The sequence below is a fragment of the Pseudonaja textilis genome, chromosome 1 (assembly GCF_049901715.1).
Source record: "Pseudonaja textilis isolate UNSWEBS1 chromosome 1, rPseTex1.2, whole genome shotgun sequence".
Taxonomy (NCBI): Eukaryota; Metazoa; Chordata; class Lepidosauria; order Squamata; family Elapidae; genus Pseudonaja; species Pseudonaja textilis.
The window spans coordinates 54920254-55197053 of NC_141990.1; the positions used below are offsets into that span (position 1 = coordinate 54920254).

Sequence of the window (276800 nt, forward strand, 5' to 3'; positions counted from 1 at the left end):
ATTTCCCTAGTAAGTGGAAAGTAAAAGCAGAGGAAAATGTTATATTGAGAAACATGGAGATAATTACTTGGTGTGCTATGTTAAAGAAGAAAAAACATTAAAGCCAACTTGAGTATACCTTCAAAGAATAAAGTTTCAGCTTCAAGTGACATGAAATTCGTCTAATGTAGGATTTTTCTGTTGGAATCACATAAAAAGTTGAAGTAGTTATAAGCCACACTACAGCCAGTTCTTGGTCTTTCTGACTTTTAGGTAACCTATTAAGAATTAAAAAAATATTGTAATTTCTCTGCATTTCTGGTTCTTGATTATCTAATTAATTATGGTCCAAGGCTGTAAAAAGAAACGTAGCAGGATTATATAAGGATGCAATTTTAAAGGATAAAATTATATAAAAATCCTGAAACAATAACAAGGAGGAAATAGTGAGTTCTAAAATTTACAACTATTAATGAAAAAATTGCAACCTAATATGTTTCTGATGATTGATCAAATTAAAAAGAGTGGTAACTTCATAACCACAGAAGCACCTGAATCTATCTGTTTTGATCAGCCTTGGAAATATAAGGGACTTTGTAAAATCATAATGGTACAGTTTCAACCTCTGTATTTAAGCATAAGCAAATGTCACTGACCAATTGTCCAGGTAGGCCATTTAAACCACAACTGAGCCCAGAATTTTGGTCATTCAGTGACACGATTGTTAAGCAAAACACCATAACCACCATCCTGGCTCTCCCAGTTTAAGTTGTTAAGCAACTAAGTAGGTTGTTAAGTGGATCACTAGGGAGAGGTGTGGGTGTGGGGAGAGGGACTAGAACCTGGGCCCTTTCTCCACCCCATCAGTGGGAATGATTATGAAAATGATGGCCTTTGTCGTTGGACAATCTCTCAACCCACTGGAAGTACATACTTCAAAACTGGCAAATTCCATTGTTCTGGAAAATTCAGAACACTGGCATTGGCTAGCATTTTCCCCCTCTGGAGGGGCGGAGATTATGCTGTTTGTTAAAACGCTGGCACTTCCCAACATTCTGGAAGGCTAAGAATTATAGAGTTCACTAGCATTTTCACCAGATTTGAGGTCCCTACCTCTAGCACATGGGAAGATTTCCCTTCCATGCATGGAAGAGGGGAGTACCCTCCGTGATCTGGGGAAAACAGACCTCAAATCCAACATCCCCTCAGCTTACAATTGTACCTGGATGTTTCTCCTTTGACTTTCTGGGGAAATGGGCGGAGAATGGCAATTATATGTCAGTCATTAATGTGAATAGATTGCCAAGTGCCCAAAATGCAAATATGTGACAGGAGAGTGGGCATCGTAATGTTTTACAAGAGCCAGAAGTGCTTTGCGAACCATATAACAGCCATTCTGATTGCAAACGATTGTTAAACAAGCAGTCATAAATTGAAGAGTACTTACATGTAGCACCCCATTTGTGCTAGGGTAAAGAATTCTGTTAGTCCAGGTAGCAAAAAAAATCAGGAGTTTGGTGGCAGCTTTTCTAATAAATTTTAATAAAGGGCATAAGCTTTGGGGAGGTTTTTAGATAAATCATTACTTTTTAAATTAATAAGTCTAATATATTGAAAATCCATTGTGTGGGTTGAGACCAATGAGATTGCTTGAAACTTTTTGATGTATTTGAGTTCAGCAACTTCTCATTCAATTGTGCATTTAGTCCCATTTTTCCAAAACAGTCATTTTAAGGTCTGCCATTGAATGTCCTTTGTCAAATTTGTCAATTTTAATATATAAGTGCCAAAATATCTGGTTTAATTCAGTCAGCATCTTATGAACATCAAGGGTAGATACTATAGTGCTAGCAAGGAAATCATTATTGATTTGGCTGATTTTGGTAGATCTAAACCTACCTAACGAAGTATCAGGGACCAAGGAAGCTCCCCCAAATATTTGCTACACAATTTTAGTTGGCGGAATCATGCTCTTGAGTCCTTCCGAGCAACTTGAATTCAAAGTATTGAAAAAAGGTAATTAATAATAATGTGGGTTTCTCTGATAGTCTGAAACATTATTTAATTTTACCACCTATTTTTTGAGTAGGAAGCATTAACCCTAGGTTTTTCTTGCTTGCTCTGCAGCAAGGATTTTTATCAGTTGTCATTAGAGTGAAGAAAGGCACAATCAGGCTGGCAACTTGCATAGCTAGTTAGAGCAGGCATTACCTTCTATGACAGCATAGTTTGCAGGATAAACAAGGGCTGGGCCCACATATATAGCAACCCTAACCGCTAATTCTGGAAATACATGTCTTATTGGATTCTAAAACAAGAGCAGGCCTGTCTATTGAAACTAAGCATGAAGTAATTTTTCTCTATGTTTACTTTCGTGACTTTAGCAACATGTACCACCACATTCACTATATTGAGTCATCTGTGTCTTATAGTGTACCAATACATCATTTCTTATAATTTCATCAAGTAAGATGAAGTAAGAGACAACATAGGATTTTCCAAATCCCTATTGCAGTCAGACGTGCTCCTAGTTTGGTGCTGGTCCTATCTACAGTAGTTTGTCCACATTAAATAAAAACTCTTGGGTATATGAGAAAGCTGTTACTCTTCAAAACTGACCATTGTATTCAAAGCACAATTGGATAATGTTTATTCCATGAAACTTTGTTATATGATGTTAGCCAATCCATGTAAAAACACCTGTATGCTACATGGATTCTATATTTCATTTGACACAGAGCATCTGGGGAATTATGACAACAATTGAGCCCAAAATTTCTGTTGCTTAGCGTGACATTCGTTAAGTGAGTTTTGCCCCATTTTATGATCTTCCTTGCCACAGTTGTTAAGTGAATTGTTAGAGTTGTTAAGTTAGTAAGTTTAAGTGAATCTGGTTTCCCCATTGACTTTGCTTGTAAGAAGGTCACAAAAGGGATCACTGGGACACTGCAAACGTCATAAATATGAGTCAGTTGCCAGGCATCTGGATTTTGATCACATGACCATGGGGATGCTACAATGGTTGTAAGTGTGAATAATGGTCCTAAGTCACTTTTTTCAGTGCTGTTGTAATTTGAACGGTCACAATGAACTGTTATAATTTGAGGATTACTTGTAGTGATGAAATATTTTGATTAATACAAACTTTAAAAATCTTTCAAGCAATCCATTTGACACCTGTCTTTTTCTGATTAAATTTGCCTTAGTGATAAAGTATTATTCTATGACATATTTTATTTTTCTGTTGTAAGTTTAAAGAAACAGCTACTATAATATTTAGGTGTTTCTTCATCACATTTCAAGTCTCTTGGGGGCTTAAGGCAACATGCAGGGGAATCTTCCTTCATTTTCTTCCACTGCAGAAATTATTTTCATTAGGCTGGGCTGAGAATATACTGTTTACCTTAAAGGAAACTCATATTTCACTGGAATTTAATTCTCAGTCTTCTCAAGCTTATACTTACACTACTCAAGCTTATATCTACACCATATCATTGCAATGTTTGAAAAGAAAAGATACGTTGCCATTGAAAATAGCAAAAGAAACTAGAGTTATAGTTGGGATTGGCGTCAGGGTTAGGTCTCCTTGGAGTCTTGACTGAAAATGTATAATCAGAGATAGATTCTGAGTCATTTTCTATGCAAAGTGATAGTAACAGGTTTTCACTTGCAGTTGTTTGTGATCTGCAAGGAAATACATGAAAAAAAATCTCATTGCCACTGAAAAAGAGAATAAGGGTAGGGGTATGGGTAGATTTCCTTGCAGTTAGAGTAGAAAACAGATATTAAGATTACATTCTGAATCATTTTTCTAAGGAAAATAACAATTATAGCATTTTGTGTGGAGTTTTTTGTGATCCATGGGAAAATCCCATTGCTATTGAAAATGAAACAAGGGTTAAGGTTAGGTCTCCTTGGAGTCAGAGCCAAAAATGGGTAGAAGCCGTAGATTCTGAGTCGTTTTTTTCAAGAAAGCGATAGCTGTTGTTTTTTTAAGTTGTTTGTGGTCCACAGTAAAATATATGGGAAAATCCCACTGTCATTGAAAATAAAATTGGGGTTAGGATTAAGTCTCCTTGAAATTAGGGTCAAAATCAGGAATAGATTCCGAGTCGCTTTCTAACCAAAGCAACCATTACAGCGTTTCATTCAGAGTTGTTTATGGTCCACAGTTAAGTATATTACACTTCCTTTTGCTTTGTATATGTTAATGCTGTTAATACTAACAGAATTAAGAGTAATAAATTTTATATTCTTATGTAATATGTATTACATATTCAGTTTGGATGCTGGCAAATTCCCATGGCACATATATAGTTCTGCTTTTGGTTTCTCTGCTGCTAATGAAAAATCGTAAAATACAATTTATTTAACTTTAAAATACATCAAAATTAGCATTCAAGATATTGCTACATTTTCTTTCCCATAGAACTTCTTTAAATTTCAAATTACAGATCAGTCAGAAATAGAAGGTCCAGACACATAAGAAATAAGGAGGAAACTGAATTAATATTTAAAACATCAACGTGAATTTTCTGCAGGGGCACCAGCTTTTGTGTGTGAGCTTGCAGTTAATAAGTTGATAAGACTTATGTGAACTATTTAGTGTGTGTTGTGAACTAAAGTCAGCTACAGGTTGAAAAACTGCTTCACGATTAAGCATTTTGATATGCTTTCTTCACTTCTGTCTATTCAAAGACTAGTATTGCAGGATCCAGTCTGGGTCGGTCACCGGATTCAGAGGTTTACTCTCCTGAGCTCTCAGACTCAAGTTGGAGCCCATCCTCAGGGAACTTCTCTCTGTGGGAATGTGCGCTTTGGATTGTTCTATGTGTGGTATTTATGTGGTGCCTGATTGGGTGTGGCTTATTGGTTGATTGAAATGTTGATGGCCAGCTATTAAGTCACTGGCTGTTGTTTCCTTGTGCTACCAAGTCCTCCATTCCTAAGTACCTGATAAAATTAGTGTTGCAGACGATTACTGACATGCAGAAAGAGGATCCAACTATTTTCAGCATACTTCATAATATTCTTTTTCTCAGAATTTCCCATAGAGTATTCAAGACACTTGAATTTCATCAAATTTCAGTTTGCACTGCAGGTAAGACTCAAGTACCTATAAAGTGGGAGTGGAATAGCTCTATTAACATTTTTCATTATCTTGGCAAGCAGGGAACAGACTGATCAGTGGAAAATAAATTATATTTCAAAATCTCTAGTAGTGATCCCAGGAAAGTACAATACCATTTCAGGATAGTATATTGTGCAGAACTTAGAATATTTTTTTAGATGCAGATGGATTCATCTTATGAAACATGAAACTGTTATTAATATACAAATATATTTCAACTTCTTGGGTGTCTTTGATAATCCATATCTCTTACAATAGTAATGTAACAATAATGAGTTCCAATGACAAGTTTTATTCAATGACCTGAGTTCTAGCATTATGACAGGGGAGACAAATTTCTTTAATTTTTTCCATTTCATGATCGGTTTGAGTCTATTGCTCTAGAAATAATATTAACTCCGCACTATTGAATTCTTTCGAGGTTTAATGTAATCTACAGCAGATCTGTGAAGTAAGACTTGTAAATTAATTAAGACCCTGGAAAAATAAAGATTATTCATAATAACCCAAGCATTTACATTAGAATAGATCTACCATGACTGTGAGGTATTTGACTAGCTTGTTCTTGATCAAGGGACTGATCTGTATTCAGACTGACAACGTTTCTTGTTTGTACTGGCTGTAAAGTGATTGGGAACCCCTCCAAGATCATATAAAGGGCATTTTCATTAGACTAATCAACTGCACCTGGTTACGTTAATCCAGCCTTTGGGCAAGAGAAGATTACTGAGTACTCTTTTGGTGCTGAGAGACATCACTCTGGTGAATAATTCATAGCCTCCCATGAACTGCTGCAGGTGCTCTTGCACTTGAAGAAATCAAAGCAGAGCTGGGGGGGCGGGGGGAGTGCATGCTGAATTGGGATCATTATTTAACTCTGAAAAATAGAATTATGCAAAACAGCGTTATCATTTTGGAAAGTTAAAAGAGCTAAAACTATTGAACAGCATTCTTGGAGAAAGTCCTCAAGGAAATGAATGCTTGCTCGTGCTGATCTTGAGATCGGATAAGACTGAATGGCTTAATAAGCTTTTTAATGCTGTTTTCTTTGGCTTTGTAGATTGTGTTTGTTCCTCATTGGCATTAATCCTCCAAGGTCACGTTCAGTCCTTTTAGGTGACCATTCAGTAGTATTTTGCCTTGCAGGCAGTGTTCTTGGAACTGACTTATAACTGCATCTGTCTTTGGAATTTCAGATCCCAAAGAAAGTTTAGAAATGAAATACAATGAGAATTGCAGTGGACCAAAAGCCAGTTTGTAAAATGCGGTGTGTAACAGGAGTTGTCCTGTTACAAGTGCAACAAACTAGCTATGGGCTTCTTATCCTAATTAGCTTAAATCCTTCCTTCTGGTTGACATCTGTTAAGGCAGGAGCAAGATACGTAAGCTCTCTTAATCCCCTAGCTCAGTCGAAAATGCCACAGATATTTTTCATAGGGGAAATAGTTACAGGGGAGAATGCACTGACCAAGCTGGGACTGAAGGTTCTTAACAGCTAGCCAATTTGCAAAGCAGGAGTTCTTCAAGATGAAGCTGTCCTCAAAAATGCCAGCTCCCAGCATCAACTAAACTTGTAAGTTTTCATTCTTTTTTCATCTTTGCTTCATCTATTGACTATCTTTCAGTAGTAAAGAAACGTAGGAAAGCAGAGCACAATGGGTTGTACTCCTTCACGTAGTGATATTGTTCAGAATCCTAAAACAAAGTTGATGGATGAAAGAATTACATTAGTTGACCGAGGAGGTGAAGGTTTTTCATATCCTTTGCTGATCAAAGGCTCCTCTTCTTATGATGCCGAAGGAATAAGACAGGAGGAAGCTCAAGTTAAAGATCACTTCTTCAAAAATTTATCAAATGAAGAGAAGGATGTTAATTTTTATTCCTCATCTGAGGATCCTTTGCTATCTGAGCTGGACCAAGAAGAGAAAGAAATTGAAAAGATAGTCTCAGAGACTGAGATAGCCATTTCTGAATCGATGAAGTTAAACAGAGGAAGACATATGGCAGAAGCAATTATGATTAAAAAGCAAAAAAGTTCTGAGTCAGAAAAGATTGATGCTAACATGGGGGATAAAAGTGAAAGCAACAAAAATCAGAAACACAAAAATGGGAAGAAGCAAAGGAATAGGCAGGGAAAACCAGGGCGTCCTTGCAAAATAAAAGAGAAATCCAGTCCTTCTGTATGTCAGCCTGAGAAAAAGATAGATTTCCCAGATGCTCTTGTTAAGGCCCATCAAAACGCATATGCATATCTCAATCCTAATATTGCCAAATATGAGGCTATCTTATGCATGACAGATCAGGTTACTGAAACACAATTAATTGTGCAACAGTTAGTGAACTTTTTGCTTTTTCGGTTTGACGGAATCAACCACCTTTTAGAAGAAATTATTGAAGATGGAAAAGACCTTCTCAAAGAAGTGGGTGGGAACCTTGTTTGGCCAGCTGGCAAAGAAAATCCAAAAGAGCAGCCAGATCTTTTGCAGCAATTGCTACAATACACTGTTAACAAAATGCAGTTGTTAAATGGAACTGTGGCCTCTTTAGCCTCTGATGTCCTGCAGGAGTCTTTCAGCTTTTTGCAGTCTGCAAGTACCAGCTTAGAAAAAAAAAAGAAAGCAAAGCAACAGCTTGATGAACACTTGGTCAGGTTAGTAAAGAACCTTGAAGAATCTGCAGTTGGATCTTCCAATCATTACCTTGATGATATGACTCTTTATTCTGAAGACAGTGGAATAGGCATTGACAGTGAATCAGTGAAAGATTTGACTATTATTGATTGGCATGGAATGGAAACAAATTGTGAGACTATACACAAAAGTCCATGCAATTCCATATCCCAAGACTGTGTGCTGGAAAAGCAATTTAAGAATATATCTTACTCACGTCCACAGACAAGGAATTCAATATCATCATCTGAGGTTGTATCAAAAAGTGGTTCCACTTTTCTCCAACATCAAGATATCTTGAAAACCTATAACTCTGGGCACCCTGATATAACCCATGAAAGTAATAGCTTCAAACAGAGTGAATTGGGTAGCATTTCCTCCACAAATGAAGACAATAGTGCCAACAGTTTATCTGAGGAAGAGTGTGATTCTATAAGTCTGTCTGAAAAAGAAAAAAATGCTTTATCTAAAAGATCTGTGTCTTTTCCTGCAGCACTAGAGAATAGACAGAAACCTTCCACCAAACAAATAGAAAGCGCAGATAATGAGATAATTCTCAAAATGAAAGATGCCATTAGTGAAAAGATAAAATTTGTTCCAGCTAAATGTCGGCAAAGGGCATGGATGGAAGATGAAAATGGAAAAGAATTTCTGAGACCTAGTACAGCCTCTGGGAGACAGAAGGCACGGATTAAACAGAAACGGTCTAGGTCTGAGGTATCTCTCAAGAGTCATGCTGAGGACCCAACCCTTTTGGAACTTCAAAGAACTCAAAAAGATCTTGACAGAAGGTTAGAATTATTTTATCAATTAAATGGAAGAGAGGAAATCATTGATACATTGGAAATATTGAATCCAAAAGAATTGTCTGACTTAAAATATTTTGAGCCTGTTGCTCACAGAACTTCCACTAATAAACTGAAAGCATCTCTTGCTAAAAATTTCAATATACTGCCTGATTCTTCTTGTAGATACAATGAAAATGTAAAATGTAAAAAATCGACCACAACTGGCATGTCTTCAGGAGATCTGATAGCTAGGAAAGAAAATTATTCTGGGACCTCCAAACTGAACGCTCCACCACGTAAATCTGTGAAAAAGTTAATTGAAACATTTAGCCCATCAGAAAGTCTGGCGAAACCCTCAAATTTAAGAACATTGGGCCCAGTAAAATGTGTCAGAAAGTTTGGACTTCAAAGCATTTCTTCCAACCTTCCACTTCCCAAAGGATTTGTGCCCTTAAATCACAAACATAAAGTTTCACTATTAGAAGATACCAGTTGCAAAAACATCAGAACTAGACATTGTACTCTTAGTGACAATAGTTCAATGGAATTTGCAAGTAGCCTTGATACAAATGAGGATTCTGGTGAGATTGATATGGAAAACCTTCCTCCTCCACCACCTGAAATGTTAATGGAAATGTTACTTGAATCAACTGAATGTTCAGGAGATATAAAGATAGAAGAAAACTATTTGGAAGTGGTTGATAAGACTACCAGAGCAAACGAAGAGTGCACCACCAAGAAAATTACTCAGATTTCTCCACGGATGAAACTTTCCATCTGTTCACTTGATTTGTTACCAAATAAAAATCTCAGCAATTCCCCAGCTGTCAACAAAGCACCAAATAACGAGGTAGATACCATACCAAATAAATATTTCTTGGAGTTGAATGCAACTCATATGTCTGATTGCCGCAAAAGAGATGATGAAATGGAAAAAGTGGCAGATCTATATAAACAGTCTTGTAAAATAATACCTCTTCCAAATCCTAAAGAAGCATCAGAACCTAATGGGACCAATCCAGGAAACATAAGTAACAGTGAAGCTCTTTTACCTGAAAAGCAAAGTTCTCCTGATTTATTAAAGAAAAATGAGAAAACATCCGATTTTATCAGCCAAGTATCACCAGTAAGAATACCACCTTCCTCACCTCCCAATCAGAAGAGGTTTGCAAGTCCACCACTGTATCACAGAGCTATTCATCAAGTTTCTTCTCCTATTCTACATCAGCCACCTAGTCCCTCAACTCACTCCAGGTCAGCAACTCCCCCGGTACAGAGGAAAGTGATTTCCCCACCATCCCAGCAAAACCTCTCTAATCCTCCAGTAATACGCAAACAACAAAATTCCCAAAATCAAAAAGTGTCCAGCCTACCATCCCGTGATCAAGAAATAAGCCCACCTCCTTTTGGAATTACTCAGTTTCACAGATGTTTACAAAACAATATGGACTCCAGGGATGAGCCACATTCTGCCTCCCCAAAGATTGTTAGCAATGCTTACTCAATATTTTGCCCAGCTACTTCTTCTTTATTTGAAGCCAAGCCAGTGGTATCATCAAACATCAGCCCAATGGGAGGGGTTATGGCTCAGCCTGAAGCCCCAACATCTGCAAGGAGAAATAGCATGCAGCTCAGGCAACTTGTAGGTCAACAGAGGATGATCAACAGTGCTGCTAGTCCTCAGCCTTGCCTCCGAAGGAGCCTATCTGACCACAGGCCTGAAGTCCAGCTTCCACTGCCGGTTTTTGTTACAGCGGAGAATGACCCTGTGCATAATCAAACAAGGTAAGAAGCCTTAATTTCAAAGCCTTTTCACTGCATTTAGATGTATAGCCTGATTGTCAGGATCAAAATGATTTATAATATAGTAGCCCTTTTCTGACAAGCAATTGTTTCCACGAATGAAAGCTTGTAGAAAAGGTGCACATCTCATTTTGGCACATCTGCACATTGATTTTAATAGTACATAATCATCCTGCCCTAATTGCTGACCTAGTCTGAGAACACAGGCAGACTTAACAGCATTGGCCAGGCTGCTTCCTTATTGGGTTTGTTATTGGGAGAAAGGATTTCAAATGTTCTCATCTCTGAAACTAATTACCTGGCTATAGTCCTTTTCTGGTATCTACATTTAACAAACTTATGCTGAAGCTAACCTCTTGAAGAAACCTCTTGAAGAAAAGATAGTATGCTGATATAATAAACACATGAGCACAGATGGAGAAATTTTGTTTCGTACTTGAGAATGTTCTTCTTTTAGTCAAGTTATATCTACTTGCCTAGGTGTTTTAAATATACAATAATTGATAGTATAAATTCCTCTTAGTAGTGTTACTGTTTTACCATGGCTGATAGAGTGTGATGAATTTTCTTATTGTTTCCTTACTCATCAACAATCATTATTGCTGATTGTTCTGGAAGCTCTTCATGTAAAGAGTAAGTTCCAGTGTTTAAAATGTAAGAATACTAATAGACCTCCAACTGAAATTGAGCAAGCAGTGTAATACACTACTAAAAAGACCAGCACAGTCCACTAAATGCAGATTATGAAAGGTAACTGTTCTGTATTTTTTTGTGGGGCTAGGCCACATTAGAATATGATGACCAGAATAATTAAGGGCTTGGGCAGGTCTAGCTTGCAAAGGAGAAATCGAAGAGGATATATGATAGTTGTCCCAGAATATCTTAAAGTTTGTCACCTGCAGAAGAGAGCAAAATTATTCTCTGTTGCTTCTGAGAAAATAAGAACTAGCAGATTGAAATTAAAAGAAAGATTATGCTCAACAAAAGGAATTTCCTAACCATCGTTGCTGGAAAATGGAAGAGTTTACCAAGAATTGTGGTGGCCCCTTCCTAATTGGAGGCTTTCAAACAGGAGGTGAAGAAGAGGATACTTTCATGAATTCTGAATTAAAGAAGAGGTTGAACTAGATCAGTGTTTCTCAACCTCAAGAACTTTAAGATATATGGACTTCAATTCCAAAAATTCCCTAGAATACTGGCTGGGAAATTCTGGTATTTCAAGTCTATATACCTTAAAGTTGCTGATGTTGAGAAATGCTATACTAAATTATGTACAGTAGCCTCTTCCAACCTATACATTATATGTTTATATGCATTTTATTTACCAATCACATTAATGAATGTTAAAAAAACAGGCAAAAATTATTTTTAACAATTGGGGCTGTGCTCATCCTGCGACAACCAGTTAAACTCTCAGGGGAAAATTATTTGGCAATAATTAGAGCAGTAGTTCCTGCAGCAGAAGCAGTAGTTACTGCTTCTATTTTATTATGGCCATTTTTTCTGAAAGAGGACAGAGGCCTTAGGTTTTTTTAAAAAATCATCTGTCTTCAAGCTTGGATTCAGTTTGACAATTTGTAAGCAAAATACGAAAAAAATTGTTTGACAGATTATTACATCAACAAGCTGGATAGCAGTTTTCTATGGAACATTTACACTCTCATCAGATTCTGCAGTATAACAAAGAACAAAGTCAATGGCTCCAAATTAGAACTGTACAGTAATGTCCATTAACAGTTTCCTGACAGTTTCCTTTCCCTGAATAACAGGGAATAGACTGTCAGACTTCGAAGCTAAGAGAGCCAGTAAGTCTCTGTAATGGTATGGAAAGAAGAGGTAGATTACTTTACTCTTCATTTGGTCATTAGTTAAAATCACAGCATGAAGAAACACTACAAAACCATATATTATTTGAGCATGTATAAAGAGGGGGAAAGCTTTTGTTTTAGGCTAATGAATACCAGATTAAAATCTTCCACTTATATAATGGTTCAGCTAGGAGCTGAAAAGGGATGCTAGTCAAAAATTTAACTTAATGTTAAGGTATCATATCCAAACATAACCAGAGTAAATTACTATCATTGTTCTTGTTTCTAAATTCTCAAGGAATCTGTCTTTAAACTAAGGAAATAGGCTTCCAAATCACAAATCATGAAAGTGTTCTGTAAAATTCTCTTATGTTATTATAAAATATTATTTTAAGGTTAAATCGCTCAAAAAAAATCATTCACATTATAAAACAGATTGTTGCAAATAAAATGCATAAAATTTTGATTTATGTACAAAACCTGGAGTTAGATATATGTCCATACTAAGTTTTTCTTTATTTTGGGAGTTTAAAAAAACTGTTCAGACATAATTCAATTTTTTAAAGTTTCCTATCAATATTTTACACCAATAGTCCAAAATATATTATTATGATTTATTTTATTAAATGTGAGAATCAACATACATATGCATTTTGCTGTATAAACAGTATAAAACATTAGACTGTCCCTAATTAAATTAACCTACCTTGTTGATAAGGGCTTAAGACGATTTTTAGGAAGTGTACATTTGTAGAAGAAAACATTGGGCAATTGTGGTAATATATAATTACAGGAAGAGGAAATGCTAGAAGAAGCAATTCTGATTGGAGGACATGAGTTTAATATCTAAATCATTACTTGTCTCTGAATTTTTACATTGTGATGCAGCCACTCAGGTTCTAAAGGATTTTCATCGTCCATCTGCCCTCTGATTTTTCTGTTTATGGTTACTTTTTGGACAATTGGCTATGTAGGTTTTGAAAAAGTGGCTGGCTTTTTCCATCTAGTTTCTCTACCTAGTTTATCCCTTGAAGGGAAAAAATATTCCACAGCCATTTAATTTCAAGGCTGTCCTCATTTGGGAATTGAATGGAGTAGGAAAAACAGCATCACTCCCCACCCACCCCACCCACACCATCAAAGTAATAAAAACAATTAAAAGTATGGCCACATAAGAACCTTTTATGGTACAGGCTGGAAAAGCCTATCATGTAACCAATGGTAACAGAACAAGCAATGCAGCTGGCCAAATCTGGTGCTATCCCTTTGTTTTAATGTCTGATCTTTCCTGTGCCCCTGTCAAAACAGACATGGAAGAGGGATCTCAGAAGCAGGAAGGGACATGTCCACGCCAGTTAAGGTGGTTAACAGGAATCAGACTGATCCTTCCCTTGAAAGTATTAATAATCTCATTATTGTTAAAGCATGTTTGGTTGTATTGACAAACAACGTGGTGTAAGAAGAAGATATGTGTTACTCTAAAATGGAATACTTGAGACAATTTTAGACTGCCTTAAATATGTATTGAGGATGAGAGGAAGGCAACAACATACAGACTAGCATAAAAATGTGGTTCATGCTGTGGTTAAGAGGATGCAATGCTGAGACCTTAATGAAGTACATTCTTTTGTTGTTTTATGGTTCTAATAAAGGTAATGCTGAACTATATTTTTGGATTATTTTTCTCCATCAGCCATCACAACTCATTGTAGTTTTTACTGAACATATTATGGTAAATTCCCTTTTTCATTGCCCCTAAAATTTCTAACAGAAACATATGCCAGCACTGATAACGTTACCTAGTTTGGGTAGGGAAACATCTGCAAGTAAAACAACCAAGTATAGAGAGCACCAAGGACCCCTCATTTCAACCCTGAGCTGCAAATATTCTCCTTCACTGGTACTATGTATGGCAATTTTAAGTAGGATGTTGATAAGTATCCCATGGTTCTACCAAAATTCAGAAAAATTGAATGACAGGTATAAAAATTCAACATCCTGATAATCTCAACTTGCCAAGTTATGGTAGAATGCTTGAAAATTATATTATCTGTTAGCATAGATCACATCTTTCTTCCAGAAGTTCATACATCGCACTTTTTGATACCATTTTTTTCTCACAACAACCCTATGAAGCAGGCTGGGATGAAAGTACAATCGATTAAAAAAAAATCATCAATAAGCTTTCACGATTGTAAATAAACTTGAACTTGGATCTTCCCGGACCTAATTCAGTACCTGATCTACTATGCTACATGTGCACAGAAGTCTCTAAACAGTTCTGGTCATAAACTAATGGGCATGCTGGGCAATTGCTAATAATTCTAACGCAGTTGTAATTTCACTGCCTTTCAGACCTCCCTGCTTTTTACATCAAAAGAATATATTTAAAAATTCCATTCTATGAATATGTGTTTAATATGTGCATGTTTTATGCAGGTCACTGAAATGATATTTAGAATGCAAAGTGTTTGTGCTAGGAATTCATTATCTTCCAGGGATAACTTTATTGATTGTTTTCTTTAAAGAAATTGGAATTAAAAATGAACTGATAATTTTCTTCCTTTCCTAGATTAAGATGCCTTCTCTGTTATTTTATTTGAAATATTACATTTCACTACATTTTTTTTTCCTTTTGCAGCATGGAAAATGGCCTTTTAAAGGAAGGAGACTTTTGGAAAAGCAAGTATTTCTCTGAGGGAAAAGGGATATGCAAGTCATCTTCTTATCCTGAACTCTACATTGTGGGTCAAGGACTCCAGAAGGTCTAAATGGAATTAGTAAGATTGGAAGAAGTCGGAACTCAGACTGAGGATATCTACATGTTGTCCTATGGAACTTGCATTCCTTTTACTAACTATATCAGAGAAGACAAGATATTGGGTAGAATTTGACAGCTGAACACTGTGAGGCTCTAAAATACATATGTACAGCATTCTAAGCTGTAGAACCCAGAGCTTAGAAAATAAGAGTATCTATTCAAAATATGCAAAGATCAATACTGTTGTGAGCCACAGAAAGCATGTAAAATACCAGACATCTACACAACACCTAATTTTTGATAACTCTAATAAAGGAAGTCTACATAGTTTAGGAAATGACAAGGGAAAGTAGCCAATGGTGTAGAAGTCTCCTTTATCACTTACATTTTTATGAAAGTTTGTTGTTAAACTAAGAAAAAAGACTACCATTGGAAGTGGGTATGCCTATTCAACAAAAGGATGCCATAGTAGGCACAGTCAGTTGCAAACTATTTTATTAGACAACAAACAGTGGTTGTTTCTTGCCATCTATTATTTACACATTAAGAACAACTGTAAAATAATTAAGAGTTTCTGGAAGTCCAGTGAACACCAAAGAGGTATACACAGCCACACTTATGGTCATGGTCACTTTCCATTTTGATCAACAGTAGTAGCTTCTGCTGGACTACAGAAAGCTTAATAGAAAAACAGAAATATCTGTTAAAAAACCTTGAAGCACAATTCAATAGCACACATAACTCTTTCTTGGACAAAAATAGATAGATAGATAGATAGATAGATAGATAGATAGATAGATAGATAGATAGATAGATAGATAGATAGATAGATAGATATGATATGATATGATATCTCTTATTAAGAGTGCTGAGTTGTGGCTAAGTGAAGGAAGCAGATGATATAGTATAAATAGCTAGGTTGAACTATGTATTGGAATAGTAACCCCAAAGGAGATTTTGGGCTTGGTGATCCCATCTTTGACCAGTCCACATATACTGCAAAACTAGATTATATATCACTTAGTGTTTGACTGTATATCCATGTATTCTCATTAGCTATGCATCTTTGTTTAGTATTATTCTGCAGTGCCATCGCTAATGTATAAGGGAATAAAAATCAAGTAGCCAATACACAAGAGTATCAATTTAGTATTTGTATTTAATAATGATTTCTTTAAAAGTCTGTTTTTTCAGAGATAATCTCAGTCATTGTATAATCTCACTGCTTCCAGTTTTCAGGCTTCATCTTGATTAGAGAACATGTCACACAATAATAGCAGCTCTAACATGTGGATTTCACAGAAGAGATGAAGGCACAATAAACCAAATCTTTCTTATATTCCATCCAATTTTATTTGATTCACAGTGTAGAATTGCAGAAAGAGTAGAGTCCCATTGCATAAGTAATGTTGATGAAGTTGTTTGATGGGATACTAAATCATGTATCGTGATTTAAATCATCCTTTCCCAATGTAGCATACACCAGATGGGTTGGACAACTGGACATGTAGATTATTCAATTCCAGTAATCCCCAAACAGTATAAAATAAAACAGAGTTAGAGGGCATCAGCCTAGGAAGGTTCCTTTAAAACAGAAAATAATTTATACTGTAAAACATGAAAGCCATATATTTATTTTTTCAAGAAGCATTTCTGTATGTAAGCATAGTCATTTGTTACTATCCTGTTTTATGAGGATGCTTTTTCTAAAAATAATCTGTAAAAGTATTTTAAAATTATTTTATAGTTATTCATATTTTTGTAAAATTCACCACAGGTTTTTTCCACATGTGTATGATTATGAACATGACTTAATATATCAATTATAAATATAATTTGATAATTATTTTAAATATGTTTTTTTGTTTTTAAATCTACTTTAAGAAACCTTACAATGGAGGAAATTCTCTTTTTTCTATTAAATCTCTGTGTTTTAGACTGTGTTTTGTGTGATTTTAAATCAAGGACTGATAAATACAAATACTAGGCTGAAACTAAAGATTTTGTATAGGCAAATGTTCAAACCTTACCTAATAAAACCTACTATCAGGGCAGAACTTACTGTAGCTTCAGAGACATGCACAAACATTCACTGCTCTTCTTAGAAAGAAAAAAAGCTGTCCACTATGTTGCACTGCAAATTCAGCCCCTTTGGTGCATGCACACATCATGATGCATGAGGAAGAGAGACTAGGCTTGCATCATGATACTTTGCCATTGGCTCAGACAGCCTATGCAATAAATTGTATAAAATAAACATCACACTGGTGCCCCTTCCTTCTGTGTGGATGCCACACTCTGGCTCCTTACATCACATTTCAAAGAACAGGTAGAACAATTAATCAGTGGAATATTTTGCCTCCAGTAGTTGTGGGGACTCCAACTGGAGGTTTTTAAGAAGAGATTAGGCAACCATTTGTCTGAAGTGGTACATGGTTTCCTGCCTAAGCAGCCTAGAACAGTGGTCCCCAACCTTTTTTCTGCCGCGGCCCGGTACCGGCATCACAAAATCATCTGCGGCCCGGTACCGGCATCAGCACGCATGGCAAGGCAAGCCGAGCGACTGGCCAGCCAGCCATTCCCCGCTTCTCCCCGCCACCTTCAACTCCTCCTTTGTACCTGTGTCGATGGGCTTCGTGACGGCTTCGGAACAGTCGCTCCGCTCGCCTTGCCATGCGTGCTGAAAGAATCCTCGCGCCTTAGTTTTGTTTGAAGCCGCCCCCCCCCCCGAAACTAAGGCGCGAGGATTCTTTCAGCACCCAAATGCCACTTTCTACCCGGAAAAGCTCACCGGAAGCACTTTTTCATCAAAACAAGATGGCGGCACCCAGCAAACCAGCGGCCCGGTAGAAATTGTTCCTCGGACCGGTACCGGTCCAGGGCCCGGTGGTTGGGGATCCCTGGCCTAGAAGACCTCCAAGGTCCCTTCCAACTCTGTTATTCTTTGCAATTCATTTGTTTGAATCTGCTGTCAAATATATCAGCTGTTTGCTGTGGAATCAGCAGAGAAATTTGGACAATTACAAGAAGGCAATGGAAAAAGTACTCTTGTTTTGCCAAGAGGTAAGATGCTGGGCCTGCGCACCACTGAGGTCAACAGCTCGGTGGTGCGCAGGCCCAACGTCTCGATTCCAGTGAGCGAATAAACTGCAGAAGGACAAGAAAGGAGCCTCCCCAATTGCCTACAGGCATTCAGGCATCCCACAGGTAAAGATAGTATCTTCCGAAAAAATTTCTTTCACAGAGGCAGCGAGCTACCTCAGTGATCCTTGGCTAACATGTTCCATGTGCTAACTAAATTAGAGTTGTAACAGATTGGGGCAGCCTATAAATTTCATAAAATAAATATTTAGTTTCATCTTTTTTTTTCTTTTTTGGCAAAAATATAAGTGGCACTTGGAGTGTGGAAGAATTCTCTGTTTTTATAATGTTTATCCAGTATAGTATTTTTAATTAAAATAATGTGTGATGGGTTCCAGTAAAACCAAAACAATCACACTGGTCAATGAAACTAAAAACACCACACAGAATGTAAAACAGAGAATTTTCCCTTCCAACCACTCCCTCAAGAGGGGGAATGGAAGCTCCATAAAACCCAGTACAGTGATGACATATTATACCCAGGGATGACATATTATAACATCTGTATCTCTCTGCTTTGAGTGCTTAAGGGAAGGTAAATTATATATAACATTTGATCATTTTTTTTCCAATACTGTGGCAATGATGATGTAGTCGTTGGAAAGTAGTATATTTTTTACAGTTAGTATTAAAAATATTTTTAAAATGTGTTATGCCTACTGGAAGCTTAATGCACCTATTCCTCTCATTTCCCATCAGTGTAATTGGGAAGAGCTTAGGTCTTCAGGTCATCTACCATTTCATTACATTATTCCAAGAAGCCACTCAAATATACAAATTTATTGAATCCATCATTCTGATGTTCCTCTTTCCTTTTCCAACTAAATGCACATCCAAGCAGCCTGTTTAATGGATTTTCTTCCAGCCGGGGAGGATACACAAAGGTATACCATTATAATTTGCCCCATTATCAAAGCATATGTCTATTCTGTCTCAGTAACAAGGCCAGCAAGTGGACAGTTTAGTGCCAGGTAAATAAAGTGTGATGATCGATGTGTTTCCTGCCAGAAAAGACATACCCACTAATCACTCTTTGTAAAGTGAGGTGAGGCTGGGAGAGGAGGTGACTTTAAACCAGGGGTGTCCAATCTTGGCAACTTTAAGACTTGTGAACCTAAACTCCCAGAATTCCCAAGAACTCCCAAAACTCCATGCTGACTAGGAAATTATGGGAACAGAAGGCCACAAGATGTTTGAGATATTAGAATATCAGGAAAGAAAGACATGTTGCTGGATGAGGAGTTGATAAGTCAGTATAAGACAGGGCAGCCTAAGACCAGAACAATGAGGTAAAAGACAACTTTGGCAGCACAATGATGAATAACGAATGGAACTATGGGAGAAGAGCAGAGAGAAGAAAAGAGACAACCACTAGAGAAAACCGTAGTAGCTAAGGAAAACTACAGAACTCAATGAAAAACTTGTGAAATAAATTTTATACCAAATTCCCCAGACTGCTTCTGCAATTGTAATAAAGTGGGTTTTTTTTGCCAGCATGCAAGGTTAATCCATTCCTGAATTTCACTGAGAACTCACAAGGCAAGAAAAAAATGTTGGGTTGGCTTTTCTCTCTTTTTCTTACTAATATATCTTTAGAAATTATCCTTTTCAATACAATATCCACACATCCTCTGGATAGCTAGCATTTTAAACCTGAAAAGTATAAGCCTTTGGAGCCTGCTCATTTGGGAAGCAATTAGGACTTTCTTTTATTTTTAACGGGCGATAGCCTATGGTTTGTGCTGCTGACATCTTCAGCATTTGAAAATGGAATGAAAAATGTGTGCTTTTGCCTATCCTGTAGAGAATTGGCCTACCAATTTTCAACATGATCTGGGGTACCCTTTTACAGACAAGGAAAATTATTCATCTATATACTACCACAACTCGCTTTTTGATACTTTGTGACCTTCAACTGGGTGAAACACTGCATCTTAGAACAAAACTTTGTCAACCAAGGTACTTCAAACAGCTAAGTTACAGAATGCCAGGAACTTTTTACTCCAAAGGAATTGAGATTTGGGACTTTTTTTGCTGTTTTTTTCTTCTGCTGTTCAGTGCTGCTACTGAGCTGTCATAGTTACCCCAAGTCACATGATCATATATGTTCCTTCATTTTCAACATTCCCAGAGCTTCCCAAAAGTTGTGGGGAACCTGGAAGGAACTGATATGATTGCTGAAGCTCCTTGCCACCATCCCCCTAGCAAAGTTTTTGCTTGTGGGAAGTTTGCAGGAAGAAAGTTAGTAGAGAAATGGTGCATCCATCCCATACAAGCACAGTCCCTCTGTATTTGCTCCATGCTGGCCAGCCATGAACTTCTTGCTCCCTCCTCCATATAGCAGCAGCTGTTACCTGTGGGTTGTGCTGGAAAAAGAAGAGGAGGGCATGGAAGGGAAAGGAAGGGAAAGGAAGGGAAAGGAAGGAAATATTTGCAGTGCTCACTGCAAGCTTTCCACAGAGAACCTCAATGGGAATGCTGAAAAGAAGTTGGAAGACAGCCCCACTCTAACCGATATTTTGCCTACCTGTGGTCATTTTGGTTCTATGTTTTGGTAAACAATGGCCCAATAGGTCATAGCTGGTCTAGTTTTGACTTAAAATAACTGGTTTTAACAATTAAGGGGATCATCTACTTTTCATATGTTGATCTGAGATGAATGTATAACTTTACCATTTGGGGTCCAACAGAAGTGAAATCTGAAGACATACTTCTATTCTCCAGGAAGTTAAGCTATTCTCCAAAGCACCTGATTGCAAGACAAGAAGCAAAGGATGGAAACTAATCAAGGAAAGAAGCAACTAGAACTAAGGAGACATTTTCTGACAGTTAGAACAATTAATCAGTCAAACGGCTTGCCTCCAGAAGTTGTGAATACTCCAACACTGGAAGTTTTTAAGAAGAGATTGGACAATCATTTGTCTGAAATGGTAATTCTGCCTGACTTAAGGACCTCCAAGCTCCCTTCCAACTCTGTTATTCTGTTATTCCTTGAGACCATCATAAAAGCAAAATTTAAGGGAAGATGCTCAAGGATCCCTGTTGAGGTAATTCCCTGTTAGGAGAATGAGCGCATACAGGGAGATGTATTTGAATGAGCGCATACAGGGAGATGTATTTGAGAGTAGTGTTTGAATAATACACACAGCACACAGATACACTGTACAGTAAATGTAGGTTTTTACTTCCAGAAAGGTTTAAGCAAAGTTCAAAACCATCAGTCCAAAGTCATTCACAAGTAAATCAGTCAGTTTTCAATCTAGGGATAATCCAAATATCAAATTCCAGTATCATAAACAGTTCATTATCAGACTTACATTAAATCCAGTAATATCAGTCAATTAGAAGAAATGGAGGAACAGCAATACTTTCCAACAGAAAGAAACAGAAATACACTCACATTCTCTTCTGAGACTCAGACTAAGACAACCCAGGTTTCTGGCTCCATCTTATGGCCGTTTGAGAAACCACACCTAATTACAGTTTTGCATTTTCTTAAAGATACAGTTTTAAAATGTTTATCCTGGTTTATATATTTCTAACCCAAATACCTGTTAGGTGACTTATATTCCTAACAATCCCCATCCAAGAGGCAAATCAAAAGAACTAAGCTATCAATGTGTTTTTTAACGGGAGATCTCTTTTTTAAAACCTGTAATTCTGGCAATTTAAATCTAAATAGAATGAAGGTTGTGTGATTTTTAGATTACCCCTTTACAAGTTCAAATATACCAATTTAAAAGGGCAAATTAAGCATGCTGTATTCTATGTTTAGTGACAGAAATCACACCTTTTAAAAATGATTTGTACTCCCTGTGGACATTCAGAAAAACAACCCTAAATGAACTGGTTCAAAGACTGTTTATAATGGAAGCAAAAAGCAAATATCGTAATCACTTGGGCTTTCCCGCTTTCTTTTTCCTAACCTTCCTCTTAAAACTGATCTTAGATGCTGATTTTGGTAATTTTAAACTCATTTTGGAATGGATCTATGCATATGCTATGCATATGGTGCATAAGCGCATCAACGTGCCTTCCGTCCCTGTCCTATTGTTTCTTTTATTTTTCTTATATGTACCCATTTCATGTATTCATAACTATGTATATACTTATACCTATTATCTTGTAAGTGATTGACAAATAAAAATAAATAAAAATAAAAAATAAAAAATCTTTGAAATGAAGCACAGTTTGCAAGTTTAATTGTTTTAATGTGGATACGTAGACAGTATTATAGCTTGGAACTTGACACACAATGAGGCTGTTCATTGACTTCTCATCACATTTCAATACATTGTATGAAAGTTTATGGGGTGTCACCTCCCCAGCCAGAAGCTAAAAGTTGGCAAGGACACAAAACAAAGGTTTCATAAAGCATTTTTTTTCTGTAAAGGTTTACCTGTACAATAGCTTCCTTGGCACAGAGGCCATATATGTATGTTTAAACCATGAAGGTTGGACAACATGCAACTCAGTGCTGAGATCTAAATCAAACATAAGTAGCCAGAATGTTTTTATTTCCTATCAACTCAGGGAGCCCTACCATTTTTTTAAAATTCTGGCTAGAACCATGGTTCAACAAAGTGAGATCCTAAGCAGAATCCTAAAATAAATGCATTATAATGCAATGCCCTGGTTTTGAATTGATTAAATAGGCAATATCAAATTGGTGTTAACAATTAATGACCACATAAATGGATTTTCTTTGGGACAATCTGCCTCTAACTCAGGTTTTTTTTTTCAGATTTTCCAATAGTGTACAATGTCACTGTATCTGACTCCATCCACCCTGCTGATGATTATTCTCTTCTTTCCTTCCCTTCCCTTCCCTTCTGTAGACTTTTTAAAGGAGCTGCTAGATCTTCACATAATGTGTCCAAAATATGATAATTGGAGTCTGATTAAACTCTATTTATTTGGCTATCCATGATATTCTCAGGAATACTTACTTTAAGTATATTTCTTTAAACGAATATATTTTTCCATCATGATAGTGACATTTTACTTGACAAAAAATTAATGATGGTAAGGTGACTAGGCAACCCCATGTTTTAGAGAATAACTTGGTACCTCAGGACACATTGCAGCAGAAGGCCATGGAAGACAGTTCTCCTGATCTATTGAACTGTTTCCCTCTTCTGATTCTCTCCTCTCTCTCTCTATTATTATTATTATTATTATTATTATTATTATTATTATTATTATTATTATTATTATTATTATTATTGCACCATACTACTGCCTTCACTTTACTCTACAGGGGAATATTTGATATATCTGTAAAGTTTTCTTTTCTTCAATAATGGGAGAGAAAGAGGTAGAAAGAAATTGAAAATTTATCTCCTCCCAATTTCTTACTGTTTTCCAGGTTATCTTGTAGTCTGCAGCCTTCACAATTGCTTTTTTAAAGGGAAGAGACTGAGGGAGAAAATCGGATGCCACTAAACATATTCTCCATTTTGACCTTGGGGGAGAGCACTCTTGCTGATACCATATCTGGCTAATGGTTAAAAATGTTCTTGCCTGCACAACTGTTCCTGGTTTAGAAAACAAATTTTTCTTTGGTGTCTATACACATTCTAAACCAAGAGCAGCTCTAAGTTCAGCAACAGGTGGAAAAGGATTGTTCCAATCTATTTATAACTGCCTCCTTCTCCAGTGGCTGCTTTGTCAGCCCTACAGGGATTGCTGAATTTGTCATTCTGTTTCTCTTCATCTCTGCCAACCACAATTCAGAGTTCATCTATCTGGCCCCTAATACTAATAAGACCCACACAGCACTAATAATATGAACAGTGTTTATCCAGATTCCATCATTTTATTTTACATCTCGTCTTAAAAATAGCATAGAGACAATATTTCTTTATTCTCTCTCTCTCTCTCTCTCTCTCATCTATGCAGGAGGCTTTAAGATAACTGCTGAGCTTAATTATCATGCCTACGAATGAAGGCAGACCTCTCTGTGAACAACAATTGCTCATAAAGAAATTCTGCAAAAGGGTGGGAAGGGTTTAGAGACAACCAAGATAAAAATATTTCTTGCATCGCCCACACAAACATAGGCCATAAACTAAATATCTACAAACCACACATAAACAAGTACATGTAAATACACATTTCAATCTTTTTCTCAGGTTATGAAGGGTTAGCAATAGCAGGAAGCATAAGACCCTGAACGTTTGTAGACTTGTAATTTTTGGTATCTCTGTGGGGTTGCGTTATCTTAGCACTGTGAGAAAAAAAAGACTCCAGAGTGTTTGATATCCAAAGCAGGCAGACCCAGCCTTTCAAAGAGGTAGTGTATGAGCATTAATTAAAACTTTCTCAAACTAAAATGAAACAAAGCTAGATTACATAATGTCAAGCCTCTTTACTGAAGAGATCAAGGACCAAATCTTACAAATATTCCCTTCTCCTCGTGTTATATTTTGTACATTTAAAGTAGTTCTTTCTAGTCTCTTGCCCTTGAACTTCAATTCCCATCATTGTTGTCTTTTATTCTTATTTATTCTGATTGCCTTTGGAAGAGGATTTATACCTCCAACAAAGGCACTTGATTTGGAAATTCTATCCCCATATCCGCACCCACACACATGGACATACTTTTTGAAAAACTACTAACAGGATATATATAGGGTCCTCTGGATTAGATGCTATGGAAATAACTACAAAGATTTCCTTCTTAAAACTTCCCATTGTAGACTTTTCCATACAACAATTTTTCTTTCCATGAAGTTGTGTATGAAATGGCAAGACTTAAGACTGCCTGCAAATTTGTTGTCTTAGCTTTCAGTTAGGATAGCCTGAATGTCTTTGGAGAATAGAGAAGATGGTTCCTAAGTCAAGTCTGCAGAATCAGACTCACTTCCCATCTAACCCAAAATGGACTATACCGATATCTGGATGATTTCCACAATCTCCAGAAAAGCTCTCCCAGGTCATTTGCCATCTGTTCTTATAGAAAGCATTCATTCTTCCCCAAATGAGGCTCTCACTCTCACCTAATATATCTCATGCATATACAAACTGCATGTATATACATTTTGAACTTGAACTTGGAACCTCTGTTCCAATGCCCTGAATAATGTAACTTGTTCACAGAGAAGTGCCTCAAAAATTGCATTTTTTTGGATGCAATTTAAAAAATTGTATTTTTTCCTTAATATATAAAATGTTAAGATTGTCTATTTGGGACCCAAGAATTCTTATCAATATGCTTATTTGATATTTTAAGCATTATTTGATCTTTCAAGTATTAAGGGCTATATGCTACTATTAGCAACGTGTGGTATGTTTTTTATTTTATTTTATTTGGTTTGTCAATGGCTTACAAGATAATAGGTATAAGTAAAAACATAGCTATGGATACATGGATACATATAAGAAAAATAAAAAAAGGTGTGATTAACCCTGAGTTTGTATTTATTGTTTGCTCTTGTATTGTTATGGTTGAAGCTGAATTATTCATTGACAGGTAGGACATTGCAATGTATGATTTTATATACAATACTTAGATCGGACCAAAAGTGTCATAGTTCTAGCTTTTCTAGGTCTAGAATTTCAAGTCTGGTGGCATAAGGTATTCTGCAACGAATAGAAGAGTGGAAAACTCTTCTTGTGAAATATTTCTGGACTTTCTCAACTGTGCTAATATCAGATACGTAATGTGAGTTCCAGACTGAAGAGCTGTATTCGAGTATTGGTTTAGCAAATGTTTTGTATGCTCTAGTTATTAGTGTAATATTACCAGAGAAAAAGCTACATAAGATTAGGTTAACAACTCTTAATGCCTTTTTGGCTATGTAGTTACAGTGGGCTCTAGCACTTAGATCATTTGAGATGAGTACTCCAAGATCCTTGACAGAGTTTGGCATGGTTTTGTTTCTCTTTCTATTCTTCAAGTCTTCCTCCTCCTGATTATTATTCATTTTATTATTCCCTTTATATCTGCTTTCCACTGGTGGCTCAAGGTAATCTTGAGGGATTTTCTATTTTATCCTCGTAACAGTCCTCTGAAATAGGTTGGCGTGAGAGATATATTGACTGTCTCAAAATCATCCAAGGTGCCATTTCAAAGTTAAAAGGCCATTTCAAAATTAATCTGTAGGAATGGAACAAATAATTGAGAGCCCAGTTTGAAATTTTCAATTATGTTGTAATACACATTCACTGTAAGAAAAATAGTTATGCTTTTATATATTGCTTTGTCTTGTTCAAAAAAAACGGGATGTAGTAGCATAAGAACAAGACAATTTAAAACTGCTAACCAATTATTTTTCTACACTTCCACACTGTGAATTATACCCTTATGTATGCTCTTTCTGAGTTGAATTGCACTCTTCTGTACTGTGTGTAACTGCATATATGTATGTGTTTATACCCATGTGAGTATGCATCTCTGTGTGTATATGTCTAATGCTGCTTGCTGTGTCCTTGTGAAGGTTAAACAAGAAAATTGGAGTAGAAACTGGCACACTCTGTCAACAGGATAAATCTAGCAGAGGCTGATGAAACCTAAGCCCTCCCACAACTTTTGCCAACTAAACTGCCCTGAAACTTACTGATCCTTTTGTGGTGGGTGCTAGGTAAGTGTGATTGTGATTCATAATGCCTCTTCAAAAAGAAAGCTTCAGATTATAATGGTTCTATATTTTCAGGCATCCTGAGAATGAGGCAGCAGAGCAGAATCCTTTTTAAGTAAATAATAAAACTTTAGAAATTGCAATGCAGGTTTCAGGGTAGCAAAAGGTGGAATAGCAAACTAATTAATAAATAAAACAAATGCTCATATCTCTCTCTCTCTCTCTCTCTCTCCCTCCCTCCCTCCCTCCCTCTCTCTCTCTCTCTCTCTCTCAGTGTTGATGCGTCAGTTGATGGGGTCTCTGTGCCTCATCCTATCTTCCTATGTTTACTTATTTTATGAAAAAACTATTTTAGAAGAGAATCAAGGGCAGAAGGAAGCATTTACCAATTCTCTTTTGCAAATCCTAATCCCATCTGTTTCCTATCCCTAACCCTGAGCAGTCTTTTTATTCCCAGAAAACATCCCAATCCAAAGGAAAGAGGCTGTTTCCTGGTATTGTCTTCTCCTTCTGCCTTCTCAGTTTCACCTTGCATGTTTTTTCAGACCATTAAAAAAGGAAATACTGTTAGTAAAGCTGACTTCTGTCTATTTTCATTAGCAGAAGTATCCCCTGAGCAGAAACCTACTTAAGGGAGATTGGGATTCAGACGGGGTTGTTTTCCTCATATATGCAGAGTCAACTCATAAGCCACACAATGTGAATTTAGAGAAAGGAAAATTTAACCTAGTCTTGCCCAAATACATGGGATTTTGAGAAGATTCAAAACTGCTATACACCTAGAACTTGCCAAGAGTCTTTGTACATGCGCCTAATTAATTTACAGAGCAAAGATACTCTTGCTTTCCCTTTTATGAATTTAAAGTGAACAACACTAAGGAAAGAGTTGCTCTAACTGTATAATTGTGCCAAATTCTCACTGTTGAAATTAGACATTAGCATTATTTCATGTATAGACTGTGTAACTCACACCAGTCCAGAGAATTGGGTGGCATAGTCACCTCCAAACAGCATTTCAGATCAATTGTGGATGTCATTCAAATCAATTGTGTGATTTGTTTAGAGTCAATATTGCATTTCAAATTCCCAGAGGTTGTGGGAGGAGCTGCTGGCTGCTTGTGAAGGAAGCAGAGGGTGAATAGAAAAGAAAGAGGCAGTTTGAATTGCTTCCATTGCTTTTCAAATTCCCAACAGTTGTGGGAGGAGCTGCTGGCTGCTTGTGAAGGAAGCAGAGGGTGAATAGAAAGGAGAAAGACAGTGGCCCATGCGCCTAACTTCAGGAACCTTGGGTGAGAGTGACCATGTCATACTAGAATTCAACATAACACAAACACAAGTAACAGAACATAATGACACCATTGTCTTGGATTTTAAAAGAGCTGATTTCAATAAACTCAGAGAGAACTTGGGAAAGATTCCATGGATGAAAATCCTAAAGGAGAAAACAACTCAAGAATCTTGGGAAACTCTAAAAAGTATGATCATAGAAGCCCAGACCAGAACAATACCACTGAGAAAGAAAAACAAGAAACCCAAGAAGAAACCAGCATGGCTGCACAAAGATCTCTCTGGCAAATTGAAAGAAAAAAAAGGACAAGTACAAAAAAATGGAAAGAAGGACATACAATTAAGGCAGAATATCAGCAGATAGCCAGAATCTGCAAAGACGAAGTCAGGATAGCAAAGGCTCAGAATGAACAAAGACTTGCAACAAAAATCAAAGATAGTAAAAAAAGTTTTTCCAACATATAAATAACAAGAAAAAAATCAAGGAAACAGTTGGTCCACTGAAAAGAGAAGATGGCAAGGAAGTAACAGGCAACAGAGAGAAAGCAGAACTGCTTAACTCGTTCTTTGCATCTGTCTTCACGCAAAAAGAAACTATAGCTCAACCCACCAAAAACATAACTGTAAAAGACAGACCAGAAATAAAAGTTAAAATAAGAAAAAAAAATAGTAAGAGAACACCTGTCTGATCTTGATGAAAACAAATCACTGGGGCCTGATGGATTACATCCCAGAGTTTTAAAGGAGCTGGCAGAGGTCATCTCTGAACCACTGCACCCTATCTTTCAAAAATCCTAGAGCACCGGGGAACAACCAAAGGACTGGAAAAGAGCTGATGTGGTTCCTCATCTTCAAAAAAGGGGAAAAAAACAGACCCAGGAAACTATAGACCAATCAGCCTAACATCAATACCCGGGAAGATACTGGAAAATATCATAAAAAAAACAGATCTGCCAACATCTAGAAACAAGTAAAGTAATAACTAGCAGTCAGCACGGGTTTGTTAAGAACAGATCATGCCAAACCAATTTTATTTCATTCTTCAATACAATGATTAAATTAGCAGACCAGCAAAATACTGTGGACATAATATATTTAGATTTCAGCAAGGCATTCGACAAAGTAGACCACAACCTATTTCTTAGTAAGTTAGAAAAAAGTGGAATAGATAGTACCACCATTAGATGGACTCGCAACTGGCTGGCAAACCATACTCAATGAGTAGTCCTTAATGGGTCTAAGTCTACATGGAGGGAAGTAAGCAGTGGGGTGCCACAAGGTTCCGTCTTCAGCCCAGTACTCTTCAATATCTTCATTAATGACTTAGATGAGGGAATAGAAGAGGAACTTACCAAATTTGCAGATCATACTAAGCTGGCAGGAATAGCTAACACCCAAGAAGATAGGCTCAAGATCCAGATGGATCTTGACAGACTAGAACACTGGGCCATATCTAACAAAATGAAATTCAACGTAAAGAAAAGTAAAGCCCTACACTTAGGCAAGAAAAACCAAAAGTACACATATAGACTGGGTGAAACCAGGCTCAATAGCAGTAACTGTGAGAGGGATCTTGGAGTCTTAGTGGACAACCAGCTAAATATGAGCCAGCAGTGTGCAGCAGTAGCCAAAAAAGCTAATGCAATCCTAAATTGTATTAACAGAGGGATACAATCAAGATCAAGGGAAGCACTAATACCACTCTATAAATCCTTAGTAAGACCACACCTAGAGTACTGCATCCAGTTTTGGTCACCACATTATAAAAAAGATGCTGAGACTCTAGAAAAAGTACAAGGAAGAGCAACCAGGATGATTAGGGGACTGGAGGCTAAAATATACAATGAACAGTTGCAGGAACTGGGCTTGGCTAGTCTAGTAGAGAGAAGGACCAGGGGAGACATGATAGCAGTCTTCCAATATTTGAGGGGCTGCCACAGGGAGGAAGAGGTCAAGCTATTTTCTAAAGCACCTGTAGGCCAGACAAGGAATAATGGATGGAAACTGAACAAGGAGAGATTTAACCTGGAAAGAAGGAGAAACTTTCTGACAGTGAGAACAATCAACCAATGGAACAGCTTGCTCTCGGAAGTTGTGGGAGCGCCATCAGTTGAGACTTTCAAGGAGAGATTGGACTGCCATTTGTCAGAAATGGTGTAGGGTCTCCCACTTGGGTGGGGGGTTGGACTAGATGACCTACAAGATCCCTTCCAACTCTGATTATTTGTTATCTGTTATCTGAATTGTGGATGCCATTCAAATCAATTGTGGATGCCATCAGCATGTTAGATTAGGATTGTTTTATTGGCCTCACAGAACATGAGGAGGGAAGAAATTTCCCAAAGCATATCCCCCCGCAAAAGTTTTAAAGCATAGAACCCCCACTCCCTCAGAAAAGCTCTATCACCTAGTCCATGTCCACCTAATTTCTTAAAAACTTTCCACAAACCCTCTTGAGAGGTTCTTACTAGATGTGCAGGCTCAGTCAATTTTGGAAACCTGCTGGTAACCAGTGCAAAATTATTAGAAGTAGTGCTGCCCTGCAATTCTAGAACTGATTCAACAGCAGCACATCTTGGACCATTGTAGCTTCTCTAGAGAATAAGGAAGATGAACTTGATGGAAATATGTAAGAACTGTTACCTAAGCAAAAGGATCTGAAACATTTTAAAGTCCAAAACAGCCAGATAGCATTTATAACCAGCTCAGATAGACAGCTCCCTAATTCACTTAAGTGTAAGAAAGAGGACATCCGGCACCATAAGCTTGAAAATCCATTGATTATATCAATCTCAATAAAAGTAATTTTAGACATCCTGTGGGGCTGATTTGCTTCACCTAGTGGGACTAGCAACTTCTGTCTTCAAATATTGCAAATATTATCCCAAATAAAGCATTTTACAGTAATCCAGATATATTGAGATTATGGCATCAATTACCAGAAATCTGGGTCCATGTAAGCATTTGGTGCACCAGTTAAGGTTGGATGAAGCCCCCACCACCAGCAGCCACAGCTCCACCTGTTGTTTAGTTCAGGGATCTCCAACCTTGGCAACTTTAAGCCTGGAGGACTCCAACTCCTAGAATTTGGGAGTTGAAGTCCCCCAGGCTTAAAGTTGTCAAGGTTGGAGACCCCTGATTTAGGCAGTATCCAAGAGTCCAAGAGAAGCTCCAGACACCAACTTATGGTGGGGGCTTAACCTCATTCAGAGTAACTACTGGGACTGATGTCTTCAGATGTTTATTGACATACAGCAATTAATCCTGGAGATAAGTATTTAGCTTGGGCTTATTTTACCTGAGACTTCTAATATTGATTCAAGCTCTCCACAATATTCCTGGCATGGCTTGGTGTGCTGAGGTACAGCAGAATATCTTCAACGTGCTTATGACAATTCACACCAAACTGACACATTCTTTTCCTCCTTGGCTTCATAAATCTCTTAAAATGTCATGAGAAAGAACACCAATATCACTTGAGGTTTTTTTTTTCTTTAAATGCTTTTGGTGTTATCTTGTCAAAGACTTTAATAAGGAACTCGATTACTATTAGAATTGCATTCACTTTCCAATTATGCTGTTCCCCTCCCTATCCCAAAGGATCTATGGGTCCATTCTCAAAATAGTTCAGGAATATATAAGCTTTGGGTCTGGTCTGAGGGAACACCTTAGATTTAGGCTAAGGCAGGAAGCTTTTTGTGTTTCAGACTTTCATGAGAGTCAACCAATAGGAATCTAAGGCCATTTACAAGCCTCTGGTACTAATTACTACTGATTACAGCTAGTTCAGACAAAATACCCATGTCGGTTGAATATTTTCCTTCAGATAATCCTTCCTAACTCACTCTCAGGTTAATGTAGAGACAACAGGGAATGGCCTTGAAGGATAAAGGAAAGATCCATTTCCAAGGCAATAATCAGATAAGTGTGGTTTAAGTCCATGCCAAGAAATGAATCTGAGAAAATGCCTCAGATAGGCCCATCCCTAATTCACATGCAGATAAAATGAGAGAATGGGAAGCACATTCAGACTTGCAAGAACTTGTTATAATAGCTGTTCTGATAAAAAATAGTTTTTGACTGATATGCAGTCGTGGTATTCTGCAGGTTCTGACCAGTTCTGGAGAAATGGTAGCGGAAATTTTGAGCAGTTCGGTGAACCGGCAAATACTACCTCTGACTGGAGATTTTATAGTATCCTTCCCTGCCACGCCCACCAAGCCACAGAACCGTAGTAAAAAAAAAATTGAATCCCACCACTGTTGATATGGCATTGATTTCTTGACCTACCTGTTGGGGCTGACACTTAATGTCTTTTGTCGAAGGATCAAAATGGAAATGCAAATAAAGAAAGTTTAAAATGTATTTTTTAATAATTAAAACATTTTACTCTTTTAAAAAAATATTGATCTAATGATGATTGACATTCATGTCATGTTAGCAAATGACAGCTGTCCATATAGAAATGCTGCAGAGATTAATTTTGACTTTCAGTATTTCAGAATGAATGTGGAAATCATTTCCGAAGGCTAGTGCTTCTGGAGTACAACTAGACAATTCCAGATGTTCCAAACCACTCTACTATATTGTATTATAAATGAAGCACTGTATAGATACTTCGTAATTAAGTGAGGAGAGGCAGAATCAAAAACAATGAATGGGAAGTAGTGACAAGTTATATCATCTCCAATTTCTAACACAGTAAGGAACTGAGATAAATGAGATTTTCTTGGTTCTTCCAAACTGCAACCAAACTAATCTGATAAGAGTATGGTGTTCCATTTTTTTTTCCTCCTTGGTGGCTTTTTAAAAAAGAAAGCAATGAGAATATGCCATGCCAGTGCTAAAGTGGAAAAACTGTATCATTGCCTCTATAACAGGTCAACTGAATGGAAGAAAAATATTGTTTGGAATATTTCTTATGCATTTTGTGCCCAGCACTTCATCCCTTCACAATTTTTTTCCAGTAATCACCTAAAGCAGGGGTGTCAAACTCGATTTCATTGAGGGCCACATCAGGGTTGTGTTTGATCTCAGGGGACCAGGGGGGCTTGGCCAGGGTAGGTGTGGCCAGCTCATCACTCATGAAAGTTCCATGGCTCCTGCCTGGGCTCCATTTTTGGCCACAATAACCTCCTGCAGCCTCTGCCAGCAAAAACGAAGCTCAGGAGACCACACACGGCCTTCCCAAGATGCTTTTTTCCTGGCAAAGGCACCATGGGACAGTCCTTCACTTTTTCCAGGGTGGTCCCTACAGGACAGATCTAAGCACCCCATGGGCCCAATCTAGCCTGTGGGCCTTGAGTTGGACACCCCTGACCTAAGGAATAACTCTATGGGCAGTTTACATGGTAGTTTGGAAGCTACCACTAATTGGTATTCACTCACACTGGAATCTTGTGGCCACGTAATCCATCTTCCCTAACTGGCAATCTATAGAGATAGAGGAACTATTATGGTTTAAAGTTTACCTCTATCACTTTATCACACAATATTGATATGTATTACATAAATAAATTTCTCTTTTTACGCATACAAAGGTTACTGTTGTGCCATTTCTGCATTATTATCATTGATGAAACCTCTATGGGTCAAAAGTGGTGGAGCTTAAACCTTAAAAAAATAGATAATTTAATTCTACAGCAAAATATATTATATACATTTTCCATTGTAGATTATTACTAAAAGCTTTCAACAGGAAACTCTTACACTTCAAAAATAAAAAGGTTAAGTAATGGCAAGTTCTGTATCATTATCCATTTTTTTGCTTCTCTTTGAAATGTCCCACTAAAATTGTTCCAGAAATAGTAACAGGCTTTTTTTCATTGAAGATCCATATCTAGAAGATCTTGAAAAAGTTTGATCACATGTTGTGGTTGATTGCAAACATATTCCTCAAGTTTCAGCCCCATTTGTTTGTGCAAGCTTTTAGCCAGTTTAGACACCACAGTTCTCACATTTCCACTCTTCCCAGGTAATACCCCATTACCGATCATGTTATTCAGGAAATACCAGAGAACAGGAAGGATCTGACGTTCCACAACTTGAGGCTTCCGTGGATAAGCAACAGCCACAAGACCTGAAAGCAAAGGATTGCAGATCTTGAAATAACAAAATTGGTGATTCTCAATCTTGGCTGGTTGGGGAATTCTGGGAATTAAAGTCCATATAACTTCAAGTGGTCACAGTTCAGTAATAGTAAACTAGGATAGCTGCTCACTTTTTTTATTGCAGGCATAGCACTAAAATTTGAAAAACTGTTAAGACAATTTCCTTTTCAATGAACAAAAACTGTACATAGGTGTGATTTGAATCTAAATTTTCGTGAATTCCTTCTGTAACTATACCTAAAGTACATTTTGAATATTTAAAAATTGTTTGGGGACACTAAGTGGAATTCTGCACGAGTACCTTATGAGCAGCACCTCTGATTATTGATATTTGGTTATTATTTTAAAACAAATAACGATAAATGAATTAAGACATTAATTTTGTTCTTAATCCTAAGGTTATTTTACATGCTTTAGGAATTGGAACACCAGATTGTGTAAGTCAAAAACACCAGCCATTCCCAGCCCGATGCACTTGGCTTAGACACCTGGATGGTTGAAGTACGCTGTAATGAATCTTTCATCTGAAGAATGGAACAACTTGCCACAGTCAACTCACCGTGGCCACTATGCCATGGCCCACTCACCACAACCAACTGATCATGGGACAATTCGTCATAGCCAACTCACTGCGGGACAACTTACTGTAGGACAATTTTAACAATTCAATTTAATTATATAAAGTAAATAAAAATTATTAAAATTTTTGCCATTCATATTTCATTTGGTCCCTCTTTTTGTATTCATTCTTTAATGATTTTGTTCCACCTTTTTTTTGATATTAATGTAATTCTTGTCCCACAGCAAGTTGTCCCATGGCGAGTTGGCTGTGGCAAGTTGGCCATTGGATAGGGGGAAAAGACACTGGCTAAATTTTGGATGTTATTTTTGTTGTGGCTTCTCAATGCCGCTATGAGCTTGATGGTGATTTTAAAGACATTGCTGTCACTTAGCCTGCAATATGAGATAATAATGACCTATCTTATATGGTTGATGTTAGAACAACATATGTTAAATTAATTGCTCATGATAAAAGCTATAGAAACACTAAGTAATAATTTCTGCAACATCCTCTATATAATTTTTGCAAGTTACCATTATTGTCTGGGGCTTAGGATCGGGGTGGGATTCAAATTTTTTAACAACCAGTTCTGTGGGCATGGCTTAGTTGGTGGGCATGGCTTGGTGGTCATGTGACTGGCTGGGCATGGCCAACTCAACATAACTCACATCGAGGCACGCATCTCCTTGCCTGGCCTCTCGTGACTGTGGGGATGCTGCAACAGTTGTAAGTGTGAAAAACAGTCATAAGTCACTTTTTTCAGTGCCATTGTAACTTTAAATGGTCACTCCACACAAGCAAAGTACCAGCAAAGGAGGGAAAAAAACTCCAGAGAAGTTCCTGTGACAGAAAGTCTAGTCCTGCTAAGAATGTAATAAGGGTTAATGGAGAGGCAGTTTCTGTAAGCAACACCAGAATGTTTCCTTCCTGACTTCCTTACAGGATTAGGCCAGTAATTTCTTCTAACAACCGGTTCTCCAAACTGCTTAGAATGTTAATAACTGGTTCTACTGAATAGGTGAGAACCTGTAGAATCCCACCCTGCTTAGGATGCTTATAGAATAATGGTTTGTATATGTTTTCAAGAAATATAATTATTCATTATTCATTCAAATATTTGGGAGGACAGTTTTTTACATCAAATCTAAAGTGCTATGTATTCAAAATTTAAATTGTAAAAATATAACTATTGATTAATTTTAAAAGTAGATATGCATAGTCCATACAGATTTTAAAAAGAATGTTATTTTCATCCAAAACATTTCATAAGCAGTAAAAAAAATGAGAAAGTGTACCCAGTGGTGGGATTCATTTTTTTTACTTCCAGTTCTGTGGCGTGGCTTGGTGGGCATGGCATGGCTGGGTAGGCGAGGCAGGGGAAGGATACTGCAAAATCCCCATTCCCTCTCCACTCCTGGGGGAAGGTTACTGCAAAATTCCCTCTCATCCCCAACCCACTAACCTGCTTTCCAGCTCCGTTCTCCTGTGCAGGGCAACAAAAGAAGACTCGGCTGATCAACTGGGACTCAGGAGGCAGAGAATAGATGGGGGCGGGGCCAGTCAGAGGTGGTATTTGCCTGTTCTCCAAACTATTCAAAATTTCCATTACCAGTTCTCCAGAACTGATCAGAACCTGCTGAATGCCATCTCTAAGTATACCTCAATAACAAGTCTGTGCTGTCATTGTTGTACCACTTCATGTATACTGTGTAAAATGGGGGTTTAGAGGAGTAGGGTAAATACTTACTGTTTTACTGGTAATTTTACTAAATGGAAGTTGTGCTGATCTTAAATGATTATTATTACTGTTTTGTGGCTTTAGTGCTCCCCCGCCCCCCGGAAAAAGTATAGCTCTTGAATGCTGTCTGCTTTTAGTGGTTGATTGATTTACAGCATAATAGATGGCTTGGTTATCTATTTCAAACAGAGACTTATTTAAAATGTCCATATCAAATTTCTAAATTGCAACACTAAGCTAAAGAGTACTGCATGGGTCAAACACCAGTGACGCCGGTGACCTTTTAGTGATATCTGATGAGTATATTTTGGGTCCAGTTACATCTCAGTGGCTAATGAAGAACGATTGTGATAAGCTTTCGGATGCATATATTGAAGGAACTTGTTTCAATTTTGGGATTCTGATAAAAGGAGCTTGTGATCTCTTCTCAGCTAGATACAGCTATGGATTGGACCTCTGGCAAACTTTTGCTTCCATTGTCCAATAGATTAAAGAGACCATAAAAACTGGTTTGGGGTGGAGGCAAAATACCAGTTTTCAGAAATAATTCCTGAGTCATCCAAATACCTGGAAAGGACATGACAACTTTGGTTCAAGAAACCAAATCAATAAACCAATTTATTTTACTGAGAATGTTTTACCCACATCTCTCTTTGTCCTCTCATTCCTTCTTAGGAAAAAAAAATCAGAATTTCTTAAATTATGGTTGTATAACTAAACCTTTATACCATATGTTTTAATTTAGACTTCTTATCTTCTTATATCAATTTCTTTGTTCAATGGTTTCTTCACTATTTTCCAATTATTGTAAACCAGAACTTATACAATATTAAACATTCAAAGAATAAAGGGGAAAGAAAATGCTAGTAGAAATAACATCTATTTATTGGTTTGTATCTAAAATGCAACTGAAGTAGAATATTTGATTCTATCCAATATTCATAAACCTGACACAGAAATTTGCAGAAAAAGAATTTTGTATTTTTATTTGGAAATAAACTCAGCTGAATACCTTCAACAAATAGAATGGGATAACTTTTAAATCTCTGTGGAGTAAATTGTGTATATATTTTTGCAAGATATTCTTCTCTATTTTGGAGACATGAGCCCAATTGATTCAACTTCTTTTAATACCAATCTTTTCAAAGTGACTGTCCTGCCTGGGTGTTGTTAGAAACAACACCTCCAAGACCAAGTCATGCCTGTGCTAATAAGTCAGAGATCCTCCAGAGAAAGTGCTGGCCCATATACTCAATAAGCAGTCATTTCTCATTTCAAGTTTGAAAAGTTGTAAATAGAAATATACTGCCTTCAGCTGTGAATAAAGGAGCTCTTTGCCTCCTACTGTTATCAGAATTATTGTTCAGAAAAAACTCCACACCATACATAGCCTTTTCTAACCTGCCAGACAGTCCGTGATGTCCTGCAGAGCTCGGCCAGTGAGAAAACGCACTCTGCTGGAAATTATTTGAAGCAGCAACAGGTTGTCTGAAAGGGACAAACATATTGTTTGGGTGCAAATTATTATGGACCAATCAAGAATGCATATAGGAGGTTACATAAATTACCACATAATAAACAACAAACAATTTCATATCGTATTATACTTGAATTGAGAAGATATTGTTTTTGCAAATTTAGATGTTGTTCCTACAAGCTATTGAACATATGCTAATCTTCTCCAACTAGCACGCTTCCAATGTGTTGGGACCACAGTAACCAGAATCGCCAGTAACTAATTCAATTGAATTGAAGGCTTCGGGAAGTATGCTTGGAGCAATATGGCTAATGCACGAACATTGTGTCTCTGACACTGCGTCTGTGCAATCAACTTACAAACAGAAATAACAAAACAGTTAGCATCATAGCAGTGAAGTTCATGATTTGCTTTTGTTTGCAAATAATCAAATTAGGCATCAATGGATCCTGCCTGGCCAGACATTCTTTCCCAATGTATCCAAATGTAATCAACACTCCTTGCAATAATCCATTTTGCACTATTAAAAATTCAAGTTATTTTAAATAATGATATTTTAAAAGCATAGTGAAGACACACTGTTTGTTCAGTATTTTAAAAGCATGGTGAAGATACATTGTTTGTTCAGTATGCCTTTAGTATACAAACTATTTATTTTATTGAACAATGTACTAATGTACTCAAGCCAGTATCTACAACTCTTCAAGATGGAGTATTGCCTTTTTGTTAAAGTTCTTTCAGCGATTATGCAAGTGTTTGATGCAAAAGATATATGACCTCTGGTTCTTCCATGCCAATTTATCAAGAAATATGAGGTAGCTTTAGGCAGATTGCCTTAAGACTATGGGATTCCTGCTTCAGATAACAACCAATACCATTAGAAGTCATTTGGGGGGAGGGATTGTATGTATAGCATTTATATGTTAACTGACAACCCAGAATCAGGCATTTAACAATGGTCCAGGTTTCAGCTTGTAGTGAATAGGTAGCATGCCTACTTGATTTTAAATGGAATCTATTCCAATCCGTCATAATGGAGGAAAATGGTAAAGAAAATAACATAGGTCACCTAACGTAGTTTGGGTAAAATAATATATATAAGTCGATAATATAATATAGTCGATAAGACTATTTATCAGTCATTAATTGGTAGTCTATCGTACATTAGTAATTGGTCAAGGCCAGATATTGCCTATAGCATTAATCAATTGGCTCGATTCAACCCGCTGAACGACACTGGCAAGCAGCAAAACGTATCTTAAGATATCTTAAAAGGACAATGCACTATGCATTGTATTTGGAGCCAAAAGATGATTTGATTTTAAGTGCATATGCTGATGCAAGTTTTGCAACAGATATAAACACTAGGAAATCAACTTCAGGAATGGCTATACTACTAGGAAAAGCATTGATTGGTTGGAGGTCAATTAGACAACAACACATAAGTATGTCCACAATGGAAGCAGAATTTTCATGTCTATCCTTATTATGTACTGATTTAATTCTGTATAAACAGTTGTTGTTGGATATGGGATTAACTGTTAATGATTCCATTGTTGTGTATGAGGACAATCAAGCAGCCATACAGATGGCTACAAATATTGCTGTAAAAACGAGATCTAAGCATACAGATCTTAGATATCTGAATGTAAGACAATCTGTAAAAGATGGTTTAATAAGATTGGAATATTGTATGACTGAGCAAAATATTGCTGATCAGTTCACGAAAGCCCAAGGTGCAGTGAAACACAAAGAGAGTTGTGATGACTATGGGTTAAGGTTGTAAATAGATATATATATTATTATATTACCCAAAAGGGGAGAATGTTAGGTATAACATAGGTCACCTAACGTAGTTTGGGTAAAATAATATATATAAGCTATGATTGTTAGTTTAAGTGTGTGTCACTTTAAATGCAAAGCATGTAATTTTGGGTGTGGTGTGAAACCACCATAAGAGGGAGCAAGACAACCTGATTGATTGCTGACGATTCCCTGACGGTTTGCTGGCAATTACTGACAATTACTGGATTGGATTACGTTGATGGTTTGTTAGCTGCGTCCTTTCACTACTGAAGAGTTGCTGAAGGAAGAGAGGAGTTTTTGAGTTCTTCATATCTCTCTACTGCGAGGAGATATATCACCGGACTGATATTTGTAAGTGTACTGACCTCTCTTTTTCGACATTGGAATTTGCAACTGAATAATCCCTGGACGGACTGAACTAAGTGAATGATATATGGACTGTTTTGACTATGCTTTAACTCTTGCCGGAATAAAACTATTTAATTAGCACTGTGCCTCTGTTTACTGAGTGTAAGCTACTAAAAAACGATATCTCACATATTCTGCCTGCCTGCCTGACTGCCCTGCAGATCTTGCTAGGGTGTATCCCTAACACATATTAATTAAAATGTGGCAAGTGTTGGTTAGTTGACTGGTTATTTTTTTAAAAAAGAATATTTTCCTAACTTACTCCTTCTCAGGTTATGCAGCCAAGATGAATCAAAGAGAACAAAATAGCAAGGAGCAAAAAATTCATGTTCTGATCAATGTCATCCATTGTGATAGATAGAAGAGGAATGATGTGTGTGCTGAGGAAGGCAACTCTGTCCTTTTAATGATTAATGGAAAGTATCACCATTTGCTGCAGCAAGAACAATTGCTTTGAAATGCTAATATTGAATGTGGAGAGTGGGTGTTAATTATTGATAATCATTGCCCCCTTATTAATATCTTTAAAGATTTTTGCTCACTTGTAAAACTGACTTTCAAAATTCATTCTAAAGTAAAACACGGCACATTTCTCCTTTTTTGTCTTTCAGTAAGATGTGCTGTACATTTCAAAAATCTGAGAATCATGAAAGCCCCAATAAGCTATTGGTAGGAGTTAAATTTAGAGCTGCTTTCCCAGAAGGTCAAGAAATGGGGAGATGCAATGTTTGTCAGGTGTTTTTTTTTTTTTTAATCTTCTGTAGCCAGCCTTCACAAAGTGAGGAATCAGGTACCAGATGAAAAAAACTCAAATCCTGAAATACTGTCAAAGGAGGACACATCCTTTTGAATGAGTTTTATTCTTGTATCCATGCAAACAGGACTCTTTCTGCAAACATAAAGCTAACTGTATATCTTGAAAGTATTGCTGATGTTGATTAGTATATTAAAGCAATTTTTCTTGCTGCTCTGACAGAAATGGGAAAGTTTCTCTATTTCCATCTGATGTTCTGATTCAAATAGCCTTTTCCTAAAATCAGTATAAAGAAGGTTTCTGTATGTTTTATATGTTACTGCACGGAAAATAGTACCAAGGAAAAAAAGGAATATATAAATTAATGAAAATCAAAACCAGGAAGGAAAAGGTATCTTAGGAAACATCCATAACATGATATTACAATCAGTTAACTACATTTATGAAGCCAGTTATTTTTTTAAAGAATTTTATTAAATTTCAAAAACTAAAAAAGCTAGGTATTAAGAAATCATTATATGTTTCAAAATAAAAATTTCTATCCAGTAACATCTAGACCTTGTGATTTCCAAGGTCATATGAGTCCCATACTTACAAATGACAATCACACATTCCCTGGAAGACAAAGAAATGTATACACGTACTGTCCTCTTGTGGTGGAAGCTCTTAAAGCATCCATGGATAAGGTAAGTCCAGTCAAGGAAGGAAAATAATGTTATTCCACACTAAGAATTTACACAAAGAATTATATTTTCCAGAATGTCAATTATCCTGATCCATAGACGTATAGGTGGACATGTTTGAACTTAATTCCAGTATCAAGGTTATTTTTTCTCAGGAGTAATCCACTGGGGTCCAGTATAAAGAAGCAAAGAATTTAGATAAAAGGAGAATAGTCTCTGTGCATGCTCAAGTCTCTAACCAAATATAGGTAATCTGTGCACATATTGCTGAATTACAACTAATAGCTTCTCCCAGCATTGATTGTGTTTCCTATAGAAGCTGGTAGCTGTAGTTCTACAATGACACACGTTAGCTATCCCTCAAAATTAAGGTAAAGATTCCACTCGCACATATGTGCTATTTGTTTCTGGTCCTAGGGGGCAGTGTTTATCTCCGTTACAAAGCCGAAGAGAGCTATCTGAAGACTCTCTGTGGTCCTGTGTCCAGCATGACTAAACGCCAAAAACTCATGGAACACTGTTACCTTCCCACCAAAGTGGTCCCTATTTTTCTACTTGCATTTTTACATGGTTTTGAACTACTAGGTTGGCAGAAGCGGGTCAAGTAATGGGAACTCACCCCATTACATGGCACTAGGGATTTGAACTGACGAACTGCTGATTTTTCTGATCAACAAGCTCAGCATCTTAGCCACTGAGCCACAGCATCCCTGTTCCCTCAGAATTACAACACAGTAAAATGAATGATTCTAAATTCAGTGCTCGTGTTCTTCAATATAGTCAGAAATATGACATGGTTTGGATATAAGTAAATCTACTAGGACATCTGTATGTTAGTACTAACTTCAGTCATGATTCATGAAATCCTATAATATGTCTAGCTTATTCACCCAGTATAGTATTTTCATATCGATATAAATCTATGTGGTGTGAAATTTACAGCAGTCCTTGGTTTTGTAGTTATTGGCAATTGCAATTTCTGCCTTTGGAGAACAATGTTTGAAAGAAGCCGTCATTTAGACATGGATTTATGCTTGTTTGTTCTTCAGAAATGAGCTCAGTAACCTATAAATTTTCTTTCAAGAAGAGTATGCATTGGAGATATTTATGGATTGGAGATAGGAGAATGAGCTGGATGAAGCTCATAAGTTAGGGCTTCTATAAAGCTAGCACAGAATAAGCTTATTTGGGAGATTGTCCTCAAATCAAGAGGACAAAAATAACTCATGGGCTATATTCACATAACACACATAACCTTGTCCTGGAAATTTCTAGATTTGCCATACACTAACCAAAAAACTCCTGTCTTCACATCATACAATAAGCAATGAAAAAGCAAACCAGTATTCAAACTTACCAAACTTATTTTTTTTAAAAGACAGTTTATAAGGCTGCCAGCTCAAGATGTTACTATGAGTAGATAACTACCAATCATACATCCACGTTAATAAATAAAAACAAAGGGCACTCCGTACAAGGATAAAAATCCAACAAAAAAATTTTTGTTATTTTTTAATTGCATTAAATGGGTCTAGCTAACATCCATGTTCAATGCTTATTGGAAGATCCAAGTCTTCAGAAGGTCATCAAGGCCACTGAAATTCTAGGGAATACACTGTCCAATGGTTAGGTCAGTGGCCCCCAACCTTTTGAGCACAAGGGACTGGTTCCATGGTGAGAGATCTTTCCACAGATTGGGAGGAGCTTGGTTTTGCATGTTGCCTGCATCCAGTGGGTGGGACTTCACTTGCTTGTGTGGCCCAGTTTCTGACATGCTGCGGCCTGGTGCTGATTCACGAAGTGGGGGTTGGAGACCCCTGGGTTAAGCAATATAAGAGAGATAGTTCCCATTACAGGTAATTCTCGGCATACAGCCAGAACTGAGCCTGCAATTACGCTAGTAAGTTGCACCAGCCATCATGTGACCATACCCAATTTTACCTTTTTTGTGGTGGTCATAAAGTGAATGCGGCAGTCAATAAGTGAACACCACAGTCAGTGGGCAAATACTCTGGTTCTTAAGTGAGCCCATTGTTTGGTCTAGATATTTTTTGGTGGAAACCAGAAGTATGCATTGGTTTCCAACAAAAAAGTCATAAATCACAATTACATGGCCATGGGATGCTACAAACAGCCATAAATATGGGCTAGTTGCCAAGTGCCCACAGTGCAATCACATGACCAGGGGAGGGACACATGCTTCACCATTTTGAATTCAGGACACAACTACCTTTTAAGGGGTTTCCCATAAGTTAGAATGCCAGTAAGCAACCAGTCATAAGTCGAGGACTACCTGTAGATGGCATTGTTTAATGCAGAGTATCCATAGTATGCTCATGTTTCATCTATATTCATGCTGCCAACTGAGAAATGGAGTAGCAGAATCGAGTAGCAATTACATCAAATTGCATGTGGGAACTTTTTTTTTATTCTCTTCAGCTAAAAATAATCATTAAAAAGAGATGGCTTAGTCTTCTGCTAGCACTGAATTTTACATGGTGGAGCATCAAAGTGGACTTCCACTTCTGCAATCTAAAATTATATTATTAGCTTCTTGTGATTTTGTGATTCTACTGCCTAGTTCTAAGGCATATGCAGATCTGGCCACTCAAGCAAACTTGAGATTCCAGACTAACCTACAAAGAACAGTATAGAGCAGGGGGCCCCCCCCCCCCCCCCCCCCCCCCCCCCCCACCCCCCCAAAAAGCCCTCCCCCCCCCCCCCCCCCCCCAAGCAAACCCCCCCCCCCCCCCCCCCCCCCCCCCCCCCCCCCCCCCCCCCCCCCCCCCCCCCCCCCCCCCCCCCAACCTACCCCCCCCCACCCCCCCCCAACAAAAAAAAAAACCACCCCACCACCAAAAACCCCCCCCCCCCCCCCCCCCCCCCCCCCCCCCCCCCCCTATACCAACCCCCCACACCCCAAATAAACCCAACCCCCCCCCCCCCCCCCCTCCTCTCCCCTCCCCCCCCCCCCCCCCCACCCCCCCCCCCCCCCCCCCCCCCCCCCCCCCACCGAGCCCACCCCCCCCCCCCCCCGGCGGGCGCGGGGGTGGGACTTGACTCCCCGCCTGTTCTGATTTGGCCTGTTGGCCAGATGCATCACACACTGGCCACGCCCACCTCTGGTTTAGCGAAGGAGAAAAAAGTTGCAGTTCATCACATGATGATAATGTGTCATTGCAAATTGTAATACATCATGTGATGACAATGTATCATTGTGAGTATGACATCTTTGTTATAGGCATACAATAGCTCCATAGCTGTAGCACCCAGGTCACTTAAGTAGGATGTGTTTTTACTGCAGTACCAACTTTTAATGGGATATAATTTTCCACCAATCTGCAACAATTCACTACAAACGCCTTTGTTATTTCAAATCCAATACTGCATCCCTCCATCATATATATATATATATATATATATATATATATATATATATATATATATATATATATATATATACACACATACATACACACACACACACACACACACACACACACACACATAATTTCATTTTCATCTAAGCATTTAGAGGAAGTAAAGGATGGTGGTTTACAGAACCCAAGAGGAGTTTATTTAATATCCAGCAAACTTATGTCTAATGATTAAAGTTCCAGGCTAAAAAAATTGAAGACTCTTGAGTTCAAATCCTGCCTTTAGTTTGAAGCCAGCTGGATTTCCTTGAGCCAGTTACTCTCTCTGTCTCTCAACCCCAGACAATGGCAACTTATCTCTAAAGAACCTCGCCAAAAATACTGCAGGGACTACTTGTCCAGGCAGCCATCAGGAATCAGCAGTGATTCACTGATTTGAACACACACACACACACACACACACCACACACAAGAGAGAGGGAGGGAGGGAGGGAGGGGGAGAGAGAGAGAGAGAGAGAGAGAGAATAATCAAGCTATTCTACCACTGCTAACTAGAACTGTGGGGGGAGATTTGCTTTACATCACATTTTCTAAACTTATATGTGAAAGTAAATGCACATATGCTGAGATCTACAGTTTGGAAGTCTTTGGATGTAATTTGTAACTCAAAAGAAGTATGTCCCCAAAACTATGCATTATGTTAGCACATTCACAGCCTGTCTTCTTTAAAGTTCTGTAAGTCTTTTTCTCTGGTGGGCTGAAAATTATGTTATAACAGCTAACACAAAAATACACTTATCTTTCAAGTAGATAACCATTACCTAAGTAAGTAATCATTGTATCCAGAACTTTTACTGCCGCACTGTAAATCCCAGAATTCTTTGAGTTTAAGTTGTCCATCACTATAGTCACCACAGAGAACAGGACTGGATTAAAGCCATTTTTAAGCAATGGAATCATGGAGACAACTGATTCTAATGCGTACTGGTTCACCTTCTTGTTGGAATCTTGAAGCCTCAGTGTAAAAGTGTCAAAAATCTGTTAACATTAAGAAAATAAGCAAATAAATTTTACCATAAATATTATATATAGAAATGTGGGAATTCTTCCAACAAGTTATGAGCCAGTACATGAACATTTTGTTTGAATATATTTTGCGAGAAAAATATCTCTTGTATTCACCCTCATTTATCAAATGTTAACAGAGGTCATTTGCAACAAATCCAACCATCCTCCAATTCATTCACCAAAGTCCACATTTAGCATAAAATCACAGCTGTAAAAGTAGAATTGTTCATGTTTAAGGTATAATAGGTTAACTTGTTCATTAAGGATGTTATATGGCAGGGCTGTCAAACTCTTGGCTTGTGGGCCAAAAGCATCACGCGCTGGCCACACCCACGCCTGGTTTAGCGAAGGGGAAAAAAGTCCTGGTATGTCATGTGATGACACCATGACGCCGTGAGTTTGACACCCTTGTTATATAGTATGAAAGAAAGCTCCCTTTTTAAGTTGTCTACCTTCAAGGTGGGAAACAAGAGGTAGAGGAAATATGCTAATGTTCCTATGGGAAACAGTTTTAAATTGAGGGACTAATACAGGCATGTCAAACTCGATTTCATTGAGGGCTGCATCAGGGTTGTGTTTGATCTTGGGGGGTGAGTTGAGTTTGGGTGGGTATGGCCAGCTCAACATCACTTGTGTCAGGGCCACCTGTGGTGGCCTGAGAGCTCTGGCAATAAAAATGGGCTCCTGAGCTCCATTTTCAGCTGTGACAGCCTCCTGCAACTCCCTGCCAGTGAAAATGGAGCTTGGGAGGGCCACATTTTCCCTGGCAGAGGCACTGCGGGCTGGTCCTTCACTGTTTTCTGGGTGGCCCCGTGGGCCAGATCTAAGCACCCCTTGGGCTGGATCCAATATAGGAGTTTGACACCCCTGGACTAGTAATATCAGTCTCTAAATGAGATAAAAGCAGAATTGTTTCTATTCCTGATGTTTTAACAGTTAACAAGATAAAGCAAAACTGGATCTCCAACAAGGAGAGTCCATTATAAATAATTCTTCATAAAACTATTATAAATAATTCTTCATAAAAATTCTTGGAGAAACATTTTTTTTTAAAAGTAAAATTAATTCAACTGGCTGAGTGCTAGGATGGTACTGCCCTTGCAAGTTTAATAAATACTGATGTTTTAATTAAGGATACTGGTAATCATAATGGATACCTGCACAATATTTGAGGAGACAAAGTGTGGGTTCTTCTTGCAATGGTCCATTAGTAAGGTTATTCCATCAATTCGTATCTGAAATTCCTTGGCCACAAGCAGTTTGTTCAACTCCTTCAGCTGCTCCATTACTTCTATGCTGCGAAGTGAGGAGCAACGAGCTGCGGGTTGCGAGAAATTAAGAACATCTGAGGTAGACCTGTAGTTGAAAAGTGAAAAGCTTTTCACCATATTTGCCAACCATATTATATTACAGTCAACCATTTTATCAAGCCCTGAAAGGAAGCACAATTTGTGATATGCCAAAATTTATTGTGCAAGTTAAGCAAAGGCCATTTAACCTTCATGAGTCATTCCAGATGCAAGATGGACAACTCTGAATCTACTTCAGAATAGTATGGTAAATTAGGCAAAGCTGGAGGTGGGATTCTTTTAATTTATTTCCTTGAGTTTACAAGTGCATGAACACATTCCTCATTGATTCTAAATAACATATAAGAGATCAAGCTAACTAATTATATGATATTATAAAAACATGTATGCAATTAAAAACAATGCAATACAATTAGTAGCATTAAAAAAACATTTGAACATTCTAAGTAGGCCAATGGTGGCTTGTTAAAAGCCTCCTCTCCCAGACAACTGTTGATGTTTGATACATCTATAGTGGGATCTTCAAAAGTCCTGTGGGTGTGGGTTAGATTATAGAGAAGCGGTCAGTGCTATAGGTTTTATGATCTCAAACTGTGTAAGATTTTCCACTGCAAAGTAAGGGTTTTAATTAGTCTTGGAAATAAACTGACACAAAGAGTAGGTATTCCAATATAGGGATGATTTTTGAGAAGCTTCAACTTGCCCACCATATTCACGGCTAACTGCAGCTTCCAAAATGCCCCACCAAAATGAATTACCCTAAATCAAATTTGAGATCTTATGTAACTGATGTATATCTTTCTTCTCCAGATAGGACACAACTGGTTTATCAACCAAAACTGATCAAATGGTGCCTTTGGCACAGATTTTGTGTGATTTTTAATGGGCACACTGGATTTAAGAGAATCTAATCTGATTTATGCCTTGCAGAGGAAAACAAGCTGCAACAGCCCAATCTTCATGACAGAGTGACCAATCAAGAACAAGAATACATCTCCTTCAAACATATCTGGTTGTCCCCCTTGACTTAATATAAGATCAGGCACGCTATTCTTTTTGTTAGAGACCAAAATAGCATTCAAAAAAAGAAGAAGTATCGAGAGTTGTAAATGCTCAGCCCAAGTCTTCAGATAAACTTAATGGATATAAAAGCTACAGACAGAAGTTGTTATGACTGAATGGGTTCTACCTTCCCTCACAAATGGCTTCTTCTTTGCCCATTATATGTCCCTTTGCTCATACTTCTTTGATGAAGTATCCTTTTAGCCTTTCAGAAGAGGCTAAAGAACTCATATGCAGCCCACAACAACAATAAGAGTATGAATTATACAAAGGAAATGGGGGTAAGAAGAGCAGGAGTCCACAGAGCAAAAGAACAATTGTAAATTTGAACAGTGAGTCTGGAGAATAGAGACTCTAGTCTTGGTTGTGCAAATGATTTCAAATGATTAAAAACACAGAATCTATCATTTTTCTTCCTCGGTTATTAGCAATTTCCTTCTCTCTTTCCATAAAATATATTCTGTTTTTTTATTCCTTGCTGCTCTGTTAATGCTGCTAGTCCTGCTAATTGCTAAAAATTGTAATTTCATGCTGCAGGCAATGCCAACCAGAGGATGTCGCTCACTCAGTGCCAAGAGAGATGGCTTCCACCAGGTGTGGAGCTCTGCAGCAAAGGGCAAGCAGGCAGTGTGTATTTCCAAAACATTCTCCCCAAGCCATCAAGCTCTCTCTGCAGCTAGAGTGGGAAGACAAGTAGTAAATTCAGCTGGCAATTTGCTTCTCTGAGATGGCAGACTTTGAAGAAAACTTATACGCATTCTAAAAAGAGAGATGAAGATTAGCACCCTATATACAGTAAGTCTGGATGCTTATCAAAAGGCAACAAAGAGACACAGCCAAATAACGCTTCACTGACATCTAAAGGCTTCTTGAAGGTGTTCTGCCTGGATGCAGAAACTCTGTTCTACGGCAGGGGTGTCCAAACTTGGAAGCTTTAAACTTGTAGACTTCACCTCCCAGAATTCCTTGGCCAGCCATGCTTAAGTCTTAAAGTTGCCATGTTTGAAGACCCCTGTTCTAGAGGGCAGACAAAAGTTTTCACAAGTAAAAATCTGCTCTCCTAAATTAAGAGTTTTTAGCAGTGGCATAAACTATGTGTCAAGTTCAAAATGGATCGGGCCTTTCACAGCCATTTTCTCCGTTTCTCAGCTTGACACACTTTGTGGGGAGGAGGGAGTTCTGGAATGTTAGACCAGACCAGACATCAACAACTTACTATGTATGAGAACCAAGGTCATCATAACCAAAACATTTGAGATGCCAAAACATCTATTTGGACAACGTGATCTGTGACAAGGAGGGAGGGAGCTATCTAATCTAATACTGAAAGTGCCAGAAATACCCAGAGCTGGGGGGGGGGGTTTCAACTGGGCTGAAATAATGTACTCAATGAAGCAGTTCTTTGAGAAAACTAAAAGCCTCAGGGTTGCTGAATTGGTTGGGTTCATTACTCGGGACCTTTACTTTATGAGGAAAACATCAAGCATCTCAAGAAAATGAATTATGCTTAAGGAAGCAAGGAAAGACTCCAGAAAAGGAACAAGTTTTTCCCTTGACTTTAGCCTCTCAACATGCATGTAGAATATAATGGGCACCTGAACATTTTTTTAAAAAAAATACAGTATGTCTTCCAGTGACATGCTCTATCTCTTTCCAAAATACAGCTAATCACTGAAGCAAATGATGCTCCCCACCATACCCTTCGCTCGAAGACAGGCTGTCCAGTGAGATTGTCAAACTGCCATTCTTTGATCTTCGGTAACTTTTGGCAGAAGGAGCTTGGGAGGCTGAATCTTCTGTTCCCTATACAGATAAAGTCACAATGTCATTTTAACATTCTGGTCAATTACACATGCCTCATCTTTTCGTGCCAACTGATTTATACTTCATGTTAAATCATTTGTTTGATTTGGCCATTGTGGTTTAGAAACCATGGTGAATGTGTTGAGCCTGTGTGAACTCTGCCAATTTAATAAAGCAGAGTTAAGAAAATAATGGTTTTACTGCTGCAAGTGAATGCAGCTGGTATATTAGTGCTTTATATCATTTCTGAAAAATACTCAATTGTGCAGTTAATGCCCATGTACAATATCAGATCTTCTGAGTCTCCTGTTAATTTATGCAGTTCCAAGGTTGTCCGTGGGCTTCCATACTTACTTTTTGTTTAATTGCAGCCATGACATCCCGCAGGTCATGCGATGGCACATTTTGTTTCAAATACCCATCAAATTTTGAATGACACATAAGCATGTTCAGCATCTTCCGGCCATAGCATCTAATGGAGGAAAAGAAAATCTTTTGAAGATCACTGAAGAACAAAATGCCATCTTCATTGGGGAAACGGCATTTCCTGCTGTTACCTTGTTTCTTGATGACAGTCCTGAGCCATCTTCACTAATGTCTGCACTAACAACTCTGTACTGTCCCGGTTGCCCGAGAGCAGTTTCTCAGCCCCAATTTGTTCCATGATTGTCAATAAGTGTCCAGCAGCACATTTTCGAATGAGAGGGTTTCGGTGGCTGCAACAAAATGATCATCATTGTCAGACACAGGGTATGTTTTTGTCTCCATGCCAAAGTAGAAACCTGCCAAGGTGTAGGCTGATAGCAACAATTCTTCTAGCTCACCTTCATTTATCCTACAATGTATGCTTTTCTTAGAGTATGAATGGGAAAACATTCTCCTGTGCAAAGGAAATGAGTTGCCATCTATCGTGATGGGCAAACACAATTTCCAGCTTAATTTATAGGGTTGCTTAGTGTTCTTTCTGTTTTTCTCTGCCACTCCATTTCATGGACAAACAGTTTAAGGAATAAGCATAGGTCCAAAGACCTGCAATGCTAAGCCAAATTTCTGATTTCCACTTGTAGACTCATACAGAAGAATTCAGCCATCCTCTGGCAGGGATAAGGCAAATTTTGCACCCTAGGTGCTGCTAAACTATAACACTTGGTGCCCCTCTCCATTGTGTTAATTGGTAAGGAATGCTAGGTGCTGAAGTCAGCTACACCTGAAATGGTTATACCTTTTTTCAAATTACTCTAATAATTCAGAGATATGGAATTCTCTCCTCCAACACTTTTCTTTTTTGTAAATGCTAGCACTTACTGCTCATGCCCATAGACCAGCAAGGATTGAGATTGCAGATGAAAAGGCAATGTACATACGTCACTCCATTGGCCATGAGGGCTGTCATTGCTCGCGAAGGAGTCACACTCTGTGCCATGATCCCCAAGGACTGGTCAGCTGCTTTCTGGATGAATTCACTAGTATCACCTGCCTTCTGAAGCAGGACTCGAGATATCTCCTCAACCTCTTGATCCATGTGCTTCGTCATAGCTTTGAACAATTCAGCAAGTGTCCCAATAGCAAATCTACATACTTTAGATCGTAAGTTGCTAACCTGATAAAGAAAGTCATATGTTCTTATATACTTTTGCAAATTGTAAAGAACAACAGTCAGAGAATCAATACAGGGTCATTTTCTTATCCAAATAAAGATCCCCAAATTTAGCAATATGCAAAATCCCTGGATTAGATGTCTAAAACTAGTTTTATTTTATCTACTTATATTTTTATCTCACCATTATTACTTTATAAGTAACTCAAGGCAGCATAAATACATAGTACTTTTTCCTCATATTTCCCCCATAATAACAACTTTGTGGGGTGAATTGGGCTGAGAAAGAGTGACTAACCTAAGATCACTTAGTTGGGTTTCATACATAAGACAGGACTAGAACTCACAAATTCCTAGTTTCTAGGCTAGCATCATACCCACTACACCAAACTGGCTCTTATTTTTCTCCTACTTCTGCATGTTACTTTTACATACAGAAATTTATTGTACAAATTTTTACAGTATATTTTCCAAGTTCCATGAGAACTTGTACCAAGAGATTATATGTACTTGCCCAAAAAGCTATTATAAGCTCCTAGGTCTACAGTATTTCTTTATAGAAAAAAATAGAAAACCTTTATTGCTATTTTCCATGTGACAGCCAAATTTTGCCTTGTTTTTATCTTGACTAACACTTTTTAAACTCCAGGATAGGGTCTTGGTTTATTATAATTTTAGAGAAAAATGAGAGACCAAAATTATGCCAATGGTTTCCTAATATTTGCCAAGAGAGGAAGCATAATGGCCTTTGAAAACTCTGCTGATAGCAGCCTATCAGCTGTTCAAACAATGAACAAGTGTGGAGTTGGCTTGTGAATTTGCTTAGCTCTTGCTTTTTATTAGAAGGCTTTAAATGAGACCAATAAAACCTCTCTGTTAAGTGGTTAAATACAGTAAACAGAAAGTCTGCTGTAAGCAGCTCCATGAAATTAACTCCCAGGAATGCAAGAACTAGCTAGCTCCCAACATCCAGTAGGAGTTTTATAAGAAGGCCAAACTGTATTTAGGTCTGGGAAAATGAAAAATGCAAGTATTGGATTGGTCATGCAATTTTGGTTATATTTCCCCTTTCCTAAGAATCAGTGAAATTCCATTGGTAGAATAGAGAGAATTAAGATGTTTGTAGTTAAGACACAGTAGTCTGTCCTTCAGAAAACCTGGAACTCTATGACCCTATACAAAAAAATCATTCATTCATTCATTCATTCATTCATTCATTCATTTAGTTAAGAGACTGCCAAATTCTAAATTACTCTGGGTAGCAACAACAAAGAAAAAACCACCATCCTATAGTAAGATCTAGGAGGAAAATCAAGCTTTTAATGACTTTCTGAATACCATTAGGGTGAGAACCATATGGATCTTTGGGGAAATGCTATTCAAAAAGCAGCTGTTGAGACAGAAAAGGCACCTTCCTAAATCCTGAGAGATGGCATTGTTTAATCAAATTAATTAGCATCTTAATACTAAGCCATAACAAATGAGTTCATATATCACTCTAAGCAAGAGGTTCGACCAGGTGACAAGAGAGGGGGCAAATAATATCACTTGCATCACAACATTGTTATGCAAACTATATTATTTAAATATATCTGGCGATATCTGGATGTAAACATGAAACACCAGGCTTTACATCATGATGGCCCAAGACATATCATTGTAATATCACTGTAGCATACTATGATTCCAAGCAAAAAATAACAACAACAACAAATAAATTCTATTATCCTTCAGCATTGTGCACAAGCCAAGTTTATGAAGGAATGGTTTGATGGTAACCATGGATAACTTTCAGTAGCAAGGCATTTGACAAGACAACTTGAGAATTTTCCACTACTTTTGATCAAACTTTAGTTTTCATATGCAATGGGTTAGTTACCAGAGCACATGCAGAATGTAACTATACAACATGACATAAAAATACAGTATATGTAAGAATAGATTTATTTAATGCTCCTCATTGAATCTCAAATACACATAAGCAGAAGACTTCCCCTTCTCCAAAGTATTGTTTTATGTCCTTCATAATAACACGAATGATCCAGACTTTCAGATTTTTACATTGTATTTATTATTTATTTTGATACTTCAAGTCAGTGTTGCCTGCTGGCAACTGCTTAGACAAGTCCCTGCAATTATCTTGACAACATTTTCAGAAGGGGTTTGCCTTTGCATTCTTCCTAAGGCTGACAGACAGCCTCAAATTTTTAAGGCTCATGATCCTTCAGCTGGCTTCATACTAAAACAGGACTATAACTCACAGTTTAACCACTTAACCACTGGCCCAAACTGACTCTTAGATATTCCTAAGTACTAAAACTAAAATGTTCAATTTCATTCTCTCTTTTCTGACATAACTTGCCAACTTTATTTTACATATAGAATGTAATTGTTATACAAAACTGTCACAGTGTCTATGTCATATATCTTAAACAGAAGAAGCCATAACTTAGTGGAGAACATATGCTTTCTATGCAGAAAAATATATGTCATTTCTAAACCTGTTTCCATTAGATTTGATGAAAGATATATGCTTCCACAGTAAGACATGTTTCTTAAGCTTATACTTTGCTGTCTAAGATCTGGGAAATTTATCATGAGTAGGCTACCCGAACAAACATATTTCACTCTGCAGAATACAATGATAGTACTTTTCCAGCTACTGTTTAAAACACAACTGAATACTGTATACAGCATATATTCAGAGCTGCAAGAACAGATTTTACATCTTAAAATCCTAAATGTAACAAGAGAGACCTTTCTCAAGACAGACTTCTCTCATTTTGTTCATCGGCACCTCCCCTGAATCAACCAGACAGTAAAACAACACAATTGGATGTACTCTGGCTATCTGAAGGACTCCCTTGACCATAGGAATATAAGGTGAGGAGACGAGAGGAGCACTGGCAAGTGGGCTGAGGGGAAAAATGCAGGGATAATTTTTAGATTCTACACCAGCAGTAACTTGAGTTTGGAAGTAAAGAACCTATACAGCATGTGCCTGATGTAATCTCTATATACAGTATCTATATTAGGGTGCACATTATTGAATCCTTCCCTAAGCTAATAATAGTGAGTGCAGAAGAGTCCAAAATGTTTCCCACACATTGGGAAGGAAGAAACAAAATCATTTTACAAAGCCAAATGCAATCCAGACACAAAAAGCTACTCTAAAGTAGCCTTGCTTTAACTAGAGCCCTTCAAATAACTTGGGATTCAACTTTCAGCATCCTGCTTGATTAGAAATATTAGGAAAGTAGCAGGATGGGAAGCTGTTCTAAAATGTGCATAGCAGATGAACAGCTCTGTTCATTTCTACTCTGCACTTCCAACCTACTGAACCATGTCCAGATAGCCAGACAGCCATTTTAGTTGTGCTGAAAACAATTGGATTTTGGGAAGTTTACAAGAATTTTACAAATAAAATAAAATAATAAAACATCAATTTTTTTTAAAAGTACATTAAAATCAAAACTGTCATGATCTTCAATAAACATATTATTCTCAAGTGTTATTTCAGACCCCATAAGCTTTTTGACACCATGCAGTTTTTAGCAGCTTCCAAAAAGTTAACCATGTGTGGGAAGTTATTCATTGTAAAGCACAGGCACGGGCACTGAGAACTGTACCTCTGAGTTCCACCCCCTGTCACTTTGCAATGGTAGAGGCAGAGCCCTGGTATCTTCCGCTGGAAACCATGGACTTTCACACTTCATTCTGCTCCATCCTCTCCATCTTTTGCTCTCCTATCCTTCTCCTCATCAGCATAAATTATACATTACCTTAAAGTATGTTTTTTAAAAACAGTTTTATACAAATACAGATATGAGCACATTTGACTACTTTGTATACCTTGTTTTCCTCAAATTTTATTCCCACCCTGAAGGTAATAAAAAGTGTAGTAACTTTTTTCTGCTATAAATAAACATAAATAGCACATTGGGCAGACACACAGGTGCACAAAAGTATAAAAGCTGCTTGGAGACATACTGACTAAATAGAAACAGATTGGAAAGCATCAGGTAATCCACCAGAGAAGATTGATTGGACATATGTTAAATATTCATTCCCAACCTCCTTTGTAGCTGCCAAGGAAACATCATGAAGTCTACTCTGCAGAACTTCTGAATGGCAGGTAGCCAAGCATATGATGTTGAAGAGTCCTTTCTCCTTCAGGTGCCTGAGAGGCAGTTATCAGAAAGATGGAAAATGAGAAAAAGACAAGAGAAATCATTAGTCTCACCTGGCATTTTGCAGAAACCTCATTTCTCATACTTGGTAAGACTGTGCGTGAAAATATGATATGTCACAAAAGTAACTCAATAGAACTATAGAAAAGTAAAGACTCAGAAATTCTCATACACAGTGTATTTTAGAACTACTTCCACTCACAATAGACTATGCCCCCAGGCTCAAAATTCTGGGCCTGGACAATCTGGAACTGGTCCGCCTGCGGTCCAATCTAAGCCTAGTTCACAAAATTGTCTGCTATAACAATTTGCCTGTCAACGACTTCCTCAGCCTCAATAACAACAATACACAGGCAAACAACTGATACAAACTCAAGGTAAACCACTCCAAACTCGATTGCAGAAAACATGACTTCAGCAACAGAGTGGTCAATGCCTGGAACACCCTACCTGAGTCCATTGTTACAGCTTCAACCCCTCACAGCTTCAACCTCAAAGTGTCTACCATGGACCTCACCCCATTCCTAAAAGGCCCTTAAAGGGGGTATGCATAAGCGCACCAGCGTGCCTACCTTCCTGTCTTACTGTTCCCATTTACTCCCTTGTTCTTGTTTATGTTCATACTTATACTTGTTATCTTGTACACTTTTGACAAACAAATAAATAAAAATAAAATAAATAGAAATAAAAACATTTTATCACCCATGGATATAGTGTATATACCATACAGAATCCCCTGAGAATTAAGCTGAACAAGAGAAGGTGTTTTATCTACTAGTTCTGCATAACAGGCTCTATCCTTGAAAATGGCTGAGACAGAAAAAGAAAGCTTTTATTCTTTGCACCACTTTGTTCTTATTATACTATGCTCCCCAGCACCATCTTACTACATTAACAACTTTGCCCGTTGGTGACAAAAAAAAATGAAGATAGGTAATAAATTCCAAAATAAATGGTTGTATTCCTTTAACTTCCTTGTCATCCAACATGTTTCTATAATTTTCTGCTTCTCATGTATTTAAAGATGTTTCACTCTTGGACTTACTAGCAGTGTGCTCCACCAAAATGTTGTTTTTATGCCTATTTGCATTTCTGTGTGGTCCTCTTCATGCTCTTCATTTGGACAATGCTTCAGTTTTCTGAAGGAATTTTTATTCTCCCAGATAGCTTGATGTCTGTGGAGATTATCAGTCATCCAGGTCATGGATGTCCCAAAGGTGCTTTTTCAAAAGACAACTGGACTTTGTTTTTTCCCTTTAAAGACATTGTGCATCTCATCCAAGAAGCTTCTTCAGCTCTCACTGGATGGGGAATGGAAGGATTTATATGTCTTGCAGACAGCTGGTCATTTGCCTTCTTTCAGCGAGTTGTGGAGGCCACCTGGAGGTTTATCAGTATTGTCAGGGTCACCTGAATAGTGCAAATGGATGTGAAGCCATAGAAGATGCCATATATCCTTCCCCTCTGTTGAGAGAGGGCTGTTCAATTTTGACATAGATGGCCTTTTTGACCCCTCTTTCAAACCAGCGGTTCTCTCTGTGGACTGTGCTGTCTTCAAAATAGTGGCCTTTGTCTTTTAAATGTAGATGGACTGCTGAATCTAGTCCTGATGGGTCCCAGATAGCTTGTCTGATGTTATTCATTACCTATACTTACTGTTGGACCTGGCTTTCCAAACTTAGCTGCATGTTCATGTTACATGACACACTGTGGGTATCCTCAGGAGAAGCATGGTGGAGGAGGAGAGAAGTACAGCTGTGTACTTTAAGCCCAGCTCCTTTTAAATATGCACTGCAGATGCAACATTTGGCAAAAACAGGGCAGGGCCCTGCCATGCAATGGTGGCACCAACTTAACTTTTTTAATACCTTCTAGAGATGTCTCCGCCTTAGCTCCTTCTTCCCCTAAACTGGTCAGACCCACCAACTATTCTATGAGGGAGCACTAAAAATTACAATTACATAGAACCCATCCCTCTTCCTTATTTTTTTTTCTCTCTTCTTACATTGGCTTTTTGCGATAAGAAAAAAAAAGCCAGGCATGCAACATCAACTGGACATAGTGCATGGCAAAGTCAAATCTCAGAAGAGCCACAGAGTTATAGGGAGCCACTGTAAGGTACCACCATGGAAAGGAAACCACAAGAGGTGGAAGAAGGCATGAATTCTTAGCAGTAAATCAGTAAATCTGCCTGTGCTGCCTTTCTTCCTGAGCATAGGGGTAAGATTGCAGGCTCCATAGCATTCTTATCAACCAGACATTATAATGGTGTGGTTTAGAGGAACCCACATATCTGAAAACCTTTTCTCATTGTCTTTTTTCCATTCCCCCCCATTTTGAAGACATTTCCTTTTTCGAAATTATAATGATTGTATTACACTTCCTACCCAACTTGCCTTTAATGCATAAATGCATAAATTACAAATATAAACATTTTTGGTGGCCATCTGCAGTTCTTTCTGCCCAATGTACATCCTAGGTCTTGACATCACAGACTTTCACACAGCTTAGAAAGTAGTGTTCTTCCTTTCCTTACCAGTCATTGCTACTGAGCCACTTGAGAGCATCGATTAATTCATGTTCTGGATGAGACAAAGGTCTTATCTCAAAGGCATCCCTATTTACAAGATCCTCTTCCCATTCTGGAGAGTGTTGGAGATTTGCTGGCAGGGAATTAGCTGTAAACATAACATTACACTCCAATGTTATTACAATATAGTACATTCAAATGTTATTATCATATATATATATATATATATATATATATATATATATATATATATATATATATATATATATATATATATATATATATATATATATACATACATACATACATACTAAGTCACATCCTACTGAAAACATGATGGTTGTGCTGTGTTCTGGAAGAAGAAGACTCAGAAGTAGAGACAGAAAATGCACATCTTTTCCTTCCAGGCCCTTCTTCCCTAATTGTTTAAGAGGTGTGAAAGAAACCTCTTAAGATTCAAAAAATAGAGTTGCCCTTGTCTGGCAACAAAGCAGCCATCATATCTCAACAACTCAGGCTACAGGTACATCCTCACAATGGCTCTTCTCACCCAGTGAGAGACAGCACTGATGTCATGAAAGCATCTAACATTATAATGCATAGTGCAGGCACCTTCTTTATAACTTTTTTCTACAAAACCAATATAGGAAGTCCATGAAATCCTTTTCCATTCATATTATAGCAAAAGCAAAAAGGGTACGTTTTAAAAGCTGGCAAAAATTTTAATGTCACACCTGACGCATGTCTCAAGAAGTTGCTCTCTTTGCTGATAACAGGAATGCTGGGCAATGAGGGCCTGTTCACTCGTTTCCTTAAAGCCATCCCTACAGAAGCTCTGCAAGGGTTGCTCAGGTTGAGGGTAACAGGGGTGGCTCCATTGTGATTAAGCCAACTGGATCCTGCAGAAAGTAATTTAAGGGGGTCAGTGAAGGATGGAGCTAGAAACATCTGCCAGAACACACCATGAAAGGAGAAAACAATTCATTCAATGCACTGTTGGACCAATGGATGTTCACATTAATAATTGATCGAGACTATTTTACTTATCCTCATTAGTATTCCAATTTTATTATTTTTTATTTTAAAAATATCCAAAAAGAATTAAACTGCTTATATGACCTTATCATCTTTTGACACACCAGCCACACATTATCTTTACTGTATGTATTTGTCAATGTAAACTGATCAAGAAAGTGGAGGGTTTTATTTTATACATATCACCTTGATTACATTTTTGGGATGAGGAATTTGCTTCAATGTCAGCATTTAAAATACAATTTCCCATGTAAGCTCTTTTTAAAAAATTCTAATCACCATTCTCTGCCTGTAACTCTGAATCGTGTGCCTTTTTTCATTTCCTTTTTGGTGAGTTGACCAAAGATTTAGTTTGATAACATTTATGTTCTATGCTTTAGAACAGGGATTTCTAAACTTTTTGCCATCATACCTCCCTTTGGTGTAGTCTTAATGCACACGCTTCTCCTAAAAATCCAAACACCAAAATAAACACAAATCAAAACAAGAAGGAAACTTTGAGAAAGATGGATTTATTGTAACAGTACAACAAAAATGTTCTTCACATATTCCATATTCCAAGTCTTTGTCTGCACTTCCCCAAGGGAGGTACCCCTTAGATTTGAAAAACCCTGCTTCGGAGCATCTTATTTCACTTTCTTTTCTTTCATTTCCATTTTAGAGGTAAATCTTTTTTGTGACCTTGTTTGTGGTTCTCATTGGTTATCTTTTTAATGCAAGCCAAGTCCCATTTAGAAGTGGAAGGGGAGAAAATTATTGGGGAGGGAAATCCGTAATGGAACTAAGTAGATCTAAATCAAGGCTGTCTAACCTTGGCAAGACTTATAGGCTTAAACCATGCACGGAGGTAGGGGAATTCTGGAAGTTGAAATCCACAAGTCTTAAAGTTGCCAGGGTTGGACACCCGGATCTAGACAATCAGGTAAGGCGCCTTCCAGCCATCTTTTGCTTTCTTTCTCCAGTCCAAGGGGTAAGTCTAGTTTGCCTTGCTTTATGTCATTTTTATTTATTTTATTTGTTTGTTTTATTTGTCAAGCATGTATTAGATAACAGATATAATTAGTACATGATTCTGATTACATGAAATGGGTACGAATAAAAGGGGACATTAGGACAGCGACAGTAGGCACGCTGGTGCACTTGTGCACACCTCTTACAGCCCTCTTAGGAATGGGGTGAGGTCAATAGTAGACAGTCTAAGGTGAAAGTTTGGGGGGGTTGGGGAAGAAACTACAGAGTCATTGTAGCAAATGAGTCTAATCCTTTCTACCTATCCCATTCTGAAAGAACTTCAACATTCACATGTGAAACAGCTCAACAGTTTTAAAGTATGCATACATATATTATTCTGGCATTCTTTTGCATGTGAATCAAAAGGTGAAATGTTTCAGATTTTGAAGAAAGGAAATACAAAAGCTGCTACCTAATTAATCAGGGATACTATTTTAATTAAGTGCAAGTTTTTTAAAAAGTTGAATTAATCAGTGTATCAACTAAAGATTATAGCATTTTGAGTTCAATAAGATAATCTTCATTCCACATGTACTGGTTGGTCCTAGAGGTACACTTTAAAAAAATGTCATAATGGGCACTTGTCCTCCAGACGACCAGCTTTTCTCCCAAATTCTGAAAGGATAGCCTCTTAGGAAAAAAAAAAGCAAAAAAAATATGACCAGGCATAAAGGTCTGGTTTTGGCAGAATGCAGACTAGTATCTTTCCCTGATGCAGCAGAGAGCATTGCCAAAATGTCTTACAAATGCTCCCAAACTTACAGTGCATACTTCATAGAAGCAATATTGATGCTCCTTCTGAAAGCTTTAGGAGTATGAATATTCTTAAAACAAACACTTTATACAAAATATTTTCCTTCTGTCACAATTTCTTTAAAATTAAATATTGTTGTGCACCTTGTGGTCTTAAAAGCACCCATAGTCTCAAAAGCTGTTCAAATGGCCCTTGGAGAACCTTTTAAAGTTGCCAGCAAAGTGAAAATTGTAATGTGCTTGAAGAGGAAAACCACTAAATCCATTGAATATGATCATGTTGTTATATTTAACCGATTTAATGTACTTTTAATTCAGGTAAAATTAAAATTAGCTTTTATCCTGGACCCAAATAATTTTTCATGTGCAAGTCCCGTTAGGTCGTGTACTCTGGGTTTCTGGGAAAACAGCAAAAGCAACTGTCTGTCCAGCAATATAATTTTCCCAGAAAAATTATATTGCTGGACAGACAGTTGCTGTTGCTGTTTTAAAATACATGGTTTGAACAAAACATGTCAGATCCAACATTGTCCCTGATAGGGACTCTCTGTCTTTAAAACATAAAAACCCATAGAAATTCACCTGATGTCATGAATTTTTCTTCCTTTCTGGTATCTTTATTCAGAGTAAAGACAATCTCATCTAATGTCAATTTTACATAAGCAGAATCTCAAACCTTCAGAATCTCATTCCAGCCCAAGATGTTCTTCAGGAAAAAAGAGTTCTGAAATTATCACATACCACATTTTGAGGAGTCTTCCACTTCTTCTTGCATGCTAAACTTTCTGAATGTTAAGGGAATCTATGATTATGCAAAACTCTACTGAGGACTGTAGTGGAATGTAACCTGGCTTCCCAGGAGAGCGGGGCTGAATTCCAGAGGGCAAAGAGACAGCAAAGCTTAAATAGTCTGGTCACTAGAAAGAGAATTAAGAAGACTTCTCCCTAGCAATTCTCAGATTATATCCATAGTGATGCAAACAATTGCTTTGGTTTGGCAAGATTTCTGTCTATAGGTGAAGAAGAATAAAAGAAACTGCTCAGAAATTTCACATGTCTTTCTTGCTGAAGACAAGAACCCAGCATGAATGGGGCCAATACCGGCCAGTTGTTTCAATAATTTTTTTAAAAAAACTTTTAAAAATTCATTTTAGCTGGCACTATTTAAAAAGAAATGTTGTAAAGCAGCTACTATCAGAATTTTAATTTGCCAATATACTGTAATTCCGGACTAATCTATCGTTGGATGCTGCAGCTTCAAACCAATCAGACAATGTGCTTTCTAACAGAGCTGGATTGTTTAAGCTATTTTTCCTACTGCTGTCTAGGCTCCATTTTAATCCACCTTAAGTTCACCAGGGGATACCATGAGTGCAGGGGTAGGGGGAGTGGGTAAGCTCCTTAAGGTTGGCACCAGACCATTTCTAATCTGATTGGACAAAATAAATCCATCTGCAAAAATAAATTTCCCTCTTCTTTTACATTAATCACATACCGTCCAGAACATTTCTTGACTGTTGTTCCTGGATTTTTGTGGATCTTTCATTTTCTCTCTCTTTCACTTTCTCCTTTTCTTTGTGTAAGAACTCTATCTCCTTTAGCTGCTTTTGACGCATTTTCTCCTGAGCTGACTTGGATATTGTGACATGAATCTGGAGGCAATAGAAGCATGCACATGTCATACAAATGTATATGTGTATGGGTGCAGGTGCAGGCACATACAGAGAGAGAGAGAGTAACTTGTACCCAATAGTAAAGAGACAGATTAACTGGTTACATTATTATTATTAATCTATTATAACCCAAATTAAATATTTTATCAATGTGAATGATGGTTTCACGCTCTTCATTTTTCATTGGAGTCTACCTGAATAGATAGCCATGGTAAGTTCTATCAATTTAGCATGGGGGTGTCAAACTCAAGGCCCGGGGGCCAGATCCAGTGGGGTGCTTAGATCTGGCCCACGAGACTGCCCTGGAAACAGTGAAGGACTGGCCCGCGGTGCCTCTGCAAAAATGGAGCTCAGGAGGGTGCCCTTCCGAGCTCTGTTTTCGCTGGCAGAAGGCTGCAGGAGGATCCCTACCCAGGCCAACACAGGTGCCCCCAACATGAGTGACATTGAGCTGGCCACACCCACCCTGGCCATGCCTACCCGGCCCCCCGAGGTCAAACACAACCCTGATGCGGCCCTCAATGAAATCGAATTTGACACCCCTGATTTAGCATATGTAATTCAGGTTGGGCTTTTAAAAAGTGAGATTCAAGCCATATTACACATGAATCATGACATGGCAGATTCTCTTACTAAATCTCTGAGCATCTTTACAAGTTTCTATAAAGATGGAAGAAGGAGCAGCGCTGTTAGAAGAGACTTGAATGCCAGCCATTTAATTCTTGATTTAAGTCTGAAACTAATTGCAAAGCAGAAAGGGAAAATGGATCATATGTAACACAGGAACCTGCTGAAGTTTCTTTCATGCTTAACAGCAATTTTGAGACCAGAAGCCCAATTTACATTAGTGAAATGGTGCAGGAGAAAAAGCATTAAAGCCCAGTTCCTAATGATACAGAATTTGTTATACTCATAAAAACACACCAGCTGCTTTTCAAAGGAAAACATAAGGAACTCTAATCCTGTATTCCCCTTACCTCATATTATTTGTCACCCAAAGTTGGAATTATTAGACAAAGCTTAATCTGAGGCAGATATTAAATCAGAAAAAAATATCAAGGGATGTTGTACAGCATCAGAAAAAACTAGAGCAAGAAAAAAGACCTGCAGCAAAAAAAAATTATATAAGGAATCTCTTATGAAATCACATAGATGTATTGCTATTTTGGGACTGATGTTAAGCCCATACTACCCTAAAGCTGTTTAGCCCCCCAGATAGAAAAGCTTAAACAGCACAATTCTGAATTGGTTAGAAAGAATCTGATCTGGGACAGATAAAATGGAAGTGGTAGATACCCTTCCTAATCAAATCACATTGTGTTGAACATAAATTGCTTGTATCAAAGACCAATTCTCCACTTCACATTTATTTTAATGTTCACACATTTTCAATGTGACCTGTATTCTTTTGCATTCTATAAAATGCAATGCTATACTTAAATTATGTATTCATTCTGGTAGCTTTTGCTGTGTGTGGAGTACAAGTGTGCGGATATCACACAGGCTTTGTTGATATTACACAGTAATTAATAACAAATGACTCAAATTTATTCCTACCACTTTATTACCTACCATTGAGTCAAGCTATTTATAAGCCTTTTTGGTAAATCTTTGAAAAGACCAATATAATCTAGTACCTAAGATGCTAGAATGGAATGGGAAAACGTAGCTTTTAATCCAGCCTTTGCCCTGAATACACAGAGGTTGATTTGGAGCCAGGAGCTTTTTCTGCATGATCTATCTCAAGGAGCTATTTGTGGAGAGAAAAGCTAGAGCAGAGAGACTGCCTTGAGCTTTTGAAGAAAAGCCCTTTATAGAAAGGGAGGAGGAGGGGTGGATAAATGGATGGAAGGACAGATGGATGGAATTCCAGCCAAGGCCAGCCCTATTGGGCAAAAGGAAGTGTGGGGAAGCCACTAAGTTTTTCATTACTTAATACATTATCACTGCCTTTCTGTTGGAGAGGGAAGCATTCATATTGATGGCTGAGATCCTGCATTGTTCATCCTGCCAGTATTACTTCCGGGTTTAGGCCCCATTCCCTCTGTTTCCTCCAGAAATTCCTTTCCAAAGCTCTATCTCAGAAGAGATTCATCACTCATTGCTTGATAATTGCCAGCTTTGCAAATGGCAGAGCCAAGCCTATCAAGCTCAGCTATGATGTCCGCCTTCCAAATAGCATTCCCAATATCCCTTCATGCCAGTTTGAGTCCTTGTAATATTTTCTTTACTTTTTCCTGATAAATGCCAACCTTAAAGCCACCTTGGCCTTCATGCCAAAATGCAAAAAGATGGAAACAGAAAATGAAACATACCCTTCCATTGTTTTCTTTCCATTCATCATCTTTTAACAGGTGAAGATTTGAAGGCAAGTCCACTTCCTTGGCCAGACAGAGGGAGGAGGTGGCTGGTAGCAGTAAGGATGCCAGTGATCCCCCAACAATCTTCAAAGGTGCAGCAAAGCCATTATGGAAAGCAGGTTCAGACAATCTAGTTTCTGATAAGCCAATTTTTTTAAAAAATGGACTGTATTACTGTGGACCGTAATTATATATGCAATTTTTAAAAGAGTTTGTGAAGATAGTGAGAGCAAAGAAAAAAAATCAAGGGGCATTCCAACAAATTGAATCATTCACTGTAGATGGAGATAAAGGGCTCTTGTTCATAGACAGGTATTGTACCAGTATAAAATTTACTGTCCCATTGATGATCCTCATCCTGTCACAAACACAATGTCAATAAACGGTGCTATTCTTATTTATGGAATTTAGGAAACATTAAGGTCAGAGATTGGTGTTGCCTCTGACTTTCTTTTCCTCTTCTCTTATCAAACTTCACCCCAGCATGAAAATATCCATAAATCACTTTCCCTAAACACAGAATAGGATGTGCTAAGAAACAAAAGGGAATTAAGGCAGAGGGCTAGACTGACAGGTTTATCACCTGTGAAAATTCAATCTGCCTTGTGCAAGTATTTTGTATGATTGTATTGCCAGACAAGCCAGCTGATGGACTCCTTTCAGAGCCAGATGAAAGGAAACAGTTCCAGAAGAGCATTAAATCCATCTTCAAAGGAGCCTAAATAGCAGCTCACAGCAGATCTGGGAAAGGCTCTCAATAACTATCACCCACTGATGAGGGAATTTATTAAGAATCCTTCCATCTCTACAAGCATGGGACCATTTAGCTGACCCAGAGGTAGGTTGACATATATGTTTACTCTAATTTCATTACTAAATTGACATAAGGTTCTGAATAAACAATTTACTAAGTCTGCATTACTATTACTATTACTATTCATCTTCTTATCCTTCCTTTCACCCATCTCCCCCCACTTATGACTGCATGAAAGTAACTTTGTTGCTTGTATCCTCATGATTTTTATTGACTGTTTAATATAATTTGATTTAATTTGATCGCTTATTATTATGATTTAATTGCTTATTTGTACCCTTTGACTACTATTAAGTGTTATACCTATGATTCTTGACGAATGTATTTTTTTTCTTTTTATGAACACTGAGAGCATTTGCACCAAAACAAATTCCTTGTGTGTCCAATCACACATCAATCACACGGCCAATAAAGAATTCTATTCTATTCTATTCTATTTACCTGGGATTTTAAAATGTACGGATGCCAAACATCAATTCCATGGGAAGGTTGAAATAAATTTATTTCCTTGATACAGAATGACCTGTTCACACTTTCTAACTGTGTTAGTTCCAGTGGATAATAATTCCCATCAATACTCTCTCTGTGTGTGTGTCTCCCTCCCTCCCTTCAGCTCCTGAAATAAAGAATAAATACTGTAGCCTCTTTCCTTCTTTCTTATTCTCCGGCCAAGAACTGGCAAGTTGAATTATATGAGGGAAGTTTTTATCTTGGCAGTACAGTAATTATTTATTCCCTGGACTGATCATTACAACCTAAGTTAGAATAAGAAGTGCTCTCTCCAGGTTAGACAGAGCTCATGTGCCAAAGATATGTGTTCTCAAGTTCCAGGCTCAATTCCAAGGCAACTCATCTGAAATCTTGGAAGGAGGTGCAATCAGGGAGCACCAACCCTATTGAGCTAGAGAGACCAATACTTTGATCCTATAACGTGCACAAATAAGTCACAGAGGGACAAAATTGGGTAGGAGAATAAGTAAAAGTTAACTAATGGTGTTAATAAGTGTTATGTGGCAGGAGCTTTTCTGTTTTAGTTCTATTATTATTATATACACAAAAATGTGAAATCATAGCTGTCAGTTCTTTAGCTGGTATTGGCCATCATACATACTGAGTTCTTTCCAAAAACCTAAGATATTGCACTGAATCGGCATAACATGTGTGCAGCAGATCCAAGCTCTGTGGCCTTTTGTAATTGACAGGTGGAAATTTTGTCAATGTGCAGATTTTCTAAGTACTGTCCAAGATTTTCCAGTATTATTATGTCATAATGTGAACAGGAATTGAATCTAAATGGCTTTTGTAGTTATATTCTATTTGTTTATAAATTTATAAATATTTATATTCTATTCTATTTCTATTTATCCTAAGATCAGGATCAAGATAGAAGCAGAGAAAAGAGTCAGTGAATAGGAGCCACAGAAAACTGTAAAGGCCTCAGACAAAAATAACAAGAAGGTTGCTTTGCTATATTACTGTATCCCATAACACAGTATATGCTATATGAATGGTTTAGTGAAAACAGCAAAAATATTAAATATGCATTCTAACATCTTTGACTGCTAGATACTGGATCTAAACTCCAGATTTTGGATCCAGATGAAATACCTGTTCTTGTTTGCAAGGAAATTAAACTGCAGCGTAAAAGAATACAGCTAGCTTAAAGTAGTTATCGCAATAAATTTGTTTTCAAGTGATCTCTGCTGTGGAATAATTATCAAGGCAAGCAGTTTTACCCTTTGAAATTAACACCTTTGACCAAGCAGTCACCCCAGGATAAAATGTGACATTTCATTTTAACACACAACAAGGAATGATTCTCCAGCTGAGCTTTTAATACCAGTGAGAATTAAAAAGGATCTGCTTAAAAAAAAAACCAATGAACTCAAGCTATAAGCCAATCATAATTTATACAACAACGTTGTTTAAAAATCAATAACATATTTTTGTGTGTTTAATTCATTCCATCCTGGGGCACTTTTACTGCGGAAGCTGCCATGGAGGGTGGGGGGCTATCATTTTCACTATGACAATAGAAATAGGTTCTTTCAGCTTCATTAATTTTTATTTATTTCATTTACATTTATCTACTTCCTTTCTCCATAGTGCTCAAAGTAGCACATATGATCTATTCTCATAAAATCAGGTAGCTCAGACAGAGAAATAAAATTCAGATATTACCCAAATAAAAAATTCCTAGCATTCATCTTAATCAGATGAAGATGAGAACCCTCCGCCAAACTTGGTTAATCTTGGGGAAACGAAGCAGGGTCCAACCTGGCTACAACAAAAATTCCAAGAATATCATTTGTATGATTTCCACAATGTCATTAAGAAAGCTACTCTTGCATGGATGTTTCCAAGAAGTCACCAAAAGTTATATAAATGATTTTTGTTATTAATTTCCTTTGATTAAAGTACAGTTGATTTTTTCATACAGTCTATTCTGACTGACCCGACCAATCAGAAGGAGTTTGCCCATCCTTCTCACATAAGAAGGAAAAATGAGAGAATTACCTACTCACTGCCCAGCAGTACTGAATGAGAAAGGGGATCTCCACTGCAAAAGTTTGAAGCACATTTAACTTATCTTGAAATATCTAACCATTGTTTAAGTTCAAATAAATTATTATATGTACCTACCCAGTGTTTTTTTGCTGTTGTCTTCATCATTTCCAGACTTTGATAATGATCTTAAAGACAATTGGGTGGAGGGAAATGAAAAGAGAGAGATATATATATTAAACTGTCTTTCACAAAAAAAAGGCAAATATAATAATTTAGGGGGCTCTTAGTTAGAAAGAGTTGTGGTGTTGCAGTGGTTAGAATGCAGTACTGCAGGCTAATTCTACTGACTGCTGGCTGCCAGTAGTTCAGCAGTTTGATTCTCACCAGCTCAAGGTTGACTCAGCCTTCCATCCTTCTGAGGTAGGTAAAATGAGGAACCCAGACTGTTGGGGGCAATAGGCTGATTCTTTAAACCACTTAGAGTGGGCTGTAAAGCACTATGAAGTGGTATATAAGTCTAAGTGCTATTGCTATAGAAGAAACTTCAAGTACAATAACTTGTTGGAACTCCCATTTTGCAGGGAGTGTCTGAAGCGGGCCAAGAAAGTAAAACTAATCAAGACAATGAAATGCTTAATTCATAACTAGCTTACAAACACAAGCAAAACAGAAATTTGAACCAAGAATTTCCCAACTCGTTATTCAGCTATTGTTCAATGCCATAAGCGTCCAATCCCTCTTCACAAGCTGCTACAAACAAGAACAAGAGAGGACAATTGCCTTGTGGGATTCATAGAGGCATTTGGTTTCCACTTGAAGAACTAGAAAGCTTTTGGTCTTATTCAGCCCAAGCTCTCTTTTTATTCAGAATTTTAGAAATTCCTTTAGTTATACAGCACTGCAGTGTAACTCATGTTTCTAGTTGAATGAGTGAGATTTAAAATGTTCTTAATGAAATTGAGAAAAGTTTACACGGGACAATTTATAACCTATTGGAGAAACCTTCTCCAAAACAACATATCTGGAAGGTGCCATTTGGTGAAGGCTGCCTTAAAATCAACTAATGAGGCATTTTAGATGTGACTTTGAGAAAAAGGAACAGGAAAAGCAAAAGAGGCTTACCTTCTTTTGGGACACTCATCTCTGGCAAGTGGGACACATTCTGTCGGTGGTAAGCTTGGAAAGGGTTGCGCAGCCTTCTGAGAATTTTCTTCACATGCCTTTGCTAACTTGGGGATGGGTGGGATCAAAGCAGCACCTAAAGACTTTTTTGGATTCTCATCAGGACCATGCATCCCTATCTACAGGGATGGAAAGGAGAAAAAAAAACTTTAAAACTGCTGAAAGTCACTGGGGCTTGAGAACCAGGTTATTTGAGCAACCACCTCTTCCCAGTTTATCTACTGTTTTTAACTGTTTGTTTTATTGTATGCTGTCTAGAATCATATTTGTTTATCTGAATACTTATCAAATTTATTTGCCACCTATCTATTATACGTGCAGCCATATCAATTAGTTAAAGCAATTCTTAAGTGTATATTGACTTATTGCAATACAAGTAGTCTTTGCTTCCCAATTGCCCATTGAGTAACTGTTTGAAATTATGACAGTATACAAAAAAAAGCGCTTCAGAACCAAATTTCCTATTTGCAACCAGCACAGCGTCCCATGATAATGTGATTACTATTCAGTTACTATTCCTAACTAGCTTGTGACAATAGCAATAGCATTTAGACTTACATATTGCTTCACAGTACTTTCCAGCCCTCTCTAAGCAGTTTACAGAGTCAGCATATTGCCCCCAACAATCTGGGTCCTCATTTTATTCATCTTGAAAGGATGGAAGGCTGAGTCAACCTTGAGCCAATGAGAATCGAACCACCAAACTGCTGGTAGCCAGCACTCAGCAGGAGTAGCCTGCACTCTAACCATTGCGCTACCATGGCTCACGACAAGCAGAATTAATGGTGAACACAGAAGTAAAAATCCTAAGTCTTGGTCATGTGATGTTTTATTTAATGACTGTGTTAATTCACATAATGACTGAACAGAAACCGAGGTCATAATCCCATCACAGTCCTCTGATTTTCCCATTTATGACTGTTGTACTTTGTGAAGGAGTTGCCAGTCCCAATTGTGGCTGCTAAACAAGGACTTTCTGTTACTAAGCAAGGTGATTGTTAAGGGAGTTGCAGCCAATTTAATAACAGTTTTTATCACAGTGTTTAAGAGAACCACTGCAGTTTTTAAGTGAATAACATAGTCTTTAAGCAAATCCAGCTTCCTCCATTTACTTTGCTTGTCAGAATCCAACTGGGGAGATCACAAGTGGTGATCACATGTCTCCCAGGACACAGCCACTGTCATAAATATCTAAAGTAAAGGTAAAGGTTCCTCTCGCACATATGTGCTAGTTGTTTCCAACTCTAGGGGGTGGTGCTCATCTCCGTTTCAAAGCCAAATAGCCAGCGCTGTCCAAAGACGTCTCCGTGGTCATGTGGCCAGCATGATTAAACACCAAAGGCACACGGAATGCTGTTACCTTCCCACCAAAGTGGTCCCTATTCTACTTGCATTTTTACATGCTTTCAAACTGCTAGGTTGAAATATAGACCTGTCACCTAAGAGAAGCTTGAAAGGGGATGGAATTACAGAGATCATTTGAGTTGAGGAGATTTAAATATTCCGTTTGGAGCAAACCTATGTCAAATCTATGACAGATCACACTTCAGAAAGGACCATAAAATCAGTAGCTGGTAACAAAACTATCAACTCAAGCCACCTGGGGGACCACATTCAGGAAGCCTGAAATGGAACTGAACTAATCATTTCAGCTGAGGCAATAATTCTAATTAGATGGAGACGCTTCAGGAAAGTTTCTGCACTTATTTCACCCTGCTGGAGAAAGTGAGTGATTTGCTTAAGAGTTGTCCTAAAACCTGCCAATCCTGCTCGAAGCTCCATGCTGCCTTAAGCTTTCTTTTGTCTGAGTTGAACTTTCTCAAAGGCTTCACCTTGTCAAACAAGCTTCAACTAGCCAAGTTATTTTGATAGACAAGGGATACTTTTAATGCAAAAACCAGCAGCTGATTTGACATCTCTCTTGTCAATACCACATAAACGAAAGTTCTTGCGATTTATTTGGACTTGTTGGTTTATTTTGACTTGTTTTCAGGCATAGGTATCAAGAACTGAATAATTCTTGTTTAAAACACTAATCTATACTGGCATAGCTAAGAGTCAATGAGACCATTTAGAAAAATCACGCAGGATATAAAACTCCATAATGGAAATCAGAGGTCACATTATGTTCTCATATACAGTGTAATACCTCTTTGCCCTTAGGAGGTGGTGCAATGGAAAAGAAAATGACAGGATAATTGGACTATTCTTACTAAAACCAAAAAAATCAAGGGGATACTAAGATGCCCCTCATCCCCAGCTAAACCAAGCTCTGCTCCAGAAAGTAGCAACTCTTGGCCAGCATTGTCAAGTTGAAAAGCTACGCAGAGTCAAGTCTGAGAAATTTGAAAACTTGAGCGGGAGACCATCAGAGCTGTAGGTTACACTGGAAAATAAAAAATCATTCCAAAATAAGGCACTAGCAAGCCACTTCTGTACCATTGCCAAGAAAACTATAGGAATGTGTTCTGAAAGTCAGCAGGACTTAAGCTCAACTTCAAAGGGTCAAAAAACCTAATCTTTTGTTTATGCAGAACATACATTTTTCAGTTGCACAGAAATTCCCAGGAAGCAGAAAGATAAGAGAAAAAAAATCCACATCACATGAAAGCTGAAATATTTCCTTGTTTTTTGGCTTTTCACTCCATTAATGTTAAATTGGAATAAGAGCTCCCTCTACCTTTTTCCCCCTTCTTTTCTTCTTTTTTTTCCTCAAGAGTTTCAGCTCTTGACTCCTTTTAAATTCTTATTTTTAAAAACTTTACTGGAATAAATTTAACTCTCACTCTCCAAGATATCTATGTATTATTATTCCTACCAGGTAGTCTTGAGTTCTGGCCAATTTTGCAACTCTTTTGACCTTCCACCAAAGTCTGCTTTTCAGAAGAGAAGCCTATTACTTTTTTTTGTATTAGTGCTCCTCCTGCTGGCCCTTCAACTTCTCAGCCTAAATGATAAGATGCAATCACAGAACCCTTGGTCTTCTTCAAATGCCATTTAATAATTGATAGATCAAAGTTACTGGAAGTTATTGATTTTAGAAGAGCATCATATCGCATTGACTGTGCGAAATATATAGTCTCCCTCAGCAACTATTCCCGCATCAGGAATGAATTTTTAATGCAGTGCAGTTCACTTTTTTGATTCTCTACATAGGCTGCTTTACCTTCTTCCAATGATACCAAAGCAAGAGAACAAGTGGGGGATCTGTTGGAAAACTGCCAACCCCAAAGTCCCCAGGAATGTTACTCTAGTATTTCCAACGGCTGCATCAGCCTCCTGAATCTGGTATCCACCTCCCAATTAGTTAGCAGGCCGGGGATGATGGGAGTTGTAGGACAAAGTTGAGCTGTGCCTTCTCTGGAAACAATAATTTGTGAGGAGAATCAACAATCCTTAGATGTAATCCTTATACTGCATGCTCTCAATCTATAAGCCAGTCCTCAGTGGTCTGTTAAGGTCTTTCATTTGACCCCAAAGCAAACGGGGTAGCTTATTTTTGTTTCATATTAACAAGAGGTCATTTTTGGTAGTATAGAGCCAAGAAAAATAGAATCATAACACTACTACCCACTTTCTAAAAGGATTTAATGTTAAACGAAGGAAATGGGAGTTAAGCAAGGACTGCTTGGCTTGGGTTACCAGAAGGTCAAAGCATGGACCTAATGAAGAGTTTAGGAGCTACAGTGGCTGTTAGCTCTGTAGAATAATAGATTTCCATTATATGAAGCAAGACTAGTTCAGTGCTATGTAAAATAATAAGTCTTCCTAAAGATAAGAGCAGTTTATTTATGTATGTATACAACTACTGGGAGAGACGGTAAGCTTTCTTTTAAAAGCCGTTTCAGATCACTGGTCTGAACTACCCTTTCTGTGATTATTATTATTTTCCTAATCTTGGATCTCACTAGAACCTGCTCATTTTGTTCCTTGAATATAATTTTTTGCTATTTTGGGAACGATGCAACTTGAATTTATATAACTCACACATTCAAATCCTCAATTTTAATAGCAGATGTATAAAGTAAAGGAAGTTATTCTAAAAACAGAATAACAGAGTTGGAACATAATTTGGAGGTCTTCTAGTCCAATCCCCTGCTCAAGCTTCCATTTCTTAAGCACAGGCAATATATATTTTATACCTGCTGGGTGGATGTTAATTTTGGATTATCCTCTTCAACCTGTAAAGAGTCTGAACCATTCTCTCTAACTTGTTGCTCAGTTTCTTGAGCTCTGTTGGTCTCTGGGGTGTTCGGTATGCTCTGAATAGGAGGCATGGGCTTGGAAGTGACCAGCAGTCTTTGAGAAGCAGATCTGGAAACAGCTGGTTTCAGGGCAGGGCCCTTGGGAACAGCTTTGTCCAGCAAGCCTGTAAATACATAAGATAAAAAACATGGCTGTAGAAATATTTGCAGACTAATGTCAAACTTCAAGGCAGAGTGTCTCAGCAGCACCAAACTGATGGAATTATCACTTGTTTTCCAGATCAGTTTTGACCATCGTAGGGTTATTGTCAACACCAAGAAATGCCCTGAATAAGTGCATGGAGCATTCTTATCCTGCAGTTATCTCTATGCATACAGAGATCAAGGTACCAGGTTAACCCAACTCCTACAATAATTATGAACTTCCAGAAATGAATTCAAGAAACAGTTATATCCTGTTTCTGAATAAGTACCAACTAGGCCTTTCTCCTAACTGAACTGTGGAAAGAAAAATCATTACCTTTCACAATTAATTCAAAAACACAAGATCTAATGGTATGCTATATCTAAAACAATGAAAAGGGATCTAGTAAACTGGGCCTTTAAAAAAAAACCTCACATCAGGTGTATTCAAACTCACACAAGGCTGGGCACATAAGTCAATGCAAGAAAGAGCCCAAATTGGTAATTCCATCTACTGCATTTGCATTCCATCTAATCCATTTACTGGATTTAGTAAGCATTACTCTCATTTCAGTTGAAGCAACAACCTTCAGGTTGATTTGAAAATAGTTGGTGTGCAAAGTGGCTCTCAGTTGCTTTCATATTGAGGTCAGTAAATCAAATCAAATCTTTACTGCAATCATAGACCAGCATAATGAAGTCAGTATGTTTATGGCATCACCCGTTAGACTATTGGTGAAGAAACCTGCACTAAACCCCACATATTATCCAACACCGTTCTTTAAACTTTAAATAAATCCTTCATCATTTTGGTCTAGTTGCCTTGCAGATATTGTTGCCAGATTGATAATTGTATGTACTAATGGCAGATTTTAATTACTCTGTATTTCTTCTCTCTAATGATGTAGCTTACCCGAGCTTTAGATCATGGAGCCAATGATTTAAGAATTATGGTTTCACTGGGTAGTTATTCTGGCTCAGCCTCCAGCCATAAAATTAGAATAATGACAACTTATCCAAACAAGGCTGAAAGCTATACCTGATTTATAGCAATTATATATAAAGGTTACAGATAATGTTTTCTTACAAGAATTCATCATACCTTTTTTTGATGCCAGTAGGCCTTCGGACATTCTTCTTTTTTTGAGCTTATCCTTGATTTGAGCAGTCTCCATGGCTGCATTGTTGATTTCCAACTCACTGAGACTGTACTTTGGCTGGGCATTAGGTATCTGTGAAGAGCCATTCATGACTGTGCTGTCTGGATTCTTCTGAAGGCCATTTCTACTATCCCAGCTCTCCAGAGAAGAAACATCTGAAGGCTCTCCTTTACTTCCCCATAAACATGATTGTGTCTTTAAAACTGATGCTGTGAAACAATTTAAGCAGAGCAGCTTAGTTATTCAGGCTGAAATTTACTTCTTCAGAGAACTAAAAGTCTGTAGAGATTCTCAGCCATCTCAGTCATGGTTGTCCCAAAGGTGCTTTTTCAGGAGGCAACTGGATGTTCTTGTTTTTTCTTTGAAGACATTTCAGTTCTCATCCAAAAAGCTTCTTCATCTCTGACAGGATAGTGGGGAATGGAAGGATTGCAAATGACCAGCTGTCTGCAAGGAATATAAATCCTTCCATTCCCCACTATCCTGTCAGAGCTTTTTGGATTAGAACTGAAATGTCTTCAAAGAAAAAAAAACAAGAAAGTCCAGTTGCCTCCTGAATAAAGCACCTTTGGGACTCTAGATAACTAGGAAGTCAGGAGGCTGACTAAGAATATCAGATGCAAGGATAGTTCCCCAGTCAGATGCAAAGTAAAATGTAGCTTCTCTTCCTTCTGCAAAAGTCTGCATACAGTAATAAAAGTCTGCATACAGTAATAAAAAAAAAAAGCTTATTGTGCAAGGATGGGGGGGAAAAGAGTTAGTGAAAGGTATTACAATTTGAAGGACTATTGAATGGGATAAAATGAATATTATCTGAAGAGGGTGGAGCTGGTATCACGACGATACGGCATGCGATCTTGGAGATCTGAGATCGCTGCCGATATCTTTGCTCCTGGACGGTCCAAGTGGATCTAAACTGTCCTGAAGAGACAATGAATGTAAAGAGCGCATCCTGTTGATCCCAGGGATATCACAAAGTCCCTGGTAGATCCAGGAGAAGCTCTTTTTGCCAGCGGCAAAGAGGAAGCCATTAAAGCTGCTGAAGTTGGGACAGCTCCGAAACGAAAGAGAACGAAAGAGAACGAAAGAGAAAGTGTGCCGGTTTGGTGAGAACTTTTCTTTATTTAAAGATTTGAGAGGACACCCTAAGGGAAAGAAAGAATCTGTAAAAGTTTTTTGACAGAAGTGAATAAGCGGCGATTTTAAACAGGAATGTCAAAGTAATATTTTTATTTTTATTTCTTATTGCTGATGATCCTATATTTCGAAACTGGAGTGGTTTTTTTCCTTTTTTTTTAATCTACTCTTTTCTTCCCCTTTTTGATTTTATAATATATTAAGCCAGAGACTCCCTTTTAGTCTTTTTTTTAAAAAAAATATATTTTCTTCCTTTTTCAACTAATTCTTATACTCTGCCGGAAAAGGAGAGGGAAAGTGAAAGCTAAAGAAACTTTGTAACACTGCCAACTAGAGGCTGGAAACACTCTACTTTTCCTTTGACCAGACAAAGCTGAGAAAGAATTGAGACTTTTTTTCAAGGACACTGCTTGTTTGATAAGATAGAGGGAAGAGCATGGGAGAGTATTATTGCAGGTGCTCTTCTGGGTTTCTATCAACAGCTGGTGTCTGGTGTTGAAACCTAGGGGGAAAATGCTGGTTTGTTTTTGGAGAAGAGAGTTATAATAAGAGCCTTGGATAATTAAACAAAGTGCAGTGTGCTCTTTTTACTTTTTTTAAGTTGTGCTATCCCTCCTCACTAGCTTTATTTTATTTCATATATATTTTTTTGCAATAGCTATTTGGATCTTTGGCTTTGTTGGAGCTTGTCTTTGTTTTTCTTTTTTTTCTTTGGAAGTCCAATCTCTATGCTTGCTTTTTATCTTAAAGGGAAAACTTTAGTATTAATGTTTCCTTTTTCTTAAGGGAATAGCCTTTTTTTCTCCTTTCCTGGTATTTTTGTTTTTTCATCTACCTTTCTGGTTTATTTTTATGTACTCTTATCTATTTGAGACCTCTCAATTGGATTAAGGTGTTGAAGAACCTGAAGAATTTTTCCTTTCCTTTCCTTTTTTTTTTTCAAGCCTTTTTCTGCATCTAACCACTGATTGGATTAAGGTATAAAAAAACCTGAAGAAATGTTGTCCTCTTTTTCTTTCTTTTTTCTTCTTTTTTTATCATTACTATTTGGTTTCTTTTTTCTACTATTTTCACTTGGAACTACAATCGGTTATTTCACAATTGGATTAAGGTTTAGAAGAACTTGAAGATTTTGAATTGCTTAAAATGAGTAGGAAACTAACAGCTCCTGATTCTTCAACTTCTACTTCCTCCTCTCTACCATCTGGAGGACAAAGTTCAATACAGACAATGTTAAAGCAAGAAAAAGAACAAGAAAAAGTGACTCTGCAGATGATTATGCAAGGAATTCAAAATATTCAAGCAAGATCAGAGAATATTGAAAAGAGAATAGAGAACATTGAACAAAGAACAGGGAAAACTGATGAAAAAGTGGAGAACATCCAACAAATGATGTTGAAGTATGATGAGAGATTCCAAAAAATTGAAGAAGAAGATAAACAAAGAGACAAGAAGATTGGAGATATTGATAATAGATTAATGGTGGTTGAACAGGATAAAAGTGGTATGTTGAAATGGGAGATGGATATATCAGAATTCTATCTTAGATTCCAAAACGTAGAGGGAAAAAAAGGGACAAAACGTAGCTGAGATAATGATAGAAATACTGGCTGAAGCTTTGGAAATAACTCAAGAGAAGATGATGGATGGAATAGATGAGGTTTATCAAGTTTTCACAAAAAGGCAGAAAAAGAAATCTCACTAATTGAATTCCAAGAGGACTGCCAAATGGCGACTGGAAAAGAAGAAGGTGCAGTAGGTGGAAAGGTGGAAGCCAAAGAACAACGTGAACCAAGATCTACGAGAGCTGCTAAACCTAACTACAAAATATAACCATGGAAGAGAAAAAACTGATTACAATTAATACAAATGGACTTAACTCAGCCGTTAAAAGAAGGAAAACCTTTCATAAATTAGAGAAATTAAAATTTGATATAATTTGTCTACAAGAAGTACATATTAAAAAACAATATGAACAATTGTTGATACAGCCAAAACTAGAGAAAATATTTACTTTTCTTGACACAATGTGAGAAAAAAGGAGTGGTTTTATATATTAAAGAGACCATCCCAGCAAAATTGATTTATACCGATGATGATGGAAGAAGTACACCAATGGTGGAAATAATGGACAATAATACGAAAACACTCCTGATTGCAATCTATGCCCCAAATGACAAACAAGAAGAATTCTACAAAAAATTACATATGAAAATAATTGAACTGGAGTATGCTAATATAATTATGATGGGAGATTTTAATGGAATTGTAGGCAATAAATTGTAAATATACAGCACAGAAAACAATAAAGCAAAACAGAAAGACTCTCCCTAAATCTTTTTTTGAAATGGTAGATGAAACAAATTTAAAAGATACATGGAGAGAAAGAAATGCCAAAACTAAACAATACACCTTCTATTCAAATAGACACTTATCATGGTCCAGAGTAGATATGATATGGATGTCAACAGAATTAATAACTAATATTCAAGAAATAAATATTGAAACAAGTACTTGGACAGATCACAATCCAATGACAATTAAATGGAAAGGACAAAAAAGAAGATCTAGATGGATGTTAAATAATACTATTTTAAAGGAAAAAGACTTCACACAGTGGATGGAGAAAGAATTGGCTTTTTCTTTAGAGAAAACAAAAAAGAAGATACATCAATTCAGAATATATGGGATACAATGAAGGCATATGTTAGAGGCTTGATAATAGACTATACAAGGAAAAGAAATGCTATAAAAAGGCTAGCCTCTAAGGCCTTAGAGGATGAGTATAAAAGACTTGAAAAAGAGCTACAGAAAATGCCACAGAAAAGGGACATCAAGCTAAAAATGGATATAGTTAAACATAAAATGGGTCAAATAGAAAAAGAAGAATTAGCACAGAAAATTAGAGGTGCTAAACAGAACTACTTTGAAGATGCAAACAAACCAGGTAGATGGTTAGCATACAAACTGAGAAAGGAGAAAGAATCAAGGAAAATATTGCAATTAACAAATGACCAAGGCCAAGTTTGCTATGGTAGTAAAGAGAAGAAGAAAAACATTTGAGACTTCTATGGGAAACTATATATGCAAGAGAATATTGATGAGGAAAAAGTTAAACAGTACTTACAGAATGCTAATTTACCTCAGATACCTAAAGATTGAAACAATGTTAGAAAGCAATATAACGATGATGGAGTTAACTGAAGCACTCAAGAAGCAAAATAATGGAAAGGCACCAGGTCCAGATGGACTTCTGGCAGAATTTTGTAAAACATTACAAGAATCGTTGAATCTTCCATTGCTAGAAGTTATGAATGAAGTTATGTTAAAGAAGAAGATACCTAAATCATGGTCAGAAGCCTATATTACACTTATTCCAAAAGAGGAGGCCGACCCAATACAAATTAAGAACTATAGACCCATTTCTCTACTAAATGCAGATTATAAAATCTTTGTTTCAATATTGGCAGAAAGACTTAAAAATATCTAAATAATTTTATTCATCCTGATCAAAATGGATTTCTGCCAAAGAGACAAATTAAAGACAATATGAGAGTAATCTTGGACACCTTGGAATACTACGAGGCACATCCTGAAAAACAAATGGCTCTGATATTTCTAGATGCACAGAAGGCATTTGATAATGTGAATTGGCGATTCATGTTATTACTGCTGGAACAGATGGGCTTCGCTAGAAAATTTATTCAAGTAATAGAAACTATAAGTATATAGTATATAGTATATATAAGCAAACAGCAAAGGTAATGATAGAGGGAGAACTGACAGACTCTATCAATATAAGAAAAGGAACAAGACAAGGGTGCCCACTATCAACTTTGTTGTTTGTGTTAACTTTGGAAGTGCTAAACAGAAATATTAGAGATGAAAAGAATATAAAAGGAATGAAAATCAAAAAGGAAGAATTTAAGCTGCAAGCATTTGCAGATGATCTGATTTTCATCTTAGAAGACCCTCTAGAAACAGCACCAAAATTGATAGAAAAGATAGAGACGTGGAAAGGTGGCTGGTTTGAAAATAAATAAAGATAAGACAAAGATCTTGACAAAGAATATGCTATTAAGACAAAAGGAAGAACTGGCAGACCTATTGAAAATTCAGTCACAAATAAGATCAAGTACTTGGGGATATATTTGACAGCAAGATGTAGTACACTAAAAGAGAATAATTATATCAAACTTAAACAGCAGATAGTGCTAGATCTGGCGAAATGGGAAAATTTACAACTGTCATTATTAGGGAGAATTTCAACAATCAAGATGAATATATTACCCAGAATTTTATATTGGTTTCAAACAATTCCAATTAGGTTTGGAAAAGATTACTTTGAAGATTTAAATAAAATTGTGTTGAAATACGGCAAGGTAAGAAAGCAAGAATAAAGTTAAAACTTTTGCAAGATGCTAGAATTAGAGGAGGATTTGGTTTGCCTAATTAGGAGTTGTATTATCAAGCTACAAATCTGATGTGGGTTAAGGAATGGATAACACTAAGAAATACTAGATTGTTGACACTAGAAGGACATGATTTGTTGTTGGGGTGGCATGCTTTTTTATGGTATAAAGGAACTAAAATACAGGGGTATTTTAGAAGACATTATATACGGGAGTCTCTATGGTTAAACAGAGAGAAGATTAAAAGACAATGTTATTTGAAAATTCCAGTCTGGCTATCGACTATTGAAGCATTTTCTTATCCTATAATATACAAAAAGGAACAAACAGTTAGATATGGTGAAATATTGAATGAAAAGGGTGAACTTAAATCTATACAAAAACTAGAGGAACAAGATATAAAGATGAATTGGTTTTCATATGCGCAAATGCATTCAAGGTATGATAAAGATTCTAAAACGGAAGGTTTCTATGATAAATTGACTGATTTAGATAAGATTTTGACAAGTACTGATGAAAAGATGATTAAAAAATTGTATGGATATTTATTACAAATTAAATTAGAAGAAGAACAAGTTAAAGAAACTATGATTGCTTGGGGGAAGAATTTTGGATATGGGATTGATTTAGAAAAATGGCAAAAATTGTGGTCTCAAAATTATAAACTGACAATGTCAACAGCATATAAAGAAAATTTGTATAAGAAGTTTTACAGGTGGCATTTTCCCCTGACAAGAATAGCAAGAATGTTCAAGAATAAATCCAAAAAATGTTGGAAATGTCATCAGACACCTGGCTCATATTACCATATGTGGTGGACTTGTGCAGATGCTAAAAAATACTAGATTAAAATCCACATGTGGTTGGAAAAAATGACAAAAAACATATACACTTGAAACCAGAGATATTTTTATTGGGAATTTTACCTGAAATATATAGTAAAGACTTGAAATATCTGATTGTAAATGTATTAACAGTGGCTAGGATTGTATTTGCCAAAAACTGGAAAAATGAGAAAACACCATCACAGGAGGAAATCATTAAGAAAATATTGGAATGTGCTGAAATGAGTAGATTGACATTTGAAATTAGAGAACAAGAGGATAAACAATTTTATAAAATCTGGGATCTTTTCTATCAATGGTTAGACAATAAAATACAGTAATGAAATATGTAGACTCTTAGAAAATAATAAATATATAAAAATGTATTTCTTTCTTATTATATCTACAAAATGGTTTTAGGATAGATTTGGGATGATAATATGAACTGTTATAAAACAAACTAAGTAAATTATGATTATCTTGTAAAACATGAATGAATAAAAGTATAGTTAAATGATTGATTAATAATGATACTAAGGTATTTAACTTTTGATTGAAAATACGAGATTATATGCAATGTAATTGTAATTGAAGACTACAAAATGGAAGCACAAAACTATTTGTAAACCAACCGGCACACTGTATGTATACATATGGAAGATGGCTTGATGTTTTTATGTTTTGTTTGTTTATGTTTGTTTTTAAAAATCAATAAAAAATTTTAAAAAATGAATACTATCTAGAAATCAAAACAGCAATATCATGATGCCAATATCTCTATATAAAACTCGAATTTCTTTGTGTTTGTAATATGTTCCTGGTCTGAGAGCAGATCAGAATTATGCAGTATATTGTTGAACTGCTTCTGACAGGTTTTCCATGAGCTAGACTTAAATTTGCAGCACCACTATGAAAGGCTCACAATTTCTGCTTCTCCCTCCGGTCTAATGTATTCTTCTTTCAAATTGTCTCAATACTTGCAAGTTCCCATAAGATTTCACCCATATTATACTGATAATAGCTATCTCCTGGTTTTAGGTAATGCCAAGATTACTGCTCAAGCTGTAACACCTTGCAGATCTCTATGTACATAAAAGTCACTGAAATATGTGTGAACATACACACAAATTGGTCAATAAAAATCGCCAGGTCTACTGGCGATCAGAGAAAATTAGCTGAAGTCTCATTTCCTATTTACTGGGGTCCACCAAGCACATCCATTTCTAGGCTGCCAATCACACCCAGGGCAGTGTCCTCACCCTCATCTGTGGTCCTCAATCCATTTCCATGGAGCTGCAAAGTAGAATTAATGCTTCTACCTCTAGATGGCTTGCATACAAATTTTAGTTTGGGAATGCTGCCACAATATGTTACAATCTGAGTTTGATATTTTCCTATTAAAAATAAAAAAGAAAGAATAATAGAAGGGAGAAACGAGAACCATCATTTGCTAATTCTTCAATCTTGCATATTCCTTGCTTTCCCTCAGGTTGTCTCCACTCGGGAAAGAACTTTCAGGGAGGGAGCAGGAAACTCAGTGTGTAAGCAGACTTCCATTCTGATAATTCACACAAAAAAGCAAAGGAAGGAAGGAACGAAGGAAAGAGAGAAAGTGGGAGAGAAGGAAAGAAAGAAGAAAGGTCTTTACCTGCCATAAAATCATCATGTGTTGCCATGGGCCTTGAAGAGCCTGAGATACCTGTACAGGTAAGGAGCTGCAATTTCTACTCCATTTTTCTGGACCCAGAACTGTTGCTTCTTTCCCAGAATATATCAATTTCTGCATGAAAGGACAGCATAATCTTTATGACTATTACATTCTCAACTGCCAGAGAATTTTTTAAATACATAATTGTTGCTATCAACTATTTTGACTTAGACATAAACTGTTGCCACCATTAAATATTTTAATAGAAAGTAGTGCATAAATTTATGACAGATAAATAAAGAACTGAGAATTGCTTCATACATTTTAAAAAAACCTACACCAAAATAATCTTTCTATTTAAAAATCATGCAATATTGAGTGAAATAGTCATATGAATTATTAATCAAGTTGTAAATACAGAATAGGAAGTTCGTCTTTAGTATGGATGACAATAATTCTCCAGTGGTGGCAGGATATGGAATTCTGTGATAAGTAAATGTGGATGTGAAACTGAAAGTTAGATGGGTTGCTTGATTGCAATGAAGACATTTTATGTTGCTTCGTGGAACCTGATAAATCAGAAACTCTTTCGGTTGATATTGCTCAGAGATGACAACTAAGAAGTTCACCTGTACTTGGCTGAGAAGTCTGATGATGGTGGAGCATGTAACACCTCAAAAATAGCAGATTTATAATTTGTGATACTCCTAATTTCATAAATGTTCATAAAAGACTAAGACAAAAATAACACCTTCAATTGGTATTGTACAGGAGATACGACAGTAGAAATAGCTACAAAGGTACATACATACACTGGTAACTTGAGCTACTCTAGTGTACTCTAGGTGGAGTCACCTTTGCTCTTTGCCTGAGGTTGCAGCTGAGCAGAACATAAGAGTCAATGTGTTGAATGAGACACCAGCCAAGAAGCTTCTTCAGCTCTGACAAGATAGTGGGGAATAGAAGGATTTATATTCCTTGTAGACAGCTGGTCATTTGCATCCTTTTAGAAGGTTGTTGAAGCACTTGGAGGTTATCTGACCCACACCTTTGAATGGTATGGGAGTAGGAATGGATTTCCAGAGAAAAAAATGCAGATTACAGGAACCAGGAGCACTACTCAGGTGACCTGAGGACACAGCTAAACCTCCAAGTGCTTCAACGACCCTCTAAAAGGATGCAAATGACCAGCTATCTGCAAGGAATTTAAATTCATTCCCACTATCTCGTCAGAGCTGAAGAAGCTTCTAGGATGAGAAGTGAAATGTCTTCAATGAAAAAATGAGAAAGTCCAGTTGCCTCCTGAAAAAGCACCTTTGGGACAACCATGACCAAAATCTCTACAGACTTTCAATAGACATTGTATTATTAGTTTTAGATGATGGCTATTAGTAATTGAGTCAAAGTTTTTGCTTTTGACCTATAGTGCCTGATGCAATCTGGAAACATAAGAAGTTGAAGGTGGCCTTTCTTCTCATAGAACCAGATAGTCACTAAGATCAACAGAAGAGGCCATACTGCATCTACCTATCCATCTGACTGTTAAAGACAAATATATCTTTTCTGCAGTGGCTCTTCCTCCTTGTCATTCAGGAGACAACATATCTCTTAACTACTTTGTTAAAGACTAATGTGTGAATCCAGTTTTTTTCTTTCCCTTCCATATTTTTAATGTGTTTATGATTAGTAGCCTATTATTTTATGTTATTATGCTTCATATTTATTTTTCACTGGATATAATGTTTACAGTTGTTGACATAAGGGATATAAAATCTGCAAATAAATATTACTTTAATATACATTCTTACAAAGTTTTCAATCAAGAACCATTGATTCAAGAATTTTATAGAAATGCAAAGTCCACAAGATCACTCGGTCACAATCACCACATTTCTGTTGGAAATGCAAAGCAGGTCAATTTATGTCCATTTTCAGAAAAATAAAATTTATGGGGTCCTCTCTGCACTTGATTATTTTCATTATCTAATTAGGTAGTACCACCAATGTTAGCAGTGGGTGTTGCTCTCTGTTTATATACAGAAGATGTCAGTGTTGGTAGAAGTGTCCTTGGTACTATAGTTCCCTGATTAGGTTATTGTTTATTGTTTGTTTCTCTGAGTTGGTTGTTCCTTGATTGGAGCATTGTTTACTGCTTGATTGTTGGTCTGATATTAATAATAATAGCACTTAGATGTGTTATGACTCCCCTTCGAAATTCAAACGAACAAAACAGAAAGCAGCCGTTTCACAATTAAATCAAACGGAAAGAAGTCTTACAAGATAACGGCTGGCAGAAACCACAGCATAAATCTTTACTCTGTCCGGCAAACCAGTCCTGGCAATAAATCTTCAGTCTCAGAGCTCTTTGCTATAACGTCTTCACTCAAATAGTTATTTTGTTCCTGGCGAAATGTACCAGCCCAGCTGTGTCCTTTTATACTCATTAAGGCAACGTGCTAATTTACTGACTTGCCCTTCTCATTCGCTCCAGCTGATTTTGCCTTTTCAACCATTTTCTATTTTTTACATTTAACCACAAATTTTCCAAGTTCTCATCTCCACTAGAAGACTCTCTCAAAACTTCCCTGTCAGCCATTCCTGGCTGTTGATCAGATAAGGAACCAGAGGAGGTCAAAGGTCCTGACAATTCTAATACATCAGGTCTATCGTCCTTTGTCACGTCCATCTCCTCATCCTGGTTATCAGTCCAATCAGTAAGCCAGGCTGGCTCATATCGTTCTGCCATAATCTCTTCATTTGAACTCATATCAATCACAGGAGTTGAATCCAAGCCCGGAGCCACAACATAGATGTATATACCACTTCACAGTGCTTTGCAATCCTCTCTAAGTCGCTTTCAGAGTCAGCATATTGTCCCCAACAATCTGGGTCCTCATTTTACTGACCTCAGAAGGATTGAAGGCTGAGCCATGAGAATCAAATTGCCCAACTGCTGGCGGCAGCAGTCAGCAGAAGTAGCCTGCAGTACTGCATTCCAACCACTGTGCTGGATGTTTCTCTCTGCTTAGCTGAGTATTGATTGCTGATGAAGAAATAGTTTGTTTTCTTTTTTAGCTTTTTGATTGTCTCACTTGAATGGGATATATTTATCTCCGCGCGCCTGTTGATGGCTTCTTTGTATGAATGCCAGGCTTCCAGGAATTTTCTAGCATTTGGGACTTAAATGTATCTTGGTTTAGGATGCTCAGTTGAAACCATGGTGAAGTCTGTCCCTGTACTATGCAATTAAGGAGTTTTCATGATGTCTCTTTGTTGCTAGTTGATGTTCATGGATGTGCTCTTCTAGTCTTCTATCTGTCCTACATAGTGGCTATTACAGTCCTTATACTGTAGATAGTAGATGACTCCTGTTTTTTTATGGCTATCCTTTTTCATACCATGTTGTAGTGTAGTGGGTTGAACGATCCATTTTGTTGTAGAGGTTTCTACAACATCTTCCAAACTATTCCAATCTTCCAATCTATTTCCTTTTCCTGATGTCTAGGGTTGCTGTTGTCGGCTTATGCTGATCTAAAAAGTATTCTTAGATAGCCTCTCATGTGGGAAGTTGGGCTGTTACTTTGGTAGTGGAGCACTTGGCTAGTGTGGATGGTTTTAAACTTTACTAAACAGCCATTACTTCTGTTGATAAAAGATACCCAGGAAGGTCAATGTATTGTTTTCTTCTTCTCTTGTGAATTATATTCCTTTGAAGATGATGTTGTTTGTTTCAGGTGTCTTTACCTTTAGTCGTTCCCATTTTATTATGGTAAAGGTGTTGTTTCAACATATCGATCCATACTTTTGATGGTATGTGTGAGACTGCTACAGTTTCTCCATGCTCAGTTATGGTCTCTGCTATGAGTCCTGAGAACAGTGATTCCATGGGTGTTCCTCTGATTTATTGGTATATTTGTCTGTCAAATTGAAAGTGGGTAGTAAGGCAAAGGTTGATAAGGTCCATGATTCATGACCCATAAAATTTATTAGTAGACAATATTGCACACATCAAGACTGCTCCAATACATTTTTCTGTCTGAAGCAAACAAGAAGATACTCTTTTCCATTCATCCTACAGATAAGTAGTTGAATTTTATTACTGAGTCTTGTCTGGAAAAAACACCCTTTTGCAACTGAGGGCAGAAAAATAGCTTGGCGAATATTAGTCAAAGTGCCTGAAAAATATATGATTCTGCCCTCAAAATGAGGTTGCTATCTGGGGGCTATTGCCACCATTCTCCAGCGTCTTTCACTTAAAGCAACCAATTCACTCTATCTAATGACCCAGATATAAATCATGCTTTCTTTAAGAATAAGTAAGAGCAGCAAGAAAGTGATTGTTTCATGACAAGATGACACTATTATTCCATTCTTTCTCCCAAGTCAGATTTACTATAACAGGTTTGCTTGATATGAGCCCCAGATTTGCACTAGGGTTATGAAATGCCTAACACAAAAGAACCCACTAAAAATTGCCACCAAACTAATTGGTAATTGGCAGGAAAGAAACCTCCTTAAATGCTCAAGGAATCATCCAAAATCAGTATTGAACTGACTTGAATGCAACTTAAATTAATTCATGTTTAGTTGTAGTTGTATGACTCTTCCACTTTATTAAAAAGGCATGAAAATAGATGGGTGGAAGAACCCTGGGGAACCCAAAAACAATCACATGGCAAAAATAACATTTGATGATTTCAGAATAAATGCCAAATGTCCCCCGTGAAAGTGGTCCACATGCAGCATTTGCTTAAAGAGACTAAATTCTTTGGATATTAGAGTATAGAAAGAGCCTGTAATGTATATTTCAATGAAGGACAAGCATGATTATTATAAAAAGTATCTTAATTCCACAGTAAAAAAAAAAAAAGAGACATTTCCACAACAAATCAACCTGATCAATCATTGCAAGGGGATTGGCTTGTGAAGACAAAATTTGGAAAGACAAATTGAGTGCTTCATGCTTGCTTAAACCATGACAATAGAATAGGAACCTGGGATGGAACAATAAGTATTGATTCATTCTTCCAATAAAAATGAAATATTGAGAGTGCTTCTATGTATGCCTCAACATGAAGTCAGCCAATTAACTATGAATTTGGATATAATTTATTTCTCCATTTATCATGCTATAACCTGGCAGCCATTGCTTAGGCATCTTCTCTGTGCAAGATTTTTTCTCTTTAGCACTCTGCTCTGTGAATCACTAAATTTGATCATATGAAGGATTAAATAAGATAGTGTCAAATGCCAAGACAAATTGAATGTTTCATGCTAAAAAAAATACCTGCACATTTTATAAGGGAAACTTCTGCAATGGAAAGTTTCTAAACAATCAAAGTTCCCATATCTCTTCTTTAGTCTTAAGGATATGGTCACACTTCAAAGAAAATCATTTATTTGTAAGTGGCTCATCTTTTTTTATTCTTTAAAGTAGGTTATGAGGCTCTTTAGAGATCAGTGACATTCTCAAAAATTAAGGTAATTCTAGAACTAGCACCTGTGCTTTTTGATTGATTGATTGATTAAATGTTAATGTAAAGATCCAAGTGGCACAGAAGGCCTTTAAGTACAAAAGGAGATGTCCAGGGTGAGGACTGGATATAGAAGATAATCAGGTTGAGCCTGAGGGAAGGGTCAAATGCATCATAACTCATGAGTCACTATGTGCCTGCAAAAGATCTAAGTCCATCCACATTGAATGCCGCTCTTATTTCCTGCTTATTTCTCTTGACCATTAGTTGGTCAGATTATTGTAGATAGCTTAAACTTGCAATAAATCTTTATGCTCATTTGAACTGCCTGAATCTCCTGATTTCCCCTATCTTTTTAAATCCCTTTTGGTAGTATTTTGGCTAAAAATTCCAGGTCAGCTTATCTGCAGATGTATTTATATACAAGTATGTACAGGATACAGTATAATGATACTTTTGAAAAAGGTTACTATATATACTTGCAGATAAGCCCATCCATTGATACGGCAAACCTAATTTTTAGGATATATTTTGGCCCTTATAATTCTTGATCTATTCATGAGTATATATGGTATGCTCAGCCTGGAGAAAAAGAAAACAAAGAGAGAAAGAGACATTCCTGGATGACCCTCACCGAGAAAAGGGAAAAGAGACATTCTTTGGAAGCAAAATAGCCCAGAGCTTATTTAAAAGAATTTATAATATAGGAGAATAGATTTTAGGGAATATAAATACCTTCTAGATGGTAAAATCCTTGTGGCATACAAAGCTACCAGGAACAGGCTGAATGGGAGACTAAGCACCACACAACCAACAATGGAAGCAAAGTTACTCAGCACAACCCCCTTTTCACATTGTGGATAATTGTGTAAATTTGTAAATACCTTTTGAAATGCCCAGCTAGAGTTTTCATGACTTACCATTCTTTCAAAAAAAAAAAAAAAAAAAGCATAGAATTATTAAAAATGCAAACTCAGCCACAAAAATCCATTATATGAAAAAACTTATAGTAGCACTGAAGTACCGTAGAATCCAGTAATGTTACTTATTCAAAGCTTTCCCATAAAGGAAACTGTAACCTTGTTTATATTCTTAATTCTCCAAGAGCTCCCAGAGCAAATGATTCTTTAGAAGGGTAGCTACAATAAGACCTTGCATAAAGCAAGTTAATCACAGAGTAACTATTGTTGAGACTGATTGTAAGCAGAAGCATGAATTTGAATAAGGGAGGGGAGGAGAGGTTGAGTGGTTTTGAATCCAAACACTCACTTCTCACTGTAATTTGACATGTCTATGGAGCGGCAACTTTAGGACATTGCAAATTATTTAAACACCTTGCCCAATGTTTTCAGAGTACATATTGTTACTGTCTCCATTAGAGTTGTGGCCAAGACACACGGATTTCTGAAAGGTGACTAATGATGGATTGTGTAACAAGCTTTCACAGTTAAACAAAGAGGCAAGGACAGAGAGTATATTCTCATTCATTCTTCGTAGGGACCGTGCAATCAATGACATGCTTCTTTTCATTTCAATGACTTTTAGATCAGAATCTTGTCATGAAGACGCTCATGATGAGAACAACTTTCATTTCCTCTCACTGCCCATTTCAAAATTAAATCTGTCTATGAGTTGGGGCGTTTGTTCTTCGTGAGAAGGAAGACTGGTTCAAACACATACATTCTTTCTTATTATTTCAGTATTTAGTAATGATATATAGGTATGTTCACCACAAATACAGGCCCATCATAGGCTGAATATCAAGTCTCTCTATTCACTTTCTGTTTTTTTTAAAGCCACTCCCATTGTATTGGATATGTATTTAATATAGTTCCTCAAAGCTGAGCCAGACATACCAGTAAATAGGCAACTAGCTCAAGTGCAGGCTAGTTACATATTACATTTTATTTATTTTTTTATTTAATTTCTATTGCCATCCATCTCAACCAAGTGACCCTGGGTGCCAAACAATTCTAAAGCAATTAAAACCAGTGCAAAATAATTATAGATTTTGAGTAGAGAAAAAGGGAGAGATTTGGCAATTAATATAAAAAGTGAAGAAATACAGTAGAACCTCTGGTCATGACCATAATTCATTCCATAACTTTGGTTGCAACCCAATTTGGTCATGACCCAAATCTAATTTTGGAAATTTGGCGCTTACAAAAAAAAAAATGGCATGGAAGGGGAAATTGGCTGCGAAAAAAAATGCGAATTTTTTGGTTGGAACCTGATTTGGTCCTGGTCAGAAGCGTTCATGATCAGAGGTTCTACTATATTTACATTTTAAGTCTGGCTGGAAAACCTTTCATATTCTAAATTTTAGTATTTGAATTTACCATTGAAACACTGGAAGCAGTGAGCTCGTTGTGCTTTGCATTTCAACATCTGCATGAGTGAAACACTTTTTGTTCTGAGCTAAGCTACACAATGAAGGTCAGCACAAAAAGCTTCTGAACCTGATTTCATCACTTTGTCTATCATTGCTGAGGCATAGGCCTGCTGGCATTCAGCCCGCCATTTACTTGAGGAACTACAGCATTATTTTAATATGTCACTTCTCTGAGAAGTTTTCAGTTGGCTCTCTAGGAGTGGACTCGGAAGGAACGGCAAAAATCAAGTTCCCACCTAATTATCCTTTCATTGCAAAAATTGGGCCATTTGTACATTACCTTCATGATTTTACTTTCCTACCTATTCCTTTCTGCATGACTCCACAAGCTGAAACCTCACTTTCTATGCCTCATAAATTCATGTTCATTAAATAATTTCCGCAATGGGCTAGATAGAGTTCACCTAAAATATATTTCACTAACAATGAAAACTGCGGCGAGATCTCTTATTTTAACATTTAATCTCTCCTGATTATTTTATACTGAATGTTCTTGCATTGTACATAGGAGAATAAGATTTTGATTTTGGACATAGTGATTATAATCCAAGATAATAATAGGGAGACATCTGTTTGCTGCTGAATGGATAAAGAGACCATCTGGCTACTAATTTTGCTTTGCAGATATGAACTGTCTGTAATAGCTGTGAACTCACTGAAAAGATAAGAAAAAAGGGGACTAAAATAAAATTGCATACCTTTCCAACTGGTTAAGTCCTATGAGTAGGCACCATCTCCTATCTTGTGTAATGCTGCTGCTAAAATAAATGTTAAACAAGCATAATACTAGCCAGAATGTTGGCCAAGCCATACTAATCAATATAGCCATTACATTTACCAAGCAGAGGGACTGCTTTAGGGTTAACCTATAACACATTGGCATGTAAAACTTTTTTTTAACCTAAAGGGAGGGAATGAGGTGTACACGTAAAAAGAAAAGATAAGGAGATAGAACAGTCAAGAAAGAGGCAGAAAGAAACAGTTGAGCGTTTTGAAACAGTATGTGTTCCAGAAAAATAATAGTCTATGATTCTATAGAAGCAGGCTATTGACCTTGGTTCTCCTCAAATGCAAATTGTATGTTTCTAATGTTATAAGAAAGTCAAGTTCCAACAGGTAAAAGCATTCAGAGGAAAAGGACATAACAGCAGTCTATGTAGGAGCTGAAGGCAGGATGAATCGTTCTCTGCTCCTCCCATTATTAATGAATAAAAGCCAAATATATTATGCTAGATGAATATATAGATATGTTTTACATTACAAGGAAGATGAACAAATGAAACCCATACTGAGTAATATACATATATTAGGACTAATCCAAATGACATCCAAAGCAAGCTTTTTTCAATGTTTTTTAACATAGAGATTTAGATTAACATAATGAAGAATCAGAAATCTTATTTATTTACTTTGGTTTATATTTCCATAACCAGGACAGGGAAAACCCATTCCAACTTCTCGTCTATAAATGTGAGGACAGAAGTAATAATGCAGCTTTGGATCAAAGGAGTACAAGAATCAAAATTATGGATCAGTAGTTCTGTTTTACAATTCAGAAGTAAGACTGGACAGAGTCCATTCAGACATCCTGGAAGAATTATTGCATGATTATGTTCTAATAACTCTAAAATAAATATGTATAGCCAAACTCTAAAGCACAGATCTGCCACTTTGGTTTAACTAGAGTACAAGAAAGAAAAAAGGTTGCCTGAGAAGTTTTTAGTTGGACTTTTATCAGGGAAGAGTGTGACTATGTCACACTTATTGAGTGAACCAAGAATGATCATCTCTCAGGTCTATAACTTCTGATTTTCACACATTTCGCAAAGCCAGAAGAGACCATTAGAGAATGGTCAACTGCTGAGAAACAGCTAACCAGACTCACACTATTCATGAAAGATAGATTGATTAGTTGATTAAAAAGCTTGCCAATCTTAAATTGCTCAGACATTTTCTTGCTCCCCCTTATCATCAAAAAGAAGACCTTAGGGCTGTTTTACTTTTTTTGCCCACTTCTGCTTCTTATTTGCTTTTTGTACTTGGGGACAAGAGACTTTTCCCCTCTCTAGTTTCCCAAGTAATTTCTAGCATCAGGGCTGAGGAACATCTTCTCTGTGGTAGTAGCAAGCAGCAAGGCAATAATCCAGAGGGAGAAAGAGTACCAGCAAACATCTCTAATAATGTGCCATGGGAGCGTCTGCTTCATACCCTATGAGGAGCTGAAAATCTTGGAGCTTTCTTGTCAATGGCAGGAGAATGGCCAGAAAATTCATAAGAATGTCCAGAAGGAAAGAACAAGCATTGCCTCACAGATCTTGCAGCCTCTATCTATGGGTCAAATCAGTTTCTCCACAGAGGGCCTGGGTTTACAGTCTTTACTAGGGAGACTGCAAGATGCACAGAATAATACTTCAGTCTTCATTCAGGTCACTTATTATACTTATGCAGCACTGACACAACAGGGAATTCCAAAGAAACCTGGACTTTAAAATTCAAGAGAGAGAAATAGCACAGGAAGTAGAGATAGATGGGAAGTAGAAGAGTCTGGAGTTCCTTCATACACTTAGAATTCCTCAAGGCATCAGGTACAATAAGTCCATGATTATCAACTTTGACAACTTTAAGAATTCAATTCAAAGAATCCCCAGCAAAGCCATATGACTGAGAAATTTTGGACGTTTGAAGTCCTCACGTCTTAAAGTTGCGAAATAGTGCAGTAAAGTATGGAAAGCGAGAGACTTTGAGAAAAAGCTCGAAGGATATAAGAATAGTAGGATTAGAAAGACATTCAGAGAAATCATTCCCAGGTTTAGACACAATAAGAAAGACTTGAATCATTTGAAGAAAGCAGAAAACAAAGTGCGTTTACATTGCCAAGGTGCAACAAACAACAGATGAATGGCATTTCAGCCAAGTTTTTCAAACTCCTCAGTAAAAAACGAAAAACATTAATCCATGTTGTTGGACTATCAGAAATTGCAAAATTATTATTTTAGTAACACAGCCATCAAAACATTATTCAAATCTCTAACAAAAATAGGAAGCTTATGAGGTTTTTGGTAGAGCTTCATAGTTCAAAGCAATATAACTTAAATTACCCTTGTTTGTTTAAATTTTAGATTGCTTGAATTCTAATAGAAAGGAATTTGAGATTATCTACTTTTTTATTAGGAATTTTGGTACCATGGGCTGGAGACTCCTATGTTCTTCCCTTTACCAGAAAAAATGCTACAAATCATCCATAACACAAGGTATCTTCAGGAACTAGCTTTCTAGAGAGTTCCGGGGTTTCTACTTTTCATATATTTGATGAAAGCAATTGGACATATTTAAATAGATTTGATTTATTGAATATACCAAAGTAAATCGTGCACAATATTAATCCACTGTTGGTAAATTTGTTCATTACATAAAGACAAGAACAAACAAACACTGCCTAATACAACTTATGAATATTAAATGAAGGTTCCACTGGAGCAAGCCCCTAATCCTGGATGTTGTAAGTCTGTTTTAGGATGGTTATGGACTTCAGCTTCCATAACCCTTAGCCACAGTAGACAAGCCCATATATGTATGTTTCCACCTGATGATTTTTCCCTCCAGAATTCCACCTCACCATTTATGCGATTTACAAAAAAATAAATAAAACTATTGGATGGCTGGTAAATTATTCTGAGATTATTTTCTGCCCTATGATCTACTATATTGTCATTCTTTTTTACAGGAGCCATTGCAAATTTTCAGCCACCAGAAGTAAGAACTTGTCATGTCCTCCTCAGCTTCAGTCCTGCATTACATTCTTACAGTACTCCTTATAAGGATCTTGTGGGTGGCCTTTTTTTTCCGGTTTTTCCAGAAATAGCTTCTCCTCTCTTTGGAGGGTTTGAATAGCCTCTCCACCTGGGTAGCCTAGTACTGGATCTGGAACAGCATTTTTTCCTTAATTTAAAAATAAATGCCAAATAGCTTAGGGGCTGCATGACAAGTTCTACAGGCTGTGTGCTTGTGGCAGAGTAAACAGCCTTAGAGGAAAGGGCTGATCCCTTAAATAGCAGTGAAGTCAATTCTTGTCACTCACCTGCTCTAGTTTTTTATGTCAGGATCCTGAACAAATATGCTGTGTGTGGCAGAGCCTCAGAAGGTGGGTACAAGTGCTTTCCTTTCCCCTTAATAATTTTGTCCTTCCTCAGTAGCTTTCAAAAGTTGTGGGTATCTCTTCAAGGCCAACCCTCTTTGGCACTAGGCTAATAAGCTTGCACTTGCAGGTTACACATGCAGGGCAGCAAACAGTGTCACCTACCGTGAACAAACAAGGCTGCATAGCAACCATGTTTTCTAAGGAGTCTTGAGATGCCGGTGGCGTGAGGAAGAGATTTTGCTGGCCTGTCTCTCCTGGGGATTTGCATGATAAGCACTGGAGTGACCTGGCAGCACCATAATTCTGAAAAACTCTCAACAATAATAGGAAAGGGGATTGTGTGCGCTCAGCCTTTGCTTCCAGGAGCCAATAACATGATCAAATGTACATTGCAAAGATGCATTCAATTCTCTAGGGGTGTGTGTGTGTGTGTGTGTGTGTGAGAGAGAGAGAGAGAGAGAGACCTTTTGCTTACTGAGGGGACAAAATTGCCACCTTTCCTCATTCATGCTTTCTTTTAGTTAACAATTACTGACTGGATTAAAATATTACTGAGGGAACAAATTGTTTTGCAATTCTCTTGCCACATATCTCACAAATAATCCTGTGAAGTAGATAATATGACAGATTGATGATTATGCCTCATTGAACCAGTGCTTACCACTTTTGCATAAAAATTTAGAATCAGGGAGTTGGGAGAGGTAGTAGAAGTTATCTAAGCTGGCCCCCTGCTTAGTTCAGTATATCTCTGGTAGATATTTATCCAAGCTCTGTTGGAAGTCTTCTAGCAAAACTGACCTCCCTACCTTATGTGGCAGTCTGTTTCACTGGCCGAGAGCTCATGCAGTGAGAAAGCTTCTCCTTGCATCTAACCTGAGCATACTTACTTGTAATTTTAATCCATAGGTTCTGGTCCTGCCCTCTCGGATAATAAGTCTTTCTTCTATGAGACAACATCCTTCTGCTATTTGAAGATTACTATCATATGACCCTCAGTCATTTCTTCTGGGGACTAAATGTACCTAATTATTTCATCTCCCTCTGAAATTGTACCATGACTGAAAATGCACATTGTATTGTATAGTATTTTTTGTGGAAAAACTCTGGTAACTGGAGTCCCACACAATTATGGTTGTGACTAGTGTAATTTCTGAATGGGAATGGAATGGATTTGGAAGACCAAACCCATTTCTTTTCAGATAACCCATAACTAGTCTAGGTCTTTGTGCACTGTTGTTGGTGTCATCTTATTTTCCTGGTTCACTTTGATAAACCAACAATATGTGTGCCCTTTTTCTTTTCCATCATGTAGCTGTTGTTTAACATCTTGGAAACCATTTTTGTGATCCATCCCCCGTTCACCAACCCACAGAAATCAAAGTCACCACTGCATGGCAGCACAAAAGGCCTGAAAATCTGCTGAGCTAAAACCTCTGAAGTTTTTAATCATGGCAAGTTTTTTTTTCCCCTACATAGGCTCATAAACTAAAGATTCTCCATTTTGTGGCATGAGATACAAAACTTTTTCAATCATGTCATCATTGTTCTAGAATTTGCCCCTAAAAAAAATCATCCCAGCCAGCCTTATTTGGCTGTTTATTTTTAAAGCTTATACCTTACAAATATATTATGTGAGAAAAAAATGTAACTATCCTTCACAAATACACATCTGGGTATTTGGGCCTCTCCAAAATTAGTTCCTAGTCAGTCATTAGTGTTTGGCTGTTAGACTGATTAATTCTACTCGGAGAAATATATCAGAACTAACAACCAAAGAGAAAGTAATGTCATATAGTAGCTCTGTATTCAAATAAGTCATAGCGAGAATTCTTCTCTCATCCTGCCTCTCCACTCCCAGTTCCAACTGATAGTATTCTGCTATGGGTCCTTAAAAAGGGCCAGGCAACTTGATGGTTTTACATATTTGCATAGCAACACTGCTGACTTCACTTTAAAATACAACTTGCATTGATCTGAGCTATTCTGGCTCTACGAAGATTCTTGCAACATTCCCCCAGTGCCCAGGACTGTAGTTAAAGCAAGAGAAACAGAGAAAAGTTAAAATGGATTGTGCCCAATTCCCTCCTGTCTTCCAGCAGAACCAGTTGCTGCTAAGCACCTGCATTTTTAAGCAACTGCTTTTGTGTTGAAAATATTTTTTTGTTGCTGCTATTGTTATAAGGCAACCATCAATAACCTGTTCCTGACATAGTCAGTTCTCATTATTTGTTGTAGTTATTACATCGCCACATATATTGAATTAGTGAGTTTAAAACCACCTGCCAATGTATGCATCTGGCAACTCAAATGTTTTCCTTTTCTCTGTGCCTACAAATAACCAAAAAAGCACCATGGGTATTGATCTTTCAGGAACAAATCCATTTTAATGAACAAGAGAATTCGCAAATATGGAATCTGCAAATAACAAGAATTGCTTGTACCTGTTTCTAAAGATACATGTCTACTGTATACATTCTGCATATGTAATGAAGAAAAAGAAATCTAACCAACAAAATGGAGGCTGCACTCTTTTTCCTCCCTGTGTTTTGGACATGATCGGGGTAGAACTCAACTCCCCTCTTTGTCTAATCCAGTCAGACCCAAATTGACCGTCCCTGCCCTGCTCTGCAACCCCATCTAAACAGAAGAACAGAAGCCTCCTCACTGGCTCAAAGGGCAGCCAAGGGCAGCCTAATAAGGGAATTGCAACATAGCATTGTAAACTAAAAACCCCAATCAATGTGGTTACCTCAAGTCAAGTCCCATCCCTATAACAATGGGCTTCCTTAGTAGGTACAGGGACAAGTCTCTGCTTAGCTCCCTTCAAAAGTTTCCAGAAAATCGGATTTGGATGCCTAGGATTTCCCACCTTGTAGCCCTCAACTTTTATTAAAGAAAAATTTGCTTTTCTTTCCAGCCCTTATTAAGGGATTAAAGGGTTGTAAAAAGGGAGCCATTGTGCAGGCTCCCTCTTTGTTTGTAAAACAGGCACCTGATATTCAATGCAGTGCAATTATCAGCACAATAAACATGGCTCTTCTCCTCAGTGTTATGCTCTGTACTTCTGAATTTCCCAAGACAAGTATCATCTCTTCTTCCACTGTAGCTGCCAAAGCAACTTGAATGATTATAGCTACTGGCAAAAGCATCAGCTTGCCAAAAATGTTGGCATATCTTTTACCACCACAGGTAGCAAAAGGCTTTAAATGTAACAGAGGGATGGCGCTTTGACAGCTTTATATGAAATGTTCCCTTCTCACACACACACATACCTCCCCACCATGCCCAGATAAATGTACAGAAACCCAGACTGGGCAGAGAGTGGTTTATATTTATTTTGCATGTGGAGTTTAGGGTGAGAGGATGTTTGTTGCTATACAGTCTGTCGTCGTTTGGAACAAGGTAGTGATTTAATAAATTTTTACACTCTGGTGGCTCAGCTAGAGGGAGAGCATAGATTAACTCCATTTTCCTCGCCTGCTCTTCATTTTCCTCTTCGTGCTTCAGAGTGACTTGGAGGGACCGAAGAGCAAAAATCCTGCTGTCAAAAGAATGCCTTCAGTGATCAGTGGCACTGATTACTTTTTAATTACCTTGCTGCTGGTTATAGGAATTGTTTTGTTTGCTCTGATAGACTGCTACCTCTGGTTATTGGGAGGTTCCTCCAACCTCCCAGTGTTTACTGTTATTTTAGATACGCATTATATAGCCACTTAGCTTCTTTTAGTAGAAGTAAGGCTGCAATCTTACGTCTGTGGGTATGCATCGAGTGTTCTTGAATCAGTTAAGGCTGACTTGGAAACAGACATGCAGAGAATTTCGCTCCTAATTAAAAGAAATAAACAATACCAGGAGGGAAGAATATTCATTCAATTTCTCATACCGCACACCCGTTTAATACATCTGGAGCACCAAAAAACAATGACATACCGTTGAAAGCCAAATGGAATCCTGCAGGGGAGACTGGGAAATGGTTGTGCCATCTTATTATGTAGCAAAGCAGGAGATAAACTTTCGACAGAAACAACCTTTCTGGAATAACAGATTAGAAATATGATTTCTAATATTTACTACAGGACTAATAAGGAAAAAGTCTTAATCTTCTTTGATTTCCCCATATATTCTACCCTCACGACCAATATTTCCCTGCTATAATAGAAAATATGAACAGCTGGCTGAATTAGAGTTTCTGCAGACATTTGATCAATGATGGAAGAGAACAAAAGAAGGACTATGCGGGTTGTCCTTGACTTACAACTACAATTGAGTCCAAAATTTCTGTTGCTAAGTGAAATATATGTTAAGTGAATCACTGCAGTTGTTAAGTTAGTAACACAGTTGTTATGTGAATCTGGCTTCCCCATTGACTTTTGTAGTTTGCAGAAGCTGATTACATGAGCCCTGGACACTGCAACCATCCTAAATATGAATCAGTTGCCAAGCATCCGAATTTTGATCAAAGATTCTGCAACGGTCATAAATGTGAAAAATAGTCATCAATCACTTTTTTCAGTGCCATTGTAATTTTGAATGGTCACTAAATGAAGGACTACCTGTAGTAGAGTAGACAGAATCTAGCTGATCTTAGCTAAAAGCAGAGTAAGATTGGACCTGATTAGCACTTAAATAGGAAAGAACCAGGAAATATTAAGGGCATAAACCAGGCTGGGAAGTTGAAAATAAATATTCAGAAGTTGTTAGTGAGATATCACCCCACTAATTTTATTGTTGCTAAATAAAATTAAATGGAAGCATCCATGAATCACCAGCAGAAGAATGAAAAAGGTGTTGCTATTCTCCAAATACAATCTGCAGATCCAGAGGGATCAAAAGATGAAAATTGAAGGTTAATTTACATCACAAGAAAGAAACAATCCATGTTTATTAAAAATTGTGGGAAGGTAAGTTCATTCCTCTTCTCCTTCAGAATCTTATTCCCATTTAATCTCAGTTTTGTTTGTTTATGCTATGCTTTAGATAGCTAAAATACACATCTAAATTGTTCAGGGAAAATAAAATTTCCATCCATGCATATGTTTGCATTATCTGTTCATTCCCAATTCACAGAAGCCGGAATTCTGTATGATTCAGCTTTTAATGTATTATCACAAATATTCTTCTCCAATTAAATTTTAATAACATAACCATGGTGTACTAAATGCTAACCAGATTTGCATCTGTTCTTTATTCAATGAGATCATGTTTGAATGTATATTTTTATTGATTGGTTCAATTGTTGCACTAATTTGAAATGTACTGTAACTGCTGTTAAAACTGGAGTTGATACCCATATTTTTTACATAAATAATCCTATATTTGGCAGAAAATGGCCATGGGTTTTGCTAGACTTTCTCCTATAGCCAAGAGGTTGTCAGAACAGGTGCCTATTCTTTATATAAGAACATGTCCGCTTGAGATACGACTGAAGGACATTCTTTGTTAAGGCGCTAATATCAATGTTCATGAAAATAACATATTAGCTGAAATATCACGCAGGGTCCACAGGTAACATTGTACAAAACATTCCTGGTTTTTCCACAAAGCTTGTTCTTCTACTTCAGATCAGGGCTGAGGAAAGTCAAGAGGGTATCCATGATTACGTGTTTCAAGCCATCATCTTGATCCCCTGCTTCTCATGAATATCCCTGGCCTAGTGATCTTTAATTCGAGCAAGGGCAATTTTTCATCAAGGGTAATCTGTGTGGCAGCAATCTAATCAGAGCCAAAGCCAGTAACCATGTGTTGCCAGACGTTTGAATTAACCTTTGGGAAAGGGCTTTTTGCAACTCTGAAGATGTTCATTTAAAGCTGCAGCTTTTCTAATGCCTTTTCCTGGAAGAACACACAGGAAAGAAAAACAAGAAAGCTTTATACTGTGGTGACGAGCTAACAAAGCAACCAAGTATGTGAACAAAAAGAATGGGAGGAGGAGAGAAGAAATAATGGGAACATTACATATTCCACTCAGGAAACAAGCAGCAGCTCAGAGTAGAAAAGCCTTGCAAAGAAGGGCAAAAGCTGTGATGTGATTGATTCCTTACAACCATAAGAGTGAGAGGAATTTTTACCTTTGCCCCTTCCCTTTTGCTTCCCCATCTTGATTTTTCTGACTCTTCCCCATCCCCATGCCCCTATACAGAGGGTCACCCGTGACCCAAACAATGGAAAATGTTGGCAGGGACAGCAGTGGAAAAAAGAAGGACCAGTTACGCTGCATTGGATTTACATTTTACACTGGATTCATCTACTGGCAGAAGGAGCTTGCCGTGTCTTTATTCTATACAGATCATTGCCCAAACTCTAAACTAAGTAAATACAGCAAGTTCACTGATGGGAGATAACTGGAAAGACAGGGGCTGTGTACGACAATCAAGGGTACCTTTCCCACCAGCTATGTTTTAATCGGCTTGCCACTTGATTATGGATATAGAAATCATATGATCTGGAGAGAGCCTCATTAGGCTTCCTCTGTCATTAATCCAGTTAATTGTACGTATTGTCTTAAATGCATGGCTAGCTTAGCTTTGCAGCCAATTGCACAGTGTCCAATTTCTCTTGGAAAGAATGTGTTCACTCTGGCTAAGACAGAAGGGGCGAGGGAGAAAATAGACTTGTAATCGGTTCTAAACAGAGTTAAGCTTGGAACATTAATAAACATTAAGAAATGGTTCCCTGTTGTTCTTTTGAGATGTTGCTAGGACATGGCCTGAGCCAATCTTTTATATCCAATATTTATTATATGGAACATGAGGCACTTTCTGTTTACAAAGCAATGCTTAAAATTAGGGGATGTGAAAATTGAGATTTCCTAATCATTAAGGATCTATTCATGTAAATTTGACCCCTACAGACTAGACATTAAGTCTTATGAAGTCTTTCTTAGTTAGGATTGGAAAATGGGGGGGGGGATTTTAACCCTTCTTCAAGCTAGCTTTAATTCTTCATATCTTCCCTGATTTAATTGCTGATCAACAACACTCCATTCCAAATAGTAATTTTGCATTGTCAAACTTTGTAAATTTGGAAAAGAACAGGAAATACGGACCTTGAACTACCATTTTAAATATATAGCTGGCCTTTGGCTGGCTTTCTCCACATTGCTCCCAGCACTACAAGTCTGTCTGCACAAAAAATTAACAGCACCTAACCAAAAGCACCATTTCTGTCCTGTACCACAACCTGAAAAACCAAGAAGAAAGTTAGCTTCGTCTGCTTTTTTGGCTAACTTCAGAAATGGGGACTCCTCCAGTTGTGAAAATCAGACAGAACAAATTCCATTGATACTGATTAAGGAGTGGTGATAGTATATTTTTGAAGATTCAGCAGCCAATGGAAGAATCTAATTTGGGCTGACTTAGAAATACAGTGTATTTAACAAGGAGGGTTTTAATACTGATGTCTGGATTAGAGTAGACTGGGTAATAAGTTCCTAGTTTTTCTATCATTCTAGAAGGATCATGAACTGAGCCTTTATAATACATATAAAATATATTTAGAGCATCATAATAGACACACATCTTAGAAATGCTTTTGGCACATAAATTCATGCCACTCCCCTAATAGGGGTTATCATGTGATTAATATGAATGTCTATGGATTGGAGAAAAATCTTGTTCACCTTATATCTCTAGTCAGATATAAACAGTATCCCATAAGATGAATCCAGTCATTGCGGTGTTGTTCCATTTAATCTATTGAGAAATGGAATATGGCCAATTGTAAATCGGATTGAATATGGTTAGACTTAAGATAGTAAGAACCCTAATGAAAGTTTTGGCTGTATTTAAAATAGCTTTTCAAAATGTGCTTCCACCCAATAGCATAAGGATACAGGTCCTTTTATCCCTGGCCAGCAGAGTGAGTGGCTATATTAACTGCTGCAGCAAGATGGAACTCAACACCAGTGCAATACAAAACCAATTTGGAAGGTTTATTTATATTCAATTATATATTCCGTAAAAAATAACCTTTGGCTCACCAGCGGACATTAAGTTTCCAATTTCATTTTGTACTTCTAAAACCTAGGAATGTGGAATTATCTGCACCCTGTAAACTGGAAAGGCTATGTTCTATTTTGTATGCAATTGTTGCCTTCAAGGTCGAATCCATCACAACAATTTGCCTTTAGTCTTTCAGATTAACTCAGGCCATCAACCACAGTACATACCAATAGAGTAAAAAAAAAAAAAAAGCTTCTGCCAAACTCCAAACTTAAACTATCATGGAAGTTAAGAAAGATTTAAAAGTACTGTAGATGATTGGACCAAAAATATTTTTAAATATATGCAGCTCAGGCCTCTGCAATTATTCATTACCTAGCCTGGTAACAAAATGTTTGGAATCCAACCTACAAACTCCTTCACCCTTATTCTACACCCAAGCTATAGATATTTGCCACTATTGCAATTATCTATTTGCTGATAGATTTATATGGAATTTGGGAATAAACTGCTGAAAAGACAGAGAATAATAGCAAGCGTTTTGCCTCTTGCAGGACAGTCACAGTGGGACAAGAAGAAAAATCTATGTGGTTTACAAACAGCTCTTTTCTGCAGGAATACTTTATAATGAGATGAAGGATAGGAGGGTGGAAAGGGGAGTGAGCCAAAATCTCACACTGTTGTCCCTTCCTAGTAGCTGTTGGTTAAAACTAATCCTTTTTGCCATTTCAGCGGCAATTCTGGAAATTAATGGCATCCTTACAAATACAAATCTGACTCATGGTGCTTCAGTTGCTAAATCCCTACTATTGAGACTTTCAACGGGGAAAAATTACATGAATTTCATAAGGGCTGGTCGTTCTTTGTATTGATTCCACCACAGAAAATTTGACATTGAGTCTTATTCTCTTGTCTAATATTTCTCCCTCTTAAACAGAGAGATTTCCTCCAAATGCAAGATAAAATATATTGATATCTGCATGTATGCATAAAGAAACTTTCTCATTACTATTGCACTATCATGCTTAGGCCTCTGAGAATCTGAAAAGTTCATTGGAGTGCCAGTCAGTTTATTATAATGGAAACAGATAAGGTCCATTTTAGTTTTTTCCCAAACTGGTATCTTCCAGATGTTTTGGGGTGATAATGCCCTCCCCCTTTCTCAGATGGTGTTCCCAAGACATCAAGGGAGGCATCTTGATAAGTTCAATTCCTATGGAGCATTAACTTTCTGATCTGATTGCTGCTTTATAATCTTTGCTACAGACTCTGCTGTGTTTAAGTATTTTCAGGAACTGAAAGGAAAAATTGGCTTGCCCATTCTTTCGATCTCTATTCTACTTTAGCAACAAAGCAGGATAAAAATTCTGTTTTCATTTGAAGAAGGAGGGGGGACATGGTGGGATGGAGAATGTCTCTATGGATGCCAGCTACTGGTAGGAGAAGAAAACTGAAAGTGTTCTGCGGTGGTTCTCCAATTTCATGAAGGGAATGCTCTTCTGGATCAGAGAACTAGCATCTTCCTCCAGGCAGAAAAGAAGTATAGTAACTACTTTGCTGCATATTCTCTGATCCCATAGGGTCATCACTTCTGTAGGATCTGAGGATTCAGGCTGGCTGAGGAATTCTAGGAATTGATGACTATACTTCTTAAAGTTGCCAAGCTGGAAAAAAATGTGGTCTATGCCATCACCATGTGACCAATATGGAGCATGTCCGGTCATTGTCTCTAACCTTTCTTCAGTAGGAGGCCTGTTAAATGTCCGTTGCACCTTGTTCTGGGAGAAACTGGAAAATAACTTTTTAGAAGTAGAAGTAGAAACCCAAGTACGGGCTGCTGATAAGCCCACACAACTGAGCAAGGTCAAGAGAGCAAGAACTACATAGACTCCATTATGGTACTTTAATGCAGGTCTTGGGGTAAATATCAAATCTTGGAAATTGCAAAAAGGTTTCTATCCCCCCACTGAAAATGAGTTCATGAAGGTGGAATATCTCTGAATGATTTGGAATGATTGTTCCTAGGTTTCTGAGTTGCCTTTTATACAATAAAGTGCCTATGATAAATTCCCTAGGTAATTTCCTTTTATCTCATGATTGTTTAAGTTTATTCTGCCTTTTATTACTTTCCCAATCTCTTTAGTTTCTCTCTTAGTTGCCTCCATGATGAGTCTGAGGCAAGTTGAAGGTGGCATCCATTTGTGTCAGTGTTTTTCAAACTTGGCAATTTTAAGATGTGTGGACTTCAACTTCCAGAATTTCCCAAACAGCATTAAGTCGACAGATCTTAAAGTTGCTAAGTTTGAAAAACACTGACTTATGCCTTCTAAACATGGGTGCTAAAGCACCTCCAATCCAATGCTTAGCCTGTCTGTTTTGGTAATACAAAAAAAAAAGCAAGCAAGTAAGCATAAAATGTAAAGCCAATGGACTAATTAACATAATGCACACACACTAGGAATAGACAATCAAGACTGCCTAAAGCAGGGGGTGTTAACCTCATAGCCTTTGGGCTGGATGCATCACATACTGGCCCCGCCCAGCCCAGTTTAGCAAAGGAGAAAAAAGTCCCAATAAATCACAATGATGCTGCCGTGACAATACAAGTTTGACACCCCTGGCTTAAAGTCACCTAAAATTAGTGGCTATATACTGTATATAATGAAGAAATCAAATGAAGAAATTAAAAAAAAACACTTTGATTTCTGAGGAAGAAATGGCTGACTGAAAGTGACTCCATGTTTCATAGGGCTAAAAACTTTAGCTAAGAACAAGGAGCTGACAGATTGTTCTCTTTCAACCATCTCTGAAGAAATAGAAGATTTCAGATTGCCCATGTTGCACTCCATACGGTTGCTCCTCCTGACAAGACTGCAAAGCAGCAGTCTTCAGAGAATGGAAAAATCAAGATACAAAGGAATCTGCCATCCTTGCTCCTGTTGCAGTCAGAGCCATTAAAAGACATCAAGTTTGTACCTCCTTGTTAGCTACCTTCTGAGATTGCCTATTAACTAACTTCTGTAAAGGTGTGACACCTTCAAAAACCACCAGGCTAAAAACACCAAGTGAGTGCCTTCGATCCTTAATAGAAGAAAATAAAACTGTATCTTTAAAAGCTTTATGAATTCAAAATAAATAGCAAAAAGCAAGAGAAGATTAAGGGCTCAGAAAAGGTTGGAATATTTGATTTTGAATATTACAACTTTAAAGAATAAATACATCTTCATGGGAAAGAAAAGCTATTTTCAATATTTGGAGACCTAATAGAATTAGCAACTTATAACAGTGTTCAGAGGTATTGTTGAAGAATGGCAATGGGATTTTGAACTGACTTCATCAACTATATTGTGTGTTTATATTCCCAGAAGAAATTGCTAAACTAGAAGAAGCTGTTATAGAAAGAGCTATGGAACAAAACCTGTCTGAAATGATTATAGAGAACAACGTGAACAACAGCATTTATCACTGGATATAAAAAAAAAATAGAATTGGCTCTAAAAATAAAGACAGAAATCAAAATGACGATTCAACGGAGTAATTGGAATATTATTTTCAGGCTATACTTACAGAACAGTCTTCTTAAAGTTTTGAAGGAATCTGAGGCAAGGAATTTTTGTTGTTGTTCATTTTTGCTTTCTTGAACCTTTTATTCTTTCTTTCTATCTACTTTTTTAAAATTTGATTATCTTTTTATTACCGATATTATAATTAAAACTATTTAATTTTTTAAAAAAGAAAAAAAAGAATACAGTAAAGAAATGAAGTATGTCAAGAAATGATTTCCCCTTCATCACTAATATAAACAACTTTAGTAATGTATCACCTTTTCTTAAATTACAAAAATGATCTCTTCTTCCCATATCCCATCTCTTATGTATAAACAAATCCCTAAAGCCTCATCATTTCAGTACTTGTGTCAGCAAAGGTCCATTAAGGATTTCCAGTGATAACAACATATCTATTAAACCTTGATTAAATAAATCACCGTTATATTCCCACCTACTTCCAACAGTCTTGATTTTAGTCCCTTCAAATAATATCCCAAAACTTGTTTCATTTTCATGTTTCTTTATTCCTTTTTGCAAATTTCTCAGAGCTTTAAAAAGCCTCTTTTGCAATATAGGAAAATTATCCAAATCATTTTCTTGATTTATTATTCCTTTTAATTAATAAAACATAAGTGGGGGGGCAGTATAGTATCTTTTTCATGTAGACCATAATTTTTAAATCCACTTTCAGATCAGTCTCAATCTTTTCAGGTAAAACTTGTTCCTCTTCCATAATAGCTTCTAAACATTATCTGTAGAGGAAGGCACTCTTAAAATTAACTGTGAGTCTATTGTTCAAAAACATCCTTTATTATATCCAATATCCTGCTTTATTTTATATTTATGAATTGAGCTTTTGTTTTCTCCTTATTTCTCTTCTTTAGTTCCTTCTAGTTCCCTCTAGTGTTTAATTTTTATAGTATTTTCTGGGAGCACTCTCTGCATAATGTGTTGTTTTTATTATTTTGTTTTTTGGATATTATTATTTTTATTCTGTTCACTGGTAGCCACAAAAAGTCATATCTTCATTAGGTGGCCATATATATTTTCCTAATAAACAAGTTAAATCATTAATTAAGTTCAGGAACTGTTAAGTATTTCTGCTACATGTTCATGAATGTATTTAGAATATTTAGAATATTCTTTAGAATATCATTTAGAATTTTCTGCTAAATCTAGCAGTAATATGGGAAATTTTCACCATCTATTTGCAGCAGAAACAACATCATATTGTAATCTGCCTGGAGCTTTGCACTACAATCATTTTATGTTTCCAGCTGTAAAAAGCTGATATGATAATGATATGTATGATATGGTATGTATACAATACTATTTGCATTTTAATACTTAAGAGTTAAAGCAGACTTTACATTTTCTATTTTTAAATAGTTTGGTATTATTTCTTGAGTTGGTGGTTGGTTTGACTCCCAAGTGATGACTGAGTCCATTAGCCATGTGCTCTATTTAATATAGCCATGAAGTGGCATATTGAAATTATTTTACTTTTGGCATTTGTTAACTTACTCATTGCCGGAAAGGCTGCACTGGTTATGACAGTCCAACTTTTATCATAGTCAGGGTTACAGGAGAAAACCAGAAGGGGTGTCACCTGGAAAATAGGTGCCAAGCAAAGCTAAGAATGATGTAGAACAATTCAGCCAGAGTTCAGTTCTTTATTTGCTGACACATAATAGACAGAATCTTGCCTGATTAAATCCTTAGTACTCTCAACCTAATGGATATAACCAGGAAAACTCTAAGGAGTGGCTATCCTTATTCTCTTCATCTGTCTTCTGTCTAGCTCTGGGCTGAGTTGCCTCTTTTTTTCTCCTCACAACCTTTCTGGGATGTGCTCCCTCCTTCCTGGGAAACTACCAGCTCATTGTAGTCCATCACACCAGCATCCCTCCATGGACATATCTTTCACAATAGCGATGGTAGCAGAAATTACCATGCCCTTACAGAAAATGGAGCCAGGGTATGAAGATCTAATGGATTTCTGAAAAGAAATTTGAGATTTTGGGCCACTTTCACTACAGTTGGTTAGAATGCTGGACAAGGTTTTTAGAATGAAGGCAAATATATGTGCCCTAGGATAATGTTGCAAGATCCAATCAGGGTTAGTCATCAGGACCAGAAGTTTAGTCTTCCAAGCTTTCAGATTCATGCTGGAGCCCATCCTCAGGGAATATGTGCTTTGGACCAGTGGTCACCAACCGGTGGGCCGCGGCCCACTGGTGGGCCGTGAGAAAATTTTGATGGGCCACAGAGAAATCTCACCTCCAGAGCACCCCTCCAAAGCAATTAATCCAGGCTGTGCAGAAACACAAGGTGGCACTGCCCACATGGCCCGCAGGAACCCTCCCTGCCCACTCACTCCTTACCTGGGTAAACTTGCCTGCTAAATTGCTATTTTTCCTTTTTCTGACCATCATCTGTTCTGCTGTGCCGGGAGATTTAGATTAGCTAAGAAGCAGGAAATGGTTGGGTTTCTTGCTTTCTAACTAGTCTTTAGATACCTGAGGACTGAAGGTTTGCTTGCAAGAAAATTCAGTGCAGACTCACAGCAAGCAAATTTGAGAGACTGAGCTAGCCGATGGCAGATAGATAGATCATTGAATGATTCTGTGAGCAACTCAATCTGCCTGCTTTGCCTGATTTTAGGTAAAAGTTGCTCTTTTTTATAAAAAATTCAATATTTACATACATGGTGTGTTGTGAGTTAATTTTGTGAGTTTGCTTTCTAGCAAATTTTATGAGTTTGCTTGCAAGCAAATTTTATGTGACAGACTGAGCTAGCCAATGGCAGATAGATAAATTTCTGAATGAATCTGTGATTCTGTGAGCAACTCAATCTGACTGCCTGCTTTGTCTGAATTTGAGAAAAAGTTGCTTTTTTAAAAAAAATCAATATTTATATAAATATTTATAATATTTACATAAAAGCCATGCCCAGCCAGTCACATGACCACCAAGCCACACCCACAAATTAGGCCACACCCACAGAACCGGTTAGTAGTCCCTGGGATCTAAAATTATGAGTTTGGTAGTCCCTGAGGTCCAAAAGGTTGGCAACCCCTGCTTTGGACTATTCTATGCTTTCTATTGATGTGGTGCCTTCCTATTGGTTAATTGGTGTGCTGATGGCCAGTGATTGGTTTTTAGAAACTGGAACTCAGCTCTTTAGCCAAACATCAAATACACTGGGAAGCAGACTGCAAATTTACTTTACTTTTCAGGACATTTGTGAGGCAGAGTTGAATTGTGTCAATTCAAATTATGAAATGAAGAATGGGACTAAGATTCAAATATTTTGGCTGAAATACCTCATGGAAAACTGGTTCCTGACTACTGTAGATCTCCTTATGAACAAATCTGCCAAGTAGCTGTTCATAAGTCTCCTATTCACATGTGTAGGGCCAACTCACAGAATTTGGCACTAACTGCCTTTATGTTAGTGATCCTTGGTACTTACTCTTCATGCAAGCACACTCTGCCTGGCTGGTGGGCTTCCAAGAGCTACAATGCTTAAAGCATCATTTCAAAGCAGGCACCATGGTTTAGTTCAGAATAGGTAATAGACTGGTGATATCCATAAACTGCAGCAGGTTTAGTGACAGACACAATACAAGATTTAAAGTTTTCAGTTTCAAACTATCAAAGACATTGATACAACAGGATCTGGCTGGGAATTAAGGGAGTTATCATCTCCAAACATCAGGAGATTGAAGTTTACCTCAGAATACAGGCCAACTCCCAGTACAGAAAGAAATTGCTAAGGAAAGCTGATCACATACTTCACAATGAGAATAAATGCAACTGATCACTTCCAGCCTACCGTATCATCCCAATCCTCGATTTACTCACAGAAATTTAAGTCTACCATGTCTGATTTTAATTAAATTAGAAGTTTATATTTTAGTTACTGCAGTCTCCCTCTTCACAAATCTCTCACTAAATTCCTTCTTGCTGATCTTGCAGTTACTTCTGGCTTTGCAATCAATAACATTTAATTTCACTAGGTTTCATAAACAAGGCTGACAAAATACAGCAATTCTATAATCAGATAAACACCCCAAAGGCAGAGTTGGGTAGATACTGATTCGAACAGCAGTGGCAATCAGTAATCTACCTTGCATCATGATACAATCAACCATGTCTAACCAAAAATTAGATAGAGAGGGCCCACAAATCATGACACCTTCAGAGTTATAAAAATCTGTCAGGCACAGTCTATTCAAGGATTAATTGGAAAGGGGAAAAGGAAGAGTGTTATAAAGCTCTTTCAAAATGGTTAATTCATATAGTGCTAATTTCCACTCAAGGAAAACAGTCCTTACTGGTGACTTTAAACTGTAATGTATGGGAAATTTTGCTGAACATTGTTTGCTGTACAGTCCATGTGTAAAAATCTGTATTTTGGTTTACATGGAGACTTGATTGTGTTCAAGATCAAAATGGGGTCCATACTCCATCCTAACAAAGAATTTTTTAATTTTTTATTTGTTTGTTTATTTATCATATTTAGAAATCAGTCGTCTCCTTTATAGAATATCTATATAATAGATAATAAAAGCAAGGATAACATAATCAAATGAAAAAGGAGAGGGAAGGACTGCAGAGGTCTAACAAGCCCCATGGCTGCATGCTATATTCTGCAGGCTCCAAGTGATTTGGCAAAGCCAGGTCTTCAAACATTTGTGAAGGGGCAGGAGACCAGGGAATTGCCTCGCCTCTAAGAGAAAAAGCTCTTTCTGCTTCATTCTCAGTTGCTTCAGATATTAACCTTTCCTTTACAGCTGAAGACATTATTTTAACAGGCAGAATTGTAGCTTAGAACTGTGCTTCATGTACAAGGTTGAATCCTTGGCTAATCTAGAGAGGGCTGGGACATCTGTCTCATGCTGAGAGCAGTGTTTCTCAATTCCAGCAATGTTAAAATGTGTGAACAGGCTGGGGAAATCAGAGAGTTGAAATCCACACATATCTTAAAGTTTCTGAGGGTGAGAAACTTTGCTCTATAGAACTGCTCTTAGCAACAGGGAAGGGAGTGTGGCAAGTGGGATAATTATGAGTATCTGCTCTGTTTGCCCACAAATTGGTGACATCCCAATAAGGAAGACTTCCTTTCCCTAAAATATCACCTCTGATATAATTTAACCTGACATGGTAGCTCTGGAACTAGAATCAGACCACCATCATCATCATCATCACTATCACAATCCAATCTTTCTGAAGAGGTAGCCTGAAGTCTAGATCCCACGCTGATTCAGGGATTGTGCGAGATGATTTCCCAAATCCCACCCAACCTAACGAACCCAATTTTCCTCAATAGTCCTCCATACTTCTGCAATGAATCTCTTCTATGTTGTAAAATCACAGGAAGAAAGACTCCGCCATTTTTTTTTCAGTTTTAAAATGAATCCAAGTCATTTCCAGGCCTCAGAGTAACCTTTTGACTTTAAATTCATGACCTCAGATAATAATACATGAAACGGGAAAGTCCTCCTTCTCCTGAACCTGGATCTAACTGGAGAAGTAACTGTTTTCTCTCTGCAAGTGCAACCACTTCAACCACCCAATTTCTCTTATCCTTACAATGAAGAAAGCAAGGGGATCAAGAAACCTCATGGAGTGATACAGTTCTAATGCAATCACAAAGCCTCTGTCCCCAAGAAAGCTATTTAAGAGTGTGTGCGTGGCCGGTTCAGTAGAACTTACCTTGATAAAAATGTAAAAGTGGCACACATGGACTTTCCAGATGGATAGAATAGCTCTTTATCCCAAACTCATTGATGCAGGCATGAAAGAGATCCTTGTTGATCCCAGTCTCTCACAGCAACTGTTGTCATGGTTATAAATCATTTCTTATTGCCCTCCCTGGTCAGTAACAAAATATTAAGAATGGATTTACTGGGTGAGCACACTCAGGCTGGCTCCTCTCTCTGAGTGAAAGTTGATAGTAATAGACTCTAGTCACTTTTCTTGCCAGTAAATATATACTGTATATATAAGAAAAAGATATAATGGAAACTAAAGCAACAGATCAGCATCTACAGAAATACGAATGAAGAAGCTTATGTACTGTAGTTGCTGTTCCATGAAAGAAACAGTACAATTGGTAAGGGAAATGGAAGAAAAAGAATGCACATGTTCTATGAGACACATAAAGTACCTTTTTATTTTACTACAGGTAGTGAATGGGCAGTTGCCTACTTTGATTACATGCGAAAGAATACTTAACCCTGGGAGATATAGCCTTGTGTTCTTAATCTATTATTTTTATTTAATTTTATTTATTGTTTAAATAGAATTAAACAGAACAACAAAGGACATGTACAAATTGCAGGTATTGGGGATGATTAAGTAGAAAACATGAAGATAATCCTGTATTTTATGATGCTTAAGGAAATCTAGAATTTCAGGGAAGACTATCAGTATTTGTACTGTGCTCTACTCCTTTGGAAGGAAGGGGAATACAGGCCATCACTAGTGGTACTCTGTACCAGGGGTCACCAATCTTTTGGACCTCAGGAACCACCAAATTCATAATTTTAAATCCTGCGGACCAAAGACCCTGGGAAAATCCCAAAAAAAGTCTTCACGAAAATTCCCCGCCCCGCATTCCTCCTGATCAATCATTCTTTATTTGGGATTGCAGGATACCGTCTCCAGCTCCGTTCTCAGGGGCAGGGGAGAGAGAGAGGGGGGGGGTGGGGTGAGAGAGAGAGAGAGAGAGATGTTTGCTTCATGTATGGAAAGGAGCAGAAGCAGCAGAAGTCTTTCTTTCTCTCCCCAAATTCCACCAGAAATGAGACTTTGTGAGACTTGTCATGCCGGCACAGCCTCTTAGAGCAGGATGCCTTGCGGGGTCCCAAAGACTCATTTCTGGCAGAGTTTGGAGGAGAGAAAGAGTTTTGCTGCTTTCCTTGCATGCAGCCAAAAGCAGAAGAAGAAAGAAGTGGAAAGAAGCAGCCCGGTAGCCAGGCAAGGTGCGTGGGGCGAGTGGGGCAAGTTTCCCCCTCCCCTCACTACCTCATATTGTTCGCAATGCAAGCGACACAAGCCTTGTGTTCCCACGGGCCATGTGGGCGGCACAGCCTTGTGTTCCTGCACAGCCTGGATTAATTGCTTTGAGGGGTGCTTTAGGGGTGACATTTCTCTATGGACCACCAAAATTTTCTCATGGACCACCAGTGGTCCCCGGCCCACTGGTTGGCAACCACTGCTCTGTACATTTTTTGAACCTTACTAAGCAGTTGCACCTGCAAGAGTAGGTATACAGTAAAGGGAAAGGTGGAGATGGTCATTTGAGTGAACCAAGGACAAAGAGGTTGGATGGGAAGCAGGGATGACCACAGGAGCAGGTCAAAAAGGTTCTGGTAGATGATGGATGGATGTAAAGCCCTGGTTCTTTGAATGTGCATCAAATGTTGCATTTTGTTTGAGTTTTATTAGCCTGATTAATTTCTTGGACTTTTTTAATTATTTTTTTTAATGTTTCCACTATTACATTATCTTAAAGTAACAGCATTGTGCTACGAAATGTTTCCGCTATTACATTATCTTAAAGTAACAGCATTGTGCTACGAAATGTTTCCGCTATTACATTGTGATGCCCCTGGTGGAGACTGACTCTGAGGAAGAGGAGGAACAGCCAACAGGGAGTGGGAGTGTGGCTCCAGAGGTGGTGGAGGAGGCTGGGGAAGGGCAGAGGCAGGCTGAGCAGTCAGAGGAGGACCCAGGCCCGTCCTCTATCCATCTTAGGGCACGCAGGGAGGAGAGGATCAGGGATAAGCGAGGTCTACTCAAGAGGAGATTACCATGATCCTCCTTGTCGCTTGCAGCTGGGAGCTATGTATATAAGTTTGTAACTAGTAGTCAGAGTTGCTGGAGTCAAAGTGTAGTGTTTTTCTTTGAAATAGGTTTGTTTATCTTTGCTGGCGTTCTTCCCATGGACTCTACTCGGTTATCTTCCTGGAATATATGATTAATTATCTTGGCTTGCTTTGGAACTCTCCTCAATGCGGTTTGTTCTGGTTTTCTTTTTGCCTCATTGTTTACTTTTGTGACTTTAAACTGTGCCTAATAAAACAGTGAAGTTAAGTTGAAGGGCTTACCGGACTTTAATGTATGTTTTGGGTTTTGGGTTATTTTGAAAGACTACGGGTCATCACATACATTTTCTTAAAGTAACAGCATTGTATCAAGAAAAGGAAGGTGAAGCCATTCCTAAAATACTTTCAAGTCTGCCCTGATTTTACTACCATGATTAGACATACTTGAAAGGAAGTTGAAATTCACACACTCCAGGTGAGAATCCATGTGGATTTTGCACTGGCAGAACCACCTGATAATGTGAATGTAGTGCAATGGAGACCCTAAATAATGTTTCTAAAACATCACACTTGTCATCAAGGAAACACAGCATATAAGCAAACATTTTTAGATCCCAAAGGAATCTGCTCAACTTCCGTATTCTCACCTGCAGAGTTTCTGCACTAACCAGGATGATTTCTTGACAAATTAAGCTAACAAATATAAATATGACTCAGTCAGTAGCAGCATTTTAAAATGAAAGCGCTTGTGGTCTGTCTCAATGTAGGTTGTATCCATAAAAATTTGATTTGCACATAATTACAATGATGGATGAATACAGGAGAACTCAAGGGAGGATTAACCTACCCTGCTACCACCCCCACTCCCAAAAGAAAGTTAAGATCCCTGCTTTTTCATTCCGGATGGTTTATGGTGATTTCAGATTATGCAGTTATAAAATCAGTGGGACAATGTCTGCTTCTGACCAGAGGTTCGATTGCATTTGTCTCTCTCTCATGTGGTGCATACCCAGGAGTCCCATTTATTCAGCTAGAATGGTGCTACTCAGATGAGTTGCGGGTCCCAGTGCCGGGATGAATCAGCTGACGACCTGCACCCAGACAGACTGCCTGGGCGGGCTCCTCCTGATGGCAAAGATGACAGACACAAAGGTTTCTTTTGGTGAGAGGAAAGAAGCCCAGAGCAAACTTTGCCCCTCTCTTTTATTGTGCAGCAAGCAGGGGGGTGGGTTTAGGTTACATGAGGTTAGACAGGAACAGGAAACACTGCCATATATGGTTAATCCTTATGCTATAGCTGACTCAGGATTTTGTACAGGAACAGGAAACATTGCCATATATGGTTAATCCTAAGTGACTCAGGTTTTACACGTAGCTGTTCCTATAGTGTCACCCTATATATGTATTGTATGTGTATTGGGTTGTCTGTGTACGTGACTTCCTACTGATGTGTCATATCGCAACATCTCCTCTGTTTTTATCTTGTTTTTAGGGCTATTTACTCACTATCCTCACTGTTATGTCCAGTCTAGGTCCTCCGACTCATCCTGTCATAGGTTCATGAGAATTCGTGGTTCCCCTTTGGCAGCATCTTTGGTGAACTCGTTATCAGAGTCATCGGAATCTGAGGAGAATTGCAAGAGGGCCTTTTTCTCTATTAGCGCATTAATTTGTTTTTGTTTTGAGTATAAATCCAAATCAATTTGGCCAAATTTTCTTTTAAGGATTTCTAAGAATTTACCTATCACACATGGTCCAATGGTACATGCCAACAAGAGAAGGATAAGTGGACCAGCTATAGCAGATAACAATGTTGTTAACCATGGGGAAAGGTTAAATAGTCCTTGATACCAAGTATGTTGTGAAGTTCGTTCCCTTTCTCTTAATTTTAATCTGGTGTCTAGTTCTTTCATGGAATCTAGGACAACTCCTGAGCTATCAGCATAGAAACAACACTCTTCTTTAAGAGCAGCACATAGTGGCACTTAACTGGCGAAGATGCTGATCAGAAATAACAAGGCCAGCTATACCTGTGGCCGTCCCAGAAGCCCCCAATCCCAGCAGTACAGCTAGCATCAAAGCAGTTACTACTTCTCTTTTTGCCCTAAGGTTATATTGTCTAGGTTCTAGTAAAGAAACAAAATCTTCTGAGTTATATACATCAATTTTGGGAAACAATTGTACCTGAATACAAAATGATTTTTTGTCAATAATACATAATCATTTCAGCAAAGTCAAAATGTAATTTGGGGAAATAGGAAGAAATCATGGTGTAATTAGTTGTAGAGTTGAGTATTTGTCCATAAGCGTCCTTGATGACCCATGTGATGTTGTGTGGTTTGTGGGCGTTAAGGCTGGTGGATGTCCCATCAGTCCAGCGAAACGAACAGCCAAGCAGGAAGAAGAGGAGTGCTGTCATCTTTTTCGGATGATGGCTTCACTGGTTGTGGGCGGTGATATGGGCGGACACACCTTGCAGGAACCCAAAGAGTTCTGTCAGGAAGCTGGACTGCTGCGTAGCCTCGACCCCAGGTGATCAATTCGGCAGGTCCTTTCCACGCAGGATCAGGTAACTGTCTATAATAGACTAGTGGTCTCGAAGTGGGAACAGGTGGTTTAGTAAAGTGTCGAGACGCAGCAGACAGGGGGTGCCAGTGAGATTGAGGAAGTTAAGCGTATACAGACAAACATTTAACACATTTTGTAATACTGGGAGGCTGGGGGCCTTTAAGGCCTTTTGACCCCATGTATGGTTGCAATGCCAATTTTAAGGTTTGATGAGCCCTTTCAACAATAGCTTGCCCTGGCTATTGTAGGCAATCCCAAACTTGTGGATAATGGACCAGTGATGGCAGAACTCAGAGAATTGAGAGCTGATATAGGCTGGTCCATTATCTGTTTTAGAATTTTTGAGCGATCCCAGCACTACGAAGGTCCGAATACAATGATTAATAACATGCTTTGACGCTCTCCCCTTTGAGGGGTGGCCATAATAAACCCTGAATAGGTGTCAACAGACACATGAAGGTATTTCAAGGGCAAAAGGTGAGAATTGAGTGACATCCATTTGCCATGTCTCACAAGCCTCTATGCCCCTGGGATTAATCCCTTGAGGAAGCGTTTTGCTTGCAAACTGCAAGTGGGACATTGTTGGATGATTGCCTTTGCTTCTTCCAGAAAAATGCCAAATTGTTTAACCAGAGCCTTTTGTTTTGATGAAAATAACTATGACTTTCCCCTGCTGATAGAGGGAAGGTTGAGGCATCTTAATACTGATTGGAAGTATTTTACAAGCAGTATCAGCTACCTAGTTCCTTTCAGAAAGGAAACCTGGGAGATGTTGATGACTACGTATGTGGGCTACGAATAGAGAATGGGTCCTAGATTGAATGAGCATTTGCAGCTGAAGCAACAGTGTCATTAATGATGGTTGTATAGAAGGAGATAGATATGCCTCAAAAATATGTAAGACCAATTGGGAGACATATAGACTATCCGTTATGATGTTAATTGGTTGTTCAGGAAATGTTTTCAAAGCCAAGTTAAAGGCAGCCAATTCAGCTTGTTGTGCTGAAGATTGGGGCTTTGTCAATTGCTTGTGCCAGTTGCCTTGATCATACCAGACACAGGCACCATGAGTTTTAGAGCCATCAGTGAAGATTGTGATGGCTTGAGTTAGTGGAAAAGCAACTACTGGAGAGGAAAAGGTAATAGGTACCGTTTTTATTAGCTGCAAACGGGGGTCAGAAGGGAGATGGCAAGAGATGGGACCAATCCAATTTTCCAGAGCGTCCTGTAATACATCAGATGTCTGAAAAAGGGGTCCCATTGAGACAGTTTGAAGGAACATGTATTGCCTGGAGATCATGGCCAGTAGGGCCTTAGCTCGGTGACGCCCCTTAGTACAGAGCAAGGCGAGCTGAAGGGCCCGGGAGGTAATAGTTGCCCTAGGAGTATGGGGAAGGTGAAGCCATTCAATGATGCACAGCTTCTTTGTTTTGGGGGCTGTTTGGAAGAGAATAGCTGTGAGGAGAGCAGGTGTGGGCAAGATAGCCAAAGATAGCAAACAGTTGGGGATGATGCGATCCACCCACACTTGCTTTAAGGTATTGTTGACTTGGGCTAGTGCCTCCAAGTGCTGTCTTGTAAGATGGACCACATCTGAAGGATGTTTCAAGCCCGTAAGGGCATGGAATAGAGGGGAAAGGGTTGCAGTAGTGACAGAAAGATAAGGCCGTGCCCAATTGAGCGTGCCAAGATATTGTTGAAGTTGTACAAGGGTTGGAGAGGAAGGGAGAGTCAGAGAAGGTAAGGCAGGAGTGGCAGCAGAAGACAGGAGTTTGTGACCAAGATATTGAAAGGGATAGTGAGATTGTATTTTTCAGGGGCTATGTGGAGGCCTGCTGTGGTCAAGAGTTTAGTGAGGATGGGAAGGGTTTTTGCAACTGTGCCTTTAGGGCCTTCAGCTGCGACCAGATGTCATCCATGTAATGGTATACAAGAAAGGAGGGATATAGGTTGCGATATGGTTGGAGAGCCATGTCAACATAGTGCTGACACATAGTGGGAGAGTTTAGCATCCCTTGAGGAAGGACTTTCCACTGATACCTTTTGGTGGGTCTGGAGTTATTCAGTTCTGGGACAGTGAAAGCAAATAGAAGCCTATCTTGGGGTTGAAGAGGGATGGAAAAGAAGCAATCCTTAAGGTCAATAACTAAAAGGTCAAAATGCTGTGGGATAAGGTTTGGATTGGGAAGTCCACATTGCAAAGCACCCATTGGTTGAATGATAAAGTTTACGGCCTTTAAATCTTGAAGGAGACGGTATTTCCCAGATTTCTTTTTATAACAAAAACTGGAGTATTGTAGGGGCTGGTAGAAGGTTCAATATGACCAGCACTTAATTGTTCAGAGACAAGAGCAGTCAGAGCAAGCAGCTTCTCTTGGGAAGTGGCCACTGATCTACCCATACAGGAATGGATGATTTAAGGGTAAGAGGGAGAGAAACAGACATGATGAGAATCAAGGAATGTGAAAGGTAGCTCCAAGCTGTTCTAAAAGATCCCGACCCCACAGATTGTAAGCAAGGGGAAGGATATAAGGTTTGATGAGAGCAGAAGCAGAAGCATTAGGGGTAATGGCCGTAAGCCAATTAGAGCTGACCTGAGCGCTTTGAACTCCACCAACACCTTGGACAGAAGGTGATTGTTCAAGGGGCCATTCTGGGGCCATTCAGTGGTTGAAATTACCGAGGCATCTGCTCCAGTGTCCACCAGTCCTGTAAAAGGACGACCATTAAGAGACACTGTTAGCAGAGGTTTTGAAGCTTCTATAGAGCAGTCAATAGCCATGAGGGAGGGGGAAGAGGAAGTGGGGATGGAGGAGGGGAGAATGATAAGAGTGGCTACGATAGTGTTAGCAGGTAATGAGAAAGGTCTATCACCTACTGCTGTAAGAGAGAGGCAGTTAAGAGCGGATGAGTCATAAAGAAAGGGGCGGCGATCACCCCTTCCATGATCAAAGAGGAGTTTGGGATGAGCAAGATGGGCGTGAGGTGAGAGTGGCGGGGAAGTGTAACTGTGAGAGGGAGGGTAAAGACAGATCCAGGATCCTCATAGATGATAGCAGTTGCAAGCAGAACAGGGAAAGCTGATTGGGACGAAGTAGATGCAACCTTGGAGGCAGGGCTAGTTGCTGGCCCCGAAATTAGTTTCGAGGGCATTTGGAGAGGATGTGGATTAGAGCGACATTGGCTAGCCCAATGGAAACCTTTACGACAGCGAGGGCAAACTGTTTTTGGCTTGATAGAGGAAGGAGGAGGTCCCCTTCCTTGGGTGCACTGCCACCTCCTGGCGAACGGCACTGAGACTTAAAATGACCAGGTTTGCCACAGTTGAAACAATTCCCTGCACGAGGGTGGTCATGGCAAACGAGGAGGTAATGGCTGAGGCAAGGGCAGTGGCTTTATGCGCCTCAGTTCCCACGTTCTGACATGCTTTAATATAGTCAGCAAGGGTCTGATGTGGAATGGACTGAAGAGGTTTCAGGATTTGTTGGCAATCATCATTAGCATTAGTCACTGCAAGCTTTGAGAAGCTCAGCTTGCGCATGGGGTTTTCTATCTGCGGTTAAGTGCATCTGATAGACGGTCAATGAAAGAGGTATAAGGTTCAGAAGGACCCTGAAGAATTTTATGAAAAGACAAAGAGGGTTGAGATGGGTCAGGAACCCTACGAAAGGCATTAAGAGCAGCATTACATGATAGGATAGCCCTCAGTAGCCATTTGAATCTCATCTTGTGGGGTGATCACAGCTCCTTGGCACAAAAGGTGATCCAAGGTGACACCCTGGGGGAAGCCCTGCTGCTGCAGCCATGGAGACGGCCAAGCGGTAATCGTTGTGCCACGCTGCAAGCTGGGAGGACGTCAGGAGCATGGAAGCCATTGTTTGCCATTCAGAAAAGAGAATATTATGGTTGTTAGAGATATTCTCCAGCATGGCACGCACATAGGGTGACTTTAGACCGTAGTTGGTGGTGGCAGATTTAAGATCTTTCATAAGATTCCATTCCATGGGGGCATACTGAGCAACTGGATTGCCTCCTGCCACTGGGGCTTGAAGGATCATGGGGAAGCAAGAAAGATCTTCTGCATTAATCTTCCCATTAGCTAAAGCTTCCTGAAAGGTGTTACGAAGCAAGGGGAGGGGTATTAGAGGGGAAGGAGTCAGGTTTTGTAAAGGAAGATTTTGAGGCTGAAATGCTGTAGGGAGGGGAGGGGGGAAGGGGGAGAGGAATGCGAGGAATGTAAGGCTTTTGTTGAAGGGGAGGAGGGAGGGGGAGCGGGGGGGCGTTTGGAGACAAAGAGTAGGTGGGTGGAGTTTCTGCTGGAAGAGGAGAGGGGGATTAAGGGGGAGGAAGGAGAGGAATGTAAGGCTTTTGTTGAAGGGGAGGAGGGAGGGGGGAGCGGGGGTGTTTGAAGACAAAGAGGAGATGGGTAAAGTTTCTGCTGAAAGAGCAGGGGGAAATTAGACAAAGGAGCTGCTGAAAGAGCAGGGGGATTTGAAGAAGGAGGAGGGAATCTTGTTGATTCAAAGTTGAATCAGGAGAAGGATAAAAATATCAATCGCAGCCATGAGCGCTCTCAGGTACAGAGAATATGTGGCGCTGCCCGAGGAGGTTGATGGATCCATTTCCCAATTTTCTCCCATGTGGAGCGTTTAAGAGTGCCATCCTCGGAATAGGCTGGGCAATGTTTTTGAAGATAGAGCAGAAAAGAGATTATAGCTTTCCTTGAAAGAGGAAAGACTGTCATGCCATTAGTTCTTTGCAGAGCATTGGCCTTCCTGACTAAAAAATGAAGTTCATCCACATGCTTGGACAGAACTTTGGAAAGTGGGGAGCCCATACTTACGAATGCGCTTGCTGTTGCCCAGTGGGTAGTACGAGTCAGGCGACATCTCCTAGAAAAGGAGCACGTTGCCAGAAATCACGTCGGGGTCACCAGTTGATGAGTTGCGGGTCCCAGTACCAGGATGAATCAGCTGACGACCTGCACCCAGACAGACTGTCTGGGTGGGCTCCTCTTGATGGCAAAGATGACAGACACAAAGGTTTCTTTTGGTGAGAGGAAAAGAGCCCAGAGCAAACTTTGCCCCTCTCTTTTATTGTGCAGCAAGCAGGGGGTGGGTTTAGGTTACATGAGGTTAGACAGGAACAGGAAACACTGCCATATATGGTTAATCCTTATGCTATAGCTGACTCAGGATTTTGTACAGGAACAGGAAACATTGCCATATATGGTTAATCCTAAGTGACTCAGGTTTTACACGTAGCTGTTCCTATAGTGTCACCCTATATATGTATTGTATGTGTATTGGGTTGTCTGTGTACGTGACTTCCTACTGATGTGTCATATCGCAACACTACTCAGATGAGAAGCACCAGGGAATTAGCTTTCCATAAAACAAATATCAATTCGGAGGTAAGGAAAAGGGGCAAAATCTGTTAAGCAGAGTACTGTATTCCTTATTGTTTCTTTCCTTAATGCCTTTAGATAATGAGGAATAGCAAAAAAAAAAACAATATTTGTAGAGCAGGAGAGTATTAAATTGAGCAAAAGATGAACTAGTTATGGAAGATTAAAGTTCCCTGAAGATAGTACACAAAGGACCGAGTTGGTAAGAGAGAACATGTGATTTGTTTATACAGGTGCACGTAGAAGTTGTTGCTCTAAATGCACCAGAACATTTTCAGTGGCTGCAAAGAACGAGAAAAAGAATGCCTTTGAATTGAACATTTATGAGTAAAAGAGGCTCGAGCAATTTTTAAGTGTCTGCAGCCCGCAAGATTCTTTAATTCCTGATTTGACATCTACTTCCCTTGTTCTTTGTGCATGGAATATATGAAGAGTAAGACTTGGTTGACAGGTAAAAATAACAGAAAAACTCAGAGGCTTGTTTTACTTGTGAAGATATTGACATTTGTGAATAAAGCTAAAACAGTTCTGAAGAAGTGGCTGGCTTCTGATTTAGGCTCTATAACAGGGTAGTTTTCTTGTTGGGGTGCAATTTCTGTCTTGTTCTCATAACCAAACAAGCACAGGTATTCACAACTTTGAGTAGTTAATAGAAAAGTAAGTCAATGTAATCTATGGGTCAGTGAGGTGAATCAAAAAATTTTACTACTGGTTCTGAGGGCATGGCTTGGTGGGCGTGGCTTGGTGGGCATGGCAAGAGAAGGATACTGCATAATCCCCATCCCCTCCCCACTCTTGGGGGAAAAATACTGCAAAATCACATTCCCTCCCCAGCCCACTAACCTGCTTTCCAGCTCCATTCTCCTGTGCAGGGCAACGAAAGAAGACCCAGCCGATCAGCTGGGACTCAGGAGGTAGAGAATAGATGGGGGTGGAGCCAGTCAGAGGTGGTAATTGCCGATTCTATGAATTACTCAAAATTTCTGCTACTGGTTCTCCAGAACTGGTCAGAACCTGCTGAATACCACCTCTGCTATGGGTTTCAAATATTACTAGTTACAGAAAAATATATATATACAAATATATATTTTTCTATTCATTAATCTTCAGAGCAGGCAAATCCCAAATTAAGATTCAGGATCCCTGCCATCACCTGAAAAATCTATGTAGAGATTTTGTCTTGGAAACAAATTTTGCTTCTTATACTCTAAATATTATGCATTGCCTCTGTCCTATTTCTAAATAAGAAGTTGTAAAAGTATGTCTGAGTTTTGATTTTAACACTTTGATGCCCTGCATTTCTAGGTTAATATGCTACTCGGTACAGAGAACTAAAATTTGAAATCCAATTTAGATAAAGCAATTTTTAAAAAGCAATTTGAAAAAATAAGGGAAAACAATAAAAGAGCTAAAATTATCTGTACTACAGATCAAACACTTTTCAAAATAAGAGCTATCCAACCATAGCCAATTCAACAAAAAAACTCAGCTTAAAACAATAGGTGTGAACTTAGTCATAGTCTTGAGTAAACAAAGGGAGAGCAAACAGAACAGAACAGGGACCTGATAGATTCTTAGCATAAAGTTAGAATGAAGTTTTAGTCTGATTCTGGAGATTGAATTGAAATATTGGACTCCCAGCCAGTTCCTGGATTCCACCTAATTAAAAAGCCATGCTTCTGACAGATCTTTGGAAGAGGTATTTGGAACACAAGAGTTTGCTGAAATATAACCAAAAGCCAAAAAGTGAACTAACTAAATTATTAAGTGCCAAAAATGCTTTGAACATTAGACCTCATTTTCCACCATCATTTTGTCTGATCAGTTTAAAGGCAACTTCATGAGGCGAGGCTCAAGAAACATGAGAAGACAGATTTCCCAAACTTTGTGTACTGCAGAAGAAAACCCATCCAGCTCAGTTAGGAAAAGAATAAAGCACTCCTACATTCAGTTACATATAGGTAAGCCTAAAATACAATTTCCAGATCTTCTTGCTTTTAGCTGCTCTGTGACCCTTGCTTTGCAGCCTTTCCCAAAAGACAATAAATCCAGGTGCCAGATGATAGATGGTACTAACCAAAGCAAAAGCATTTCTTCGTAATAAATACCTGGAGAAATATTAGCCCTATTATGACCAGTAGAGTAAATAGCAATGTAGGGAATATGGGATTCAGGCAGCTGGCACAGTCTATCTGCATTGAGGCAGTTACTTGCAAAAGGGAGACTTCAAGTTTGATTGTCATAAATTGGGTCAATGAGGACAGTGGTGGGAAGAGGGAGAATGGAGGAGAAAACAGTAAAAGGCAACAGAAATACAAGGGTTGGTGATGGCTATGAATGCCTACACTGTTGTGAAATAGTGCCGATCAGATAGAAAGAGACTTTAATGTCCAGTGGAAAGTAAAATGGAAAAAGCTAAGACCGGGAAAGGAGATAAGGAGATCCAGTTTGGTATGGTGGTGAAGAAAACAGAAGATTTGAGCTCTACTCCTGACTTGGGCACAAAGCCAATCAGGCAATCTGAGGCCAAGAAAGGGCCAGCCACAAAAATGTCTGACCCCATGGCTAGTGCAATTCCCAAGTTCATACGGAGATGAATTGGGGAAATCTGTAGATGCCTGAGTTAAGTACAAAAGATTGCATCCAATTGTTTACTATAGAAAATAACCATTGTGTCCCAATCCTGATTTTCTTTTGCTCAAAGTATGCAAGCAGGAAGTCATAGAGAAGCTACTTCTTTCGGTTTTGAATGTACCAGCCTCTGAAAGTATAAATCTTGTTAAGCTGTGGAGAAAAAGCAGCATTTTGGCCCTTCAAGAAAGAGCTAAATTTAAAATTGTGTTATGGAATATGGATTGTAAACCAATAAAGAAAAAGCTGAATCAAAAACTATGTTTCCACTCTGTTTATAGATGAACACTGTTTCGTTTTGCTTTTCCCTATGGAACACAAATCACTCAAATATCTGGACCATAATGCTCTTAAATGTAAAATTCTTCCCACAGTGATGGCAATATTAACAGGTTAACATTTTAAGTTGATCAGGTATCACTTGCAATTTGACTTATACAGGTCCTCTCGTGGGTTTCGCACCACCAGTGTATTCTGAAAGCTATCAAGCAGCAGTAATATAAAACAGAATATATTAATGTTGCACGAACCAGTTCAATGTACATCCTGTTACTGGCGCCTTGTATCATTTGCCAATTATTTACTATTATTCTGCAGCACATATGTGACATCCAATGGTCACTTCTAGAATTATATTTCTAATGCATTAATAAGATTTTTTAGCACCCATTGGGCATCAACAAACCTGGATATTAAAAAAGAATTCCCCAAAAGTGAATAAATGGGAAAAATACCTCCCCAAAAGAAAAACCACACAACACATTGCATCATAATGTATTCAAAGTAAACAGATTTGTATACTATATGCCTGCATTAGAAAGCAGGATACGTTATACAAATATGTGAATGCAACCAAATGTTTTCTCCCATTACCTCCTCATTAGAAGTATGGATACACATCCCATTTGTTATAATGCTGGATGTGAATCTGTGACAATTTCTGAATGCAAATGATTATATTTCATCTTAGGTGGGTTGGTTTTACTTTGATGATCAAGATTTTTCTTAAGTTCAACTCTTACCGACCACAGAATACATCAATGTAATTTTTATTGCAGCAATCAGAAATGGTTGGACATTGTCTTCATGTTTTAATTTTCCATTCTAGTTGATCATCCTGAGAATTCATGTAGTCTCCAATCCAAATACTAACTAAATTAGTATTTACTAATTAAATATTAATTAAATTAGACTTCCTGAAATTTTCAACATTTACCAAAATCAACTTAGTACTTGCTTGGATTAGATTTATGTCTTATAAATTTATAAATAAAGAAACTGAATTCCCTAAATTTATATGAGTCTCTGGGGTTTAGGGCAGGGGTCCTCAAACTTGACAACTTTAAGACTTGAGGACTTCAACTCCCAAAATTCCATAGCATAGCTAGCTGAGGCATTCTGGGAGTTGAAGTCCAAAGTTGCCAAGTTTGGAGACCTCCAGGTTAAGGAGAGATCCAGAGTCACTCAAAATCCTCCTTAGGGTGGCAATTTGCAAGGAGTCTCTGAAGCAACACTTAGGAGGGGACATTGTGATCCTCTTTTATGACCTCCTGATAAGCAAAGTCAATGGGGAAATCAGATTCACTTAACTGTGTTTACTAATTTAACAACTGTCGTGATTCACTTAACAAGTGTGGCAAGACAAGTCATAAAGTGGGGCAAAATTTACTTAGCAAATGTCTCACTTAGCCAGAGAAATTTTGTGCGAAATTGTGATCATAAGTCAAGGACTACCTCTATTTATTATATTTACTAAGCTAAGAGGGTTTTTCAATCACAACCTGTTACTCTTTTTTGAAGATTATTGGGGGACATTATTATTGTTGAAGGATAAAGAGGTTTTTTAAGAGGTGAGCTAAAATAAGGAAGTGTGGAATATTTTTTTCTTTCATTTTCGTGATTTGCCATCTTTGACATTGAGAGCTAAAATTTGTATTTTTGGATTGTTTGTTGTGGGAGGGTGACATCTTCTGATCTTAATGGATTTTGATTGAACAGGAGATACCAGCTTATCTATAAAGTTGTTTTTTATTTTTTAAAAAATTGACCGCAAGAAGGAACTTAAAGAACAGACAATGAAGCACTGTAGAAGCCATCTAAACCAAAGATTGCAAAATTATTTTGGAGTATTTAAACAAAAGCATTCGCTTCAACTATGTTCCAAAAGAAGTCATGAAAGAGGAGCAAGAGGAACAAATGAGCCAAGATGAGTGATCCAGAGATAAAACTACTTGCAGTTATCAAACTATTGAGGCTACTGCACAAGTATTTGATAATGCAAAGGGCTTAACCCTAATTTTGGAATATAAACTTGACTCCAACAGTGCCTACTACAAAGATGGTTTAATTACAAGTACCCCACTGCAATTCAAAGACGACTGCAGTAAATCTATAATTCTTAAGAGAACATATTTGGGGACTCTACTTCAAAATTGAAATGGAATTAACATATTTTAAAAAATTGTATCAGACAGATCTTGACAAAAAGTTTATATTTACTTAAGACATTCTGAAAGAGAAATATGTTTGAGGACAAGCTGGAGGGAGTGATTTAAATTTAGTATGATAATTGGGGCCAGGAGAGATTTTCTATTAGTTTGACAGATGTAATTCAGAGAATTTCAAAGTATTTTTTGCTTATAGTGGATTTGAAAAAAAAAAAAAAATTCTCTCTCCCTCTCTCACACACGCAGACTAAAATGCTTTAGTGATTCCTAGTTTGTAAATTATTGAAAATGAATTTGAAAGCATATTAAAAAGATGCATTAAAATGTATTTTAGTTATAAAGATGAAGTGTTAGTCTTAATATAAAAATAGGTAATTTTGAAATAGTGACTTTTGTTAATATGGTAGTTTAGAAAAATTAATAACTGCAAATAGAAATATACAACTGTATAAACTTCCCATAATTGTGGGGGGGGGGGAGGGAATGGATTTGGCTAAGATTGCAATGTTCTGTTTAAACAAATATTTTATTTGATCTTGTTTCTGTTGGGATATTGCTTCTGGTTTTCATATTTGAAATAGAAAAAAATGAAATTCAGAATTTAGTTTGAAAATGTAATATTCTGTAGATATAGAACTGACTCGTAATTATTGGTAATGTAAAAAGTTGAGGTTGTAAATATATTAGTACTTTACTACGTTAGTCATAAGTCAACACCTTTTTTTATTCTTCCGTTTTTAACCCCCCCTTTTAATCTTTATTTTCATTGTTTTATGCTATAATGAACACTAATAAAATTTGTAGTTGAAGCTCTTTGGACTACTATCTTCCTAATTTGAATGGCAGGGAATGGGATATTGGGGAATATCATTGTTTGAAAATGCCATTGCAACGTTATAAGATAGTTTCCATGATATATCTCAGGGGTTTCCAAACTTGGCAACTTTTAATACTTGTGGACTTCAACCCCCAGAATTCCTCAACCAGCCATGCTGATATATTTGTAAAGTATCTCCGCCTTATTCAATTAAAACTATTTGTATAAAGGTTCTTTGGTTTGCTTGGTTACTTACATGGGAATCCATCCAACCCATACTGCAACTCAGACAAACAATATGAACAAACGCAAGTTGCAGAAAAAGAAAAAGTAGTTTGTTTTTTGTCCACTTGTTCAGCAACCGAAGTGATGGCGCTGAACAAGGGATACTTGGAACAGGTCCTCAAAGTTGCAACTGCTGCAATCTCCCCGTGGGTTGCAATTCAGGTGCTTGGCAACTGTCTCACAATTATGTCACACACAGCATCCCAGGTACACAATCAACATTTGCAACCTTAACAGCTGGCTTGACCAGCAAAATCAATGGGGAAGCCATCTGAATGTCAAAAATGGACATCACATGACTTGTGAGATGCTGCAGTCACATGGGATTCACCTAACAGTGGCAATAGCAACTACCAGAACTCATGTTGTTAAGTTGGTGCAGCCAAATGACATTGTGCCTTACAACTGTGTTACTTAACAATGGGGTTCCCAGTTCCAATTACCGTTGGGACGACTACCTTTACAATGCAACAAGGCAGCTCAAAAAACTAGAATTTATTCCAAACTTGCTCCATGATAGCAAAAAAGGGCTTGGTGCATCTTCAGTACAAAATTCCAGTTATAAGCATTTCATTATATTCCGTGTATCACAGACTAATACTTCATAAAGACAATGTATATTTATTCACTTTACAAAGGAGAGCAGCATTAAGTTGCAACAGCTGTAATTATAGACAAATTAAACTGTACATTATACTGGTGAATGGCTCAAAAACTTTACCCAATTGTTTGTATCACTTCAGCTTAATTGAGCTAATAGCAACCCCATTCTTTCCAAGATTAAAAATCATAAATGTATAAGTTTGTGTAACATTATTCACAAATCTCTGCCCTTCCCATTTTCATTATTTTTCTCCCTCCAAAGAACTCTCTGGGTCAACAGTAAACTTATATATATATACAAGCACAAAAAACCAAAAAGTTAGGATTAAGCATGAGTCTTTCTTTTTAAGTACATGAAAAATGACTGATTTACACACAAATATAAAAAAGTCAGTTTAGTCTTAAAACCTGGTTTGCAATGTATCATTGCTAAGGTATGAATAATTCTCTTATGAGAAAATGGATGTTGTTGTGGAGGAAAGAGGAAGAACTACCAAGAAATTCAAAGTAATGTTTTTGAGTCTTATAAAAATATTTTCTTCCAAAAAATTGTAGCAAGATGCCAACTAGGAAAGTATTTAACTAAAGCAAATTAAGAAGATAGAGTGGTCTTCAATCCATCAGAACTTAAAACAAAGCTGCAATAGGGTCATCACCCAATGGGGATCGATAAGCTATTAGATCTGAGCTGTAAAATGAATATCCAAATAAATGATAATTTGCTTGCTATGTGGAAGAAAGTTGTTTCACTGTGATCCCTAGAGATATAGAATTGAAGAATGTGCAGTACAGATTGTGTAGTACAGATTTGGAAACAAAAGTTTTCCAATATGCCATCAGGGATATTAGGTGTCAAGTGTGCAATCCTTGTGTGATCCAAGTGGCCTCCAGCATGGCAGTCCAGAAGTGACACATTTTGGTAGCCAGCTCCAAAACAAGTTTTCTTTAAACAGTATGCTATTCTTCTTCACTTTCATTTTCTGGATCCAAATCTGATTCTCCGTTGATTTCTTTTTCTACTGCCATTTCCTGCTCATCGTCCGACTGTTCATCTCTCTCATTGTTCTCATCTTCTTTCTCTTCATCTTCATCCCAATTTTCCTGAAGGAGAGAGAGCAACACAAAATATGCATTTGGCATAATCACTTTTAACCTCTCAAGTATGTTAAGAAAGACACTTAACTTTACTTACATCTGAATCTCTCTCTGCAGCCATCTCGTCATCTGAACCATCTTCTGAAGATTCTGTCGATAAAGAACACCAATGTGTGATATTTGTTTACCAGTATTTATTAGTATATCTTTTGAGTGCACTACCAATATACCTACAGATTACACCTTGCTTAATACAGGCCATCTTTGACTTACAACAGTTCGTTTAGTAACCATTCAAAGTTACAAGGGCATTGAAAAAGGTAACTTATGACCATATTTCATACTTATGATCATTGCGGCATCCCCAGGATCATGTTACCAAAATTCAGAAGCTTGGCAGCTGACTCATATTTATGACTGTTGCAGTATCCCAGGGTCATGCGATCACCTTTTGTAACCTTCTGACAAGTAAAGTCAATGGGAAAACTGGCCATGCTTGTCATTAAGCAAATCACCATGGCTGTGAAGGATACATCACATGACCATGACTTCCAATTTTATGTCCATGTTCTCCATTAATTTTGCTTGTTGGAAACTCACTGTGAAGCTAGCAAATGGCAATTACATGACTGTGGCATACTACAATTACCATAAAAGCTCACATGACACATGACTCTGAAGTAACTGTAAATAAGAGGGTTAATCGCAAAGCTGTTTTTTCCACCCAACCATTGTTAACTTCAAACTGCCATTAAACAAAGTGGTCAAAAGCAAAGACTACCATGTTTCTCCAACAATATGGCCTCCACCAATAGGAAGGCCCAGCATGATTTCTAGGCATGAGGTGAAATTAAGCTCTGCCCCCCAAATTTAGGCCTATTTAATCCATGTGTTTCCCCACCATTTCTCACATCGTTCGTTAGAACTACACGAGGTGAACAGAAATGGGGGGGAAGGGTGGGCCTGTGGGGAGAAAACTTGCCTTTAGGAGTGCCCTGCAGGTAGCCTAGGCTAGAATACCCCGATAGCCAATAGAAGTTCCCCGAAGGCAGAGTCCCCAGCCGCTTCAGGGCGTGGCGTGGCTGCCCATGTCCCCTCGCCTTTAGGCAGTCTCTTTCAGGCGATGGAAGCTCCCCAAGTTCAGTCACCAGCCACTTCTATTGGCCGGTAGAAGCGGCCTTAGGGCGAGTGCACACACACACTCCTCTCGCCGCGAGGCTGCTTCTGTCAGCTGATGAAAGCTCCCTTGAAGGCAGAGTCCCCAGCCGCTTCAGGGCATGGTATGACTGCCCGTGTCCCTTCGCCTTTAGGCAGTCTCTTTCGGGTGATGGGGCTCCCCAAGTTCAGTCACCAGCCCCTTCGATCGGCCGATAGAAGCGGCCTCGCGGCAAGGGGAGTGTGCGCGCGCTCGCCCCAAGGCCGCTTCTACCGGCTGATCGAAGGGGCTGGTGACTGAACTTGGGGAGCTTCCATCGCCCAAGACTGCCTAATGGCGAGGGGACACGGACAGCCATGCCCCAAAGCAGCTGGGGACTCTGCCTTCAGGGAGCTTTCATTGGCCGATAGAAGCGGCCTTGCGGCAAGGTACGTGCATATGGGCCACTCTAGGTGGGGGAGGAAATTAAGTCACCCCCGAAAAGACAGCCTAGCCGTTTGGGGGGGGGGGTGTAAAAAAAAATAAGGCCCGGCCTTATTTTGTGAGAAACACGGTATGTGTAATCAATCACCTGCTGTATTGGGGAAGTTCAGAGTCAACAACATCTGCAAGGTCAGTCCTAGAAGATTTATGCTTATTTTTTCTCTACACGTTCAGGCTGTGGACAGAAAACTTGTGCCAAGAATCTGAACTTTTCATGAAACATCTGATACTCATCCCTTTTAAGACATCCCACTGGGGGCATGGAAACAGGGACAGGAAGTATTGTATGGAAAGTAAGGACAAAAACTACAAGCAAAGTATCTAAAGAAATCTTCTGATTGTTTTCCTGCTAAGTCTGATTAAAAATGTACAAGACTTCTCTATTCCCCAAGCATTCAACTGAAAAGACACTCAATTAAAAAATAGAGCCAGAACATAAAAAAGAATACACTATCTTGAGGAGCGTCCTTTGTGGCCTCTGATATTACCTAGTGTGGGTAATGAAATGTCTGCAACAAAACAACCAAATTCAGAGAGCACCAAGGACCCCCTCATTTCAACTCTGAGTTACAAATATTCTCCTTTGTTGATATACTATATTATTTTTTAATTTATCCAAATTGTTTAGTACAAAATTTCTTTTGCTTACCTTCTTCATACACTAGTTTTGCAGTCTGATCAACGTCGGGCACATCCTGAACCTTTTCTAATGCAGCCACCTAAAAAGGAGTATTTGGTATCAACAGAGATTGTAGCTAGGCCATACAACTTGTGTTGAATTCAAGTTACATCAAATAGATATGATATGTACGATTTTTGAAAAGTGCTATTCTGTACACTATTGCTAATTTATCAAATAATGAACAATTTTAATTCCAATGAAAATATTTTTTAAATGACATTTTGACAAGCTTAGTAATAACCTGATTCTGCCCCTTTTTAACTTGTAACATTGTAAAAGCAACATTTGTATGTTTTGAGTAAAAATATTATTACGCACTATTGCATCAAATATACCTTTCCAAAAACTATTAAGTATCTATTAGTCTGTAGCAAGTAATGAAGGCATCTTACAAAGTAAGGATGTCACTTGACATAAACTTTTTAATGTCTATGAATAGAATCCACATTATCTTCTATACAAAATAGGCTCCAACTAAGTGATGGTGCAACCACTCTGTCCAGCGCTGTTTTATGCTTAAGATAGTAACCAAGTACATATCACAGGGGGAAAATATTTAAAGAGAAAATTGAAGCTCCAACGTGAATATTAAATGTGTTTGCTTTTTGCTGGCATTAAGAGATTGTTTTTCTACTCAAAAAAATCAAATTGTTTCTGCATTAATAGGACTCTGCAACATCTGTAACAAACTACAAGTTTTGTATTTCACTACAAGAGCTGAACTGAATCAATTTTGGCATCAAGAAAAGAAACAGTAGCTGCTACTAAATTACACAATGACCATTGAAGATAAAAATGTTTTAATCTATTTATTTTCCAACTAAATGTCATTATAGACTTGTTCCATTTAATTTATTAGATTTATATTCTGCCTTTATATCAATAAATATATAATCAGGTAGCCTTATGAAAACATGAATACATATGTTCTTGTGCTTTAGCATCCATCTGAAAGGAAGATAACTCTAAATTTATTATAACCCCATCCCTGAAGATTAGGACAAATAAATTTTGTGCGTCTTCATCACTGTATTCTCAGTGAATCTGTAAAACTCCTCTACCGAAACAAAATTATACAGGTCTCTAATGGGATAAAAACTTATTGATGCAATGCCTTCAATTAAAGACTGGAAGTTCCCTGGATGTCTTAACATAAATGTTTTCTTTTTCCAAAACTGGTTTATCTTTTATGAGAATTGTTGAATTATCAACCACACAGAAATTCTGCAGCCTCAAATTGTCAACAGGAAGCTACCCTTAATATTGGGAATCACTTTCTATATTTGAAAATTATGCATGACAACTGCTCTATTCCAGAAAAAATTATCATACATGAAAAACTTTCTAAGACTGCTACAGCAAAGATCATGTATAGTTTCATTTCCCCCAAAATCACTTTGAGAGGGATCATCAGAATTCTTTCGTGTTATAAATTCTGGCACACTGGCAAACCCTCCCACTTTTGATAGAAAATCTCACTGTTATTAGTAACATACCTTCATTCTATGTTCATAACAACACACTTTCTGTGGAGCAAGATTATCAACTTTAACTTACTTGGGTGATAATAAGATATAGTTTCCCATGCAAGCGAGACAGCTTTTGCAAAGTTTTTATTCTGCTTTCCATTAACTCATATAATGTTCCAAGCTGGGAGGCTAGATCTGGCAACTGATGGGGATAAAGAGAAAAGAGACAACAGTCAACAGAGAACTATGAAGACATAGGCAAATGAAGTCCTAGGCAGTTTCTATATTAAACATACAGATTTACTTATATAAATCTTGCTTAAACACTGCCCTTTTTAGCGATCACCTGTCTTACTGAATATTTTTTTAAATGTGTCATCTGAGCAATTAAGCACTTTGCCTCAATTTTTGTCGATTTTTTAATCTTACAGGCAAAAATTATACTTATACGTGTTAAGCGCTTAACGTGACATTCACTTAGTATTAGTGAACTTTGGAACAAGAGTGAAATGTTATACAATGACAACTGTGAAGGAATTCACTTGAAACAAAAGAATTCAAGAAGCATAAATTCAACATGAGAAGGGGAGAAAGAATTGTATACAATGACTGCAGAAGCAAAAGGCAATTGATGAAATCGAATTTCCTCTCCTCTCCCCTCTGTTTTTGGCCCTTTTAGCAGATTTGAATAAATTCTCCTTTACTTTAGCAAGCCTGTGCCATACCACCAGACTAGCAAGCAGACAAGAAGGATTGGATGGTCTGAAAATTATTAGGAACCCTTGTAGTGCTCTCTGAGCTTGGTTGTTTTCCTGAAGACATTTCATTACCTGAACTAGACAACACCATCAGTGCTAGGACTGATATTACCTAATTTGGGAAATGAAACATCTGCAACAAAACAACCGAGCTCAGAGAGCACCGGGGACTTTTCATTTCTACCCTGAGCTACAAATATACTCCTTTATCAGTCTGGAAATGCCTTCCCTTCATGCATCCACTAGATGAAACCAAGGTGATAAAAAGCCCTGTGTATCAGAGTACTTACCGTTGAAAGGTAGGAGGCATGCATAGTTAGGACAGGTTTTAACCATCGAACCATTTGTGAAGCACTAGAAAATAACAGCAAAATCATTTATTACAGAGGGTCAGAATTTTTTTTTAAAAAAATCATATTTCAAAATGATAAATTTAAACTGCATCTATAAAGATGGGTAAACTCTCATACATTAATGATAAATAATACAGACAGAAGTATCCTTGGGAAAACTTTCATCAGCTACAAGTTCACAGGTAGCAACAAAAAGAGAATTAGGGTCCCCCTTATTTTTCTAGAACAGATCAATGTACAACGTAGGACTATATGAACTTCTGTCTTTTTTAACCTTATTCAATCTCAGGTATAAAGCTATTGTTGCAGCTCTAATCTAATCCAATACGGATTGACATCTTAAGAAATCCACTTTTTAAACTAAATCCACTTTTTAAAGTAAATGTGTCTCTTAAAGCACTGGCATGTTTTCTTTTTAGGCTCCTGCAAAAGTCTCATTTCATGGACAGCATTAATCTGCTTTAATGAACAGCAAGTGCTGCACTTCTAGAAATGCTAAGGATTTTTTTCCAAGCCATATTCGAACCAGATACTAGTTAAAATTAAATAAACAAATCAGATAAACAAAGAGTACCCCATTCCAAATGGCTTTCAAATGAATAACCCAGTTCAATATTTTAAACAGTGCCTGCTACAGAAAACCTACCCATCCAGCCCGGTCTACTATTTATTATTATCAGACAGAATTTTAGGTAATCTATGCTTACCTGTATGGGTGCCCTTGTAGCCTTTTTGTGAGCTAAAACAGAAGTGAGAATGTAAAGACTGAGATGCATTCAGATTTTTATATCAATTATGTTCTTCAGCAAAATGCAGATATATGGATTCTCAAAGTCTAAACTACTTCAAAATATTTGTAATGACTAAACTTCGTTTGTAGTGACTAAACTTCATTGTGAATGATGTTGCATTATGCATTAGAACAGATGGCAATGTAAGTTATTGCTATTATTTCCACAAAAGTACACTTTATTAGATGACATACAACCAGGAATGCATACAGCAAATCAGGTATTTCTGTGACTGACATCACTGAATAAAGATTCAACACCAAGTTCGTTCACATTTACATAAGAGTTTGGTTGAACATTAGGCTTATTCAACATGATTGCTTGTAATGTAGTATACTTTCTGAGATAGTAGAATGATATTTGGTATCTATTCAAGTTTGAAATACCAGATTGAATCCTGTGTCTATTTTCATGAAGGAGGTAAAGCTATGTGAAAATAATCTGAACTAATTCAAATTAATATAAGCACCCAGAAGAAACCATCTTGTTTTCAATTTCAAAAAAACTTCTAGTATGATAAAAAAAACACCTAAATTTGGGGTAAAAGCAGGACAGATGTTGGAAGCTTATACTATTTCAAATTGGTATCCAAGAGAATTACAGTAATCAATATTAAATCTTTTACCTCGTGCAGTAATGGAATAACAGAATATACAGGAATCCTGGCTACAGTTTTCTTTATTACTGCTTCCTTCTTGGTTTGAAGCACTTTCTGTTAAAAAAAGAAAGGGGTCAATGATGGAACCATGTTATAAGTAGACACCCAATCTACCTTATGGATCTCAGAAGAGACTACTTTTTAATCCTAACCCAGATATAAAATGTAGTTTGCTTTCCTTCAAAAAATGGAATGTAGTTGAGCTTGAAAATTTTAAAGTCTAATTTAGGTCATTTAGATAAGTAAGAAAAGTCCTTCAAAATTCTTTTATTAAAAGATTTCTATGTCATAATTATATAGTATTTACTACATTGTCATAAAGACACAAAATACTGCAACAATCTAAATAGTTTTGATAATTTTGAGATGTTATAGAGATTCTCCCCAGCCATGTTACTTTTAATACTTACATTTAAAATCACAGAATCACTGCTTTCCAAACCCTGAACCAAAAGCACTGCAAAATTATCAGTCTGTGGAAGGCCACCGGATGGCGGTTTTACTTTCATCACATCAATATCCATAGCACTAAGGCGATCTTCAATACTTTCCTAGACATTAAAAATAATTACACAGCAAGTTAGCATTTTTATACTATTTGTGGTGAGCATCTCTCCTTTATACTATAATTGCATGTAGCAAAATCAATAGCTCATTGTGCTTCAAGGTTTAAGGGCATGGTAAAATCCAGGATCAGAGATGATGTTTGAAGCTTAAATGTTTGAACTTAGAAAATCAATCCTCAAAAACAAGAGCAATGGCAGATGTTCAACAATTTTATCCAATCTTCACTCTAACTATAGGTAATGAGACTTGTAATCCAATACATACAAAGGGAAGAGGTTTGGTTAAGCGTTGCTGCCACAAATCTCATTTCCATCACAAAGCACATTTCCATCACTAACAGAAAAATCAGTTTTGACTCTTCAGTTATTGATCTACATAGTACCTTTCTTATGTATGTTGTATTTTCTATTTCTTATTCTAAACAATGACTGGATCTAGAGCTAAACTTACTCTACTGTTCTCCTTCCATTAACAGAAGATTAAAAAAGGAGTAATGTCGTTCTTCCCACTGGAGAAAGGGGTGGCATTGACTTAACAGGCACAGAGGTTTCTCTCAATATTTTGGGCCACCTATTTTGTTCATGTGAAATTATATCCTTGGGCTTTGCCTCTGCCTACATGAAAAAAAAACACAATGTTTAGAATGCACCTAATATTCTCCAGTGGTGGGAATACTTTCTTTCAGGAAAATCAATGTGTTGTAGTCTGTATTTCCTCTCTGAGGAAAATAAAAAATTCTCAGAACCTAGCCTGAAAATTATACTAAAAAAAATCAGTAAGTACTAATTCAGATTACGAAACATAACAAAACAGATGATTAATATTCAACAACTGGCTTAGATTAAATACAGAATACTGAATGGAGAACAATTACCTCTTTGCCATCTGTCTTCCTTTTATTTTTATCCCTGCATACTGAAGATTTCACAGCTGAACTATGACCAGGAATCCCAGGAACTAACGTTTTGACCTCTGAGTTGATTATGGGAGTTTTCACCTAATTTTAAAGAAAAAAAAAGATATTTATATGTATCCGGTATATTCTGTATTTAATTTTTTTTATCAAACTCAACTTCTGAATAATTTAATTAAAACTCAAAACTTTTCTTTTGTAAAAATTGCATTGAACAACTAGTTCATATATATGACAATTTACAACCCTAGAGAAATTCTCCAAAAATTGCCCTAGTAGTGTGCATATTTTTCATAAACATAAATTTGAGAGCCCGATTAAGGCATCCATAAATACTAAGCTGCTATCAATTCTTCATCAATTGATCATCAACACTTACACTCACTTATGTTAAACTCAATAATAATTGAGAATGTAATTGTACATTTCATCTTCTAAAACATACGACCAATATTTCATAGTTCAAATAATGGTTTTGTTCCAATAAGGAGATAAAATCTAAATGAACTTCAATGGAATTCTTTAGATGTATATTGATTAAAGGGGTGAAAATCTGATGAAAATATGCCTCATCTTTTCAAATATTTTATGCCTTTTTTTAGCAAAATTCATAGGGCTTTCCATTATTTTTCTGTTCAGGTGGTCCTCGACTTATGCCCACAATTGAGCCCAAAATTTCTCTTGCTTATTGAGACATCCGTTAAGTGAATTTTGCCTGATTTTACAACCTTTCTTGCCACAGTTAAATGAATCACTGCAATTATTAAGTTAGTAACAGAATTGTTAAGTGAATCTACATTCCCCATTTGCTTTGCTTGTCAGAATTTAACAAAGGGCAATCACATGACCCCTCCAATCATCATAAACATGAGTCAGTTACCAAGCATCTGAATTTTGACATGACCATGGGGATGCTGCGACAGTCATAAATGTGAAAAATGGTCATATGTCACTTTTTTCAGTGCCGCTGTTAACTTCGAACAGCCATTGCAAATTGAGGGCTACCTGTATTTAATATGCACTGAAACATTATGAAAAAATAAGTTCCCTGAAATTTACATGCCTTTTCTTTTATTCTCAAAGAAGCACAACACGTTTATATTTATCACTTATGGAATTCAATTAGGGGTCCACAGTAGCCAGATTAGATAGATGGGTAGATTAGATTAGATAGATTAGATTAGATAGATTGATAGATGGATGGATAAGATGGATGGATAGATAGGATAGGTAGGATAGGTAAGGTAGATTGGGCGTTGGAAGTTACCCTGAACGCCCTTTCTATCTATGCTGCAAGAGAGCCCAGGGTGGGTTGACTCCTTCCTATGACATCATTTAGCTGAGTCTGTACTAAGATATAAAAGCCAGCCCCTGGGAGAGACCCCAGCTTTGGTGAAGATACTTGACAGACTGAAAGGTGTCTCTGAAAGCGCAAATGAATACAGAAATATGACTTGCCCTCTCTGGACAAATCAAGGGAGGGGCTGGGCTCTCTCGCAGCATAGATAGAAAGGGCGTTCACGGTAACTTCTACCAACGCCCATTCTCCTCCATGCTGCATCGAGAGCCCAGGATGGGACATACCAAAGCTTGCATGTCCACGGGCAAGTCCTCATCCGGCTCATCACACTGACTGTTGAACCACTCGTTGAAGCACCCGTCTGCCGAAGGTTGCAGTTGCCGAAGCAAAGACATCCAGACGGTAGTATCTGATAAAAGGAGACGGAGATGTCCACGTGGCCGCATGACAGATCTCCTCCAAGGGTGCTTGGGTTGCCCAGGCAGCCGAAGTGGCTGCGTTTCTGGTAGAGTGCAATGTCAGACCTCAAGGAACTGGAAGGGCTGCAGCTTTGTAGGCCTGCTCAATGCAAGATCTGACCCACCTGCTAATAGTAGGAGAAGAGGCCTTGTGCCCCAAGTGAGAAGGGAAAAGGAAACAAAATGGCTTCTGACTTCCTGAAGGAGGAAGTGCGCTTAATGTATATTCTAAAAGCCCTACCTACGTCTAGCATGTGCCACTGCTGCTCTAAATCATGGTGCAGGAGGGGGCAGAAGCCAGGCAACATAATGTCCTGGGATCTGTGAAACAGGTGCTAACCCTTGGAATAAATGAGGGGTCCACACTGAGGACAACTCTATCATCATGAAAGGAACAAAGGTCCTATCTGATGGAAAGAGCAGCGAGCTCAGATACCCGCCTGGCTGAAGTGATGGAAATGGGAAACACTACCTTCAGAGTCAGGAAACGGAGAGACAGTGTTCTAAGGGGTTCAAAGGGGGGCTTTGTAAGGGCATTAAGGACCAAATGAAGATCCCAGGAAGGATACCTGTGAACCACTGGTGGGTGCAGGTTGGAAGCCTCTTTCAAAAACCTCCTGACTGAAGGGTGATGGGATAAGGAAGGAAGCGAACCCCATGAAAAAATCGAGGAGAGGGCCTCAACCTGCCTACGTAAGGTGTTGGGGGCCAAACCTTTCTCCAGATCATGCTGAAGTAATTTAAGAACCTCTGCCAACTGGGCTAAAGCAGGGGAGAGAGACCCTCCCTAAGGCACCATCGGAAAAGGGCCTTCCAGGTGGCATCATAAATGTGCCTTGTGGAAGGTTTGCGAGATGCCAGGATAGTGATGATGACCCTTTCAGGAAGATCAGCCACCTCTAACAGCTGCCGCTCAAGTGCCACATGGTCAGCTTGAGCCACTGGGGCTCTGGGTGGAGCAGAATCCCCTGATGAAGAGAAATTAGATGGGCTGGGATCCTCCAAGGAGAAGCCACCGATAGGTTGACCAGGTCCGCAAACCAGGGCGTCCTTGCCAATAGGGTGCCAGGAGGAGGAGCTCCGCTCATTCCTCCAACATCTTCCGAATTACTGCCGGAATGATGGGGAGCGGGGGAAAGGCATAGAGGAGACTTTTGGGCCATCTGCACCGAAGGGCATTGGTCCCCTCCGCTCCCTAGCAAGGAAACCTGGTGAAGAATCTGGTAACCTGGGCGATTTGAGGAGTGGAGAAGAGATCCACCTCCAGCGTTCTGAATCTGAGGGAAAGGTCCCTGAATAGAGATGGAGGAATGGACCACTCTGCCTGGTCGACTAGGCTCCTGCTGAGCCAGTCGGCCTGGGAGTTGCTGATCCCGGAGAAGTGGTCCGCCGAGATCGACAACAGGTGTTTCTCTGCCCATAACCCCAACCATAGAGCCTCTCCCATGAGGGCTCTGGACCTCGTCCCCTCTTGCTGGTTGACATGAGCCATGGCGGCCATGTTGTCCATAAGGACGAGAACATGAGAGCCAGTCACTGAGTGCCTGAAATGCTTGAGAGCTAGAAAAATGGCTCTGAACTCTAGCCAATTTATGGGAAGGGCCTGCTCTGAGTCTGCATTTTAAATTGCCTGTATTTTACAAATTGGTTGAGAAATTTTAGATCCAGGATGGTTCGCTACCCCCCGAGGCTTTGGGAACGATGAAAAGGCGAGAGTAAGCCCACGTCCCCATTGAGAGGGGGGAACAGGTTTGAATAGCTCGGATTTCAAGAAGGAGTTGAATGGCCTGATTCATGAGGTCTTGCCTTGAAATGTCCTGAGAGACAGGACAGATCAAAAAAAAATTTGGGGGTGGCATTAGGAAGTCCAATTGTAATCCTGACCTAATAGTGCTGAGCACGTAGGCATCCGCCGTTGACTCCTCCCATTTGGAGGCAAAGAAACCTAGGTGACCTCCGATGGGTGGGGAGAACAAGGGATTACTTAGAGCAATGGAAGGAACGACCCCCACCCTCCCAAAAGGGCTGTTTACCAGTATAAGGAGCTGGGTGATAGTTGGCTCTCTTCCCAGAGGAAGAGAGAATTTTACGTTTATCTCTGGTTTCGATGAGATAAGGTTCCAGAGCATCACCAAAAAGCTTATTGCCCGCGAATGGAACTGAAGCCAGCTTCCATTTACATTGTGACACCGCCTGCCAATTTCTGGACTATAACAGTCTTCTTGCTGCTACTGAAGATGCCATGGCCCGAGATGCAAATTTGGTGGAATTGAGAATGGCATCTGCAGTGAATTTTGCCACTGCGATAATCTTATTAAGGTCTTGGGGAGACCAAAGGTCAGATGTTGGCAATCTAATCTGGAGTTGGTGCAGCCACCATATGGATGCCCACGTGAGAGTGCCAGGAGATGAGAATGAGGCCAGAACCGGAATGTCAACAGAAGGCACTGCCAGGATATTGTCCAGGGCTATGCTGACGTTGTAGAAACACTTATCCAGAGAAGATGGGTGAGGGCCTGCCGAAGGGGAAGCGCACTGCTCCTTGACCATGTCCAAGAACAAAGTGGGAGAAGGCAAAACCCCTGCACGCACTACAGGCTTGGAGAAGAGTGAGTCTCTCTGGCTAGAAGGAATTCCTTGTGGCTTGGGAGCCACTTCCTCTGGCGGCAGCTTGGCAGTGACCAAGGCCTTGCTGAGTAATGGCCTGAGGACAGAAGGATTGAAGACCAATGCAGAGGATGTCTGCTCTGGGCGAGAGTCCTCTTCCTCTGAAAGATTTTGGTCAAAGGTCTTGCCCACTTCATGTTCTGAATGAGAGTAGTAACTGGGTTCAGATGGTGAAGCCCTTCCCTCATCAACCTCCTCCCATTCTGGTAGAGAAGAATGGACCCTGAGGTCCTGGGGCCTGTGCAAATCAGGATGATGAGGCAAGGAACTTATACATTGAGAAGGGAGAAGGGCCTGAACCCTTTCCAGAGAATTTGCTTGAAGCCTTCAGCCAATCCCTGCCTAATGGCCAATGAGACAACATCTTGGATATTCCCTGGTCTATGCTCAAAGGTAGAGGCAGAAGGCCCGCTGCTGCGGGAGTGAAGGTAGCTTCAGGCCTAGACTGAGAAGAGGTTCGAGGCCTGGAGGGAAGGGGAGAAGCATAGGGCCCAGAAGCCTGTTGGAAATAAGGCCCAGATCTGCTTAGATCCTGAGGATCATATTGTACTGCAAAGACCTCAGGAGACCAGGATGGAGGATGGAAAGGCTCATAGATAACTTCTCCTCCCCTGGGAGGGCTTAGCTGGGGCCCACAGGTACCACCTTGCACTCCCTTCTGTTAAATAGTTCTGTTGGGCTCTCTAGGGCCGCATGTCTGCGTTTTTCTGCCCTCAACGCAGCCTGAGTTGACTTCTTAAGGGCTAGAGCCTTAGCTTTCATTTTAGCAGCCACCTCCCTCTGGACTGATTGGGTGCGTTGCCTACGACCTTTTCTCTTATTGGGCTTAAGAGACTGTTCCACTGGGGCGGGGGGACCTCTGCCTGACCCTTATCTTGCTCCATTTGAAGAATAAAGGCTCTTACGATGGAAAGAAACTGTTTGTAAATTTTTTGTGATAAGCCCCCGGGCTTACAAAACGGCCGCTCACCTCGTGGTGGAAGGCTTCAATCCAAGATGGCCGCTGACTATGGGAAACAGGCTCCGAGATCAAAGAATCTCTCCTTAGGCTATAAAGAGCCCGAGTGAAGTCAGCAAAGGAAAGGGCAGCTGCTGGCCACACGATCAGCTGGCTGATGCTGGTATCGGTTTGCCGATCACTTTTTACGACCTCTCAAACTGCAGGCATGTGGGAGGTCTACAGACGCTGCCCAACTTGCCTGAACAGCACTTTGGCAACGCTGCTCCCAACGCTGCAGGATAGAGAGCCCTGTTCTCCTGGAAGAACAGCTGCCCAGATCCTGGGAGCTGCTGAAGCGAGGAAAAAAGGTACTGAAGATCGCTGGTGAATGCTATCTACAGAACCTCAGCTGGTTGAAGCTGTTATCAGTTTGCCGATCGCTTTTTACGACCGCTCAAACCGCAGGCATGGGAGAGGTCTACAGACACTGCCCAACTTGCCTGAACAACGCTCTGGCAATGCTGCTCCCAACATTGCAGGAGAGAGAGAGAGAGAGAGCCCTGCGCTCCTGGAAGAGCAGCTACCCAGATCCTGGGAGCTGCTTGAAACAAGGAAAAACGGTACTGAAGATCGCTGGCGAGTGTTATCTAACAGAAGCTTTCAGAGACACAGCTACTGACTGAAAGGAGCTGAGTCAAAAGCTGGGGTCTCTTCCGGGGGCTGGCTTTTATATCTTAGTACAGACTCAGCTAAATGACGTCATAGGAAGGAGAGAGGGGGGGGCAGGCAGGGAGGGAGATGCTGATTCCCATGATTGGCATAATTTACATACTATGCATATTACAGAAAATATTTTCAAAATATAGCCTATGAATCTAAATGAATATAGTTTTCATAAGAAATGAATGCCCCTAAAATTTCACCTTTTGCTGTGTAATTGCTGAGGACCTGCGTCTTAATATTATTAAAGATACTGCAAGTTATAGAATAAATGAATTACAATAAAATCATGATTTATGGATTATATTTAAAAGACGTCAGACAAAACCAATAAAACTGACTTTGGACTTCACCTTTAAATAACAGAAAACTCAGACGTTGACAAATCAGTTCAAACACTGAATGCACATTTTTAATTCAAGAAGTAATCCATTGAGGTTTTGCTATACAGTCAGAAAATTGTGGGGGAAAATAAAAAATTATGTTCTATAATAGCAAGCAAAAGTTTAGACAGAAATTTCTTTCTGCCCATTAATCTATCCAATCGATGTGCTCAGCCAGCCAAGAGAAGGTGTCATCAGAGAAATTCAGTGATGAGTGAAACCAGTAAGGAGATCATCACAGCACATCCAAAAGGATCCATAAGCATTCTCTATTCCATGGATTAGCATATCATAAACCATGTAGCTAACTTGTAGCACTGGTTTATTCAACCACGCAAGCATGCAGGTAAACAAAATACGGAGTAAAGCAAGCAGGAAACTATCTTGTATGCGTTCTTAAGTGTAATACAGATCTTTTTTAACTGGATTAAATCAACCAAGCCCAGAATATGCTGGATATCACTGAAGTAAAGGAGGCAAACTGGATTAGGTTTTATTCATTTACAAAACATCTATATTTATAAAAATAACTGGGATACTGTTATACTTTAATCCTGTGGAAGTCCATCTCATTTCATAATAACTGAAATATCTACTTAGGGATAAAATATTGATTTCAAATCTCACCTTTGTTATAGCCATTTCTGTTTTCAGGGTCAGAGTCTTCTGAATGTCCCTTACAAAGCAGATGTGTCTTTCTGTAGTATTCAAAGTCTATTAAAAGAGAGTGGGGAAAAAAACTTCAATACTTTTGCAGGTGTTCTTTTTTCCAAAGCACATTTAAGTTGTTTAAACATTTAATCTATGTCCCAATAGTTCTAGCAAAACATCATTACTAAATAACAAGTAACCGCATATAGTGTGCAGAGTTAAGAACATACATTTACTGGGGGGGTGTCATTCTGAAATCAGCATTTCTTGAAGAAAACATATAAAATATAAAATTTAGTTAAAATGCATGTTACTTAGAAAAAATGAATTTTATCTAGAACTTAAAAAAAAATTAAAATACCAGCTTGGAATTTAAGAAAGCCATACATACCACTTTCTCAATAACAGGATGCAAGGAATTCCCATACACAAGTAGCAATGATTCTTTATCTGAACAAAACGCAGCTGCTAGGATAGGGACTGGCTTTGGTGTGGAATTATTTTCTTCTCCAGGTGTTGCTATCTGGATTGTATATTTGGATGTCAAGGGCTTTTTGCAATAGCTACAGAAAAACAATTGGTTGAACATATAAACAGTTATACTGTATACCTTAATGATTTCACTTACTATGAAATTGAGTTATATATTTAATAACTATAGTATGATTAGCTTGGATACAAGCTTATGTGAATTCAATTAATATTGTATAATGCAATAAGTTATATAAAGTATTTGTATGGGGACTTGGTTAAGATATACACACACACATCTTGCTGAAAATTAGGCTAAGATCATATTATAACTAAGAAAATTGTTTGGACTTCATATACTAACAACACAGTGAGAATCATAACTGGACCTGGAAGTCAACGTGATCTGACTGAAACTAGAAACACTAATTCTAATATAATTTCTAATATGTTAATAAAAAGTCATTGGGCCAAAGTGATAAATCTGAAAATTTTAAAACTCAAATAATCAAATCTTGCAAGGTTTCATCCAGTTTCACAGGAACTTGAATCTACTGAGAAAAAATGCCTTTTTTTCTGTGCTTTGTTTCACACTCTTCACATACACGCACCCTCCAAAATAACCTGCTATAGACTCCAGAATTCCTGGTACAGGTATGGGAAGGACACTTAGTGGATGCAATGGGGAAAGAAAGAAAAGATCCTTGTGTGAATAGAGTTCCACGCTTGATTTATAAAGAATGGAACCCATAGGTCACCTGCTTTAGCTTGGAAAACATTTAGAAAGGCTGTTATTGGATCAATTTTATTACCATTGAAATTTGTCTCAGTAATTCTTTCTTCAGGCTTGTTTGTTTTTAAAATCAGATTAAACATATGATTCTTTCATGCTAACTTACCCATTCAAAACTTGCTCAAATAAATGCAGTTGTCCATCCCTGCATACCACTGCTATCTTCACTGGCTGAAAAAAATGTAATTTCACCATCAAGTTAAAAAATGCCATAATTCAGTATATCCAACCATTCATTTATCTTAAACAGAATTAGATTTAAAATAAACTTGGTAAAATAGTGGAAGATACTTTCCATTTAATGGTGTTATGGAAGTGGCCATGCCTACTGGAATGTTTGAGCCCAGCAGTTTAAATGAACTGATTCCCACATATTGTTTACATATTTAAGACACTGCAACATAAGCTGCTAATATATGCAATTAAAACATGCACCAACGTAACCAGTAAAATTTGGATGGACCAGCAGCCTCCAAGGCAATTTTAGCTTCTTTTAGTGATATGGGCTTAATCAGAAGCAAATAATTTTATGAAGTATTAAAAAAAAATGATGAGAGTGTCAATATTATATATTTCAACTGTGGAGTGAAAAATGTGATTATTCCATTATGGAGAATCAATGGATTCAGGTCGTATTTCAAAAAAATTAAAATATACTTACAATTGAAAAATGAACATCATTAATCATAACAGTTTTTGTTTACTGGCCCACAGATAATGTTTAGAAAATGCAAAACAATTTTTTATGCTAGTGATATAAGAAATTCAAAAAAAATTTAACACATATAATTTGGACTTGTTCTACAAGTCTTGCATTTTTTTCCCATTTCTACAAATATTAATAAAATTTTGGAAAAATAGCTAAGGATATTGATGTGATGCAGTATTCCTAAAATATGGAATTTGCTATGTAGTCCAGATTTAATTATTAGCTTAGCAATTGAATTAGCTGTTTTCATATTAAATACTATGAATTATTATTAATGTAAATATTTTATATGTGTGTGTATGTATATGTATATAAAACTGTAATAAATATGTGTTTTCATATTATAATCACTATTTTTAATTTGCTCTCCTGGTTACTTTTTGTCCCACTAAAATAATAAAAAATGGGATTGAATTGTTTTAGTTTTTATCCAATAAATGCTATCTATACATTGTGCATGTGTGTACAGCAAGCTTAATAGTTAATAACACAATGTCTGACAATAAGATGAAAAGTGCTTATGATACCTCATTTTAAGAAGATATGTCTATCTCAAAATGTTCCAAGACTTAAAACAGACAGTTTGAATATTCTAAGAAACAAAACACACTTCAAGACTTTTGTTGTCAGCAAATGAAACAAAACATGTTGAGAGGTTTGCTGTGATTAAGAAAAAACACTTTTTATGCTCATGAAACAAAACACAATTTCATGCATATCTATAAAACTGACATTCAAGTACTTTTCTTTAAGATTCATTTCAACAAAAATACCAGTTTAGATGGGTATATGTAAAGCCAAGTCAAGAATTTTTATAGCTACAAATTCTTTCAGCAATTCTTGGTTAACTTCCTTTTCATTCTTCCTTGCATTGTTCAAATTTTGGACAATGTATATAAGAAAACAGAAATAAACTATTATTCCCTTTCAGATGCAAAAAGCTGAAATTTATAAACAACTATGACTATGATTGTGTTATTAAAAAAAGGACTATGGATTCTTTTCCAGAATGAAAGCCAGAAAGTCACCAACAATATCGCCATGACATTATGTGTGATCTAAATCACTGTGTTGAGAAAGATAATTCATTCTTTCATTCTCATCATTTTAAATATTTTAAAAAATTAAATAAATTTGAAATAAATTTAAAGTAAAAAATATAAAAAGAAAAAAAAAGCAAAAGATAAGGTATAAGTGTTATCTGTTGAACTTTAAATTGAACATACTGATTAACATAGTAGAAATCATGAACAGAACTATAAACAAAAACCATTATAGGTAGTTTTCAACTTATAACCAACTTAACGGAAGTGTTCAGTTAACTATAGCAAGCAAGGTCGTAAAAAGGAGGAAATTCACTTTAATAACTGCTGCTTAGCAATGGAAATGTTGGGCTCAATTGTGGTCATAAATCAAGGATTACCTGTATATAAAATCAATAGTAAAAATTATGGATCATCTAGAAATACGGTTCTATGGAGAAGAAAACCAAATCTAGAAGTGGCACAAAGCGGAGGTCATTAATTCATTTTCATTTGCCATTAAACCAGATTTTTAAAAATCACCAACTTTTAATTTACCTCCATAATTATCTAAAGTAGTTTCAATTGTTGCACTAGAACATAAATGTTGAAAAACTAAGCTACATTTCTTACCTGTTCTTTGCTTTCTGATATTGTCAAGTCAATGTGGATTGGCTCATCTGTTATTGTGAAATTTATCACAGCATTCTTTTCTTTCCTGTCTGATCTCACCTGCCTTGAAAAAAGCAGGACAGATTTTAAAAAATGAAAATAAAATAAATAAATAAAAATTATTTTGGTAAACATAAGACAAGTAATGCCCTGTTAGATTGGACCTCTAGCCAATCTAGTACCGCAGATTCACCTAGGACACGAACAAATAACGAATTATGTAAAACATTGTTTACTTTTGTCTGTCCAAATTCTTCCAAGATCAAATTTCAGTGCATGATCTCAGGTTTTAGCATTTTATAAAGGGAAAGTAGCTTCTTGTCCATTTTATCCACACCATATATAGAATTCAACTTCTCAAAGAAGCTTTCATGCTTGCTATGAATAAAATAATTAAGAAGCTGTATGTAAGAATACTCACAGAATAGCTGAGAAATTCTCTTCTACAATGATATGCAAAAGTCTATGGGTTAATTTTATGTATGCACTGCAGTGATCCACAAGCCTCATTTATCTCATATTTTTACTTCTTACTTTGGGACTAATGATTATTATCAAACAGCGATTGTTAACAGTTTGAAAAAAATACATACCACACACTGAGTAACCGGTCATGCATTGCTCCAGACAAGAAATAGAGGCCTGTAATTCCATCAAAAGGTTGATTTTCAGCTGGAGGCCACATTGTGATGAACCTAAGCATTGAGACTGCTGTAGCATGTCCTGTGAAATGCTGAACAAGAAATGTCATTTAGATTGATCAGGAAGACAGTGTTTAAAATGCATAGAAAAATTTGAAGTTGAGATTCTGTATCCCGACAAGAATCCATTAGCCTCAAAATAGTGTCACATAAGAAACTCATTTTTTCTAAAGTAGGGAATGAACTTAGCTTCACAGTAGAAGTAGTGAAGGGAACTCTTTTTAGATGGAAGGGAACTCTTTTTAAACATAGTCACAATCAGGAATTTAAGTTTTCTGTTGAGCTAAATGAAGAGTGAAAAACTGATACTGTCAACTTCAGAATGGATCAGGCCTGCTGCAGCCATCTTTCAGTTTCACAGCTTGCCACATAGTGTGGGAGGAGGGAAATCTGGAATGTCAGAGCAGATAATAACAGATCATTCTGTGGGAACCAAGGTCATCTCAACAGATGCTGGCCAGAGAGACTGAGGGGAGTTGCCAAAGAGATGACAGAACACCTAATTATACCTAATTATACAATGTGTCCTGTGACCATGAGGGAGAGAAGTATCTATTCTTTAATTATACTGAAACAACAGGAAATATTTAGAGCTGATTTTGTTTTCATTTGTGAAATGAAACAGTTCTTTGAGAAAGCTGAAAGTTTCAGAGGGATGAATTGGTTGGGTTCATTAGTGGGAACCTTGACAGATATTTTATTTTCTACCACAAAGAATGCAATTACTTCTCCTGGACTACAACAAGACTTTGAACGCTGAATTTCAGTAGACCCAGTCTTTATCACTAAATAAATTGATTCAACTAATTATTCCTTCAGATTTCCATAGAAGGTAACATTAAACAGGATTTGGATTTAAAAATCAACTAAATGTCTAAGAATAAGAAACTGGTAAACATTTTTACCCAATGATATGATATAGAGTATGCTCATCTTATCATAAAATACTATAAAGATAAAAATAATTATATTTTCCAAAGTAGTGGGTTTAACAATCATTAGTGCTTCATAATTAATGAACACCAAACCAGACATTATTCCTGTGATGTGTACAGAAACAGTGTTTCAGCAACTCAAATTAATGTTGTCAAATACTGCTGTGGGCAGTGCTCAGACACAGCCAAGGAATTTCATGTCCTCATTCAACTGTCAGCCAGCTGAAACCACCTTTTAAAAGTATCATCACAGCAAACTGTCCAGCAGTCTACAATTATGCTAATGATAGTATTAAACAAGATGAAGTAAAGCAATTGATTAAGGAATTAAGATCATTTAGGTTCACTGTGTCCCTGAATACATACTCTATAGACTTCTTTGGTCTCCAAGTCCCACAGTTTGATAGTTCGACCTGCTGAAAGTAGTACTTTTCCATCAGGACTGATGCACAATGAGCTTACACTGCTGTTATCTCCTTTCCATTTACTAGGGAATTTAAGAAAAATAAATTAAAAATTACTGTAATACAGATTTAAAGACTAAAAGAAAATACATATAAATATATATAACTGTGTAAGTTGGAAAATGGGACTTCAAATCACTAAGACTTTGATTTAGAATTTAAATCCAAAATATTCCTTGAATTGGCAACTTCTGAGCAGCCAGAAAAATTCAACCAGAGTGAAGGTACTTGTTAAGCTGCTTTTCCACGACAAAAATATTTGGGTAAGAAGGACATTTATAATTTTGATAGCATGTATGCAATATGACTGCCTTGGAAACTATGCTTATTCACAAAATGACTCTTACAAACACCCACTCCATTTAAATAAAGGTGATATTCTTCTCAATGAGAACTTTGTAGGGTCCTAAGACATTTCTGGAAATACATGTGATACCAAAGTCTGGTAATTGGATTTCTAACATCTAGGAATGTTTAATTCCGTTTATGTTATAGTTTATATCCAGAGAGGTTTGAAAAGTATTATGATGTGTCTACTTTCACTACCTTTAAAAATATTCTGTCCAACCAGCTCTTATTTTAACAATGAGAAGTTGAAAAAAAAAAGCTTAATTCTGGACTTTTGCATCTATGTACTTACTATACTATTTGATAAGCTTTAACTTATCAAATAAACTTTAATGTACTCTAGCATGTATTCAAGTTATTAAATTTTGACTTGAAGATAACCTGCTCAGACAGCCAAGAGAAAATTATCCTCACTAAGTATCAGTAGTGAGTGAAACCAATTGGAAATCATCACAGCAGGGTATATTTTTGCTTGAAATTACTTGAACACTGCACTTTTGAAATTAATAAATGAAATAGGCTGGCTTGTTTATACAAGATGTTTATTGTTTTATTCCTCATATATAACCAGTAGTTAGAAGAATCATTTCTATACAATTTTCCCCCTTTACTGCTTACAAAAAGTAAAGATAATAAACAGATGGTTTATATACCCAAGAAAGGGTTCAAGTTTTAGTTCTGGATTTTACATTACATCTCAAAAAGATGTTATTTGCAATGTGGCTTTTTTTCTCTTGCAAATTTAAGATATTTTTCCCACACAAGGTAAACTATGAGCAAATATTTATTACATCTTGATTTAAAAATCAAGTATCAGATATATTCTAATAGCCCACAAGATAATTAATTGCATATTATTATAATGCAAGCTGTTATAGTTAATTGTTCCATTGGATTGAAAACATTTCTAAATTTAAATAAAGGAATTTAAGTTAGGATCCAAGCATTTTAAATGAAAAAGCAATCAAATTTTACTAATTCAGAAATTTCCATAAGAATGTGTATGGGATTATTCATGATGAATGGATGTTTATCTGAAAAGAGAACTATATATGAATTTCCATTGATGATTGCAAATGTCATAAGTAATTTCTTTCCATTTTATTTCAACAATTCTGAGATTCTAACGGACTACCTATCTCCTGTAGTATACATTGATCCTGTTTATCCAAGAGTTCAATTGGCATGCTTCAGGGTCTTCAATTAAGCTTTATCATCTGATGGGATTCAGGAAGCCTGCCTCTATAACATCCTTCCTCAGAAGTGGTACTACCCCTAACCTGGCCTCGTCGTTCAAATGATTCTTAACACAGGCCTTGGGTTAGCTTGAGAGGCAGTCTCTTAATGGGATTGCTGTATGCTTCAGCAATAAGGTCCTTAATGTTATTTTCTTAACATTAATAAGGTCCATAATGTTACTTTCACACTGTTTTGTAAATTTACTTTTAATATTGTTTAATAAGCAAATAATATTCATTTTAGTATTTGGAAATGAAAAAAAATCTTACCCATTCTTTACACGTTACTCAATTCTATCTGTGATAAACTGATCTGATGATAGATAGCAAAACAGAAATTTTGAGATACTCAAAATTGACCAGACTCACCATTTCACTTTACATGTCTGCGCATTCCACTCTATAATATGCTTGTCATCTGAACAGCTATATAAACAACCATTGTCCTGATGCCACCGTATGCAGTTTATTTTATTGTCATGCCCATTCTAGGTAAAAAGAAAAGTTATCAGCAAGTTTCATGATACTTTCATCAAACCAGTTGTGACCAAAATGCTTTACAGGTAGTCCTTGACTTACAACTATCTTTGAATCTCCTAAAATTGCCCTCCCATTTGTACCACATAGAAAGATTTTAAGAGGCAAAGTTATTATCTTAAGCTGCTTTCTTTCGAAAAGCACCAATTTTACTTACACCTTATGGCTTGTAACTTCCCCCAGACAGAGAAAATATCTTTGCATATCTTTTTTACATTGTTACACTTGGGAAGAATAAATAAATCCAACCACTCAGGTATTTTTTTTAAAAAAACCTGCTATCCCAGATGGATAAACATTGCACACCCCAGCTTTTCTTGAACAACTTTAAATCAATTGTCTCTTAACATAAAAATAATGTTGTTCTACATCATACTTACTAGTTTACTCTGTAATTCTCCTTTCACTGTGCTGTATAATAAAATGCCACCAACAGCAGTACCAATAGCCAAAAGATCTAACTGTTCAGTTGCTTCTACAATTTCAGATTTCCTCTTCTTCCTTTGAGGACCTTCCTGTAAAAGTTACAATCGTCTGGATATTAAATAACAATTTTACAAGAGATATCAAATAAAAGCATATTCAAAATTGCCAGGGAGTATAAAGGCAGAATCCTCATTCCTTTGTACACTTTGAAAAGAGTGCTGAATTGCTCTATCAATATAATCCAAGCTCAACCCTAACGATCATCTTTATCTTGTTAAAATCGAGCTAATATAAAGAACATTCAATTCTGCTGAGCAAACATGAACATTCACCATGCATGGTGATCAGTGACCATAAATATTGATTTAATCTGATATAATAACAGTCTTATTAATAGTACTTAGGCACAGTTTGAAATACTCAAACCCGTTTTTTTTCCAACCAAGAAAAGTGCCTTGCTTTAGTAACAGAAACCTATTTCTGCAACTTTAGCTGTCTAATGAGTTTTTAAATAATTTCCTTTTCTTCTTCTATATCTAACTGAATCGCTTCTTTTTCAGAACCTATTAATTCTCCAGGTGTATCTTTCATTGACACTGCTTCCTCCTGCTACAGTTCACCACAAATCTACAAGGTCCTTTAATGTGTCCCTCTGCACTAATCACTGCACTAATCACTGTATGTTTCAAATTAAAATTACTTCTGTCTCTGAGTTACAGTTCGAGCTCTTTAACTCTTATATGGTTTACTATACTTTTGGAATTAAAAACTATGGAAACCACAAGAACTGTAATTTCTCCAACCCACCCTGCCCAAAAAAAACTTACAATATCTGACTTCAGAAATCTTAGATAATGAACATGTATAAAAGTTCATATACATCACTTCAAATTTCATTCAAAGTTTAACCTCTAAGCTAAAATACATAACAACGTTAATCTGTTTCAAACGTATTTCCCACTCAACTTGAGTGTTACAAACATAAGTCAGTGTCTTCTGATTTCACATCTTGCTCATTTCAATGGCATCTCTACTTTAGTTTACCTCCATATCAAGAATTGGAAACTACAACTTGAAATGCATTTTCAATTGTGATTTTAAAAATGCCCAAAATGTTGGTTCACAATCATAGGTAGCCCACATGATCTCTTCCTCAAGGATGGCCAGTTCTATTTCTACTTCTCTTTCTCCATCTTCCTGAGGGAATGCCTCTTTGCTACCTGCATACAACTCTTCACTATATTATTGCCATCTGTTGATGCCTTGTTGGTACAACAGTTTTTTCCCTTGTTTTTAATTATGCCTTTATAGGCAACAAATGATGTACAGATCTTTATCACTTGCATAAATGCATTCCCGGTGTGACCCTTCATGTAGTGCATTTTAAACTGTTTACATCACTTGTCCCAGTAAACTTCATTATCCTTCCTTGCTGCCCTCTGTAAAGCTGTATTTAGTTTTACTTCTTCCCGTTTGCCTGCTGCCTTAGTTGGTGGTTTTTTGTTTTTGTTTTTTTTGCTCAGCTGTTTTATGCTTTCACCTGTTTATGCTTTCACTTGAACTTTTTCTCTGACTTCTTGAGTGGTATGTGTTCTGCAATTTCAATAATGGTCGATTGAATTTCCTACCATAGTTCAGGCATCTTCCCAGCTGTGTCCAACAGATCAAACATATTTTTCACCTCAACTGTATATGTAGGAGGGATTTTGGAGACATCAAACTTCTTTGGAGGTACTGCCTTTTTGATGCTGCATAATATGACTAATCTTTGTCATCAACAGTTCATGATCTGAACTGCAATCAGCACTTGGATATGACATAGGATATAGGCAATCCAATTATGGTGAAGTCCATTTGGTGAGGTACAGGTATATAAGTGGCAATTGTTCTATTTGAACCATACATTCGTGATCTTAAATTTGACAATTTTTGGCAAAATTGTACCAACAATCACCTGCATCATTCCTTTCACCTAGTATAAAACAAACAGTGATGCCTGTCTCCACTTGTTTGCCAATTTTTGCATTAAATCATCCAGGTTGTAAATGATGTCTTTTTTGTTTCATAGTTTTTTGGACCATGGCATGAAAGCCCTATTTCAAGCTCTGCTGCAGCAGTCGTTGAGGCATAGATTTGGACAACTGTGATGTTGTGGGGCTTGGCACAAATTCTGATTATCATAATTCTGTCACTGATAGCTGAAAAGCTTTTCACTGCTTTAGCAAATTTCCCACTTATAATAAATGCCACTCCATTTTCCTGATATCGTATCCTGTGTAAGAGTAAAGTTTCCAGACTGGAAAAAAGCCATCTGATCACAGTAGCTCACTAACACCTAGGAGATCAATTTCTAAACTGATCATCTCACGTTGGACAATATTTAATTTACTGACTCACTCTTCTGATGTATCTCTGTACAATGTAGATATTCATTTTTGCCACTGGCTGCCTCAGCAACTGGGATTCCTCTTTTCAATCATTGGGCATTGTTATCTAGATGTTTGACACTCTTTCCATAGAATTTTCTTGGCAAGTATTTTGCAGAGGTCTCAGATCTTTCTCCATTAAAATGTTAAAATTTACAGTATCTCCTAGTTTTGATAGCTGTAACAATTCAACAGTAAATGGAAACCAATATATTGACTATTAAGTATAATGAAAATCATATTGAGTCGTGAATACAAAATTAAAATTCTGAATTTTAATATTTGCACAAGGATGATTTTTTTCTGCAAGTAGCATAAACTTTGTAAGCCTGAAATGATGCAGTAATTGGATAAACTTTTAAGATCTGCAACAACTTTTTTTTTAAAAAAAATACGCTAATACGGTAATATGCAGGTAAAGTTCAAATGAAAAAAATGGGATACAATGCAGGAATATGCACTCTTTTCCCTTACAATCCTTTCCTTTTCAGGAATGTTTACTCAGCAAATGCTCCTTTTCATTTACATGTTTAAATCCCCTTTGATAAACCAGCAAGCTTCTCTGATCAGTAACGATTTACACATTTTCATTCACTTTCAAGCAACACCTACAGGATTGCAATATCAACAAAGCAGTACTCCTACATTCTCACTCTATTAACAAATACTTTATTTTGCCATTTTATTTATATCTATTGAAATAAAAACAGATGCATAAGGTTCTTGAAAAACTAAAAAGGCTAGCTGTGATTGTTAATAAGCTTTAAAAATATTTAAAAGCATTTTGTCTGAATTTATAAACAGATATTATAAATTACTTTTAAATGCTTTGTAGCCTAATATTAAGTCTATAGACTTTTCAAGTCTGATGGAGTGGGGAAATGTAAAATCCTTTTCAAAGTGCCATATATTTTATGAAAAAATAAAAGAGACAACTGAAATAGATGTGTATATATGGGTGTATCATAAAGAGTCAGGTAGCCAACACATGATATGCATTAGGCTTTACATTCTAAATATTTCCATCTAAATTGGAGTACTGAAGAGGTCACTTAGGATTACAGCTGAAATGGAGATCAAACCTAACAGATGCCTTTAGGAACTCCAGTCTAAAACTAAAACCCACTTTTAGCTACACATTTCTTGTCATTACTTGGCACCAAGTACTGAGAAATGGAACTATGTTGCATGCATATATGTGCCCACATATGTGCCACACCAAAGCAGAGTCCGATGCCAAGCCAAAGTTATGAACTGGTTAAGAACAGAGGTGGCTCCCAGATCGGAAGCACAGCATGTGCTTGGTGATGCTCAAATAATTAGATTTCGACGTGGTTTTCCTTTTCCTACGATCGATGCTTTTCTCTTCCGAATTTTCTACGCTGGGGAAAACGAATTAGAAGAAAGAGAACCAAACTTCTCTTTTTAGAGAAGGGTAAGCCCGCCAAGTCACGGGTGGCGTGAACCCTGAGGCATTTCAAAGCAGCAGCAGCGCCTTCTTTTCGGCTCTTCAAAAGCCTCCATGCGTCGGGCTGGGGCGGAGCCAGGAAGCGCACACATGTGCTGCTCCCGACCCAGAAGAATCCCGGCCCGGGTGTGTGTGTGGAAGTCGGGGCTGCTTTGAGGAGAGGCCCGAGCCCCCTTCACAAGAAGGCGACGCGATTCGGGATCCGTCCGAGGACGGTCCTCAGTCCTTAAGAAAAAGCAGGGCGCTGCGGAGGTCCCATTCGCACGTGGCTCCAATTTGCACGCGAAACAGGGGGAGCTGTGATTTTATCTCAGAAGAGGCTTCCCCCCCACCCCCGTACCGTATTTTCTTTCCCCCACCCCACCCCCGCCCCTAATGACAGGCCCCGCCTCGCTGCTGGGGATGGGCGCTTCCCACATGGCGGGGAACCGAGGCCCAGGCCCAACAAACGCAACCCAGCATGTTCGCTCTAGGCGACCGTGCCGCCGCCGGGCAAGTCCACCCATTGAATACCTTGCTGGGAGGTGGTCGGCCTCCTCCGACGCCCGGCGGTGCCCAGGCCAGGCAGGTACAAGCGGCGCTGAGGTGGGCAGAAGGAACGTACTCGTGATGGAGGCGGCTGCTGGCCGTCTCCCACACGCGAAGCCGCCCGTCCGGCCCAGAGAGAGCCAACAAGCGCCGGTCGTGGGGAGAAAAAGCACAGGGGCTTCCTGTCACGTAGATGGGGCTCTCAAAGGCCGCCGTCTGCTCCCGCCCGCCGGCCGAAGCGCCTTCTCCTCCGCCTCTCGCCGATGCTGCTGCCGCCGCCATGGCGCTCGCTGCAGGCCCGACCCTCTCAGCTCCCACCAGGCAGGCGCGCGGCCACGTGGTCGGCCTCCTCCCGAGCATGCGCACTCGCAACCTCCGACGCGCTGCCCTCCGTCATCCTGACGGTTCAAAGGTTGAGGGTTGACGTCGGGAGGTGGTTCTGTAGCCTCCGGCTGATAAATGCGCCGGCTTTCTTCCAAATGAAGTTGCCCAGGGTTGGAGCAGCACAGCTGGAAGCCGACTTAGAGATCAGGGACAAGCCTCATATTTGAATTGGGCTCCTGGAATCCGACTGTAATTGTTCATAGCGTTTTATCGTAATAAGTCAGAGGTCGGTTGCAATCGGCCGAAACCAGCTGGCTGCGGAATTCTGGGAGTTGAAGTCCACAGATCTTAAAAGGTGCCTTGGTTGAAAAGCACTGGGTCTATAGAAGATAATTATTTGTAGCTCAAGGTTGAACTGTTTAGTCTTTGGTGCTCTCTGAGTTTGGTGGTTTTCTTGCAGACATTTTATTACCCAACTAGGTGTTTAAATAGGATGAAACGTCTGCAAGAAGAGAATTAAGTTCAAAAAACATGAAAGACTTAAAAGCACTGTCCTAAACAATCAGCAATTTGGAGAAATAAAGATGTGAAGGAAGACAATGCAAATGTCTTGATGGTTCCATAAACTAGCCATATTCCTCCATGTTGCTTGTTTTTGTTACAGTTCTAAATTCACTTGTTTGGAATAAATATGAGGGATGTGTAAATCTCAATTGGTGGTGTGCATATGAGTAGACTCTGACAGGAATATGCTTTTAATTCCATGTTCTGTCCACTGTATCATAGTGGAACTGTTCTTCCTCTAGTCTAGTCCTTTCACATTTAAAACATGCTATCCCTGTTATTTCTTTATTTGTAAGAAATAACAACACACTTTAAACTCAACTTATTCTTTCTGTATTTAAATATATATATTCCTTTTTAAAGAACCTTAAAGAGTTAAAGCTGAAAAAAGAATGAAGAAAAAGAAAAATGCATTAAAGTTTACAAAATGTAGAATTACATAAAGAATTCTAGACTTTTCTCAGAAATAGATAACACTTTATATTGTATTTATTAATTGGAAATTAAATATTACGGACCCAGTCCTTTAAAAGGGCAGCAGGCAGGAGCCGGCCAAATACCATCCAATTAGTCTTCTGGATATTTCTTCTAAAAGTTATGCTCATCTCTTGACTAAATTGAATGATTGGGAGGAAGAAATTTTTTTCCAACCAGGCAAGATTCATAAAGCACAGTGGATCATTGTGCCACTCTGAAAGGCTTTTATCCAGAAATATACCAACAAACATACAAAGCAACTTTGTCTCATTCATCAATTTTACTTCTGCCTTTGACTCAATTGACATGTCCCAATTATGGAAAAAAATTGCAAAGGCAGACATCAGTAGGAATCTTTTCATCTTTTTACAATTGAATTACATACCGATACTGTGGCCAGAGTAAGAATAAGAGCTGCAAGGCTCTTTTCATATTTCATTTCAACAGAATGAGCTGTCAAAGCTGTTTACTTCTTCCTTTTGTGTGTATCAATTACATCAATTCAGTGGGTATATATATATATAGGTAAGTAGATAGGTATGTGTCTATATTCTCTCCCTCTATATATATATATGTTTGTGTGTGTGTGTATATATATATAGAGAGAGAGAGAGAACAAAAATGTGGTTGTGTGTGTGTAAAGATATAGTCACATAGAGTCATATAGTCACACATATAGTCACACATATAGTCACATGTTTCTAATCAAGACAGACAGATAAGCCTGTAGGACTTCATCTCGAGGCCAATAGTGTCTCGGCAGAGTGTCAAATTTCCTTTATGCAGTCAACAGCTGGACTATACACAAGAAGGGGAGGCGAGTATAATTAGCCTCCTATAAATAATAAATAAATCAAGGGAAATGCTCAAAAGAAAATGGGACGAGAGGCAAGCCCAAAGATAATTTATTACAGTAGAAGAATCAAGACGCTTCCCAACACGACGTCTGTAGAGAACCACGTGAGACTAAGCCGGCGCAGGGCATGTGCATCATTCCTTGTGCTTGTCTCTCCACGGGGCTAAGTTCTAATGGTTTTATATCCCAACATCCGGTTCTCAACTGCAGTAAAGCAGGTCTCCATATGCGGGCAGGACCGCTATAGATACGTAGAGCATAAGATAAAAAGATAAAATGCTTAACATTTAGTTGTTGGCTAGGTCTAAAAGCAGAAGCCAGATACTGCCACTCCGGCAGGTTATGCATAGGTTAAGTTCAAACGAAAGAAAATATTGAGCTTGCTGTGTTTTCTCCATTCTGAGGATCCGCGTGCTGCAATTTAGATTCGTTCTTGGGAAACACTGGAACACGGTGCTTAGATTATTACTGTGTGAAATCCAGCAGGCAGATTTTCCCGTCACGGGGATGCAGATATTAATGAAGAAAGCAAAGCCAGTTAAACCTCTGCTTCTCTTGAAAAAGGATAAAGGGGGACAGAATTCAAGGGATACTGAGAGAATCTGTATCTGCATGAGAAGACTCGCGTTTGTTCCAAGCCTCGTAACGAACTACATCCTTTCTTCCTCCTCCTTCCGCTTAGTATTTTTATTAATATGTACCCTCGCTGCCTTTAGTCCCCCCCATTGAGTCCATTCATAACCGGAAGCTGAAGAGGAAACCTACGGTAGTTTTTCGGAAAGGCCCCTTTGACTGGATTGCGATTGGCTCCGCAGCTCGCCCGGGAAGAAAAAGCCGCGTCTGCGTCCTTGTTCGCTTTGCAACCAGCATGGGTACCTTTGGCAGAGTTGTAGAACAACGGCGGGTTCCATTAAGCCAAGCATAAAAATAAAAGAAAGCGATTGGCCAATTGGCGGCGTCTGCTCTCCTCGAAAGACCGAAGCCGTGATGGGAAGCTGCTGGCAAAGGCTGGGTCTGGGGGCATCGCAAGGGAGGATTTGGGCATCTCTCCGGACCAAGATGAGAGAGGATCGGTCCATAGGAGACGCTGGGCGAAAAGGATTGCACCTCCGGGCTGGAGTGCCAGGGACGGTCGTCGGTCGTTCCAAAGCGCACCGGCACCAGCTGCAAGGAAAGCCCACAGCCGATCCCCAAGGCGTTGGTCGCTGGGTGTCTTCTACCTCGGCGGGGGACGGAGACGGAAGGGATGAGCTCCCAGAACAGGTTAGCGCTGAATCTCAGACGGACTCCTTTCGGTTGAGGGAGACGAGCGGGACTCGGAGAGGGTCGCTGTCGCCCTTAGAAAGGCTGAGCCGGATGATTCCCGCCGAGCTCCTCTCTGCGGAAGTCAGAGCTCTGAGAAGCGAGGAGGTGAAGGAATCCAAGTCTCAGGGGTGCGACACGGGCGTCGCAGAGGAGGGAGTCTTTCCTGGAGCAGATTCCCAGCTGGATCGAGGCTCGCTGGCCGAGAAAATGAAAAATGCGTCTTCGAGGAACTGCCCCTTCCGAGTTGGGGAGCTGATTCTAATAGAGGGTCATGGGAAGCACGGCACGAATTGGAAGATCCAATGCCTGCTCACTGGTACCGGAACGTGTAATACTAATGTGGGTTTCATTAGATTCTCCGAGATCGTAGGCAGACTCCCCGGACAGCTGTTCCACACGTCCCGGGGTAAAACCTTAATGATTCGGAGGCCATCCTTAGAAGAATATGTGTTGCTAATGGATCGAAAACCTACCATCATCTCTCCGAAGGTATGTATTAGTTGATCGGCACTCCCCTGTTCCCATTCTGGAGACTTATAAGTATGTTACCGCTCCCATTGTTTCAACGGGCTCCACTGAGATCTTGTGGGCTCATTTTGAAAACAGAATTGGTAAAATAGGCTTTTGGCTTTTTAGGACCCAACAAGACTCCCCACCTAAACTTTTATGCCTTGTGTATATATTTCCTATTTTCTTTGCTACCACATCTCACTTTCCAAATGTTTTGCCCCCCCCCCCCCCCCCTTTTAGCCTAATGAACCTTTCTGGGCTGGGGAATTATGGGAGTTGAAGTCCACACACATTAAGGTTGATGGGGTTGAGAAACACTGCAATAGCGGGCCCAAAACAGAGAAAACAAAGCACCTTTACTGCTTCGTCTTATCATTAAGCATAGCAACTGCTGGAGATTCAGAATTGATTTATTTATTTGGAAAGTACCTAATTTAGATTATAAGGTAATTTAGACTTACAAAGTTGACTCAAACTTTCATCCTTCCAATTTTGGTAAAATGAGGACCCAGATTGTTGGGGGCAATATGCTGACTGCATATTGAAAGGGCTGTAAAAGCACTGTGGTGCAATATATATAAGTGCTATTAGTATAAACAGAAATTGTAGTGGGACCTCCAGATTCTGGTTGGAATTACTTCTGTTGTTATACATATAAGATTATACTCACTTCTGTTCTTTGCAGGAGTTGCACGTGAACATCTGCCCCAGCTGCTGTTCAGTTATACTGAATATTAATTTGATCTGTGTTGAAACTGGACAGACTAAAGAAACATCCCTCTCAATACTATTTGAATAGTAGCTTTGAAATATGTCATCTTTGTTCTTTTAACCTATAGGATGCCAATACAATGCTGCTGTTAATGGATATTACTCAAGGGGACACAGTATTGGAAGCTGGTTCTGGTTCTGGCAGTATGAGTTTATTTCTATCAAAAGCAGGTAAAATGAGAGTTTTTGGATAGGGTTTTCATTATTGGTGTCAGCTGACAAGTTTCCCTCTTTTATTGTTTCTTTATACTAAATCGGACTTTTTGACATCTTAATGTATATAATTGCTAATCTTTTACCAGGCTTCAGGCAGAAAAAAATGATTTCATTCCTGCTACTTTATCATTTTAGTGCCACTAATGCTGTCTGTAATAAGTAGAAAATTATGCACCTTTTGGTAGTAAAACCACGAAGAGAAGAGTTGGAAGGGACCTTGGAGGTCTTCCAGTCTAACCCCCTGCCTAGGCAGGAAACACCACTTCAGACAAATGATTATTCAACACCTTTTTAAAAACTTCCAGTGTTGGAATTCACAACTTTTGGAGACAAGTTGTTCCACCGATTAATTGTTCCAACTGTCAGGAAATTTCTCCTTAGTCTTGATTAGTTTCCACCCATTGCTTCTTATCCTGCCCTCAGGTGCTTTGGAGAATATCTTGACTCCCTCTTCTTTGTGGCAGCCCTGAGATATTGGAACACTTCTATTATTCCCCTAGTCCTTCTTTTCATTAGACTAGACATACCCAGTTCTTGCAACAGTTCTTCATGTTTAGCCTCCAATCCCCAATCATCTTTGTTGCTCTTCTCTACTCTTTCTAGAGTTTCAACACCATGGTGACCAAAACTGAATGCAGTATTTGAGATGAAATATGAGAAGATGCTTTTCAGATAATACTGTCGTGCAATTATATTCTATTTATAGGATTTTTCTAAGATTTGCCATATTTTTCTAAACTTTTTTTCCCACACATTTTTCTATTGTTTATTTGCTGTTGTTGTTTCTTACCAGTGCTACAGCTTGGTGAAATACAGCAGCTCTTTAAGGGCTGAAGTAAAGTGAATGACTATTTCAAGGGTAGTCACCTACTGCCAACATCCCTGCACAAACTTGCCATCCTGCAGATATTATGCAGATTGGTTATTTTACTATATATCGCCACGAGGACCCTTTAAATCAACTAAGGGTCACCTGACTAGTAGCTAGTGAAAGGTGAATGATAGGACAGCTAAAATTAGGAAAGATAGGTATGGGAGAGAATATAAGTCAAACAGGAAGAAGAGTGGGGGCAGATCTTTCCTTGCAGGAGGCTATTTAAGTATTTTCTTTTATGTAATTGTTTATATAAAATATAAAAATAAGTCAACTTGATTGTATTCTATTTTCAGTTGGGTCACAAGGTCATGTTATAAGTTATGAAATCATAAAACAACATCACAAATTGGCAGAGGAGAATTTTTGCCAGTGGCGTAATGCATGGAAGATAGGACATGATAAAGAGTGGCCAGATAATGTAGATTTCATTAATCAAGATATTTTGACTGCAGCTGAGGATTTGAAATCTGTAACACTTGATGCTGTAAGTAGTGTATTTCTTTTCTTAAAGTCAGAATTTTCTGTTCAAAGTGGCTTGGGGACTTAAAACAGATAATTCTATTAGCACTATAAGCAAACACCCTTATTTTTATCATTAACCCATTACCCAGCCAGTCTGACATTATGGTTTGTGTGTGCTGCTAAAACATTGATATATGTTATGCTAAAAACAGACACTGTCACAAGTCTTATAGTACAATAAGTACTTCTAATACAAATACTCATTAAAATCAATCCCTGTTGTGTTTTACTTTAATATTAATGTTTTTCTTTCTCTTTTGATAGGTGGTTCTGGACATGCTTTGCCCTCAGAATGCTTTGCCTGTAATTTTTCCAAGTCTTAAACAAGGGGGTGTCTGTGTTGCATACTTTGCAAAGTAAGTATTCATTCCTTAAATATCCAGGTTTTGCTTTCAGTATGCAAAATATTTTAAACTTTATTTCATGCATGAATGAAGCACCCCTTTCAAACTTTTCAAGCAGACAAATATTTTCCCAGACTAATACTCCTAATACCTCGTTGCTTCATGTATGTGTACATGCAGGGCCATTTCAACTTTGCAGGAAAGAATGCAGTGAACTGGCTGTGATGCACTTATATATGGAATCAAATAGGAACAGAAATTGCATAAAAAAATTCTTTAGTAGGCTAATTATACCCAGTTCTTTTAACAAAACTTCATAGGATTTAACCTTCAATTCCCTTACCATCTTGGTTGATCTTTTTTCACTCTTTTAAGACCTCTTGTTTAACCCTCTTTTTCAGTCTGTATATTAACTCAATATTCAGATTGTCATGTCTCATGTTATTAACCCCCAATATTAGCAGATCCTGCAATTCCAGCTTTGTAAAATGCAGACATGTTCTTTTTGCTGTTTCCCAATTGAGAATGAGAGTTGGGGGGGTTGTTGTTGTTTTGGCTTTCTTTTATGTAGAGGAGCAGTTTGTAATTAAAGTTAAAAATATTCTTACAATACTATAGGATGTATGTATGACAATTAAAGGTACTCCAATACAGCAGACATGTTATACAAATATCTTGGAGTGAAATAGCAGGCCTCTTTATTTTGGAGAAGGCTAGTATTGTTCAACATTGCTCCTTGTCTATCTTGTTTTCTCTTCAAAGGGAATACACTTTATTCCTGCAATGTCTTTTTCCTAAAAGAGACTGTAGGAATAAAGACTTTAGGAAAAAGAGTTTTTGTTTATATGGTATATGTTTATATGCTTGGCACTAACATATTAATTTGAAATTAATTTCTTCCTTGGAGGTCCTTAGATACTGCTTCAAATAAATTTTGCTGAAAAGCGCTAACAGCAAACCTGTCCTTAGCTCTCTTTTGAGAGCTCTGCCCATTAGTTCTCCTCATGCTATTTGGAGAATGGCACATGCAGCCTCAGGAAGAAGGCTTGGCATGGCCAGCGGCTGCCTCATATAGAGTCAGCATGTCAAGCTGAGGTATAAGACAGCAAAGTTCAGCAGGAATAGCAAGACCTATGGAACATAGGTCGTAGGGGCAACTGGGATTTTGCATTGTGATACTAGGGTGGCTAGTTATGACACAGAACATGAGGTAGCGTTCCTTGGTAGTATTGGGAGTGAAAGAGAGGACTGGGGGACAATGGCAGCTAGCCGAGCCTGCTGAAGCACCAGCGCTACCACCTCTCTACTGTGCAGAACAGCCAAAAGGACAGAGATGGAGGGAGAGATAGGCAAATGAGAGTATTTGGAAAGGAGATAGAGAAGGCAGACCTTGAACTCACCAAGGATTAGGGCTGGGAAGACCAAACTGAGAATTGCTTGAATCAGGGTTGGTCTTCACCTAATGACCAATGGGTTTGGTTAACAGCCATAATGGGAACTGCCGGGATTATTTATGGCATATCACTTAGGAACAGAAATTCTAGTACCTATTACTGCCATAACTCAAGGACTACCTATTCTTAGATTTCAAACATAGTAAAAAAAACCTATCAATATGATATAATAATGGAACAGAATACTGATAGAAGTTGTGGATTCTCCATCTGGTTAGACACCTCTCAAGACTGGTTTAATTAGTTTTCTTTATATTTCATATAGTTTGGAATAGATGATCCTTATGATTCTTTCCAATTCTATAATTCTGTCTTTAACCAAAGTGACAAGTATTGTTGAAACATCATGCTAAAACATGATTCAACCATTGTTTAATAAACTATAATGACTGGATTTACATGATAGTCTAACTCTAAGACAAAGCATATAATCCGCATTATGGTTTACAGTTAAAGAAACATTACTGAAAAATGAATATCATTAATAACAGATTGAATAAATATGCATTAAAATTGGGCTACAAAATAAATTCTAATACATATTTGTAGAAATTCATTTGCAATATACATAATTGTTTATTTTTCTACCAGTATCACTCAGGTTATTGAATTGATGGAAGCTATCCGGATCAGAAAATTAGCCCTTTTTTGTGAGAAGGTTTTGGAAGTTACACATAGAGATTGGCTAATATGCCCAGCTACATGGGAAAAGAGAAATGTTCTTAAAAACATAGCATCTGAACTAAACCTCAATGATGAAACTGTTTGTCATCATGAAAATGATGATTCTGCTGAAGAGAGAGGAAATGAAGGTAGGAAATAAATTGGGTTCTTTGTAATAATAACTGAAATATTGTAACCTAGTGATATGTCTTGTTCAGAAGAGGTAAATCATAGGTTGGATTTATGCATACTAAATCATGTTTACTTAACTGTAGTTTGGTGAATAAACAACAACTTTCTTGCATCACACATTATGAATGAACTATGGAAACCTAAATGGTCTCTGAGCATGGTTGGTTGCTTGCAGACATTTCATTACCCAACATCAGTGCTAGTGAGTCTGAAGTTTGTTCCGTTTATATACTGTACATAGCTTGTTGCCCTGTCAGTGTTGGTGGAGATGTAGTTTTTCTCCTTGGTAGTTCTTTGATTGGGGTATTGTTTTTTGTTTGCTTGATTGTTTGCCTGGTGTTAATCACTGTTTTTATGAATCTTGGTTGCCAGAGGATAGGGATGTGTTCTGCCCCTTTTGTTTCCATCTTAGCTTTTGATTGTCTCTTTTGAATAGTGTGTAAATATATTATTGAAATTATCAATAAAACAACCTCAATTAGCCTGATGTCTGATAATTGTTTTCCTTCAGGGATGACAATATGAAATAAAAGTCATATCCTCATCTTATGGCAAAGGAAACAAACAGGGAAAGTTGCGAAGGTGCCCAAGGCTCGGGGGGGGTGGGGGATGATGAGAATTGACAACAGGGATGAGTAATTCAATAACGGATTTGTTTCAAGAACAAATTTGAATTAAAGAATTTTAGTCATTTACATATTTTATTTTATCTCAACAGCTCTTGCTTCTGCCAATATAAGAACACCTTACATTGCTAGACCTTTCCCGTATCAAGCTGGTTATACAGGTAAGAATGACTTAGCAAAAATGTTATAAGCTACACATTTCATTATTACTATGTTTTTCATAAGCGCCGTAAAAGCATTTTTAGAAATGAATAATAAAATAAAATGCTAATGACTGTTAAAACAGTTTTTCTCCCCTTTCATATAGTATTCCTTGTCAAGCTGAGGAAATTTAATTCACTATATCCAAACACTGCTTCAGATGGTATGTGCCAATCGGAAGATCGTGCTTCATCAGAAATAACACATTAGAAGAAATTTTATTTGATATGAGTATGATTTGGGAAACAATGGATGTGTTTACATTGACTAAGATACAGTATGTTTCAATATACTAATGTGTTTAACAAATAAAAGAAATAAAATAAATTTAGAGAATAAATATTTTGACATGTATTTTGTATTTAATTTGCTATTAATTTTGAAACTTAAGTTTTGTTATTCTTCATTTCCAGTAAACCAGTCCATGGATTTATCTCGACTACTTTTTTTCCCATTCCTAGGCTGGTCACCTGTCAAAAAAATGGAAGTATTTGGGAGTTTAGAGTGTCATTAAGGATAAGCAAGCATTATGCTTTTGTATTCAGATAGTTCTTGATTTACAACAGTTCATTTAGTGACTATTCGAAGTAACATCACTGAAAAAAGTGACTTATGACCATTTTTCACACTTACGACTATTGTAGCATCTCCATGGTCATGTGATTTACATTCAGATGCTTGACAACTGACTCATTTTTATGATGGTTGCAGTGTCCCAGAGTCATGTGATTGCCTTTTGTGACAAGCAAAGTCAATGAGGAAACCAGATTCACTTAACAACCATGTTACTAATAGCTGCAGTGATTCACTTAAGAAATGTGGCAAGAAAAGTCATAAAATGGGGCAAAGCTCACTTAATAAATTTCTCACTTAACAAAATAAATTTTGTGCTCAGTTGTGGTCGTAAGTTTAGAACTACCTGTAATTCAGAACAGATTACATAAATAGGAATAATAGAATGAAAACCCCAACAAGCAAAATAAAATTGTAAAAAGGCTTTCCAGTGAAATATAGTTGCTTTGAATACTCTCTATTGTTCTTCCCTTCAGCTTATTAACTCTAATTTTTTGGTGCATTAGGATGTTCCTTCATTAAGTTGAAATCCACCCTGTAGCTTTCATGTAGACACAAAACACAGTGGTGGGATTCAAATTTTTTTACTACCAGTTCTGTTGGCGTGGCTTGGTGGGCATGGCAGGGGAAGGATACTATAAAATCTCCAGTCAGAGGTGGTATTTGCCAGTTCTCCAAAGTATTCAAAATTTCCACTACCAGTTCTTCAGAATTGGTCAGAATCTGCTGAATACCACCTCTGACAAAACATTGCCAGCAAGAGGGGCATATATGTGATCTCTAAACATACAGCCCTTTTGACTTCTTGGCTATAGTTGGACTAGATGTTTAAACATTACAGTAATATTTTATTTCTATGTTCACTTAACTTACCTTGGGAGTGACAATGATAGGATGGATCAAAGAGCATTTTATCTGTTGGATCAAGCAAACCAGGAGTGACATGTTGCTCCACCATTTCCAGAGTATCAGTGGAGGAGGTAGATGATAATCCCAGCCGTATATATCGTGTTTTTTTCCCACAAAGTGAACAGTCTACAGGTGTGGCATTAGGTCCTCGAGGTAACTGTACTTTGTTTCTGCAATTGTTTCTTATAGCTCCACTATGATAAAGAGACCGTTCTCGCTGCCATACATAATGTGTTGAGGCAATTGCCATTACCTGTATCAAAGACTCTTATCTCAGAAAGGACTGCATCAGAGCTATCATATAACAAACAGTGCACAGAAATTATAAAGGCTAGTGGGCAAGATTAATTTTCTTAATTAACAAGACATAACTATGCAACATAAAAAAATCGCTATTTATTAGCAAAATTGGTCTAATAAGTATAGAGAAAGTGAAAGGGCAGGCACCATTTTCAGATGAATGTTGAACTAAAAAGTCAAAAGTGCAGAAGAGAGGTTGCATGGAGCTCTGGGGGCAGTCCTGACAGATTCATTCCATGCCCCTCTTATCTGTGACAGCTTCACCAGCATCTAAGTACAAGGCGGCCACATTTCTGCCACATGGGTCAGCCTGTTCTGGAATCTGGAGATCTTCAAAAGCGAGCAATCAGTAATGGGGTGGGGTGGACCAAATGCAATCTGGTAGGTTTGCAAAGCAGGCCCAGTGCCTGCGGAGACCCAGCGGGACAGATGGGGAGAGGAAACAACTATGGGTACCCCAGGGGATTGTAAGCAGAGAGTGAGATATCTTGGTGAAGGGAGACCTTGGGTGGTTAGAAGTAGGTGGCCTGTTCCAGCACTATACTCTCATGGTCTTCTCCACTCTGAGATACCTCATGTGCACTTAACAACCTGTGCATTTGATTAACGAATGTATTGTGGAAAGCAGGAAGGGATCACATTCATTTAATGTGATCCAATTAACGAATCCTTGGGTTATAAATATAATTGGCTGGCTCTATTACATTCATAATTTGAGGATTACCTGTAGGCAGAGTAGCACATTTTCCAAGTTTTTATTTTTTTTAGCATTAGATCCTCCTGTGCTATGTAGCATATTCGGAAGCAAGGGATCTTTAGCATCTTCGGTCTTAGGCAAGTACTTCAGCATCTTCCCATGTGATGTTTAGAGTCTAAGTTTTCCATGAATGTTCTTCACTAAGACATTTTCTCTGCATGGAGAACATGACCTGCAAGTTGGAGTCTTTTGGGTGGTAAATATTTTTGGAGCACTTCTTCATTAGTAATATGGTCAAAATAGTGTATCTTTAGGATTCAGTGAAGGCATCTTACTGGAAAATATCAAGTCTCTTGTTAATACCTGCCAGTGCCTTCCAAATCTTGCTGGCATAAATGGTTGTCAGAATTACTATAGAAGCAAGCAAACAGAGTTTAAGTTTCAGTGATGAGGACCAGATTTTATTCACCATCTGGAAACCAGCTGTTGCTTTTGATGTCCATCTCTGCGTCTCCATTTCGGGTAATTATATTACCCAAAGAGGTAAACCTTTCTTCCTTCTCAAGTCACTGATCTGAATGTGATTCCCTGTATCTGTGCGGTGGAGCTCTTATACACGATCTTGGATTTCTCAGCACTTACTCTGAAGCTAATTTAGATTACTTCTTCATCTAAGGCAGCCATCACTTATAGTTTGGGTTCATCTTAGGGCAATATCGTCTGCAAACTCGAGGTTGCCAAGACAATCTTCGTCAGAATAATGTATGCCTTTCCCGATGCATGATGTTTGTTGCATAACATAGTCGAGGGCCAGAAGAGGAGCAGTGATAGAATACAATCTTGCCTAACTCTGACAGTAATTTTGAAGAAGTCTGTATGGCCATTTTCATAAGTTTTAAAAATAATAATGAAGACTGTCAATACGCCATATAGATGTAGGATCTACCAGAGAGATTCTTGGTGGACACTGTCAAATGCTTTCTTAAAATTGATAAAGTTGATGGCCAGTGAATGTCAATGCACTGTTCTATGATGTTTCATAAGGTAAAGAAACTTAAGACAACAAGAATAATCTCAAGAAAATTTAGTCAACCAGGCAAGAGTTCTGTTTCAAGCCATATTGTTTATAGGACAACACTGGAGCAAACTGGCCATGGAGTCTGGTGCCAGAAGTTGAAAATGATTTTCTCAGCTAAAAATATCACACAAGAATTGGGACATGGAATGTGAAAATGCTACACCAGGTTGAAAAATCTGCTCAACTTCTGTGGCTCTTTGATGACTACAAGCTAGACATCTTAGGTATAATCAGATCAGGTGGATAGAGAGTAGCCAAATTAATAGGAATGGTAAGACCATCATAAGCAGGCCATGAAGAGTAGCATGAACATGGGGGTTGGCCTTGTTTTGGGAGAATGAGCAACAAAGGCACTTATTGGCTGGAAACTGGTCAGCAATAAAATAGCTGCTGCTCACTTTGCACTGCAAACAAATTCCCAAATAATAGAAACAGTAAAAAATAGAAACCCCTCTTTGGTAGCAGTGGAAAACCTATAATGCAATGATTACCATCCAGTTGTGCTTACATCCAACATTATGAAATGTTTTGAGAGGCTGATAAAGGACATTATTGTATCCAGCCTCCCTCTAGCATTTGATCATTTCAGTTTGCTTACCATCCAAATTGCTCTATAGAGGATGCTATTTCTTCTGTTCCCCATCTTAGCTTGGTGCACTTAGAGGAAAGAAGTGCTCATGTGTGAATGCTGTTTGTCAATTTCAGTTTGGCACTTAATTCAATCATTCCTCAGCAACTAGTAGACAAACTGAGCCTATTAGGCTTTGTGCAACTGGATTTTTGATTTTCTTATTGATAGGCCCAGTATGTAAAAATTGGGACTAATATTTCTAACACCATTTTCTTGAGCACAGGTTCTCCTCAGGGCGGTTTCCTAAATCTGCTGTTGTTCACCCTGTTGACCCATGACTGTTGTGCTAGGTTTGCCACCAACCACATTGTGAAGTATGAGGATGATATAAAGATAGCGAGCTTTATTCAAGATGACAATGAGGGTGCTTACCGCAAGGAAAAAGAATGTTTGGTGAACTGGTGTAACAAAAATAGCTAGTATCTAATTACATAGTGTACACTGTATTGATAGATTATTTCATATTTTCCAATAAATGCTAGTATATTTTTTAAAACATACACCCACTTTGATGAAGGTCAATTATTCATTAGGAGTACTTTGAAAACATGGTATCATCTAGCAATTAAAGTGAGTAATTTTGACAGCATTTAAAAATAACTATTAGAGTTTTGAAAACAAGGAAAGGTTAGAAAACAGAAGTTGTTTATTATAATTTACCTTATCCTCTTTCTTAATAATATGAAACATACTTTTCTCACCTCTTCACAGCAACGTCTGCTTACTATAGCTCTGTAACCCATCTTACTCCACAGTTCATCTCTCAAAGCCAAGAAATCTGGGAAGAGTTTTCTCCAAGTTTTTCCTAAAGCCCATGGGAAAATCTCATATTTTGACTCTTCATCATCTTCTTCAACTGTATTTGCAAGGTATCTACAATAACATGTATATGACAATTAAACATAACTTTGATCAAATGTTTAGCAATGACTCCCATCTTTTTTCTTAAACCCCCATCCCCATGTCATTACAGATTGCCCAAAACAATTTAGTTTGGACAAACATCCCTAAGCTTATATTTCATATTAGGAAAATAGATTATAATTTCCAACTTTTGCTTATCTTAACTTAATATTCAGAGTACCAAACTCAGAGCTATATGAGCAAAGAAATTCAAAAACCAAAATACAAAAATAGAGATAAATTCAGGCATCCTAAAAATCTCAGTTTTTTTAAAGAAATGAAAGTCTTGCAGTTTCGGAATATAGAAACAATGCTGAATACAAATCAAGTTAAAATATCTGGCTTTGTACAATTGATATTTCTCTTACAGATGCATTGAAAAGCTTTATATGGCTATCATCTTGAAATATAACCCTAGAAGACGAGAAACAATCAGATCAATATAAATATGTCAGAAACACAAGTACAAAATTAAAAATCGCTCTACTCTAATAAAGGTATCATAACAACCAGCTGCCTACACCAGTTGAGTTCACATCCTGGCCCAGCACTTGGTGGAAAAAGTTAGGTCTTTATGGCCTTATGGAAAACAAAGAAAGTGGAAAGTGGATTTCAGAGAAGAAATTTTTCCTTAGGACAGGTGCCACTACAGAGAAGGAACACTTCCTAAGTCTTGACAGATGGCATTGTTTGATAGAGTGGACCTGGAACACACATACTCTTTTAAATTTGGTATTGGTAAGCTGAATAGACAGCCTCAAGGAGAAGTGGATTCTCAAATAAAGTGGTCTGTATCATTCAAGGCTTTAAAGGTGATAATCAGCACTTTGAATTGTACTTGAAAGGTAACTGGGAGCCACTAGAATGCACACAAAATTGGGAAACTTTGGAATTTCAGAACTGAACCTACCAGTGCATGCTGGACCAACTAAACCTTTAGGGTAGGGAAGGAGGGTCTTCAAGAGTAGTCTTGCATTGAACAGTAAAATCAAAAGATGATGAATGAACATGAATAGGGCCTCATGGTTTTGAGATAAAGTAGTGGATTATATAAATATGTGTAACAAAGCTAGCATTTTCAGAAGAAAATATTCACTTGAATTACATACCTACTACAAGGAGTTTGACAACCAAACAACCTAAATGGAGTCCCTGTGCCCTTACTATGGCTAAAAGATTGGTATTGCAGCATTGAAAAGATAAGAGTATGGCCCCATTTACCCATAGCATTGAAGACCTGATTACACTTAACGTCTATGAGAAGATTATACATAAATACAGATTTTATATGCACAAGTATAATGGAATATGGAACTCATTTATACAAAATATAGTATGTTAAAAAAGAATGATAGTTGTATATTAGAAATAAAAATATATAGACTTGTATTGTGTTTACATTAAGTACATATAAAATAGTGCGTTATCTTTTCTAATGATATATTTTGTTTCTTTTTTCCTGTTGTATTTTTCACCTTTTTAAAGCATCTTTTATACATTTTTTCCTTTGAGAATGTACCCATTATAATTATCTTCGTGTTTTGTTCTTTTTCTATTACTATTTTAAAAGTAAAAAATTAAATTTAAAAACACCATCTTCATAGGGTTGTATAATACCCGTTCTTCCAGACTCTCACATGAACCCCTCCAGATGCTCACAATCTCCAGGTGCCTCAACCACATCACTTATCTGGCCTGCGCTAAAGATGTACGTCTGAATATCATCAGTATACTTATGATACTACACTCCATACTGATTTTGAGCTCACCCAACAGCTTGATGTAAAACCCTAAGCCACCCGTCATAAAAAGGGCCAAGGGCTAGGTTGTCCCCATAGCTGCTGTATCTTGAAGGTTTCAGATGTTTCATCTTGAAGTGACTGTTTCTTTAGCATCATCCAGAGGACACGTGACTTAGGGAATGTCACGGATACGAATAGTCATCCTGCACTGTACTGGTTTATTCAGCAGCAGAGTATTGTGCCACAGTATGGTTTAATAACTCCCACAGAAATAGGATTGATGCACAATTGCCTGAGCCAATCACATTGATATTGGGATGATCAGAAGTACTCCCACATGTTGGCTGCTTCTTTTGAGCCACATACGACTCCCAGAAATAAGATGAAAAAAGGTGGTCCTCCAAGAACACTCTCATGGTCCCATCAGTCCCATGCCCTCCTTTCCTTGCTCTGCTTGCCTGGCCTGGCTATGTGCAAGTTCGCAGCAACACAGTTCTGCTCCAGATTGTGTTGCAATCTCAGTGAACTCTTCCTGTGACGAGGACTCCCTGGGACCAAGTTCTCTGAACTGCGGCTGCTCTCAGAACTATGCTGCTCCTCTGGACTAATAGCAGCCAGGAACTATTGGAGGTGTGTTTAGAGCTTTGCTCCTGGAATTGCAGTGAACGATGGGACATTTGGGAGAAAGTTGGTGCAATAAAGGGGAGTTAAGCCTTTGTTCTGGCTGTGTTGCTTCCATGCCCAGCACCGGGTCATCACAAATACCTGAAGATTATTTATCACTCTTGGGTACTAATACTGAGTTATGTAGCTTGCCTGGAGCAAAACAGGTTGAGTTCCAGATATCCAGCTATTTCTCCTGCTAAAGTACTTTAGAAGATGATTTTGATATACACAATATGTAAAACAAAATCGCTCCCTACAATGTTAAAGTTTGCCTTGCATTTTGAAAATGCAGTTTGGATGTGCCAAACACCATGCGATATGGAGAACACCGGATTCTCATAGTGGCCATGGTAGATGACTGATGCCCTCTATAACTGAGAGGCAAAATACCATCATGAAATTTTGACTGCGGGGCCAAAAAAACAATCTAGCCAACATATAGTGACAATGCTAAAATAGAGGCTATAATGGAGACTTTGCTGAAATGAAGTAAAAAAAATATATGTAATCTAGACATACATTTATAATATTTTATATTTTTTATTTCATATTTTATCTTTTATCAAAATATGCTATGAATGTGCCATACAATAAATAAATGTTTCAACAATACAGGCAGAGTTGGAAACTGGAAGCAAGGAAACAAGCAAGGGAACCCCCAAAAAGATGTTTCTGTTTTGCTGATTCAAATACCCCTGTGTATTGCAAAGCATCTCTTGACAGATTTGCAGAGCCGTATGAAATGGCTCTACAAATCTGAAGAAAGGAAGGACTCACTGGAAAAAGCATAATGCTGGGAAAGATTGAGGGCAATAGAAGAAGGGGACAACAGAGAATGAAGTGGCTGGGTCACTGAAGCAGTAGGCATGAGTTTAAATGGACTCCAGAAGATGGTAGAGGACAGGAAGGCCTGGAGAAACATTGTCCATGGGGTCACGATGGGCCAGACACGACTTCGCAACTAACAAATGAAATGGCTACATAGTACTTTTCTGGTTTTGTCTTAGAAATATTCATTTTAAACCCAAAACAATTGGGGTAATACTGAATTTTGCTAGTCCCTCAGAAAGAATTCCCCCTTTTTAACCAATGCATTGTAAATCTTCTGCTGAAGTTTCTATAAATTATTATTAGTATGTATAAACATATCTTTCTTAAGCCTGCTTTGTCTTAAGTTAACTATCTCTGAAATTCCTTCCTTTTCTTTTACTAGTCAGCATGTAGAGCTCTTGCACCTTTTCTTACATTGTGCTTTGTCTTCCTGAGGCTTTATACTTCATTTCCTCCTTTTGGATCATCCACTGCTTCTAAAGAAAAACCTTCTTTCATTTGGCTGCTCTATTCTATTTACTCTTGGTTGCAGAGCTTCAAAACTCCCATACCTCTGCCAAGATTGCAGCTTTATTGGCAACTCTTGCTGTGGTGATGCTAAAAGAAAACTGAGATGGGAAGGAAAGAAGGCAGTATAGACTCCTGCAATTCTTTCAAACAGCTTACCTGTGCACAAATCCCATCTCTTTTGAAAGGAAAAAAAACCAGAGTCTTTAATTTTTTTTCCTTTTCATGGAGTTAGTGTAATCTCAACATCTTTACCACTCAGTGATAAGTCAATAATGGGTTTCGCTGTCCCTTGATGTACAATATTACATTTGATATGGCTGAAACATCAGATACCATCTGGTCAGACATGAATTGGTGTCTTTCATTTGTTGCAGCCCATATGGGTAAATATATAGAAATATAAAAGTGAATAAATCCACAAATATAGTTAGTTATTTATAATTAATGATATACCAGAAGTCATAAGATCCAAGATATATTATTTGTTGATTCTTCTGTATTTTATGTTTTATCTCTTTTTTTAACTATTTCGTTTTATGATTGTGTGTACACACACACACATAATTTACTGAATGTCTAATAAAGTGTACTAAGGTTGCAGCTTTATTGCTATCTGAATGATAGTTATCTGGATGATCCTCTTTAAAGGAGTTAAACTATTAGAGAGAAGAATAAAGCTTACTTAGCTTCTCAGTAATTTTCAGGAGTTTCCACAAGAATGTAGATTGTTTTTCTTAATAAAATACGGTTTTGACATCAAATTAATAGTTTGCTTTTACTGTGGACAACTTAAAGATGAGTTCAACATTCTCATTTACTGGTGGCTATACAACCCTCTTGAGCTATTTAATGGCACAGTTGAGAGAAATGCAGGGATGAAATCTTCCAGCCCTGCCAGGTTTGGATGGCTTAATAATTAAGATTTGTTCCTTAATAAAGGGAAATTATCACTTTAAAAAAGTTTTAAACTGTATCTTGATTTAGCATTATTCATGAATATCAGCAATTGTTCCTATTTAATAAATTATGGTAAAGCAAATCCCATAACACAGTCGTGAGTCTTGTCCACCAAATAGCATTCTAAGGATGCTTAATAATTACTGCCAAAATCTGACTTCATAGCTTTTCACTTAGACTGAAGCAAATTGAGCAAAAATACTACTTGGTCCAAATAGTAGGTTTTTAAATATATAATTGCCTAGTGTACTTATTTTCCTAAAATTTAGTAGTTTCTAGTTTTAGGATATGAACAATTTTCATTAACATTTTTAAATTGTAAACATTTATTATTGTTTCCCACTGAAGAAGTCACCTAAAGGTTTATAAAGTTAAATGAAGTTTTCGCCTTATACTTAAGCTGAAATATGAAGCCTATTCAAATCAGGAGTACAGAACTCCAAAAATATGTATTGAAAAAGAAATTGAAAGTTAGATAACTACTCTAGTAGAGAATTAACAAGGCTCTATTGTCCCTGGTCTTCCCTCCCCCCACCCCCCCAAAAAAAAAAGGTTACACAGCACAACTATATATTTTTGGGGTTTATTTTCTATGGACATAAAATATAAATATTTCCATTCTTAACTTTCATTTTAAAATATTAGAAATCTGCAGAAATCAGCCACTCCTCTACTTAGCTTTGACAACATGTTGGGTTCATACACCATTTTACAAATTAAATTTCTATCAGCCTATTAGTCCTAATATGCTTCAGGATATAAATATTATAAATATAATTATAAGTATCATAAATGTATAAATATAAATATTTATTTATTGGAGCCAGCAAGGCTTTGTTCTAACTACTCTTCTCTCAGGTAATAAATGCTCTCTTGTATTTTAATCACAACTATAAAGTTTAGAGTTACTTACAGAGCAACAAAGAAATTAAGCCTGGTGTGTTCATTTATACTATAGCCAGCCCTCTTGAAATAAACAAAAGTCATTGCCAAAAGATACTGTTGAAAGAAAGTAGAATATTAATGTTCCTCTTTTCCCTTTGGCCTAAAAATGACAAAACAGTCATTTGATAAAATCAACAGAAAAAAAATTATCAACAAAGCAAAAAAAAGAAAATCATTATTTTTAATTAATTGCCAAACACAGAATGGTTTTTGAATTTAGGTGAATCACACCTCCAATTAGATTTTTCAGTCACACTCTGTCACAGAAACTCACTGCCTTAATCTCGTTAGTAGGACATAAAGCAGGGCCAGAGATATCGCTCCTAACCAACGTATTAAGGATCAAGTAATTTTTCAGTTATACTGGAGATGTAGAAAACAGGAAACTGATATAGAGAAAAATGGGCCAATAAATTGCAGCTACTGGCCTTGTGCTGCAGGGTAAAGTGCTGCTAATTACATAATAGCCTGTCACATACATTGTTAGTATGTCATGCCGTGTGCCACTTTCTGCACAATCCCGTGGTGTTGTATTGGGGTATCAATACCTACAGCCACTGCTGTCAAATTCTTTGCTGTTTTCTAAGCCCTAACAGATGTCATGCAGCAGAACTCAACTCTCCCAATAATATTTTATTCATTGCAGCATTTTAATATCAGAGTTAAAATCATTTAATGCCTACAGTTGGGTTTTGAATAAATATTTTTCCAGACTTTTAATTCAGCAAATGAATAAATAACGCTGTAAGGTTATTCAGGCAAGTGGCTTAGACTATATTAAAATGAGCCTCCTATTTATTAGATAGTAATGTCCAGCATGCACGTATTAAGAATTAGAGCCAAAAGAGGTACAATACATTATTTTTATTTAGATTTATAAAATGTTGATTTGTATTATTAAGATATTGATCTATGTGAGTCTAATCACAATATTTTAAATTTTCATGTTATTTAAAACAATAATTATTAAACTGAAATTAGCATAAAACAATAGGGTTTGATAGATGACAACAGAATATAAATCCTCTGATTTTTAAAGTTATACTGACTTAAAAGTAATAAGCCTACCTTGTCTGCAATTTTACAACAACAGTCCATCCACAAAAAATCTTGTATCAAATCATCGTCTATAAAATAAGGCAGCAACAGTAAACTAATTATAATCTCAGGACACATTCTTTGAAAACAGCCTTTTAACAATAAAATTATATTTTTCCTAATTTCTGATTTGACTATAAAATCACCAGCTATTTGGAGAGAAAGGATGTTGTTTCTAAAGAAAACCAAAACCATGGAAAAAATGGTATGAACATAAACAACTTCTTTATAGTAGATTTATGAGCCTTATCTAATGGCCAACTTCCACACATATGAAGGCTGATGAAACAGTCATTTCTATCATTGAATTATGTAAGCACAGGAGATGTTTATTTATATTTTGGTTCTTATGAGAATAAAATGAGAATGCTAGAGTTTTAAGTTTCTGAGTTTCTGAGTTACCTCTCAAGCACATACAATTAGTTTACACGTTTTATTGAAACCTGAAATATTATGTATGTGTTTTCATATAAATGTGTTTAAATGGCTTGATAGCACATAATCAATATACATATGTATAAAACTATGTTTTATACATATGTACAATTTACATATGTACTATATGCATATGTGTGTGTATACATAGATGTAAAATTCTATTAATGTACAAAAAAACCTACCAAATAGTTTAAAGAAAGCTGTCATTTCCTGACGCTGAATAATTAAACATGAACCTTTTAATTGTTTTGGCTTAATATTATGATTAATGTTTTTTCCAGAGGTCCCCCGGCAGTCTTTAAATTTTGGGCGCTTAAGGGCAAGTGTCTTTTTTTGCTGATATGATTTAGATTCACTTGGTTTTACATGAATGGTAATAGTGGGAGGTGTTTGACAGCAGCTCTGGTTATGTTTCATTTTCCTAAATGAAGTTACCTGTTGAAATAAAAATAAATTCTTAGCTGAAATTGAAGTTATAGAAAGGATATCATGAAAAATACATTATGCATACGTGCTATATCTTTATTCATATAATATGAGCAAATGTTGTATGTTTTCCATATTTTTGCAATATTTTTGCTACATAAAGTACAATCTAATTGATATATATATACCGGTTCTAGGTCTGCTGCGCTTCAGAGCAACTGGTTCTATAGAGGTGGACAGAACCAGTAGAAACCCACCCCCAAATGGAATGTTCCCCATGTGTTTTACTATGGTCCACAAACAACTCCGAGCAAAAAGCTGTCAATTTTCCTTTCATTCAAAAACCTCAAGGACTCTATTCCTAGCATTAATTATGGGCAATGACACCATGTAGTACTAATCCTAACAATAGCCCTAACCCTAAATTCATTTTCAATTCAGAAGGGATTTTCCCATGTATTTTACTATGGTCCACAATTTTGAACAAAAAGCTGTCAACTTTCCTTTCCTTCCAAAACTTGTAGGGATCTATCCAGAGCATTAGTTTTGGGTCATAACAATATGTCAACTTTACCTGAATCCTAAATCTAACCCTAACCCTAGTCCTAACCCTAAATTAATTTTGAATTCAAATGGGATTTTCCCAAATTTGGGAAGTAAAGGAAAGTTGATCGTTTTTCATTCAGAGTTGTCTGTGGACCACAGTAAAATACATAGGTGCATCCCATTTGAATTAAAAGTGAATATAGGGTTAAGGTGAGGGTTAGGATTAGGATTAGGTATGCACAATGTCATGGCCCAAACCTAATCCTAGTAATATATTAATTGAGGTTTTTGAACAAAAGGAAAGTTGACAGTTTTTCATTCAGAGTTGTTTGTGGACTAAAATAAAATATATGGGCAAACCCCATTTGAATTAAAAATGAATTTAGGGTTAGGGCTAGGGTTAGGGTTAGTTCTACCTGGTGTCATGGCCCAAACCAAATGCTAGGAATAGATTCCTTGAGGTTTTTTGAAGGAAATGAAAGTTGAAAGCTTTTCATTCAGAGTTTATGGACCACAGTAAAATACAGAGGTAAATCCCATTTGAATTAAAAATGAATTTAGGGGTAGGGTTAGTTCTACATGGTGCCATAGCTCAAACCTAATGCTAGGAATAGATTCCTCGAGGTTTTTAAGAAAAGGAAAGCTGATAACTTTTTGTTTGGAGTTGTTTGTGGACCACAGTAAAATACATGGGAAAATCCCTATTGAAACTAAAAATGAATCTAGGGTTAAGGTTAAGTCTATATGTTGTCATGGCCCAAAACTAATGCTTGGGATAGATTCCTACAGGTTTTTGAAGGAGAGGAAAGTTGAAAGATTTTCATGTCCGGCTTACCTCATATCCTGACAATGGAACTGAACCACTGGGTAATAGAAAGCCTGCAGATTTAAAACATGATAAATATGTAACTGTTTATTATCCAGTAAAAAGTAAATTTTTCTCCTTTTATACTGTCTCTCTATTTCTCTTCTAATTTGAGGTCTTTCATACTGCAGTAAAGTTTTAGTTTCTTAATTTCAGAAAAGGGAACAGCTAATTTCCCTGACATGTTTTGGAATTAAAACTGGGAATTGTAGTTTACTAACTTTCTAAAAAGCAGAGGTTCTCATTTCTGTGTTAATATTAATTAAACAAAAGTTTAGAAGCAAAAAGATAGGAAAAAAGCTAACAACAGTATTAAAATGACATTACTAAGTCAGAAATGCACTCCCCAAAGTAAGACTTTGCCTTTATTACAGAACACTTTTGTTCTATTCCAACTAAATCCCATGTGAACGAAATAAAGACATTCTCAGTGACAATTTATTTTTCTAATAATCTTTTTAGCTCCAGTGCCTTTTAATCCTTCAGCAGAAAAAAAATAAGTGGGAGGAGAGTATAATGAAAATATACTACAAGGTAATTGTATCCTCATAGGATTTAAAAAAAAGACTCTCACCCTGTTCCATTTTTATGACTGCTAATTTGAAAAGCCATTGTTTGCCTTTTCAAGTGGGTTTCAAAATGTTGGGCGTAGGTAATCAGCTATTTTTAAAAAAACTTATGAAGCTATAAAATGTATTAACTTGTATCTTTTAGGCTTGTGAAGGCCTCTGAGGATGCTGCTTGCTGCTTGTGGTTATTCTTTGTTCGTAAAAGCAGATTATTTCAAAAGATGGCCTAATGCACACACACAAGGACCCAACCCTGCATACGTATTTAATATTATTTATAAGTAATGACACCCTAGAATTTCCCTTACAAAACAGGCTCTCCCTAATGTTTTAAAGAGAAAAATATTTCTCTTTGTACTTTGTACTGTAGAAATAAAAGTGCTGAAAGGCACAGAAATAATTTCAGAAGTGGCCCCTTCTGCCCTAAAACTACACATTAAAATGGTGGCCTTCCCCAAATAATAAAGATATTTGTCACATGCTGACATGAGGCTTGTGGTGTGTTTCTTTAAGTTTTATTTATTTTTTCCTCCAGATGGTCTTTGAGCCAAAGACTAACAAAGATTCATATTTAGCAGCATGTAATTATTAAGAAAACATGAAACTTCCTGCATGCTACATTTACCTCAGGCTTAAATGCCCTACATGGGAAAGGAAAATCAGGAGGGAGTCACTGCTTTTTTCAGCCAATCAAAAATCTCCTCCTCAGACTGACTCCTTCCTTCAGTGTGGAGCACAATGTTTTCTGGGAAGGAGCTATTAACATCCTTCCCCCATTAAATTTCTATCCAATAAGGACCCAGGCATTATAATTCTCAGCCAATTGAAACAGAAGGAATTCACCAATCCAGTCTAAGAATGGCTTAGTTTTAAGAGAGTGGGTCAAAGTAGAACATAATCAGAATATTAAATAATGAACTAAAACAGATCTTGTTTCTAGGATGGGTGAGAGAAGGAAAGAAGTTATTTCCCAGTCTTAGGTCTTCACTTAGGCAGTAAAAGTGTGCTAATTTATGCTAATACTATTAACCATTAAATAAGGGTGGAAAACATGTTATCTACAGTTCCGCACAGTTATGTCAAAATATCAAAATAGCAATAGAATATAAAATGCTCAGATTGTGATTTAAACAGACTTATGGAAGACAATGCTTTCTTTGCAAAGTATAGATTAAAGGTTTAATAACATATCCTTGTTTTACCACTTTAAAAGTCTTGATATCTTTCAGGTGCCCTGCTGAGGTGAATCTAAACTGAATGTGAGTACTTGTATATATTAGCTTTCTATCAAAATTCAACTTCTAGAATGCTGATCTAGTTTAATATATGGTTTGTTCCTATCAGTAGTATGAAAAGCTACATGAAAATCCCAAAGGCAACATGCAACCCGTGGGTGTGTTTTATATTCTTATTTATCAGATACCCCAGTACAAAACAATAATCAATTGTTGAATATCTTGCTCTAAACCAGAGGTCTTCAAACTTGGCAGCTTTAAAGACCTATAAAAATGGGTTAAATCAAACTAATATTAAATGCACAAGTTATAAATGGGACATGTCCTTCTAGTTTTGTAGACAACAAGAGGACAGAACATAATAAATGACAACTAAGCTAGTGACCTATATGTAGCTTATCCATCCTAATGGGGAATTAGCAGCAAATGCTGATAGAACACAATAATTGACTAGGTATGCTCCATAATAGGAACATTTCAAAACACAGATGTTATTCCACAAGACTCAGAGGTGGTATTCAGCAGGTTCTGACCAGTTCTGGAGAACCGGTAGCAGAAATTTTAAGTTATTCGGAGAACTGGCAAATACCACCTCTGACTCGAAATTTTACAGTACCCTCCCCCTGCCATGCCCACCAAGCCATGCCCATAGAACCGGTAGTAACAAAAATTGAATCCCACCACTGGCAAGACTGTAGTGATCAACAGCCTCCCACATTCCAATATATTGGCTTTGAAGATAGTGTTATGCTGAAAATAAAGAATTAAGGCAGGATACTTCTCAATAAATTTCAATTCACCAATAACATAGTCGTTGGTTTGATATGGGAAGTGGAACAGCATGTTGTCTAGATAGGCATTTGGTAAGGAGAGCAAAAGATAGTTGTGTCCCATGAGTAATTATAAAATTTCTTAGGAAGAAAATTGTGTATAAATGTATCCTAAAACACAAAAAGACCTTATATCAAATGTCTCTTTGGCATTCTCGCCTGACACCATAGATTCTAAAGACACATTGTTCTGGAAATTGGTAAATGCCAATTTGGATGAAGTTAAGAATGCAGAGATTTGAGTGACCAAAAAGGAATGAATGATCTCTATATATTGGATGGCTCCCCATCCTAACTCCAGTTAATCCAATTAACCTAAAACTTTGTGACACTATACCCTGGCTCACCGTCTCTTTAAAAGAAATTGAATATCTGATCCTGGTATTGCCATTAGGCAAAGTGCCCAGAGAAGAATATATCCCTGGTGATTTATTAAAAGGTGTTATTGTCTCATGGAAGCCTATTTTGGCTAAACTAATTAATAGCAATAATTCTCCCATCTTTTATATTTGTCATTGTCTGATGGATTGATCCCTTTTCAAAGCTTTTAAGGTTAGGGGGGCATGAAGTTATAAATCGTGATGTTACTTGTTTATTAATCAATTCTTCTTTTAAGCAGGATAATTTTAACTATGATAGGATTTTGTTCCATTGGGGTAAATCATTAAAAGTATTTATAATTTATATTTCTTCAAGTAAGAAGTATGCAAAACATAAGGAAACCTTTTTTTTCTTGAAAAGTACATATCAGATTAAGAACTAGCAACATACTTATGGAAAATAGTAATCTTAGCCAAAAATAATTTTGGTCACTAATTTGTGTCTCATTGCACAATAAGTATTTTGTTTTCATAATTAGCTGGACAGCAGGGGGCAGCAGACATCCACTGTCAAAATCAAACCCTTAATTCTCTTGGAGAATCAGATTGCAAATACTACACACATTACAGAAATTAAGTTTCTAAATATTATGAGGTCATTTCCATTTGGTATGATGCAGTGCATGAAACTGGTCATTGTGACTCATGTAAATTGTTGTACCTTAATATTACATAAGAACCAAATTAAATACTTATTTTTATTCGTATATTGTCTATCAGGATTTTTATGGTTTACAGTTAGAAATAAATTTCCAGAAATTTTGCTGGACAGCTTCTAAACAATTTGGGAGGCAGTTTTTGTGAATTTAAGAGAAATGAGGATAGTCAAAAGTAGTTATATAGGATTTGCTTTTTGCATTATGGATTTTGGCAAATGTGCTTTATTCTGAAGTATATAATTTAATTATATACTGAATTAAAACACTGTGGGTTTGGTTTAGTGCAGCATATGAAACTGAACCAACTGAATACTTGAGAAAAATAATCAAACTTCATCAACTCCAATCCAATGCAAATAGAATTTCAAGTAGTAACAAGCTTTTATTCTAAAAGTTTATTACTATAACCATGCAATGCTGTATAGATGTTTGTTTCATGGGGGGAAATGACAAATCTTTGCAAAAAATCTACATGTAGAAACAATCGCAATGCCAAAGATATAAGATGGCAAAATATGTAATACAAAGAACATGGGTTTTCTACATATAATGTATGGCTATAAAAACTGAATGGGAAAAAAACAATAAGCTGGGAAAAATCAGTGCCTTTGAATGGTGGTGAAAATGCCTTGAACAGCAAAGAGAACAAATAATTCAATACTCCTTGAAATAAAACCAGAGAGCTCACCGGGAACACTAATAAAAATTACCGATATCCAGATTTATGTATTGTACTGTAGATACCTAATGTGAAAATAAAGTGTCTTTGGAGAAGCTTGGGGCGGGGGAAAGTAACAGCAAAAGAGGCCAGCAGAAAACTAGATAATTTGATATTGTTTTCCTCCTAACCTTGGTCTGTTCCTTGCATTGCATTGCATTATACTTATATGATCTTTTCCCCTCAAAAGAATTTAATGAAAATAGCAAGCATTGAAGCATTTGACAGTCTTTAATCTTTCCATCAGATACTTAATGTAGATTTTTTTTTTAAAAAAAGGAAATAATAGTTCATTGTTACTGAGAAACTTAGATTATTTCTGTAGTCCCTTTCCAAGAAATAACTTTCAAATTTCAGATGAGTCCATCGGTCAGGGCTGTTGGGACTCATAATATTCCATAATATAAAATGAAAAAATGGTAGGAATTACGTCAATGATCTACAGCTTATGATTTTTGCAAAAGTTCAGATAGATTAGCAATAGCACTTAAGACTTATATACTGTTTCACAGTGCTTTCCAGCTCTCTCTTAGCAGTTTACAGAGTCAGTATATTGCCCCCAATGTCCTCATTTTACCAACCTTGGAAGGATGGAAGGTAGAGTCAGCCTTGAGCTGGTGAGAAAAGAACTGCCCAACTGCAGTCAGCCAGCAGTCAGCAGAAGTAGCTGTCAGGTTTCCAAGTGATGAAATCCACTTTAAAAAAAAGTACAAAGTCCATCTTTCAAAAAGATTTGTTTAGGAAAGCATCAAATGACAAAGTCCATGGTAATTCCGTATCTAACCCAAACCAGAATTACCCCACAATATTAGAAGTTAGAAACAACCCCCAAAAGTCATTCTCCAATAGAAGTAATTCAACATTGCTTGATGTCATAAATCTCCACCTCTAGGGGCCCAAGCACGGACAGCTTGTTTCCCATGGGAAAGAAGATCACCTAGCCATAACACTCTCTTTATCTCCACTCCTCCCCACTTAGGAATGTGTCAAGCCTGAAACCCTTCCCCCCGTGACTGCCACAGAGAAAATAAGAAAAAGAATATATACTAAGACAAACTAAAATGGGTACAGTTATGTCAATTTCGGACTGGACAGTAGCCTGCAGTACTGCATTCTTACCACTGCACCATCACAGCTCATTAACATTGGAAGATTACTTAAGATTATTTAAATAAGTTTTTGAGAACGACAAAGCTTTTATGTTTGAAGAGGAAAAAGTTTTCTCCCTTTTCTCTCCATTCCATAGATATTTTGGCAATTTATACAAAAGTGATTATTCTCCTATTTTGATGACAAAAACATGGACTCAGGAATAACAATTAACAAATACACTTGAATTTTTATTTATTTATTTTGCCACTGATAAATTATATATCCAGCATTTTCCAAGAAAGCACCCAATGTTCATCTTATCCCAGATCCCATAGATCAGTCCTATCCCAGGATGACAGAATTATACAGCATTAAAAACTGGCACTTCCTTGCAATGTTGGGTCCCCATCTTTGAGCATGGGGATAGATGAGTTCTGGTAAATCCATTTAAAGTGCTCAGAAATTAAAGCTGTAAGTCCAATTTTCTGTGGACATTTTGAACCTTTCTAAAACTGTTGAATTTTAGATTCTGAATTTAACCAAATTTAATGCACATTTATAATTAATATATTGTTTGGAAAAAAAAGCATGGCTAGGATCAAGAAAACCAGGGTTACTTGAGTATACTTTTACAGTTCACTGAAGTCAGAGACTTAATAGACATGTCGACAGCCTCTTCCTGCTTCTTTACAATGCACTTGATGAAATTATCCATTGGTTGCCATCATTTGACCCAAATAATACACGCAGAGTGGTCATTTTTCTAATCACAACCTAGCTGAAAGCTGTTTGAGACATGAACAGATTTCCAACAGAGATAGTTCATAATTTTAAGTTGATGTTTGAATAACATAGGACTGGACTGTCAGCAAGCAGAAAAAAGTTACTTCTTAGTATAAAGACATACTGTATATAATAGTAGCAGTTTTTCCGATTTGAATCTTTTTTCTTTTCAACCAATCCTAGGTTTTCACAAATAAATATGTATACCCTCTTAATGCATACAATTTCCAATAGGCATTATATGATAAAATTGAGATTTAAGGAAGATTTCATCATCTGTTCAATGCTAATTTCTCTTTACTGGCCTATTATACATTGGAATTCAAAGATGTGCAATAGTATTGGACCTAAAGGTTTGACTCCTAAATTCTATGGTCAGAATCCAAATAATGGGGTAGGTTGTGTATAAGAATTTTAGATTATTATTCCAGTGCATCATCAGGTATTTGTTCTAAGGAAAACAGACAAGGAAGCTTTATTGGAAATTGAATCTTATTGAGAAGTCTGTAATGCCAGGAAAAGTGAAAGGAAGATAATTCAGTGGCATATAATCAATCCATCTAAATTATAAATACATCCAACAGGTGCTGATATTGCTCATTAGGATGAAAGGAAAAGTTACAATTCATCACCCCAGTATTTTTTCCAGTTGGGAGTCTACTCAGAATCTTGTTTGAAAACTCACACTAAGAACTACCTTAGTGTTTAGGTATGCTTAATGTTTATTTCTGTGTATTCTGTTGTGGTTTTAAAACAAGGTAAGAAAAACAGGCAGAACAGTTTCTAAGGTTGTAACGTTTTTACTGTAGCAATGATCATATTTTTATATGAACATGCAGATAAATCAGGAGGCAGGCTGCATACACTCTATTTTCAGAAGTGAACAGAAGGGAAGACAACTTAAATTGTAGTAGTTGCCAACATTTTGAGTAGCTTCCTAGCTGCTTCTTCCATACTGATGCACTGGGGGATCTTTTTTATTCATTTTTTTCCTTTCTTTTTCTCATCTCATATACTCGACTTACAATTAATTAATTTTCCAGTTACTGGTCTGATCTGGTCCTTTTTTATATCTTTCCTCTCCACCTAAAATACAAAATTAATACTACCTCATACATAGTAAGCAAATAACAAAAATCAAAGCACTCTCTCAAATATGCGTTATTTGAAACTGGTAGCTTGTGCATACTTGTGTCTTCCAAACAAAATAACAATATTAATATCAGGTACTTGTTATTACTTAATTTCACAATTTTAATTTTTACTCTACCTTTCTAAATATTGGTATTAGCATTCCCAGCAAATCTATTTGTGAGGGTAAAAACTCACAAGATGTGGGGATTCTACCAGACTTGCAAAAAAAAAAAAAATCATAGAATCCTGGGGTTGGATGAGACTTTGGATGTCTTCAAGTCGTGAGAGTAAATGTCATACCATCATAGTTTCTTAATCACTAAAGCAACCAAAAATGTTTATGTCCATTTTCTTAATACATTTGTGAGCAAGTACAAAGTAACAGAAAATTCTGCAACAGAGAAATGAATCTGGATTCATATATAAACATGAACTCATGTTCAAGGATGGAAAGCCTTATATTTTATTTTCCAAAGTATTTGGTTAATTGCAGAGATAGACTAGAAGTATTGCAAACAAAATTCTCCCAATCTTTTGTGTCTACATAAGACGGATATCTACAAAATAATTTATGATTTCTTAAATCTGCAATATGTATATATTTTAATATTTCTATAAAGTTTCTATCTGAAAGGGAGGGTCACTTGTACATTTCATATTCTTTTGCTCACCCAAAAAACAGTGCACTGTTTTGGTGAGCTTCCATGTTTCTTAAATGTCTGGCTGTGTGTTAGCAACTGCTCGGCATGGAAACATTTTTTTCTTCTGCCTTTTTAATTGTCTAAGCTTATCTCTACAATACTGACAACTATGAAATATGGATATTGGTTAGTCCTCCAAGAGTCTCTTCTAGACATTTCCCAAAATTCAGCAGATATTGGGATGCTGCACAGAAAGCTATCCCAACCCATTCTAGTGAAGCAAGTTGGGACCAAGTGAAGAGCTTCACTGAGTTCTACCTATTGCCTTGTCTTTAACAAAGTTAGTGGCATTTAAAGGTGTTCTTCTTTTTCAAAACATCATGTCTGCAATTTTGGATTTAACAGCAGATACGGATTTAACAGCAGGTAAGACAATGTATACAACTGAAACGCATTAATGTGCAAATAAGAGACACGAATACAGAATCAAGAGGTTTAGTTGTATTTATTCCTAAAACTCAATATTCCTCCAAGTTGGCAGGACACAACCAGCTTGGATATGATATTTTGCATCCACAAGATGGGTTTTAAACAATGTCCATTCACACGTGGAAAAAAGTCTTTTATACATTTGTTCAAAAACTATCCTGTGAACTACTTTCATATCGAAATCTTCTAGCAGTCCATCCACATTGCACAAGATTGTCTTTAAGCAAATTGCTTATATGACAGTTTGATGGAACAATGGCAGGAAAGAAAACGCCACACAATTAAGTAGAAGCTTAGAAATAAAACTGTGGAAAAATGCTACTAGAAAGTGACACCAACTTTACAGAAAGATTGCAGAAAAAGGAACTGTGTTCCTTTTATGCAAGCAGTGAATGAAAAGACGTGGGAAGACAAGACAATAAAATAATGTTTAAAATCATGCTTAATACATTACAGCTTCCATTCTGGTTATACAGAAAGGATATGCACCCATGGCCAAAATATTTTTTAAGGAACTGCAAATGACACATTACTGATCTTCAAAGTAAACTTATGGTATGCCAAAGCTCATATATCAATGGGGATTTCATATTCATTGACCAGTTCTAAGGACTGAACATGATCTGCCTTAAATGCTTGCAATAAATTCTTTCAGAAATAATGTTTGTAAGAAAAAGATGGTAAGTGGTGATTTTAGTGATTATATTATTTGTTGCAAAGATAACTAGAATCGTACTGTTACCAGATGTTAAGAAATGACAAGGGAGATATCAGTTACAGGGTACTGATAAGTAAAAAGTTACCATCTTTCAATAAGGTTTTCCATGCTTAAATGGGCAGTTATGTAACAGCATTTTTTTTAAAACAAAGTTAAACTCAACTGTACAAATTAATGTTCTAAAACATTAAATAAGAGTTCACCTGTAAAAAAAAAAGGATCATTGTTTGACCAGCAAGCTAAGCTTTGTTTCCATTTTCTCAATTCCTAATGTTGTTATTGGCATGAATTTGTCATCCAGTTAATGACTCAAGTTCACATTTCTGCAGTCAGATGAGAACTTTTTATCACTGTGCTGGATAACTGTAACTGAAAATCAGTCATTGTTCTGGAAGTGACATTTGTTCAGTTACTTGGCACTGCACCATTCTTATTACCTAGTTCTGTGATTTTAAAACAGGAAAATAACAGTTTTTAAATACCCTTATTGAATGTTTATATTAGCATTAGTATCAACCTTTTACCCACATAGCAATTAATGCATGTCATTAAGAGCTAAAGAATTTTTTTTAAAGGATTGAAATAAACAGTCAGACTTCAAATGAATTAAACAACTTTACTAAATGAAAAAAAAAAACATTTAATGTTTAAAACAAAATGGAATTAGAAATGAGGCTTAAATTTAAAGAACTTCACTTAGCAGAAATTACTTGCATAATACGTGCGATTTATAAAATGCAAGTTTCAAATCCTCAGTGTAATGTTTGCAAACGCAAAATTAAAGTTTTACATTTATTGTTGCACACAGAATGGTACAAATTGTAACCTTATCTCTTAAATCTTGCAAGTTTGTCAGTGTCCAGTAAAAGTTTGTAATCCTATTCAATGAAATCTTTGTCTTTCAATTTTTATTATCTTACAAACTTTACACATGACCTTACACTTATCATTAATATGAATCCTTAAAAAAGGAAAGCAGGAAAAGAAATACTGCATCAACTCTTGATCATGTACAGAAATTATTGCTACTATACGTACACTACAAAGCAGAAATCTCTACATGAATATGAATTTTGATCATGAAAATCCAGAAGATATCATTCTTTGTGACATAAGCCTTACAATCATGTAGATATATTAGGCAGTTCAACCACCATTAGCCTTAGTTACCATACTGCTTACTTATCAATATACATTTAAATAAACCCTCCTGGAGTGTTGGCAGGGAAGAAAAGGAAATAGCACTTCTAAGGCCTGTCAGAGAAGAATCTTCACGTCTTCTGAGAAATGCAGAATGCACTTTAATGCAAGAATGGCATTATCAAGAAACTAAGCATGCTGAAAAATGTTTCATGCTAATAAAATCTAATGCAAGATATTCCATGACCAACAAAGAAGAAATACAACTTTTGACCTATTTTAGTTGAATGAAGTGTTCTTGTGAGTATAATGTTAGTTTAAAATGGTGCAGTGCACGAAGTGGCAGACTAAGTAACAAGTTTTGTTTCATGAAAAAACACTGATTTCTAGTCTCTTTGGAAAAGGAACATTACTGTAGGAACTAGCTTGAGCTTGGTTTGTCTTTAATCACCAGACTCCTATTAAGAGGGGCAAATACTTAGTCAGCAAGATTACTGGAAGAGAAAGAACACCAACAGCTGGCTATTCAAATCTCTTCCACAGTTCATTTTTAGCCAGGGAACATTACTAAGATACCTTGCCATCATTCTAGCTACAAAATAGAAATAAAAGCAATCAAGCAACAGTAAGACCACATTACACAAATGAAACATCATGCTCTCATCTGATTTAACTATTACATTAAGCTTAAATTGGGATGTTGGTCAACTTTAAAACTGACATGTATGCAACCAAAATAATTTGTTTAGATCTGATTTACTTTATGTTGATTACTGGAACTTGGTGTATACTTATTACAATACAGTGTTGCACATCTGTCAACTAGAAAATATTAAGGATCCTTTACCCGTCTCTTTAAGTTAAAGATGTGACATCATAAAGGTTGTCAAATGGCTGGATGGTTTTACAGTGCACACTTATTATATACTGTATATATGGTGTTTTGTCCTTTACAGATCTGATGATTTTCTACTGTATTCCTTTCTTCACCTCTTCTTCGGTGGATTAGCTGTGCGAGGTGGAGTGACTGGACGTCCAGAGTTTAGGCCACCATACTGGTACTTCGCTTTCTTTTCAGAAGGTTTCAGAATCTTAAGAGAAAAAAGAGTTCAGTCTTTTTGAGCTGGGAAATATTTTGCATCTCAAAAAAACCATTTTATGTCACTATAAAATGGCTGCCATGACTGAACTAGCTATACCAATCTTCACTTAGGGAAACTGAAAAGAATAAAAAGTAAATAACTTGCCCAAGATAACAAATCCATTGCAAAAAGAAGGACAGATGACCTGAATATAAACCCATTATTTTGAATCTACATGCCCTTAATTGGGATTATATAATCTTAAAACTTCTCTCACTTTGTACAGCCATATGCCTTGCTAAATTATGACTACCAGATCTGCAACAATTATTTGTTCTACTATGCAGAAGTCATTTTGCAGACACTGGTGCTCAGAAACGCATATAACCAATCCCTTTAAAATACTAGATAGTCCTTTGATAACTCAGTAATTGGGAATAGAATTTTCAGCATTAAGCAATAAGGTCATAAAGCGTGACTGATGTTACATGACCATACTGCCTAGTCACAGTAATTCCTCATGAATTCTTGTTTTCAACAATCAGAGTCAATGGAGAAAATGGCAGGAACTTGCAAGTCCTGGGCACTTGCAAGCAGGTCAGCAGAAAGCATGGGACTGCTGCAGCCTGGCAGGAGTGCACCTGGATCAGGGATGGCTATTGCTGGGAGGCAGAGGGTGCACAAATGGGCCAAGGTTGGCTGCAAGGCAGTAAGAGAACACAGGGCAATTAAAAAAAAACGGATTGGAAGAGATAAATGGGGCAGGAGACTTGAAATGTACTCCATGATTATAGAAATCACCATCATGTGACCAAGGGAGTACTGTAGCAGCCTTTTTTTCTTAAAATCTGTAAATTGCCCAGAATCCCTTTGATATTGAGTTTTGCAGTGTCTAAATTTCATAAATAAAAAACTTCCAGGGCCAGTTGTAAGCAATCATTCAGCACCACTGTAATTTTAAACAGCCACTAAATGTGTCAGAATGCCCCTGTCGGAATCTGATTCAGAGAGGAAGGCCAAATAGCTGACAGGGAGTGGGAGTGTGGTTCTGTTGGCTGAGGAAGAAACTGGGGAAGGGCAAAAGTCGGCTGGGCAGGGCAGGGCAGAGGTAGAGCAAGGGAGAGGGAATTTGGAGGAAGACCCAGGCTCACCATGTCTTCATCCTAAGGCACGCAGGGAGGAACGGAGACGGGAGCAACCTGAGTTGCATGGCTTATGTGGGAGGAAAGGGCCCTTGGTTCCCTTTCATTAGCTGCAGCTGAGAACACAGTGTTTAAAAAGGGAAGCTGCACATAGCAAGTTGTTGGGAGCAAATCATGAATTATCTGGTATTGTCTTATCTGGGTTCCTGACATCTTCCCAACTGTGTGTGTTTTGCTGGGCTTTCAAGTCTGCAATTCCTTCTCCTGCCCTATCAAGTTAATTACTGCAGCGTGGTTTGTATGGATTTTTATTTAGTTTGTATGTACTTTGTTTTCAAACTGAATTTCCTCCACTTAAAGACTGTTCTTGGGAGTTTTTTCTCCAGCTGAAGGTAACCTGGACATTTGGGGTAAAGTTGGAGGTACTAAAGAAACACTTCTTGCTTATTTGACTGTGTTGCCTTTGTGCCATACCCCAGGCCATCATAGAATCAATGGTTGTTAAGTGAGGACTAACTGCAGACTGATTCCCTCAGTGAAGAAAATTTGAGAAACAAGGAGCTGGACTGATACATTCACAAGGTCTGAGATGTTACAAAACTTATTACATGTTATTTCCTTTTTCATTAGATATACAATTAAGGAAATACCAAACAAGAATTCAGTTTTGCTTAAAAGGACTTTGGAGCTGTCATTATCCGCAAACTATTATTTAAGAATATTTTCAATTTGCCAAACAAAACAGAACAAAGTTTTTGACTGTAGAAAAAACATCAAGCATTTTGGAAATTTATCTGGAGCTTAGAACAAATCAGGCTGATTTGATCCATGTTCCAATATACTATGACTAGCATGGAGGTAGTCTACTTTTTATCTCTTATACATGAGCTGCGTACAACGAAACTGTAGATGTGTGTAAAAATATTTTGTAATAGCTAGGTTTACAAATACCCATTTATTCATTCAATTTCTATAACCGCCCATGTTATTGCTAAAGTGAAATTTAAAAAATAAGTGCATTTACTGATCGATGTGGTATCAGAAAGAGATGGGAGCTCAGAGTTTTATAAATAACAATCTCTGAACATAACACCAAATCCCACTTGTGCTTTGAACTAATTGGGGTATTATTTTACTCACATTATCAAAAGATTCCACTGACAGCTCAAACTTGGATTCACATCTTCAGGCACTTTTATTTTGGTTTGATATAATTGACATAATAATTAGTACTTCCAACAGAGAGGTTAGCCTTTACAATCCATAATCCTAATCTTCAATCAACATTCAATTAAATATTAAGTGATTCCAATTAATTTTTACTATTTTAGTTTTAGGCACATACTAATGCTTGTAAAATTATGTCTTATGGCTAATCTCTTAAGACAAAAACACCTACCTGAAAAGAGCACATTAAAGTTTCATCCACACTCATCATGCCACCAGCATTGTCAAACTCTCCACAGTAATTAGGAGCAGAAAATAGAGTAACCAGCTGTCGTTTAGCAAAGAATTCATAGCCATCTTCAACCACCTGTCAGTGAGAACAGAGAGCCATGATCAATATAATTATAAATATATTTATAATTTTAAATTGCTTGTTAAGCAGTAAATATTTGTCTAAAAATACCTGAAAACATTAAAAAAATCAGGATTTTGAGTTTTATAATTTAGATAGTAAAACAATGAAAAGACTAAAAGAAAATGTAGGTATTACAAAGTCAATGTTGCTTGTATGTATGTATGTATGTATTAGCAAGCAAGACCGCCTATACAAAAAGTCTACATTTTAAAATGAATGCATACATGAGCATATAGTGTGACAATAACTATGGTCCTGTATAGTTATTTCACAGGAACAATTTGAGTGCCAACAGGGTATTTGTATTAACAGAAGTGATAGTCATCTGCAATCCAATTTACACTGGCTCATCTACATGCCACCTGAATGCAAAAAATCAAAACAAAACTCTGAGAATAAAAAATAATATATATATATTAGCAGTAATGTTCTCATACCTGATGAGCTCGACAAATCAAATCCAAATCATGTCTGTTCAAGAATTTGCTGACCACATCAGCTCCAAAAGTAAAGGAAACTCCACGGTCATTTTCACCCCAGCCTTGCACATCCTTGTCAGGATCGGACCACAACAGATCACAGAGCAAGCCTTAAAAAGGAGGAAAGTATACATTCATTAAGACTTATAAACAACATTACATATGCAACAATGAACTCACAGTTACCATTTCTTTAGTTGGTGTCGGCTTTCATTTGCACTGAGTTCTTCCCAAGAACCTATGATGTTCTAATGTATTGGCATGTATGTGTGGATCCAAGCAACATTGCCTTTGTAATTGACAGATGGATTTTTTTTTAATATTCTAAGTGTCATGCAATTTTTGATTATTGCTGTTGTTATTGTATTTAAATTTATTTTTATATATGTAGCATAGAGATGTATTTTTAATTTCTTTTCCAAAGCTACAATCGCTAAGCACTAGTTTATAATTCACTGGTTTCAAATTCTAAAAAGTAATACAATTTAATAAGCTAGTTAAGACACAAACAACCCTCAGAGCCAAAATTGATAAATGATAAGGTTTGACTAGATTTCATATGCAAATAGCCTACCCCAAATTTCTTTAAATTCTAAAAAGCAATTTAATACAGAGAGTGGGACTAAGTCATCATTAGTACTCACTAAACCCAGCAGGACAAAATTCCCATTGTCAAGCCACAGCATTTAATTACTAGAAAATGTCTACAGTGCATTTTCTATAATTAGCTTTATAGAAGTTAAAAGTTTTAACTTTAATGACATTTTTTAGTCCCCCTCCCTTGAGACTCTAGGTGGTGTACATTAATTTCTAAACATTATAGTTTCAGGATCAGACTATTAAGTACTTTGAGAATATGCTACTAAAACGCCAATTGCAGAAGCATATTCCTAATCCTTAAAAAGGTTTCACCTGTGTCAGGAACATCTGTGGGTCTCATAATTCTTCGGATCTGTTCCATTGACTGCAGATCTGGTGACAATCCTATAACAACAAGAGATTTTAAGTTTACTGTAAAAAATGATGAACGGCATTTATTCCCTATACTTTTCAGTTAAAGACAATCAGCTAATCAGCCTTATAGGATTTTTGTAATACTTTCGTAACTAGTGTTACTAATGGTGATGTTATACTTTTAAATAGAACACTACCACCATTTTTTAAGTGTCTGAATAACAGGAAAAGTATTCTTAACTGGCCCATTTCCAATACTTTACAGATAAATAGACAAAATTCTTGACAGAGAACAGTTGTAGTTCAATGATCCGGCATAACAGTAGGAATTTGATTATTTTTTTATAAGCATATATAAAACCATTCAACATTTTAAAACTCAGAACATATAAGTATTCCATGTTCAAAACCAAAGAGCAGGCATTTCAAGAACTCTGTTTTTGGTAAGCACTTTTTAACAACCCCAGCCTTTTTGAACTGTATGGTTAAGTGCTCTGTGCAATGGGACCAGAATGCTATCTTAAATTTTCTTTCTGTGCCACAGTAGAACAGCAAGATTATTTTCTGCTACTATCTGCTTACGTTATGTGAGGTGATCTTGAGAGAAGCAGAATTAAGCTGCAGGTGGCATTCTGAATCTCAGAAAGGACTTGTACTGCTGCAAGGGACTGCTGTGACTAGACACAAGTTATTGCTACCAGTCAAACTTCGCTAGTAAGTAAAAGGTTGCCTCTGATGGTTTTAGTTCTGGTATGTAGCTGCAACAGCATCATTTTAAAACAGCATAGAAAAACAAGTAATTCAAGGGAGGGAGTACAAATAGTCAGCAAGCGTAGGGTTAGACTATACATATTTTGTTTTGTTTCAAGTTTTTCTGATACTTTGGTATGTCTTGAAAATGTCTTGAAACATGTGATCTGTGTACCTGCAACACACTGAAAATATGCTACACTTAAAAAAAACTGTACAGTCATCTCTACATAGTGACTATTTTCAAGATGGGAAAAATGCTGAGCGCAGAAAACCTAAGAATTTATTCTGAATGAACTTAGATTTTAGGCAGTTTCCACCATAAACAATTCAAATGAATCTGCTTGTTTGGAATTATATTTCTCTAGAAAAATGTCAGCAATCCTAAAACTTAAAAAAAAAAATCCCCTAAAGGTACTAGGATAGAAACCAGGAGACTGTGAGTTCTAGTTCCACCTAAGCCATGAAAGCCAGGTGAATGACCTTGGGCCAGCTGCTCTCTCAGTCCAAATCACCTCACAGGGTTTTTTGTTTGTGAGGAAAATAGGAGGACAAAGGTATGTTTGCCACCTTGAATTATTTGTGAAAATAATAAAGGCACAATACAAATGAATAAAACATTTTTATTATCCAGAAAATGCACAAATCACCCTAAAACATACAATTTCCTATAATCAAAGTGGTTAAGAACAAGAGTCAATAAAAAAGTTAAAACACTACAGGAATCTAGCATCCCTACAAATATACTTATGGAGGGAAATGCAGTAATGGATCTTATGACTTCTACTTTTAAAAACCATCGTATTTCTAAATCACCCTGAATAGTACTTAGGGGATACAAAACACTGCTTCCCAATTGTCAAATGGCAAATCCTAACTCTTTTTAAAATACCTAGCATAGTCCAAGTAACACACTACATACCTAGATTTATAAAACAACAAAATTTACTAGAATAGGAAATTAGCAGATAAAATATTCATTGGACATACTATGATATAGGAAGAATTTGCACAAGGAAATAACAAACTACACCCAAATCAAACTCAATGAGTGTTGTTACTGAAAAAGCTTTAAAAGGATTACGTTTTTAAAAATCAAGCCTGTAAATTCAAACTCTAAGATTTATAAAAGCGGCACCAAGATGTATAATACTTTAATGAAGCTACTAGACTCTTATGACAAATTAACAAGACTTGAAATACAGTAATTGGTCTGTTTCACAAATGAGTGAAAAGAAGCAAAATAACCAACTATAAGTAAGCCATATTAAAAGTCAGTAGAACGTTTTGTACAGAAAGCTAAATCTAATGTTATGCTAATAGACTTCCTTAAGTACAAAGCAAATATGCATGGACCTAGTTCTAGATAATTTAATTATACAGCATAGGTCTGAAGGATAGGGAGGATGTACAACATGAAGAATTTGATCGGTCTGCATTCTACTCATGAAATAAGACCACTGCATACAATTCTGTGCCTACATAAATACATGCACTAAACAAGGCAGAATCCACTGATAATGAACTGAGAAAATAGTTCAGTCTAGAGACTAATGTGAGATCTTCATTTTACCAACAAATATTGTCTTCTACATATTTATTCCAAATTCAGCTCTTTAATATAAAACAAAACAACTGTATGGTATCTTAAAGGTAAGTTTTTATCTTCCTGAGTACATGTGCAAACTTTTTTTCTTCAGATAGGAAAGTGAGGGCCAGTAAAACAAATACTAAACAAAATGCCTACTGCTGTACCACTTAACCCAGGACCAGTTATCTAAATCAGTGGTCCCCAACCTTTTTTGTACCAGGGACCAGTTTCACGCAGAAACACTTTTTCAAGGACCGGCGCGCGGGGGGGGGAGGGGTCCGAGGGGAGGAGTCCGAGTTTGGTGGTTTGCTTGCAGACGCTTCATTACCTGACTAGATAACATCTGATGTTGTTACCTAGTCGGGTAATAAAACGTCTGCCAGCAAACCACCAAGTTCAGGGAGGCTCAGGACAAGTCCCTGCAGGATAGCTGAGAAGCCCCGCCTCTCAGCCCTCCCTCCCTCAGCCTTATCCCTCAGGTGTCTGCCTCATTCCTTTCTGTCGCTCTCTCGCTCCTCCACCAGCCCAGGAAGAAACTGCTTCAAAGAAGCCGGCAGGGTGGCTTTTCCTGTCGGCGCAGCTCCTCCGAAGCACTCGTTCACCCCCACCCCGTTGCCCGCGGTTCAATCCAGTGCTCCGTTCTGCCTGCCTTCGTTTCTGGTTGTTTCGGAGCAGCTTCGGCTGAGTAAAAGAGGCGAATAGTTATTATTCTCAGCCAAAGCTACTCCGAAACAACCAGAAACGAAGGCAGGCAGGCAGAACGGAGCACTGGATTGAACCGCGGGCGGCGGGGTGGGGGTGAACGGGCGCTTCAGAGGAGCTGTGCCGACAGGAAAAGCCACCCTGCCGGCTTCTTTGAAGTAGTTTCTTCCTGGGCTGGTGGAGGAGCGAGAGAGCGACTGAGAGAGGAACGAGGCGGGAGGAAACCGAAGCCGCTGAGCTGGAGAGCAGGACAGGCTTTGGTTGCTTCCTCCCTCTCCTTCTTTCATTTGTGTCCTTGATCCCTGATCCCAGCAGCATTTACCGAAGGCGAAGAAAGCCGCCATTTTTATTTTATTTTTATTTTCTTTGCGGACTGGAACCAAATGATCCACGGACCGGTACCGGTCCGCAGCCCAGTGGTTGGGGACCCCTGATCTAAATTATCTCATTAACACTTCATAAAACTGGGATGGCATCATCATGATCACTTTTCCATTCTTTTGTTGTTAGTGTATGAGCGTCCTATGGGTAGACATAGAAACAAAACAGCTATTTCAAATATCTACTGGCTATTGTTTGTCACCAGAAGCTGAATAGAATTTCATAGGCTGTGTTTAGCCTCATTTTGGTAGATGATCCAATAAACCTCCATTTGGTATATCAACATATCCTTTGAAAGAACAGTCCACAGATATCCAGTTAGTCTTGCAGGATGACAGTTCACTGGGATCTTTAAGTTGAACTAAGTGCAAGACATTAGGAATCCCTCTCCCCCAAGTATGCATGGAACCTGATTTTTCTCCAACAAACTATCTTTAACAAAAAATGTATTAAACAAATGTATTCCTTGTAACAGTGTTTAATGGTCATTTTAATCCCAGAGATTGTTTTTTTAAAAAGTGTACATAAGATCTTTGAAAATCTATTATTTTATTCTTTTAACCAGTTTATATTGTGTAAAATATCCAATTGTATCAATACTTGGTGATTTTTAAAAGATTTTCATCTTTAATGAAATTGTTATTATACAGTATATTAGTTGCATGTTCACGCATATGAACTTCATCTACAATTTCCTACCCAGTTAAGGTCAGTGTTAAGAAATGTAGTAGTTAAAGCTCATTTGCTGGGCACCTACCCGGAGACAAATTCACATCAAGCAACTTATATATCAGAAACTGGAATTCTGATCAAGCTATTTTAAGGATAAGCCTATTTGGAACATGCTTGTTTTAATTTCAAAAATTAGGTTATAATCTATTTCTTCATATTCATTTCCCTCTGAGCTAAGTGGCTTTTTAAATTCAGACTTCTACTGTGGGATGGTAAACACAAAGAAACATGTTTACTGTCCCATGAGAAATGTGGTTGGTTCTTTCTAGAGATTCATAATCTCCTGCTGAAGTCTACCTCCCCTTCCAGAAAGCTTTTAGGGACACTATCTGTATTCTTCAAGAAGTCATAAAGTTGAACAAATATGTTATCTCAGCATACAAGACTTGATCTAGCCTACCAAATGCTCCTCCTTCTTGAATTATAGAAGAATTCAATAAAACTGGCAATATCATCAAAATACTATAGTTATTGAGATGGGATTAGATAATTTAAATTTCAGGTCACAGCAAAAGTTACATTGTCCTAGGATTTTTAGCTCATCTCAACTGACATACACTTTGGTGGTCTCTGAAACAAAGCGAACATGCATATCCTTTTGCCTCACAAATCCTAGCTGCAATATTTACAAAGTGGCTTAAAGCAGTGGTCGCCAACCACTGGTGGGCCGCAAGAAAATTTTGGTGGTCCATAGAGAACTGTCACCCCCAAAGCAATTAATCCAGGCTGCATGGGAACACAAGGCTGCGTCACTTGCATTGCAAACAACAAGAGGTGGTGAGGGGAGGGGGGAAAGGGTGGAGGGGGGAACTTGCCATGCCTGGCCACCGGGCTGCTTCTTTCCACTTCTGCTTTTGGCTGCACACAAGGAAAGCAGCAAAAGTCTTTCTTTCTCTCCCCCAAACTCCACCAGAAATGAGTCTTTGGGACCCTGCAAGGCATCCTGCTCCAAGAGGCTGCGCTGGCAAAGACTCATTTCTGGCGGAATTTGAGGGAGAGAAAGAAAGACTTCTGTTGCTTTCCTTGTATGAAGCCAAAAGTCTCTCTCTCTCTCTCTCTCCCCCCCTGAGAACGGAGACAATATCCTGGGATCCCAAATAAAGAATGATTGATTGGTAGGAATACGGAATGGGGAATTTTCCTGCAGATTTTTTGGGGGATTTTCCCAGGGTCTCTGGTCCGCGGGATTTAAAATTATGAGTTTGGTGGTCCCTGAGGTCCAAAAGGTTGGCGACCCCTGGCTTAAAGGACAATGAAAGAACAAATAGTAAATGATACAGCAAATATTAAGAGCTTATAGTTCAACATATCTTACTGGTTTTTCAAATTTATAACCTCTACCTTTCTTCACGACTGAGAAAATGAATTAAACTGTTTGCAAGCTTTATGTTCCCTGTGGAGGTAGTTGAATTTCTGATTTATCACATTTTCTTGGGCAAGTTCTTGGAAAATATTGGTATTTTAAGGGATAGGAGGATCATATAATTCACATTTTGTTTAAGAAGAAATCAAACATTTCTGTATATTTTTATTAAACTTTCAACAACAAAATGATTTCATCAATATAAAAGTGGATTTTTCCTTACCTCCGTGGCAGCAGAAAATCTTTTCATCTACTATCGCTGCAATAGGCAAACAATTAAAGCAGTCTGTAAATGTCTTCCAGAGTTTGATATTAAATCTTCGTTTACCTAATAAAATTGGAAGAATATTTACACTGTAGCATGATCATTCAGAGTTATATCACATGAATTGCTCAACTATTTCACTAATGTGTTGTTCCAGGAGGATGCGTCACAAACTTGAAGAACCATAAATGCATCAAGCATTTCAAAATATTGCAGTTATTTCAAAGAAGAGAAACATTTACAGAAAGTTTTACTTACATTCATCATAGAATCCGTAGATGCGATTTATACTAGCACACTCATGATTTCCTCTCAAGAGAAAAAAATTCTCAGGATATTTTATTTTATACGCAAGTAACAAGCAGATAGTTTCCAAGGATTGTTTGCCTCTGTCCACATAATCTCCCAGAAAAAGATAGTTGGCTTCTGGTGGAAATCCTCCATATTCAAATAATCGAAGTAAATCTGTATACTGGCCATGAATGTCACCTAAAATAATTAAGAAAAGTTGTATTACAAGTATCTTGAGGCTGTACAGGTTATAATTATCTAAACAACTGGAAATAAAAAAAACCAGAATCTTGCTTCGCAAGTTCTCCAATAATTAATATAAGCTCTGTTGAGGTAATTCCCCATTAGCAGAATGAGCACATACAGGGAGACGTATTGAGAGTAGTGTTTGAATAATACACACACAGCACACAGAAACACTGTACAGTAAATGTAGGTTTTTACTTCCAGAAAGGTTTAAGCAAAGTTCAAACACAGTCCAAAGTCATTCACAGGTTAGATCAGTCAGTTTTCAGTCCAGGGATAATCTAATAATGAAGTCCAGTGTCAAAAACAGTTCAGTATCAGACTTACATCAAATTCAAGAATAATAGTCAATACAGGAACAGCAAAACTCTCCAAAAGAAGGAAACTCATTCACACTCTCGACTAAGACTAAACAACCCAGGTTTCTGGCTCCACCTTATGGCCCTTTGAGAAACCACACCCAATTACAGTTTTTTGCATTTTCTTAAAGATACAGTTTTAAAATGTCTATCCTGGTTTATATATTTCCAACCCAAATAGCTGTTAGGTGACTTACATTCCTAACAAGCTCCAAGGGCAATTCAAGACTCTGCTTATCTGAATTTTTATCTTGCAAATAATTTCTAAATTGTTTTGCTTACTAGACTGGATATAGAATGATGCTCCCTTAAGACCTGAATAGCCCCACTTTGTTGCTGTTTAGAACAGCTGTAAAGACCTGGCTTTTTACCAAGCCCTTCGGCGAGGGAAAGAGAGACCCCTTGCTTCACTGAACTTGCCATCTTTTATCATTATTTGATGTCTCATTGGTTTTATTATAATTTGATTGTTGTGAGCCTCTCAGTCTTTAGTTGGGCACCACACAAGTTTACTAAATTATTAAAATAGAACATCTTCCTTTCCCCTTTTACAGAAGCTTTCATAAGAGTATTCAGTTGTGTATAATTGCTAATCAGTTAACATCAACCGTATACATAAGATATGTGTCAATTTTCCCTTAGCAATACCAGCACGTAATCAAATCTACATAATCAAAACTGTGATATTATCACACATGTAAATTGTAAATAGAATCTATTTATGAACATAAGCAAACCATAATTGATTTTGAATTTGATGTATTTCTCACATTCATATCACATTCTTCAGATAACAATTATAAGCAGTCCTTTTGCTAAGGTATTTTCAGGTTTCACTTAGCATTTGACATGTTACAATTGTTCATAATTACATCATACTAACTTCAGTATTTTATACTCTTGTATACAGCTACTCATGCTAATATTTTTATTAGTGTATATATGTATTTTTTAATCAACTCAATTTACTAGAAAAAAACTCGGACAATATATTGTATGTTGAACTATGTATGGTGTGTTGAAGCATATCAGCTTCACACTATGGTTCACATCCTGGATGGTTAAGATAACCCATTTAAAATTAATCATAATTTAGTTTGGACATAGTTACTTGGAAAGTAAAGCAATTTCTTCTCATTTTGTTTCTCATAAGAGGATGAAAAAAATAGGGGAGGCCAGCAGATGGCCATAAATACTAAGGACAGTAGGATTTCATCTAAATTAGATCAATTCTTCAATCTTCCCCAGCAGCAATAATTATGACGCCATTATAATGGCATTACAACTTCATTCTACAAACAAAATAAACTTCATGCTTCCCTTTTTATTTGTGCCTTTGAGTCAGAGTGGACTTGTGGTGGTTATTTACTTGTTAGACTTTTGATCCTGCCTTTACTACTTTATAAGTAATTCAAGGTGGCTATCCTTTGCCTAATTGCCTGAACTGGTTTTTTTCCTCCCTTTTCCCCATTCCCAAAATTTCCTCTCTTGCAGGGGACAGAGATTGTTTGGATAAACTCTTGCTTTCTAAACTGCTTTTCTTTGCCATACAGGCTGCACACTTCCCTGAAAGGTGCTAACAGAAAGTTAGCGCAGCTTTGCAGCCCTGATTAGAACTCAGGTCTTAATCAATTTCACCCCAAAGCTTTCTTTTATATCTAAGCAGCCACAAGCAAGGTATCAAGGCATTCCTTTCAATATTTATTCCCCATTGTGTGTATGCTTACTTTCTTGTAATTTCTTCCTTTCAAATACAAATATTGATTTCCATTTGCTAATTATCCCAGAATGGAGATAAAGATTCCAAAAGGCGTGAGGGTAGGAAAAACGGTGATAAGATTTGCCCCCCTTTTCCAGCTTCTTTGTGAGTCAAGTTCTGAAACATGAACCTTTACCATTACAGCTCACCAGCTGATTTGGGTCATATCCTCTTGGCACTGTAAATTTATTTTTAAAAACCCTTAATAAACTTTTTAAAAGATTTATTGAAAGTCCCGGGGTCTAACTTTCATCATAAGGAGGTTTTTTTAAGGAATGGAGATTTAAAGTTCTGATTAAATTTACGGGACCTCTTTTTCCCTGAGTTTTGTTTTCTAAACTTTTGGTTTTTTTTTTATAGTAAATAAATAACAGAAGTTTTAAAATTAACATTCTATAACGCAACCAAAATAGTAAATATATTTTTATGGTATTAGCATTTAGTTACACCTAACAAAAAACAAGCCCAGCAAACCCAATATATTTTAAATGCAATTTAGGATTAAATATTTCTACTTTCTATTTTTATTTGTACTATGTCACTCTACACCACAATCATTCCGACCACTTACAAGGATGAATGCAAGTAACAGATTTCTCTGTACTATGTATTAATTTAGGAAAATGAAGTTTATTGTGAGAGCTATTATAGTGACATTCTGTCATACCTTCCAAGTCTCAAAATTGTCTGCCATTCTTGATATTTTGATCAAAAGACAAAGAGCTTCTTTAGAGGAGGGTATTCAGAAGATCCCAAACACATAGCTGCAAAATAACTGCACAGAATGCTATACATTTTAGTTAATTTACCTTTTAATTCAGATTCCAATGATTGTATTTAATTTTAAAACTAAGTGAATACCTAGCCAATCATCCTTTCAGATTGAAATGTTTTGTTGTGTTTATTCTTTATATAATTTAAATCCATCATCAACATTGATAAATTTTGTCATCCAATTTAAAGGTTTTTTTAAATGAAAGAAATCAGCACATACCACAGATCTTCAGTGGTGCCTCTAGCTCCAAGAGAATGGGCTGGCTAAGAAAAATTTCTCGTGATTTTATACACAAACCGCGAACTTCAGCTTCTGTCATCTGCACGATCTTTCCAGGGCGACATCCTCGCACTGCAAGTCAAAGTATTAAAACATTTAAATTCTGAATCTCTTAAAATATCAAGGAAAAAGACAGTTCTCAGGTCAAGAGTTGTTTCCTGTTTTTAACCCAAATTGGTTATTTAAGTTGGAACTTGTACTTACAAACACTGCCTATTAATAAAAAAGGTAGATCACATTGACCTCCTCAAGCTGATTAAGCACTGAAGACACAATGTTTTTAGGAACTGTTGAAAACAGGCTGTGTGTAGAAACTCATGGCTTCAGTGGTTCTTGTACATCTTCAGTGCTTTGTCAGTTTAAGAAGAACACAAGCTGAAATTTTTAGTAATAGGCGGTCTGTTCATGTCTAATTCGGAAGTTCCTCATCTGGGGACTGCCTAAAAGTCAACATCCCCTGCTTAACCAGGTATTTATACCTGCTATGTTCTCTACATTTCCACAGGCATATGGATATAGAAATAATGAGGTTTTTAGAAACCATACCACCCCAATGTAGAGTTTCTATAAATGTATCTTAATCAAGATTTATTGACTCTGCAACTATTGCAGTCACTGAGTTAATTTTTCTTTATTGTTCCAAATAGTGATACTATCTTCAACCTGATTATGGTGTTTCGAGGAAATGCAAATATAGTATTCAAAGAGCTGCCAGAATGGAGAAGCTTCTAGTATAGACACAAATACTGTTCAATTTTTAAAAGAAAAGCTTTTGGCATTCGCACATTTTCATGATAAAATTATGAGGACTCCCACAAATAAAAATGGAGAAAAATACTTGATTTCAAATCTCACAACCCAAATTTGGAGGAAAAAAACCACCACTTTGTGAATTTCATTCTGGTGGGAATTAAATTGACAACGCCCCCTTGAAGCTTTAGCAGAGTAATCAAAAGTGATTTTTCAAGGTGAGTCTGCATGACAGTTTTATTGTTTGACAAAAAATAATAATAAAAAGCACCATGAGAATGCTCTCGGGCAAAGGATTTCACATTTAAAAAATAAAACAAACAAAGAAAAACAACAAACACCCTGCTTAACAGACAGAAAAACAGCCACAATGCTTCACCTCTAATTGGACTTTCTCTTTGTTCCCTTTCCTTTGATCAGCATTGCTTCTCTATGCTTCTTTCTAGCTAGTTGAGCTGATAGCATAACTTTGAGTCTGGCCTGTCTTTTGGCTACAGTTGTCTTCCTCTTCAGTTCCAGATTGGCCCTCTTTGCTTTTAAATCCAAAACAGCTGGAGGGGACCATGTTGCAGAAATGTGGAGTAGTTGCAACCATCATTTTAATGAAGCATTCTTCTATGAAAGGTGACATAACGTTTTGCTGGTTTTTTTAAGGTGCCACAAACTTAGATGCCACACGTTAAAGTGGGAAGCTCAGGCAGTGCAATATGCCTTATCTTTTATGATGGTGGGTTGGGGACTGCAACTATTATTTGACCTTTAAAGTCACAGAAGAGGAAGTAATATCAACGTTAAGTCTTGTTGGCCAAATCTTCGCTACAGGTATCCCACACAGCTACACAAAGAGCAGTGAAATCCAACTTCCTAAACAGAAACCGCTTTCCCTCTGCCTTAAGAAATCTGTCACTTGAGCGAAGCAGCATTTCTTTCAGTTGCTTAGTAATCCATGTAGTTCGTCACCATCCACCTCCCTCAGGACAATGGAGGGTTGGCTAACAATAGCTGAACGAAGCTCTTTTCCTCTCGAGCCTTTGTCTCTGCTCTCTGTAACTCCTGGGAAAGTATAAGCTTTTCTTCTTCCACTCAGCCCAGCATTTTCATTCCCGCGCTGCCTCCAAAGATGCTTCCTTCGGGCCAGGGAGTGGAGGAAATCACCTGAAGCTGGCTGCGTGCGTGGGAAGAGAAGAGGGAAAGTGGGGCAATATTGGCGGGAACGGGAAGCGAGTCTTGGCGCCTCTGTTGCTTTCGGCGACAAAGGGGGAAGAGTGGCTTCTCCGCCTGTTGCAGTTGGCCCCGACGAATGGAAAGACACGTCGTCCTTTGCCAGAGTCTCCGCACCCAGCACGCACCACACACACACACACACAAGCACGCAACCCCACTCGTGCTCTAACGAGTCACAAGCAGGTCAGGAGGACACACGGGGAGGGGCGCAAAGCCTTCGGAGCCGCCGCAAAGAGTGGGAGAGAAGCTCGCTCGAGCCCTGTCACAGCCAGCGCGTAGAGGCTCCCTCTCAGGCAGCGCCTGAGGCGTCTTAGCGCCTTTCCTCCAGGTGGTTCAAGCTGCAAGAAAGGAAAAGGGGAAGCGTGTAGCTCCTGCAGTCCGGGCCGTTTTGTGGGACAGTGAGCAAAGAAGCCAGATGCAAAAGGAGCCGTCCGCTGATGAAAAAAATCGGAATTCTGATTTTAGTTGGAAGAATATCACGTATGGATGTTAATCTAACTCAAATGTTCCAGAACTCTAAGTCAATTGGGTAAAATACTGATTTACTGGGCTGGAGGAAACACAATTCTGCAGAAATCATACTATTTTTAAACCAAGATTTCCCAAAAACTTTGTAATGTCTGTTTAATGTTTATATCCTGGCTTCAAAATCGACTATTATTCTAAGCACTTGCCTTTTCTTTTCCACCCAACAGCGTGAGTCTGGTCTCTCACACCATTAAATAGCCTAACAGTAGAGATATTATTGTAACCCGTAAATATGAATACAATGTTTTTTATTCTTTATATTAAATATTGATCTTACATAATGCTTAAAAATTGATTCCTGTTTCCAAATAAATCCATGTCATTTTTTTCTAGCAAAAGCTACCATTTGTTTTAATTTGACCACAGAAGACCAAAGAGGAGGTCCCTACTTCTGATATGGGAAAAAGAAGAGGAATAAAAGTAAATCCCACAAAATTAGTGTATTAATAGCAAGCCATGGAAAAGAATATAAAACCAGTGGTTTTTCCTGTGGAATGAACTACTTAAAGCTTCAAATTACATGTGAAACAATGCTAGTATTATTGAAAAACTGTATACAAATAAAAAGTTAGACTAAACTAATATATTGTAGATTAAAATGATTATATATCCGAGGTCCCATTTCTGCTATTATCCAGTATCTAAACAAAATATAACTTATGCAAAAGGGCAAAAGAAATAGAATACTATAGGATCCATAGCATTTTCTATTTTGGAATTCATAGCCTTTTCTGCTTCACATTAAACACTTCTTAGACAATTTATTTTTCTTTAAATCTTGCCAATCTATAAGCTGGAAAATTGCTTTGGGGAACATTTTTTATGCAGAACACATCAGAGTAGGTATTTGGGAGCATCCAAGATATACCAAAAATTTCAAATACAGTTATTGCCTCATGGGAGTCTGAACTAATAAAAAAAGTTGTTTCTGTTCTTTTTACTCAATGTATATTTTAAGAAACATTTCTCAGATGTCATAAGTAAAGAGCCTAATACCAGATTACTCCACTATCAAAATAAGGGCAAATAAGAGCCAAGTGAAAGCCATCTCTCCTGCACCCCTATCCTGGTTTTTAAACTGTTACACATTGTAGTGTGGACAAGAGAAACAGAAACAAGAACATTGAATTTCACTGTAAACAGGACTTGCATTTACACACAACGGTCAGTGGAATTCTTAGCTTTTCTGCAATAAGTACAGTTATTAATTCTTTTATCCTGGGAGGGTACTTGTTTCCATTTTACGTTTCCAAGAGGAGACTAATATTTGGTAAGACCGAAAAGTTTAATAACAAAAATACTGTCACTAACATTATTCCAAAGGAAAAAAACTTTTAGATGATAAAAGAACCATTATTTTCCAGCTTGTGAAAAGTAATAATTAAGCAGGCTTTGACTTTCCAACTTTAAAATAAAAAGAATTGAGGGGAAATAGTGTATTTTATATTTTATTGCCAATCCAAAATTATAAATATACACATTTTTAAAAGTAAGAAACTATGATTATAAGATACCGTATATACTCGAGTATAAGCCGAGTTTTTCAGCACATTTTTTGTGCTGAAAAAAAACCCCTCGGCTTATACTCGAGTGAGATTCCCCTCTGGAAAAAAAAATGGTGTGGAGCTCCGGAGCTGGGCAGCCGCTTCCCTGCTTCCTTTGCAACTTGTAAGCTTGGGGGTAATCGGAAGCAGAAAAGTTCTTGCATGAGGATATATTGTTTTTTCTTTTTTTTAACTGTTTTTAGGGGGGAAAAAATACCCACCGTCATGTGAGAATGCTCAGACACGAAATCTATCCGCCCGAAAATAAGTGTGTGTGTGGGGGGGCTTTTAACAGAGGGAAGATGTAGGGAGAAGGTAAAAGCGACAGAAGATCCTTCAGGGGAAGGGGGAGACTCACCTTTGGTCCAGATGAGCCCCCTTCCCCGCCCCTAAGAAAGCAAAGGCAACCAGCAAGGGCAGACAAGCCCCACTTCGCGGACTCCGTCCGTCCTCGCTCCCACCCACCCACCCAAAGCCACGAAGTCCCCCAATCGTGCAGCCCAGAATCGCCCTCCCCTCAGGGGACAGCAACGATGCCCGGTGTTTCCCGAGACAAGAAGCTCCGCCGTGCAATGAAAGCGCCCTGGCTCTAGGCTCGTGGGCTCAGAAAACAATGCGAGCCGAGGTGGCTTCGGCTCCGCTTGGATTCATTTCCTGGTGGCGGCGGCTCGCGTTGTTTTCTGAGCTTTAGGCTCTAGGGCTCAGAAAACGCGAGCCGCCGCCACCACCTCCTCCCCTCCAGAGCGGCCTGAAAGCAGCTGGGGCTGAGGAAACGAAGCCGAGCGGAGCCGAAGCCACCTTGGCTCGCGTTGTTTTCTGAGCCCGCGAGCCTAGAGCGAGGGTGCTTTCATTGCATGGCGGAGCTTCTTGTCTTGGGAAACGCCGGGCATCTTTGCTGCCCCCTGAGGGGAGGGCGATTCTGGGCTGCGCAATTGGGGGACTTCGTGGCTTTGGGTGGGTGGGAGCGAGGACGTTGACTTTAAGCGCTGCCGGTCGAGTGTTTCACAAATACCAGTGGGACCTCCGTCCACCACCACCCCTCCCTCTTTTTCCTCCTTCCTTCTGATCAATCAGGTTTTCCCAGTATTTGCTCACAGCTGCGTTTTCTCTTCTGCCATGCTAGGCGTTGACCGCGGGGATTTCTGATTTTTTCTTCCAAACGCCCCACGGGCAGAGAACACTGACTTTCATGATAGTGAGATCGTTTCCCAAATTAATTGATTCACTAACCCAAAAGATGATGATGACGACAGTGGGAGGCAGGAGTCACTCTCTCCCTTGCAAGCCCCCAGTGCCCAGCCCTTGCGAGAAAAAAGCAAGAGCCGTTCTTATGATCTCTCTCTCTCTCTCTCTCCGTAATACAGTCAAGCCCTCTCCAGCATGCGCGATCCGCCGCTGCCGCTTTGCAACTTGCAAATGCAAAAACCCCGGGATTTTGCATTTGCAAGGCGAGAGAGAGAGAGAGAGAGAGAGAGATCATAAGAACGGCTCTTGCTTTTTTCTCGCAAGGGCTGGGCACTGGGGGCTTGCAAGGGAGAGAGTGACTCCTGCCTCCCACTGTCATCATCATCTTCTTTTGGGTTAGTGAATCAATTGAACCTTTCCTGATAGTGAGATCGTTTCCCAAATTTCCCTTAAATCAGGGAAGAAATCAGAAACAAACCTTTGGACTGAGAATAAGTCTGTTCCTATGATGCCATTTTTGTTCACTGCAGTGTGAAAAGTGTGAAAAAACACACTTCTTGTTCTTCATCTTCTTGTTCCCTATTTACTGGTCTCTTTCAAAGAGGAAATTGTGAACATCAAACTTATTCTCAACTGTCCTAGTGAAAGTTTTTATTGGTATCTATTTTTATTTTTGAAATTTACCAGTAGCTGCTGCATTTCCCACCCTAGGCTTATACTCGAGTCAATAAGTTTTCCCAGTTTTTTGTGGTAAAATAGGTGCCTCGACTTATATTCGGGTCGACTTATACTCGAGTATATACGGTATGCTTCATTGCTAGTAATGCAATAACTGGCTTTGGAGTTAAAAAGTGTACTTCAAGAAAATATGACAGTGTAGCTAAGTATTACCCTTTACTAGCTTTTTATATGGTTTATATATAGGGAGGTTCCCCCACCTCCAAATCTTCCTGTGGGCATAGTTACTAATAGTAATGACCTGTTTTTGCAGACAGTCAGATAAGAAATTTGACCTTGATAAATCAACAACAGAGGTATGTTCAAAACTACTCTGCCCATGAAATTAAATGTGATAACAGAATTAAAGAACTTCACACTTCTCTCTGAGAAAAACACAGTTGTCAAGATGAAATGTTCACTACATAGTAGAAGTAACTTACAACTGGTCCTCACACTTACAACCATTGCAGCATCCCTATGGTCATATGATTAAAATTTGGACTCTCCCTATGGTCATATGATTAAAATTTGGACGCTTGGCAACAGTTGTAGCATCCCAGGATCATGTGATCACCATTTGCAATCTTCCCAAGCAGCCTGACAAGCAAAGTCAATGGGGGAAACTTGACTCACTCAACTGCATGTTTCATTTAACAAGTAATGATTCACTTAACAGTCCTGGCAAATAAAGTTGTAAAGTCAGATGTGACTTACTCAACATATTGATTAGCAATGAAAATTCTGGTCCCAATTGTTGTTTTAAGTCAAGGGCTAGCTGTATGTTTAATAACTAATAGCCAACAAAAAATGGCTGCAGGGATTGCCTTTGCCTATTGCTGCCTCTGCGCTCCCCATTTCCCACCCGTACTGATCCCGCCGCCCAGAGGCGGCAATAGGTGTTGGTGATCCCTGCAGCCCAAAACAGCTGATCATCAGGAAGCAGATCCAACCGACAATCAGCTGCTTGTGCTAAATCAGGCTGTGCTAAAGCTGACCAGGCTGTTTGCTGCAAGGAGGCAAACTGCTGGGAGGCAGAGGCCGGCGGGTGGGCGGGGCTTTGGCAACATCTGCTGTATAAGACGCACAGACACTTCCACCCACTTTGGGGGGGGGAGTGCGCCTTGTACACCAAAAAATATGATATTTTGTTAGTTTTACATGAATGCAATCTTGCCCATCAAAATAAAGTGTGCAGCGGTCAACAGAAAAAATCATCTTATTTATATAATGGTTGAAATAAAAAATATACTCAAATGTAAGTTTTATATCCATAAACTATCGTTACTTAGTATCTCCAACTCACCCTTCCAATCTGAGAAAAACTACTTCAACAAAAGCCATCATTATTAATGTACTACTATAAAACACTCACAATGAAATTCTTATTGCTAACAATATTAGCCCTTTTTATAAATACTTATACTGATGAGGGTGTATTTTATTGCCATTCATAATTGCAATTTAATATAGAGGCTTAATTCTTTTCTTTCACATATAGCCCAAAGACTAATTTTTGAATTTGAGCTATTAGTTATAGAAAAAAGTGAAAATAAACCAAAAAAATCTGCTTTATAAGCAACACACTGTTCATGAGTCCTAAAATGAAAACCTGACTTATATCCAAAATTAATATATTCTGAAGTAGGAGTAAAGAAAAAAAAACATCTCAGAGGAGTACAGCAAGTTGAGACTCCTGCACAATGTGGAGGTAAGGAGGGTAGCATTTTTATCACAAGCTTAAATATTAAGTTTCAGGGAGGCAACAAAAGATTTCCATAAAAACAAACCTGAAGGGAAACTGTCAAGTATAATTTCTCAAACTGGATTCTATCTGACAATAGCAATAAAAAAAATTGCAAAATAGATTTTAGGAACATTTCACAGAAAGTGCTCCTTTTAAGTAATTCTCTCTTAAAACTACATCTTCAACATCAAATTATCCTTTATTTTTTTATTTTTTTAGAAAAAAGCTTCTTTGGGTGAGTTCAGCTTTTGGGATGAAATTTATTACTATTGTTTTTGTTCATTGAAGACAATTTCTAAAGAAGTCATTACTATGGCTTCCTGACAAACTGCCTTCCAGCCTTTAAACACCTCTAATGAAACAGAAACCACTACTACCCTATTCTAATTGTTTTTCCATTACATTTTTTCTTGACATTCAATAAAAAATTCTTTCTTTGCAATTCAAACCTACTGTTTCTCGCCTGCTTCCTAAAATCACACTCACAAGTCTACCTCTTCTATCCTGTTTCAGTTTTATCTCCTGCAGGCTAAAAATATCCAATGCTTTCTACTCTTCTTTGTAAGTTTTTACTTAAAGCCCCTCATCATCTTGAACTCCTCTGAACATGCCAGTATTAATGGCCTTCCTAAAATAAAGTAGCCAGAACGGTGTGCAATATTCTAGGTGTGATAGAGCCAACATCGAAGAGAAACGAACAACTCTCTTTTTTTGGGAACGTTCTTCATGGTCACAATAGCTCATTTCAGTTTGCACTCCACTGTATGCATGTTTGTTGTCCAGTATACTGACTCCCATTCCATATTCTGTCCATGCTATTCTGATTTTCAACTAACATTCTTTAAAAATAGTTGCTTATTCAAAATCTATATATATAATAATGCCATATTCAACATTGAAATAGACTATTTTAGAACATTATTTTCTCAAAAACACAGAAATTGGAGTTTAACTAGCAACCCACCCACCCCCACAAAAAAAACAAGTCTAGCAGAAAACTAACAATACACATTGAGCAGAACTTCACTAAATGCTCAAGAAAAGTATAACAGATAATCAGAGTTGGAAGGGACCTTATAGGTCATCTAGTCCAACCTCCTGCTCAAGCAGGAGACTCTACACTATTTCTGACAAATGGCAGTCCAGCTGCTTCTTGGGCAGCGGAGCCACCTCTGTAACTTCCATAGTTCCCGGCGCTGCTGCCGCTGTTGTTGGAGATGGCGTTGGCGAGAGCAGGACAGCTGCAGCTCGGCCTGGGCACACTTGGAATGCAGGAACGGGTTGCACACTGGGACTTTTGGAAACTTCAGAGCCTGAGGCTGGAGCACCAAGGGTAGCAGTGGTAGAGACACTTGCTTGGCTCTTCTCACGCCCAACCAGCCGCTCAGGATTAAACAAAAATGCAGCGCGCGCGGCACTCCCAGGTACCTCAAAATGTTTTTTTACCCTGTTGTTGTGGGGACAGGGATGGAGGAAAAGCGGGAGCAACTCAGATGCTGTTGTTTGAGATGGTGCTGGCGAGAGGCGCCAGTGCCAGTTGGAACCATGAAAGCTATGGAGGCCAGAGAAGCGACTGAAACACTGCTGGCAGACATCCACGACGCCCGCCCGCTGAGCCGGCCTGCAACCAGCACCATACCTGAATCTGCAGCAAAGGTGCTTGGCAGGGGTAAGGAGCCCTCCGCCATGATCGGCCATTAGGAGCGGCTGGTGGCAAGGCGTGGCTGCCCGTGGGGCACTCATAACAGCAAGTCCCCCCCACAAATTTCACATGTTTTAAAATAGGCCTAAATTTGGGGGGAGGGTCTTAATTTCATTTTATGCCTAGAAAATATGCTGGGTCTTCCTATGGGAGGCCGTATTCTTGGAGAAAAACAGTATTATGTCTCCAGCATTTCACTAGTCACTTTGTCAAAGAATGCAATATGCCATGATTTGTTTTGACAAACCCATGTTGGATCCTAATAATAGCTCTGCTTGTTTCTAGATGTTCATAGATCCATGGTTTATCTTTTCTAAATACTAATTATGCTACTTTGTGGAACTCATGCAGGTACTGAATTGTTTTGTTCAGGCTGGCCCTGTATAGGTAGATTTTTTAAAACTAATACACTAGTCCTAAATTTGAGCAAAATTGATTTTAAAATGTGAAAAACATGCGTACTACTCAATACTTTTAGATACTTCGGAGTATTTCCAATGTAATCTAAGTGCTTCTTCATCCCACCCACAAGACTACAAAGAAAACACAACCCCATAGATATTCTGAAAAACATCTCATTCTTTTCAGAGCGTATTTCTGAGAATATAGTACACAACTAAGTACCAAAATCTTGCACTAGCATAACAGGGCCAGACATATTGGGCAGGAATAGTCACTTTTGATAATAGACTATTGATTCTTCTGCAGATTAAAAAAAAACCCAATTAGCTTCTTTAAAAATGATTCAGTGTACTGTATATGTTCACTTTTACAAGAAACAATTATTTTATTACAAATCCAGTATTTCAGACATAGAAAACACTTAAGTACCACTATGAGAATTTACAAGGAGAGGAAATCTGAACTAGGAACTGACTGCCTTGCTCAAAAACATGATAGTTTTAAGACAAAATACTGTATGTAATAACTTCCAGTTGCTCCTAAATAGAATGGAAGATGAAGTCCACTTGGAAGACATTATACACCTACTTCTTCTTCCCCAATACAAAATGGGATTTTCTTTTTAAAAAATGCTGAATCAATTATATTATGAAGTAATAGCAAAAATGCCCCTAAATATTTCTAAACTAGAATCCACCACTTGTTTTGATCATGGAAGTTTTGCCGTTTTAAAAGTTCATGCATAAGAGCAGATTTGTTTTTTACACAGCATTTAAATATTTACAATACTACAAGTTATAGAGGACATGAGGTATGAAATGTATCCATGAAAGTATAAACAATTTTATTAACAAATACAAATTTACTTTCAAAGCTAATTTCTCACATATCTGGAAAAACATATGTTGATGAAAGATTTCAGATTAAGTTTACAAACCTACGTATTAGATATTTCAGATAATCACTGGATTTGTATAAAACATTTAGCCGTCTTTTCTGCAAAAAAGTGTGTTTTATTTCCTCTTAATAGGAATAACAAATGTAATGAAAGCTAAAAAAAACTAGACTTAGGAAATTATATTGCATTTGGAGTCCTGCAGTAATGCATTGCTTCCTAGAAACTTCAATGAACTGCCCTTGTTGATATTTAGTTCTTAAATTAGCTCAATAGGTTGTACAAACTTTACAAAAATGGCAATAAAGCTTTTAAAAAGTTCATTAGTCACTTTGAAATCATTTATAATTTTAGAAGTCAGAATTACAGCTAATTTGAATCCTAACCTATGTTCCCATTTGATATCAAATTGAAACAAATTTCTGAAACTAGAAAGACTAATTTAAAAAAAAAATGCCAGTATAGTTTAACCACTAATATTAACTGTGAAAACAAAATTGTTCTTTTGCTTTCGTATAAAATATACAGCCAGCTAGACCAATTCAAGGGAGGCACCATTTCTTCTATTTCCCTTCTCAGGAACCAAACTAACCAAAATCTAAACACCTTAATATTCTGACTCAAAAAATAACATAAGCCTGAGTTATTTAGCCTATAAAGCATAATGGAAAAAGGATTTTTTTTCTATTTTCCTTGAACACAATTGTTGTAGTTATGCCTAGAACTATTTAAAAAAAAAGCTGGTATAGGACATATGTTGTATCTGGCATATATTTAAAAATAGCCCTGCTGAATCAAACCAGAAATCTCCCTAGCTCAGCATGTAGTTTTATGGTTATCAATTAAATGGGGCTGGGAAGACCAAAATCAATAGCTTTGTCTTGTTATGATGGCCAAAAGAACACTGCCCATGAAAAGAAAAACCACACAAACCAAGTTAATAACTACCCTCTAAGGAATTTAACTTTTTAAAGGCCATTTAGTTATTATTGACATGTATTGTGACCATGAACTATGAAGCTGTTTTTCCCCCTAATTTTTCTTTTAACAATTCCATGGTATTTCAAGTTTAAAACTATGAGAGAATTCCCTCTGGATATGCTCATTATGCTCCTCCCTATTACCTACCTGTTCCCCCCCCCCCATTACAACACTCCATTCTTTAGTTACCCCCAGACATGTGTGCTTCAGTCTTTCATGCATGTTGATTGTCTTATTGTGCTCTTCCAAAATAGGACAATCAAAACTGTAAAACAAAAAATATTGAAGTCATTCCCAGATATAATGTATCTTAGTACAATACCAATAATAAATATCAAATCAGAGCATCATTGGTTTTCCTTACATAAGGAGTTCCTTGAAAAAAAGTTTTCTAATTTCTCAGACTGCATCTTCCAATAAATAAATTCAGCCATGAATGTAAATGGTAATAAAATATAGAAAATAAGTAGATTCACTGTTCTAAAAAGTGGGGAAAAAAATTCTTTATCGAAGTCAAGCTTACAATAACATCTTTTGTTAGGTAAAATATCTTGCTCTTAAGTATCTTCAGTTAGCAGTAACTACTGACAACCTACACATTTTATTTTAAATGTAGACACGTTACCTTTCATCCAAGAAATACTAGTATCCTAAATCACACATTTTGTTGCATCAATCCAAAACCAATCCTTTAATTTGCTTCAGAGTGCTGCATGCCTGATAATATAATCACTTTTCTCTCATAGCCGTGGAAAGCTAGCATGGCTTCTGCTTTCCTTAGCCTACTCATGTCTAAATCATGTGCTATGTGATGCCTATCCTCAGTAGATGGCATCTCATCCCTATCTATAACCTCAGAACAGCTGAATTAGGCTTCTAAGTAACACTATTTAGAATAACAAAACATAGGTGGTGCTAAAGTTGTTACCTCAATATCAAATAGTTCAGCTTACAGAATATAGAAAATTGCATCTGCAAAGCAGGCTCCTAACCTTCTATTAAGCAGACTCATGCACAGAAGCCTTTTCTCACAGGCTGTGCTCATCACTACCAGGTTGGGAGGTAACCAAGATTAACTAGAAATGCACCAAAATTCTACAATATAGATATGCTATGCTTTAAATTGCACTAGAGTATATCATGCAATGAAGAAAAGTGAATATTGTAAAAAATTTTCTACTGAAATGTTTATTTTTTACTGTACAAATATTTAAACATTTTGGTTGAAATTCAAATGAACAGTTTTATTCTATGTTGTACAGTCCTCTAAGTATTTTATCCAATGTAAGCATCTAAGCAAAAAGCAGAATTTTTAGGTGAATGACATGGCATGTAAAAAAGGGTCAGGTATTAGTTCAAAATATACAGAGTTGCTGTAAAGTGAAAAAAAAAAAAGTTAATACAAATTCTCAGTACAGTAAAATATTGGATAACCATAGAAAGAAATTCTTAGGTGGTGGTTACACACTACCAACAGAAAAAGTATGATTAATGTTATCAATACTGTACACCGGTAATGGTATTGTTGTAGTGTATGTATGGTACTATAAAGCATCTGGGATTACAGCCTCAGTTTTTATGCACTGAGGTCCATTTCACGTGCTGGATGCCAGATAATACCACCCATTCTTTGGGGATTAGTGTATAGCAGTCTGAATTACATTAAAGGGTAACTCCCCTCAACCACAGCTTACATATTACTTTTAAGGTCGGCAGCAGCTAACGGGTGTGGCGAGATAGAAGCCGGCGTTTTTATGTGTTTTTTTGTTGTTGTTAAAGAAGCGGCTCCTACATTTTTACCTATATTGCGCTTTTCTAGTGGACTCGTCGTAGTAACTGGAAGAACCGAGAGGTAGTAGTGGTGGCGGTTGGAGGAGAGCACGAAGGCTGCTACCTAGAAAGCTCGCTGAGGAGGTGGGGGATCTTGCCCATTTGGGAGGTTTTGCACCCCCAGCCTCGCTTCGGGAGAGGCGGCGGGTGTGCGATAAACGGCCCTTCGAGGTAAGGAAAGCTATATTCCTAATCCGCGCTCCAGCAAAACGACGGAAGATTTTAGGGAGGCTTCCATCAGAGCGCATTCACAAGAGGAACAGGGCCATCCGACCACCTTCTCGGCCACCTCCCCCCGCAGGCAGAATACCTGTGTCCGCTTACAAGCATTCCGCACCCGCACCCCCCCGCTGCCCTTCGCCGGGCTCCCCCGCCTCGCTTCCACCCTCGAGGAAGAACTTCGCTCCCCGCGCTGCCAAAAATGCACCCTCGCCTTTCAAGTCAGGAGCAGCAGATCCCCGCCCACCCTTCGGCGTTCCCTCCGACCCGCCAACACTCACCTTCTAGAAGCCTGGTGATAAGACTGTCCACATTCAGCTCCCCGTCCGCCATTTTGTAACCAATGGACTCGTCCCGGGCGGAAACACAGAAGGCGCTTCACCGAGGCGGCGTCGGCGAAAGCAACAGCTCCTTCTCAGATCCCTCCCTCCCGGCCGCGGCTCCAGCCCTTCCAAGCGCAGCCCCCGAAAGCGCCCAGCCCAACGGGGACCCCCGTCCTACTTTCTCTTTCCCTAGCGCCGCTGAGCAGGGAGGAGGGAGGAAAGAAGGAGACGAAAGCGATACCGCCGCTCCTCCTCCCCGCTCTCCTGCCTGGTTTTAGGCCTCTCCGCGCAAGCGCCTTTCGTTCCTTTCCACAAGCGCGCGCCTCTTGTCAACAACTGCGCGGGAGTATCAGGTTCTGCTCCGAAAGGCTGAAGCGGCTTTTAGGCCACCTCCCCCAGGAAAGCCTGCGCAAGCGCAACAGGCTCAAGGGCCGCCACTCATGGAGGCAACTTGTTTTGGACTACCTTTCCCCCTTCTTGCCCTCGGTTTTAATATCCTAGTAACGGGAAGGTCGGGCCTGAGTTTTAAAACATCGAAGTGGAGTTGTACTTAGCTCCTACAATGCCTACTTGCTGCAGAGGAGCTTATAGTTTTTCAATAGTCCTTACTCTAATTCCAATTTTTTTCGGAAAGAGGTGTTAGTCTCGGTAGAGGCAGAATCGCAGCTGTTGATTCGGTTTGATCGCTCAAAAACATGTTCTTTGTTGTGGGTGTTTCCCCCCCAGTAACTAATATTCCTTACCCTTAATGTATTTTCAGAGAGAAGGAGTTTTGAATAGGGTCTTGTTTTCTGGTCTTTCGAAAGATAACTTATACTCGGAATGAAATAATCCTGGCTTCTCGGGAGAATGGCTCAAAAGTTGAGGCACTCTTACATGGGCGCAAACTTAACTGAGATGCTTTGGATGAAACCTTGGTTAAGTAGAAAACGCTCTTCATGGGCTCGCTACAAAATCTTAGATGTTTGAAGTTCAAAAGTGGAAACTTATTTGCTTTATTAGTAAAATGCCGCATGCTCTTTTTACTGGAGTACCAAGTAAAGCTTTATTTCAAGGCTTCCAGTTGTGCAACAACTGGTTGGGACTGCTGTGCATAATGAGGATCGGTAGGTGCTTGTGTTCTTCCCTATAAGCTATGGAAACATCTAGTATTGTGTAATGCCACTCCTGCACATGATATGAGCAATTTATACATTTGAAGATTTTCCACCATTCTTAAGACGTAGCAAATCTGATACACTTTTTCACTCCACCTTTTTCATGGATTTAAATAGTTTTGTAGTTTTTCAAATGACCTTATCAAAATTCTGCCTTCGTACAGGATGGATAACAGGATGCATTTTCTAGATGGGCAGCACAGCTTTTATAAAAACAGTTATATTTTCTATTGCAAAAAAGTAATAAGGGTGAGTATAAGAAATCGTTAATTTTAACCAAAAAACAGGTACAAATTATTTCAATCAAATTTTGGAGAGTTTAAGAAAACCCATTTTACAGGAAAGTAACATTAAAATGTATTCTAGAATCCTAGAAAGACGCCATTTAATCCATGAGTCCACCCACTGTCCAATAACAATAGTTATTCTTTTTTTTTTTGGAAGACACTTTTACTGGTTTTTTTCAAAACAAACAAAACATAAAAACTTCAGCTCTCTTCCATACATATATACAAACTGTGTCGGTTGGTTCATCAATTTTGTGCATTCATTTCGTAGTCTCAATTACGGTTATGTTACATAATAACTCTTATTATCAATCCAAACTTATATGTCCTCATATCATTATTAAAAAATCATTTGACTATAATTTTATTCATTCATACTTTATGAGATAACTATAATTTAGGTAATTTATTCTATAACAAATCATATAATCATACCAAACCTATCCTAAAAATCACTTTATAGATATGATGTCAAATAACAAAAGAAAAAGAAAAAACAAAGATATTCCTTATTATCTAACATTCTAAATATTCTATTATTGTATTATATCATCCAACCATTGATAGAAAAGGTCCCAAATTTTATAAAATTGTTTATCTTCTTGCTCTCTAATTTCAAATGTCAATCTACTCATCTCAGCACATTCCAATAGTTTCTTAATAATTTCTTCCTGCAATGGAATTTTCTCATTTTTCCAATTTTTAGCAAATACAATCCTAGCCGCATTTACAATCAGATATTTCAAGTCTTTACTATATGCATCTGGTAAGATTCCCAATAAAAAGAACTTCGGCTTCAAATCTATGTGTTTCTTTGTCATTTTTTCCAACCACATGCGGATTTTAATCCAGTATTTTCTAGCATCTTCACAAGTCCACCACATATGGTAATATGAGCCAGGTTTCTGATGACATTTCCAGCATTTTTCAGATTTATTCTTGAACATTCTTGCTATCCTTGTTGGGGGGGAAATGCCACCTGTAAAACATCTTATACAGATTTTCTTTATAAGCTGTTGACATTGTCATTTTATAATTTTGCGACCATAATTTTTGCCATTTCTCTAAATCGATCCCATATCCAAAATTCCTCCCCCAAGCAATCATAGTTTCTTTAACTTGTTCTTCCTCTAGCTTAATTCCCAGTAAATAACCATATAGTTTTTTAATCACCTTTTCATCAGTACCTGTCAAAATCTTATCTAAGTCAGTCTGTTTATCATAAAATCCCTCTGTTTTAGAATCTTCATCATACCTTGAGTGTATTTGCACATATGAAAACCAGTTCATCTTTATACCTTGTTCCTCTAGATCTTGTAGCAATTTAAGTTCACCCTTTTCATCTAGTAATTCCCCATATCTAACTGTTTGTCCCTTCTTATAGATTATAGGGTAGGAAAATGCTTCTATAGTCGATAACCAAACTGGAATTTTCAGATAACATTGTTTTTTATCTTCTCCCAGTTTAACCACAAAGACTCCCGTATATAATGTCTTCTAAAGTAACCCTGCGTTTTAGTTCCCTTAAACCATAAAAAAGCATGCCAACCCAACAACAAATCATGACCTTCTAGTGTCAACAGCCTAGTCTTTCTTAGTGTTATCCATTCCTTAACCCACATCAAATTTGCAGCTTGGTAGTACAACTCCCAATTAGGCAGGCCAAAACCTCCTCTAATTCTAGCATCTTGCAAGAGCTTTAGCTTTATCCTCGCTTTCTTACCTTGCCATATATACTTCAACACAATTTTATTTAAGTCCTCAAAATAGTCTTTTCTGAGCCTAATTGGTATTGTTTGAAACAAAAATAAGATTCTGGGTAGAATATTCATCTTGATTGTTGAAATTCTCCCTATTAATGACAGTTGTAAGTTTTCCCATTTCTTCAAATCTAAGGCAATCTGTTGTTTAAGTTTAATATAATTATTCTCTTTTAATGTACTACATCTTGATGTCAAGTATATCCCCAAATACTTAACCTTGTTCGTAAGTTGGATTTTCAACAGGTCTGCCAGTTCTTCTCTTTGTCTTAGTAACATGTTCTTTGACAAGATCTTTGTTTTATCTTTATTTATTTTCAGACCAGCCACCTCACCATATGTCTCTATCTTTTCCAATAGCTTCGGAGCTGTTTCTAAAGGATCTTCCAAAATAAAGGCTAAGTCATCCGCAAAGGCTTGCAATTTGAATTCTTCCTTTTTAATTTTCATTCCTTTTATACTTTTATCTTCTCTAATATTTCTGTTCAACACCTCCAAAGTCAATACAAATAGCAAAGGAGATTGGGGACATCCTTGTCTTGTGCCTTTTCTTATATTAATAGAGTCTGTAAGTTCTCCCTCCATTACCTTTGCTGTTTGCTCATGATAAATAGCTTCTATTGCTTGGATAAATCTTCTAGCAAAACCCATCTGTTCCAATAGAAGTAACATAAATCTCCAGTTCACATTGTCAAATGCCTTTTGGGCATCTAGGAATATCAAAGCCATTTGTTTTTCAGGATGTGCCTCATAGTATTCCAAAGTATCCACAATTACTCTCATATTGTCTCTAATTTGTCTCTTTGGCAAAAATCCATTTTGATCTGGATGAATAAAATTATTCAGATATTTTTTAAGTCTTTCTGCTAAAATTGAAGCAAAGATTTTATAGTCTGCATTTAATAAAGAAATCGGTCTATAGTTCTTAATTTGCAATGGATCAGCCTCTTCTTTTGGAATAAGTGTAATATAAGCCTCTGACCATGTTTTAGGTATCATCTTCTTTGACATAGCTTCATTCATGACTTCTAACAATGGAGTGCTCAATGATTCTTGTAATATTTTGTAGAATTCTGCCGGGAGCCCATCTGGACCTGGTGCTTTCCCATTATTTTGTTTCTTAAGTGCTTTACTTAATTCCATCATTGTTATATTACTTTCTAGCATTTCTTCAGTCTCTTTGGATATCTTAGGTAGGTTAGCATTCTGTAAGTACTGTTTGACTTTTTCCTCATCAATATTCTCTTTCTTGTATAGTTGTCCATAGAAATCTCGAATAATTTCCTTTTTCTCCTTATTACCATAACAAACTTGGCCTTGGTCGTCTGTTACCTGTGATATTTTCCTTGACTCTTTCTCTTTTCTCAATTTATATGCTAGCCATCTACCTGGTTTATTTGCATCTTCAAAATAATTCTGTTTAGCATTTCTAATTTTCTGTGCCAGTTTTTCTTTCTCTATTAAACCCATTTTATGTTTAGTTATGTCCAATTTCAATTTAATATCTTTTTTCTATGGCATTTTCTGTAATTCTTTTTCAAGTCTTTTATACTCATCTTCCAAGGCTTTAGTGGCTTGTCTTTTCCTAATATTCTTTTTTCTTATGTAGTCTATTATCAAGCCTCTAGCATATTCCTTCATTGTATCCCAAACATTCTGCATTGAAGTATCTTCTTTTTTATTTTCTTTAAAGAAAAAAGCCAGTTCTTTCTCAACCCATTGTATAAAATCTTTCTCCTTTAAAATAGTATTATTTAACGTCCATCTCGAGAGGGGAGGAGCTGGCGTTGCGACGGTACGGTTTGCAATTGAGCTCTAAGATTGCAGCCGATATCTTCGCCCCTGGCCGGTCCAAACGGAACTAAACCGTCCTGTAGGGAAGGTTATCATGAGGGGTACACCCTGTGGATCCAAGGGACACCGCAAAGTCCCTGGTTGACCCAGGAGAAGTCCCTTGTGCCCGCGGCGGAGAGGCAGCCCCAAAGCTGCTGAAGTCGGGGCAGCTCCGGAAAGGAAGAGGCTGAAAGAGAAAGTGTGTCGGCTGGGTGAGAAACTTTTTTTTTTTTTAACATTTTGAGGCTTGAAAGGACACTCTGATTATAAAAAGAAATCTGTGAGATTTTTGACAAAACTGAATAAGCGGCGTTTTTTAAAGGGAGACGTCAAAGCGAGGCTTGGCTATTTCTTTTCTTTATTTTTATTTTTTTTGCTACCGGACTTTATTGTTACTTAGTAGATAACCGGACTGAATTTTCTCATATATATATCCTTATTCTCCCTTTTGATTTCTTATTTTTTTTTTTTTAGGCTAGAGGCTCCCTTTGGTTATTTTTCTTTTTTTATATATATATATATATATATATATATATATATATATATATATATATATATATATATATATATATACATATATTTTCCGTTCTTTTTTAACTCCAATTATGTTTTCCTGGGAGGAGGGGGAAAGTGAGAATTAAGAAACTTTGTAACACTGCCAGCTAGAGGCTTGAAAATATTTTACTTGAAGTGGAGAGAACTGTGAAAGACTTCTTCTTCTCAAGGACACTTTAACTTGATAAGATCGAGGGAAGAGCGCGGCAGAATATTATTACAGGTGCTCTTCTGGACTTCTATCAACAATTTAATATTTGAGGTTTGGCTTTGAAGCTTGTGGAGAAGAGAAGAGAGTCATAACAAGAGCCTTGGACAATTAAACAAAGTGCAGTGTGTTGTTTCTTTTTTTTAATCTCTTTTTAGTTCCGCTACCCCTCCTTACCAGCATTACTGTAAACTTTTATTTTAGCAATATTTTTATTCTTACCTTTTATTTTAAAGGGGAAGCCTTAGAATTTCTCATTTTTATTTTTATTTTTTTCCCTTTTCCATTGGGATTTTTGCTTTTTCCATTTATGCTCTTGGATTATTTTGGTTCCCTTTTTTTAATTGAGATTTTCTAACTGGATTAAGGTATGAAGAACCTGAAGAAATCTTTCTTTTGCTTTGTTCTTTATTATTATTATTATTATTGGGTTTTCTCCTTTTTATTTTTATTCTTTATTGTGGATTATTTCATAATTGGATTAGGGTCTGGAAGAACCTGAAGAATTTTCTCTTTTTTCTTTTTTTTCCTTTACTATTGGGCTTTTTACCATTGGGAGTTTCCATTTTGGATTATAATTGGCTACCTTACTAATTGGATTAAAATTTGAAAGAATTTGAAGATCTTGAGCCATTTAAAATGAGTAGGAAACTTATACCTCCAGGTGCCTCTACATCTACTTCTGCCTCCCCACCATCTGGAGGACAACGTTTAATTCAGGCAATGTTAAAGCAAGACAAAGAACAAGAAAAAGTAACTTTACAGATGATTATGCAAGGAATCCAAGATCTTAAGATAAAAACAGACACAATTGAACAAAGAACAGGGAAGACTGATGAAAAAGTGGAAAATATTCAACAAATGATGGTGAAGTATGATGAGAGACTCCAAAAAATCGAAGAAGAAGGTAAACGAAGAGAGGAGAAGATTGGAAATATTGATAGCAGACTAACAGTGGTTGAACAAGATAAAAGTGGGATGCTGAAGTGGGAGTTGGAGAGGTCAGAATTCTATCTCAGATTTCAAAACATAGAGGAAGAAAAAGGACAAGATTTGGCTATGATAATGATAGAAATTCTGGCTGATGCTTTGGAAATAACAGAGGAAAAGATGATGGATGGAGTAGATGAGATATACCGGGTTTTTACAAGATATGCGATGAGAAATAATTTACCCAGAGAAGTTCACATCAGATTTACCAAAAAATACATCAAAACACAAATTTTACAAGCGGCAAGAGAGAAGACGTTGAAATATAAAGGCAAAGAAATCCTGGTTTTAAAACAAATACCCAGAAGAGTGAGAGAGATGAGAAGAGAATATCGATTTTTGACCAAAGTGCTATTGAAAAAGGAGGTGAATTACAGATGGCTGATCCCAGAAGGACTGATGTTTACATGGCAAGAACAGAGGCACAGAATTGATTCAATTGAGAAAGCAGAACTTTTTTACGCAGAATTTTTTGGAAGGAGAGAGGAAGAGGCAGAAAAAGAGGTTTCATTAATTGAATTCCAAGAGGAACAAATGGAGATTGAAAAAGAAGAAGGCGCAGTAGGTGGGCAGGTGGATATCAAAGACCAACGTGAACCAAGATCTACGAGAGCTGCCAAACCTAAATATAAAATATAATCATGGAAGAGAAAAAACTGATTACAATGAATATAAATGGACTTAACTCAGCTGCTAAGAGAAGGAAGATTTTTCATAAATTAGGGAAATTAAAGTTTGACATAATTTGTTTACAAGAAGTACACATTAAAAAACAACATGAACAATTGTTAGTACAGCCAAAATTAGGGAAAATATTTACTTCTTTGACTCAATGTAAGAAAAGAGGAGTGGTTTTATATATTAAAGAGGCCACCCCAGCAAAACTGATTTACACTGATGAAGATGGAAGAGTATTAATGGTGGAAATAATGGACAATAATATAAAAATACTCCTGATTGCAATCTATGCTCCGAATGATAAACAAGAAGAATTCTATAAAAAACTACACATGAAAATGACTGGACTGGACTATGCTAATATAATTATGATGGGAGACTTTAATGGAATTGTGGATAATAAACTGGACTATATAGCAACAACAGCAAAGCACAATAGAAAGATTCTTCCTAAATCCTTTTTTAAAATGACAGACGAATTAACTCTAAAAGATATATGGAGAGAAAGAAATGCTAAAACCAAACAATATACTTTCTACTCAGATAGACATTTATCATGGTCCAGATTAGATATGATTTGGATCTCAACAGAATTAATATCTAGTGTTCAAGAAACAAATATTGAAACAAGTACTTGGGCAGACCATAACCCAATGACAATTAAATGGAAGGGACAAAAACAATAGTTATTCTGATGAATTTATCTTCTGATGATTTCAGAGATGCATCCATTTGGCTTTTTTGGCAATAAAACAAGTAGTTTGTTTTTGCTTTCCTGTTTAGCACTGAATACCAAGTTGTTGGTATTTTTATTAAAAAAAAACCCATTTGATGCTTTAAGAAAATCTGGCAATAATGCAGAGCATTTAATTAATGTTCTCTAACACAAAAGAAATGGAACAATAGACCAAATGATTAAAAAAAACAAGGAATTCAGAACCTCTGGCAATAGATTTCTATGTGAATAGTTCTCTGAGAACTAAATTCTCTTATTGTCAGGAAGCCCATTGGGCAAAATAACAATTATTAACAATGCAACTAGGTGAAACACAAGATCTCTAATTGGACAGAGACAAGCACTACTTTGAAAGCTGAATTATCCTCTCACATTGTTATGCTGCTCTTATTTCTCCAATTGTCTTAAATAGGAAAACATTGTGTACAAAATACTTGATGCATATTTAGATCTTCCAACATTTTTTTTCTTTTTCTTACCCAGATTTATTATCTTATCTGGTAGCCCCTTTTAATTGCAGATGGAAAAACTTACAAAACAAGATAGTTCCTGTAAAACATTGTCAGCAAAAGTGACAAAGCATGGCTGAAGAAGAAAAGAAAAGAATTATATTAATCTATATTCTTCTCAAAGTGAATGCTAAAACTGTGAGTTTGGGCAAACTCAGACATCCATTGAATGGGAATAAAGAGGTAGAATTACAAATAAGTAATTTCTTGTTGCCGTCCAGCAATTTTTCAGATTTTGTAGTTCAGATTTAATAATCCTATAACATGCCTGCAAAAGAGAAGACAGCACTTTGAAGCCTATAGATCTGATTCTGTGCAACAATTGACTTCTTGACTGAACTGCCAAGCAAACTCTCCCATACTTTGAATTCTGTGAGATAGGGAGAGTCCATACAATCTTGACTTCAAAATAATCTTCCTCATTTTGCAATATAAGGAAATAATGTTTCCGTTTAATATTTATTTCACTGTACCTTTACAAGAAATGCTGAATAAGATTGCAGAAATAGAGTCTTTGCAGGATATAAACTCTTTGCTTCATGATATCACTACATATAATCCAAGACCATGAGAAGCACAGCTAACTTTATTAGCGAATATAAAGCACTCAATTTATTGCCACAGCTAGTCAAGACTCATTTGTCCTTGCACAACCAAAGCCAACAGTGCACATGTATCAGATAAACAAAGAGTACAGGATAGACAGAGGCTCCTTATGTGTGCACTGATCAAATGAACACATGTTAGGGGCTGGACCTAACCAGAAACTACAATGGCCCCACTATAAATCTGCACAATTACGATGACAAAAGGATCATTGGGGATCCTGTGAGTATTACTGTTGATGTTGCTACATTGGTTTTTTTTTTTATCCCAGTGTTGTTATAAGGTTGCTAATGATGATTGAGAGTAAGAATTGTGATAGGCACAGAAAAGCACTGAAAGTATGCCAACATTTAGAAGGACTATACAATTGCTTGTCAGGGCACAGAACCTAGAAGAGTAAGAATAACACTCAAATTTTAATATTTCTCTTCCCTCCCAAAAATAATGGTATATACTATATTCTTACAAAAGGCATTATCCAAGTTCATTGTGAGATCTATTCTTTAAGAGACAATGTTAGGTTAATATTGGGAGTTCTGGATTAATGTGTTTTGAATATAGAATTCTGAACAGTTTTCACATTAATTCCGAATGAGGGCTGAAAAGATTGATTTACATATTTGAGTTTCCTTGTCTTACCTATGCTGTAATAGCATAAATAGAATTGTGTTTCTGGGGGGAAATCAGTTTCATTTTTAAACTACAGTAGTTCATATTAATCTTAGTGGACATACATAAATATATGAAAGTTTGTGGCAGTGTTTACAGATATGGACTAGTCTAAAACATACTTTGTTCACTAATTCTGTAAATAACATGAATGATAAAAGAGAAATGAAAAAATAAATTACTAAAGAAAAAATAAGATGGCCATAGGTTTTACTACTTCAATGCCTATGAATAGTAGATACAGAATACAAAATAACAGAGTTGGAAGGTATTCTATATAGCTGATAGTTGTCACATCTATAAAGGCCTAAATAACTAGGTTTATAGTTAGTTACAACTGTAGTTGTCCAGTAAGTTGGGATGTGACTAAAGTAATGTAAATGAGTATGAAATTTTGATTAGTATAAATAATTGAATAGAAAATATATTTATTTGAATGATTTTCCTCATTACTATTAAAACAGTAATTATGTTCTTTTCTACATAAACATTAAGGTGTTCTTATCTTTTTCTTACCTTTGTGTGCCAAGTTTTTTTTGCTTATCACATATGAGACACTGAATAGCTTTTTTGTGCGTTTATGTGTTTAAACTTCTTATAGTCACCTTCATCTAATTCGGCTTTTATTGAAATAGTCATCCTTCAACTCAGGAGAAAAGTAAATGCTGTTTTTCATTCTGTTTTTAGAGCCTTGAGCCCAATTGGCATAAAGCTAAGAGACTTATTTGAGGCAACTTGATTGTTAATGACTTCACAAGCATGCCCATACAGTTTTCATAGCAACAATACAAAAGTAGTCTGTCAATATTGGATGTTCTTTGTAGTTACCAGAATACACTAAAGTTGCAGGGTTTCCTAGTCATCTTTCATTGAAGTGATAATAGGGTTCAACCCTACTTAACTTTCTGAGATCAGCCAATCTTTAAACTATAAGGATTAGCTTAAAAAAAACCAGATGTCTTTCAGTGCCAATGCCTAGAACTGCAGACTTAGAAATGGTAGTTGAAGACACACATATCTCTAAGCAAAACTCTCTGCAATGTGCACAAAATGAATCAAATCATTCTCAAGAGGTATCTGTTCAGTCTTAACAACTCTAGAGAATGAGAACAGATAAACTCTGGGCTATTATTGGGAGAGAGAGCCCTGTATGGATACTGTTTTCCAACTTGATGTAGACCCATTAACCATCCATCCGTGGATCAAGCTTACCAAAATGCCATGATGAAGGTTTTTATTAAGTTTTTATTAGGTTTTTTTATTTTTTATAAAAAAATCTTTGGCCAGTTTGTTTTGTTGCCTTGAGCAGAGGTTTCAAACTTTTTCAAGCCAATAACCTGTTAGATAATAAACAAAAACAAATCCCCAGAATCTCTGATCCAAAGACAAAATTCTAATGGTAGAAAACTGGCTATGTTTGATAGGATTTTTATAGGTAGTTCTTGATTTTCAGCCATAATTGAACCCAAAATTTCTGTTGCTAAGCAAGACATTTTTTTGGAGAGTTTTTCCCCAGTTATTAAGTGAATCACTTGCAGTAACTAAATTAGTAACACAATTGTTTTTTTTAATTAAACTTTTTATTTTATTTTTACAAACATTCAGTCTGTTCTTTACACAGTATGTCGTCTGGGTACAAATATCTTGTGCCATATTATTTGTGGTTAATACAATTTCCTTAACATAACAATAATTACATTGCATTCTTATTTTGATAAGATATACGATATCGTTGTAACCATCTACTTCTTAACTCCTTCCCCTCTATATTCATACATGTTTTATATATAACATATCTATGTTCATATATTTAATTTCTAATTTCCATTTTTCTTTTCCAACCATTGATAAAATGATTCCCATATCATATCATATAATATTCTGTTTATTTTTTCCCTTTAATTGCCAGTTAACCTATTCATTTCTGCACATTCTAATATTTTCCTAATCACATTCTCTTCTATTGGAATCTTTTCACTTTTCCAGTTTTGAGCAAATACTATTCTAGCTGCAGTTAATACATGAATAATTAAATATGTATTTTCTTTGCTATAACTTTCAGGTATCAATTATCCCTAACAAAAATATCTCAGGTTTTAAGTCTATATGTTGTTCTACCATCTTTTCCAACCGCATAGTAACAGGATTGTTAAGTGAATCTGGTATTAACTTTGCTTGTCAGAAGGTCACAAAAAGTAATCGTGACCTGGGACATTGCAATTGTAAGTATGAACCAGTTGCCAAGCATCCAAATTTTTATTACGTGACCATGGGGATGCTGCAACAGTTGTAAGTGAAAAATGGTCATAAGTAACCTTTTTCAGTGCCATCGTAAATTTGGAGGGTCAATAAATGAGCTGTTGTAAATTGAGGATTACCTGTAGTTTAAAAAAAAGTACTTTACACTTTTAAAATAATAGAATCTTAATAATTATACAAATATTGATGTATTAAAGTCTGAGTTGAAGTCAAATGTATCAAGCAATACAATAAAAGGGGGGAAATACAATTTGCTGCATTCAAGTGAACTTTTTTTTTTAATCTCATAGAACCTATCAAGTTCTCATGGAACCGTAAGTTTTAAAATTAAATTAAAATTCTGAATTCCAAACACCTGTTTCATGAGTAATTTCCATAAGTAACTAGAGGAAAAAGGCAGGAAATCGGGTATTTCCCTTGAGTTATTTGGCGGAAAGTCTGAAAATAAATAAGGCAGAAGACAGTTAAAATATATGCTCATACAATTATGTTAGATAGGGGATAAATGGAAGGCAGTTTGGTGTAGCAATGAAGCATCAGGCTAGAAACTGGGAGACTGAATTCTAGTCCTGTTTTTGACATGAATCCCGCCAGGTGGCTTTGAGCTAATTACTCATTCTCAGCCCTAGGAAAGAAGCAATAACAAAAAAAAACCTTTGTCAAGAAAACTTCACAGATCTGTCTAGGCAGTCACCAGGAATCAACATTGACTGAAAGGCACAAATAACAGGATGAAGTTTATTTTGTTGTAATGCAATATAATAGTACCATAATGCCAGTGGTATCATAATGGTTGCTGGTGAGGAAGATTGAAGAATCTATCCAGTTTCGATGAGGTCCTACTGTACATAGCATTTATGGCCATGTGCTAGCCTCTCCTATTGTTTCATATTCTTATAAGAATGAAGAGTTGCTTTCCTTTTTATTTTGGGTATCCATCTCCAAAACTAAGTTATGATTAATTTTAACCAGCCAGGATGTGGACCCTAATTTTAATTTAATGTATTTTTGACATATCACAGTTCAACATACATTGTCTTAAGTTCAGACATAATAAACTATAGTTGAGTACAAAATAAAAGCAAGTACTTTCAATCTCTTCTTCCCAACAAGGAACTTAGTTGGGAAGGAATATGCATTACATTGGAATAAGTTTTGTTGCCATTACAGGGATTTGCAACCCACAGCCTTCATGTACTTTGCCAGCACTCCATTTTGGCATGAAGCCCTCTGGAATTAGTAGGAGCCAAAATATTCAGAGTTTGTTTGTTTCAGGATAATTTTAAGGATTTTTTTAAGGGACAAAGGTTTATTTTTAAATTACCCATCTCAGCAAAAGTGACATCCCCATTTTAGTGACATCATCACTGGTTGTAACTGAAGATTTCAAAAAATAAAGTATAACTCCCAGGTACAAGAATTACCTACTGCTGCTACCTTAGCTGTTTATCAATAACTGCTGCCTTAATTTATTTCTTTTTAAATTTTTCATTTTTTCCCTACACAGGGATTGAGAATTCAGTGGTGTGCAAGTTTAATAAACTCTTATTTGATTTTTGCTGGTGTGGAAATGTAGGAGTAAAGTGAATCATCCAGTTATAGCCTATATTTCAGAAAGACATATTAGCTGAGCTATGGGATTTCAGTTTCTGAAAAAGTTATATTTAAAGTTATATTTAATATTTCTTAAAAGCAAACAAACAAAGCTCCTTTCCCACACATGCTTCTCAGTTAAGCACAGCATTGTGGAATGGGTATAGTGGCTCTGTAAACAGAAGAACAGTTTATTTTATTTTATTTTTTGAGAGTGGGGGAACAGAGATACTGTCAGTCTGTAAACATTTTACCTTAATTTTGCTAGTCCTGTAAAAAACAACAGAGGATTGGAACTATTAACATGCTGCCTGGAAATACTTTGGTAGTACTGTAAGATTACAGTGAGTTTGGATACCCTGGTGCTGCTGGTCTGAGGAATGAATATGCTTCCTGAAAGATACTCTCGAGAGACAAATGATATAGTTGCTTGTGATGTCGCAACTCACACAACTGAAGCATACATCACACATGTGACTGGGATATGAAGTGTATACATTGCTGCTTAACTGCTTTATACCTTCACAAGTCAGACAGAAGAATTACTTACCAAATCTTCGGTAACGATGGTGCCATGGAATTAATGTCAGTAACTAGACCTGGTGGTGTAGCAGAGAACAGTGCCCTTTTCATTCTTGCTGTGAGATAACAGACTCCAGACCCCTCATAAAAAACCTACTACTAGTCTGAAAAGCACAAATCAAACAGGCATATTGGTCCTATTTGCAGGATACATAAACTGTGATGTGGGTAAGGATCAACATTACGTGACCCAGTCTTGCCTGAAGTTCAACTAATTACTCCCATGTTGTGAGAACTACTTGGAAGATTTAATCATCCATCCATCCCAAAATTCCTTAGGAGCAGGCTTGGGAATTGAAGTCCACACATGTTAAAATTGACAAAATTAAGAAACACTGTTGTATTGAGCTTAAATGGACTCTGGGGGATGGTAGAGGACAGGAAGGTCTGAAGGAACTTTGTCCATGGGGTTGCGATGGGTCGGACATGACTTTGCAACTAATAAAAGCATGTAGAGAACATGCAAAAACGGGTTCTCAAGGCAGTCCATCTCTTGTCAGGGCAGTATTTTCTTCCTCCTTTTTTCACATGCAGACACATATACACTGCAGCCACACAAGTGGTAAAAAAAGGACCAAAACCAACGAGCTAAATAGCTTCTGCAGTAATGCTAATACTAAATATGCAATTGTGTTTTTAAAAAAACATTTCGGAGGCAAGAGAGAGAGTATGATAGGAAATGAATTTCTCCCAGCATCTTTGAGTATTGACTAGGAGGGGGCTCATCAATTGTCCATGTCATGTAGACGGGACCAGAGGAAGTTGCCTAAACAGAGGGGTAGATATATAGTCATCTCTCAGATGTCTTTTTGGTATCAGCAGGAAATTGAAATAAAAGCTTTTTGGTATTTTCATTAATTTTTTAGGGAGAATATATGGCTCCTGCTGACAAATAATACCTCTCAGCTGAATAGAGTGAGATCATCACATTGTTCTGGTTCATTGTTATTGGCTCATTGATCTCTAGTAAGTCAATATTGATTTGAAAATTGCACCATGAATCAATTCTTAATGGCTGTCATGATTAATCCTGAGTTTAAATAAATCAAATAAAGCTTGACATCATCTTACTTTCTTTGCTTTATATTGTTATAAAAATATTAATATATTAAAATTAGCAAATGTTAATCATATATTAAATATATTACAAACCAACAATTTGATCGTGCTTGAAAGCTGTAAAAGGTATAATATATGACAATTCTTTTGTTTTCTATAATGACAACATCAATCAATTTGGTTTCAAGCTTCCTAGAGCATAATTATCAATTAATAAAGGAATGTTCAAAAGAAGCATGTTACTGTACTTTCCACATTTCAGTGAACAAGAGTTATTTAAACAACTATCATATATCTAAGTATCAATAGTAGGAAAAAAGGAGTGTACAAATTCAGAAACTCACAGCCAGTGATTCATACCAATGATTTTTCTAAACTAGCCTTACCTAACACAAGATCTCTTGAACTTCAACACCAATAAGTACTAGTTAAGGATTACAAGAGTTTAGATTTGAATTATCCAGAAGCATCTAATTGAGAAAAAATCCCCCAAATGTTTCTATAGTATTACAGACAAATTCATCAAATAATGATTGAAAGAGAAGTGAAGGGATGCTAACCAGGGGTGAAATTCAATTTTTTTTCCTACCGGCTCTGTGGGCATGGCTTGGTATACTTGGTATAATAGTAATAGCAACCAGGAGCAATTTTTTACCAATTCAAATCGTCCCTACCACCTCTCCCAAGGTGGGCCGAGGTGGTTGGAATTTCACCCCTGAGTTAACATAGTCCGGTTTCAATTATTAATATTGATTGATTATACATTATTATAGTTGGTTGCCCAGTCAGCCAGATTTGGCATTTTTATCCATTTATTTCTTTTTTTGTTAGGGTGAATGAAACATGAAATCATGCACACAACCATGTAAACTAGAAACTGGTTAATACCCCTCTCTGATTACCAATATCTTCTTAAGACTTCTATTCCCTATTAATAGAACTTACATAATTATAGGCTATGATACCACTTTTGAGTTCAGTATTCATATTTCCCAATACCATAGATTTTATATTATCAACATTAATAGCTCTGGTTTGTTAAAGAATAGTACTTCAATTAACATTGAGCAGATAGTTCTGTGGGTTTACAAGCTGGCAATTTATTTCAATCATGCATCTGAAGCTACAGTCAACAAAGTGTGAAATGTGATTATTTAAACACTGCAGAGTGTGAAATGGAAAGACCATGCTGCTCTGAAACAGGATGTCTACAGTGCTGCAAGTGAGCATCTTGGCTGGTTATTTTAACTCAGACTAAACTTTTATAATAGTAAATCATAAACATTTTTATTTTTGAATTTATTCCCAAATAAGACACTGCGAGTATTTTATTAAATATTTCAGTTATGTTGGTATGTTGGTAAATATTAATGTAATGATAATGACTATTAATTTAGCAACCATTTAATGCTGAAAAAAGTGACTTATAACTGGTCCTCATATTTATGACCATTACAATCTCCCTATACTCATATGATTAAAATTAGGTCATTCGGCAAGTGGCATGTAATACAATATCCTGGGGTCAGATGATTACCATTCGCAATTTTCCCAGCTGGCTTCTGACAAATTATGTCAATGAGGGAAGCTGGTTTCACTAAACCACACGATTAACATAATGATGAAGTGAAAAATAGTGAAAAATATTGTAAATTTGGACATGAGTCACTTCTCTGCCACCTCACTTGGTAACTCACTACCACCTCCAGTTCCAGCTGTTGTAAGTCAAGGACTACTTGTATAATACTTCAGGAATATTTACATTACTCCAATTTAGAGCTTTGAAGAAGTTCAGGCCTCTATTTTTAAATTTTCTTCTCACAGACAGCATTGTCACCAGAGAGGTTCAGTCCTTCTGTTAGGCCTTTTTTTCTGATGGATTGAAAGAAACAGGTCACAACTGTTGATTTTTCAGCTAATTGGAACTCAAATCATAACAGAAGCCACACTGTCTGGGATTATAAAAAGCCTCAACTATAGGGAGCATGGCACTTTTCTAGTAGTTCTTCCTGCTTATCATTGATCATAATACAAGGTTTACTTCAGGCATGGTTTTTATTCTTATAAGTGAACTTAGTACAGCTGGGTTAGCTTGTGACAAAACAAGAAACAGTTCAAATACAGTGAAATATAAGCTTCATTTCAGAGCTGAACGGAAGTTAATAAAGCTAAAAAATATTCATCCTCAAAGTAATTTTCAAAGCTGTTTCTATTAAGAAATGAAAACATGCAGGTAGTGAGGTTGGCATAAACATGAGAACAAAAGCACTTAACAGTATTCATGTCACAATTTGCTTTAAGGCTGTCATGATGCTAGGCTTTTTATGCAAACAAATTACATGGACCACTTTTTATCTGAAATTTTCTCCAGAATGATTAAGCTTTCTACATTGGAGTAGTCACTCCTATGCTTAGGCAGTTACTTTAACAAGTAATAAAGAAGAAATTAAAGAGAAATTAAAAAGATGCCTTCTCAACATAAAAGCTGTACTATGTGTAAGAAAATCGGCATATAAACACTATTAGAAAACTATTTTGCAAACTCTAAAACTCATGTTTCACTTCTTTAATTACTGTAATACACAACTTCTAATCTATTTGAACTATTTAGATAAAATCATAACTTATTCAGAATTACAGATTATACAGATGCATCACTAAATATTCAAAGCTCTATTAAGAGTTCCTGATATTTTTATTTAAATATATATACAACCCACCTCACTGTTTGGAGCAATTCTAGGCAGTTTTTCTAAATTTTTATACTGCCAATCAGAATCATAATGGGACAACAGCTTCTTTAAGGAAGAAGGTTCCTCAAACTATTTTTCAAAGGAGAATCAAAGATTTATTTTCCTTCACCCACAATAGAATCCACATACTATTGTTACTACTCTGCATTATGCAAAATCGGTTTGAAGCCAATCTCTGATCATCTTCATTACTATTAGCTACAAAATGCTGTGCCAAAAAATTCTTCCTAACAGGAGCATAAGGAACAGCATTCAATTGGTGCCTCAACAACATTTATGCTTCCTGCTGTGTGTATTTGTCAGCTGGTTCTTGTTCTTCTCAAATGAGCAGGTCCTACTTTAAGAAGGGGATACACAAAGCTCCAAAGACAGGCACTCTGCAGCTGAATTTCTCTAGGAGCATGATAGGAACAATATAAAGCAAGTATTTAGTCATGGGAAAATGACTTACAATACAAACACTGCAGAGATTTGGTATTGCAAATGGATAGCTTTTTAGTGTGATTCTGAAAACACTGTAGTTGAGGTCAAAATAAACTAGTTCAGCTGTTAAAGGAAGACAAGGGCATGGGGGGTCACAGAGGTGAAGAGCTGATTTTGGAAGAATGCAGAGAGACTGTATGAAAATATCTTTCTCCAACTGACTTTCCCTTTATCACCCTTTCAGGTGAGGTTTAAGTTGCCAATTTTCAATAAGAATGCATAATTTTATCATGTGATATTATTCAGTTTTTTGCTTCCATTCAAGTTTTAAAGCAACAACCTTTCACATTATATAGAAATGAATTCACTCTTGATAATGACCCAATTCTTACAAAAAAATTATAATGGCAGAGGGCACTAATGGAACACACCACCCACCCAGGAGGCGTATGTTGAGCCTCTCAGCTAATAGCCATGAATAGACCATTATTTCATTTTTTTTTTTGCTTTCCCTCGTGCTCTTGAAAGTTTGCATGTTCTGTCATGATCAAAGATAATTTGTACAAGTTGGATGTAATGATATGTTAATTTATATATTTTACGTTGGAGTGTCCTTGAACACTATAATTATATGAACTGCAAATTACTAACTTTTTCTTAGACATTCATAATTTCAGTTTATTAATGGGAAAGGAGCCTGGCTAAGCTACCTAATATAATCCATCTGAAGTATTCCATTGGCAATTAGCAAATATGGCTATGCAATGATACGGATTCAAAAGAGAAAAGATAATTTAGAGTCTGTCTGGGTATGTACATTTCATCTATTGGCATGTCTTTAAACCAAAGATGTCTTTTCCTGGGATTGCATGAAGGAAAAGATGCAGCTCCTTTAAGGAATTGCCAGCAGGTGTGGCATGAGGGCCCTGTGCATTGGGATTCACTGTCTGTGCAGTCCTTATAGTAAATATTTTTATTTATTTATTACTAAGTAATCTTATGTAATTGTTTTGTGGAGCCAGTTTTCCTGAATCTGTGTCAGTATATTGCATATACTTCCTACCTAGGGACAAATAGACTTCCAACAGCCAACAATATGGTTTCATGTAGAAGTTGAAAAGAGAGAACAAAACACAATACTTCTTCTCCCAATCACTAGAATCTGCTTAGGAAGATGGGAAACTAGGAGAAAACAGTGGCCCAAATCCAAATGCTCATACAAGTGGTCTACAAAGATATTTTTGCAATATACTCTGCATCCTCAGGACTCCTAACCTTTCTTTTTCTTTACAATTAAAGGCCCTTTTAGGTTTACCTAATTATTTTTTAATTATTTCACTATCTTCCCCCTCCTTCTGGCATATGAAACTATACGGACAGCTTGTTAACTTTTTTTTTAATCTGGTGGTAGACCTCAGCATAATCACAAAGGAGTCTGGTTGAACTTGTGTATCTTCTCATTTTATTGGAAAAACTTTTCATAATAAAGGCTTTTTCAGAAACGGTTTACTTTTGATTATACTTGATGTCATTCATATTAGCAAAGAGCATCTTCTAATCGAAATAATTCTCTATTGGGCCACCTTGGATATAAAATTTGATTATGTGCTATGAAGTATTTTTTATTTCTACCAATCAGATTGATATATTGTCTTCATGACAATCTGTCTCCAACCTGTTCTTTCAAATCTCTCAATGGTGCATCCATTGCCGCTGCAACTGGCTCCATGTGATGCAATGTGCACCTGGAAGAAGAGAGGGAATATTTTGCCAACTCTGAGCCTTTCCAGAAAAAGGCCTGGCTGGCTGTAACCCTGAACCTCATCTCCCCCTTCCCATCCACCTCAGAATTTGTACAGTGTTATTCCAAGCTTTTTTCTTGGAAGTCTTTAAATTGGCAAAGTGACATTCCATCACAGGCTGTCCATTTTGCTGCTCCTCATCCTTTTCTTTCCTCCCACCATTTCCAGCATTAGAGCCTTTTTCCAGAGAACTGGGCGTTTTGATAACGTGTCTGAAGTAGGATGATTTGAGCTTCATCATTTGTGCCTTGAATGAGGATTCTGGGTGGCTTTGTTTGATAAATCATTGGGGGTGGGGAATCTAGACATAAAAAAGGGTTTTTTTTTTCCCCAGCTGCCTAACAACAGTCACCATGTGGAAAGAACTAAATAAGCAGACACATTGTCATAGATACTTTTTCCAACTAAGGTGAGAATGCAATTATTGATAATTCTGTTTAAATCTCAGATGAACCTTGCTTCTGAAAATTACACAAGCCCACTTAAGCTCTTTTTGTTGCCTCTCCTTTTTGGTAATTTGCTAATGAATAGGTAATTTAATAAAGGCTTTGTAAGATGTTAGTGGGTTACCTTAGAAGAGTCATTTAATAGAGATTTTAATTTTGGATTAAATTCTTCCTATGTGTGCACACAGGGACACCTGAATTATATATACCATTAAAATATGACTCAAATATGGCATTATTTTCCAAGCCTCTCATATAAAAAGTAATCCTACAGTGTTTCAGAAAAGTAATTCTTTCTATTGTTTGGCAATATATACATAATAATTAGCATAATAACCAATGTTGATAAATGAAGCAAGCATATTAAGCTTTCACCAGGCAAGTTTTGACATGCTGATAATCACAATAGTATTTTCCTCTATTCAGTCTGTGAAGCAGGAGAAATTACTGTAATTAATTAAGTACAATTAAAAGTTAAAATGAATAGGTAATTTAGTAAATGCATGATTGAGGATCACTGAATGTATTCAAAATCTGAAGACAAATATAAAGGCACCTCATCATATGGGAGTGAATTCTATTAAAAAATAATTGTCAGTTGTTTAAAGAACTGCTTTTGTCATCTCCTGAATCTGCTACCAAATCAGTTAAATTGGGCACTGTCAAATTATAGGTCCAAGGGTTAAAGAAAAAATGTTATTTTGTACATTTTTGTGATAAAATATTGTTTTTTTCTTTTTTTCTAGACAAACAGGATTTATAGAATTTGGGGGTGTTTTAAACAGTCATCTTCTAATATCTGCAGAGCTAAATAAATGCTAATTTGAGAAATGAGGCTGAAAAAATTTGTGGTTGAATTTCCTGTTCCTCTGCTGTTCTTCATTCAGGATTAAGCACAACAAACAGTCACAGATGGTCAAATTTCTACATTACCTCCATTTTTTTACTCTTCAAATAATTTATTTACTCTGCAAATGATTTGAAGCTGCAATCATCGGCATATCTTCATCTCTGAAAAGCTGAAAAAACTCAGGCAACATCATGAACCTTAGAGAAAGTATCTCTCCCCTTTCCATCACCAGATGATATGCAACCATGGTTACAGTTATTGAGGAACGTATTTTGTTTGCAAAACTGCAAGCAGGCTATAACTTCTCCTTCAGTGATTTCAAGGTGCTTCTGACTAAAACAGAGGAGTTTTGCTAGCTTCTCCTCATAGAAGCCAGTTTTATTTCCTTATTAACAATCAGAAAAATGTCTGGTTTACTAAAAGCATGGTGGGAGCAAGGGGCTACCATTTTATTTTACGTGCATGATGGTTGAGGTAAAGGAGAATTTTGTTGTTCCATGAATGATATAGCAGGTTGACATTTTGTCTTCACATATTACTGTAATCAGTTGTACTGTGGTTCTTAATTAACTCATAGTGTGTACATTGCAAGTTGAAGAGGGACTGTTCCAAAAGTCAGTCAGCTGTTCCCAACTTGCTTGTTTCAGATATGTGGGATTCAGACTCTTAGAATTCTTAGAAATGTCCATTTCTAGATAGAAAATCCTGGAAGTCTGCAATTCATACATCAAAAAATTTCCAAAAGCTCTAATAGGCTTACAGATGCCATGTGATAATGGTCACAAGAGAAAGGATCTTTATAATGGTAGCTTCTTATATCTGCAGTAACATCAGTAGAAAGGCTTACTTGCTACTTATAGTAATTTGCTGTTTTTGAAACGAGACTGACTGACTGACTCTGGGATTATTACTTTAGTTTGTAATTTGTAGATTAGGCTTGTTTTAGTGGTTTACACCAGCCTCTCTCAGTTTCATAGAGCTACTAGGAAGACGTACTCTTATCTGAATTTATGCTTTAAAATTCATTATTATTGTTATATAATTGGGAAATAGCTGTCTTTTATCATGAATAAAATGAAGAACCGTTTTTTCTTATTTTACCAGCACTTGTATTGAATAATATTTCAATGTTGCTTTTATTGTATTATTGCTGATGTTCAATTATTATTACTGCACCAATTATTAATACTGCACCTATTACTGCAGTTTGTCATTTTACTTTATTTCTAACTCTTGGAAACATATATGGTAGTTTTACCAAAGTCATTTCGGTATAGAGGTTAAAAACATCAGGCTAGAATTTGGCAGACTCTGAATGTCTGTAGAGATTCTCAGTCATCCAGGTCATGGTTGTCCCAAAGGAGCTTTTTCAAAAGGCAACTGGACTTTCTTGCTTTTTCGTTGAACATGTTTCACTTCTCATCCAAGAAGCCTCTTCAGCTCTGACAGGATAGTGGGGAACAGAAGGATTTTCAAAAGAAAAAAGTCCAATTGCCTTCTGAAAAAGCATCTTTGGGACAACCAGGACCTGGATAACTGAGAATCTCTACAGACTCCAGTACTGGACCACCCACAACTTCTGAGGGCAAATGATTCCGCTGATTAATTGTTCTGTCAGATTTTCCTGCATACTTCTAGGTTGGATCTCCTTGATTAGTTTCTACCCATTGCTTCTTGTCCTACCTTCTGGTGCTTTGGAGAATAGCTTGACGCCCCCCCACCCCCCCACCTTCTTCTCTGTAGCAACCCCTTACATATTGGAACACTGTTATCATGTCACCCTTAGTACTTTTCATTAAACTAAAGCTAAAGGTTTGCTTCCTAGTGTCTAATTCTAGGGTGTGTGCTCATGTCCATGATCTTGATTCTATCCTTCTGGTAATGCAGATTAGGACTGCATTGGCTTTTTTGGCAGCTGGAGCACACTGCTTGCTCATATTTAAGTGATTGTCCACTAGGACTCCAAGATCCCTCTCACAGTTACTACTGTTGAGCCAGATATTACTTATTCTGTACTTGTGCATTTTCTTTTTCTTGTCTAAATATAGAACCATAATTTTCTCACCATTGAATGTCATTTTGTTAGATAGGACACAGTGTTCAAGTCTCTGGCGATCCTTCAGTATCTTGAGCCTATCTTTTGTAGTGTTTGCTATTCCTGCTAGATTGATGTTGTCTGCAAATTTGATGCGGTCTCCTTCTATCCCCTTGTCTAAATCATTGATGAAGACATTGAAAAGTACTGGACCTAAGACAGAGCCTTGGAGTACTTTCAAGTTCAGATGAATTAACATTGTAAATCTTTTTTACAATGTGGTCCAACAATGTGGCCATTTAATAATAGAGACAATACAAAAAAACGTTTAATTCAGTACCATCTGACCTGATCAGAATACCTGGATGGAGCAGAAATTTAGGAAAGTGCACAACAAAATTGTGCAAACCTAATAGGCAATCTTTCTGGCCAAAAGTCCTGTTGAAATTTTCAGGATATTTTTGATGATTGCACTGGAAAAATCGCTGTTATGGGGAACTTGGCTGTTCATAGAATGGCTACCATGGTGGTCATAACTTATCACAAAGCATCCATTTATGAAAAGCAAAGTATCCTCAGTATAGCTCTTGCTTTCTCAGAGTTTTGAGACACCCATAGACACTGCTGCATATAAATCTGATTCTAGAAGTTTGTGCTTTCCTGTAAAGCACCCTGGCTTCCTGTTTGACTTTAATTAAAATAATAATTTAAATAAAAATACAGCAGGGAGTTTGGTAGACATCCAGGAAAGGGCCTGATGGGCAGCATGCTGTCTACCTCTGGTTTATAGCATTGCTTCAGCAGTTGGAAGAATAGTGGGCATCTGATTCTGGTGCAGATTAAATGTTGCTGTTGTTTGAAGTGCACTCTAATGCAAGTGCCCTTTCTCAGTAGTCTGCTGTGAAAAACTGTGGAGAAAGATAAGGGAGCTGTGCTCAGGTGCACAACCAGAGGACCATCTAAGGAAATTGGCCAGGACTCAAGACAGAAAATCAGGAAAAAGTTCTAGTTAAGGTTTTGAAAGAAACCACTTTGAAATTTTATTAAGGATGTGTATTGATTTTTAATGTATGTGATTTGGTGCATTTATACCTAACAATAATTACATAAAGGAGACTGAATAAGCATAACATTTCCTCCCATATTGTTCTCTTGGATCTTTGTGTCATCCTTTGTTTATTTTATGTTAGTATAGTATATGAATTTTAAATAAATGCTGTTGCAGTTGCATAGATATATAGATAGATAAATATAGATATAGATATATAGATATAGAAATATGTTTTCTTAAGTTTTCACCGGTATTTATATGTATGGTACTCAGCTTTGTTCGGGTATTTTCCCATGTCATTATAGTTGTGCTTTTAAAGTTGTAGCAACGTTTCGGCAGAATCTCATCTGCCATCATCAGGCTTCTTTATAGTGTTCGTCTGTGAGTCTGACTTTCACAGCTGTTTCTGTTTTAAATTTGGGGCTAGCCTACTGCTGTGCCAGAATGGTTTTTTCTTCATCCTGATTGGTTGGGAGTCTTGGTCTGTGTTTATTGGTCTTGGAGTTTGCTGTGTTCTGCTTGATTGGTGTTTCAAATATCTTCTGTCTGTTTTGTAGCTTTTTTTTGTCTTGATTGGCTGGCAACATTGTGTTTCTTGTATTGGAGGCTTTTAGTGCAGCTTGGCTCTGAGTAAATAGACAGCTATCATTTATTAGGAAGCTAGGTTTCATCTGGGTGCCTGGTTGGGGTGTGTTTGAGCTGGAGGTATCAGGGAGGATCTGTTTGTGCCCAGGTGTTTGCCTGGCTTGTGGTGTGGAGAATTTTTTGTTTGTGAGTGCAGGCTTCCAAATAATTGACAGTCTGGTGGAATCATCTCTTCTATTCATGCTTTCAGGTCTTTTTTCAATCTCTATGGCTTCTCTGATAATTCTGTAGCTGGGGTTTTCTATACTGGCTAGGGTTTTGGTGCCATTGAAGTCGGTGCTATGACCTGTTGCTTTCATGTGTTGGACTAGTGAGGAAGTGCCAAGCCGCACTAAAAGTCTCCAATACAGGAAACACAATGTTGCCAGCCAATCAAGACAAAAAAAGCTACAAAACAGACAAAAGATATTCGAAACACCAATCAAGCAGAACACAGCAAACTCCAAGACCAATAAACTCAGACCAAGACTCCCAACCAATCAGGATGAAGAAAAAAACATTCTGGCACAGCAGTAGGCTAGCCCCAAATTTAAAATAGAAACGGCTGTGAAAGTCTGACTCACAGATGAACACAGTATAGAAGCCTGATGATGACAGATGAGATTCTGCCGAAACATTGCTACAACTTTAAAAGCACAACTATAATGACGTGGGAAAATACCGGAACAAAACTGAATACCATACATGTAAGTACCCACGAAAACTTAAGAAAACATATATATACGCTGCTCAAAAAAATAAAGGGAACACTTAAACAACACAATGTAACTCCAAGTCAATCACACTTCTGTGAAATCTAACTGTCTACTTAGGTAGCAACACTGATTGACAATCAATTTCACATGCTGTTGTGCAAATGGAATAGACAACAGGTAGAAAGCAGAGGCAGTTAGCAAGACATCCCCAATAAAGGAGTGGTTCTGCAGGTGGTGACCACAGACCACTTCTCAGTTCCTATGTTTTCTGGCTGATGGTTTGGTCACTTTTGAATGCTGGCGGTGCTTTCACTCTAGTGGTAGCATGAGACAGAGCCTACAACCCACACAAGTGGCTCAGGTAATACAGCTCATCCAGGATGGCACATCAATGTGATCTGTGGCAAGAAGGTTTGCTGTGTCTGTCAGCGTAGTGTCCAGAGCATGGAGGCACCACCAGGAGACAGACCAGTACAGCGGGAGACGTGGAGGAGGCCATAGGAGGGCAACAACCCAGAATCAGGACTGCTACCTTTGCCTTTGTGCAAGGAGGGACAGGAGGAGCACTGCCAGAGCCCTGCAAAATGACCTCCAGCGGGCCACAAATGTGCATGTGGCTGCTCAAATGGTCAGAAACAGACTCAATGAGGGTGGTATGAGGGCCCGACGTTCACAGGTGGGGGTTGTGCTTACAGCCCAACACCGTACAGAATGTTTGGCATTTGCCAGAGAACACCAAGATTGGCAAATTCGCCACTGGTGCCCTATGCTCTTCACAGATGAAAGCAGGTTCACACTGAGCACATGTGACAGACGTGACAGGGTCTAGAGACACCATGGAGAATGTTCTGTTGCCTGCAACATCCTCCAGCATGACCAGTTTGGCAGTGGGTCAGTAATGGTGTGGGGTGGCATTTCTTTTGGGGACCGCACAGCCCTCCATGTGCTCGCCAGAGGTAGCCTGACTGCCATTAGGTACCAAGATGAGATCCTCAGACCCCTTGTGAGACCATATGCTGGTGCGGTTGGCCCTAGGTTCCTCCTAATGCATGACAATGCTAGACCTCATGTGGCTGGAGTGTGTCAGCAGTTCCTGCAAGACGAAGGCATTGATGCTATGGACTGGCCCACCTGTTTCCCAGGCCTGAATCCAATTGAGCACATCTGGGACATCATGTCTCGCTCCATCCACCAATGCCACGTTGCACCACAGACTGTCCAGGAGTTAGGGGATGCTTTAGTCCAGGTGTGGGAGGAGATCCCTCAGGATACCATCCGCCACCTCATCAGGAGCATGCCCAGGTGTTGTAGGGATGTCATACAGGCACGTGGAGGCCACACACACTACTGTGCCTCATTTTGACTTGTTTTAAGGACATTACATCAAAGTTGGATCAGCCTGTAGTGTTTTTTTCCACTTTGATTTTGAGTGTAACTCCAAATCCATACCTCCATGGGTTGCTAAATTTGATTTCCATTGATAATTTTTGTGTAATTTTGTTGTCAGCACATTCAACTATGTAATGAACAAAGTATTTAACAAGAATATTTCATTCATTCAGATCTAGGATGTCTTATTTTTGTGTTCCCTTTATTTTTTTGAGCAGGGTGTGTGTGTGTGTGTGTGTGTGTGTGTGTGTGTATTTTCTTAAGTTTTCGCGGGTACTTACATGTATGTCATTCGGCTTTGCTCGGGTATTTTCCCAGGTCATAGTAGTTGTGCTTTTAAAGTTGTAGCGACATTTCAGCAGAACCTCACAGAAGCCTGATGATGGCAGATGAGATTCTGCTGAAACATCACTACAACTTTAAAAGCACAACTACTATGACCTGGGAAAATACCCGAACAAAGCTGAATGCCATATATTTATTTATTTATTTATTTATTTATTTCAGTTTTGTTCGGGTAAAACATGCACACACACACACACTTTCCCATTGTTCCATTTCTATCTCCCCCCTGAATCTTTCTTGCATAATCAGTTCATAGCAATATCCTTGAACTGGCAGGAAGCTTTGCCAGCATCAATCTTTTTTTAATGGATCCTCATTAGTCCCAGGGCATAATGGGTCTGCCTAACCAACAGCTATGGCTTAAGAAGCAGAAACGGTCTATTATTTGATCTTCCCAAAAAGAGGGCAAAAGAGAAGTAATTCAGACAGTCTTATATCTTTATCCCAAGGTGCACGTTTCTCAGGCTCTTTCCCATGTATATCTTGTGGCAATTTAGTGAGAGAGTCACATCATGTGTTTAGCTAATACCCAAGCTTTCTTCAAACACTGCACACTGTACACAGATAAGAGTTTAAAAAGGCAGCACTAGGAACTGCAACTGAGTATGCAGTTCCTAGTTCAACTGATACATATGATATTATGGAGAGCATCAAACTTATTTTTCCCCTATTATATTTGCACTATGCTACATATTGGCTTTCCGTTAGTGTTGCAAATTAATCTTAACTTGGTTAAGTTCATGTTAATTCTAAACTATTCAAGGTAGTAAAAACCAAAAGCATTTGAGAAGAATTCCAGAAGGATTTCTTTAAATTGGGTAAACCAACTAGCAATTTAATTTAAATGAGTTCAATTTAATTTAAATGAGTGAATGGCATTGTTCAATTTAAATGAGTGAATGGTGCTGCATATTGCAACAACCTTTTCTTAAATTTCCAGATATATTAATGGATCTGGGGCTGTCAGTAATTAAGGAAGGAAATATCTGCATACATCAGTGGAGATGTCAACTCAGTGAACAGATCAATGAAAATATCAATTCAGGTGGTTGAGAAAAATGACAAATTCCATGGAAGGGATAAACAAAGATACTGAAAATGCCTTGTAATACCTTTATGGTATTACATTGTAATACCTTTATGTAAATCCACATGCAGTTTCAGTCCCCATACTTGAGAATGAATGAATGAATGAATGCATACATTCATTCATTCATTCTCAAGTATGGGGACTGAAACTGCATGTGGATTTACATAAATTATAGAAAAGAGCAACTAAAAGTATCAGGATGTTAGGGTGGCTGATTTTTAGGAATAAAGATCCAAACAATGTTTCAAGGCTTTTAGCTTGAAAAGGGGGAAAATGAAGGGAAGATTTCATTATCGATGAGATTATGGATGGTATGGAAAATGTAGAAAGGAAAATATATTGTTCTTCTCTCAAAAGACTAGAATCAGGAACCATTCAGTGAAGTTGATTGGAAGGAAATGTAGAAGATGCACTTCTGCAGTGAATAACCAGCCTGTCAAATTTGTTACCACAAAAATGTGGTGATGTACACTAATTTGGATGGTCAAAAAACAGGATTGGATAGGCTTCTGGTTTGAGTCTCTTTGGTGACAGACTGAAACCCGCGATCATGCACAGTTTCGATCTGTGCTCGCCACCAGAGCGCCCCGAGCTGGCTGGTTTCAGGGCTAAGCCACCCCGTAGAGGTGGTGAAGAAGGGGGAGACTGCCAGCAGGGTCGAGGAGAGCCGCATCTCTCTTCCCCTGGCCTTTACTCCCTTTCCCGAAGGCAGTTGCAGCGGTGGTCAGAAATGGGCACCTCAGAGAAGAACTGAACCGGAAAAGAACGTGCAGGAGGAAGATAAGAAGAGAAAGTTTTGGTTGACCAGGTTAAACCAAAAAAGCAACAACATAAGGTACCCTGGAATTTAAATTAAATAACATTGTTCCCAAAGAAGATTTCGAAGCTACGAAGGAGAGAGAGAAGGGAAAGGATTAGTTTTTTTTTTCTTCCCTTCCTTATACTGACAGCTAAGAGACTTAAGCAAGAAATTGAAAAAAAAATCCACTTTGACATTAATAGGCATCTAAGCTGAAAATAAAAGTCAAAGGGATAATAAAGATTTCTGGATATTTAAAAGTTTTTAAAAGCAGGAAAGGAGAAAAAAAAGAATAAAAGGGCAGGATCTGGAAAAATGGAGGAGACTGCCTGGAACTAAGGAATGGAACTGTAACAAAGGAACTTACAGTGAAATTCTAACAAGATTCCTCAAAGATACATTTTAACTGAAACTTGGCAACAAAATAATAGAACCCCAGGAAGAGAAAGTGGAAAAAAAGGAGCAAGAAGAAATAGCCTTGGATTATTTGGTGATTTTTGGTTTTTGCATCTATATGACTAAAATTAACCGGGTGGTTGTTTAAAAGTCTTTAAAATGGTATCACTCTTAGAAAAACTGAAAATGGAACTTAAAAAATGGAAAGAAGATGCACAAGAAGGGAGAGGTTCTTTTGGCTTCATATTTCAATTCTTAGAAATGGAGATCTGGAATTATGAGAAACAACAAGAAACATTGCAGAACAAGAAGATTGGGACAAAGAAGCCATCTTTAATGATCAAATAATTTTAAGTGGGGGGGAGGGGGGGGGAAAGAGAGTGAAAGGTTTAAGACCAGAAAAAACAACCAAAAAGAAGAAGAAGAATTTGAAAGATAAGTATAATATTAGAAAGCAACAGAAGAGGGGATTACAGATGAGAGAGTTAGAAGTAGAGAGACTAGGGGGGAAAGGGGGGAGGGAGAAGAAGAGGGGGAAGAAGGTAAGGAAAAGAAGTTGTAAAAGACAGAAACAAGAAATAGAGAAACAGGGAAAAGATATAAGAATTGTAAACATAAGCTTGTTTAGAGATAATGGGTGAAAATTTAATTGTAAAAGGGATTCTGCAAAGGTACATAAGATAGCATTGTTATATTACAAACAGAAATAAATTTAGAAAATATGACTAAAATGATGGATAAAATATTTACTGTAATGTAGTGGAATGTTTGTTAATAAATAAATGAATTAAAGTGAATGAGAGAATTAAGTATTAAGTATTTAAGTATTATTAATGATTTATAAAAATATAAGTGAGAAATATGGGGCGGGGGGAATTAACTATGGAAAGTTTATAAGTGTTCCCAAGGAAGCATGATAATTAATTAAAAAGAAATGTTAAAGATGTTAAGATTTTAATGAATATTAATGGCAGAATTGAATTGGAATGGAATGTGTGTTTTATTTACATATATATATATAATCTTTTCTTTTTAAGAATATAGTGTGTATTTTAAGAATGTACCAAGCAGAATTCGATTGGAAGTTATGTATTATATTGAATGCTATAATTTTAAAGGTATACATTGAAGCTTAAATAAGAGTTTGAATGGATAAAATTAAAAGATATAAAGGTGTCATACTCCAATTGGTAACTACAGGGAAAAATTTGTTTAATGAGAAAAGATAATATGAAATTGAAACAGGACAGACTAAAGTATAAATACAATGATTTGAATTGAGATGAGCTAATTAAAATAAAGTTGAGAAAATTAAAAGAGGGGAAAAACTATGTAGAAAATATAAAACAGTAATAAGATATGGAATAGAATATACAAATGAGCATGAAATTGAGTTTTGTGTCTATATAAAGAAGTGATAACCTGGGACCATGCTATTTTCAAAAAAAAGATGTTTTATTTGTATTTTGTTTTTGTGAAAACCCAAATAAAATTTTCAAAAAAACCCAAACAGGATTGGATAAATTAATGGATTATTTAAAAGCTCTTAGTCTTGAGATTCAATGTTACCTTCAGGTTGAACTTTCTGTCTAAATATTACTTGCAGGGGAACAGTGGAGGAAGTAGGGTCTTTCTCCTTCTTCTGCTGGCCTACAATCTAGAGGCATACAGTTGGCTAGTCCTTATCAGAAACACAGTGTTGTACAAAGTTGGGTCCTCTTGGTCTGATCTATCAGAGTTGGTTTTTTAATGTTATTTTATTTACACCCCTCTTTTCCTGAAGGAGCTCAAACAAGTATTCGTCCATCCTCCATTCCCCCCCCACCCATCCTGTAAGATTATTTGGACTAAGAGAAAGTGACTGATCCAAAGTCATCCACTGAACATCAATGGTTTAGGATGGATTTGAACGTGGGTCTCCTCAGTCCTAGTTTAACATCTGCTTCCTAGGTACTTCTGTCCAAATAGTTTAATCTCACATACACAACCCCAGTTAAAAAAAGTTGGAACAATAAAAAAAATGATTTCTCCCTCATGAGGATTATCCATTCTGTTTTCTAAAGTATTCATCTACCTTAGAATAACTGGGGAAAGATGACAGTAATGATTATTATGGCAATGTGTGGATACCTCATAAGAAGTGAACAGGGCAGAGTAATTGCATATATAATGTGGAGTGGAACTATTCTGTTTCTTTTTCTTCCCCCCCCCCCCAATCTTTTTTTAAAAAATGGGGAATAAATAATGCATTTTATGCATTTCTGAACCTGGAACATTTTGCAGACTGTACTTGATGGTCTCATTCTATATAGCTCAACCCCAGGAATAGTTTTACCATATAATTTACTGTTCATATAAACCAGCTGTTATTCTTCCAAGCACTCCTACAGAATGTACAACTTAGCACAAAAAACAACAAAGTGAGTGTCCTCTGTGAATAAAGTAACAACCCTGCTTTGTTGTGTCCAATACTCATTTTTTTCAGACCTACAGACCTCTTTTCTGTCCTTGGCAACCATTTCTCTTTATCTAAACATATTCTGAAATTGTCATCTTAATTATCATGCATTTGCTTTTCTGGATTATTTATCTTGGGCAATGGGAGGCAGGGAAGAGGGGGAAGGGAGGAGGATTTTAACAGCTGCCAAATATCCCGAACCAGTTGAATGAGACAAATGCTTTTATTAAAACCTGGGGAAGCATGCCAAGCACAAGGAGTCTGGGAAAAGTACAAGGGCAAAGCAGCTTTTTAGTGAAGCAGAAAGAAATAAAACTGGAACATGAAGTGAAGTTGTGTATCAAACTAGGCTTGGGAGATGTTGCTATTGCTAAATATCTATTGGCCTTTTTTGTACAGTTCACAAGCATTTCATTGGTCACAATTGCTACTGATCTGCTGTATGTGCTGATTCTATTTGGTCTGACAGATGGTGATCTTTTGGTTCTCTCAACAGAAGCTATCTCTTCCTGGCTGATTAATGTGATATCTTTGAAGTCCATGGTTTTTTTTTTATGTACTATTCAGAAACAGTTTTTTCCTTTTTCCATAGCTGGCTATACTGATGCCAATTTTGAGTAGCTACCAGTAGTAGTAGACTACTATGTACTGTTACTTGGAAGTAAGCAACATCCAATTCAACATTTTTTTGGTTAGTCAGGCAGTGAAGGTGTGTAAGATAGTGCATGAGACTCGTATATTGGTCCATAAGACTTTATTCTGCCCTGAAAACCTCCATATATTGTCAATTTGTAATGTTTCATGTCACAGAAGAGGAAGTTATGCAGTACTTAACTGGACAGTACTCATAAACTATACTTAATGACATGTAGATAACATTATCAATTACTTTGGGAGTGTGGAACTTGGCATGTTGCTCAAATGTGACAAGTGTAACCCCAGAAAAGTCCTCTGATATATGGAAGTTCAAAACGAGTGGAATTTGTTTTATAAAACTCTATGCTAAATATATTCATTCATTTTAGCAGAGAAGTCCCTTGTTAATCCTTTATCAATGGATGATGCTGTGAAGATAATTTTTCAAGTTACAACAGCATTTATACTATGAAATGAAACCAGATGAATATTTTTTTTTACCAATGTTGACTTATTTCTATATGACATTTGGGTGTCTTTGGCAAAGTCCAAAAGAAATGAAAATTATCAGCATTTTGCCATTATTTTCAGTGATTCCATTCAATTAGGTGAATAGAAAGAACAAGAGCCTCAGGCAGAGAAAGCTTGACACCTTGTGATGAAAGGATACCACCTGAAAGATCTCAGTGTATAAAGACAAAGCCTAATACCATCTACTGTTTTCACTTTGTCATCATTTATTCTATGTACAGCAATGTGTTTGGGCAAAGAAAAGTGCACTGCAAGTTTTCTAACTGCCTGTCTCCTGATCATTTAGCAACATACTGACATCCAAGAATTAAATGGGGAAAAAATATGGTAATGACATGGTGAAAAAAAAATGATGGGGAATCTTTGGCATAGGGCATGCAATACAAAAACTAGCACACTTTGAAAGAAGACTTTCAGAAATAGTCTAGAAGGGTTAAGAGACTTAGACAAAAAATGAATTCATTTGAAAGTTGGCTTTTATGTTGCAAGCTTGGGTTTTGTTTACCCACAATAACCAAGAACAGCAAGATCTTGGTTAGTTTTAGCTATTTTGGGCTGAAGGGTAATTCTGGGTATTTACCAGGTTGTTGCCTCACATAACAACAAAATACAGCATAATACTGTAAAATTTTGACTGAAAATATTGACTTTCTATTTAATGCCTGTGTGCACTTCTATTATATATAGCCTTCATATTTAATAGATGGGATTTACAGTATTAAAATCACTAAGCATCTTTTCTATTATTTACGTTTGGAGCTTAGAGATTGTTGTTCATAATGTGAACAAGAACCCCTTGCTCATTTCAGAAGTTGTTTATTGCACACCTATGCTTGGACTCATTTTCACTATAGTGAAATTTTAAAATGGTAACTTTCACTGTCAGATATTGAATTCAATCTCTAAAGCAGGAAACAGCATAGGGCTGCCAGGATGTCTTGAAAGCCAACTGTTAATATTATATTTCTGGAATTTATTGTTAATGATATTTTACACATTGACAATTATACCAAATAGCATGGTGCTAACTGGAGTTCTTTTAGTGGAAATTTGAAATGTACCATCTTCTTTAGACCTTGAAGTAATATCCAGCATTCGTTTTTGGCCATACATATCAAAATGAAAAGTTAGAGAAAAAGAACGACTTTCTTCATTTTCATTCTAATAAAATCAATCATAGTAAGTCCAACTCTTAAGATTTACACAATGTAAGTAAAAAGCTAATGATATTTTCCGATAGGTATTAAATAGATTGGACAATAAATCGAGATGAAGTACTTATATGCAAAGAAACATATCCATTACATTGTTTCCTTTAGCAGTGGGCAAATTATGCAAACCACAGATAAGGAGAAAAAAATAATAAATCAAAGAAAATAATGTTGAAATAGAGAAATAGAATTAAACTTAATTTGTTTAAGGTACTGTTCAATACTTTTTTGTCCGTTTTTGTTTCTACAGTATCCATGCACTCATTCATATATTACCTTTTCTCTTTCAACGCATCTCTTTGTGGATCTTATCAATGCCACCCAATTATGACTCACTCAATCTCAACCCATTCACAATGATTCATATCACTGTTAGTAATTAACCCTCATTCTGATTTTATAGTAATCACTCTTTGTACTTAGTCTATATAAGTTCATTTATTCTGTTTCTGAACTTGCCTGCTCTTATTTTACATTTTACTGTGTTATCATTTTCTTAAGCAATTCATTCCCACTACAGTCAGCAATGTTTCTTCTGACATAACCACCTTTCACTATACCAAAGTACACAGAAAATTATTATACACACCTAAATTTGATGCTTGGGTAAAATTATTTACACACCTAAATTTGATGCTTGGATAAAAATTCATACTTTACAGCAAACCATATACCATCCATTAATCACCTTTCCGAGATGGACAGCACAGAAGTCTAATGATAAATATTTTTTTTAAAAGTCCATACATCTTGTAGCATAATATATCTCATATTCACTGCCAATAATTTATATTTAAAATAAACAACATGCATACTTATGTTCATAACCAATACACCTCTAATGTCACCATAAATGCTGCATATACATTTATATAGGACACACATACTAGTCTTAGAGCCTGATTAGTGTTGAAACATTTTATAAGCATGCCATTATTTACATACATACATACATACATACATACATACATATCAAGCCCCAGGCTACCACCCACTATCGGACCTTGGCCCATTTGGAACCGGGCCACATGAGAGGTGAGTGAGCGCATGCTCACAGCTCCACTTGCATGAGTGCTGGGTGTACTCACTTGTGCACAAAGGTCCATTTGTGCAAGCGGTGTGTGCATGTGCCTGCCATTTACACCAATGGAGCTGCTTGTGCGCGTGCCAGGCTGTCCACCCATACAAAACCATCCCCTCCTTCTCCCTGCCTGGTCACCAAGCAGTACATTAACATATGCCCAATAAATTTTGTTTCTCATGTTCTTGTAATTCTCAGTATAAAAATCTGGATTGTGCACCTGGAAAAGTATTAAATTAGGCTGCACATCTGCTTGGCACAAAGCTAAATTTCATTTTCCAAATATTGCCTGCCCTGTTGCCAACTCCTGTAATTTTTCAATTATTTTTCTGCCAAATATTTTTTAGGCAAACTAATGACTTTGTATAATAGTTTCTGAATTAACTGCTGTCAACTATTTTCTTGTATAAGGGAATAATAGGATTCTTTCAATCATCAGACACAAATGCATATTAAACAAGTTGCTTAACCATTCTATAAGGAAATCATATCCATAATTTAATATTTCTGCAGTGATACTACTTACAATCAGGTACATCCTGATAATCCCTATTTTACCTGGACACTAACATTATAGGTTTCCTGTTAATTCTACACTGTAAAATTGGGGGGTACTATCTCTTTCTGCAGCCATTCTGCTTTATTCTTTATTTTTTATAGCCAACAAAACACTCCTGACATTACCAAACATTACTTGCCCCACTTTCATAGTTCTCATCATTCTTGTATCTTTAATTATCTGAATCTTATATCATGAACAATAACATCAATCATGATTATTTATATTCATTCTTTTGACACCTATATGTATGAATGACATGCTTAAACAGTGTGCTTGAAACAAACAGAACTATTCTAAGCAGCTGTTCACAAAACAGTCACAATTTTTATTCATTTTAGATATCCCTCCCCCCCCTTGTCTGATTCCCATATAAGTGAGACATTTCAGTTGTTCTTTGCTATGCTAGTGTTAAACTTAAAGCAGTATTTCCACAGGAGCACCCTTAAAATATATGAAATATGCAAGCCTTTGCCACTCATTACCTTGGAGAGGCGATGAGGTTGCATAGGGATTGGCAATTATGAAAAGAAATTTCATACCTTTTTAGTTTTCTGTCATTTCAAGAATATTCTATTCCTGTCCTATCTTTTAGGATGATTTCCCCATTCTGCAACTCATGCAAAAAAAAAAATCTTGTTCTTACTATGAAACAAAGCTTGCCATAACCCTATGATGCATTTTATTTTAAAGTCAACAGTAAATTATGGTCTTAAACACTAGCGATCCTTCCATTAATTACTTTCCTTACTACATTTATTGATTGCAGTAGCAAAGGTTTTGAAGAAAGTTATTACTCATCGGGAGAAACTCTATCAGAATGTAGTTCCAAGGAATACAAGATAGCTGCAAAATTATAGAAAAATAAATTGCAATTTTTTTGCAAACCTTCTAGTTTTTTCAACCTGACTGAACAGCAGAGTTTGATTATAGTGTAGGGTGCTATTTTCAGAAGGACAAAGAGATTATGAACTACAAAGCTGAAAGCACAAGTACACCCTCCACTCATTAACTATGACCCTGAAATATACATACGATCTTATAATCTCCATATTTTGGACTGTATGCATAGAGAAGTAGTCTTTGCATTGATTGACATTACCAGCTATTTTATTTAGACAGGAATATTTGGACGTGTCTACACAATATGAATCTATGGCCAATAATTCATTATATTGCACATGCCTTGCATCTAGAAAGTTGCAAGTTCAAATCCAAGGAAGTGAAAAGGGGAGTTTTCCTGTAAATCATGGAGGGCAACTGCCATTCTCTGTAAATAATGGATTGCCCAATATTCTGTTTCTGTATATATAAGAGAAATAGTTTCAGTCTGCACCTATTCTGTCCCAGATTCATCAGAGCTATGATATCCATTTGTTTTTCCTTTTCATACTGGCACTCCTGCTGGATGAGAATCAGTATAAACAAGTTCCTTGGGTGGTTGTATAAATAGCTCCCAAAAGTTCATTTAGCATTTCATTATCAGTCTTACTCAAATCACATGGAAGTTATGCAGACATTATGCATTGTACTTGTCTAAACTGATGGATAACAATCAAGGTTACAGTTTTCCTTTCTTATGTTTCTTTACTGTTGCTGGCATTAATCTTGATTATTGAGGAACAATTCATACATTGCTTTACTGAAGGTGGGAAAAAGACAACACCACGAAGAGGCAGCTGTTCTCTTCTTTGTTGGCCAAGTTAAGCAATATCTGGGGAGTAATTTCAACATTTGAAAACATATCTAAATACTAAATATTGTTAGTTATTACCAGGTGTCACTTATTCTTTTATTAGACAATCCTGAAACAAAGAAGGCTGCCTTTAATCCCTGGGCAAATATTTGGATTCACAGTTGGTTTCTCTGAGAACTTTTTGACGTCTTTCAGTGAAAGTATTTCCTGGAGAACCTTGCTCTTGTTTATAGTGACTTTTCACTGTGATTATAGCAGCTCAAGTACTTGTTCCTTTTATTCACAGAAGAAGCTCTGTTTCCCAACAACTCAAAAACAAGCTAAATTCCTGCAACATTCCTTTGCCCTGGAAGGCATAGCTACAGCAAAATTATTGCATGTGGACTCAAGATATTTTGCCCCAGCTGCAAAGGACAAAATTATGCTTCCCTTTCTCAGTTCTGTAAAGAGAAGCCAGAGAGGCCGGAAGTGAAAATCTTATATCGGTACAGGATGAAATAACATTCTCCATTTATCCTGGATAGCAAGATTAGATTAGACCAATTGGTATGTAGAGTTCTGGCCTTCTTACCCGGCATCTCAATGTCATCACCTCCATTTGAACATCTACTTGCAGCAAGTAGTTCACTTAGTTTAATTTAAGGATCATCCTCTTATAAAACCTTTTCAAGATCAAGGGGCACTCTCAAAACAAAACAGGTGGCAAGTAATAAAAGCACTGCATTTCTAGACTCAGTAATGATATATTATCACCCATGCTTAGAATGGTCAGTATAACTGACCCTGTCAGATATGGCTATAGGGAAAGCACACAGATGTGCTATGTAGGCAACATTTCATATAATGATGTGGAAAATTAGATTAAATTAATGTACTCCTTAGCCAATATGTACAGCTTGTACAGTTCATATAAATGTCTGATACCTACCTATATACAGAAATCCCTGCTGACTTGGACTTTTACTCCATTCTTGGCTTTACTCAATGAGACTAAATGCGGCCTTTATTCCTGTATGGCAACCAGACCTGAGAGCACAAATACAAAAAGGAGAGAAGAATATTTTGTTCTTATATTTAAGTTAAAAGTTTCAAACAACTGCTGTGGCTGAATATCTGATTACTGATTGCTTCTACATCTGTTTTTCAAGAAATCTTGCCATTGTATTCCCTTTATATTTAATAATATTTAAGGGGCGTGCATAAGTGCACCATCGTGCCTACTGTCCTTGTCCTATTGTCCCCATTTATTCTTACCTATTTCCTGTATTCTTACTCATGTTTATACTTATATCTATTACCTTGTAAGCAATTGACAAATCAAATAAATAAAAATAAATAAGTAATGGTTCATGGCATTATGAATCATTTGATATGTTTATTCTATTAGCATTTTAAACCATCCTATCAACCCCAGAGAGCTAGAAACATTGGACTCTGAAAGCAACAGATTTATATCTTGGTGCCCCCTAAGTATGTTGGGATTACTATTCCCATAACTTCCCATCAATATGATCTCTGGCTGAAAGCTCTGAAAGTTGTAATGCTAAATATCTGGAAGGCCTCAGGTAAAGGAATGCTTTATCTATTATCACTTCTTATATCAGCTACTGAAGTTGTTTCTAGGTGTATTAATTTAGTTGCACCAAATTGTTGGACATCTATTTCAGGCTGTAAGTAGAATAGCAGTTTTACTTTAATACAAGTTAAAGGATGTTTCAATAGCCAGTTGGATAACTCCTTGTCCTTTCTGAAATTCTAAGTGATTTGCATGCATGGGAATTTGACAAATAAATATATAAATAAGGTTTACTTGCACAGATGGCTCATCAGTTTTCCCACGTATCTTGTTCACCCCTGTAAAAAACTGCAACGTACCCACCTAAAAAAAAGATGACATATATCTCATTGCTTATAGAGATGGAGAGTTGATGTACCCAGAAAATAAAAGATAAATAGTTCACAACACTTTTTTTCAAGAGCTTTCTCCATAATTTGTAGTCAATTTCACCTTTCTGCCAAACACCCCAAGACTTTCAGCTCCATATAAAGGACCACAACCATCTAAAAAGAGGAAAGAGAGAGAGGATTTAGTATAAAGCTGAAATATTTTAAAGGTGAACCAGTACAGTTTTAGAGTGGTGTCAGTATAAAACAATAGTTCTTCTCTTCCTTGCTACCACTTTATATAAATGATATTGACCAATTGGTGACATTGACAAAGGGGAAAGTAATAATTCCAGTAGAGCCAGTTTGATATTGTGTTTAAGGTATCAGTCTAGAAACTGGAAGATGATGAATCCTAGTCCCAGTTTAGGCATACAGCCAGTTTGGTGACCTTAGGCCATTACTCTCTGTCAACCCTATGAACAAGGCAAATCTTGCCAGAAAACTGCAGGGATTTGGCAAGAGTCAACATTGACTCAAAGGTATACATACATAAATACATATATAATTCCAGAAGGAAGGGGAAGTTTGGTGAAGTACAGAGTGTATTGGCATACCTGCCAGTTAGAACATAACAACTGAACACATGTATAGACACTATTCAACTAGGATAGAATTAACAATCCAATTTAATTTAATTTATGATGGTAAGGGTGTGGTTTTTTGTTTTGTTTTTTGAAAACCTGAGGGGAGGGTGGTTATTAAGGAAAAGCTGTAGATCAGTTTATTAAAAAGGGACAGACTGCATAGAAAAGAATTCTAAAGCAATTGTTTCTATATTGGAACAATGCTGGCCAAAATAAACGGTTGAACAGCTGTGTGCTACATCACCTATGTTTATAATTGTGTAGCTGTTCTAATCCAATAGAAAAGAATATGGATGTTCTAGGGTTTGGAGATTTCTTTTTTAGATCCAAGGAAAATCAGAAAATTTGTAATAAGGATAGAATATATATTGGAAATACAGATGTGTTAATTGTCAAAAGTCATACATACGCATTTTTAAACTATGACATAGTTCTGTGAATATTTGTATGGCATGTATTATGCTGGTGAAAGATATAACTAAGCCTCATGATGTATTTGTATAGGTCAGGATGGAAAATATGACACGTAGTCCTGCAAAAATATCAGGTGTCCTATCTCCCATATGCAACAAAAGAAAGAAAGAAAAGAAAAATAACAATTCAAGGCCCAATTTTGAGCTACTAATCCTGAGATACAGAAATTCAAACAATCACAAGGTACCAACCAAAAAAGGGAAGTTTGACAAGGGCAACTTTGTTTAATTCTTGGAATAACGATTGCACGTCTCTGTGTGGAACATATATCACATATACCTTTATAAAACAGAGTTATTGTAATATAAAATACAAATAAAAATTAAATTCAGAGGGGAAGAGGGGAAAGAGGGCTAAAGGGAAAAGAAGTGTAAAGAAACAGAAAAAAGTGGCTTCTGGCTGTTTTTGGTGTTGTAGAATACAAAGTATAGTAACATCCTCAACTTTTTGCTTTACATTTCTGATAGATACAAGCCACTTCTATAACAACAAAATTAACCATCACAACCTACAATAAAATGTTCAGGTATGAAGCACTAAGGTATGAAGCACTAAGTCTAGAAGTGGTTTTCAATATCTTGATGGGTCTTTGCTGAGCTCACTGTCAGTTTATTTGCAGTAGTATACTGGATGTGTCTATGATGGGGTTGTGTACATCTTTATTGCCAGTTTGCCTGCATCTGGATTTTCAGCAATTAAATGTTCTTGAAGTAAATAGCAGAAGCTGTCTGCAAGGAAATAAATTCATATCTCTGGAAATAGGGATTTATCCTCCTTTTTCAAGAAACCAATTCATACATGCCTTCCATTTCAAAAATGATAAACAATTCCTGCAGAAGCATGCATGGGGGCTGTTTTAGGTTGCTTATATTTTATCTGTTCCCAAACATTTGATTCCCCCACTATGTTTTCAAATTGTTATTCTAAAATAAAGCCTTGCTGGTTGAGGAATCCTGGGAGTTGAAAGCTGAAATGAAAGTTGCCAGTGTTGTGAAACTCCGATCTAAGACATAGAGGGTGCAAACTAAGCACAACTAAAAAGACTGTTCTGCTATGAATTTTACTTACAGCCACAAGAGCTTCAAGATAAAATCTTCTTGCAGTAAAACATGTAATTGTGTAGGTGGGTTTTGTATTGTAATGTACCTCAACCGTTCTAATTAATAAATTATGATTAATGGTTAGCGATTTGTATGAACCTGGTCCCAGTAGTAAATAACTTTGTATTAATTTGACTTCATCTAGTACAAATCTTTAAGGAACATGTCGAAAAGCCTTAAATCAATCTTCTGTGTCCAGATACCTCTGTATACATTGAATATTATAGGACCGATCTGCTTTGTGTTTTAGCCTAATTTATTTTAAATATACTCTGATGGAGAAGGAAATCAGATAGAAACAGAAAAGTAGAACATGGGGATAAATGAAACAAGATGAAAGAAATCCATATCTCTCTCCAGATTGAAACAAATTACTGAAACATGACACTGGTGTGAAAAGTCTAACTTAAATGCATTTCTGTTCAAAATTGGCAACAGCAAGGTTTCTTTTGTTCAGGTTCAGTTAGCAAAACATTTACAGGATATAATAGAAAGCATATGTTAACATCGACTTTGTTAAATGAGCCATGCAAACCTTTTTGCCTTTTTATGTGGTAGGATTTTATATAGCATTTAAAACTTGCACGAGTCCTACTTTGTAAGTAAGTGGATTTTTTTTAATATAGGTAGGCATTCTCCCCCCTCCAAAAAACTGTGGGGGCAGACGAAGCCAGCCTTCTGTCTAAATGAGCAAACACAGCCAAAAGCCACCAAGTAGGGAAGGCCATCCTGAATAAATAGATTATAGAAGTTAGCGTTCATTCAGCCAAACCTCGTATTCCAAGCACGTGGGGTGCCTTACACCAAACGTGGCTTAATGAGGCAAAAAGAAATTGCCTTAAAGTAACCAAAGTTGCACAAAGAGACTTTTCAGTAATTCAACACTTACATCTACTTCAGAGAATTGGATTCTCTTCAACAAAAAAAAATGAACATTTTATTTTGGATTTTAAATGTTCTTAGCCCCACTAATTATTTGTCACACCAGGAAGATTACACAATAAAAAAAATCAATTATAACTTCAGCTATATTACTCTTTGAGAAAAAGGACTGACTTTTTGAGGATCTAGGACAACTCAGCCTGACCAACTCAGCTCAGCCAGTTCACTGTTGCCAGCTCATCACCTCTGCCAACTCATGCCGCTAAGTCATTGCAGGACAACTCAACACAGTCAATTTGCCACAGGGACAACTTGCTACAGGCATCCAGAGGGAGAGCCGGACGGACAGGGAACAGGTAGCCAGAGAGCAGTGGCTGAGGGCTTCCCACTAGAGGAAAGCGAGGCAAGTGAGTGGGTGGGTAGAGTGCATAGCAGCACTGATGGCCAGGGGCATCCCATTTTCACACACAAGCACTGCTATTATTGCCACTGCTTGCTGGTGCACCAAGGATGTTTGGAGTTTGGGCCATTTGGCAGTGTGCAGGGGTGGCAGAGAGACAGCAGCAGCTGGGTGCATCCCATGTTCATGCCCCCACTACTACTGTCGCTATGCTGAGCTCCAAGAACTCAGTGCAGTAGCAGTTTGGTGGCAGGTGTGTGAAAATGGAATGTACCTGACTTCCACCATCTCCGTACCACCTGTCCTGCCCACCACAACTACTGGACAGCCTTGAACACTGCCGCTGCTGAATGGCCTGTAATGGTGGCAGTGGCATGAATGTGTGTGTGAAAATGGGATGCTCCTGGCCTCTGCTGCTTCCCGCTACCCATTCTGCCCACTGCAGCCAACTTCAAATGGCCTTGGGCTCAGCATAGCAGCTGCAGTGATGAAGTATATAAATATGGGAAGCCACTGCTGCAGGTGCCATCACTTTGAGCTCTGCGCACATGCTCATTCTTCCGCCCACCCAGCTTTCCTTCTACTGGGAAAGCCCCTGGCTGCTGCTGCTCTGTGCTTTACCCCCCCACTCACCCATCCATCTGGCCCTACCTCTGGCTGCCCACGGTAAGTTCTCATAGTGAATTGGACATATTGAGTGACCTGCAATGACTTGGTGACAGTGAGTTGGTAGAAGCAATTGGAGGTGGCGAATTGGCAGCAGTGAGTTGACCACACCAAGTTATATCATTTGGTTTATCTGCAAACAAATATTGATAGCATTCCCCCAGTTACAACCCTTACTTCCTGTATGTCCCATAAGTTAGATAGGCAATCCCTATAATTGGATCTTTGTCCCACTAGTGATCCATTTTTGAGTCATTAGTAACTATATTAGCAGGGCATTTTGTTATGTCCTGAGGACTCAAGGAGTTCTCACTCAGGTCCACTCACTTTGTGTGGGCGTTATTTCCCCATTCCCCATTGGTTGGTTCTCCCCAGCAGCCAGCTATAAAAGCAGGCTACGGGGTCCAACTGGCTGCTGATTGCTGTGAGCCAGTTCCAGGCTTGGCAAGCACGGTCAGCCCTTTATTTGTAAAATAAAGTACTGTTGCACTCATGCTCTGGTTCAGCCTCTCATTGCTCAAACTTAACACTGGCGACGAGGATGGGATGGCTACCAGAAGCACCTTGCAACCGCTGAGTCACTAGCCACCGATCTACAGCCCAGAGAGAGCGATCGGCTGGCGACAAGGAAACGCTGATCCGCAGCCAGAGAGAGCGGTCAGCTAGCGAAACGAGTGATCAAAAAGAGCAAACGCAGATCCGCAGCCAGAGAAAGCGGTCTGAGTCAAATAGTTAGAAGCGTCTGTAGCCGCTTGTTAGCCCCGCTACGGGAAAGTGAAGCGCTGCGAGCCGCAGCCGCTCTGCACTTGGCGCGAAATTCAAACGGGTGTCATTTGAATTTCGAGCCAGTAGGAATCACAGCACAGCGCTGTAGAGAGTCACTAACGCCCACTTTTTTTGGCGCGAATCAAGACACCTCCAACGGCTAGCAGCCAACGTGGTAACCCAGAGAGAGAGAAAGAGAGGGTAGCAAAAACCTCTCCAGAGCTGATATCACTAGTAACTCACGAGCGTTCGTAGTCCCAGAGAGATTTTTTCCGCAGGTAGCTCAGCCGTTCCAGCACCATGAGTTCCAATCCAGTATTCCCGGCGTTTAAACCAGACGAAGAGAAGTGGGAATCGTATAAGAACCGTTTCAATCATTACATCGATGCGGTCGGCCTGTCGGATGCGGGAGAGCATCGGAAAAATCCTATTTCCTAATCTACTCGGAGCCACCGTTTACGATACCGCTGCAGCACTCGTGGCGCCGAGAGAATTGAAAAACGTTCCGTGGTCCGAGTTGCTTGAGATCCTCACAAACCACTACGCTCCCAGGCCTTCACAAATCGCCAGGAGGTTCACGTTCCGAATGAGGAAGCAATCAAGTAAGGAGACCATCAACCAATATATGGCCGCCCTCAGAACAGCAGCCCTGCACTGCGGGTTTGGAACATACCTGGAGGACATGCTCCTCGATCAATTAGTTTGTGGGGTCAAGGATCTCAACCTACAGAGGCGACTGCTAGCTAAAAAGACCTCAACCTCGCACAAGTGGTAGAGGAGGCCCTAGCAGCCGAGCTAGCAACGAACTCAGCCACCGAAATTCAGGGCCCAAGCGCCAAGCTAGCAGCGTTCCCAGTCCATTCCGAAGAGGTGGAAGCGGAGGAAGGCCACAACGATGAGAACGATGTCCATCGCCTCACCAATGACAGACGGTCGCAGGTAGGGGCCAAACAAGAATACACCGGTCCACCCAAGCACATCACCCTGTGCCTAGCCTGTGGGGGATCACATCAAAGGGCCACCTGCAAGTTTAAAGGAGCCGTTGCAACAACTGCCATAAGAGGGGGCACATTGCGAGAGTCTGCCAAGCCCCCAAAGCGCTGCACAAAGACCCCGTCCTCGCACTCGGGACCACAGAGGCAAGTATTAAACTGTCGCACGCACCGCCTTGCCAGGCGTACTTGCCACTCTGTTAGTAAAATTTCTCTCTCCGTTTCCCTAGAAGGTAAACCGTGCCACATGGAGGTTGACACAGGGTCAGCGCTCTCAATAATCTCGTGGAACACCCTCAAGAGACTCCACCCCGGCCTATCTACTACCCGGCTTCAGAGATGCCAGTTCAGTCTGAAGGACTACCAGGGAAGGCCATTCCGTGATCGGCAGAGGCAAGTTCTTTGTCAGTTTTAGAGCTTTTAAAGGCCACCTACCTCTAGTGGTAGTTAACGGCAATCTACCCACCTTATTGGGGCTCGATTGGTTTCCCCACCTCGGCCTAGGGTTAACAGGAGTCCATGCTGTCTCACCCTCAGACACTGACTCCTTATTCGCTGACTACGCAGATGTGTTCAGCGAGGAGCTGGGGTGTTATAATGGAACCCCATCTCGTTCACCGTTGACCCCAGGCAGTCCCAATCAGATTAAAACCACGTAGAGTTCCATTTGCTATTCGACCAAAACTAGGCGCTGAATTGGATAAACTACTAAAACAAGGGATCATTGAGCCAACAGATTTCGCCAAGTGGAGACGCCCATTGTCACACCCTCAAAAAGATGGTAGCCTGAGAATCTGCTCGGACTACAAGACAACAATCAATAAATATTTACAAGTTAGCGCCTACCCGTGCCCGTCATTCAGCACTTATTGCACACATTCGAACCGGGCAGTATTTTTGCTAAATTGGACATGTCTCAAGCATATCAACAGTTCCCTGTTGATAACCAAACAGCGGAACTGCAGACCATCGTCACTCACAGGGGTGCCTTCCGATGCAAGCGTCTCCATTTGGCGTAAGTGTTGCCCGGGTATTTTTCAATCGCTCATGGAGCGGATTTTACAGGGCCTCCCTGGTGTAGTACCCTACTTGACGACATCTTGGTCTCGGCCAGGGACAGACCCCAACTCTTCCAGAGAGTGCGAGCAGTGTTAGAGAGGTTCAGACAGCATGGCCTCAAGTTAAAAAAAAGAAAAATGCGCCATTGCCACTAGACAGGTGGACTTTCTGGGTTATAAAATTGACGCCTCTGGCATTCACCCCCTGGAGTCCAAGGTCAGGCGATCCACTAAGCTCCCACACCGACCTCCAAAACGGAGCTACAAGCTTTCTTGGGGCTCCTAAACTTTTATGCATCCTTTTTGCCCCATAAAGCCTCAGTAGCCGAACCCCTACACAGATTACTAGACAAAAAGTCACCGTGGCACTGGGGCACAAAGAAGACCAGGCGTTTAACGCCGTCAAATCACTACTTACGTCAGAGGCAGTGCTCATACAATTCGACCCCAACCTTCCTTTAGTACTGGCAGCAGACGCATCCCCTTTTGGAATTGGGGCGGTCCTTAGTCACCGACTCGCCAATGGCGCCGAGGCCCCCATCGCCTTTTTCTCCAGGACGCTCTCAGCCACGGAGCGAAATTACAGCCAAATAGAAAAGGAAGCCCTAGCAGCTGTTGCAGCCGTGAAAAGTTTCACGAATTCCTTTTGGCCACTTCTTGAACTGGTCACCGACCATAAGCCCCTCCTGGGCCTACTGGCCGGCGACAAACAGACACCTCAAGTCCTCTCCCCTCGGATGACAAGATGGACACTTTTCCTAGCAGCCTACTCATACAAACTTATCCACCGCCCGGGCAAAACCCTATCCCACGCTGACGCGCTCAGTCGCTGCCCCTTACCCGCTCCGGCTGAAGACCCAGCTCCTGTCAATGCCATTTTTGAAATCACCCAGTTGGACCTGCCCATCACCGCCCTTGACATCGCCGCCAAAACCAAGGCAGACCAAACGCCGCCCAGGTGCTCGACTGGGTGAGGAGGGGTGGCCGGGAGGCAATGTTGATAACAAATTCGCACCCTTTAAGACTCGCATGCAGGAGCTGTCCAGTTTGCAGGGTTGTCTTCTGTGGGGCACTCGAGTGGTCATTCTGACCTCGCTGCGTACCCGAGTCCTGGAAGCGTTGCACGAGGGACACCCGGCATTGTGAGAATGAAGGCGTTGGCACGCAGCTACGTGTGGTGGCCGGGTCTAGACGAGGACATTGTCAATTGGGTAAGTTCCTGCAGCATTTGCCAGGAATCCCGTCCTGCTCCCCCCATCGCCACCCCTACCAGATGGGAGAGCGCCAGCGCCCTTGGTCTAGAATCCATATCGATCTGGCCGGCCCTGCATGGAAAGATGTTCCTAGTGGTCGTGGACGCTTATTCCAAGTGGATAGACGTGGCGCAGCTATCCACTGACCACCACACTAGCAATCACCAACGTGTTAACGCGCCTGTTTAGTTACACATGGACTACCCGACTCCTTGGTCTCCGATAATGGCCCACAGTTCGCATCAGTAGAATTCAGCCGTTTTGCAGCCAACCTAGGCATTCGCCACATTTTCACAGCCCCATTTCACCCTGCGAGTAATGGGTTGGCTGAAAGGGCCGTCAGGACCACCAAAGAGGCCCTCGCTAGGTTTGGCAGAGATGACTGGCACCACAAACTCTCACGGTTCCTGATGAGCCAACACTCAACCCCTGTACAGTCACCAATAAGTCCCCAGCGGAACTTCTGATGGGCCGGCGCCTGAGGACTGTATTAGATAGACTGCACCCACAATACTGCCCTGACTCTCCCTCGCTTCCACTTCGGGGTTAGACATTTTATGTTACAGGAGCCGATATTCGCAAGGAATTTCGCTGGGGACCCACTTTGGATTCCGGGCGAGGTCATCGCCGTCACCGGGCCGAGATCGTATAGAGTAAGGCTGGAGGATGGTCGCGTCTGGAGGAGACACATAGACCAACTCAGAAGGCGCCTCAGCAACCTGCAAACAAGAATCCAGAGTCTCCAGTCGAAGGGGAACCGTCTCATCCGCCACCCAGCCACACGCACCCAGTGACCAGTCTGCGCCAGCGGTCGCCCGGTCAGCCCAAACTCGGACGACAGTGCCCAGAGAGTTGACCAACCGGATCCAACCTCGAGAGCTTGACCCCAGAAACCAACCCGGTGGTTTCCGAGGATGCCCAGTCCAGAGAGAGTGTTGGCGACACTATGCCAGCTCAACCGTCACAGACTGATACCGAACAGTCAGACAATGTTCCCGAGTTGCGCCGCTCCGGGCGCATCAACACAAACCCCCATCTACCTCAAGGACTATGCGTGTTTGCATCTGGGGGAAGGGGTGTTATGTCCTGAGGACTCAAGGAGTTCTCACTCAGGTCCACTCACTTTGTGTGGGCGTTATTTCCCCATTCCCCATTGGTTGGTTCTCCCCAGCAGCCAGCTATAAAAGCAGGCTACGGGGTCCAACTGGCTGCTGATTGCTGTGAGCCAGTTCCAGGCTTGGCAAGCACGGTCAGCCCTTTATTTGTAAAATAAAGTACTGTTGCACTCATGCTCTGGTTCAGCCTCTCATTGCTCAAACTTAACACATTTGTTGTCCCTTTGCCAATCCTCTGTCTGTGCCTTCTGTTTCCAATGAGTGCCAGCCTCCTGATCTCCTCCACCTTAATAGGTGACAAAACCTATTAGTTGATATTCAACTGAAGACTATCTTGGCAGCACATTAGAATTAGGTGGGCTGGTTTTATTTAAAGGAAGCTACAGCCTTTTCACTCATGGTCTATATATTATGTGGACCCATCAGAAGAAAAGAGATTTTAGGAAATATTTCCCATGTGATTAAGTGCACCATGAAAGTGGTAATATGGCCCTAGTAGGATTCAAAGCAAGTCTTCACATCTTCTCAGTCATGTTCTGTAATCAAAACGTATTGTCAGTGTACACACCCTATGATTAACAGTATAGGTGACTAATTGTATTAAGTAAGATAGCTGTAGAATTGCATATAAACCATTCAAAATACCTTAACATTAAGCCTGAAACACTTTGGGATTCAAATACCTTTACGAAATAGAACCTTACAAGTAGTGGTGCTTTGAATGTGTTAAATTTCCCCAGGCTTTTAAGGGCCAAATTAGAAGCGACTACAAGTTGCTATGTGGTTGGGTGCGGCTGTTTTTCAAGAGAATTATAATTTCAGTGACAATAACCCACAGGGAACAGAAAACAAAATATAATTTTATACAGATAATCCATTCCCACAGCTACTATTTAGATGAGAAAAAAATCCCAGTAGTGTATGTTCCTACATTAAATGTACTGTAACAGCTGTCATCCTTTGGTTCAAGCACAACTCCAACCACAAAATCATAGTAACTATAACTGATGAGAATGTTTAAATGGATGATGGACATTATAATCTAATGTACCACATTGGCTGATATAATTCTGCTGCAAGAAGGAAGCATTATCCTTTGTCCATTCTCTGAGATTTTACTTCTTCAGACCTTCCTTGAATTACATTTACCAGTAGGACCAATCTGATGAAAGTTGAAAGTTGAAACATAATATACGTTAAGACAGAGGTGAATCTAGAAAACAACTTAGAATTAAGAATCAGAGCATCTCTGTGCGCTTAATAGCCTGACCCGTATAGAAAGGGATATGTGAGATACAAAGATATAATGGGCAGTCGCAGCCACAGCAGAGGCATGCTATTACAAAGAAGAGATGTGAATTTAAATTCACCCCTATTTAAATGTGGGGGTGATTCCACTTTTAATTTTACTTGAGTTTCACTATCAGTTATACAAGGCTATACTTGTTTTAATGTGAAACAACAGGACTATCGTGGCAAAACCTTTCTGGAACTGCAGATCTTCCTGGCAGTTGGCATCTGTGTCCCAAGGCACAGATTACATCAACCAAGGATATAGAGATGACTTTCCTACTTGACAGAACCCTAGAAGTGGCAGTCTCGGAAGGCAATGGAGTCTGATTAGAGCAACCCAGAGAAGCATTTGGGCAAGGTAGCAACAGAGAAAACATCTCACTTTCTGTATCAGGCTGCCTCACTAGAACAGCTGACAGGCTCAACTGAGAGCATTTACGTCAGCTGTAGTCCACTTGCAATTACTGTCACCTTTAGTATTGATCTCCTGTTCCTGCCCTCTGGTGTGTTTCAGGACGTGCGCAATACAGCAATCTCTGGGCTCTGTTGAGAATAAAACCCACTGTGTTCCAAACTCAAATCTTTCCCTCTTCTGGATGAATAAATGCAAAGTACATTCAGACCTGCCACTGAGGCACAGTGCCACAAGGTCAGAAGAGTTCCTCATTTGTTTAGAAGGAAGCAACAAAACGAACATGAAATGACAAGAGATAAAACCGAAAAGAGAACAAAGAACAGTTCCTATATTTTTAAAAATAACTTTTAAACCCGCTAGATAAAGTTGCGGCTCATAAATATATATATATATATCAAATGCTAAGTGAGCAAACAATAATTATTATTGTTATGATTGCTGTTTTGCAGGATGGTACTAAATCATAGGCTGGCAGCTATCGGGATCAAATTGCAATGCTGATAACCCAAATTATCACACACACACACACACACCACACCCTTGTCTTTAAATCAGCTGGTGTGGCTTCTAAGGTATTGTGTAAAATAATCCTTTGCAGTTACTGGTAAGCTTCAGTTGGTTGGACAAATATCTTTGCAGTCCTGGCTGATGTCTAAAGGGAAGATTTGCCAGTCATGCTTTGCATGATCAAACGTTTTTTCAAATATATGATCAGGGATCCTGACTCTGATAGTGGCCAAGAAGAGGCCTATGGAAAGCTATCAGCAGCTGTGACTTGGCCTTGATGTTTGAGCCATTTTTCTACTTCAACTTGCTGTAGCACTGAATTCTCACCAAAAATAATTAAATAAAGCTTTCAGATATAAAGCTCCATACCATTTTTCTTTGTGGCTTCACGGGCCAGTATGGCACTTACTGCTTCCCATCAGCAGAATTGAAAAGATAAAATACTGTTGGAATATCCTCTGGGGCCACTCCCATTTGGGTGGGGTTTATTTATGTATGGCAGATAATTCAGATAGGCAGTATCATATGGTGTTATGTTCAGCTAGATATTCTACTCTGTTGGAATGTCTTTAGATCAGCCCAAAAGTCACGCATTGCCAAGAGTACCTGCTTTGCATGAAGAGAACTTTCGGGAGAATTTGAAGTGATAACTATCTGGAATCCAGGAAAGCAGCTTACTCCTGTCCCACAGTTGAGAAACTCTGCCTCTTAGTGTATTGTTGAATTACAATCCCCAGTCTCCTCATTGCTATCCGTCCAGCAGCAATTGAGGGGCATAGCTCCCTACTTGAAATGATAGTGTGATGACCCAGAGTGTAGCACAAACGTAACAAAATCCAAAACGTAAATAAATGTCCTTTAATGCCTCCAACTTGGGCCCATTGTTCAGTAATTCTCAGTTGGAGATAAAACGTACTCAAAAATAGTCTTCAAAAGAAAGCAATACAGTCCAAATTTAATAAGCACATAGAGGTGAAAATAAAAACCAAACAAACTACAATGATGAAATTTCCACAACGGAACAGGAGAAATATTTACCCAATTCAAGGAGACAAGGCACAGTCTGTTGGAAGGACGCCAACCAAAATAAGCTCAAACCAAAATAAAACATGCTTTGTCTCCAGCATTTGCCAGAATGCAGGTCCAAACTCTTATGCAGTTTTCACAGCTGTAGCCCATGAAGAGGATCAAGGCCCTCTCCTCCCGAGTAGACCACGTCTCTCCCTTATCCTCTCCTCTCTGCGTGCCCTAGGATGGATAGGGGATGGGCCTGGGTCCCATCTGACTGCTCAGCCGGCCTCTGCCCTTCCCCAGCCTCCTCCACAACCCCTGGAGCCACACTTTCACTCCCTGTCAGCTATTCCTCCTCTCCCTCAGAGTCAGTCTCCACCAGGGGCATGACAGATATTGAGCAAAAATAAACACAATATAAGGCTGCTTTCTGTGTTCAGTTCTTTTTTCAGAGGAAAAAACTCTAAAATTGTTGACTGCTTTGCTGTTAGGGAAAAAAGTAAAAAAAAATATTTGTGTCCATTTAATTATGGAATAGACAGAGAGAATGCCTGCCCTTTTCTCACTCTGTTCCTTTTTATGGGTTAGCTTCACCTACTGTTAACTGTATGTTTAGTACATTGAGACTAGATGAATTTTTAGGCCAGCCAGCCTGAACATTTTAGGAATAATCACTGGTGATTATTATAGTTTTGATTCTGGGAAAGAAATGTCATTCTGTTTATAGTCCCCTGCACGCCTATGTTAGAGTACAGAAAATGTCTAAGTAAGGGTAAAGGACTGAAAAACCTTTCTGCAATGATGAAAATGCTGCTTCATAGGAGCTGATGTCAGCACACGCTCCTGGAATGGAAGGAGGGTTCTTGTTTATCCTTCCCTTTTTTGTGTATCTTCTGGATGTATTCCAAGAAGGAAGGAGGGAGCGTTAGGAGGAGATGAGCTAATGCATTTCCAATCACTTTTGGATACCCCTGTCTTTATGCAAACAAACTGTCCGGAGTGGCCTAACTTTCAATTACCCATTTCAGTTAAGTGGGAACCAGTGACAATCCTCCATGCTCAGTCAAGCTAACCACTTACATAATTAGAATCTAATAATGAATAGCAGTGTGGTACCTCTCCAGAAATGATTACAGGATAGGACACTGGCAGTAACCAGTGCCTGGGGATTTAATCATTTGAACAAACAAGGAATCCAATGGTCCAGATCCCCCCAAACCAACATTTCCTTTAAATATTAACAGCACCAGCAATCTAGGGCTCTCCGGATGTAGTTGAAACCACAATTCCCATCAGCCGTAGCCAATTTCACTTATAAGGAGGGAGATCTATCTGGTGGACAGTAGGTTGCCCACTCTTGAATTGAGATTTATCTAAGAAGGACCCATAGCAAAACAAAGTAAAAATCTTGTTGCTCAAATTTTCCATCAGCCAATCACAATGTCAACTTATATGACACTGTATTCTGTTCTATTTCTCCCTCCCTCCTTCCCTTTGTTTCCAGTTCCATATCTCCCAAGTCATCCAGCCATTCTCAGTTCTCATCAGACTATTTAGGTGACCCACCTCTTTTCTTTAGATTTTTGTGGGGTTTCCTTTCCATGAACCTGCTTACACCTCATTTTTCAGAATTTAATCACTGTTAGACTGTATAGGCTACAGTGTAGTGCTGATGAATTATTTAGAAAAACCAGAAGCAGAATGCCTGGGGGGAAGTTTGTTATTAGTTAAAAGAGACTTCAGGTTAGCCGTGAGAAGAGGCATGAGTCCCTGTGTGTAAACAACAGGTGTTTCTGCCATGATCCTGGATTGCCTTCTAATAGTTCTTCTAAGCAGATCATGTTGAGAGATTGAGGAGTGCTAGAGTGATTTTTAAGGAGATGTTCATGGGATTTGGAGACATTTCCCCCCAGTTATCCTATTCTCCATCATCCAGCAGCCTCTCTGGCCAACTCTGTCCCAAAACTAAAAAGAAAAAAAATATCAAGAAGGGATTCCCTTACAAAAGTTTCCCTTGGGGTTTAGGAAAAGTGTGGGAAGTCAGAAAAGCTTCAGACAGCAACAAAAGAGGAAAGATAGGGTGTTCATGCACATTGTTTGGCTACAGTTTAATGTAAATGAGTCTAAGAACAACACTCTCAGGAATGAAAATATGGTGAACAGTACCTCCCAAAGGCGGGGGGGGAATAAACTATTTTCTGTCATATTGAATAAGAATGGTGATGATGGCATTGAAACCATCAATTCAGTGCAATAAAATTGATTTCTAGTTGGATTTCACAGAGAGATATCAAGACACTGAGAAAATGGCAGGTTCATTAGCAGTTGCAACAATCCTGCCTTTGACTCTATAAAATTAAAAATGTGGATATTCCATAACTGCCCATCTACATTACTTGGGGAAAATTATAATTGAAGTCTGTAGTATTGTTGAATTATACAGATCTAAGAGATGTTGGTCAATTAAAAGAATTGGTTGCTGCTTCAAAGTGAATAATAGGAAAAAATAATCCCTAGAATTAAAAATGGAAGGACAGAACATTTAGTTTGAAATATTTAGGCATTACTACTTTTATTAGCCCA

General features: G+C 37.7%; 6 protein-coding genes, 2 long non-coding RNA genes and 3 other non-coding genes across 17 annotated transcripts; 3 read left to right on the forward strand and 8 right to left on the reverse strand.

Annotated features, from left to right (window-relative positions):
* The first annotated feature begins 6523 nt into the window (after nt 1-6523).
* On the forward strand, nt 6524-16774 carry PCARE (photoreceptor cilium actin regulator). Of its 2 annotated transcripts, XM_087934788.1 has the most exons (2): nt 6525-10352; nt 14820-16774. In XM_087934788.1, the coding sequence occupies exons 1-2, from the start codon at nt 6766-6768 to the stop codon at nt 14947-14949; spliced, it is 3717 nt and encodes a 1238-aa protein (XP_087790914.1). In that variant the 5' UTR covers nt 6525-6765; the 3' UTR covers nt 14950-16774. The 2 variants fall into 2 exon arrangements, with proteins under 2 accessions (XP_026551151.2, XP_087790914.1); XM_026695366.2 differs by lacking the exon at nt 14820-16774 and having other exon boundaries at nt 6524-10356.
* A 15524-nt stretch (nt 16775-32298) lies between these two features.
* TOGARAM2 (TOG array regulator of axonemal microtubules 2) lies at nt 32299-123516 on the reverse strand. Of its 4 annotated transcripts, none has more exons than XM_087934861.1 (19): nt 123478-123516; nt 83330-83461; nt 75251-75517; nt 73903-74129; nt 69701-69879; nt 68714-68763; nt 65212-65393; nt 62719-62875; nt 59159-59323; nt 58431-58572; nt 55779-55884; nt 51472-51707; nt 50665-50823; nt 50462-50579; nt 50004-50107; nt 47090-47288; nt 45686-45902; nt 37761-37847; nt 32299-34028 (listed from the first exon to the last, which is right to left on the reverse strand). In XM_087934861.1, exons 2-19 carry the CDS (start codon nt 83355-83357, stop codon nt 33772-33774), a joined length of 2880 nt encoding a protein of 959 aa, XP_087790987.1. In that variant the 5' UTR covers nt 83358-83461; nt 123478-123516; the 3' UTR covers nt 32299-33771. The 4 variants fall into 4 exon arrangements, with proteins under 4 accessions (XP_087790987.1, XP_087790983.1, XP_087790968.1 ...); XM_087934857.1 differs by lacking the exon at nt 123478-123516 and adding an exon at nt 95496-95592; XM_087934842.1 differs by lacking the exon at nt 123478-123516 and adding an exon at nt 95274-95470.
* LOC148127625 (uncharacterized) lies at nt 95284-133079 on the forward strand. 2 transcript variants are annotated; one of them, XR_015743903.1, is made up of 3 exons: nt 95284-95336; nt 124460-124595; nt 132326-133079. It is a non-coding gene; the product is annotated as an uncharacterized LOC148127625 (long non-coding RNA). The 2 variants fall into 2 exon arrangements; XR_015743902.1 differs by lacking the exon at nt 132326-133079 and adding an exon at nt 127320-130080.
* On the reverse strand, nt 129416-158586 carry WDR43 (WD repeat domain 43). The gene is made up of 18 exons (XM_026695624.2): nt 158185-158586; nt 153732-153866; nt 153184-153302; nt 151131-151251; nt 149722-149861; nt 149090-149192; nt 146832-146896; nt 145853-146024; nt 145438-145524; nt 138304-138426; nt 137273-137413; nt 136830-136916; nt 136121-136152; nt 135351-135414; nt 134391-134504; nt 132801-132870; nt 130610-130662; nt 129416-130518 (listed from the first exon to the last, which is right to left on the reverse strand). Exons 1-18 carry the CDS (start codon nt 158557-158559, stop codon nt 130375-130377), a joined length of 2145 nt encoding a protein of 714 aa, XP_026551409.2. The 5' UTR covers nt 158560-158586; the 3' UTR covers nt 129416-130374.
* On the reverse strand, nt 144977-145054 carry LOC113433455 (small nucleolar RNA SNORD53/SNORD92). The gene has a single exon (XR_003373666.1). It is a non-coding gene; the product is annotated as a small nucleolar RNA SNORD53/SNORD92 (small nucleolar RNA).
* LOC113433456 (small nucleolar RNA SNORD53/SNORD92) lies at nt 150936-151020 on the reverse strand. The gene has a single exon (XR_003373667.1). It is a non-coding gene; the product is annotated as a small nucleolar RNA SNORD53/SNORD92 (small nucleolar RNA).
* On the reverse strand, nt 151958-152035 carry LOC113433454 (small nucleolar RNA SNORD53/SNORD92). The gene has a single exon (XR_003373665.2). It is a non-coding gene; the product is annotated as a small nucleolar RNA SNORD53/SNORD92 (small nucleolar RNA).
* A 1872-nt stretch (nt 158587-160458) lies between the features above and the next one.
* Nucleotides 160459-168441, forward strand: TRMT61B (tRNA methyltransferase 61B). The gene is made up of 7 exons (XM_026695625.2): nt 160459-162214; nt 163075-163177; nt 164393-164583; nt 164886-164977; nt 167011-167231; nt 167993-168061; nt 168208-168441. Exons 1-7 carry the CDS (start codon nt 161408-161410, stop codon nt 168309-168311), a joined length of 1587 nt encoding a protein of 528 aa, XP_026551410.2. The 5' UTR covers nt 160459-161407; the 3' UTR covers nt 168312-168441.
* Nucleotides 168364-187247, reverse strand: SPDYA (speedy/RINGO cell cycle regulator family member A). Its single transcript, XM_087934796.1, has 8 exons — nt 187189-187247; nt 182187-182230; nt 180562-180814; nt 179912-179970; nt 178812-178897; nt 172991-173162; nt 169548-169836; nt 168364-168571 (listed from the first exon to the last, which is right to left on the reverse strand). Exons 3-8 carry the CDS (start codon nt 180794-180796, stop codon nt 168498-168500), a joined length of 915 nt encoding a protein of 304 aa, XP_087790922.1. The 5' UTR covers nt 180797-180814; nt 182187-182230; nt 187189-187247; the 3' UTR covers nt 168364-168497.
* A 3496-nt stretch (nt 187248-190743) lies between these two features.
* Nucleotides 190744-221485, reverse strand: PPP1CB (protein phosphatase 1 catalytic subunit beta). Its single transcript, XM_026695622.2, has 8 exons — nt 221342-221485; nt 207277-207408; nt 203886-204116; nt 203586-203690; nt 197802-197873; nt 196848-196999; nt 196228-196362; nt 190744-193695 (listed from the first exon to the last, which is right to left on the reverse strand). The coding sequence occupies exons 1-8, from the start codon at nt 221391-221393 to the stop codon at nt 193591-193593; spliced, it is 984 nt and encodes a 327-aa protein (XP_026551407.1). The 5' UTR covers nt 221394-221485; the 3' UTR covers nt 190744-193590.
* Nucleotides 221486-256468: 34983 nt separating this feature from the next.
* Nucleotides 256469-261904, reverse strand: LOC113433197 (uncharacterized). Of its 2 annotated transcripts, none has more exons than XR_015743881.1 (4): nt 261764-261904; nt 261566-261634; nt 260684-260781; nt 256469-259773 (listed from the first exon to the last, which is right to left on the reverse strand). It is a non-coding gene; the product is annotated as an uncharacterized LOC113433197 (long non-coding RNA). The 2 variants fall into 2 exon arrangements; XR_015743883.1 differs by lacking the exon at nt 256469-259773 and adding an exon at nt 259780-260195.
* Between the last annotated feature and the right edge of the window lie 14896 nt (nt 261905-276800).

What these genes read in the sequence shown, in the direction of transcription:
- TOGARAM2 (XM_087934861.1), bottom strand. Translation starts at nt 83,357, where the DNA reads ATGGCAACACATGATGATTTTATGGCAG. An exon ending in ACATGATGATTTTATGGCAG is followed by an intron (nt 75,518 to 83,329) that starts GTAAAGACCTTT and finishes ATTGTTTCACAG; the next exon opens with CATCAGTTTTAAAGACACAA. An exon ending in CTCATGGCCAATGGAGTGAC is followed by an intron (nt 50,824 to 51,471) that starts GTATGTACATTG and finishes ATTTTGTTGCAG; the next exon opens with CCACCGAAACCCTCTCATTC.
- TRMT61B (XM_026695625.2), top strand. Translation starts at nt 161,408, where the DNA reads ATGGGAAGCTGCTGGCAAAGGCTGGGTCTGGGGGCATCGCAAGGGAGG. An exon ending in CTACCATCATCTCTCCGAAG is followed by an intron (nt 162,215 to 163,074) that starts GTATGTATTAGT and finishes TTTAACCTATAG; the next exon opens with GATGCCAATACAATGCTGCT. An exon ending in TGTGTTGCATACTTTGCAAA is followed by an intron (nt 164,978 to 167,010) that starts GTAAGTATTCAT and finishes TTTTTCTACCAG; the next exon opens with TATCACTCAGGTTATTGAAT.
- PPP1CB (XM_026695622.2), bottom strand. Translation starts at nt 221,393, where the DNA reads ATGGCGGACGGGGAGCTGAATGTGGACAGTCTTATCACCAGGCTTCTA. An exon ending in GATTTTCTGCTGCCACGGAG is followed by an intron (nt 197,874 to 203,585) that starts GTAAGGAAAAAT and finishes TTGTTGTTATAG; the next exon opens with GATTGTCACCAGATCTGCAG. An exon ending in TGATTTGTCGAGCTCATCAG is followed by an intron (nt 196,363 to 196,847) that starts GTATGAGAACAT and finishes TCTCACTGACAG; the next exon opens with GTGGTTGAAGATGGCTATGA.
- PCARE (XM_087934788.1), top strand. Translation starts at nt 6,766, where the DNA reads ATGGGTTGTACTCCTTCACGTAGTGATATTGTTCAGAATCCTAAAACA. An exon ending in CCTGTGCATAATCAAACAAG is followed by an intron (nt 10,353 to 14,819) that starts GTAAGAAGCCTT and finishes TTCCTTTTGCAG; the next exon opens with CATGGAAAATGGCCTTTTAA.
- SPDYA (XM_087934796.1), bottom strand. Translation starts at nt 180,796, where the DNA reads ATGAAACATAACCAGAGCTGCTGTCAAACACCTCCCACTATTACCATT. An exon ending in GTTGTAAAATTGCAGACAAG is followed by an intron (nt 178,898 to 179,911) that starts GTAGGCTTATTA and finishes TTCTTTCAACAG; the next exon opens with TATCTTTTGGCAATGACTTT. An exon ending in GCAGACGTTGCTGTGAAGAG is followed by an intron (nt 169,837 to 172,990) that starts GTGAGAAAAGTA and finishes TCTTTGATACAG; the next exon opens with GTAATGGCAATTGCCTCAAC.
- WDR43 (XM_026695624.2), bottom strand. Translation starts at nt 158,559, where the DNA reads ATGCTCGGGAGGAGGCCGACCACGTGGCCGCGCGCCTGCCTGGTGGGA. An exon ending in CTACAAGGGCACCCATACAG is followed by an intron (nt 135,415 to 136,120) that starts GTAAGCATAGAT and finishes GTTATTTTCTAG; the next exon opens with TGCTTCACAAATGGTTCGAT. An exon ending in CTGCAGAGAGAGATTCAGAT is followed by an intron (nt 130,519 to 130,609) that starts GTAAGTAAAGTT and finishes TCTCTCCTTCAG; the next exon opens with GAAAATTGGGATGAAGATGA.